The following is a 288,358-nucleotide window of genomic DNA, read 5'->3' as shown; positions in this document are numbered from 1 at the left end:
TCCACACAGTGAAGTTCTACACTGACTCTAGAGTTGTGCTGGGCTATATCTACAACACCAACCGGAGGTTCTATGTGTACGTCGCTAACAGAGTCACACGCATCAGGAAGTCATCACAGCCATCCTCCATTGTAATTGGCTAAAGCGTAGCATCGTTCAAACTCAAAGGCCCGCCCTCCCCCCCTCTCTAGTCGTCTTTCACACAGGGCTGCCGACAGATTCTACAACGTAAATTGCAGAATCAGTCTTGAGAGATTAGTCTAGCCATAGATAATAATAATAAATAATCCTAATCAAACAAGGTACCAGAATGCTGCAATAATAACCATAAGGAAAAAATAAATAAAAAGTGTGTGTCTGTGAAACTGAACTGAAAACCATTAAAGCAGATTTTGAACAGTCAATGGATAAAAGCGAATTTAATCTAACCAACCTGAACTCAACTGAAACTTGTGACGACACAGGGAGAGGCAAAAAATAAAAGAGAAATGACGAAATCAACAGAATCTGTGCAAGTTAACAACTTGTTAACGACTTGCAAAATGCTCCACTTCTGAAACTATCCCGGTGGGGTATGAGGCCATGAGGAGGTCGGAACTAAACAGCGCAATCGGGATATGATGGAGCTGTGCTTATATGAGTGTTGCACAAAGCAGACACTTTCAGTTTCATCCGTCATCCGTCTAGTCAAGAAACAAGGCGCTGATCAGCAAAAATTAACTGAATGGGTTTTAATTTTCATATACAAAAGTGGGGGCGGTGGGCAAGTCATGTACTCGGTGTACACCTGCCCACCGTGTAACACCGAAAACCACGGAAAGCCTAATTCACACTAACATAGGCACAGTGCATCTTCAGAACAAACTCAACAAGGACTGCTGGTCAGATTTTGGAAAATATCAAATAATTGAGCCCACGGCACATCAAACTAAATGTCCAATTATAATAAAAAAGACCACATATTAATCACATGTGATTTGTAGTATGACTTTTGTCAGAGATGGGTTTTTTTTATCTGAAACACTGCATTTCTAACACTGTTCTGAATTCTATCCTTGTAGCAGCTTTCATTGTGTTAACCAATAATGTTTTTCTATAGCTCCACTGCAAGATATCTGGAAAAGAAAAAAATCAACCTAAACAGTCTCTGGGAGCGATTACCACGTTTACATAACTATTTAGACTTGTTTATCTTGAGAAATGCACTTCTTTCCAATATGGCTCTTGCTCTGTGGCGGCGGCCACTTGAGAGGTAGCCAGTTATACTGAAGACACACTCGGTAAAGGCTTGGGAGGCTGGCATCGCCAGGAGGTCCAAGGCAAGAGGTTTCAGCTGTGGAAACACCATGTTACTCTGGGAAATCCAAAACTCAATACCAGCTATACCAGTATAGCTGCAAATTAAAAGCAACAATAAATGTAAAAACATGCAGAGACAATACATCTGTCTGAGCATTTATACCTCTGACCGCGGCAGCGGCTGAAAATTATACATTTTGATACATACAGGTAGGCTATACATATTGCAAAACTCTGTAAAAGTACACCAAAGCATACATTTTCATTTCCAAATATTAAAAATAAAAAGCCAACAAATAGTATTAATTAATTGACATGAGACATTGGAGAGGTTGTCAGTCCTATTCTATAGTCTGTAACATTTTTTTTATTTTATTATAACTTCTTGGAAATTACTCAAAAATGCATTCATTGTGTGCTTCTGAGCACACGGACAGCATAAACAATGAAGTTACATATGATGGTCTGGCAGATCGTTGCGTCGCTTGGAGGCAGTTGACAGTGACAGTTTTTTCAGCAGCCATTTTTCTTCCTACCAATAACTTATGGTTGAGGCAGCTCCAGCTCCAACTCTGCTCACATGCTCTGACTCAGGCATCAGAGCCTCTGAGCTACAGTGATAGATGCATTGGTGCTGTCCGTGGTGCTTTACACTAGGACCGCCAGCACTGTTGAGATTACATTCGTTTTTTATTATTAACAAAATGGTTTTGTATTGACCGTATAAATGGTTTTGTTTTCAAATAAATATTTGGAAACGAAAATGTATGCTTCGGTGTACTTTTACAGAGTTTTGCAATATGTCCTGTATGTATCAAAATCTATCATTTCGGTCGGTGGTATAAATGCTCAGAATTCTAGTGTGTTTCATTTTTGTAACTTTTAGGCTTCAGAAAACATACAAGACACATTTTAAGGAAAAGTCATAGGAAGAGAAGATTGTAGGTTTTGTCTAAACAGAGTTATTTGCATTATAAAAACCATTGTGGTGGTTCTAGGACAAGTGCACTTACATTGATCACTTCCATAAAATAAAACGGGAAATTGGATTAGATTGAAAAAACTGTTAAAATTAAATTAGGGAACTGATCACAGATGCATTGTGTCTGTGCGTTTTTACATACATACATTGTTGCTTTTAATTTGCAGCTATACTTTTAATGAAGCTGACATGTCATGACAGTCAAGCACCCCCCCGGGATTCCGGGATTACAGCAGCCAATCAGCGTTGAGCTGCAAGCGACAGGACCCAGCGAAATACAGCTCCAGATGGGATTTCTCATCTCAAGCGACGAGCGAAATTTCGCTCTCTCGCTCTGTCGCTGTCGCCCGGAGCCTGAGCGATTTTTCTCCCAGGCGAATATACGCTCAATCGCCTGTTTGCATTGACTTTGTATGTAAACTCATCTCTAGTGAAAAAAAAAAAAAAACAGGTCCGGTGTGAACACATCTTTAGACATCTTTGGCCTTGCTGGATGACTGGCACTGAAAAACTTGAACCTAGGCCGCTTTGCCGGGGTCGTGTCTGCTGCAGCCTCTGTATCCACTTTTTCTGGTTCCTCATCATCAGTCACCTGCTCCTCTTGCACTTGCACTCTTCGTGGCACACTATCTTAAAAGAATCTTCATTCCCTCATCATCATTCTCAATAAGGGTTTCAGCTGATACACCGGGGTCAACAAAACATGCTGCTGCAGCAAGAGGAGAGAACTTGGCAGCTGTGACGTCAAGGAAACCGCTGAAGCATTTCTCCATGTTGGAGAGCATCTTCTGTGTCAGTGTAGAAAGGGAAAGGGATTGGGTGTCACTTTCCAGCATCTTTGTGTGCTCAGCAAATGGCAGTAGGTCTCGCAGGATGCCAGTCTTTTGCCACTCACTGGGCTGCAGGCTGTCCCAGCCCATGGATTCTGTTACTGCTGTGACATGGTCCTTGAGCTGAAGACAACGTGACATCATGGAATAACAACTGGACCATCTGGTCTTTGATGAGGATACACACTGAAAATGAGCGACATGCAAAAGGGAGAAATTGTAAAGGAGGATTTATGCCTGGTACACACTACACGACTTTTCTGCCCGTTCTGACAGTCACTATGTCACATTACACGAATGTGGAGTCATAAAATCGTGCCGTGACTTGGCCAAAAGACATGACGCACTACACGATGGTACACACCAATTATCCCCGGTCGTCTTTCACGACGTGTGTGATATCATCGGGTTATTCTTGTCCTATTTTTATTACTTTTACTATTATTTCAGTGACTTTGTCTGTTCATGTGCCAGCCGAAATGTTGTTGTAGTCACCTAAAAAGCACCAGCAGACGGCAGGAGCTACATTTGAAGTATGGTACGTAAACATAAAAGTCACTGATTTCTCCACAGCAAATTCCTACAAATGTTTCACAATAAAAGCCTATTTAGAAAATGGAGGGATTCTCTCAGCCTTGTGGCTTTTAATTTGAAACAAGTTCAGGAAGAGTTTGAAATGACGGTGCCATGCATTAACTTTATCAAGGCAGCGGGAGCGGATGAAAAGAAAAAAATATAAAAACACAGAGGGATTAATAAAAAATGGCCCTTTTATAATGTAGTCTGTTTCAAATGAAGCTGGCAGCCTATGCAGTTGTGGTGAGTAAAAGCCCCGCCACTATTTTTTAATTTTCTTACTTTAAGTCATCTGGTGAAAATTCTTGTATTTTTTTTAATACAAGCCCTACATTCTAGTGTAGCTTTTAAAATGTCTTTTTTTACCAAATTGTATGGCTGCACTTTAACCTGTGTCTTGATCTGTGTCAACACTGGATAATGATAATAATAAAAAAAAAGTTTTATGGCATTCATTCTACTATTATGTATTTATTTCTTAATATTTTACATAGAGTTTTAGGAGTTGAGACATACAACAATTCATATCCCATCCATTTTTATTTTATGCGCTGGTATCGGAGCGGTAGTTGGTATCGGCAGATACCTAAGGTTCAGGGATCGGAATCGGTATCGGGAAGGAAAGAGTGGTATCGGTACATCTCTAAATTATTCTAAAAGTTATAATTATTTTGTTTCATCTAGTTTTAGTCAACGAAAATAAAGAGAAATTTCGTCTACATTTTTATTTTGTAAACTACATTTCATCTCGTCATTTTTAGTCAACAACATTGCATGTATTATTTAGTCATGTTAGTGTCACATGATCTCCATTAACGTCACGTCTCGTCTCATTGTCGGCAGGGAAAAAAGCTTCATTGACGACCATATTTAGTCACAGTTTTTGTTGACGAAATTAACACTACTGGATCGTGGACGTCATCACCTACGCATATGAGGCAGATGGCTGCCCCCTGCCATCTGGGGTGTGGTGCCACTCTGTAAGGAGTGTCTCCACATCATGGGCAGCCCTGAGAGGGGTGCCCCTGGAGGCCATATGTGCTGCGGCCTCATGGGCGTCGCCGAGCACCTTCACCAGGTTTTATCGAGTGAAGGTTGCCACCCCTCACCCACATGGCATTGTCCTCCTACCAAGTTCCTCTGCTTCCACTCAGTGAGGTATGTACTTGGGATTCCTCGTGACTCTGTTGGTATGGGTCATCCAGTGCTTATGCACCGCCTCTGGCTGTCAGAAAGGATGAAATAGAACGAAAGTTACGTATGTAACTACGGTTCTACGAATCCTGGATGACCGCCAGAGCGTTTAGTCACTCAGAATCCTCGTGGCCTTGCGATAAGATTCTGCAGGAACAAATCATCTGACGACACCTGAAGATATAGCCTGTCCAGGGTCATCAGGGGGGTCACAGGTGACTTTGTTGGTATAACTACTCGACCTGCGCATGCACGAGACGGAGGCAGTCATCCTGGATTCATAGAACCGTAGCTACATATGTAACTTTCAGTTACGACTCAGAGTGAGAGGAGTGGAGCCTGTTATAACAGTATGTTATTGCCAAGGCTTTGCCATACAAGTTGTGTATATGTGTGCATGGCCCTCTTCTTTCTGTGTGTTTTCTGTCTTTGATAAGTGGATCAGTGTAAAATTTTCTCCTGATATCAGTGGTGACAGGACACTGTGTCACTCTGAACACACACATGCACTAACACAAACATTGCTGTGTGTCTCTGTGTTTGTGTGTGTGTGTGTGTGTGTGTGTGTTCAGAGACTTGAAGCAACGCTTAGCTCATTAATGTAAACACGCTACTAAGCACAGGTTCTGCAGAGCTGCACCACTGACTCCCACAATCCGCTGGGAGACAGATCAAAATGTCTGCCTGTTTCATAGCTCTTTATCTTCCACTGTCTCCTTTTCTCATTGTCTGTTTGTGTCTCCTGCCCATGTTTTCCCCCTCAGGTTTTACCTTCCCTCAGGATTTATCATCACATTTGCCCTTTTCCCTTTATCCCCACTTATATTCTTGCCCTCTTTGAGTGCTTTCCTCTCTTTCTCCATTTTCTTTTTTCATGCTCCAACATCTTTCAACACTTTTTGAACTTCAGTGGTCCCTCAGAAGTTTACGCTGCAACACTAATAATATCTGCTGCATGCCATTTACTCTTTACAACCATATAACTTTCATCTAGAGTGATTTAAAGGTAACAGGCCTGTAGCTGAGAGGATTTAATTGTGAGCTATATAGCTCATGAGTAATATGGTGTATTGATAATCTGTCATGTCTTGTCACAGAGAACAATTGGACAGACTGAATGCAGGCATTGCAAATGTTACTCTCAGTGCACTTGAAAAAAAAAAAAGATTCATGGGGTTAGTGGATAACACTTAAAGAAGTTTTTCAGCATGAAAAGAGTGATGTATGTTTCCTTAACGTGTTTAGTCGGTTGACAGCTTATTTTTAGAAGTTGGTCAAAATCAAAAATGCGTCTGACATTTTTAGGTAGGATGGACTTTAAATAAATAAGTAAGAATATCTTGAATAAAGTTGTTTGACCATCAAATATCAACACAATGTTTGGATATTCATTCAAATAAACACAAGAAGTTTGTGCTCTAGAGAAAGGATCAGCACTCAGTGAATAACCTCCTAAGCCCTATGATAGGCTATTATGGCACGGCTTGACTATACAGACCAGTGAGCAGTGATAACTAACATGTCTTTGGGGTCATCGGGTGGGAACCTCCTTTCACCAGTGTTTCATCTAGTTGGTCCCACGACACCTCCAGGAGGCTAGACAGTGATCTCTGGCGTCCCAGAGACACTCCCCTAATGCCAGGTCTCACTGCTCCCCGCACCAATCCAACAATCTCCTTTACCTTACTTACACATGGCTTTCTCAGCCCAAACAGCACCACCACCTTCAACCAAACCCAGGCTCCGTACATGCGAGCTCCAGGTACCGACAGTGCTGATACTACCTTTCCTAGCACATCTTACTTACGCATGGCTTTCTCAGCCCAAACAGCATTGCCACCTTCAACAAACCCAGGGTCCATACATGCGAGCTCCAGGTAGCGACAGTGCTGATACTACCTTTCCTAGCACATTCACCATACTCTATTTCACACGCTACATAGCATAACTCCAATATAAGCTAAAGTTAAAGGAGATAAGTGAACTCACATGATCAGCAAACACACTCACCTTGCAGCATGGTCTCAAACAAAAGGGATTCAAATAGGCCACTCCCACACTTAAATAACCTTCCTTTTCCTGGATTTTCTCAGAGGACTGATTGGTGGATCTCTCCACCTGATCTCAAGGAGTTATGTACCCTGCTTAGTAGTTCCCCCTGCTGGCCCCCAACTGACATTATTTCTTCTCTTATAGATCCATTGGCTAGCTCTGGCAGCTTCATCTAACATTTCCTTCACTGTCTTCCTCAAACTCTGTCCCCGCACTCCGAGTTTCCCCTAGGAGCGAGACGGCTGATCTTGCTATGAATCCCCTACACCCCACTTCCACTGGACAAATCCTAGTTTTCCATCCTCGCTGCTCAGCTTCTGCTCCTAAGTCTGCATATCTAAGCTTTTTTCTTTCATAGGCTTCTTTCACTGAGTCTTCCCAAGGAACTGTCAGCTCAATGAAATAAACTATCCATTGACTCACTGACCACAACACTATGTCAGGCCTCTGCTTGGTACAAACTATTTCCTGGGGAACAACAAGCTTTCCTCCTAAATCTACTTGCATTTCCCAATCACAAGCACCTTCTAGGCGGCCACACCCTTACCTCCTTACTAACTTATCCCTTCTGTATTTCTCCCCCTCATGGACAAACTGAATTGCTAAACTCCTATTCTTAACACCTTCTGAATTTGCCTGTCTTCATTTCCCTTCGATGCATGCAGCTAAACATTTCAACACCTGGTTATGTCGCCATGTATATCAGCCTTGTGACAAGCTAACTTTACAGCCTGAAAAAATATGCTTTAAGGTTGCGGTACCTGAACACAATGGGTATGATAGGTCCCCATTTACCCACAGTTTTAGGTTCTGGGGGGTTGGTAACACATCGTATGTAGCCCCTACCAGGAATCTAATACGATTCTCCTCCATACTCCACAGGTCCCTCCAACTAAGCTTCCTCTTCTCTACACTTTCCCAATTCAACCACTGTCACTGTTTAGCCTGGGCCACTACCTTTGCACCCCTTAATATTTCCTCCTGTCTACATATCTGTTCCACAACCAGCTTTCTTTTGTCTTTGAGACCTGCTTTATTCCATACCGGTTTGCCTGAGCCAAGCTCCAGGCCTCCCTGGCCAAATTGAACATTACCTACAATCTCTGCATGCCTAAGAGCTGTATCTGCCTCCTGAACTGCCGATCTTGGGTTCCACTTCCTCCCCTTGGTTGGATTTGGAACCACACTCCTAACTACCATGTCCTTACTCCCAGATAACAAGAGCTCTGTCCTGACCTTGGTACATTTAAATTTCTCTGTTAAACTAGACACTGGCAGCTGAAGTATTCCTTTTCCATACAATGCAACACTACTTAGGCACCTAGGAGTGCCCAACCACTTCCTAAATATTAAGTTGATTCAACTTAATCAAGTTTTTTGAGATCAAAGCGAATCATGGTGGTTGTTCTAAACTAATTGAATTTGTCAGATTATAAAAGACTCATAGGATTTACTCTATAAGGCCAGAGTTGGAAGTACTTAAAAAGATGCATGCAAATTCTTAGCTTTTTTTTTTTTTTTTTTTTTTTTTTTTAATTTGAACCAGTGGATTCTTTTTTGGAGCAAAGATATGAAAATATTAATAAAATGGAGAAGGGTCCAGCTGCAGTCTTCAGACCAGCCAGTAGAGAATATTTCTGTCCTCCAGGCAGTGTGAAGCTATTGGAATGCATATGTGGTTAAGTTATTTTTGAGAGTGTTGGCCAGCAGGCACAGTCGCTATGCTATTATCAGCTGTGGAGAAAAGTTAAACTAACATAACCTAACAAGCTTATGAATACCTGAGCACTAAAGTTCATTCTTGACCTTCAAAATACCTGCCCACTGCCACTAGAAAGCAGACACAGTTAGTGACCAGCTAGTGGAGCATTTAGCAGCTAAAGAGCTGCTCCTCAGGAGTCAGTGGACACCAACCCAGAGCTAAAAGGAGAGTGAATGCTTGACTTACATATATTGGTTGATCAGTGGCTGGGGTGTGACTTCTTTTTTGTTAATTTAAAAAAAATAAGAAAATTATCCATTATTTTTTTTAAACCTACCCTGATGTTTGAAAGTTAAAAGTTAGGCTTCCAGTCCTGGCAACTGACATGGCGGCTGCTCGTTAGTGAAGCGGCAATCTACCCAAACCCTATTCCACCTTCCTCCCCATAATTATCGATTCAAGAGTGGTGTGAGACTGATCTTTAATGCCAGAATGAGTCACCACAGCAGAAATCTGAAAGAAAAAACAAAATCCTCCAATGGGAAAAACAAAGACACAAAGTTGAACTTCTTCCAACAGTGCAAGCTAGGAGAGGCTAATGCTAGCGCTAATATTAGCTTGGAGCCCGGATTGGAAGAGGACAACAGTGTAAGTGCAGCAATATTGTGCAAGCTCAAAACGTTCAGTTGGGAGAATAATGAGAAGCTGACAGCAATGACATTGGGTATGGTCTCCCTGGAGCAATCTGTGGAGAAAATGGGGGAATGTCTGAGCCATGCCGAGAGTCGGATAAGCCAGGTGGAGGACGGGTCCGCCCGCTCCACTCGGCTGCTAAGCTTTTTGCTGAGTCGTGAGAGACAACTCGAGGAAAGATGCGAGGAGTTAGAGAACTCCACAAGGAGGAACAATTTGCGAATTTATTGTGTTACTGAACCAGGGCTCGAAATTGTGCAGCACTTCTGTCACTCAGAACTGAAGCCGACGCTGATTCATGCCAGAGAGAAGAGAAAATGAAGAATGATGAATGCTGAAAGCCTTTTTTAGAAAAAACACCACTGAACCACCACTGAACTAGCCTGGTGAAACAATCCTGATCTCGTGAGCTCATATTCTATTTCAGACTGGCCATGCAATCATAAATGCGCATTCTGGCATCGGTTAAGGCTTATCGGGCCAATCACAACCGTTTATTACTTTGGGGCGGGCACGTCATCAGAATAGGAGAGACAAGGAGCGGAGTGAATGCATTTCATAAACAACCAACATGGCTACTGATTTTGAAACTGCTCTGGTAAATGTGCTGAACGAACTGGAATGTATATTTTCTTTAAAAGCAGAACAAATGGCTGCACTGAAAGCTTTTATTGAAAAAAAGGATGTGTTTGCCGTCCTTCCTACAGGGTTTGGTAAAGGTTTAATTTACCAACTGGCTCCGTTGATCAGGATGGGACTCAGTGAAAACCCAGTGGCTATTGTTGTTTCTTCGCTAGTTGCTCTCATGGAGGAGCAGGCCAAGGAAGCGACCAAGCTGGGAATCACAGCCATACAACTCGGAGTCCACAGTGAGGAGGAAATCCGCAAACACGGCAACACTCTTTCCCAGACATCATCACAGCTCATCTCTGCTGGTCTGTTTACAGTGGCGTTGTGCTAGCCTACGTCACACATTTCGTTTACTTTGATTGGTTTTCCGTCTTTCCAAATGCATGAAGGGCCACTTTGAGTGACAGCCGTTGATACCGCCCCTCAGGAATAGAGGAATGTACACTCCGTGTCCAGACCCATTCGCGTTTTGCGAATTGGGTCTGGCAACGCCAGTATTATCATCTAAGGAGTATAATGTCTACTTTTTGTTGCAATAAAAAAAATCGATTACGCTGTTGGTGCTTCTTACATTACGGTGGGTGCTCCCAAAATTTTGCTGGTGCTCCTAACTTTTTGAAGTAAGGAGCATCAGTGCTACCATGTAAAAAAGTTAATTTCAAGCCCTGTGAAGGCTTAGAGTCAGGGGACATAGTGCAGTGGACTGCGACCTTCTTGCGGGAACTGTTGGGTACACCGTCGGACTTCCCCCTTCAGCTGGAAGGAGCCCACTGGTCCCTCCAACAGAGACCAACTGATGAAAATGCCCCGCTGAGGTTACTTGTTGTGAGATTTGTGAACCACCACCACAAGCAACAGGTGCTGGTCAGAGCCTGGAGTATCAAAAACTTGCAATAAAGGGGGAAAAGGATCCATATGGACCACGAGTATTCACCTGCTCTTCAAAGGAAAAGATGTGAGTACGCCGAGATCAAGAAACAGCTGAGAGAGAAAAATATCCGGTTCCAAACTCCGTATCCAGCAAAACTGAGGGTCCACTGCCGAGAACATATAACTCTGCATGGGAAGCAGCAGAGGATCTACTGACACTGGGGATTAAAACATCCATTTCTGAAGATGAAAAACTGGCCAAAGAACTAAATCAAATAGGTTGGAAAACAGCCAATATGAGTGGCCTGCACAGAGGGGAAACGATGACCCACAGTCTCATCCGAGACGCGGAGGCTCTACAGAACGATGTAGCAGGTATTGATTAAGAGGGGGTGAGTGGGACTGACATTTAGCACCCCTAGATTACCTGTGGTGACTCTATCTGAGAAGTGCCGACTATTCCTGGTCACACGGATAACATATGTCTGTTACCTTATTGTTTTCACACTTTTATGCACAAGGAAGGGGAGATTGAAAATAGATAAATAAATAAAAATAAAAAGAACATACATACACAGACAAAGGGGAAAACTTGGGGAGGAGCACGGTTGAGGGGGAGGGAGGTTCAACAAGCAGAGGACCGCACTCCATAACTGCCAACAACATTGGAGAGGGCCCTTTGCTTTTTTGATAAAGGCTTCACTGGCTCAATTAAGGGCATAGTTCAGACCTGGTGTTTGGAACCCTTAACAAACTGAAACTGCAATGCTATATGTCTGTTGTTTTTTTTCTTTGTTCATCAGAGTTCTTTGCTAAAGTGGAGGAATGGTAAAAAGTTCTAATGCATAAATGGGGTGCATAACACAGTAAAAAGGGGGAAGATTCTATCAAAATTAAAAAAAAGAAAAAACATATCGCCTTCTTACAGGACACCCACTTAAATAAAACTGAACATGCAAAATTAGCAAGATTGGGGTTTAAGCATGTATATTCATCATCACATAGGTCTGGCAACAAAAGAGGGGTAGCAATATTAATAAATGCTGCTCTCACATATGAGCCTATACTGGAAAAAAAACATGGGGAAGGGAGGTATGTGCTGGTCAAAGAGAAGTTGGGAGGCACCCTGATTACCTTGTTAAATGAGTCTCCTAATAGTGAATGGGACATTTATGGACAAATATTTGGCATGATGGCCTCAGAGGCTGAAGGAATCATTATATGTGGTAGCGACAAGCTTGACACATTGCAACCTGGTACTAGACAAACAAGAATAAATAAGAAAATAAACACCGTTATGCAGGAGATGGAAATTATTGATGTATGGAGGGACTTTCATCCAGCAAGCCGACATTATACTCATTTCTCTCATCCCCACTCTGTATATAGACGGATTGACTATTTCTTAATGTGTAATACAGAGAGACAGAATAGAGTGTGCCACTAAACCCGGAACTCCGTTAGCGCTTTTAGCACTTCCGGTTCTCTTGTCTAAAAGTCAATACGTTTTTTGAATGGGATTTTGGTAAAATGCCTCAAATAAGGTCTGTGGTTAACAAAAGCTTAAGCGAGTTTCAGGTTTTGTTCTATGACATAAAACACGTCAGTAAATACCCTACTACCCTACTGAATTTTGAAGCTTTTACGTGTCGTAAAAAAAGGTGGTTGCTAACAAGTTGCTCAATATATTAAACGTCATCACCCCGAACAGACGAGAGTGCTGGCAGTCCGCCATTACAGCTTCTTATTTAGCGTAAACAGTCCGATTTCCCCATTATACAATGTTTTTAAAATAAAGCAGCCGAAATCAGTTGAAAGCTTAGTGGCGGTGACGTCAAGAGTCATGTGAACGTGGAGTAGTCATGTAGTCCGTTAAAGCCTAACGTTAGCTTTTTACTTCTGGCGATCGCATTTAAGCTTCAAATGCGGTATGAAAGGTGTTCATATGAGAAGATTATCTCGCTGAACAAAACCTGTAAGTATCATAAACTTATGTTAGCCACAGAGCTTATTTTCTGACATAATCCAAAACGCAATGCAAAAATCACATTCACTTTCTCTTCCGGGAACCAGCGCTATGCTAAACTTCCGGGTTTTGACGTCAGCCCTGGCACACTCTATTGTTTGTTGTGACATAGGAAATATTGATATTTCAGATCACAGACCCCTTCATCTTGTTATCAGTTTAAATTGAAAGTTTAGGCATACACTATGGAAGCTTAATTCAAGTACACTTAATAGCCCACAAATAAAAGAATCACTAGAGGAGGAAATTCAGGCATACGTGGATACAGGGAGGTGGAGCCGCCCATGCTACATGCTATGGGACACATTTAAGGCAGTCATGAGGGGAAATCGGTAACACTTTATAAGATGCTATAATAAATGTTAATTAATGCTTAATAAGCCCCAATTAACAGTTAATGAGCACTTATAAGACAGAACAAATTGTTTATTACCATTAATAAGACTATATAAGTGTTAATTATAGCATAATAAGTCAAAGCAATATTGTATGGGTATCTAAAAACTTATGAACAGCAAAAATACAGTGGCTTTTGCAGCACCTGATCTGGCTTTACACGCGCGCATGCACACACACGGAACTCAACTCACTGCATGACGGTCATGCTGGGTGCCACTCGGCAGCTATGCTCGCCACTCCTCATCAGAGCACAGAACCTAGCAATGCTGAGATGGTTGAAAAAACTGATGCAAGCCCCTCCAGTGCCGCTGCAGTTGGAGTAGGATGCGACACTGGGCTTCGGGACTCTGAAGACGATGTTCATTCTGTTTCTGCCCCTGTGGTAAGTTAATTTATAGTAGGCTATAGGCTAGCTTGTTGATTTTTAGCTAGTTCTAGTTCTTTGCGATAGCTAACACCAGCAACTCAGCTAATCATGTACATGATGGCCTTACAAAGTTATAAAATGTGACTGTGTATTCTAAATTTTTATGTTTATGATAATGACGTTACAGTTAATCAGAAGAGGTGTACTCGGTTCATTCAGTCAGTAATAATTAGGCTAACAACTTTAGCTAGAGAGATGAAGGTCATGCTTGAACTAGCAGCCAGTCATGTTTCTAAATTTCCTACAGGTAAGCTGAGTATAATGAACACCCTGTTGTGGTTTGTATCTCGCTGCTTTTATTTTGATAGTATGTTCCGGTTGTGTGTGGTTGTTTGGGTAACTTGACTTTTGTTCTTCCAGAGGCACCCTTCCCACCTGCTGCATCGAGGAGTGATTGGACTCACCTGTTTCTGCTTTGCCAATCAAGCCGCCTACTTTAAGCCTGCTGAGACACTCCTCGACGCCAGAGTATACAGAGAACCTCCGTGGTATCAGCTTGGCTCCCATTTGGTAACATTGTGAATTTTCTCTTGTGCATTTTGGTGAGTTTTTGTAACCGTGTCTCTCCTCCGTCTTTTTCAGTGCCTCCCGTGCCCTCACAGCCCAGCACTCTCTGGACGTCTTTTGTGTTCTTTTTAAAGGACTCTGGCAATTTTGATTTTTTTGTGGATTCACTCGCCCCTTTGTTAAATAAATCATTGTTCTAACCTGCTCCGTTTCCGCTCCTGGGTTCCCTCTCTGCACCACACGTCACAGAATACTCTGGCCAACATGGACCCAGCGGAATCGGATCCCATCAAGGCTGCTCTCGCTAGGCAAGAACTTCGGCTCGGACAACATGAGAACATGTTCCAGGGAATCATGGAGACACTCCAGAATCTCAGCGCTCAAGTCACCAACCTCACTGAACAGCTTCGCCTCTCGGACCACAGCGCCACCCCTGAACAGCCCTCTGTGAGTACTGCACCCTCTCCCCTGCCAGCCCCGGTTTCACCACACCACAGCCCTCACAAGGAGCCCTATGTCCCTTCCCCCGAACCTTACGCCTGTGAGATTGGGGGGGCCAGTGGTTTTGTGTTACGTTGTTCTTTAGTGTTTGACCAGCAGCCCCTTAGTTACCCCACAGATAGAGCTAAAATCGCCTACACTGTTAATTTACTCCGGGGTAGAGCTGCTCAGTAGGTTACAGCGTTATGGGAACAGGAATCCCCCATCCTATCCTCCTTTGATAATTTCACTGGTGAACTTTGTAGAATTTTTGACCACCCCCGGCAGGGACAGGAAGCAGCTAAGTGTTTGTTCTCTCTTGTTCAGGGTTCTAGATCAGTGGCTGATTTCTCTATTGATTTTAGGATCGCAGCTTCAGAGAGTGGGTGGGGTGAGCTAGAATTAAAGGGGGTTTTCCAAAGAGGGCTTTCCAGTGAGCTCAAAGATGAGCTAGCTTCCCGAGACGAGCCTGACTCCTTAGAGTCGTTGATTTCTTTAACCATCCGTATAGATAACAGACTCAGGGAGAGGCGTCAGGAGAAGAGGCAGACCAGTTCCACCAGAGGTAGAGAATTAGCGCCACCTGTAGTTCAGTCAGCTTCCTCCGGCCCTCCCTCTCCACCTCAAGCTCATGCCACTCCCAACGATTCCCCTGTTGAGCCCATGCAGCTGGGAAGGGCCCGGCTACACCCCAGCGAACGTCAACCTGCGACTGTGCATCTACTGTGGCCAGGCGGGGCACTTCCTGGCTTCCTGTCCCCAGACGCCAAAAGGGCAGACTCGCCAGTGAACGAGAGCGCACTGGTGAGTCAGACTTCCCCTACCCCTAGCTCTCCCGCTCGTATCACTGTCCCTTCCTGTCTGCTCTGGGGTCGGGAGTCACTGCCGTTAAAGGTGCTGATCGACTCTGGGGCTGATGAGAGTTTCATCCAGGACGAATTGGCCACTCAGCTCAACCTGCCCCTAGAGCCCTTGTCCACCCCTAGAAATGTCACCGCCCTTGATGGTAGGTTAATGGCTCAGGTAAAGTTCCGCACTGTCCCTGTCACCCTCATCATCTCTGGTAACCACCGTGAGGACATTCAGTTGCTCGTCATTCCTTCCCCCCATGTTCCCCTGGTCCTGGGTCTCCCTTGGTTGCTGCTCCACAATCCCCAGATTGATTGGAAAGCCTCCAGAATTACCAATTGGAGTCCCCATTGTCACTCCCATTGCCTGCGTTCGGCCAATCCCTTCTCTCCTCGGCCCCCTGTGACTCCTTCTACCCCTCCGGACCTCACCTCTGTGCCCCCAGATTATCACGATCTAGCCCCCGTGTTCAGTAAGGAGTTGGCTCTCTCCCTTCCCCCTCATCGGCCCTACGACTGCTCCATCGACCTCTTCCCTGGCGCTCCCCTTCCCTCCAGTCGACTGTACAACCTGTCACGCCCAGAGAGGGAGGCTATGGAGGCGTACATCAAGGACTCGTTGGCCTCTGGACTCATTCGGCCCTCCTCCTCTCCGTTGGGGGCGGGGTTTTTCTTCGTCAAGAAGAAAGATACCTCTCTACGCCCCTGCATTGATTTCCGGGGCCTCAATGATATCACCGTAAAGAATAAGTACTCTCTCTCTCTCATTGACCCCTCCTTTGAGCCCCTTTGTTCCGCTACCATCTTTACGAAGTTGGATCTGCGGAACGCCTACCACCTCATCAGGATCAAGGAGGGAGATGAGTGGAAAACCGCCTTCAACACTCCTCTCGGACACTACGAGTACCAGGTCATGCCTTTTGGTCTCACCAACGCCCCTGCAGTTTTCCAGGCCCTCATTAATGACGTGCTGAGAGACATGCTGAACCGCTTCGTTTTTGTCTACCTCGATGACATCCTGATTTTTTTCCGCACCCTCGAGGAGCACAGACAGCATGTCCGTCTCGTCCTCCAGAGGCTTCTGGAGAACAAGTTGTTCGTCAAACCCGAGAAATGTGAGTTTCACTCCACCTCAGTTGGTTTCCTTGGTTACATCATAGCCAGGGGTCAGCTACAACCTGACCCGGCCAAAATCCAAGCGGTCACCGACTGGCCAACCCCCTCCACCCGCAAAGAGCTCCAGAGATTCCTCGGGTTTGCTAATTTTTACAGGAGGTTCATTCGGGACTACAGCAAGGTGGCCATCCCCCTAACCAGACTCACGTCCCAGAGCTCCCCTTTCCATTGGTCCCCTGAGGCCCAGCAGGCCTTCACCCATCTCAAGGAGCTCTTCACATCCGCCCCAGTCCTAAAACACCCTGACCCCGCTTTACAGTTTGTGGTCGAGGTGGATGCTTCGGATTCTGGAGCTGGAGCGGTGCTTTCCCAGAGAGACCCCCAAACCAACAAGCTGCACCCCTGCGCTTTTTTTTCTCGCCGCCTGTCCCCCTCTGAACGTAACTATGACGTGGGTAATAGAGAGTTGCTGGCTGTGGTTTGGGCTCTACAGGAGTGGAGGCACTGGCTGGAGGGCACGACGGTTCCGTTTTTGATTTGGACTGACCACAAGAACCTCGCTTATCTACGCTCCGCCAAGAGGCTAAACCCCCGCCAGGCCCGGTGGGCGCTGTTTTTGAGTCGCTTCAACTTTTCCCTCTCCTATCGCCCTGGTTCCCGCAACATGAAGCCGGACGCCCTGTCACATCTCCACTCTCCTCCCTCGGACTCGGAGAGTCCGGACCCCATCCTCCCTCCCTCCTGCTTCGTGGGAATGGCCTCCTGGGAGGTCGAGTCCATCGTCACAGAGGCACAAGAGCGGCAGCCCGACCCTGGTACCGGACCCCCCGACCGGAGATTTGTGCCCGACTCGATCCGTTCACAGGTTCTCCAGTGGGCCCATTCGTCGAAGCTCACATGTCACCCCGGCTTTCACCGTACTCTCCAGTTCCTCCGTCAAAGTTTCTGGTGGCCCAGTATGTACCGGGACACACGTGAGTTCGTAGCCGCCTGCTCTGTCTGTGCCCGGGGAAAAACCTCTCATCTACCCCCCGCTGGTCTGTTACGCCCTCTGCCCATCCCTAGTCGTCCCTGGTCCCACATCGCTCTGGACTTCATCACGGGGTTGCCCCCGTCAGAAGGTAACACAGTGATATTGACTATTGTTGATCGATTCTCTAAGTCTGTTCATTATGTGCCACTCCCTAAACTGCCTTCTGCCCTCGAGACTGCCCGTCTACTAGAGAACCATGTCTTCAGGCTTCACGGGATTCCTCTCGACGTGGTGTCGGACCGAGGACCCCAGTTTGCGTCACAAGTTTGGAGGGAGTTCTGCAGGGCAGTAGGAGCCACGGCCAGTCTGTCATCAGGCTATCACCCCCAGACCAACGGCCAGACAGAGCGGGCCAACCAGAACCTGGAGTCGGCCCTTCGTTGCGTCGCTGCCCATCACCCAGTCTCTTGGAGCTCCCAGCTCCCCTGGATTGAGTATGCCCATAACTCCCTCACCAGTTCGGCCACAGGTATGTCTCCATTCATGTGTTGCCTGGACTACCAACCCCCCCTCTTCCCAGAACAGGAGGCTGCTGTGGTGGTCCCGTCGGTTCAGGAACATCTCCGGAGGGTGAAAGAGGTGTGGAGGTCCGCCAGGTCAGCGCTCACCCGTTCCGCGGAGAGAAACAAGCGTCTTGCTGACGTCCACCGCTCCTCCGCCCCTGCCTACCGTCCCGGCCAGATGGTATGGTTGTCGTCACGTGACCTCCCCCTGGATGTCGAGTCACGTAAGCTCTCCCCTCGCTTTGTTGGCCCCTTTGAGATTTTGAAAGTGATTAATCCCTCTGTTGTCAAGCTCAGACTGCCGGACTCCATGAAGATCCATCCCTCGTTCCATGTTTCCCTGCTGAAGCCTGTCAGCTCCAGTGAGCTCAGCCCTCCGACCGTCGCCCCGCCGCCCCCCGGCTCATTGACGGCCATCCCGCCTTCACGGTGTCTCGGATCCTGGATGTTCGCCCGCGGGGACGGGGGTTCCAGTTTCTGGTGGACTGGGAGGGGTACGGTCCTGAGGAACGGTCATGGATCTCACGGGGCCTAATTCTGGATGATTCGCTGCTCCGGGAGTTCTACGCAGCTCATCTGGACAAGCCTGGGAGAACGCCAGGAGGCGTTCGTTGAGGGGGGGATACTGTTGTGGTTTGTATCTCGCTGCTTTTATTTTGATAGTATGTTCCGGTTGTGTGTGGTTGTTTGGGTAACTTGACTTTTGTTCCTCCGGAGGCACCCTTCCCACCTGCTGCATCGAGGAGTGATTGGACTCACCTGTTTCTGCTTTGCCAATCAAGCCGCCTACTTTAAGCCTGCTGAGACACTCCTCGACGCCAGAGTATACAGAGAACCTCCGTGGTATCAGCTTGGCTCCCGTTTGGTAACATAGTGAATTTTCTCTTGTGCATTTTGGTGAGTTTTTGTAACCGTGTCTCTCCTCCGTCTTTTTCAGTGCCTCCCGTGCCCTCACAGCCCAGCACTCTCTGGACGTCTTTTGTGTTCTTTTTAAAGGACTCTGGCAATTTTGATTTTTTTGTGGATTCACTCGCCCCTTTGTTAAATAAATCATTGTTCTAACCTGCTCCGTTTCCGCTCCTGGGTTCCCTCTCTGCACCACACGTCACACACCCAGATAACAGTAGTATGTTTTAGTAGAACCTTAGCGTGTAACTGTGACACTCAGAGACATTGACTTTGACCGTGATTAAGAGAGAGAGTGTGTGTGTGTGTGTGTGTGTGTGTGTCGCGGCTCGTGGAGGGTGCAGCTAGAAATAGCTTCGGTAGCTAAGTGCGTTGTTAATGACGTTCTGTCTGAGTTAAAGTGAGTGAAATGTGTGTGAAGATGCATATGGTTGAGATACAAGAGTGACAGTAAATTGTGTGAAGCAAGATGAGCAGAGTGAATGTGTTAGGAGCATCGATGAGCTGTGTGTTATGTTGAGCAGGCTAGTGGATATAGGCTGTGTCATGTTCATGCTAACTCCTGCTGATTTGCTAACACCATAGCCTGACTTCATTCATCTCTGTCAGTAAGGTTAAAGGAGTATTTCATACATTTTGGCAACTGAAGTTTGTATCAGGCGCAGTGTGTAAGTGTTTTATTATCACTCTTGTGAAACGAGAGTAATTCAGTACTAGGCTGTGGATTAAAAACAAGGGAAGTTAGATTAAATGTGTTTATGGGTTTAATTCTGAGCCTTCTTTCAGAGGGATGGGCTGACATTGCAGATGGTGTGTAGCCATGCAGGTAAACAAAATAAACTCCCTAGAGAGGAATTAATATGCTACGACATAGGGATGAGTGAGTACACCACTATCTGTATCTGTATCCGTATCTGTACTCGGAGTGGGCGGGGCATACACTGGAAGTGGGCGTGGTTCAAGTGGAACTGGGTGGGGCTTAAATCGGTACATTATTTTAAGTCTGAAATTGATATGGATTGATCAGAAGTTGCTTTATTTATTGTTTATTTGAAAACTATCTACAGAACAGCCTCAGAATTGAGATTCAATGTTTTTGATCACAATAGTAAAGGAACTATTTACAGATCAAGTTTTTTTATAAACTCAGAACATGAATATTTTTAAGAGCATGAATGAATACAACGCATGCAGTAGGAAATTATGAACTACGAAGTATACATGAACAAGAGTTGTCATACTCAACACAACTTTCTTTTTTATTTATTTTTTTTTTTTTTTTTAATTTTTATGATCAAACTGTGATTTTTTTTTTTCAATTATTTATTTATTTTTACTACCTAATGTTCTTGGCTCTTTTTTTCCACACAAAGTTAAACAATGTTGATTAAGGTGTGTGTGTGTGTCTGTGTCTGTGTCTGTGTGTGCATGTGTGTGTGACTGAGTGACTGTGTGAGAGGGAGAGAGAGAGGTTTTTCTACTGACCAAATAGTCCTATGCTGTTTTTCAGATCTTCATTTACTTTAATGAAGACCAGTTGTTCCACATGGCTAGGGTCTAGGTTTGCTCGCTGTGGACTGACCACATTTCCAGCCGTGCTAAAAACACGCTCAGACTGGACACTAGTAGGTGGGCAACTGAGATGCTGCAGTGCAAAGCGTGTCAAATTGGGCCAGCACTGGAGCTTGCCTGACCAGTATTTCACTGGGTCATCAGTAAGGCTGATGTCCCCATCTGCCAGGTAGGCCTCCACATCACCTGATGGCAAATGTGTCCTCATTGGAGTAGCCGATTTCTTTTTCTGCAGGAAGGACAGGACTGAAGTGCTGCTGGTGGCAGGTGTCTCTTCTGTGTTTCTTGCAGGTGCAGCCACAGGGTCACAGAGCTCCATCCTATGGAATAATGTCCTCTTCAGTGCATCCATATCAACACTGTTTGGGAAACAGCTGGCCTTATATCTGGGGTCAAGGAAAGTGGCGAGCAGAAATGTGGAGTTTGCAAAGATGGGTTCGAAACGCCATTGTAGTTCTTTGCTCAGATTGGCTGCGAGTTTCCTTGCTGCTGCTCCTAACTTTTCCCTGGACTCAGCTGCACCATCCTGGTCCTGCCCCTCTGTGGCATCCTGATCATCATCACCAGCTATGACATGATCAGAGTCATCCTCAGATTCCTCACCAGCTGCACAAGCCCCCAGATGCAGTGACCTGATGATGGAGCACAAGCCATACAGTAGGGGGATGACCTCAGAGATGGAGGCACTGTGTTTTGAGAGCTCCCGTGTGACCTCCTCAAAAGGACTCAGAACAGTGAGCATGTCTGATGCCAACCTCCACTCATTTGGGTAGATGACTGTTGGAGCTCTACCCATGTTAGACTCCTGTGTCATAATCTGCACAGCCCTGCGCTGCTACACCAGCCGCTGGAGCATGTAGAACGTATAGTTCCACCTTGTTTTTATATCTGTTATGAGAGTGTGCTGGGGGAGGTTCAACTGTGTTTGCAGCTCATGTAGTCTGTTGTTGGCTTTGCTTGAGCAATGAATATAGCCAGAGATGCTCCTGGCTTTGGACAGAAGGGATGTCACAATCCTGTCCTGCTCCAGTGCCTTGATCACCACCAAGTGAAGCGTATGGGACATGCAACGGATGTGCCCAAATTCACTTAAAGCCTTCACCATGTTGGCTGCATTATCTGACACAACAAACTTCACTCTAACAGGCTGTCCAACAGACTCTTCCCACTCTCTCATCTTTTCTTTCAGGCAGCATAGAATGTTGTTTGCTGTGTGCTCAATGTCCAGCACACCAACATTTAGCAGCCCTGCTTTCCTCTGCACTGATGATTCCCCCATACGTTCACACCAGTGCCCAGTTATACAGAGGTATGCATGGGCATTGTGGTTGCTGGTCCAGAGATCGGTAGTGAGGTTGATGACACCTCCATCAGCTGCCTTGAGTGACTGGACCAGCTCCCCTCTCATTGCCTCATACAACTCAGGCACTACAGTTCTACTGAAATGGTGCCTTGACGGAATCTTATACTTGGGCTCTAAAAAGGCAACAAGAGACTTGAAACCTCTTCTCTCCACCACAGAGAAAGGCTCAAGATCAGTGCAGACCATTTTACCAATCATCTCCGTAATTTTTTTTGACAAGTGATGGTTTGCAGAGAATGGCTGCTTTGCTGCAAATGCAGTGAGTATTGGTGAAGAGGAGGAAGAAGGTGAGCCCTTAGCAGCACCCAGCTGAACACCAGTGTCCTGAGAAGGAATGCTGCCAGGAGACGTGGAGGAGGTGGAGGAGGAGGTGGCTGATACAGCGGGCTTTCTCATGTGATGAACATATAACAGATGGTTATGTAGAGATGTTGTATTGTAATGTTTTGGATCTCTACCTCTGCTTATTTTGGACTTGCAAAGCTTACACATGGCTTTGGAGGGATCATTTTCACAAACAGTGAAAGAGTCCCATACTGCAGAGGTCCTTTTGGTTTTTGGTGGAGGAGGACCTCCATCACCAGATGCAATATTGGTCTCAGAGGGGGCAAGGTGGGTGCTACCACTACTGCTATTGCGAGTGATATTGCCTGGTTCAGTGTCAGCTGAAGTACCCTCTGTATCACTCATTGTATAAGAGAGAGAGAGAGAGAGAGAGAGAGAGTGCGCTATGTAACAGTTAAAATATCTACTGTATTCAAAGCCTATAAAAAGCCTATATACAGTATATAAAGCTTAATTTGTAATATTTATAATATTATATTTATTTTTATGAACAGCCATATACAATAAAAATATTAATATAGGCTACTTTTTTAATGATCTGTGTGAACTTGGTGATTCATGTAAACATCCAGTGATGGCAAACAGGGAAATAATATGTCAGCCTTGTTCACTGTATTCTTCTCAAAAGCACCGCGTTCAGTACGAGCAAAGTTTTCCAACTGACTTTACATCACCAGCCAAACTAACAGCAAGCAGACGGTAAAAAAAAAAAAAAAACCCGACCGGAGTGGAGGCAGTGACTGACGCGACACGAGCCGTTTTCAGCTCTGTCTTGTCAAATGCACTGCGTACGTTACGAAACAAGTTCACCAAGTAACTTTAAATATCATACAAACCGAAATAGAGGCGAGCTGAAGAAAACCTAAGGAGTACTGAAGAGAGCAATGTGAGCTAGAGTCAAGCCAAGCACAGAGAGATCAGTCACTGTCTGTGTGTGTGCGAGAGTGGGGCACAACTCTGGCTGCAGAGATATGTCTGTGTAGGGAGGGGCGGGCGCTGTGTGTGACTGGCCAATCACAGAACGTGAAGACAGTCAGTTACCAAATGAGGATTTTCCTTCAGCACGAGCACGGATATTGACGAGTTTTACTCGTATCATGCTCGTACTCGTCTGAAACGAGTATCCGGCTCAACCCTACTACGACAGTCCCAGGTCAGCATCTGAAGCAGTTCCTGGATGAAGTGGGACCTTCTCCCAGAAAATTCAACAGGAAACAAGTGGATGATGATGACTTCCACAAAGTGAAAGATAAACTAATCAATGGCTTCTGTGACAACCTCACCACACGGTTTGGCAACCTTGATGAGGGTGTCTTGAAGGCCACTGCCACCATGTTTGACCTAAGCAACTGGCCTGAAGACATCACTGACCTGGCCACCTTTGGCCTGGCCGATGTTCAGACTTTCATCACTTACTTTCAGAAAACTGATGGGTTACAGGGAACTTTGTGGAACACTGTATTCCTGAACAGTCTAATCTAAGTAACACAACTTTTGAAAAAGCCAAATGAACTCAGATCTTTCATTTTTTTTAGAACTCAACTATTAGGGTTTCCAATCCTTTTTTCCTGTTTTTGACAATAGTGGTTGCATTAAAAATCAATATAAAAAGGAAATATGTCCTTATATTGTGTTTTCACCACCATTGCTAGGCTGAATTCTCATTACGAGTGAATAAACCAGCTAACTCAATCTACTCAAATTTTTTAAGTTCAAATAACTCATGTTTGTCGTGGTATGCCATTTTGAGGAAATGAGATTCCCATGATCCTTTGCTAAAGAAAATAATAACATACTAGAGTGAAAAGAACACATCATAATTCTTTAATGTTGAAATAATGATTGATATCTGGATGTTGCAATAGGTGCATAATTAATAGAATTATTAACTTCAGTGAGTTCATTATAAAGAGTTTATGAATGTCAACAAGACACTGTTCCCACTTTAGATCCAGTAGGTGCGAAGATGCGTTATGAGCTGTTAATAAGTGCATATTAATAATTTATTAACCTTTGTACGACACTGATCCCACTTTAGATCAAGTAGCTGCAAAGGTTCATTATTTACTATTAATAAGTGCATAATTAAGCATTTATTAACCATAATATGGCATTTATATTAACTTCTTATCCTCTCATTAATGTTAATAAACATCTTGTTAATATTGCTAAATTGTCTATAAACTCTTAAGGATGTTCTAGTACCCAATAATATCTTGTAAGCCAATAATAAATGTGTTGTATACTATTATCAACACTCATTAGGTCTTATTAAAGCTGCAGCAGGTAGAAAACCTGAAAACGGTTGATTTTTGAGTCTCATCTGAGTTAGGTTTTGTTCGTCTCCGCCCTGAGCCCCTCCTACCAGACGAGCACGCGAGTATTTTATCCTACTTGGTTCTATTTCTCCCTCTCTGGGAGCCTCGGCTCTCCTCCGCAGCAGCCCTCCCCATCACTCCCTCGCGGCCCTGCACATACTCCCGAGCCTCAGTCTCCCAAGCCTCGCTCTCCCTCACCGTGCAGCAGCCCGCCCCATCTCTCCCTCGCGGCCCCGCACATATACCCCGAGGCTCAGCTCTCCCTCTCCGCACAGCAGCCCTCCCCATCCCTCCCTCGCGGACCCGCACATACTCCCAAGTCTCGGCTCTCGCTTTCCATGGAGAGCCCTCTGCTCCGCTCCCACGGCCGACCCTCGCACCCTCCGGCCGGGCCCGGCCCCATCTCACCCTTCCCCTCCCTCCGGGGCTCCGGGGAACCGAGTTCTGTCTTCCATTTTTTGGGGTTTAGCCGTGTAGGCAGTTGTAGCCAATGCTGGAATAGCTATTTTACCTGGTGCACTGTTCGCTTGCTCTCCCCTTCTGCCAGCGGCACGGGAACGTGCATATGCAGTAGAACAGCCAATAGGAATGCAGTGGTCTCAGCTGACCTTTGATTGGTTGATGCACATTGGCACGATACTGATTCTTTAGAGGCTGAACACAGAGCCATGATGAGGTGCAGAAACCTATTGTTTGTCTCAGACCACTTGATTTACATTATGCTTAGAGGATATTATAAAAAAATTTTCTCAATTACACCAAAACAATGTTGCTTACTGGAGCTTTAATGTTAATGAACACCTTATTAATTTCATCTTACAGGGTCTTATTAACCAGAAATAAATGTGGTTATTATTCTATAATTAACCCTTATAAATTATAATTAATGTAAATAGACATCTTATTAATATTTAGTATAGGTTTATAAACTGTTAGCAAAGTTTCTGTTAAGTGCTTATAATGCTCCTATAAGCAATAATTACTGTCAGTTATGCTGTAATAAACACTTATATAGTCCTATTAATTAATAAGCATCTTATATTGTCTTATAAGTGCTCATTAACTGTTAATTTGTGCTTATTAAGCATTAATTAATGCTTATTACAGTACCTTAACATAAAGTGTTACCGGGAAATCTTATTGCCCGCACAGCCCGCATTAAAAAATGAAGACAAAAAGACTGAATAAACTACAGTTAAAGCTCAAGCAATTACAAAGAGAACATAAAGACAGTATGGACCTAAAAAATTGAGCAAAAAATCAAAATAGTCAAAAATGAGAGTGATGAAATATACACACAGGAAATGCAAAAGAAACTTGTTTTTCTCAAACTTAAATATTGGAGAGTTGGTGGTAAAGCTTCCAAGCTATTGGCATATAAAGTAAAGAAAAAAACAAGCAGACAGTATATAAGTATATAAGCAGGGAAAGATTCAGCAGTGTCTTGTGTCATTCTATCAAAAATTATATTCTCAACAACAGGTAGATAACGACCCACAGACTGACCGCCACAAGGTGTTGAGGGGTAGTTTAGCACCTATGTTACTGAGAGTTTACAAATGGATACTCCATTTAGAAAATGCCCCCCTCATGGAGAGAGGCTACTATCTCTCTTATTCCCAAGGAAGGCAAAAATAGACAAGAACGTGATAATGTGAGACCTATAAGTGTACCGAATGTAGATTATCAACTATTCACATCTATCATAGCAAGGAGGCTTGAAAAATGTCTGTCAGAACTTATCCAGCTTGACCAAACTGGTTTCATTAAGCAGAGGCAAACAGTAGATAATATTAGGAGAACATAACATATGGGTCAATGACGTGACGCTACTTTTTTTGTGTCCATATGGTTTAGTCAAATTTAAAAGGGTTACAATTTGAAAATAAATGTATGATTAACTCACAAACTTCCCTTTTGTGTGGATCCAGTATAAAATTTCTGTTTTTAATCCATTTTGAGAGAATATATTAGAGGATTATGGCAAAAATAAAAAAGTGGTGTAACCATTAAAACTTTGCACCAAATATTTAAACTTCCTTAAAAACACTAAAATTCTCAATAAAATACCATGTCAACTAGTTTGGCATGATCTTATGTTATTACTTTTTTATATTAAATAAAGGTAATGGAATACAGTTGTTCTAAATATGAAATTTAATTTGGGGAATCATGACAGTCAAGTAAACTACATGAAGTGTCAAGTCGTGTGACCACCATTTAAGAGGCCATTTTGTTAATATTGTAAAGAAGGCCATTTCACAGGAAATGGTGTAAGCGGTTACAACATTTGACTCCTATTAAAAGCCTTTCTGTTATAGGTCAATTATGTCAAATATCAACAGTTTATGATGGAAATTTGTTAGATATTAGTAGTTTATGATGCTAATTAAAGATGTATTATTAAAAAAAATACTTTTGTATGTGTACAGTACTTTAAAATACCTAAAAATCCAATAATTCATTTAAAGTAGAAATGTTACTCAAACATTAAAATTTCTGTCTGTAAAATACAATTATTCACATTTCTGCTACTTCATTACAATATATGATACATTTATAGAAAACTTAAGTAATCAAACTAAATAAATAAAATCAATTTTCCCCATTAGATGCCAGTTTCTAACAAGGAAAAAGTGGCTCGTCATAGAGCCCGCGTGAATGCTAATGCTGCAGCAAGGGCCAATTACCTTGCCCAAAGACGTGCAAGGTAACACGCACACATATACACACACAACCACAGCCAGGTAATTGTTTTTACAGACAACTTCTTATAGGCTTTATTTTTCGTTTTTATTCATAGTTATCAAAGGAGAAAAAGAGAGGGAAAGATTTCAAATATACCAGTAGCAGAGCTTTGTCAGGTGACTTTTTCCCTTATCAGAATTTAAAATAAAAAACATAAAACATGAGTTAAATTTTAAAATTAAAGCCACAGTGTGTAGGAATTTCTCCCATCTAACTTTGAAATCGCATAGTGCATTCAAACAGATAAAGCACTCTAGCACTTCACTGTTTCAAATGTGTATTGCAACAGTAGCCGCTGTGTACCAAAAACCTATGATAACATTGATGAAACCATGTCATCTGATACTTCAAGGAGTATTCATTCAGGCTCCTACATGGACACATGCGACAGGAGTTGACAAACCCCATCCTCACCATTCTGGCTGTGTTTACAACGTAGGACTGTTGGGCAGGTTCAAATCGAAACAAACCAATCACGTGGCTCAACCTCACACACCTCATCCCTCTCCTAGCATCACTGCGCCGCTGACAGTGGCACTGGCGTGCATTACCTTTCTCCTTCAGCAGCTCTTTCCACCTGGGAAAGGCTACCCCGATGTTGACCCTCATTTTTTGAATTCTGTATGAATGCTGCATATGCATGATCCTGCATTATACTCAAAGAGTGGGACTTTGTTATGCTGCAGTAGTGCCGGGGTAGTAGCGAAGCGCCTCTTGCTCCTCTCCTTCGGCTTTTCAGTCTCGCAGCACTGGCCTGGCTCTCAACGAAAATGCCGAAGGCGGGGCTATTCCCTGGTAGTGCTGTATGTCCCTTGCTGGTGGATGTGTTTTCGAGATGGCGGAAGGTTATGGAACCCCTCAAACAACTAACCCGCCCAATGCACAAACAAATCTGAAATTATCCTTTTACGAGAATAAGTCAGATTATTGGTGGAGGTAATAATACACCAATGATGACATATTTATGAATGCAGACATCGATTTTTGCCATTAAACAACTGAAAACGCTACACAATGTCCCTTTAAATGATTGTTGTTTGCAAAGAATTTACAGTAGAAGAAATTAGTTCATTGCTGTCAGATGTTCCTTTTTCTTAACTTCCTCTCTCATTATATTTTTATCAACTGTATTCACAATAGTAGATAAGTTCACCCTTATGAGTTGTTGTCAGGTGATTTTTTTTCTTATCAGAATTTAAGATACAAAACATGAGTTAAATTTTAAAATGAAACATGATTGTAAAATGTTTTTTCAGCAAAGAATTTATAGTAGAAGAAATTAGCTCGCTGTTGTCAGATGTTCTTTTTTTCTGAACTGAAATAACATTAAAAAACAAGTTCACTTAACCTTGTTAACTGTCATATTTGATTTTCAATAATAAATTAATAATACATTTTTGTAACGCACTTTACATAAAAACAAATCTCAAAGTGCTACAGAAATCAGTGTAGATATGCTATGCTAAGAATTAAAAGCAGACAACATGATAAAAGACATTAAAATGCTTTAGTAAAAAGGTAGATATTCAAGTTGCATTTAAAAGCGTCCACAGTCTGCGGTGCTCTCAGGTGGTCAGGGAGAGCATTCCACAGTCTGGGAGCGGCTGAGCAGAAGGCTGGTCTCCCATGGTGCGGAGTCTGGTCCTGGGGGGGGGGTTTAGGAGGTTGGCAGTGCAGCGGGTGTGTGAGGAAGTCTGAGGAGTGAGGAGTTCTTTAAGGTAGAGTGGAGCATGTCCATGAATGCACTGATGTGTGAGGAGGGACACCTTGTATTGAATTTGAGTTCAATGGGCAGCCAGTGGAGTGATTTGAGGATGGGTGTGATATGGTCATGCTTGCACAGCCTCATCAGGATCCTAGCAGCACTGTTCCTGACATACTGAAGCCTCTGGATGCTTTTACTAGGGATCCTGATGAGGAGTGCATTACAGTAGTCCAGCCTGGAGGAGACAAAGGTGTGGACGAGCTTTTCAGCATCTGCCAGGTTGAGTGATGGATGGAGTTTTGCAATGTTCCTGAGGTGGTAAAAGGAAGTCTTGCTCATGTGTTTGATGTGGGTCTTGAATGTGAGGTGGGGGTCCATTTCAACGCCAAGGTTGGTGACTGAATTAGACAGGGGGATGTTCTCACCGGAGAAGGAGATGTTGGTGAGGGTGGATGATCTGACCTGGTGCGGGATGCCAACAAGGATGGCTTCAGTCTTGGAGCTATTAAGTTGTAAGAAATTTAGCTTAATCCATGCCTTTATCTCCTCCAGGCAGGTAGTGAGTGAGGTAGACGGCAGGACTGCAGAGGGGGTGGCATCTGTCCGGAGGTAGAGTTGTGTGTCATCAGCATAACAATGGAATGATATTTCATGCCTGCTGATAACATGGCCAAGGGGGAGCATATAGAGTGTGAAGAGGGTAGGACCCAGCACCGAACCTTGAGGGACACCACAGGTGACATGGTGAACTTGTGATTTTGCCTCTCCCAGTGCAATATACTCAGTTTGCCCAGTGAGGTAGGATGTGAACCACTTGTGGATGGTATCAGTGAGGTCAATGGTGGAATGCAGGCGGTGAAGGAGGATGTTGTGGTCCACAGTGTCAAATGCAGCTGTAAGATCCAAAAGTATGAGGAGGGAGAGGGACCTGGTGTCCGCTGTCATCAGGAGGTCATTTGTGACCCTGACCAGAGCTGTTTCAGTGCTGTGGCCAGGACGGAAACCGGACTGAAATTTTTCATACAGATCATTTTGCTTAAGATGGTCCTGAAGTTGTGCAGCAACTGCTTTTTCCAGTACCTTGGATATAATGGAACATGACTGGCCTGAAGGGAGTGATTTATGACCTTGGTGATAAGGGGGCTGATGGTGGAGAGGTTGGCTTTCACTGGGGCTGTGGGGAGGGGGTCCAGGGCACAGGTGGATGGTTTTATTGACTTAATGATGTTCTCAAATTCCTGCTGTGTGGTGTCTGAGAAACAGCAGAGAGGTTAGGTGGTCCCAGACTGTGGGTGGGCCGTCTTGGCAGGCGGGTCGGTAGAGCTGGAGAGGAGAGACCTGATGGAGTCAACTTTTTTCCTGAAAAAAGTGACAAAGCTGTTGCATCGCTCCTCTTAGGCATCAGAAAGGGGGAGTGCTTGTGGTTTGAGGAGATGGTTTCAATCAATCAATTTTATTTATAAAGCCCAATATCACAAATCACAATTTGCCTCACAGGGCTTTACGGCATACAACATCCCTCTGTCCTTTGGACCCTCACAGCGGATAAGGAAAAACTCCCCAAAAAAACCCTTTAATGGGGAAAAAAAAACAGTAGAAACCTCAGGAAGAGCAACTGAGGAGGGATCCCTCTTCCAGGACGGACAGATGTGCAATAGATGTCGTACAGAACAGATCAGCATAATAAATTAACAGTAATCCGTATGACACAATGAGACAGAAAGAGAGAGAGAGAGAGAGAGAGAGAGAGATGCAGGACAGACAGTAATGACAGTAGTTTACAACAACATTAATGAATCACATGGAAAACGGCCGCTCAAACTGAAGCCTGTTTCCCTTTAGAGGGCATGATGAGAACCCCAAAAGGGCTTTCAAGTCTCACGCTTTGAGAGTGTGACCCCTGCACTTTTCAGGAGGCAGTTTTGGTCATCTGCACTTTTTACCATCCAAAAACAATGTTACACACTAATAAACTGAGATGCGTCGAGCATTTAGGACCACACGGAAAACGACCGCTCAAACTTGAAGCCTGTTTCCCTTTAGAGGACTTGATGAGAACCCCAGTGATTGTAGGTTGTTGTTTATTATTATGATAATGTTAGGGTTCATCTTCCAGGCGCTGACGTATTGCGGTAAGCGAGTTGTGTCATTTCCGGTGTTTCTGTGACAGCATCTCTGTACTGCTCTGGTGAATCCTGCTAGCCTGCTTTCTCACTTCAGTTGCTTTAACGTCTACTTCAAGTCTTAACCCACAGTGGTTCTGTTTAAGCACTTATAGCTCTCCTCCTTTCTACGACTTTCTCGCTAATCTCTTAGCTGTTGTTTGCACGTTACTAGCCTTGGTAGCTACATTAGCTTTACAGTTAGCGATGGCTTCTCCCTCTGCTCTTTCTTGTTCGGTGTGCCAAATGTTCAGTTATGCCTCTGTCTCGTTTAGCGACAGTGGTAATTGTAATAAGTGTAGCTTATTTGCTGCGTTGGAGGCAAGGCTTAGTGAATTAGAAGCGCGGCTCCACACCATGGAAAACCATTCAGTAGCTGCGGTAGTTAGCCAGCCCCCTGTAGCCGGTGCGGAGCCACATAGCATAGCCTTAGCCTCTGCTAACTGTCCTCCGGCAACTCCCGTTCTGGGTAACTGTTCGTGAGAGGCGCAGCTCCAAGCCGAAGCCCACGGCTCACCACCAGCCTGTTCATGTTTCCAACCGCTTTTCCCCACTCAGCGACACACCCGCTGAGGATAAAACTCTGGTTATTGGCAGCTCTATTCTGAGGAACGTGAAGTTAGCAACACCAGCGGCCATAGTCAAATGTATCCCTGGGGCCAGAGCGGGCAACATTGAGTCAAATTTAAAACTGCTGGCTAAAGCTAAACGTAGATTCAGTAAGATTGTTATTCACGTCGGTGGCAATGACACCAGGTTACGCCAATCTGAGGTCACTAAAATTAATATTGCCTCGGTGTGTGAATATGCAAAAACGATGTCGGACTCCGTAGTTTTCTCTGGACCCCTCCCAAATCTGACCAGTGATGACATGTTTAGCCGCATGTCATCATTTAATCGCTGGCTGTCCAGGTGGTGTCCAGCAAACGATGTGGGTTTCGTTAATAATTGGCAAACTTTCTGGGGAAAACCTGGTCTTATTAGGAGAGACGGCATTCATCCCACTTTGGATAGAGCTGCTCTTATTTCTAGGAACCTGGCAAATTTTATTAGTAATTTAAATCCCTGACAACCCAGAGTTGAGACCAGGACTCGGAGACGCAGTCCTATACGCCTCTCTGAGCTTCTAGTTCAGTTACCCAGCCATAGTTTTCATAGTTTTATACAAACGGTGTCTGTCCCCCGACCACCTAAATTATTTAAATCTAAAATTAAACAAAGAGGAGTTGTGCAAAACAACCTCATGAAAATTAAAACCTCTTCTGTGACAGAAAGACAAAACAGGAGAATTAAATGCAGACTGTTAAATATCAGGTCTCTATCGTCTAAAGCAGTGTTAGTAAACGAATTAATATCAGATAATCATATTGATTTACTCAGTCTCACTGAAACCTGGCTGTGTCAAGATGAATATGTCAGTCTCAATGAATCCACTCCTCCCAGTCATAATAATACCCACATTCCTCGAGGCAGCGGCCGAGGAGGGGGAGTTGCAGCCATTTTTAACTCTAGTCTGTTAATCAGCCCTAAACTTAAACTAGATTATAATTCATTTGAAAGCCTCGTTCTTAGTCTTTTACATCCGACCTGGAAAACCTTGCAGCCATTTTTATTTGTTATAGTGTACCGTGCTCCTGGCAAGTATTCTGAATTTGTATCTGAATTCTCAGAGTTTTAATCCAGTTTAGTTCTTAAATCAGATAAAGTTATTATTGTAGGCGATTTTAACATTCATGTCGACGTTGATAATGACTCCCTGGCTACCGCGTTCATCTCATTATTAGACTCCATTGGCTTCAGTCAGGGTGTACATGAACCCACTCATTGTTTTAACCATACCCTCGATCTAGTTCTGACGTATGGAATTGAAATTGATAACCTAAAAGTCTTTCCACAGAATCCCTCGCTATCGGATCATTATCTGATTACTTTTGATTTCTTTTTACTCGATTACACGCCACTCAGCAACAGTTACTATACTAGATGTTTATCAGATAGTGCTGTCGCAAAATTTAAGGAAAAGATTACTCCGTCGTTAAATTCAATACCAAGTCCCACAGTAACAGAGGTTTCCTGTACCGACTTTGATCATTTTGTCGATAGCGCCGTAGGCTTGCTGCGAACAACACTTGACTCTGTAGCTTCTCTTAAAAAGAAGTTAAAAAAGCAAAGAAAGTTCGCTCCTTGGTATAACTCTCAAACCCGTAAGTTAAAACAAATATCGCGAAAATTTGAAAGGAATTGGCGATTGACCAAACTGGAAGAATCTCGTTTAATCTGGACAGACAGTCTCAAAACTTATAAGAGGGGCCTCCGCAATGCCAGAGCAGACTATTACTCAGCATTAATAGAAGAAAACAAGAACAACCCCAGGTTTCTTTTCAGCACTGTAGCCAGGCTGACTGAGAGTCAGAGCTCTACTGAGCCTTGTATTCCTTTAGCCCTTAGCAGTAATGATTTTATGAGCTTTTTTAATGACAAAATTCTAACTATTAGAGGCAAAATTCATGACTTCCTGTCCTCAGATAGTACCTATCTAACCTCAAACACAGCTGTAAGACCTTATATATATTTAGATTGTTTCTCCCCAATTTCTCTTCAAGAATTGACCGCAGTGATTTCTTCATCTAAATCATCAACGTGTCTCTTAGACCCCATCCCAACTAGGCTACTTAAGGAGGTCTTACCTTTAGTTAACACTCATATATTAGATATGATCAATATATCCTTATTAACAGGCTATGTACCACAGTCTTTTAAGGTAGCTATAATTAAACCTCTACTAAAAAAGCCCACCCTGGATCCAGAGGTGTTAGCCAACTATAGACCAATATCTAATCTTCCCTTTATGTCAAAAATCCTTGAGAAAGTAGTCGCAGACCAGCTGTGTGATTTTCTCCATGATAATAATTTATTTGAGGAATTTCAGTCAGGATTTAGAGTGCATCATAGCACTGAGACAGCACTAGTTAAAATTACAAATGACCTTCTGATTGCTTCAGACAAAGGACTTGTCTCTGTACTTGTTTTATTAGATCTTAGTGCGGCGTTTGACACAATTGACCATCAAATTCTTCTGCAGAGACTGGATCACTTAATTGGCCTAAAAGGTTCTGCACTGAGGTGGTTTAAATCTTATTTATCTGATCGTTTTCAGTTTGTTGACGTTCATAATGAATCATCCTTACATACCAAAGTTTGTTTTGGAGTTCCGGAAGGTTCTGTGCTCGGACCAGTCCTATTTACTCTATATATGCTTCCTTTAGGTAACATCATTAGAAATCACTCTATAAATTTCCATTGTTACTCTTTATCTGATGACATAGTTTCTCTAGATGGCATTGCTCTGGCCTCTAGCACTACCGTAAGAAACCTCGGAGTAACATTTGATCAAGATTTGTCTTTTAATTCTCATTTAAAACAAACCTCACAGACTGCATTTTTTCATCTGCGTAATATTGCGAAAATTAGGCCTATCCTGACCCGAAAAGATGCAGAAAAATTGGTCCACGCTTTTGTTACCTCTAGGCTGGATTACTGTAACTCTCTATTATCAGGTAGCTCTAGTAAGTCCTTAAAAACTCTCCAGCTAATTCAGAATGCAGCAGCATGTGTACTAACAGGAACTAAGAAACGAGATCATATTTCTCCTGTTTTAGCTTCTCTGCACTGGCTCCCTGTAAAATCCAGAATTGAATTTAAAATTCTACTGTTAACTTATAAAGCTCTAAATGGTCAAGCTCCGTCATATCTTAGTGAGCTCATAGTGCCATATTATCCCACCAGAACACTGCGCTCTGAGAACGCAGGGTTACTCGTGGTCCCTAAAGTCTCCAAAAGTAGATCAGGAGCCAGAGCCTTCAGCTATCAGGCTCCTCTCCTGTGGAATCATCTTCCTGTTACGGTCCGGGAGGCAGACACTGTCTCCACATTTAAGACTAAAGACTTTCCTCTTTGAGAAAGCTTATTAGTTAGGCTTATAAGCTTATAAGCTAGTTAGGGCTGGCTCAGGCTTGCCCTGTACCAGCCCCTAGTTAGGCTGACTTAGGCCTAGTCTGCTGGAGGACCCCCCTATAATACACCGGGCACCTTCTCTCCTTCTCTCTCTCTCTCTCTCTCTCTCTCTCTCTCTCATATTCTATTACTGCATCTTGCTAACTCGGCCATTCTGGATGTCACTAACTCGGCTTCTTCTCCGGAGCCTTTGTGCTCCACTGTCTCTCAGATTAACTCATATCGCAGCGGTGCCTGGACAGCGTGACGTGTGTGGTTGTGCTGCTGCCGTGGTCCTGCCAGATGCCTCCTGCTGCTGCTGCCATCATTAGTCATTAGTCATACTTCTACTGTTATTATACACATATGACTATTGTCACACATGTATACTGCCAGATATTAATACATACTTTAAACATATTGTACCACAGTAGCCAGAACTATAACTACAATATTATTACTTTCAATAATGTTGTTGTAAGCTACTGTTATTACCTGCATCTCTCTCTCTGTCTCATTGTGTCATATGGATTACTGTTAATTTATTATGCTGATCTGTTCTGTACGACATCTATTGCACGTCTGTCCGTCCTGGAAGAGGGATCCCTCCTCAGTTGCTCTTCCTGAGGTTTCTACCATTTTTTTTCCCCGTTAAAGGGGTTTTTTTGGGGAGTTTTTCCTTATCCGCTGCGAGGGTCATAAGGACAGAGGGATGTCGTATGCTGTAAAGCCCTGTGAGGCAAATTGTGATTTGTGATATTGGGCTTTATAAATAAAATTGATTGATTGATTGATTACAGCTATCAGGCAGCCAGTTGATTTTAGATAACTGCAAGGCGGTTAGTTAGAGGCGCATATTTTGAACTTCATATTGCTTTGAGGTGTAGGGCAGATATTCATTAATTCAAGCTTTATTTAAACTCGAAATTACACTGAGGGACACCCGTTATTTCCAGTATCGTCAAGTAATATCAGGGCACTGTTCAAGCAATAGGCGACACAACCCACCCACCCCCCCCCCCCCAGCCTTAGCTGGCTGTCGAAGATGATTCCTAGGTTGCGTGTGTGTGGTGAGGGAGACAGAGTGCAGTTACTGAAGGTGAGGCAGAGGTTGTGTTTAGGTTATGATTATATCCGATTTGTCACTGCTGAGTTGGACATAGTGTGTTTGCATCCATGATTTTATTTCAGTGAGACAGTTGGTGAGTGTGGAGTGGGTGGTGTTGGTAATGGCTTTGGTGGAGATGTACAGTTGGATGACGTCGGCGTAGCAGTGGAACTGGAGGCTGTGACGACAGATGATCTTGCCAAGGGGGAGCATGTAGAGGATGAAGAGGAGGGGACCAAGCACTGACCCCTGTGGGACACCTTGGGACAGGGGAGCGGTGGGGGAGGTGCAGTTGTTTATACTGATGAACTGGTGTCGGTTGGTGTGGTAGGAGTGAATCCAGGAGAGTGCTGTGCTGGTGATGTGGAGAGATGATTCCAGTCGGGATTGATGGTGTCGAAGGCTGCTGTGAGGTCAAGGAGGATGAGAATGTTGAGGTGTCTGGAGTCTAAGGAGAGGAGGAGGTGATTGGTGACTTTCAGGAGGGCTGTTTCAGTGCTATGTTTTGAACGGAAACCGGATTGGAAAGATTCAAACAGGTTATTTTTTTGACATTTAAACCAGGTTTTTTTGATGATTGGTGTGATGGCAGCCAGTTTGAGGGTTTCGGGGACAGAACCAGAGCTGAAGGAGACGTTAATAATACCAGTAATGAGTGGGGAGATGACAGGGAGGAGGCCCTTAATGAGTTTGGATGGTATAGGATCCAGAGTGCAGGTGGAGGTTTTTATTCCGTTCATGATGGTTGTTAACTGTGCTAGGGATACTGGAGAGAAGTGGGACAGGGGCTGAATGGTGATGGGTGGTGAGGCAGGTGGGGAGATGGGGGTTGAGGTTGAGGTTACTGTAGATGGTGTTTATTTTTGTTTGGAAGTATGTTTAGGAGGATTGGCACTTTTCAGTGGTGAATGATGAGGAGGTGTTGTCATGTGGTTTGAGGAGGGAGTTTATGGTGGAGAACAGAGCCTTGGGGTTGTTGGAGCCAGAGAGGTGAGAGTAGTGGGTGGATCGGGTAGCGTTGAGTGCATCTTTGTATTGTTGTAGTTGGTCGGTGTAGGCTAGGAGGTAAACTGATAAACCGGTTTTCTTGCAGAGTCTTTCAAGTTGTCGTTTCCGGGTCTTCATTTGGCGAAGTGCGGGGGTGTACCAGGGGGCAGAGTGAGTGAATGAGATGGTTTTTGTTTTGGTGGAGGCGAGCTGATCCAAGCAGGAGGAGAGTGTGTCGTTGTAGTAGTTTACCAGGTCAGCGGGGTCATCAGACGGCGGGAGAGATAAGGCAGACAGACAATGGGTGAGTGAGGCTGAGTGAGCTGAAGGAGAGAGGGATTTAATATTTCTGGATGTTATGGTCTGGTTGTGTTTTGTGGGGATAGGGATGTCTACGTCCATAGTGATAGCCAGGTGGTCAGAGATGTGTAGATTGTGGCTGGATAACTGTTGAATGTTGAGATTAGTGGAGCAGACCAAGACCAGAATGTGACGACGGTTGTGTGTTTGGAAGTTAATGTGTTGGGTGAAGTTGAGACATTGTAGCAGTTCCATAAATTCTGTGGCAGGTTTATTGTCTGTACTGTCAATGTGTAGATTGAAGTCACCCAGGAGGAGAACAGATGGTGAGATGGCAGATAACTGGGTCAATAAGTCAGCAAGATCAGAGAGGAAGGAGAGATGTGGTTTGGGGGGGCGATAAATGATGGCTGTGACCAGAGGACAGGAACCAGAGTTTGAAGGTGAGGTGTTCAAATGAGAGGGCAGGAGGGATGGAAATGGTGGTTGTTTTGATATTTTTCCTGAAGATGGCAGCAATGCCACCTTCCCGGCCTTCTGTACGGGGTTTGTCCATGTAAGTGTATCCTGTAGGGGTGGTTTGGTTTAGAAACATTATAAAGTGATAGTTGTACGTTTTATCCACTTATTTCTCAAATACCTAAATAATTATTTACTGTTTTGGAAGCGGCGCTTGTTAGACGGTGGCAACCATGTTGATTCTGTCATCCAATCACAAATTGTGTTATTAGATGGTGAAACGCGTGTAAGCAGCTGAACCAATGACCGTTGCGAAATAGCGGAGGCGATCCTCAGAGAGTAAATAATGACCAAGATAGTTATCTGTAGTTTACCGAACTAATGACTGATGTGTTTATCTAAAACCCGCGATCCGACCCGTGTGTTATTTTTTCCACCCAGATCTGAACCTGGGAAAAAATGTTTTTTTAAAAACCACCCGCAAATCAGCTGTTTTTGCGGGTACCCGCGGGTATCCAACCCAGTGCAGGACTCTGGCCTGAATGTTGTATTCAGACTAAAGTGTTAATACCTGTACTGTCACTTTAAGAGGTCGCAGGCCTTGTGCCTTCATTCCTGTGCTTCTCTCAGTCCGTGCCAGACTCGATGAGAGGAGGTAAGGTATTATTTTGCTGGTCACTTTTGAACATTTATTTTGTTTTTTGGACAATGCAAACTTTGTTTTATACATGTATAAATGTTAGTCTCAAGGATGTGAACATGCAGTTAATGTGTCAATCGAATATAAACTTTGTAAACAGACTTTTTGTGGGCTTTATAGTCGACATGTTTCCACGAGTTACAGGGTTTTCTATGTGTCTATCTGATAACAGGAGCTTGAGACCTGTGTGCTGTGTGGAGGAGACTGCATGTTACAGAGCCTTATTATGGTTTTTTTGTTGATTTGTACAGGTATGTGCATTATGTTCACTATAATTCATCTGACATGTGTTTACAAGTGTTTACACTGGTTGCATTAAGCATGTAAAAGAAGAATTTATATAATTTATTTCATTCATTTTCACATTTTTATTTAAAAGTATTTTTGCTGTTAATACTAAGAGTTGTATTAGTCATGTATGTATGTGCAGTCCGCGCCAGACTCGCTGAGAGGAGGAGCTTGAGAACTGTGTGCTGTGTGGAGGAGACTGCATATTACAGAGCCTTATTGTGTTTTTTTTTGTTGATTTGTACAGACAAATCCACCATCCTGCCTTCATTAAAAGAGCAACCAGTAGCTGGTCGTGGTCCAGGTCCTTCCTTCATTCAGCACAACATAGAACACAACGCACAACATACAAGGATTAACGGATGTGCATCCATTGGCCCAGAAATAAAAACAGATTTCCCGCAGCTGGTTAAAAAGTTTAAAAGGTCCTTAAAGTTATTTTCTGTCAGTTCAGACTGTCTACGAGTGGTGTCATTGGAGCCAACATGAACAACCACTCGTCTTATGGAGGACGGAAGAGAGCACAGCAGTGCCGGGAGTTTTCTGAGTATGACGGGAACTGTGGACCCAGGGAAACAGTGTGTGGCAGCGTTGAAAAAGCGGACATTTGTGATTATTGAGTCTCCAACTATTAATGTGGCTGGGGAGAAGAGTGGACGAGGAGGTGATGACTGCTGGTTCCCATTGCCTGGGAGAGTGGAGTCTGAGTCAGCACTGTGAGAAGGGGACGTGGAGTGAGGACGGACCAGGTTGGCGGAGGGGACAGCAGCAGTTGGGCCAGGAGAGGGATTCCCCGACACCGGCTCCGAGCGGGGAGGAATCCCAGAGCGTTTGGGCATGGCCTCTTTCAGGATCTTTTGATGGGGTGATTGAATGGAGGAAGCAGGCTTTGATGACGAAGGAGAGTTGTCATTTTTAAGTGGGGGAAAATGATCCTCATCCAGGATGGAAAACATATTGGACAACTGGAGGGGCTGAGATGAAGGTGAGCTGTGCTGAGGCTTTCCATCTCATGTACTTTTCCGGACGTCAGTTCACAATTTCTCCTGACGGGATCTGGGAGCGGGAGTGAAGTTAATCAGAGCCTTGGGCTTCGCTCCTAGCCAGGACCAGTGAGCTGTGGCCATGATGGCTGCGCTATTTGGAGACAGGAGGGGGACAGTCAAGTCTAGTTCTCCCGTGGATGTGGAGTTAGCAGCGGGACCCAAAGCGACGACCATCGAGTCCATGATCTGCTCCTCTATCCTCAGCTGGTACAGCATGGACATCCTCCCATTCAGCTCGCTGATCCTCTGGCTCAGCCAGTGGCAGCTGTCACAACCAGGCGAGGTGAGTGGAGGCATGTCACGGTGGGGTCGATGGAGGTTTTCTGGGGAGGAATAAATACAACTGTGGCCAGTAATGGAGTCGAAACAGGTGAAGGGTTATAGTTGTGGTGGTAGCTGTAGGCCGGTGAGGTAAACAGAGACAGTAGCACAGGGCAAGACTTACTCGCGAGGGCCCAAATACTGGGCCTGGTGTGTTGGATCGGCCTCCGGTAAGCTGTGTTGGTGGTCTTCCGTTAGCCCAGTGCTAACAGTGGTTATGCCGTCTGCTGTTTCCCCGCTTGGTGTAGACTAGAAGAAAAGTCCTTTTTAATGTTCAACATATATGTATAAACAATGTACTCAGAAGAAATTGCCACTCAGCAACACCAGATCTTGTTCTGAAGGGGTTGTACAATAAGTAAACCCGCTGTCAACATTTCTTTTTTAAAGGACAAACAAACTAGCTAACAATCTGGAAATGATTGGAGCCCACCAAAGTCAGGGTGATGGTTTTTATATTGTTTCTGGGGTGTAAATATTTTTCTTTGGCTATTCGGTATGCTGGTCTATTTGCTTTGCTGTTGTTGTTGTTTTGGTTCTACTTTTGTTGGGCAACCAATGGTCGTATAAGCACACTGTCTCTGGATGGTTCTGTCCCATGAATAACTGCGGCCAGTGGATGAAGGAGTGAAGGGCTATGAATGAGGGGGGCAGATGAAGATGTGTATGAGAAGGTGTGTGTGTTTGAATATAGGTGTGGATGAAAGTGTAGCTGAAGCTGGCATGTAACGAGGAGGAGAGGGACAGGGAAGTACAGGAGATCTCTATAGAAAAGTTTTGGATTCTTATTCAGGAGAATTAAAAAAATAATAATGGAATAATGATAATAATAATGGAAATGTGTGTTTGTATAATTCTGCCCAATAAACACAAAGTTGAAATCAGACATAAAATAAAGTGATTGATGAAATATCACTGTTTTAAGCTCAGATTTGGTTATTATTTTTTTTATTTTTTCTGATGGAAGTGTTTGTCACACATAATATGTCCAAGGACTGTTGGAAATTTGAAAATCCAATTTTCTGTTATTACAGTTTCTGGCTATGATAAATGGTGTAATTTTTCCAAATAAATCATGCCCTAAGATGCCTTAAAATGTGTGGTAAGATAAATACAAAATATGTGAAATAAGTCCCTCCACAGTGCTTCATAAATTGTTTGACATGCCTGCCCCTTTTTGTACCAACCTTCCCCATCTGATAAATAACAGTCCCTGTTTCTTTGAGTTTGTAGGATGTGTTGGCAGTTGTTTGTTAACATGTTAGTCATATCAAACTTTATATGGTGTTAATATGTCAGTGTTACATTTACAGCTTGTTCTAATGCCCCAAGGTTTAGCCACTGTTGAATTAGTGCTGTCTGTCATGGTCTTAAAGAAATACCTGCTGTTTTTCAACCAGCTTTCTAACAATGTGGGTTGTGTGAGTAAATAAATTGTGGTAAACTCCCCTTCATCTTACCAGCCCCCAGATCTCCCCACTCATTTCTCAGTTCAGACCCATTGGATGACAACTTTTGTGTCATTCAGCAGATTTTTGCTGGCTGTAGGGCTGTTACTCAAACTACAGGTTGTATAAAAGCAAACTGAGAGAGAAAGCCGCCCTTTCTTCTCAAACTCAGATCAAACTGTAAAACAAGACAGTGCTGATCACATATACACCAAGATTCTTTTACTGCATTGCCTATTTCTAGACTGAAATGTTTTCAGAAACATATTTTAGCATACTGTTCAACTGTGATTGGAGATTGTTTATTACCAGCTGGTCTCCGTATTGTTTCCCCTGTCAAAACCATAGATGTATCATAATAACTAGGTACCGGACGCCAAGATGTCACCTACTCATTCCAACTGAGTTACTTGCCTGGCACAAACATCAAAAAAAAGTTTCTAGCTTCCAGGTTTACTTCCGCAGTATGCGTCCCATTGAATATGCTCAGTAGTGTTCCTCCGCAAGTTCCCACCCAACTCATGAACTTTACATTGTGATGATGTCACAGATTTTTGAATCACTTATCTTCGCTTGAGGAAAGTTTTACAAATATAAAACCTCCGTCAATCTATAGTTAATAGAAAGAGTCATAATTGCCCAGCCAACATTTGTATGTTGGGCCCATGTAGATAGTGAATGGATGAAAAATGGGCTCTATATGGGTTTATCAATGGGTTCCATACTGGTCCCATGCCAATTACCCACATGGGTGGGTTGACACAAGTGGGGCCCATATGCTAGGGCTACCTGGGTACCAAGTGGGCATGGGCCCAAAATGGGCATGTTATCTGGGGCCCACTCAGGTAAACCCACCCATGTGGGCAACTGACATGGAGCTAATATGGAATCCATGGACAGTCTCATGTAGGGCCCATTTTTCGACCCAATCATTATCCACATGTGCCCCACATACACATTTGTATGCAGTTCAAGGTGTCCCTTCAATAGTTTTACAGACATCTCTTTTACAATGGTGGTCCAGGGGGAAAATGCATTTTGGGTTGCAGGGGATTCTTTTACTGCAATACCACAAGTGGCAACTGAGAAAAATTGAAAGCAAGGCTGAGCAGCAGCTCTGGGGGCTTCGTCGAAGTGGCCAAGCTTGCATTATGTCACCCACTAGCAGAAGTGTTTATTGGTCTGGTGTGGCACAGTGCATTCTGGGAGTCTTGAGCAAAAGCAACTGTCAAAGCTCTTTCATTGGTTTTCTGTGGTCATGTAGCACCAATTTCAAAAGTATTTACATCTGTCTACTGCATAGACAGTCCAGTATTGTGACAAGACCATCAATTTAGCAGTTAAATACTCCTTTAAACAGGTCTAGTTGTTCCATCGTGGCCCTGAGCGCCCCTGGAACTGATGCACTTTCCTCACACTGTCCTCTTCACAGACAGCTGTTGGGCTCTGTACATTAGGTTCCTCACCACTGATCTGTTATGTTGTAATAGGTGGTTAGGAGTTAAAATCAAGATACTGGTCTGTGTAAGTGGATTTCCTGTACACTGCGGTCAGCCCTCTCATGAACACAGGTGTCTAGAAACAGAAGCTTACCATCCTCTTCCTGTTCACTAGTGAACATGATATGTAGGTTGATACTGTAAATGTGAGTGGGAAGAAAGATCAAGTAGAAATACAAGCATATAACTTATTTATTATTATGTTTTCACTGTCCAGTGGGAGCAGTTGCAGGGACACAATGTCACGTTTCTGAATAATGTTTGCTGAGAAGTAATGTCAGCACACTTGCAGTATCATGCATTGCATGACAAACTGTCTTTAGGTTGTCTTTGTGTTGTCCTTAGGGTTCACAACACAGACTTTTGTGCCTTTGATTTACCCTTTCTTCAGAAAATGAGTAAATGGCTTGGTTATAGCATCTAGCTTTCTGCATTCACTGACATTATCTATAAATTCTCAGTTTACATGATTTGGACAATCTTCTCCTCACTAACAGCATTAACAAAGAAACATACAGTACAGTGTAAGTTTCATCCTGCTGTAGCCTATAGTTATGCAGGGGCCTAAAACTGACCCGAACCTAGCCCACACCCGGCCTTTAGACCAGACTCAGTTGAACCTGACTGGTGCTGCCATGTTTGTGACCTCAGTCATTTGCAGCATTCTGATCTCTTGAGTATCAGCTGATTTCCAGTGGATACTGCAGTGTTTAGAGGGGAAATTCAACATGGCAGACGCTGCAGGAAAAGTGGTGCAATTCTGCTAATGAAAATATAATGCAACAATGTACATTCTGCAATCATGTTAAAGTGTATTTGAAAGTGGCTTACAAGGAATGACGAAATCATCACTTTAGAATTGGTTCAACTAATCGAGTGAACATTTACTGACTTCATGTGTTTGTTTATTCGACATTTTCCCTCTCTTCTTCCCTCTCCTCCAGTGTTTGTTTGAATGTCCTCTTCCAGCCATCGTCCTCTTATTCCCCATGGCATGCTAATCAGGTATTTTTGTCACAAAGTACAACAAATGTGTGTGCGTATATTTGTGTGCGTATGTGTGTGTGTGTGTGTGTGTGTGTGTGTGTGGGTGTTGAGCCAGGTTGACTGACAGACGGCCTCTGTAATAGCAGGTGTTGCCACGGCAATGTGGAACAGCTTGTCTTCTCTTACCCAACTTTAGCTTCAGTCTCTGGAGGCCAACATTAAGACTACAGCCACACACACACATGCTCGCACACACACACACACATACACACACACACACACACACACACATTATCCCATTGTCATCATTTCACTCAGTTAGGCCTTGCTTGGTCTGTCACAGAAATACTGAATCGTGACTTCTCTTATTTTCTCTTCCTGTTTTCTTTTTGTTCCCTTTTTGATCTCTGTACTGTCTCCTTTTGACTCCTGTCATTAATTCCCTCTAAACATTTTTTTCTCTTCTTGCTTTTCTTGATTTCTTTTCTGTCATTGATGCAATTTATAATCGCGTGAAATCATCAAGCATCTAGGTATTACAATAAAAACAAACCAAATAAAAGTATTATGTCAGTTCAATTCAATTCAAATAACTTTAGTCATCCCTATCTGTGCAATTAAAAAGTACAATTTCATAATTTTGTATTTTTTTGTAATTATAGTATAACAGTATGTTGTATCATAATTCTTCAGAAGATGCATCTGTATATCATTTCAATATATCATATATATTTTTTATAATTAGCACCTTGTGTAAGGGTCCCATATCATGCACTTCCAAAACTGAGCAGAGCTACAGTGCATTATCTACAAATCAGCAGAACAACACAATGAAACATCCTATATGCCATGGAAAATTAAAAGAAATATTGCTAAAGACATTTTAGAACTTATTTCAAGCAATATTTCTCAGCATTTGAGAAACATTTCTAAAACACTCTGTAAACACTTGTGTTTTGCATATAGCTTGGTTTACACTGTAAGGCCTTTAACAAATGCAGAGGGAGCACTTTACTCTACACTGATGACCTATTCATCGGTTTGCACCGGTTACAATTACTATTTAGCTACTGTTCTGTCAGGTGTACCTCTGGTTTCTTTTCAGCAAGTAGCAAACTTTGACCTTCTCTGTATGATTGGCCTGACTATAGGAGGTGGCACTATCATACTATCACATGTAGTTACTATATGGTCATGTAGCAATGGCAGTACTTCCCATTGCTGGGATGTGGCAGGACCTACTTGGCTGTGTTACACTGCAATGGTAAATGCCCTGTTTCTCTTCTTGAATACTTCTACTGTCCTCTAAATGCTGCAAACTAAATTATTACAACATAGTTTTAGTTATGTTATTTTAACAAGGATTAAACATTTTGAGAGAGGTTAAACTTACAGTACCATTACTATAACAAATATTAAAGAATTACTCTGGTTTTTAAGACCACCTGAAAATATTTTTTTAGGGTTCCAGATAATGGACAGCATCCCCTAAAACACTGTATATTTTTGGGTTAATACTTCAGAAAAATGAAATCAAAGGCACCCTCTATAAATTCTTCCTTCTTCCTTTACACTCTGAATCCTTTCCATCCTTTCTTTTCATCCTCTCTTTTTCCTGCTTTCTCCCCCCTGTCCTTCTCCTCTTACCTTGAGACTTCTGAGTTGTATGGTGAGCCTCATGTTTGCTTTACAGGGAGTTAGCAGACAATAGAAAGCAGCACAGAGAATGAGTGACTCCTCTGTGTTTAATAAAAAGCGAGGAGCCTCCTCCCTCACCTCCTGATTCCTTGTATGCAAATATTTATTCTTCATTTTGCACACAGGGACACTTTCTTTCTTTCCTCATCTCCCTCTTCTTTCTTCTCTCTCATATTAAGATTTAAGATGCTGTCATATTTCTTCCAAAATTAACTAAAAATAAACTGTGAGGAAAGCTGGCAGGGTCATAGTCAGCTGCTGCAAAAGCATTAAATCTTCAGGATTATCAAACCTGTGAGTTACGCAATTTTTTTAAGGTTGTACTCAACATTTATTACCCCCCAAACACACACACACACACACACACACACACACACACACACACACACACACCAATTAAAAATTCTTGACAAAAGCTCTAAATTGACTCTCTCTTCCCTTTTTCTCCAGCAAAGTGGAATTTCCTCCACGGAGATAAAGCTGTGTCCATTCTAAGAATCAATAATCCGTTTATAAATATGTTATTAATAAAGGAGTTAAGCCGCATATATATTTCATGGCAGAGGAAGGGAGCGTCTCCCTGAGGCCATGGGGCTTTACTCCATATCACTCATTTATAATTAATCTGCACCGCTTGGGACTTGGTGAATTAGGAATCCCACAACAGACTAAAGCTCTGTTCTGTTTCTATGTGTTGCAGCTTGTGAACATGGGAGGTCCTCATCTCACTGCTGCTGTGAAAAAAAGAAGAGATTTCATGTTGCAAAAGAGCAGCGAATATAGCTAGAGTTTATGTGACCCATTAAAAAAAGAGTGTAACAGTCACGCTGATATACTGGACCAGGAGGCAAAATGTGCTCTTAATTTATTTTGTAGATATGTAATTTTTGAATAAAATGCATTGAATGAAAAATCCAATTTAATATAAATAAATAATAATAGAATAATAATCTAAACACAAACAATGGCTGGATTACATATCAATCATGATATTCAGTTGTACAACTGTCTTTGCACTGAGAGACTAAATTTCTTAATTGCAATTTGTACTTCTTTATTGTGACTTGATGATTTTGCCTGTTTATATGCAATTATTTGTTTCAACGATACTCTTTGTAATGATTATTTATTTATTACGTATACAGTATGGTGCCGCTGTTTTTATCAGCCATACCTCCTCATATAGCACACGTAGTATAGGCCCAAAGTGTGTGTACTAGTATTCTTGAGTGTGACAGTTTTCTCTTGACCTTAGATGTAGTAGTTTGAGAATAATAAATACATAATAAATAAACAAATAAAGACTAAAGACTACTAGCCTTATTTGTAAATTTCAACCACATCTCACAGTCATCACCAGCACAGTTTGACTGCAGGAATAAAATAAACCTTGCTGTTGTGAAAAGAAACAGAGTGAAGAAGAAATTCATAAATAATTATAAATGTTTTTGAGTATCTTTTTCTTATCTAGACTATACATCTGTTATTTGATTTATTTTTACTTGTGAGGAATCAATAAAGTGTATGTTATTTGAATTTAATAGTCTAAATATAAAATATAAATCACCTGGTTCAAACTGATTTCCACAGAATACTGTGTCATTTTCAGTTTACTAGCATTATTATTATTATTATTATTATTATTATTATTATTATTATAATTATTGCTGTTATCAACGTAATGATTATTACTATCAATTGTAGTAGTAGTTGTTTCTATTGTGTCTTGTAGTGGTAGATGTAGTGACAGAACATTTGTCCATTTCATTCTTTTTTTATAATTCACATTTATTTAGAAATATATCAAAGATGTATAAATCAGACAGAAAGGAAAAGATGGATAAAAGGAGAAAAGAAACAACACAATATGAAAAAAACTACAAATGTCTAAATTTCACATTAAAATAATCAAAGTGCATCTACTTCATATATAAGTTACACTTGAAGTGTTTTTTTTTGTTTGTTTGTTTGTTTTTTTTCCTGCCTGATTCGACATTCTTTAATATAGCTCTGGGTAGCAGACCTGTAAAAATGGCACAAGAGGCAGCTTCCAGGTCCTGATAAGAATTTGCCATTCAGTCATTCTGACTATGGCATTCAGCCCCTCAGTAGGTTTGGGAAACACAGACAACACCTTACTGTCTCCTGAAAAATAAAGCTAGTGGGGTCCACCATAAAACAGTAAATCTCCTGTTGTTGTATTTTGCTCCCTACATTCACAGCAGGCCATCCTTAAAGCTAGGTCTATACAGTATATCCCACTGATGCTACGGTGGTAGCAATGTAAAATTTTGACCTAAAAATGCGCTACCTTAAACTCTTCTGGCATTGCATTTGGATGGTCGTGGATCTGACAGCAAAAAAGTCACGTAAATACACACACGGACACACAGAATGGGTCCAGCCTTCTATTGTCTCTGGTTAATCAGGGGTGGACTGACATTGCTGTCACTTTCCCCCAAAAACAAAAGACTTGCTACGGATGTGAGGGAGCTGTATCAGTGCAGCATCTCCCTGGCAGCACCAGGGCAACCAGGCAGGCGAGAAGAAAGGCCCGATTGCTGCAGGATGGCTGCAGGCGAGGAGAAAGACACTGCTGACAAACGCATTAATTACTTTATCAACTCCATTTCCCAATTAACCTTACATGCCACCTTCCAGGTAAGCCAGTCTGGGAAGGATGAGTGGTGCAGGGCTCTGGCGCTGGTGACTTCTCATCAACTGGAGAAAAACTCAGAGTCAGAGAAAAGATGAGGTGAGGGAAGATGAAGAATCCTGGAGACAATAGTTTCCCCTACTCTTTGAAAAACGCAAAGGAAAGACACAAATGACCAGATAACATTGTCATTAACATGCATTTAGAGGTTTCCACCAATCCCAGTTGTGATTACCAAACATAATGTCCAGTTTAATTAATACACTGTGTGATACATATTTTCATTTACCCCTTCATTTGCATTTTCAATTATTTCCCAATTTGGGTGTGTCAGCTGTTTGAGGGCGTTCTTTTCTTTGTCTCTCCCTCTGTTAGCTTGACCAGGACCTCACTACTGTTTCATCTCAGGCTGGCTTGGCCACTTCTTTCATCGCCTCCGAGACAGAGAGGAAGTGAAGGCAACTCAGAAAAGGAAGCAACGAACACAATTAATGGAAGTGTGATTGTGGTATCAGTGGGTGACCCAGAAGAATTGATGGTTCTTTATCATTAGTGTACATTAAGAGTGGGAGCTCAGACTATTGAATTCATTATGCTGTAAAAGAGCCACTAATTTAACACCCTCTGTGTTTCACATATAGCCTACATACAACAGAGTATTAGGGCCACTGGTTCAAGATTGAAGTCAAAATGTTTATTCATTTTAGGATGAGGAAAAGGCAAAAATTTACCATATAAAGGCAAAGGTGAAAATTGACTATATAAATTGTAATATGTCAGAATAAAGTCATAATATTTTGAGAAAAATAGAGTAATAAGGTTACCATAAAAACTTGCAACAAAAAGTCAAATTATTCCAAGAATAAAGTTATTATTTGTAGAATAAAGTTGTAGTGTTTTAAATTTAAGTTGTAATATTTAAAAAAATATGATCATAATAAAACAAAAGATATAAATAGATATAGATATAATAATTTTAAAGTAAATTTGAAAAACTACAAGAAAAAAGACAGTTACATGATTTAAAAAAATGCAAAAAAAAAAAAAAAAAAATCAGGGTAATATTCAGTCTTAATATTTCCACTCAGTATTTTAAGAGAAAAGTTATTATACTTTGAGGAAAAAAATGATATAATGAAAAAAGTCATCATAATTTGATATTTTTGTTTTTACAAGATGCTTTTCGCGTTTTTACAAGATATTTTCATGTCATTACAAGAAACTTTACTTTTAAAAAAAAGAGAGAGAAAGAAAAAAAAACCATATCATATTATAACAATAAACCATTACGCCACTATGTGAAACAGGTCATGTTATAGAAGATTCAAAAAGTATATTTTATAAAAAGAAAAAAAAGACAAGAAAAGTTAATAAAATGAAAACAGATAAAATGAAGATAAAATGAAAACATCTTGTAATGATATAAAAATATCTTGTTAAAACATTAAAATATCTTGTTATAACATGACAACATTTTATTATAACATGAACATATCTTGTTTTCATATGAAACATGAAAACATCTTGCAATAACATGAAAATGTCTTGTTATAATAAAAAAAAAAATGTTGTTATAACAAGAAACGTTTCATGTTATTATCTGATACTGATCAGTTTATTTTTCTGGCATGGCATCAATACGTTCTTGTACATTACAGCAACACGGTAAGAAGTTACACAATACTTTCCTTTTCCAGCAGAGACAGCAGACAGCTCAGACTTGGAATGTTTGGCTCACCACCATCCATGCATTGTCAAAATATAATATCCACAACTGCCAATTAGTGTGATGACAAACTCACTATTTATTGCACACACATCCCTGTCAGTAATATGAGACTGAAATGTGTTATAAGAGCACAATGCTGCTCTGGATTTATTTAGAACTTTTTATAGTGTAGCCTTGTTTGGAGCTTTAGTCCACTGCGTTGTTTTACATTACATTGGAATCTGTTTTTCTTTTACATCAGAGTGTCTGCCAGAGTGGCTATGGAAGTAGAAGATGAAAGGTTAACACAAGCATATGGATCTACCATAAAAGCCCTCAAAACACACACACATCTGCACATGCACATGCATCCCCTCATTAAAACTTTGAATGGAAAATCTGGGAGCGAAAGCGTTAATCAAATGTTTAATTACCATCCCCCATCTCCTGAATTCATTGAAGTAGTTGAGTATTAGTGTTTTTCATTCTGCAAGGAGGGAGCAGCGGGTGCAGGCCTTTTTCACCACTAGTTGAAATGTTAATTATGACCCTGGCAGGAGAACTGAAACATTAAGGCTTAGAGTAGAATTGAAGGGCAAATACAAAGCAGCTGTGACCTGAGCTGGAGCTGTTACTGGGACTGAGGCTGAGATTGGGACTGGGATGGAATGAGACCCAAAGAAGGAGACAACCAAATCTAAACTGTATACAGGATTAGGATGTGAAGTTAGGGCTGGTGTTTAAACCGTGACTGAGATTACATTTAATGTGAGGAAAGAGACTTGACGTGTAACTGATACCAGGGTTTAGACTGGTGCTGAGATTAGAGCTAAAGATAAAATGGGTACTACAACAGCTCAAGCTTGGATCAAAGACTAGATCTCAGGGGACTAAACCTGAATTTAAAACCAGTACAGAGACTTGAGCTTGAACCACAAATTGTTGTAAAGTGGGATTTAATTTACAGGTAGGACTGGGATTGGGAGGTTTGGATGTCAACTAAGAATGGGTTAAGGACTAAAACAGACTAGAGCAATGGCTGGGACCCTTAAATGGAGCTATCAGTGGAACTAGGCTCGGACTGGTATCGGGACATTGTCCCCATGTCCAACAAAGCGTTTTTTTACCACCTGAAAAGACCAGGCGCCCTAAAGATACACCCAACTGAGAGTGTTTGACAGGGCTTTAGAGGCACTGTGTTTTTCAGCTGAGACGTTTTGGCTGCGTCTGGTTGGTATGATATGGAATATCATATGGAAATAAAAATGTTGGTGCAAAGTAATATACTTGCTTTGGATGAAGGGAAGGCTAAGGCACAAAGAGAGAGAGGACAGACCCGCCAGTCTATGTGGGTTCATTAGAGGAAATGTATATTCTTGTATATACAGAATATTAATATATTTCTTCTCCATTGTTGTTGTTCAGCATTTGTACATGTGATTGAATGACTGGGTAAAAAGTAACAGTGACGAGCAGAGTGTTCTACCCAAAGTTCAACTGCAGTAAAAGAAACGCCAAACAGACAGCACTCAATGCAAAATTCATGCTCAGCACCTCATCACACTGCTGGTGTTTGTAAAATAGCATAAATACACGGTGCTGGTAGAATAGGTTGGGATTAGGGCTAAGGCTGGCACTGGGATTGGGCTAAATTTTGGACTGGTTTAAATGGGCATGATAACTGAAACTGCACTGTGGCTAAAACTGGGATTGGGTTAGGGAAAAAGATAACTCCCCACTGGGGGAGTTATAATGTACTGGCAGTTTTATTTCATATATAGGTCCATAATTCAACAAAGGTTTTTTAAATTCAATCAGGATTGGAAAGATATACAAAAAAGAAAGTAACCAAAATATGTTTTATTGCAATCAGGTACTAAAGAAAAACAAGTAGGCAGGTTGACAAAAATTCAGGCAAATTTCATGAAGGTAATAGGGCTTACAGGGATGATAACTACCTAGTTACCCCGTAACTTGCATGTTTTTGGGGGGAATAAGTTTTGATAGGAAGGTCGTAGTGAGCTGGAAGGAGTTGCTGTATGGATATTTTCAGGTGTTCCGCATTGACTGGTGCCACCTGCAACTGTCTACAATGTCGGTAAGTGGGAAAAATGCTATTGGTCAAGGTGTTTTTAATGTATAACTCCTGGTGGGAATGTCATAGGGGCTTAACATGTAACATTTGGTGTGCTTGCGTGTCTTAGTAATTGTCACAAGTGCTGCAAATTTGAAGCGCCTAGGTGCTTATGGCCCAAAGTTACCTCCTGGGGTAACTTTAGTTTTTGGGAATAACTTTTGAACGGATTAGGGTTAGGGTTAAGTTATCCCAGCTCAGGGAAGGATTGCATATACTTCACTTACTTTACTTTACTTTATTAACTTTATCAGTCCCCCTGAGGGGAAATTCAATGTTTTCACTCTTGCTTGTCAATTACACACAGGTCCGAAAGACACACACACATGCACAAACAGGACATATACATGCACAAAGTGGAGAGATGTAAGAGTGAGGGGGCTTCCCTTGGTGAGGCGCCCCGAGCGGTTGGGGGGTTCGGTGCCTTGCTCAAGGGCACCTCGGTAGTGCCCAGGAGGTGAACTGGCACCTCTCCAGCCACCAATCCACGCTCCATATTTTGGTCCGGACAGGGACTCGAACAGGTGACCCTCCGGTTCCGGGGAATCGGCTTTGATGCTAACACTGTGATTGAGGGTGGGACAAGAGACAGAGGGGCTGAGAATTAAAGACTGAAGCTGGACAGACTGCTGAGGACAATCTCCTGGATGTCCCTGTAAGTGCTCTCTATGACATCCTGTAAATGTCTACACTGTGACTGGATTAGAGAAAGAGTTAAAGGAGGGAGGAGGTGAGAGAAGAAGAAACAAAAGGGAGAGAGAACATCAATTTAGTCTCTCATAAACACACAAAAATAAAAGATTCACTCGAACAGATGCATATGCTCATGCATAATACATCAGGTCGCACAACGCAAATACACATCACAGCTCTGTGTCATTTAATTTAGGCAGATGATGTAACAAGTAAAAAAAAAGTACCCAGTTTGTGTCACACCCTTTTCTGCTGTAGCACAAAACAGTTCAAACTAAATTAATATCACAGTGTAAATTAAAATCAGGGCATACTGTATAGTGTGTGCTGTTGAAAATGCCTCATAGATTCCTAATAGGCTCTCTTCTCTATATGAAGGATAACTGAAGCCATTTGTTGGGCCAAGGAGACCTTGTGTGGGTATTTCATCACAGATTTGAACCAAGTAAATATTCTGATCAAATTTAGGAGTAGTCAAAGTGTTGTGTATTATTTGCCTGTACCAAATTCTAAGTATGAAGGCAAGAAATGTCAAGAATTTTAGTCATATATGTTTGTTTATGTAATATTTTACTATATAACATACTTTCAAACATTCAAAAGTAACGCTTTTTTTTTTTTTTTTTGCATTACAGATGACTTTAATCAGATTACTGCAATCGTATAGAGCTACAGTAATACTGCCTGTAACAGATGATTTTCAAATCTGTGAGATCTCCTGAACCACCACAAGAGGGTTCTTGGTCTCACAAAAATTACAAGTGCTTTTCACCTGTAAAACGTATTTGTATTTAATAATTCCTTCACACAACCAAACGGGACACTGGATCGATTCTAAATATGATGTTGTGTTGTGAACCTCTACATTGTTGATCCTGGGCTGAGAGAACAATGAGCACCTTATTTGTTACAGAAAATAACAACCCCCTGATATGAGGTGAAGTATGAGTAGTATAGGCAAGGTGTGTTTTTTTATTTTTACATACATTAAAAAAATAAAACAAGAAAAAACGTGATAAGTAGCAAATAACAAATGTTCAAACAAAGAAGTAAAAATCTAAAGTTTTAAAACTTAAGTGTGTCAGTGCTGCATTTAAATTTTTCCCAGGGGCTTTCCTTACCCACCTTGTCCCAAAATATGCCAAAAGAGGACATTCCTACACAGCCAAAATATGCAAAGCAAGAAAGTGAATGTTACTGAGAATAACATATTATTTTCGTTAAAATGTCTGAAAACACACTACATATTCAGATGTAACCCCTTTCTAATCACCAACAGTTTTTTAATCATTAACTGTAATTGATTACATATATATATATATATATTTATTTATTTATTTTTATTTTTTATGTTTCAACCACCAGAAATCAACCCCCCACCCCCCTCTGCTCTCTCCCACCCTTCCTGCTTTTTCTTTTTCGATGTGTTTGCCTTCACGGCTTCTGAGCGCTCTCTAATTCCATCTGGCCACAACAGAGAAGGCGGCGCAGTGAGAAAAAGCATTTCCATATGTGCAAATTAGGGATACCCCCCCCCATACACACACACACACACACACACACACACACAGGCTGCACCTACCCCCTACATACTGACTGCCAAGGCTGCTAATGGTGATCAAGGGGAGGGTTTTTGTTGGCCCTCGGTCTGAGTCTGTAAGTTGTCATGACTGTTATGTCTACATCAACAACTATGACATGGGGAAAATTATGAGAATTAATAATATAATAGCAAGCAGACTACACATTATCAAGGTTTTCATTATTATTACAGTATTATTATTATTATTATGATTACGATGATGATGATGGTGATTATTATTATTATTATTATCATCATTATTATTGTCTTCAAAATTGCTTGTGCTGTTTAGGACAGTTATTTCAAATTGAAAGAACTCCACCTGCAGCTTTATTACCTGTGCTCCAGTTCCATCTGTAATTCCTCTAGTGAATTACAACTTCCCCACTCACGGCATGCCTCCCAGTTCATTTGGTTTGAAGGAAAAGGAGGAATGAGCAGAGAGATGCACTGTGACAATTAATGCCATCCATCCTGGCCTCTGCTGAAGAGACTGCTTCCCCCACCCCACCCCACCCCACCATGTGGTGCTTTGATTTGAAGCATCGACATTCAGCAGTTTTAGGTTTTAGGGCTGAAATACATTTATTATGAAAACATATAGAGAGTTCATGTATTTGTTTGTTTACTTGTTTTTTGCACATTGACAATATGCCTGTTCATTGAACCCCAACCCCCCCACCCCACACAAAGAACACAGAGAACTTAATAAAGATGCATGTACACTACTGCTGTGACATTCCTTCTGCCTGTACGTCTGTGTCATTCATGCCACAAAATACTCCTGTTGTCTTGGTAAGCTGGGATCATTCAATCAATGCCTGTTTGTAAGCAGGTCTAAGACAGCTAACTAGATTGTGACATATTGAGAGATTCCACCTTGTGTGCAAGCGGTCAATACTACCATTCCTGAGCGGCTGTGCCATTAAAGCCGGGCCTAATAGCTGGAGGTGACATTGGAGTGCCATATTTGTGTGTATGCGTGTGTTGGTGCCTGTGCTGTTTTTGCCTGCATAAGTTCTGTGAACCAAGTAAAATGTATGTCAATTTGTCCGTCTCTACTTGTCCTTTATACACACGCACACCAACATACACACTCATTTACCTGGCCGTCTATCAGGTGACCACCATGTTCTGATTAAGTCAGTTGAGACAGAAGTATGGCACCCATGACTCCATTTCTGACATATTAACTCTTATTTTTCACTGTCCATGTATCTTGTTTGAAAGTAGAGGTTTGCCAAAACATTGTAACTGAGGGCAAACTAGTAATAGTTATAACACTAATGTAGGGAACAATTCTGGGCGTCACATGGAGGTACCATTAATGTTGTAAATTGTACTAGTAGGGAATTATTAAGCAGGGATACCTTTTGTTTGGAATCTATAACAATATTATGTTTTATATGGTGGCACCATTTGTCGGGAATCATGTGGTGATCTAACCCCCCAATTCCAACCCTAACCCCTGATGCTGAGTGCCAAGCAGGGAGGCAATGGGTCCCATTTTTATAGTCTTTGGTATGACCCGGCCAGGGACCGAACCCACAACCTCCCAGTCTCAGGGCTGACACTCTACCACTAGGCCACTGAGCTGGTAGAACTCCAATTAGAGTTTCGAATTGGCTATTGGAAATTATTAATAATTATTAATTGTGTTAAATAATGGGACTTAATTAACATTAAATCACCTCGTGGGGCACCATTCCCGAAAAGGGGAAAAATGATAGCCAGTTAAGGATATCAGTCTCATAAAGTTCACTAAACTATCAATGTGGAATTTTTAATTCATAATTAAATTAATAACCATAACCAAAATGAATAGTAAAGCCTGAAGGATTTCAGAGTTCTTGATGTAGCAGAGGTTGACTATTCACTAACTCTTGTACAATATTAATATTTATTCATATTGTAAGCAAAGCAAAACCAAAACTCACTAATTCTAACTAGCTAACTATACAAACTCAGTGTGTGTGTGTGTGTGTGTGTGTGTGTGTGTCTGCAAGAGAGAGTGGTACTCAAAGGGCTGTTTGGCCTACAAAACAAAATGGCTGACAACAGGGAACTACAAGATGGCCAAATCACAGCTGGTGTGGTGTGTGAGGTGTTTGTCTGACCGTGTGGTCAGGACAAAGACAAAGGAAGAGAAGCGGGAACTTTGAGCTGCCTGTTTGGGTGTAGCTCTGTTGAAAGCAAATTTGTAAATGAGTTTATGTGAATGTGATATGTATTGCAAAGGGTCTGGATTAGTGCAGAGGATGTTTAGTTGCATGCAAGATGTTGTCTGTGAACAGCATTAGCAATCTTTTTTTTTTTTTTTTATATATATATAGTGCAATACAGACCATCAAACAATACAACACAGGTGAACAACATAAAACAAAAAAACACGCAACACAGCACAAGAGGGGAAGCTAGATTCCAATATGTCAAAAGACAGAAGCAGTAACTATAACTATATAACTATAACCAGAGAAAAGAAAAAAAAGAAAAGAAAAGAAAAAGAAGCAAACAAACCAACACAAAAACAAAATAGTTTTGGACTTAGATTTCTTCCTGTTTGTGTGTACATGTATGCGTGAGGCAAAAATAAATAAATAAAAATAAATGAATAACCAATTAATAAACAAATAAAGGGGTAGTCATATTAACCAAAGAAAGAATGAAAGAAATATAGATGAGCGAGATCAAGAAAAAAAATAAAAAAATTCAATGTAACCATGATTCCCTTTTTTCCCTCCCCCTCCCCCCTTCCTGGGGGGCATCTCCAGCTGCTGGCCCCCGGGAAGCAGGACTAAGCATTAGCAATCTAACATCACTTAGCTTTGGCGAAGCCAACTAACCAATGACCTGACTGCAAACAATCACAACAATGGCTCAGTAAGCAGCATTAAATCACATACAAGTTAAACAGTCTTGCTTAGCCTGTACAGCTGTGATAAAACTATGCCCAGTTGTTGCATTACCGATCCTTGAATGGATGGAAGAAAGAGACGCTTTGTGGTGTGCTGCTTTTGTTAGCCTGCAGATGAAGGCTGGAAAGAGCTGTGGTGCCAGAGGCAGTCTTTGTTGTGTTCTTGTTCCGAAGGTGCAGATCCGAGGAAGCCGGTCGCTTGGGGTCCTTGTAGAGTTAGACGCTGGGGTGCTAACTCAACTTGATTCTCCTAGTTGCTGGAAAGTTAATTGCAAACCTTGTGCTTACAATCCTAACTTCTCTGGTTCAGGTTTTTGCCTTGTTGTGGACAAGCAGGTCCAGGAGCAAGAGAGCCTGTGAGCAACTGCCCCCCCTTCAGTGGTTTGGGGCAAGCAGCAAGGATCTGAGCTGGACAAGAGGCCTGTCTAGGCCCAGCAGTCTCTCTCTTTGTCCTCAGGACGAAGAGGAAGACTGTGTGGAGGGAGCAGAACTTTTTTTTAAGATGTTTTTGTGGGCATTTTAGCCTTTAATTGATAGGATAGAGAGGGAGTGACATGCAGCAAAGGGCCACAGGCTGGAGTCGAACCCGGGCTGCAGCGGCAACAGCCTTGTACATGGGGCGCCTGCTCTATCCACTAAGCCACCGACGCCCCGAGAACTTCTACAGTTGCCTGGTGACATCACAGAGTCACATGACACCGTAAAAGTACTCTCTAATCAAGTTTTAAGACTTGTGTCTTACTGAGGTGTGAGGTGTGGCATCCTGTAGAGATGGGTGTCAAATAACTGTCCTCTGTTAAAGAACAAGACATGGGGTCTCTTACCAGTTCAGATGGCAAGGGGAGAAACCTTCACATGTACAGTTTAGAGTTTAACAAATGACAAATCATCTGTGGTCCAGTGAATCCCAACACTAATAATATCTTGCATTTTTATAGCACCTTTGGTTGATCTAAGGCCTCTTTACATATATGGAGTCAGACAAACAAACAAATAGCATGTGAACAGAAAATCCACAGGTCTTGGAGAAAAGGTAGGTGCTCAGGAGTTTCAAAATACTTTCCTCAAGGCTGAGGAAAAATGCAAGCTGACTACAGCTGCTGTTCTTTGTGATGGAACAAACTGCAAACTTTTTGACAGCCATCCTGTAAGGGTGTGGTTGTTTGATAGTTTAAAGCTATATTTTGGACCACTTTAACTTCCCAGGGATTGTAAAGAACTTTATTACTTTGTACGTGTGGTGTGGTTAAAAAGTAAAGTACCTTTTCCAATTGAGGTCAACTGAGATGCAAACAGTGGTGCAGGAAAAATTGTTAAATCACCAAACCACCGGCTTTCACCTGAGAGGCTGATGTTTGCTTCCCATAAGATTGTAAAGCCACACCCTGTTCTTTTTTCCTAAACCCAACCACTTGGATGTGTTTGCTAAACATAACCATGTGCGTTTGTTGAAGGAAAAAAAAACCCTATCAATTTACAGCGTTGTACCCTCATAGTGCATTTATTACCTCCACCAAGGAGGTTATATTTTCGCCAGCGTTGGTCTGTTTGTCTGTTTGTTTGTTTGCTCCTCAGCTCCGAGCTGATGATCCAGCCGCCACAGCGACATCCAGGCCGGCCTCCTCAGCTGCAGCCCCACATCCGGAGGACCCGTGGCTGCTGCTGGGGGCCAAGCCTAAATGGGTGAGCAACAGTGCAACTTTAGCTACTTTCACCTTCAGTCCAAATCCGAGGTTCAGAACTAACAGCTCCACTCCCAACCAAGAGCCACAGTACATGGAAAAAAGCGAGCGAGGTCCAGCCCGATACATGCTCCACCTTGTGAGCTCCAACTGCAGAACAGATATAACATCTTGAGTGTTGAGGAATTCCCTCCGCTGCAAACTGTCCATTCCCCTCCTGTTTGCCCTTCGACTGATTCACTGCCAGCAGCCCGGGGGGTTGTGGGGTCTGTTTCGGGACCCCCGTTCAGGTCCGCGACCTCCTCCTCCAGGCGCAGGATCGTGAAGGAGGCTGTTCTCAGGGCGAGACGCTCTGGCGGTCTTCCATGCCGTGAAGGGTCGTGTGAGCTCCTAGCCATTGCTGAGGTTGTGACCTCTCTGCACACTCCGCAAACAGTCCCCACAGAGCAGCGGCGCACTGTTTTCAATTCAATTCAATTCAATTTTATTTATAAAGCCCAATATCACAAATCACAATTTGCCTCACAGGGCTTTACAGCATACGACATCCCTCTGTCCTTAAGACCCTCACAGTGGATAAGGAAAAACTCCCCAAAAAAAACCCCTTTAACGGGGAAAAAAAAACGGTAGAAACCTCAGGAAGAGCAACTGAGGAGGGATCCCTCTTCCAGGACGGACAGACGTGCAATAGATGTCGTACAGAACAGATCAGCATAATAAATTAACAGTAATCCATATGACACAATGAGACAGAGAGAGAGAGAGAGAGAGAGAGAGATGCAGGTAATGACAGCAGCTTACAACAACATTAATGAAAGTAATAATATTATAGTTATAGTTCTGGCTACTGTGGTACAATATGTTGAAAGTATGTATTAATATCTGACAGTATACTTGTGTGACAATAGTCATATGTGTATGATAACAGTAGAAGTATGACTAATGACTAATGATGGCAGCAGCAGCAGCAGCAGCAGGAGGCATCTGGCAGGACCACGGCAGCAGCACAACCACACACATCACACTGTCCAGGCACCGCTGCGGTATGAGTTATTCTGAGAGACAGTGGAGCACAAAGGCTCCGGAGAAGAAGCCGAGTTAGTGACATCCAGAATGGCCGAGTTAGCAAGATGCAGTAATAGGATGAGAGTGAGAGAGAGAGAGAGAGAGAGAGAGAGGGAGATAGAGGGAGCCCGGTGTATTATAGGGGGTCCTCCGGCAGACTAGGCCTAAGTCAGCCTAACTAGGGGCTGGTACAGGGCAAGCCTGAGCCAGCCCTAACTATAAGCTTTATTTTAAGTTTTCCAGGAGCCACTGTCACAAAAATCAGAGATAAACTCCCGGACCTACTGCAATCATTTCCACACTCCATTAAACATCTGATCTTGCACATCGGAACCAACGACGTGGTCCGGGGTCAGTCTGAGCTGCTAAAGAGCGATTTTAACAGTCTGTTTTCTGCCTTAAAAGACTGCGGGATGTGAATCTTCATCAGCGGCCCTCTTCCCACACTCGGCCTCGGCGCAGAGCGGTTCAGTCGGCTCCTTCATCTCCAGTCTTGGCTCCGAACCGCCTGCAATATCCACGGGTTTTATTTCATAGACAATTTTAATTTATTTTGGAACCGCCCCTCCTTTTATCGACATGACGGACTTCACCCGAGCAAGTTAGGAAGCCGCGTGTTAGCAGCCAACATACAGCATGCCATACACACAACGCCACTCACACATGCGTGACTGTTTATGTATCACACCCCCTTCTCAGTGCCTGCCTCTTCTTCTACGGAGCATTCTATAGACGTTGCCTCCCGTAGCTCCCCCTACAGGCTCCAGCTGCCACTAACCTCTACAGACAATCCCTCCTGGTTTCCTATTGCCCCAACTACTGGGCTAGTCTCTACTGTCCCACAATCTCCCACGTTCATACCCGTAGTAATGAACAACAGACATCACAAACGTCAAAACCACACAACCCACAATTTCCGGTATCTGCAACCACTGTTACAATCACAATCTGTCTGCAAAGCTGGTCCCAAGTCTCTTAAGCTGGCATTGTTGAATGCTCGCTCGATCAACAGCAAATCATTCACGCTGAATGATTTTTTCATCGCTAGAGATTTAGATTTCATGTTTTTCACCGAGACCTGGCAAAGGGATGAAGATTATGTGTCCATGAAGGAGCTATGCCCGCCTGATTGCGCATTCATATGTGCCCCAAGGACCACTGGCCGTGGTGGTGGCCTTGCTTTGTTGTACAAAGACAGTTTCTCCTCGAGGAGAGTGAATTGTGGAACTTTTACCTCATTTGAACTGCTTATTTCTAAAGTTGGCCGCTCTAACCTGTTTTATTGTATTTTAATTTATCGCCCTCCTGGTATTAATGGCGCCTTTCTGGCTGAATTCAGTGACTTTTTGGCTTCGAACACTAAATTTCAAAGAATCTTAATGCTTGGGGATTTTAATGTGCCTGTAAATGACACCACAAACTCCTTTGCTAATAATTTTATAAATCTCACCGAATTTTTTCATTTTGTGCAACATGTCAATGGCCCGACACACATTAAGGGAAACACACTGGACCTTGTTTTTACACTTGGTTTGGACATTGATTGTATCGTCTCTGAGGAGCTGCCCGTCACGGATCACAACTGCATCCTGTTTATTTTGTCTATTATTTCTGATTGGTCAACCAGCAAGCGTACAAAACTCACCCGTATGTTAAATAACCTCTCTGCTGAGAAATTCTCATTCGCTTTTAACAGTGTGGCGCAGCCTGTTAGTATTAATGTTGACGTTGACTCCCAAGTTTTAACTTTTAACTCACACTGCTCTGCTATTCTTGATAAGATTGCTCCTTTAAAGCCTCGAACTATCCCCGCAGCTAATCCCACTCCCTGGCTGAATGACGACATCCGCTGCCTTCGTCGTAAATGTCGGAGAGCTGAGCGCTTGTAGAAAACAAGCAAGCTTCATGTACATCGTCTTTATTTTAAAGAACTGTTAGCTGAATTCAATTCTGTTGTTAGGATAGCCAGAGCCTCTTATTTTAAAAATCTCATCATCTCCAACAAGAGAAATCCTAGGGTCATTTTTGACACTATAAGTAGCATTACTGGTGCGCAACCGCCTGCTCTACCTGTGTCCTCTGATGAGGACTGTAGCAATTTTTTAATGTATTTTGTGAATAAGGTTGCCAGTATCAAGGCCAGTATAACACCCTCCTCCTCCTCCCTTCCTGATCCTCCCAAACAACAGTCAATTATTGACAATTTCTCACCTGTCTCCTTACAAGACTTAGCAGATCTTGTGTGCACTATGAAGATCTCTTCTAGTCCGCTGGATATCCTGCCCACAACTTTGCTGAAAAATGTTTTCAGCACTATTGGTCCATCTCTGCTCTCCATAATCAATAGCTCACTGGTTTCTGGTCGTGTCCCGTCCCATTTCAAGCAAGCGGTTGTTCAGCCGCTTCTCAAAAAGCCCAATCTGGACCCCGATGTTCTTAGTAACTACCGGCCCATTTCCAAGCTGCCCTTTGTATCTAAGATTCTAGAAAAAGCAGTTGCAAACCAGTTAGTGACAGCATTGAACAGTTACAATATCTTAGATAAATTTCAGTCCGGTTATCGTCAGTTACATTCCACAGAAACTGCTCTTCTCAGGGTCTCCAATGACATCATGATGGCCTCTGATGCCGGTAAATCTACTATCCTGGTTCTGCTTGATCTCAGTGCAGCCTTTGACACTGTTGATCACCACATCCTTTTAGACAGGCTGAGGGACAGGGTAGGAATCTCAGGGACCGCTCTTCATTGGTTTAAATTCTATCTGTCTGATCGATCCTTTTCTGTGGCTGTTGGCCCTCATAAATCAGAGTTTGCCCCCTTTCTTGCGGGGTGCCCCAAGGTTCAGTGCTTGGGCCTATCCTCTTTACGCTATACATGCTCCCTCTCAGAGATGTCATCAGCAATTTTGAAGGTATCTCATACCATATGTATGCAGATGACCTCCAGTTATATTTTTCTTTTAACCCTGATAGGGCCGATGGAATTGACTGACTGTACGATTGTATGAATGTAATTAAGGACTGGATGTCTCCCCCTGGATGAACTCCCTTCAGTTGAACGCAGCTAAAACTGAGATTTTAATTATTGCACCTGATGCCTCAGCATCTCAAGTGGCCAGCTGCTTAGGGTCCCTCAGTGCAAATGTGCGCCCAAGTTGAGAAACCTTGGGGTCACATTTGATCAGGCCATGCTCTTCGATGACCACATCAAAACTGTCATTCGCTCCTGCTTTTTCCACCTCAAAGACATTTCCAAACTCAGATCCATGTTAACTTATTCCGAGCTAGAAATGATCATCCATGCTTTTATTTCCTCACATCTGGATTACTGTAATTCTCTTTTCACCTGTCTAAATAAAACTTCATTAGACCGCCTTCAGCTGGTCCAGAATGCTGCCGCCAGGCTTCTGTCCAGATCTCATAAGTTCACTCACATCACTCCAGTCCTGGCATCCCTCCACTGGCTCCCTGTTAATTTCAGGATCCAGCACAAGATTCTAACCATCACTTACAGAGCCCTCCATGGTCAAGCACCTGCATACTTGACGGATCTGGTGTCCTTTCACTGTCCTGTCAGGTCACTGCGGTCCGCTGAAGGCCACCTACTTACTGTCCCTCACACAAGATTAAAGACGAAAGGTGATAGAGCCTTGAAGGCTGTTGCACCGAAATGGTGGAATGCACTACTTCATGAGCTGAGAGCGGCCTCTTCCGTGGACATTTTTAAAAAGCAGTTAAAAACACATCTGTTTAGGCATGCGTTCCATTAATTGTCCATTGTATCATCTCTGCATTTCGCTGCACTTTACTTTTTATTTGTTTTTGTGTATTTTGCATTGTTTCTGTTATTGTATTTTTTGTATTTTATCTTGTGAAGCACTTTGTGAGTCCTTTCTGTGAGAAGTGCTATATAAATAAATTTACTACTTACTTACTTACTTACTTACTTACTTGGCGGAGGTCTGCACTCTCTGAGTGCTTTTCTAGTTTTGAAAGAGACTGTATGCAAACTGTACATTTACTGTGAAAACAGAAGTATATTTTGAAAACAGACAATGCATGTAACAGGCTGAATGTGACACAGCGTCCCAGAACACCAACAACCAACGCACCCAGGGTACCTTACACGTTATATCTCGACGTGGAAAGTCCATGACCAAACATTGATATGTGACAAGGTCTGAGTGAGAATGTGTTGATCATTCTGCTCCAGTGTGTGATTATAGACAGCATGTTAGCATCATGGCAGCAAAAGAGGCATGACATGTAACACAAAAGCATCAGCCTCCAGTGTGACTTACTATACCCGCTTGCAGCTCTTTATAAACAATAACAATGGCATTAACATGGCAATAACAATCATTTACCATACCTGTTATATGGCAGCTGATCTCATCCTCTGCTCAGAGGGTAAGGAGCTCCCAGACCTCATTGTTTTCACTATTTGAGGCCTTTTTTGGCCACTGTTCTTCTTCAGTGTAGCTGCTAACTGTTACCAGCCCCCGCGATGGATAGCACGCATAAAGGCCCTGACACATGAAGCTGATGGTTGGCCATCAGTCAGAGTTGCGCCACTGGTGAACATCTGCTATCCTCGTCGGTGGGGTGTGTCCCATACCGTTGGCCCTCATTGCCGCTAGTTGGCCTTTTTTCAAGGCATGTGGAATTGGCGTCGGCGTCAACCAGTACTTTAAGCATTTTAACCCACCCGCTTCAGACAGCCCATTCTGAAGGGGAAGTCATCAGCGTTTTCAGTTCCCCATCTATGCTCTTGTCAAAGCCACCAGTGGAGACTGTTGGTGAATGAAAGCACTCTGATTGGCAGTTCAGTTCAGTGCAAGAGAAGAGACCCGGAAGTGAGGAATGTAAACAAAGCGCTAAAGAGGAGAGGGAGTGAGGTCGAAACAAACGTGCTATATAAGGTCAGATTATTGTTTATCCATTGAGCTCTTTAGCAGAAATGTATTCTGATGGTTTGTCTTACTGTTCACTGGCGCACTGTAAAAATGCTCTGTTCTTTCAACATTATTGTGTTGTTATTATGCTAACTAGCTAACTAGCATTAAGATGGTCTTCTGGTTTCCCTTTTTTGAATGACAGTTGGTATGAAGGGGTATGTCCTCTCATGCAGGCGCAGGACATACGCACTTGTTGGTTTAGTGCTTTCATGTGAAACTTTTTGGCTAGACATGGTGGCGTGAGGCGCCACAGCAGGGGGCTCCCCTCGCCTCTAGTTTTTCGACGTCGGTTTGGTGCATCTAAGCTTGAACACTGTCATGTTACTACCTCTGATGCCAGCTTAAAGGCATGACAACTCTGTCCCCCCATTCTGCAATTGTACCTTTTACACAGCACAGAGAGGCAGAATAATGCAAGAGGGAGTGTAAAAGGGGGTACTGAGTTGGTGGTAGTCAGTTCCAGCCCCATCAGGCCAGGTAGAACCAACTCTTCACTTCTTTTTTCCACCAACGCAAAGCGGCCTTGCCAGCACTGGGCTTGGTGAGCAGAGTTCAAACAGCTGGCAGAGATGTTTGGCTATCAGTGGTAACTACCCACTTGACCTCTGTGTGTTCAAGCAGAAAAGATCAAAATATGGTGGCAGTCATCAATTATAAGGCAATGAGGCAGCCATCATGGCGCAGGAGCAGGAGACAGAGACACAGGCATCAGCTCCAAACACTGTATGAGAGCAGGCCTGAAGAAGCTTTGTGTGAGGAAAATGTTTGTGTTCATCAATATATATATGTGTGTGTGTGTGTGTGTGTGTGTTTATGAATACTTGTATGTGTTACAAGCAGCACTGCTCAAAGCGAGGACTAAAAAAAGCCTTGAGGGGCCAAGGGAAAATCTTGGGCCCTCATGACCCCTCCTGTGGCTGGGGCCCAGCTGTGCAGTACTGGGCATCTGCCAGCTAGAGGACTGATCTGTCCCCAGCCACACACACACACACACACACACACACACACACACACACAATGTTAAAAAGGCACTCACATACAGACTAACGTGCACCCATGTGTCTCTCTCTCTTTCTCTCTCTCACACACACACACACACACACACACACACATGCACACAGATCATTTGCAGTGATCTATCTGTTTGTTTATTTCATGGGGGCATATCCTCTTTGAGTGTGATAGAGGGCAGTTGTGGTGTGAGGAAAATCCTCAGTGCATCTCTGTGAAGGAGAAAAATCAAATCAAATCAAATCCTTTGTTTCCCCCAACAACAAAGTCAGGAGCCATACTCAACAATCACTCACTTCAATGGCTCACACAATTGCCAAAGCGATAACATTCTGGAAAAAAAAAAAGAACATAAAATATTTCCCCATAATGTGAGACAACACCACAGGAGCATTTCAGATGAGAGGGGCTTTGCAAATTTTCACCATGGTAAAATATGACCCTTTCTTTGGTGCAAAGTGGCATTTATCCATGTTCTTGCCGTATCTGAATTCTCTCATAATGACTTAACTGATTGTGACCAAATGTATGTAAACACCTGAACTTTCCAACCATACATTGTTGAAAATGTCATTCCACATCATTCACTAATGTAGGGGTGTTTTTTGCTACAACAGCCTCCACTCTTGTGGTTCAGTCTTTCCTGTAGATGCTGAGCCTCACTGCAGGGATTTGCTCCCACTGAGACACGAGAGCATTACTGAGGTCCAACATTAGTGCTGGATGATAAGGTCTGGCTCACAGTCCAGTCTGTCCCAGAGGTGTTAGATGGGGCTTAAGGTGTACTAAGTTGCCTTTGCAAATTCTGTATGACTATCTGTACTTCACATGTAGTTTTAGTGGTAGATGTCATATTTTCATTTAAAAAAACAAAACAATTTATGAGTAATGTGTTTTTTTGGGAGAATGTTAAATATAAATCTATCCAAAAAGAAAAGTGGAGGAGTTAGCGATAAGTTTTTTAAAAAGCCCTGAATAGTATCCGACTGAGGGGAAAAGTACATCAAGACCCTATTTCCTTCAACAACAAACACACACACGGGGTTGTGTTCAGCTAAAAAAAGAACAGGGTTTGGCTTTACAATCATAGAGGAAGTGAACACCGGCATCCCCTTACCATCCATCCCGCCCACCCTACTCTGACTTCCGCTACCTTAACTTCTGGTGTTGTCCCGCCACGTTTCCCTAACGCTGCAGGGCGCTGTTAAACAAAAATGGCGATGAGACACATATCATGCCGACATGAAAGGGTGGCTTTTTTTGTCGGTGTCTGACACGGAAAGTCACTGACTATGCACTGGTTTTCAACAACTTCGGAGTGACCATCCAGATCTATCTGTCTGTCTGTCTGTCTACCTAAAGAGTAGGGTTGGGAACGATTAACCGATACAACCGGATATCCGGTTTGACAAGCGAGCGATACGGCTACGTCGGTAGCAGCCTCCTCAATCGATATGAATCAGCCATGAATCCTTAGATGAATCGATTGTAGAGTCATGGATTCGGGTATCGCGAGACTAGCAATCTGTTGACTGACTTTAACAGTTTGCATCTCGAAAACAATGCAAGAGCCGGCGGCATGCTCCATAGCAGGCATTACTGACAACGATAATGGATGTAAACATCAGCGCCGGCTTGACCGGTGGAGATGAGGTACAGAAGCTAATGCTGGTTGGATAAACCAGGGAGCAGCCAAGCCGCAGCAGAAACTAAAGGCGAATCCTGCCGGTTGTGGGTTGAAAGGGGGGTCACAGACACAGACAGAAATACGTATTCCTGTCAAATACGGCAGTGCATGATAACAGCTTACCGGCGACCGACAAGCCCGGCTCCAGGTCCAAGAAGTCTTCGTCGGTGTCATGACTGCCCAGAAATACCAGGCGAGCCCTGGCAGCACACAGGTATGTGACGTGTCAGAGGAGAAACGAGCAGTTCACATTTCCACAAAACTCACCACACTTTAGGGACTGTTCTTTACTTGTCAGGGGAGGAGGGTGGCTGGTTGATTTTTATTTTATTTATTTATTTTATTTTGATCACCCCCTTATGTTAATCACTTATTCATGCTGTTTTTGAAGTATGAATAAGTCAATAAGTAATTTATTCCATTGAAATATCATTGATGTATTATAGAAAAGTGATTTATCTTTTTATAAATGACAGAGTGTAGCAAACACAGAGAAATAGTCTGACATGCTGTCAGTGATAAGCTGCTAGTCATCACAGTCCATGATATCAACAAATAACAGGAGATGTCAGATTCTGCCCCTACATTGCATGTTATTATTTTATTCTGCTTTATGTTTATATTGCACAGCGTTATAATAAACTTTATTCCAGACTCAAGTCCATATAAGATACATACAAAAACACAGACAATACCATAAAAACAACACAAGTAGGTTTAAAACACTTAAATTTTACTTAAAGTTCACTTCACTTAAAGTTTAAAACTTCTTCTCATTTTTATATTGATCCCATCCAACAAAATGATGTTCATTCAGCAAGACTTTTTTTGGCCCATGTCTAAAAATAAATACATTTGACATGTGATGTTGTTGTTGTTTGACTTTTTATTTTATTTTTGCCAGTGCCATACAGCAACAATGCTTGGGGATGTGGTCTTTTACAAATTTGAAAATACTGTAAGAATGTCACTTTTATAGAATTGGCTTCTTTATTTTATAATGTATGATTAATGTCTACATCAACAAATGTTGAACAAAGTAAATGTGATTTTCCAGATTGTCAGTGCTGGTGTTCCAGGAAAACCAAAAACCCAGCAATGGCAAAACATCTGCTGTGATGGAGGAAGTATTCAGATCATTTACTTAAGTAAAATTCTTAATACCACACTGTAAAAATACTAGGAAAAGCTTTGCATTAAAAATTGTACTTTAAAAAAAAGCTGTAAAAGCTCTCATGCAGAAAATAAATTTAATAGATCAACATAATTAAAAAGAAAAAAGAGCAAGTCTTCATAGTTCAAAAGCTGGAGGCATGACATATTTTTTTGCATTTAAAAATGCCTAAAACAATTATTAAAAAAACTGCCAATTCATTTTTCAATTAATTGACTTATCATTTCAGCTGCATTTGAACATTTTCATATGGATTATGTGCAGAAATCTTAATTTGTAAAGTAACTAAACTTATCTATAGTAGAGTAAAACGTACAACACTTCCCTGTAGTGGAGTAGAGCTACAAAGTGGCATGCGATTAAAAAGTACCTCAAATTTGTACTTTAGTACAGTACTTGAGTAAATGTACTTAGGTACATTCCAGCACAAAGTACAAAGTACAGCAGTATTTCTTTAGCCCTGAAGTGTAATGTTCCGGTCATCATAATTACTGTAAAACATAATTCCAAGAAATTCATGCATTTCTTAAATGTTCTTCAAACATAAAATTTGATTTTTCCTTGCATTGGGCAACAATTTGAAGAATCTGAAAACAGTTCTTGACCACTTGTAAAATTTTCTCTTACCTAAGAGCAAAAATAAGAAAACATTGGTGAATCCCAGAAGTCAGTGGGTACTAACAACATAAAAACAAATCATGGAAAAGAGAGAGAGAGAGAGAGAGAGAGAGAGAGAGAGAAAATTTGTCAATATATTGTTTCTTGAATGAGGCCCATTTTTCATCTTCAACAGCTTTATCCGCTGGGTAGAACACTGCCTCTCTGCTTCATGTCTGGAGATGGTTGTCTTGTCTTCTTCTTTACAGCAACAGAACTTTCACATACACACAGTTACACATGGATGTGTGCTTGCACGTGCAAAATCTTCTCTTACCACTGGCAGTGTCATTTAAATAGGCAGTATAAAGACTGATGATGGAAATAAAAAAAGATAGAAAGGGGACAGGGAGCGAGGTTCAGACGAATACATCTGCCTCTGTCTCTCTCCCGCTCAGTGTCTTTCACTCTCTCTCTAATACACACAGACTTACTCATGTGTTGTCATTCATGCCTACCACAGCCTCAGTTGGAAGTTTTATAACAATTTAAAAGGAAGACACAGGCTCTATTTCCTGTTTAGCTAAGATAGGACAACCTTCTTTGATATTGGACAGTAGAGTGTGCCATCCTTTCACTGACACATGTATGACTGGATCATTTTTCCACCTTTTCAAACAGAAATCAAAGTCAAATGTAAGGTAGAGGATTAACCAGTTAAAGTAGGTCCACATTGTAAAAAAATCAAAGTTACAAGCATTACTTGTACTCAACTACTGTGAATTTCCATGAGAACCATCCAATCAGTGAGCAGGAAACCAACAGGGAGTGAGAACTTCAGCAGGAATCAGGAATTCATTCAGTTGTTGACATGAGTTAACTTTAAGACTTTGGGTCAATTTTGGATAAATTCAGCAGCTATGGTGCAGAGTTTTGCAGTGGCAGTTCTGGCACATTTGGTGCCCTAGGCGAGCCTCCCCCAGGTGACCTGTGCCAGGGAAACACAGAAATCTACACTATAAAAAATTAACAGTTTTAAAGTCATTCAGTCCTTCATTACACTACCTTTGAATGAGCATAAATTCGATAATACACATTTATGCAACAACCTTTAACATAACCTTCATCTTTAAAAAAAAATAGAAGAAAATGATTTTTACTATCTATTTTATCATGCTGTGAAAACATCAACATATTTCTCCCTCAAACAGCTGTATTTATTCAAATCTCTCACCAAAAGCTACATTTTACAAGATTACGTTGAACACATGAGAACGCTAAAATTTACCTACGCCCAGTACTAATTATTAGGGACCTCGGCTGAAGGCAGGGGTCCCTAATGATAATAATAATAATAATAATAATAATAATAATGCAAATTTTAAACCTATCTTAAAGTGCTTGGGCTGTCACCTTGTCTCACTCTCATAAATCAGCATAACAATAGCTTCACTCTGACAGACACAAGCCTGTGTGTGTGTGTGGTTACAATCTTTAAAGGACAGATTACAGAAGCACAATCTCCATTTGAAACAGCATCTACACATTATATATCAGTGTTTTCCATCTCTCACATACTACTACAGCCTTTATTACTGATGATGCTGTTGCTACTTTTGTGATTATGACTGTTAAATACATATTGTAACATACTGTAATATAATACACACATAGTGCTTAGTAATTGTAGCACATGTAGTACACAGCATGACAAGTGATTTACTTATCAGAGTATCCCTTTGGTCAACAGTCAAGTAACCACACACAAACACATAAATAGAACCACACAATCTCACACACTCCAGCTGCAACCTCCCATGGCACGGGGGGTTCGTGTCTTCTGCAGTTTGGTTTTCAAAAGCCATCAGAGTTCCACTTCCAAATCATGTCGTCTGCCTTTCCATAGGTAAATTTATAAGGAACAACACTGAATGTTTGTGGGTATTTCTCATCATCACACACACCTGACATTACACACATGGACCAAAAAGATCAGCTCATGTGGCTCATGCCTACAACTTCCTAAATAAATGCCTGATAGCAAAAGACTGTAAATGCAAGATTTCTAGGTCAAACTCTTTTGCCTCTTTTAGAATTTGAATCAAATCTGTAGCTACAACTATGCTGCAGCAGTACACGATCAAATACATGTAGTCCTGCTCAGTTTCTCCACTTAAATTAACTAGTATATATTTGTGTCTGCCTGCTGTTACTAATATCCTCACAGCAGCCAGTACACATCACTCAAGCTTTCACTAGGTCACGATTTCAAATGAATATGAATATGTCGTTTGATCATCACACGTCAAAGTTTCATTAGGTCACATGGCTTATGTCTACAACTTTCAAAATATAAGCTCACACTTCCTTCATAAGAACCCTTTACTTTTTTAAAAATGAGCTTGAAAATGACCGAATTCATTTGTTGTACACCCAAGGTCTTCAACAGGTCAAGAGGTTTTAAATTACTTTAAAAATGATCTTAAAAGTATTTCCATTTATGTTCATCCATATTATTTCTCTGAACCAAACTGAATGACCAGCAAATTACCTCATTTCAAGTACAAGTCCATAACACAGTGTTACAAACATCAGGAAAGTATACACATCTTTGAGGAAATGCTACACTCCAAAATTACAAGCTCCTTTGTTTAATCACCACTTTAGTCTTTGTAAAAATCGTTTTCTTTTATGATTTACTCTCCTTTATAATTCATGTTTCATATATGTTAAAGTTTGTTATTCTGTTAAAATGTATATTATGTATTTATATATTCATGCTTACATCACAATGTGTTACACAACAGCCGAAGTACTGTCTCCACAGACCTTTGTCTTTTACAATACATGGGGAACACTTCAATTCTTAACAGTATGAAAGACACCATTTTGTTGTTAACATTATATAAGTTATTTATCATTACAGTGTATTTCATTTCAATGTGGATGTTTTGGAGAAGACATTTTGTTTCCATAGCTGACATATCACAGGTACATTTTAATTAATACATCGGTTGAAAATTAAATACATATTGTAACGTACTGTAATATAAAGTCCCTCTACTGCCAAAAATGACCTTGCATACTCTTGACATTGCTTGTTTTATCGACATTTCGACTCTTACGAATAATTCCCACTGTCTACGTGAGCTGGAGGCTGACAGCGAGAGTCCGAGGTCCCACCCAACACTGCTAGCAGCTTTAATTCTTTCTTTCCTTCTTTTTCCTGCCGCCTCTTTGAGGTTGAATTTGACCCCCTAAAGATGCTCACATCCTCACCAAAATTGGCACGCATGTCAGGATTGGTGAAAAATTTGATAAAATGAAAAAAATTAACCCCTAAAGTACCAAAATGGGCTCTCTAGTGCCACCTAGCCACCTAGGCACACTAAATGGCAACTTTGCACTTTCAAAGTAAGATGTCATTTTTCACAAATTCTCTTATTCAGAAATATTTACTCCTACACCGTTTATCGTATGGCTAACTCCTGCTGAACAGATCTTCTGTATAACTTTGTCATTACTCGAACGGTTTGGATCTTATGGGCTCTTTCAAGTGACATGCCACAAAGCCTTCTGCCGATTTTCATGCCACGTAGACACACTAAAATGGCCACTGCGGTCCGTAGGAATGTTGTAGAAAGATCAAGCCAAAACTGGCTTGTTCGTCTCATCAAGACCTACAAATCATGTGCAGACACCCCTGACATAAATCTAACAGGAAGTGAGCTAGTGCCTCTGAAAATAACATGAGCAAATGTGTCAGCTGTGAGCTAGACATCTTCAACTTGCAACCAAGTTCACATTTTTGACTCCAGAAACATAAAAACCTATATGTCTGTGTTTGGGACGAGTGTATCTCTCTGCTGGTATGCTCAGATTGACGATTGGAACCATGGTTTGGGAATTAAAGGGAGGAGTTTGAGACATTTTAAAGCCATCTCCATCTGCCTGCTCTCACAGAGCTTGTCTCTCCCTCTCAGTGACGGACTCAGGATGTTTGAAAGGCAGGGGCAAAAAGGAAAAAAGGGCACCTACTGCATGACATGGGGCCCCATTGGTGCGCAAAAAAGAAAATTTGACCCCCTAAACATTTTCAAAAACTCACCAAAATTGGCACACATGTCAGGACTGGCAAAATTTGATAAAATTAAAACATTAATCCCAAAAGTGCCAAAATGACCTCTCTAGTGCCACCTAGCCACCTAGGCACACTAAACTTGCCACTGCGGCCCCTAGGAATGTCGTAGAAAGATCAAACCAAAACTGGCTTGTTCGTCTCTTCAAGACCTACAAATCAAGAGAAAGTAAGATTTCGCCTCAAAAATGCTCTTTTTCAAACTTTTCCAAATAATATCTTCTCCTACACTGTTTATGGTATCGGCTTCAAACACACACACTAACAGGCCAACTCCTGCTGAACAGATCTTCTGTATAACTTTGTCATTACTCGAACGGTTTGGATTTTATAGGCTCTTACACGTGACATGCCACAAAACGTCCTGCTGATCTTTGCGCCACCTACACACACTAAAATGGCTACTGCGGCCCATAGGAATGTCGTAGAAAGACAAAACCAAAACTGGCTTGTTTGTCTCATCAAGACCTACAAATCATGTGCTGACACCCCTGATCTTAATCCAACAGGAAGTGAGCGAGTGCCTCTGAAATTAACATGAGCAAATGTGGAAAAATTGTCAGCTGTGAGTGGAGAGGGGTCTAAAATCTTCTAAAACTTTTGTCTTTAACTGTCTACGTGAGCTGGAGGCCGAAACGGCAGGAGTCCGAGGTCACGCCCAACATTGCTTGCAGCTTTAATTATTGAATAGAGCTTGAACGCTTTACCATGTAAATCAATGCATGTTTTTTCTCTCCACATCCACTCCTCTCAGTAGTGTAGTGGTAGTTAAGTGGACACCAGAGAGCTTTTGTAGTTTTGACATGATAACGATATAGTGTGTTTCAAGGTTCACATGCTGTTGGATAACCCAGAAAGCAGGTATAGTGTAATGAGCTGGGGAGGGGGGTGGGGGGACCGCAGAGACCCAGAAAAAAAGGTCATGCTAGTTATGTTGTTGTAGACTTATGTAATATTTAAAAAATAATAGTAGTAATACTATTAGTAAAAACTAGTAAAAGATAAACATTTTGATTTATGTTTTCCCCCATTTGTGGTGCCCCCTATGGATGATGGCACCCTTAGCATTTGTCTATACTGCCTATGCTACAGACCAGCACTGGGGTTTTGTTTTGAGAGGAAGTGTTCTGAATTTGCCACAACTAGTTTTAGCATCTGACATTAGCAGCTGAGGCTAATGGGTATTGCAGCAGGCCAACTGCCATAACAAAACATTAAAAAAACATTTCTCAGAAATTACATTTAAATAATCACAAGTTATAGTGGTAATATAGAGCTATAGTGTTGTTGAATGACCCAGGAGACAGCTGAGTTTCCATGTTAGAAACTGTTGAGCATATTTGGAAAAGAAAACATGGAAATGTTAAATTTACAGAGGAAAAGCAGCACCTCTTCCAACTATGCAACAATATTTGCCTGTGTCGTAGTGAGGGAGAAGTTGGGTTGATTGCACAGGGCCCCAGGTGGAGTCCAAGATGGCGCTGGGGAACAGCAGCCGTTTGCAGCAGCACCTTTCACTCTTTTTGCTTCTTTTTCATATCTTCAACTTTGCTCACTTATGTTGTATTGCTGCAGCCTTCTAGTTGTAGTACCACTGGGGAGTAATCAGTTTTTTCTTTTCAAAGTTTTTCTTTTTTTACTGTTAATAATGTTAACATACACTCGTGAGGAACTACTCCCTATCAAACAAACTTCCCGGCCATGGGAAGAAAGCCGGTGCTAAGGTCAGAGGGAGGATTGAGAGAGACAGGAAATTCAAGCCCTTCTTGCCATCGATCATCATGGGAAATGTGAGATAACTCGCCAACAAAACGGATGAACTGGCAGCCCTCGTAAACAACCAGCGCGTGTACAGGGAGTGCAGCATGCTCTGCCTCACGGAGACATGGCTACATGGGAATATACTGGACAGTGTTATCGATCTGCCCAGCTTCATGCTGATCTGCATGGACCAGGGGAAGCAGAGCGGCAAGAAGAGAGGAGGGAGGCTTGCTATCTTTGTCAGCACTAAGTGGTTTAACCCCAGACATGTAACCGTAAAGTACTGTGTGTGTACTCCTGATGTGGAGCTCCTGGCGGTGGGACTACTATCTACCGCGTGAGTTTTCACACGCCATCATGGTGGTTGTTTACATTCCCCCATCAGCTGTTGCAGCCAGCGCGAGTGACGTCATCCACTCAATGATCGCAGGACTACAGATGCAGCACCCCGCATCTCATCCTGATCACTTAAATCATGTCTCTCTCTCTCCTGTCCTGACCAACTTCACACAATATGTGGACTGTGCGACGAGAGGGAATAAAATCCTGGATCTTCTGTATGCCAAAGTGAAGAAAGGATATAATTTTTCTCTCCCTCCCCTTGGTGACTCAGACCACAACCTGATACACCTTGACACCACCTACAGGCCAATGGTGGAACAGCAGGCGGCCAGCACAAGGACTGTAAAGGTCTGGTCTAATGACACAGAGGAGGCACTGCAGGAGTGTTTTAATGTCACAGGGTTCATCCCAATACCAAATCTCGCATCCATGTTTCCCTCACTTGCGTCTCTTCCTCGCGTCTTAGCTCCGCCCTCGTAGGGCACGGGGAGAGATGCGAGGATGAGACGCGAGGAGAGAAGAAATGAGGAGATATATCTTTCGAGAAATGAGACATCTTTTCCTTTGAAGCTTTTCTCACGTGAAGCGACGTCTGTTTGTGATGATGGTGGCAGCTGATTACAGCTGGCTTAGCTGTCAGGAGGCTTTATTAACAGCTATAGAAACTTTTAATGGAGTTTGTTACTGCACACACGTAATGTTATACAATGTTATATATACTTGTTTGCAAAATGCTGTCCCTTAACAAAAAAACAACAAAAATAATAAAATGGAGTATTCAGACATGGATATTTACAAAGATTATGTTATGACCTATTTAAACCCAGGACATAAAATGAAAAAGTGATAAGCTAAATATATACAAAATCACCATTTATAGGGTACTTTCTATTGGGAAGTAGCTATCCCCAACCCTGATCTCTAAAATTCAATTCATGTAAACAACACTTTCACAACAACACAACAAGATCTTTGTGATTAAGTTTAAACAGAAATTGAAAGATTTAGATGTATTGTGGGATTAATTTTCAAATAAAGAAAATATGCTAAAAAAAATAGTGTCCCTTGTTTTCATGTCACTACCGAAACACAAGAGTTTAATGCACTGGTTGAGTCTGGATTTTAGCCACACCCCTGAATTTCTGAGAAGGGGGGTAGTACTGCACCCCCGTCCCACATGGCTGCATGGTAAGTGGCTGACTCCCATCATTTTTTAAATGAATGTCTTCCAAAGTCTGAAAATCAGTGCGTAACTTTTAAAATTGTCACTACCAAACACATGTTCTCTTAAATTATGTAAAATTTTGGGGGGTTTATGCAAAATATTATGTTTTTCTGTGTGACCAACTCTTCAAACATGTGCTTGTTAGCCATGTGACTGCTAGCATTCTTTAGTTATCCTGAAAAATAGCTAGGAATGTCACTACAGGAACAGTCACTACCGAAACCTATATTAAAGTTTCGGTAGTGACATGATCACTCTGCTCTACTCTACCCTGGTCTACTCTACTCTGCTTTACTTTATACTCTACTCTACTCTGCTCTACTCTACTATACTCTGCTCTACTATACTCTACTTTGCTCTACTCTGCTCTACTCTATTCTGCTCTGCTCTGCTCTGCTCTGTTCTGTTCTGTTCTGTTCTGCTCTACTATACTCTGCTCTACTCTATAATCTGCTCTACTCTGGTCTACTCTACTCTGATCTGTTCTGCTCTTCTCTACTCTGCTCTACTTTGTTCTACTCTACTTTGCTCTACTCTGTTCTACTCTACTATACTCTGCTCTACTTTGCTCAACTCTACTATACTCCCCTCTACTATACTCGTCTCTGCTCTGCTCTGCTCTACTCTATAATCTGCTCTACTCTGCTCTACTCTATTCTGCTCTGCTCTACTCTACTATATTCTGCTCTATTCTACTATGCTCTGCTCTATTCTATACTCTGCTCTACTCTACTCTGGTCTGCTCTACTCTACTCTACTCTGGTATATTCTATAATCTACTCTTCTCTACTCTACTCTGCTCTACTCTATACTCTACTCTTCTCTACTCTATTCTGCTCTACTCTGCTCTGCTCTACTCTGCTCTACTTTGCTCTACTCTACTATGCTCTGCTTTGCTCTACTCTGCTCTACTCTACTATACTCTTCTCCACTATACTCTTCTCCACTCTATTCTGCTCTACTCTACTATACTATGCTCTGCTCTACTCTACTATGCTCTGCTCTGCTCTATACTCTTCTCTGTTCTACTGTGCTCTACTATACTCTAGTCAAGTCTGCTCTGCTCCCTCAAAAATTAAATTGTTTTATTGACGACAAAACATTTGTCTTGGGGGGCCGAATTCACAAAAGGATTGCGTGGCTTTTGCGGCCGCTAAACCGGTAAAAATGGAGCAAACAGATACCGTCTAATTTACAAAGCACACGCAGAGGATGAAATGCTCCACTAACTGCGCTGCCAAGCAGATTGTGTCTCGGTGTTATTTGCACGTATTTAAATGAGGTAATATGCATATATTTGGTGCAAAAATTGCCCCTTTCTATGCAAATGAGCCACATTGATAAACAACGTCTAATTCACTAACACCAGCGCTAATAGCCACACGCAGTTTGAGTGAAGTAAATAAATAGTAAATAGTCTTTAGAAAGCTGGTGCAAACTGGGCGCTCCTCTGTGGAAGCCTCTCGCCCAGACTTTCCAGTGATCGTGGCAGCAGTGATCGTCTGTTAAATCAGTCTGTAAATAATATTTTGACATTAGTATTATAATCATTATTACTTTAATGGCATCCAAAGATACTGATGCGTTGAACAGGTGACAGTCTGCGGTCCTTCTCAAAACGCACTTCTGTCACACACTTCAAAAGCAACTTTCAATACTTTATTTTACGAAACGGGGGAAACAAACGTGAACAAAAACGGTTCAATAATTCATATTAAATTCAAAAGATAACGAAAAAAACAGCTACAAGTGAGAGGGAATAGTGATAAAGTGGTTAAACTTGGTCAAATCCACAGCCTCAACCCATCCGACACTGTTAGACTGACTCACCAGCAGACATCACTACATGAGGGTATACAGTATTCAGTACTCTGCCAAACACTTACCATGCCATGCCATGTGGCTTATTACAATCAGGCGCAAATCAGGGGCAAACTGCACTCAGCTGCCAAACTTTGTGGGCGTGTTTGCGCTGGTCTATCATTAGCGCAATATTCTTTGTGAATAGGATGTTAAGACGGAGCAAACTGCGGGTGCAAATGAAGTGCAATTCAAGGTGCTATCAGTGGCCGCAGTTCATTCTTTGTGAATTCGGCCTTGGGTGTTTTGTAAAAAGTAAAGTATATTGAGTTATCAATTAAAGTATTAAGATGCTAATTGGTTACATTTATGTTTGAAAGATTGCATTTAGATTTTGAAGAATTCTATAATGTGAACTTCGAAATTTGTTAAAATATTAAATTTTATAGATTTAATTGTGAAAACCTTCAGTATTTTTTGTTTTTATGTTTTTTTATTGACAAGATACAAACAAAGCAAACAATAGACACACATATTACACAATTAAAAACAAACAAAAAACAACAACAAAAATAAAACAAAGAATAACCAAACAAAGCCAAACAAAACAAAAAAGTAACAACAAATAAAAAGTATACCAGCATCTGTAACCCCTTCCAATCCATCCTCCCCATCCTAAACCCCACCCTCCCACTCCTTTAATGAATGTACTCCTCATGGTCTCATACATTAACATACTACTTCTCTGCTCTTTGCTTTTCATCACAATGAGCAACTTTATGAAATGTAGAACAGCACATGTAAGTCACATTGACATTAAGTCATTTTCTACTGGAGCCCAAATCTCAGCATAGTCCCCCTCATCACTCTCCAACTTAAAGGCCACTTTTTCTAAATTGATCGTTTCCATTGCCTCAGTGATCCATTCCTTCTCAGATGGAGCTTTTGAGCAGATCCCGTTGTTCATAATTATTTTCTTTGTGATCATACATAAAGAGAGGAAGACCTTTTTATCCTTAAATGAAACTTTGTTAAAATGGTGTAAATCGCCTAATATATATGACTCTGGTGTTAGTGGAATAGTTATGTTAATATGGCTCATTGCCTGTTTTGTTATACCAAACCAAATCTCTTTTATTTTATGGCAATCCCAAAGTAAGTGAAACAATTCAATCAGAATTGCCACATTTTAGACATTTACTGTCTTCTTTTAAGCCCATTTTAAACAGTTTTGACAATGTGTAGTATAGCCTATTAAGTATTTTAAATTGTCTTAATTTGTTTTTTATACAACGAAAAGGTTGCCTTGCATTTTTCCATATGTCATTCTAGGACAGTTCATCCTCTCGTTTATGCAGATCCCTAGCCCATTTTTTTTCACAACTGTTAAACTGATCATCATAGCTATCACTTAGATTTGTATACCATAATTTAACTATATTTTTATTCAACAGGTCATGACTGACAAATTTGTGTGTGTAATTGCTCAAAACATCTATCGAAACGGATTTTTTAATAGAGTGCTGTAAAGTAATGTAATTCAAGTATTCGCTTTTTGGAATGTTATATTCAGTCATTAGTTCATCAAAAGTTTTAAAAAAGTTATTCGAGAGAATGTGACAAAGCTCAGTTACTCAATTGTCTTTCCATTTCTTCCAGTTAATGACCTTTTTGTTGAATGTTATATTTGAGTTCTGCCATATTGGCTGGTTTACTGAAGTATCTGTGTTAATTCTGAGGATCTTTGTACATGACTTATTATTATAAATAATATTATTATTATAAATATTGAAAGACACTTCAATGGGGGTTCCAATCAATTCCTTAGGAAGTGTTTTCATGAAGTATAGACCTTTTTTTCCCAATGTTTAGGCGTTGTAACATACTCTCCTCAACTGTTTTCCAGTCTTTAACCACACTGGGATCAAATAACATTTTTTTCTTGTTAACAACCAAATGATAAATAATAGTGGAAAAAATAAGGAAGCTGCAGACCACCTTTTTTGTTTGCATTAGACATTCTCAAGTATGAACATCAAGCTTTTTTACCATGCCATATAAATGCTGAGATTGCTTTGTGTAAATAATCAAACCAGGCTTTTTGTGTTGTAACAGGCAGCATTCTCAAGATGTAGTTGATAGTAGGAAGAATATTCATTTTTACAATATTCACTCAACCCCAAAGAGATATGGGAAGGCTTGACCAACGATCAATATTTGCATTTATTTTACTAAAAGTTTGAGTGAGATTTGTATCCCTTGTTTGATAGATGCTTGATGTAATTTTTAATGCTAAATATGTTATTTCTGTTTTTTTCCATTTTATTTTGGTATTGTTTACACATGAGATATCACAAGTTTTGTTTAAAGGCATCAATTCAAATTTTTCCCAATTTACTTTATATCCTGACAGAGAGCCATAGTGAGTAATGATCTGATTTAGATGAAAAAGTGAGGATTCCACATAAAATTCCACAGTAAAAATTTGTAAAAATTTAAATCTTTAGACAAGGGAAGGAACAAGCATAACAGGTTGATATATATTTTTTTGTATAATACTATATGTTTCAGTAGTGACAAATTTTGGGAGAGGAAAAACATTCCAAAACAGTCTGAAAATACAATATAAAAATTCACAGTCCTTTTACTAGATATGTGACCTTTACATATGGTACAATATAGGGACAAAGTTTTGGAAATAAAACATACAAAATTTCAAAATATTTCTAGCCTAACTTTGCACACATTCAGTAGAATGTCCCATATACATATATAATGATATAAAGATACAGATATATTTATCACAATGTTATATGATACAGCTATCAGTAACAGAGCAGCAGTGTTTTCTCTCTAACAATCACCTGCACATGAACGACAACCTGCATTCTGTATTCATAATGTACTGTGTCCTGTCCAGTCACACTATGTGTTTATATGATTTATTCATTATTATTATTATTTGTGAGTTCATTATTTAATAACCCAGAATATGATCACGATGTCTTTGAACACTGGAACCCTGATCGGCTGAGATGCCCTTCTCGTTTTTTTTTTTGTTTGTTCGTTTTTTTCCCCACGGCATCAATACAATAAGCCCATAATTAGTACAGTTGTTAGACCACTTTAAATCACCAAGTCATCCAAACTTGTGTTACTTGATTTTGACATCATGTGGCAAAGAGCCACGTATGTGTCCTCTCTGCCCCCAGGACCTTGACAGGGCAGTTTAATGTGACAGGCGCATCCCCGCGCATCAGTCAAAGCAAGGGAAACCCCTTCAGACGTCAGGTGAGTTTTTGAAGTTATGAAGATAATATCAAAATATAAATCCACTTGTACTCAGTTCGAATAATGTGCAGCTTGCCTTGTACTGTAGGTCCCTTGTAATACTTGCATCACGTCACGCAACATTAACTTAATTCGAGAAACTAACGTTACTCCAAGCAAGACAACAACTTGCAGGCTGCAGCAGCAGTTAGCACTGCTAACTAACCTAGCCACGTTATGTCCATTTACTCCATTACATTACCGTGTGTTCTGTAATAATCAGAGATGCAGGGACATGATGGTTTTGTTGAATCATGCTATAAGTGTCTGATTAGGTAATGTAATAAACGTTATTTTTTTTGTTTTGTTTTTTTATGTAGCCTAATGTTACTTTTTGGGTGCTTACAGTATGGCTTCAAAAGAGAGGAGACTAAAGCAGAGAGAAAAAGATCTAAAGAAATCAGCAAAGGGACTGCAGCTTTGCAGAGCTGGATAAGGCGGCCAGCTACAGGTGAAGCATTGTGATAATGTCAAGCAACCATCTTACACAATTAAATTAATGTGAAGTAGGCCTATTTTATCAGTGGCATTTTCTTTTAAGGGTAGGCTTCTAACTAAATGCACAGTATATTGTATCTGTGCTGTGAATAGTATTGTGAATGACGGGGGTGTGCCCGAATACGAATACGTTATTTGTATAGGCACGAATAATGCCTTTGAAACAGATACTTTGTCTATACAAATATACCAGTTATTATTTGGATGAGAAAAAACATGCGCATCATGCACCTTTTTTTGGGGGGGTCATGTGGTTGAGAAACGCTGCACTAATGAAACAAATCAAACACTGGCTATGCCTGCTTACAGTGAGACGGTAAGACACATTTTCACTCATCCGTTGTCTGCCAGATAGCCTAAAGTTGAACGGTCATCAAAGCAGCAAGTTCCTTAATCCTGTGTAGGCCTAATGTTAGCTGATCTTTCTTTGGTAGGTATGGCGTTGAAAGCGCATTCCACCGGCAGACGTTATATCCAATTATCCATTGCTGTTATCCACATTGACCGTTACGGTGCGAGCATTTTACTCACATTTTCGACTAATAATAGTTTTGTGCGAGCAAAAGAAATCATTCAGGAGCACGCTGTGTGAGTACAGATTTCAACCAGCAGCAGAAAGGAAAGGCAAATCCTGCCAGTTGTGGATTGAACGGGGGTCACAGACAGGAATACGGCAGAGCACTATGGTGCTGGTACTGAAGGGACTGTTCTTAACTTATCAGAGGAGGAGGGTGGCTGGTTGATTTTTATTTTATTTATTTATTGTATTTTGATTGCCCCTGTAGCCACAAATATTTTTCCTTGAGCTTTTCGAAGTGACTGGTGGAAAATGCATGACCCTTCACCATGCATTAGATTTTTAAAATTTAGCTGAGTTCATCCGATGCCCTGTGTGTGTGTGTGTGTGTGTGTGTGTGTGTGTGTGTGTGTGTGTGTGTGTGTGTGCTGGGCTGGCTTATGTGTGTATTCTTATATAAACTATGTCTTATATAAACTATTCCCAATGCAAAACAGATTATTATTATTATCATTATTATTATCATTGTTATTATTGAAAAGTGAAGTATGAGGGTATGGAAATATATTTCAGAACTCATTATATGCCAATATTAAATCAATTTGATGCTTTGAATGCTCAGAAATTGCATTGTTAATGAATACAATGTTAACACAACTTCCAGTATAAGCCACGCCCACTTTCAGTTTTGATCCGAATACAAATACAGATACAGATCATTTTGCTGGTTGAACAGATACAAACACAGATACAGATTATGACATCTCTGCGCTAGCCTGAGTGTCGACTGAAGCTCCCAGAACCTTCAGTCTGACATTGCCTCCATTGAAGGCGATTTACAAGGGGGAGGAAATTTGATTTTTCCCTAACCAATCAGTAGAGATCAACGACTCACCCAGAATCTGACGTCATTAGTATCCATGCCTCGGGGGTGCCGACAACAAGCGAGCATTGCCCGTTTAAAATGTCTCCGTCGTCGTACACGCCCAGCTGCATCGCCGTTAAATCCAGTTTAGCAGCTTCCTTAATTTGGTCCTCCATTAACGCGAGTAGTGGCAAAATACCTCGATAGCGTTGTTAATGTGGTCTGTAGGATCTGTAGCGGTTGCCATTGTTGCTATCCTCACCAGTTACCCACCGGCGTACAGCTTGACATCAGCGTGGCGCTGATTGGCTAATCACTAGACCCCCGGCGTTCATTGGTCCGTCCATCGTTTGGACGAGATAAATCGCAAATTCATTTAAGTATACCAGACCGGTAACGCAAGCCTACTTAGTTGAGTGGGCGGGGTCTATGGTCTGTTACCAGGCTATCTCTGCGCATCACTAGTGAATGAGTTCATATTTTCTGTAGTGGTCACTGGTCTAACCCCAAAAGCTCCAGTTCACAGAGTGTTTGATAGCCTGGGCCCAGTATTTCAAAGTGATCTGATAGGATTATCCTGGCCGAATTGGATTCAATCCTGATCTGATCTGAAAACTGGGTATCAGGATTCATATCTGGTAATCCAATCCTCCCTTTAATCCAGATAAAGGCTGCGTTTGGGTATTTCAAAAGTTAAGGCAGAGATCTGGATCAATTTGATACCAAATTTCAGGATTATTTGGATCCCACCTCAGGTGGATTTGACAAAGCCTCAGCTCCATTTCTCCTAGATATTGTTACTCAAGATGTTCATTATACTTAATCTAAATTAGTGTTTTAGTTCTAAGTAATTTCAAGCATAGAAAAATATTGTTTGGCCATACTTCCTGAAACTGCTGTAAATAAGAGTAACAAATACAGACCTATTTCTCAACGTCTAGTTTCACGTAACATTTTAAGTTGTTTGTACCAAAACATCAAACATAGGTTTGTGGTCAGACAAAGGCAAGGAAATACAATGCAAAGCAAATTTATTTGTATGGCACATTCTTTTCTTTACAGAGAGTGCAAGAAACAACACAGGGATTAACATAATAAGCACATGGACAACAACTCAATCCTCTGACACTTCTGAATGAACCGCATAATTCATACTATTTAAAGAGTTCATGTATGATGTACTTCAGATTAATTCCCTCTTAAATTAAACCATAGACCGCAAAATACATCAACAAAGCCAGCTACCTCGCTAGCCTGCTAGCTACTTAACATGCAAGTCAATGGAGCTGCGTTAGCTACCGTTAGCATGACCTCGGCTCAATTAGAGATCTGTACGCCCCTGTTTTAAGTAGGTGACAATTCAAATAGCTGGCTCACATGAGATGGTGGGTGGCCTTCATATGGTCTTAAAAAAGCTACACATTAGATAACGGTATATTTACATTTTGATGTGAAAGCTGTGCTACCAACTGCTCCTTTTGTGAAGTAGTCCACCATGTTTCAGATCCAGGGGCGGAGTTGTGAGATTTGGAAATCCGTATCCAGTCAGATTGGGATCAAAGTGATCCACCCTGCCAATGTTTTGAAATACCCAGATAAAGTCAGCAGGATCACCTTGATCCCTGACTGCGAAAAGGAGGATTTCATTATCAGGATTATTCTGATCCAGATTACAAGTTTTGAAATACTGGGCCCTGGTGATCAAGTAAAATACTTCTAATAGCTGTAGTGAAATATGGGATGGTAAGGCCAGATAAGTGATTCACAAAGGCTGTATAACATGTTGTAATTGTTCTGTATACAGGTAGGCCATTTTCTTTCTTTCTTTCTTTTTTTCTTTTTTTTTTAACATAAATGACTACCCAGAAAGCAAAAATCCATTGAATCAACATTGAGATATGATCATGGCTTAAAATTGAATCAACATTGATGTCAGACATTGAAAATAACATTGAAAGCGCTCGTTATGATCATCATTGAAACAATGTAGAATTGTCAATTAATCTGAACATAGAATCAATATTGATTCATTTATAAATGCATTGAAATTACATTGATTCTACATTGCAACAATGTTATTATTAAAGGACCATTACAGCACTTTTCAACCTTCATCTGTAGGTTTTAAATATGCTTCATGCAAGGCCAAAATAATCACTTTACTCTTTTGGGTGTTATATAGTTCTGCAGGGGTTGCTCAAAACATGTGTACCAGTGACATGAATGCCGTTCAAACATATGGCAGTTATTAGAATTAGTGAGCTTGATTTCACTGGTAGACAAGTTTAGAGCAACCCCTACAGAACTAACAACAACCAAAAAAGTAAAGTGTTTTGGCATGAATGAGGTATATTAATAAAAACATACAGATGAAGGTTGAAATGTGCTGAAATGGGCCCTTAAGTATGATTTACTGCAGTGGTTCTCAACCTTTTTATATCAGGACATTTTTTGGGGGACCCCACACTGGCAACTGTCACCTCTCTGCGGCCACATTTGGCGTGCTGAACGTCAGGTTGAGAACCGCTGCTCTAATGCATTCTCTATGAACAATAAGAAGAGACCATTCTATTTATTATTATTTATTTAGTACTAATTTGAACGTCATTTTGCTGCCTCACCAAACAACTACAAATACTGGGCTCTCTGCCATTTCTCACAAATGTCTCACAATTTCAAACAAAACAGTTGAAAGCAATAGTCCAGTGGCAAAATAAAAACTGACATGGGCTAAATAAGCCAAATATTTTTCAAGGTAACAGTTTTTATAGTCCCTCTTTGTGTTACTATACCTTCACTGCAGCTCAACAGGTAATCCTGGAACTATAGGATCCAGTTCAACATGAACAAAACAGACAGGAAAACAACTAATTCTTTTCTTTCCTTGGTACTCCGCCACTCCTCTCTGGTGCATAACGTAGCCACTTCTTCACAGTCTCGCCGTATGGGAATTCCAGCAACTTGCGGTCAAATTGACGAACAGCCGCTACAAAAAAAAGACTTGTTATAAAGGTGTGTATCTATCTATCTATCTATCTATCTGAGAGAGAGAGAGAGAGAGAGAGAGAGAGAGGCAGTATAGTTTTTACTGTACTAGACTTTCACTCAGCCTTAAGAATGGATGCATCTCCCTCACCATGGAATGACTCATTTATCTATGTAGATTATGTTTCATTTCATGGTGAAGAAAATGCATTCAATCTTGTTTAATTATGCTAATCAAATTAAAAATACATATAAATTAACTTCAGTATTTGCCAAATCCGTTGCAAAGTAGTAAATCTAGTTTGTTGAGATGTAGGCTCACCAAACATGCAGTTCTGCAGTAGCGTGTCTTTGAAGGCCCTCTTCTGTCCTTTTCCCGCCCAGTTGAAGAGGCAGGCTAGACTGTTTGTCATGGTAGAGGATAGCATTCGCCGGATCATCATGTCTGAGTTGGTCCCTCCGACTAATGCCAGGCGGGTAATCTGAACAGATAATGGAGAAATGGTCGGTGTGCAAGTGTAAAGTGTACCATGTCAAATGGACAAGGTATCAGCTCATTTTTAATTACAAATATAATGAATTTTAAGCCCTTTTTATTTCATCAAAGAAAAAACAAGACGATTACTGTGTCAAAACCAAACAACAAACAATGCCATCAAACAAATTGACAATCATTGGCTAAAAAAATAGACAATTATTAACTAACAAAGAAATATTATCACGCATCGTTCTGAGCATTTAGATTGGCCATTTTCACAATATTTCTCTGCCAAACACACAACCAAGTGAGAAACAGATTTAATCCCTCAACTCCTACAGACATTATAAGCCCTTTGATTTCAAACAATAAATTTAAGGTCTTTATAACTTTTTAAAGATCCACAGGATACCTATGCCTGCAGAAAAGATTGAAGCCTCGACAGATTATAGAGAAAAAGTTTAGTGTAAAAATTATTCACCATCTTTCGACGGACTGTTTCCTCCTTAAGTGCAGCTTCAGCCTCGTCAAACTGCTCTTCATTGGTGAGCGGCAGCACGATGGGGAACTTCTCTTCTCTCTGTGAGTCAGGTTCAGCCCCACGACTATTCAAGGTGGATCTAAGGTCCGTGATTTCAGTCTTTAAAAACTGGATGTCCCGTGACATTTGCTTCACCTCCATGAGTAGCTCTGTAAGCATCGTGGTGTTTTTATTGGCAGCAATGTCTGGAATAAAAACAATTGATTTTACATTAAATTTCAAGGGCAGATTCAACTTTCTATCATTTAGAATTACACTAAGCAACTCACTGAGTATTTGCACTCCTTACTTCTAGTAACCATTAAGTGCTTCAAATTTTAGGCCTAAACACCATGACAAATTACACAAAAAAACATGATAAACATGGGAAAGTCACAAGAGATGTGTTTCTCAATTCAGAGGGCATCAATAAGGTTTATTTTATTTTATTTTATTTATCCTCTATTTAAAGTCGTACAGAAATGGAAAAATGATTTTATTCCGCTATGGGTCTAAACGTTAGTGTAATCACTCACCTATCAGATGATGTAAAGCAAAGTTTTTACAAAATTCTACTTATGTGTAAATCCGCAGTTAAAGTCGGTTATTTTTCCCCCCCTCAGTTAGTGCAGGCACATGAGTTGTGCGTCAGCTAGTATATGATTCATCAGCCAATCAAACTGCTACCGAGCGAGCCACGAGCTGGACAACATCCAATCAAATTCCTTCGAAACACTCAGTGTCCCGCCTCAAACATAACGTCCAATCAAATTTGTTTTCCTTACTCATGTAAAGTCGCGCTCTCACTCAGGTAAAGTCGGCAGAGGAGACAGGGAAACGGCCATTTCTGTACGATTTTAATCAGGTGAGTCTTGTTGAGATTGGCATCTCTTTATAAGGGAGCTTTGGCCAAGAAGGCAGCAAACAAAAGTTACAATATAAAACATAAACACAACAGTACATTGATAAATAAAGGGTAAGAGGTTGATCAGAAAATGATACTTGCCTTTCAACACTTGGCTGGACTCCCCTCCGTGGAATCTTCGACGCGGTGTTTCTGGAGCTGAACCTTTAAAATACGAGACCACACCACAACAACATAGCATCAGCATTTACATTAGGTCATTGTGTATTTTATGAATACTACATGTGTAATTGCATTGCAGTTGAACAGGGGTGAAAAAAGATAGCAATCATCCCATTATTTTATGTCCAGTCCTTTGAGACATACAGTCAGGTCCATAATTATTTGGACAATGATATAGTTGTTGTCATTTTGGCTCTGTACACCACCACAATGGGTTTTAAATGAAACAATGAATACGTGCTTAAAGTGCAGACTCTCAGCTTTCATTTAAGGCTTTTTTCAAAAATGTAGTATGAACCGTGTAGGAATGACAACCATTTCTTCACACAGTCCCCCGACTTTAAGGGCTCATAAGTATTTGGACAAACTAACATAATCATCAATTAAACAGTCAGTTTTAATACTTGGTTGCAAATCCTTTACAGTCAATGACTGCCTGAAGTGTTGGACACATAGGCATCATCAGATGCTGGGTTTCTTCCCTGGTGATGCTCTGCCAGCCCTTTACTGCAGCCGTCTGCACTTCCTGCTTGTGTTTTGGGTGTTTTGCCCTCAGTTTTGGCTTCAGCAAGAGAAATGCATGCTCAGTTGGATTCAGGTCAGATGATATGACTTGGCCATTGCAGAACATTCCACTTCTTTGCCTTAAAAATGTCTTTGGTTGCTTTTGCAGTATGCTACAGGTCAATGTCCATCTGCATTGTGAAGCATCGTCCAATGAGTTTTGAAGCATTTGGTTGAATCTGAGCAGATAATGTAGCCCCAAACACTTCAGCTTTCATCCTGCTGCTCTTGTCAGCAAGACAAGACTTCACTAGAATAAATACAGAGGGTTTATCACAAGATGCAAACCATTGGTTAGCCTTAAAAATGGAAGGCCAGATTAGAGTTTGTCAAAAACCATCTAAAAAGCCTGTACAGTTGTGGAACAGCATACTATGGACAGATAAAACAAAGATCAACTACCAGAATGATGGGAAGACAAGAGAAGGAAGAAGGGAAGGAACTGCTCATGATCCAAAGCACACCACCTCATCAGTGAAGCATGGTGGAGGTACTGTTATGTCATGGCCATGTATGGCTGCCAGTGGAACTGGTTCTCTTGTATTTATTGATGATGTGACTGCTGACAAGAGCAGCAGGATGAAAGCTGAAGTGTTTGGGGCACCATTATCTGCTCAGATTCAACCAAATGCTTCAAAACTCATTGGACGATGCTTCACAGTGCAGTTGGACAATGACCTGAAGCATACTGCAAAAGCAACCAAAGACATTTTTAAGGCAAAGAAGTGGAATGTTCTGCAATGGCCAAGTCATATCATCTGACCTGAATCCAACTGAGCATGCGTTTCTCTTGCTGAAGCCAAAACTGAGGGCAAAACACCCAAAACACAAGCAGGAAGTGCAGACGGCTGCAGTAAAGGGCTGACAGAGCATCACCAGGGAAGAAACTCAGCATCTGATGATGCCTATGTGTCCAACACTTCAGGCAGTCATTGACTGTAAAGGATTTGCAACCAAGTATTAAAACTGACTGTTTAATTGATGATTATGTTAGTTTGTCGAAATACTTATGAGCCCTTAAGGTCGGGGGACTGTGTGAAGAAATGGTTGTAATTCCTACACGGTTCATACTACATTTTTGAAAAAAGCCTTAAATGAAAGCTGAGAGTCTGCACTTTAAGCAGGTATTCATTGTTTCATTTAAAACCCATTGTGGTGGTGTATAGAGCCAAAATGATGACAACTGTATCATTGTCCAAATAATTATGGACCTGACTGTACATTTTGTGATATTGGGAAATCGGGAACAGGAACACTTTGACTTGACTATTAGTAGCCGACTTGTGACAAGTGTACTCAGTTACAATGGGAATATAGGTATCTTTACCTAGGCCAGATGACCTGAACTCAGCTGATCTGGAGCCATGTGCATAGCTGACACTGAAATCTAAAAGAAAGGACACACATCATTATTTGTGGACATGAACATGAATTGCAGAATTTTGCACAAAAAACAAACAACTATTTAAGTTAAGTAATACATACCATTCCTTGCTTGCTGTGATGGCAAGCGAGTGTGGTAGGGGCTTGAGTTATACATTGGCATTCCTAGAGAAATACAGACAGAATCAACAAAATAAGGCTACAGGTTCTAGCAAAACAGTGAGACACTGAATAAGCTATATGCACTTGACACTCCCACCCATCTAATTAACATTTCCAGTCAGCGCATGGTCTCCAGTACGTCAGGACCAGTAATCTCCCATAGAGGCACCACTGCCTCCTAATGAACTGGAGAAAATATGAGTAGCTGAGAGAATCACATACATACAGCCTATTAGTCTACTTACCATTATTACAGATGTCCGTGGACTCTAACTCTGCCAATTAGCTTCCACAAAAGCCTAAAATGAAAGAACACAAAGCAGGAACTATGAATGTTGTAACTTGGACAAAGCACATTTACATAGGAAACAAGCTTTAATGCCCATCCCAACATAGTAGTGTGATGTGGTTCACTTACTATTATTAGCCTGGGGAAATGACAGATCCTCTGCGTAGCTTCCTGCAGAGGCTAAAAGAAGGGAATACAAGGCATGAATGGTGGATGCTGTAACTTTTGAACATGTATCACATGACTGGAATGCTTGTATGCAGTGTTGGGAGTAACGCGTTACAGTAACTGCGTTACTTTTTGTGGTAACGAGTGCTGTAACTAATTACTTTGTCAAAAACCATAACGTGTTACTCATTACTGCGAAACAGGCTTGTTACTCGTTACTTCACGGTTGTGCCGCGGTGGTATCCATCTGTCAACATGTAACTACATCATGTATGACCTAACAACCTAAGAACCTGTTTTCAGTGATGGATAGTAAATTCACTCCAGCGGTGATCTTGTTTTTGGGTCGATCAGTTGCGTCTGCCATTTGTGTCAGTTATGATTAAACCAGTGAATTGGTCCTCTAACACATCGTAAAGTTTCACATGTCAGAGTTTTTCAGGAGAGGAGAAAGTCGGGTTTACCTGTAAGTGTAGCGAGTCACTGCTCTCTGCACATAAACAATGAGGCTGTCTGTCAAGCAGCCGGTGCAGCGGGTTCAAGCACACAACGTAAACAATGTGAGGGAAGAGACCGGTGGATCACAGTGATCCAGTCACGGTGAGTAAAAGGACAACAGGCTGCAGCAGCAGCGATCTGTTCTGACCAGAGCTGGTCAACCCCGCCGCTGGAGTGAATTTACTATTGGTCACTGTAAACAGGTTCTTGCATGTAACTCGGTCAAAGTAAGACATATCCTCATGATTTTTGCAGCTCTGTTAGGTCAGACATCATGTGGTTACATGTTGACAGATTTAGACATGTCAGACTTACATGGATTCTGAGTCCATCGCATTGCATTTCTACCCCGCTCCTCCCTACTGATTTAACTGTTAAATGTTTTTAATTCAACCAATCTATGTTGTGATACTGGGTACAATGATCAAATTTTACAGTTGTTTTGTTGAACACGATGCCACATCAACCCCAAAATAATGTGTTTGCATTTGTAGAGGGTTGGAAACAGTTGGAAACAATAAAAATATTTAATTCATTTGCACTTACACTACTACACTGCTATGGCAGGTTCAGGTCACTAGGTGGCGCATCGTGCTTGTAGAATACATGTAAGAAAGCCAGATTACTGGCAGCCTCCTTGGCCATCCAGTCAAGTTACTTTCCCAACTAACTAGTTACTTTGAAAGTTACGAGTAACTTAATGTAACTGAGTTACTTTTGAAAGAAGTAACTAGTAACTGTAACTAAGTTACTAATTTAAAGTAACTTGCCCAACACTGCTTGTATGTACTGACACAGGAACTAAATGCTTTTAAATTAAAGCTTACATGCAAAATTCTGTCTCTACCATTTTAATAAGTAATGACATACCACTGCTTGCATCTGAGGGGCACTTGCTGGATTCTGGCACTGTATTAACAAATAAGTGGAATTAAACACGAGAAATGTGTACAATAGGCGTAGCAGTTAGTGCCATAACTGACAGTGTCATCTCTGTACCTGGAAAACGAACATCTGGTGGCTTTGCAAATTTTCTCTTCACATTTATTGTTTCTGGCTCTCCATCTGACTCCAAATACACAGGATTTGGCCTTGAAAATAAAAATTAAACATTTAACATTCCCAGCAATTGAAACAATTTTAAGCATAATTAAATTAAGTTGAGCAAGCCTTGAGAGACAAAGTTCACAGGCCATGAGCCTATTGCTTGTTTTTGCAGAATGAGTTAGCTTAATGTACAAGTACACATAGACATGACTAGTCTATCACAGGAGAAACATCTAACTCGCTGTGTAACTGTGTGTGTGTTTATCTCCCTCTCACTCTGTGTAACTGTGTGTGTATCTCCCTCTCACTCTGTGTAACTGTGTGTGTATCTCCCTCTCACTCTGTGTAACTGTCTCTGTGTAACTGTGTGTGTACCCCCCTCTCACTCTGTGTAACTGTGTGTGTACCCCCCTCTCACTCTGTGTAACTGTGTGTGTATCCCCCTCTCACTCTGTGTAACTGTGTGTGTATCTCCCTCTCACTCTGTGTAACTGTCTCTGTGTAACTGTGTGCGTGTGTGCATCTCCCTCTCACTCTGTGTAACTGTCTCTGTGTAACTGTGTGTGTATCTCCCTCTCACTCTGTGTAACTGTCTCTGTGTAACTGTGTGCGTGTGTGCATCTCCCTCTCACTCTGTGTAACTGTCTCTGTGTAACTGTGTGTGTATCCCCCTCTCACTCTGTGTAACTGTCTCTCTGTGTGTAACTCTGTTGCGCTCTTCCTCTGTCGCTCTCACACTCTCACTCTGTTGCACTGTCTGTCGCTCTCTTTCTCTCTGTCAGGGTGGGCATTCACCACAAAGCCCCAGCATCTAGGTGTGAGCTAATAAGTAAACCAATGCACCAAACACATTTGGTTGAGGAATTCCACTGTACCTTGTTCTTCTTTTCCGACGTTCCTCTGCTTCCTCCTCCGATTCCAAATCAGTGGTTGGACATCCAGTATTCACATACTTTTCTTCATACTGTTTGGCCTTTTCTAATGAGTCTGCAAAAGAATAAGTAGAACATACAGTATGAAATTTTTAAGAAGTATGATTACTAATTAAGAAAAGGTTTTGAAAATGGCAATCAGATTTTAATTCAGATAAATTTCAATTCACATCAGATAATGGTGATGCAGTGACTACCTACCACAATTAATTAAGAGCCGGACATCCTCATATGTGGTCCATCCTTCATGGGGTGGCATGTTTTCTTTGAGGGCCTTCATATAATTTATGTTTTTTGGGGGCCATAACAATGTTCCTTCCTTAGGATTGAACCAGCTGGCAAGAACTGTTGCAGTTCCGCCGTTTGGAAATAGTACAACGGCCCACAGCACCACCTCACTTTCCATCCTGTGTACAATAAATGTATTCTAATATTCTGATTGTAATTACATTTACATATAAATAATAAAAATCATAAAATGCCATTAACGTGCCCAGCAATATGAGTGGTATGCTACTGCATATGAGCAATTGGAATAGCGATGAGGCCATTTCCCTCTGATTCTGGATACAGAACACATTTACGTTTTATACAACTCAGTTTCCCAACCCCAATATCATCACATAACTCCTTAACCTTGTATGTACCTATGCATGAGGACTCACAGGGATAAGTGTAATATGATTCTTGGTGTCTGAACCTTTTGTATATCACATAGACCTCATTTTCTTCCTGGACTACATTCTAGACTACTGCAATTCCATCTCCCAACTCAATACAATTATCCCCCTGCTTTGTGGACAAGGTAAAACGACTACAGGAGACCTTTATGTACTGTAGAGAAACACTGAAATGTTGAGGAAGTGGACCATCAGTATGGATTTTCTGTAAGACTGGTTCATCTGATGGTAATGGAACCTCGACATGTGGCATTTCTGACAATCTTTTGACCACCTGTTGTAGAGGTTGGTGTGGCTTGCGTAAAAGATGCTTTATTTGTCCAAGATAATTCTCAAAGGGGAATCCCGAAACATTATCCAAAGGTCCAAATTGTTTGTATTCATCGGCTAAGTGAATAAGCTGGTGTGCATTGTACACAATCTCATCCCTGCCATACAACTGTCCAAAGTGTTCCACAAAGGAAATCATCAATCTATGTGCAAATTCAACCATATCACCAGAAATTCCAGGAGACAACAACAAATACATGGCCACTGAAAACAACATGAAGTTGTCATAAAACTCACTGGGAAGGCAATCCTTCAGCATTACAGGACCCCAGTACAACATGAAGGACCGGAGCTCAGTGGCCTTCCAACGATCTAGCTCATTCAAACCTCTTGGCTTGCGATTGAATTCACAAGGGGTGTGGGAATGTAACCCTAGCAGTTTATTTGATATACTGTTAACAGTTTGTGAAGGAAGCCGAGTGGCTAGTTTGCCCTTTGACCAAATATTCAACAGTTTTCTCATCACCCCAAGACAACATAGGTGCATGTAATCAATTGGGAATGAAGAAACCATATTTACTATCCCTGTTAAAGGACTGAGTGTTTGTTTCAAGTGATGTTCCTCATCAATCATTTCACAATAACTCGCATCTGTCCTGAGCCTGACATTTGTGTCAGGATATGTCATTTTGTTCCTCCATACACCCTCTTGATGACACTTGTCACATCCTGAGTATCCATTATGTGACTTTATATTTTTGATGAAGGCTTTGGCTGGAGCATCACACACAAATGAGGAAACCAGTACATTAAATCGTTTACCATTATGAACAATGCCATTAGCCAGTACATTTTTAAGGTCACTAACAAATTGCTGTAGATACTCAACAATACACTTTGGCTTGCTTAAACCACAAAAGATACCAACAATAAATGGGGACTTAGTGTAATCACATCTTAGAATTGCAAGTATAGGCCAGAACTGAAGTCTTGAACTCTTAAAGAGGGGGAGACCATCTATGTTGAACTGTAAAGTAAGAGTTCTGAGGTTCACTGGTAAATTTAAACATTTAAATCGTGAAAGTATTCCTTGCATCAATCCAAAATGATAGTACTCGCCACCTTGCATTTTAGTGGTTTCAACATGAGATTGTGTTCCAAGCAGGGTTCTTCCATCTTTTGGAAGCCTAGGGTGAAATAGTCTTAAGATGGACAGCAGAGCGGACAGAGCAACCACACTGATTGAGTAGGATGTTGCCCAATATCTTAAACTCCTTATGAGCAGATCCTGACTAGGCTGATGCTCATCATCACTGTCAGAATCAGAATCTGAGTTAACTTCATCATTGTCAGGTTCACTACCATCTGTATGATCATTTTCCATTTGTACGTGATCTGATTCAACTTCACTATTCCCAGCTACACTACTATCCACATGTTCCCTTTCCATGTGTACATTGGAAGCTGGTGGTGCATCTAGTTGGGAAATGTGTGAGATTCTGAAGGGTGGTTCCCTATTCCCACATGGGTGTACATTCTCCCTTTGATTATCAAGAGTTTCCTCATATTCCTCAAGAATATCTTTCTCTATGCTCCTTACAATTTTGCTGACTCTACGTCTTTTAGCCCAATAAGAGGTCATCTTGAGAAAAGAGAGGTGGTGCTACTGTGATTGCAATTATTACTTGGCCTTCTGTATTGCAGTGAATCCTCTCGACTTGTAGTGTTATCACAACCCTGAAAATAGAGGAAATCAAAGCATAAGATGTTTCCAGATGAGCGTAGCAGAGCCGCTAGCTGCTCAGCCACTTCTATGGTGGCTGGTGTTTTTTGGTTTCCCTCATCAAACTCAGCAAATACACAATCCAACAACTCCCAAACGCTGTGGTGGAGGAGTTGTGACCGGCACATTCACCACACTATGAGATAACACTAACCCGCAGGGTTTCCCCCAGAAAACTTGTTAGGCCCGGTGGTAGGGTGACCCCAGTGTCCCAGCGGCCCAGTGGCGGCCCACCAGTGCTAAAGTGTGTTTTTTATATACATATATCATTATATATCCCCCCAAAATATATAAATCCCCATGGCAAGGCCCTACGTATCAGTAACAGATTCATGGAGCAGTAGAATGGTTCCATAAAGCCTTGCCTAATGTTTAAAGTTAACTGAAAATTGTAAAATATTACCATAATCATGTATTATTATAAGACATTTTATGTAACATATTTTAACACCAACTATTCTCTTGAAATGCTGTCAACCAACCACAAAAATAAATAAATAAATTAATAATAATAATAATAATAATATGAACAGTTTGCACTAAAAACTAAAAGACAACTGTCTGAAGTAGGCGTTATTTAGGTTTTTTTCTCTCAGAGATTTGTCTGCGTCTGCTTCCGGTTAGTTGCCATGGGAACACATGACACCCACTGATCTACTGTTTGGACTGGAGTGAACATAGATACGTGTATATATCTATGCCGAGTAAAAAACAAACGTGTGTAAACGGGAACCTTAGGAGCTGAAAAATCAAACGCTGGATCATTGTCATATGTGGTGAAAGCATGTGGGCTCACAGAAGCTCTGAGCTCTGTGCGAACAGCTAACAGCTAACAGCCCTGCTACAGCGGCTGGCTGAGCCTCTCGGAGTCGCGGGTCGGTTCTCGTTAACGGCAACGCGGTCGACTCGGTGCGGAGCTCTCGGTCAGCTGGTGAAGCAGCGGTCTGATGAGCATGACGTCCGGGACATGTCCCGTTATGCGCGATTATGCTCAACCAGAGATGGTTAGTTGTGACGTTGTCAGGTGATGAAAAAAAGACACCTGATCATGTTTTGATGCAGTGCGAAGTAAATTAAAAAAATACTAAACAATGCTTAGCCTGGCAGGGGGCAAGTAAAGCCTGGTGGCCCGCCAGGCTTATAATACACTGGGGGAAACCCTGAACCCTCAGCGTAGCGTCTGCACACGGACACACTAGCGTTAGCTAGCGTTATCTAGAATGCTAGCGCTAGCGCTAGCTAATGCTAACGACGCTAATAAGCTACAACCTCACGGTAATAATTCACAAAGTTGACATGCTGGAATTTCCAGGTGAAAATACATTATGTTCTCATTAGGACTTACCAGTTTGTCTTCTTTTGTCACTCGAAGGTAATAAAAGCCGCTAAAAGCTGCCAACCGCTGCCAACTGTTAACTGGTTTGAACTGGTTTGGTCTCAGGAGAGAGCAAGTCTCCTGGGCGGGGGCACAGATGCACAGCATGCCATACATTGAAACCATGTCTATTTAATGTTGACATTTCAACATTGAAAACCCAGCATCTATACAATGCTGATTCGACAACATTTTTTCAAATGTTGAAATGGTAGCTGTAATTAAATATTGAATAAACATAGATTTATCAACTTCAACCAAAAATAACCAATTTCACCAAAATTCAACGTTGAATCACTGTATTTTGCTATCTGGGTAGATATAACCTTCTCCCATCTAATTCCTGGGCATCACCAGAATCATCAGTCCATGGAAATCCAACTGGCTGCACTAGAGTGTTCAGTTGTCCTTGTGCAATTTCAGCAGTGAAAAGTACTGTATGTTACTCAATTCTGATTCTAATAATTCTTTTTAAGATGAGGCCCAACCACAAGGCCCCAGACCAGAGAGTGACGGAGAGCTGCCTGCAGAGCATCACAGAACACATCAGACAGGTACATAATGAGGGTGGTAAGCAGAGTGTTAGTTACTATAAAAGGGTCATGTCAGTAAGATTGTGATAAGGAGAAAGATAGATGCTGTGGACAATAGTATTCTTAAATTAACATTTAATTAAATGTATTTGATAGATTGTGAGCCTGCCCAGAACAGAGACTGCCCAGAGACAGAAAATGAGGAGACAGAGACAGGGAATGAGAAGAGAGAGACAAGAAATGAGGAGAAAGAGACAGCAAGGGAGGATATGGAGATTGAGAGGGAAGAAATGGAGAACGAGGCAGCAACATCAGAGTCCACTTAGGCAAAAGCACCCACAGAATTTTATTTTTTGCTACAGTTATCAAACCCCACTGATCCAGCCCATGTTCAGAAGAACAATATAAAGTACAACAAGGCCTTTGTCAAATTCTCAAATTCAGTGGGACCCTGTCGTCCTTTTGTCCAGTTCCCAAAAAATCAAGGCAGACAATCTTTTCAGGGCCACTGGTATGATGAAAACCCCTGGTTGGAGTATTCTCCAGAGAATGATGCCATGTACTGCTTCAGCTGCCGCGTTTCTCTTAATGACGAAAAGTACAAGAGTAGGTCAGTATCATGGAAGTCTGGAGGGGTAAAGATGTGGAGGCAGGCCAAAGTCAGAATGAAGGAGCACTGCTGCATTGGCATGACCAGGTGGCATGAATATAAAAGAAAGCCATTGGTATGAGATATTTATCAGATAGGCCCTACTTAGTTTTGGATGATACACTAAACGGTGAATGAAGTATACAATTTACAATGACTTGAATTTGCAAAATCTAGTTTTGAATTTCCACTACTTGATGTATTGTATTCAATAGCAATATCAACTCTCAGTCTCCTGAGTTCTGAGGTTATATCTGCAATGATGTATTGATTTGCACTGACAGTGAAGTTTTTCTAATAATATTATGATATGATTATTATCATTAATCTTTAAAATGTAAAACAATTCACAATTTTTAATTTGATTTGTGATATGGTGTCTAGTTTCGGAGTGGGGTATGGGTGGATTTGCAGGTGGGATGAGGAGGCTACTACTGGCAAATTGTTGGCATTGGGGGATGTGAAGGAGGTGTGGGCTCAAACTCTCGGAGCCTCGGCAGTGGAGAACATGCTGAAGCACAGTGGGTGTGAGTGGATGATAAGTCCCATGGTGGATGGAACTGAATTTGATGCCTATCATGGGAGACTGTGGGCAGCATTGAGGGGGGAGTACCCGACACGAGTTGACCCCAAACCATTGCGGGGTAAACCCCTCACAGAGACAGATAATCCTGCGATATACATAAACAATCATTTGAAAAGATGGAGGCAAGAGAAGTGAAGATCTTTAGGAGAAAGTGGCACGAGCCAAGAGGAGAAGGGCCGTAGTGTGGGCGAATCCAACAGCAGTCCAAGTCAGACAAGGAGCATGGGACATCCGCTGGAGCAACTCCAGGAAGCAACGCACAACCATGTTCAAGATAAGTATGATGCAACCACAAAATTCCCAATTCACACTGTGTCGAAACCCATGCCAACATTCTCAGATAAGCTTTACTATGACTCTAAGGCTGCCTTTACACTACCATGTCTTGATGCCCAATTTCGATTTGTTGCCTATATCCGATTTTTCCTGACTGCTGTTTACGTGTTCTATTCACCTTATTTTTCACGGAGACACGGATGCAAAACAGAACGCAGCCAGCTTCCATTTTTTTGTGCGACACTTTTGGTCCAGTACTCTTGACCACTGTGTAAATATCCCCGGTATTTGCTACAGTGACATTACTGCGCGCATGGAAATGTTTACATTACTGAAAGCAATTTTAAGGACTAACTTTAAATATTTGAAGTTAATCGTTAAAGAATAAATCACCTGGAAAGCTGGCGCTGTTCCACATAATTTAAAAGGTAACTTAGCCTGCACAGAGCGGTGGAAATGTCCATGCAGCTGCAGACGGGTGCGGCTGGATGATTGATAGGTACATGCTGATTCGGGTGCTATCAGAGCCGATCCGCGCATCACTATGGCTTAATAATCAACTCAGTCAATAAAAACAACCCGTCCTGCGTTAGGAGTGTATGTCGCTGACCGAAAAAAAGAAAGAAAAATAAAAAAAGATAGAAAAGCAGCGTACACCTCACATATTTATTTCTCACAGTTGCGCACACGTTTGGCTGGCATCAGGAAGCACAGTCTGTGTGTCTGTGTGCCGAGGGTGCGAGCCGCAGCTTCAGCTGCTCAGGTAGAGAGGCTGTGTAGCCCGGTGTGTTTTTTCACTGATTCGGTTCTGCAGGTTCTCTGCTGGTACACTGGAGACGGGGATCAAGCAGTTTGTCTCACTTGGGATAGATTGTGCTTTTTTGGTTCATAGTTTTTGATTAACGTGCAATTTATTTGGCTTTCCTTCCTTTCCCTCGCTCATGAACACGTCATCAAAATGCGCTGTCGTCACATTATTCATGACGTATGACGTGGATTGCCAGGAAATATCCGATCTGTCTGTTTAGATTACAGACCTATTGGCAGATATCTGATTCAAATCCGATATATTTCCACATATGAAGGAGGCCTGAAAAGATCTGACAATATCCAATATCATGCGTTTTTTTCCTGTTTACACGTTCATGTTACAGATCTGATCTGTGCCACTTGACAGGAAAAAATCGGAATTGGGTCACTTGAACCATGTAGTGTAAAGTAGGCTTAAGCCGTTCAGTCAGGAGCAGGTTAATCGAATAACACTTTGCCTGATGGAACATTTTCTGTTGCTATGTGTAAGCTTGAAGCCTTAAAATCTGAAATGACTGAAAATGCTGGTAAGGGTGGAAGCATCAAGTGGGATGGGTTAGAGGAAATTTTTGGAAAATGGGAAGCCGTTTTGGCTAAAATAGGGATAATTGTACTGATAGTACTAATTCTGTTTTCCTTATTGACGTGTTGCATCATGCCTATCCTGAAGAAATGGTGTGAGAGAGCGATGGACAAAAAGCTGAACCTTGTGACGGACATACCAGGAGCACAAATGCTAAGTATGCTGACCCCTGAACAAGTGGTGTGCAGAATTCTTCTGGTGCAGAGGGGGGAGGAAATACCAGATTTATTCCCAATTCCTGATTACATAGACAATTCAAATGATGAGGAGGAACTGTGAGAGAGAATGATGAACAATGGTTGATATTCTCTCCTGAAAGAGTGGACGGGGAATATATACACCACAACCACATATAAGATATCACATAAAAACAACAGTATACTTTACTGCTCTGACACCATTTCCTGTTGCCATTTTCTGTATTCATTTTTTATTTTTCCTGTATTCATTCCTGTTTTGATTTTACAAGAGGAAAATGTACTCTAAACTAAACTACTACTACTACTAAATGATTTCGACTTAGCAAGTTATGCATATTAATCAAAATGATTTCTGTGATTCCATTCTAATCTAATAAGTAAGTTGCATTTTATCGGATGTATTTGATGTACCTGACCCAACTGCTGAAAATTCATCTGTTAGGCCACCTAACGGGAAGGGGCCGATGGAGGACTTTTCCTGGATTAAACAGCCGCCAGGTTTATCGCCTCCATCAGTGTTGACAGATGCTAAAATATGTTTTAAGTATTTCATGTAATATCATATAATATCATATACTCATGCCAAGTTCATATGTCATCATATAGTATGTGTTCTTATCAAGTTTAAGAGTTTCATACAAGACCATATATTCATGTTAGTAAGGAACACTGGTTATATTCACATTGCCATATATCCTACTCATACTTCAGTGGCGGCTGCTGGTCTTTCAAGGAGGGGAAGCTCATTTTCCGCCTACATCATAAAATGTGTCCGTTTAGTTATACGTAAATTCTACCCTCTGGGGCTGCTGCGCGAGGCTAGTGTGACCGCCTGTGAGTGCTTTGGGACGGTGGAGGGGCTCAGAGCAGCACCCACTGCTCGTTGGAGACAGTAACTGCAGAGCGACAGAAGTCAGAGTCTCCAAACACGAGTACAGTCTCCAATAACACCAGAAAAAGATGCTAGATTTGTTGCTTGTCGTTTTTAACAAAGAAAAAGTCACTAAGAGGATTGGAAAAGTCTCCAGATCAACTCGGAACAACGGAATGAAACTTGAAAAATGCTCTGGTGGTGGTTTATATTTCAAGATCGCTGATTCGCTCATTTCGCTGTCAATCAAAAAGGGATTCAGCCTCAGACAGATCATCCAATCATCATGCAGAAGCCCAGCATCCAGGCCAGCCGAGGCCAGCCCACTGCCCCATAGACCCCCAGAGATGCTGAGCGTCCGATGGACGGGACAAAACCGAGCATTTATCCAATGACTGTCTAGTTTCGCTGCTGTGGAACAACCCACTCTATGCTTCCCCACTGAAGTCTTTGGACGCTGAGCTTCAACACTGTTTAATGCACTGTGATGCTACGGGAATGAATGAGAAGAAAGTCGCGTCAGTGACCTGTGATAAGTAGCTGATTCTGAACAAAAGTTGAACGCTTTCTAGCGCATATTTAGTCAGTGAAATGTAAACACAACAGTACATATTTGACCACTTATTTTTTTACATTTTAGGGGAAGCTGAGCTTCCCTTGCAGTCTTAGAGCAATCGCCACTGTCATACTTATACAAACATAGGCGTTCATTTACCATACATTATCTCTGCGAGTAATTTATGATAAAATCATCAAGAGGAGGGACTATGTAGAAGCAGATAAAGTATCATTCTATATCAAAGGTGAAAATAATGTCAGTTGCATAAGGTTTATGAAGCAATTGATCAAATGTCAGATTTGGCAATAAAAAAGACTCCTTTGAGGTGTTTTGGTAAATTGAGTAGTTCTTGCGTAGTCAAGTCCTGGAAAATGAAATGGGGCAGAACATTTTTGGGTCAGAGTGACCTGACCGTTGGAACAGATAGGCTAGATTTCGCAATAGGAAAGAATCCTTATAAGAAGTTGTTTTTGAGTTAAGTGACTTTCGGAAAGCTAGGGAAACTCCGATAAAGGAGTTGTTTTGATAAATTGAGGTTCGTGCGCAGTTCCAATTCTCGGAAATCAAACGGAGCAGAAAACACTGAGGTTTCCCAAGAAATCAAACCTATTGGGACAATGAGATCATAATCCCAGACCTGTCTGCACACACACACACATACACACACACACACGCACGCACACAAACGAACTGATGCCCACATTCAACAGTATAAAGGCATTTGAAAGTTGGATAAGCAGGGCTGTTTCTGTTTCTGCTGTATCCTACTGTTCTCTGTTGTGATCTACAACCTGTGTGCTGAGTTGTATGATGCAATTAAAGTAATCCCGTTGGCTGTAACCTTTCTCCGTGGTTCTCCGAGTCTCTTCATTTCAGTGCTTACTGACGTTGAGCAATTTCCTTACACCCTTTTCCAGGTTAGAGCAATATCCCCTCCAAATGCCTGTGCACGTCCCTGATTGTATCCATAATTAAAGTTGACGAGGGAAATAATAGATCTTGAAGAGAACAATCTTTCTAATAAATGAGGCAAGTTGTTTGTTTCCTTTTCTTCAGATTTTCAACTCGATGGTGAAACAGAGAACAAATAAAATATAAAACGTGGCAGAGATACATTTGAGTTTAATCTCTTACTTGTCTTCACTCTGCATGAAACTCCAGTGATGTTGTGATGTATCAGATCAGTTCGATCAGCTGCAGCGCTGCGCTGTCCAATCAGTAACTGATATCCAATCGGGGGGTGCGTCGGTCGGTAAAGGCTGGCTGCACTCGTGTATCCTAGCTTACCTCTCCTCAGAAAGCCTCCTCTCTCCTCGACTCCTCCGAGTACAATTAACGTATTGAGACGTCCTACAAGATGGCGAGTCTCGATCAATTTCTGGGTCAAGTGATAGAGGATAGAGGACGGAGGAGTCAAGGAGGGATATTGGGATGCACCCACAGACTTAACAGGAAGAAGAGGGTGATCATGATCAAAGATCATGAGGAACTCAGGGCTGTTTAAAAGGAGCTGAAGAGGAAACTGAGGGAGGCCAAAAACAGCTATAATGAGAGGACTGACGCCAAGATGGGACAGAACAACACAAAATAGGTTTGGAATGAGATGAAGAAGATGACAGGCTGTGGGAAAGCCACACCTGGAGTCAAAGGTGGCCCAGAATTCACTACAGAGCTAAACTTAGGCCCCGTTTATACGACGATTTCAACTGAAAACGGTAAACTTTAGTTGCGTTTTGGCTGATTGTTTACACAACAGTGGCATATTGGGTGCCTGAAAACACAATGTTTTGAAAACGGGTTCCAGAGTGCAACTTTTTGGAAACGGCAGCATCTCCGTTGTCATGTAAACTTGCAATATGCAGTTCCTCTGAAAACGGAGACTTTTCGCACATGTGCATTACGGTTCCAGTCACTAGGCATGCCAACTGTCACAACAACAATGCCAAGCTCTGTTTGTGCTGCTCACCCTGTTGATTTGAAGTGAAGTGTAGATCTGTTACTGTAGCAACTCCACCTCGTCGTCCATCCAGACAAATTTATCTGTGCATGCTTTCGTCATTGTGTCTTCTTTGTTTTGGTTTGTAATCACCGTGTTGTAGAAGAAGGCGCTTCAGCGCAGGCGCATGGCGTCATGCTTTGATGTTGCTTTGCAAATTTACACTGCCACCCATTGGCCTGGCGTGCATACTACAGCATTTCCAGTAGATTTTGCGAGGAGGGTGTGTCTGCAGACCTGGAGACTGCAGATTCAGACCTGCAGATCTGGACCTGCAGTTCTAGACCCCTTGTATTTCGCGACAGCGCCCTCTATTTCATTGGAAGCCAACATACTATTACAACTATTGAATATGGCCGACGACGATCCGAGTGTGAGTATTGAATGTGAATCATATTATTTGTTTAAACTATTTTGTTGACTTGAATTAGAGAGCGAATTTCATGTTTTACAGTGATACGTTTAAAATGATATGACTGTCTTTACCACGATAGTCTGAAAGGCACGTCAAATATGGGTTAAAGTAGTAGGTAATAGTTTAGCTTGTTAGCAATGAATTGTTTGACCTGCACATTTTGTTTCATGAAACCGAAGCGCAATTTTAGCATGTGCTTTAAATTAAACATGAATAAATGATTAAAGCAATGAAGTGGATGATATGAGAAAAACGTGTATAGGCTTACGTTTTCATACAAGCATGAAACTGTTTACATATTGGCAATTAGTGTACTTTATGCTAAAAGTTAATTTTGTATTCATGTTTATCATGTAATACACCTACACACGTTTTTCCTTTATTATTCATAATATTATATATCACGTGTGTTTTTATCACTACATTGATATTACTCTATAGCATATATTTAGAGATGAGATTTTGTGGATAGAAATTAAGCTCATCCAGCGCAGATGATCAGAAATGTATTTTGGTCTATTATTAGGTTTTGGCCTTGTTTATGTGTGTAAAACGGTTGAAAAATCTTAACTTTGAATAATTAGGGACTCTCTTTTTAAGGTGCACATAACAATCCAGAAAGGGGAAACCACAGTGAAGTGGAGGAGTATTGTGGAGGATCGAAAGGCAGATGAGGAAGGAAAGGGCACTATTGTTAATATGTCGATATAATAATGTATTTGCTATGCTCCAGAAACTTCAGTATTTCAGTGTAGACTGTGATAGGCATTTAATTTTTTTTAAGTGTTTCTGTTTTCAATTTTGTGATATGTTTGATTTCTTTTTTTTTCTCTGCAGATCTCCCTGATGTGTGATGTAACCACTGCACACAATAAAACATTTCAAACCATTTCAGTATTTCACAGCCTTTGTTTCAAATTCCCACAACAAAAGTGAGCACTGGACACCCAAGACCAGACATTTCCTATTATATGTTGTAGCGAGTTTGATCAATGCAGTGCAAGTTTTTGGCATGCTAGTCAGAGCAGTCTGATGAATATTAAGAAATAAAGAACTAAAATAGTTGGATCAAACCATACAGAACAACCAGCAAACAATAATGATGCAGAACAGCACCCAGGCATAAATCAACAATTAAATCTTGGTATTTTTATTCGGGTGTAATACAATTTTAAAATTGTAAATTGTAAATTGTAATAAAGCATTAAAAGTCCAACTTCTTTCAAACAGTGGTGTTTGGGTGAGATGCTGATTTAGTTGCAGTTATACAGCCGTCCAGTAGGGGACGAAAAACAAGGGATCTAGAACTGCGGGTCCAGAACTGCGGGTCTGAATCTGCAGTCTCCGGGCCTGCAAAGACATACTCTTGGATTTTGCAGCTCCATGTGAACGGAGATCGTTTCAATAACGTCATCATATAAATGCAGAAGTTTTTTAAAACGCAAAGGACAGACTTTTCCGTTTTTAGAGAAACCGTTGTCGTTTAAACAGGGCCTTATTCTTCAATATCAATCAATCAATCAATCAATTTTATTTATAAAGCCCAATATCACAAATCACAATTTGCCTCACAGGGCTTTACAGCATACAACATCCCTCTGTCCTTTGGACCCTCACAGCGGATGAGAAAAAACTCCCCCAAAAAAACCCTTTAACGGGGAAAAAAAAGGTAGAAACCTCAGGAAGAGCAACTGAGGAGGGATCCCTCTTCCAGGACGGACAGACGTGCAATAGATGTCCTATAGAACAGATCAACATAATAAATTAACAGTAATCCGCATGACACAATGAGAAAGAAAGAGAGAGAGACAGAGACAGAGAGGGATGCAGGACAGATAGTAATGACAGTAGCTTACAACAACATTAATGAAAGTAATGATATTATAATTATAGTTCTGGTTACTGTGGTACAATATGTTGAAAATATATATTAATATCTGATAGTATACATGTGTGACAATAAAGTATGACTAATGATAACAGCAGCAGCAGGAGGCATCTGGCAGGACCACGGCAGCAGCACAACCACACATACGAGTTAACCTGAGAGACAGTGGAGCACAAAGGCTCCGGAGAAGAAGCCGAGTTAGTGACATCCAGAATGGCCGAGTTAGCAAGATGCAGTAATAGGACACGAGAGAGAGAGAGAGAGAGAGAGAGAGAGAGAGAGAGAGAGAGAGAAAGAGAGAGAGAGAGAGAGAGAAGAAGAGAAGGTGCCCGGTGTATTATAGGGGGTCCTCTGGCAGACTAGGCCTTAGTCAGCCTAACTAGGGGCTGGTACAAGGCAAGCCTGAGCCAGCCCTAACTATAAGCTTTATCAAAGAGGAAAGTCTTAAGTCTAGTCTTAAATGTGGAGACGGTGTCTGCCTCCCGGATCGCAACAGGAAGATGATTCCACAGGAGAGGAGCCTGATAGCTGAAGGCTCTGGCTCCTGATCTACTTTTGGAGACTTTAGGGACCACGAGTAACCCTGCATTCTCCGAGCGCAGAGTTCTGGTGGGATAATATGGCACTATGAGCTCTCTAAGATATGACGGAGCTTGACCATTTAGAGCTTTATAAGTTAACAGTAGGATTTTAAATTCAATTCTGGATTTTACAGGGAGCCAGTGCAGAGAAGCTAAAACAGGAGAAATATGATCACGTTTCTTAGTTCCTGTTAGTACACGTGCTGCTGCATTCTGAATTAGCTGGAGAGTTTCTAAGGACTTACTAGAGCTACCTGATAACAGAGAGTTACAGTAATCCAGCCTTGAGGTAACAAAAGCGTGGACCAATTTTCTGCATCTTTTCGGGTCAGGATAGGCCTAATTTTCGCAATATTACGCAGATGAAAAAATACAGCCCGGAGGTTTGTTTCAAATGAGAATTAAAAGACAAATCTTGATCAAATGTTACTCCGAGCTTTCTTATGGTAGTACTAGAGGCCAGAGCAATGCCATCTAGAGAAACTGTGTCATCAGATAAAGAGTCTCTGAGTTGTTTGGGGCCAAGAACAATAACTTCAGTTTTGTCTGAATTTAACATCAGGAAATTGGTGCTCATCCAGGTTTTTATGTCTTTAAGGCAATTATGAAGTTTAGTTAATTGATTACTTACTTCTGGCTTCATAGATAAATACAACTGTGTATCATCCACATAGCAATGGAAATTTACAGAGTGATTTCTAATGATGTTACCTAAAGGAAGCATATATAGAGTAAATAGCATTGGTCCGAGCACAGAACCTTGCGGAACTCCAAAACAAACTTTAGTACGTAAGGATGATTCATTATGAATGTGAACAAACTGAAAACGATCAGATAAATAAGATTTAAACCAGCTTAGTGCAGAACGTTTTAGGCCAATTAAGTGTTCCAGTCTCTGTAGCATAATTTGATGGTCAGTTGTGTCAAACGCCGCACTAAGATCTAATAAAACAAGTACAGAGACTTGAAGTAGATGTTAAAGCAACTGAAGTGAGAAAGCATAAAGCAGGCTAGTAGAATTCACTAGAGCAGTACAGTGACGCTGTCACAAAAACACCGGAAATGCTCGCTTACCGTAATACGTCAGCACGATCATACAACAATCCCCCCTGTGAGCTCTGACTGTGGATCTGAGTCTCCACCCACCATCACTGCACCCATTCACACCTCTGCTGTAGACTCTGTCCCCTCCCCAGCAGCGACCTGTCCCCCTCCCTCTGCTCAGTGGCAGCTTCAGCTGACAGCCCTCCCTCACCCCACAGGCCCCCCTCACTCCACTGCTCCCCCTCACTCCACAGCCCCGCCCCCACCCCACTGCCCCCCAACCAAATACAAATACACTGAGTTAATTCACAGTTTACACACTCATATGCCACAATATGCAATTCTCAATCAGGAAGTGACCTTGCATCTGAGGACTCTGTCTCGAGCTGGTAACAAGAAGCCAGAGGAGGTTTGGGACTTTTGGAAAAAATAAAACATAAATCTGTGCAATCCTGAAGCACTAAGTGATTTCTGTTGATAATGGTTGTTGTGGGCCTTATAATCATTGACATAGGGGTTACAGTTTAGCCTCAGTTTTATTTACAACAGGATCACTGACAGGTCTCAACACATCAACAATGGACATCATCCAAATGTGATACTGATGTTGTGCCAAGGGGGGGAGAGAATTAGCATCATCCCTCCGTTCCTGCTGTCTTTGTAAAGTGCCAGGTTTGTTTGTGGGGGAAATAGATGTTGCTATGTGCATGTGTGTGTGTGTGTGTGTGTGTGTGGGGCCATGAATTAGCACTCAGGTGCTTTTAGCCCCTGGCAAGAGGGCTGATTAGAGAAGAGAGGAATAGCAGAGTGGCATTCACTGCCTTTCAGGGTGGGTGGCTTGACCCCCCCGACAACCACTATACATATATACATGTGTGTGTGTAAGTCTCTGTGTCAGACACACTCATACACACACATACACACACAGACACCCTGTGCTTCTCTTTTAGAACATATCTCCCAGTTGTCGCACGAGACGAGCGTTCCCTGTCACCGAGGCTGAAATATTTATAATGAGAGTGATGAGGGGAGGCCCTGAATTATTTAAGATGAAGGGAGGGGTGCAGGATGGCACTAAATAATCTTCACAGTGTGGCACATACACACACACGCACGCACACACATACGCACGCACGCACACACACACACTTTTCCTCATGTCCCTACTGTGGTGAATGGACAGCGCAGTCCCCTCACTGCTTCACCTCTCTAGGCAGCAGCAACAAATCCACGTTTTAGCATGTGCGTGTGTGTGTGTGTGTGTGTGTGTGTGTGTGAGAGACAGTCCTATTGCCAGACAGCATATCCAGTGACACTCACCAGTGTATTTTACATATTCACACCCCCCCCTTAGGTATTCAGCTGTCATCAATCCAAATGCAGAATAGTAGCCGGATCAAGCAAACACACTCAGGTCACACACTTCGAACACAAGCTACTGCTATTATGATGGCCGAGTTCACTACAGTTCATACCTGCGTGCTTAATGTTGGCCCACTGTCCCCCGAGGGTCTCCACACATCTCTCTCTTTCTCAGGTGTTTATTTTGTGTCTTTAAAGCAGCGCTGTGCCAGGTTTGTATGTTAAAATCTAGACGTGTTATCAGTCCAAATCACAAAGTGGAGCTACAACAGAGAAGAGAGTCCCATCCTCCCTAACTGAAGTGCCTATAGGATCAAATTCAATTCTGCTATTTGGGAAATGTGATGAATGAGAAGTCAGCATTTACAAGTGAAATGGAACACGACTTTCTACCAAACTAGCTAACTGTACACATTCAAACACACACTATAGCTTTTTGGATTATGACTCTAAATAAAGTCATGCTTGCTTATCCATTGTCATACACTATGACCTTTTTAGTGAGTGTCAACAGGTGAACCAAAGAGATAAGTGAGTGATTCATATTCATATTTATTTGAGAATAACTGAAAAAAGAAATCAAATTGTGCAACAATGTGGTGGTCTTTATCTTGTCTATATCCTCTTACATCTCTTGACCCCTTGAATTTAATTTGGGACACTTTGGATAGTCTCAACCCTCTTATGTATGTGGTGCAACTGCATTTTGATGACCAATACAGTCAATCTGAAACCACCTTTCCTTTCTTTTTCTTCACTAAAGAAATGGGAAATGGTGGGTTGTACAATGTGTAAGTAGCCTATGCATTTAGTGTGTACTAGAGGGTGACACGGGAGTGGATTTTCAGTCCTGTCCCATCCCACTCCAACAAAAATAATCCTATCCCATCCCAATCCCATGAAAAAGAAAAAAAAAAAAATCCCGTCCCGTCCAATCCCACAAGAATGACTCCTGTCCCATCCCGCTCCTGCGTTGTGTTTCAGTTACAGTAAAAAATTAAAAAAAAAAAAAAAAAATACAGTACATGGATCACACACTTACCTTAGTTGAATATAAACCCAAATTTGACATCTAATGTTGTGTTTTGATGTTTATTGCCTAATTATTTTTACATTCACTCCACCTTGAAGCTGTTCAGAATGATAAACATTTGATTTCTGATGTGGTCAGACAACACATCATAAGAACCAGTTCAGAGAGAGAAAAATGTTGTTAGTGTTAGAGCAGCATATTACTGTTACAGCTGCTGGAGGTGGAGCTAGTTTCAACTACTTTATAAAAACTTGACTATTGTTATTATGATTAGGCCTGTCATGATAACAAATTTTGCTGGCCAATTAATTGCATCAAAAATTATTGTGATAAGCAATATTGCGTAATATTGTGCTTTTAAGACCATTTTTATTATTGTTGAAATTTTGCTGATTGTAGACCATTTTTTAAACTTACATAATGATAATAAAGGCATAATGATGCAAGTACACAGTTTTAAAGAGAAATAAACATTTATTTAAAGGGTCAAAAAGCGAAATCGTTTCACCGCTAGGTTTGCTGTTGTGCACTGCCTGTAGACCAAAACAAAGTGTGTCATGAGCCACTCCTCCCTCTACCTTTGCGCCGCCAGAAGTAGAGGGAGGAGTGGGGATGCTAGGCTAAAACATTGCTCTCACTCATGGAGAAGAGGAGGAACGTTAGCATTAGCTCCCGGTGTTAGCACTAGCTGGGATCCGAGTCGGCTAGAGCCCGCCAGGCTGCCCGCCTGGCTCGCGGGCTGCCTGCCAGGCTAAAACATCGCTCTCACTCACGGAGAAGAAGAGGAACATTAGCGTTAGCTCCCAGTGTTAGCACTAGCCGGGTCGGCTAGAGCCCGCCAGGCTGCCTGCCTGGCTCGCGGGCTGCTCAAGCTCCGGATATTAACTCATCCTGGTGTTTCCTCCGCAGCCTCCACTTCACCCAGCTTCACTCAGCTTCACACTTCAACCTGAAGTGATGTTTTAGCCTAGTGGCCAGCCCGCGAGCCAGCTGCCCGCTAGGCTAAAACATTGCTCTCACTCACGGAGAAGAGGAGGAACGTTAGCGTTAGCTCCTGGTGTTAGCACTAGCCGAGTCAGCTGCCACCGGCTACTGGAGTAACTTACAGCTATGGAGCGCTTCTATCAGCTCTTCTAGTCACTGAGCCTCGCCTCCATCTCAGCAAATATATTACAAAAATGTAGCCTCGCGGGGAGGCTACATTTTACAATGCTAATTGAAAATGTTAGCTGGGCTGCCGGGCTAATTTACTCACTTAACACAACCATAATGCCTGCTCCAGACATTAACCCATCCCGGTGTTTCCTCCGCAGCCTCCACTTCACCCAGCTTCACTCAGCTGCCCAATAAACCCGCTGCTTCTTCCCACATTAACCCGAATAACAAACCAGGGCTCGGTGCTCCGGTTGGATCCAAACAGAGAGCTGGGGCTAGTTGGGAAGCTAGCGGAGGCTAACTGGCTGTGCTTCCCTCCGGTCATGCGGCGGATTCACATGAACGTACATGAACGCGCAGCCGGACTGGCTTGTAAACAATGGGCTGGAGATCAACACAGAGAGAGGGTGTGTGAGGTCATGCTATACTCCAGATGAAATTACACCTTTAGTTCTTCACATAGCAATTTTTTAATTCCTTCAATCTAGAAATGATGAATTTCGCTTATTGCTCCTTTAACAAGAATATTTAGGAATGCAAAAAAAGAAAATTAAAATATCTGAAATAAATAAATAAATACAAAAAAATAGACTGTCAGTCTCTCACTCTCAGGTGTGCAGTTAAGTTGGTCATATTCGCTCTTTTTGTTGAGATGGTTTTAGAACAAACCCGGCACACCGGTTCGTCCAAATTACTGGGCTCCCCTCTGTCATTTGGTTTAAATCCAAAACACTCCCACACAGGGGCTGTGGCATTTGGTTTAGGAACAAGTTCCATGTCTTTCTCTTACGCTCAACTGTTTTTTTTTCTTCTCCGCCTCATCCCCCCCTCACGAAGATCGCACTGTGTGTGTGTGTGTGTGTGTGTAGCCCATAGCCCCGCCTCCCCCACAGAGACAAAAACACTCAATGACAAGAGCTTTCCCTCCGTTCATTACGCTAATGAACCAACTCACCTGGCTGCCAGACGATGCACGGCAGTGAACGCTCTTGTCGTCCAGCCTCTTTGGTGGAGAGAGACGAGGAAAACAAACACGCATGAATATGGCAATTAATCGCGGCCGTAAAAGTTACCGTCTCCCTTTTAATTTACCGTGCAATTAACCGACTTAACGCATATGTGACAGGCCTAATTATGATTCCCAGTCCCGCCCGCTCCCATTGACTTTTTTTCCCATCCCGTCCCAATCACGTGACGAATAGTGAAACTGATTCCCATTTCGTGGGAATCCCACGGGAATCATGTGACCCGTGGGACTCCCAAAAAAATGTCAGCCTCTAGTGTGTACTACGCTTTTTTTTTTTTTCTTTTCAACATGTTGTGTTCTTCTTAGGTTCTAACTTTGGTGGATATTCATTTTGCTCCCGTGGTACTGACTTGATTTACTGACTGGATGCAGGAGGAGACACATTATGTAATGTACCAAAAGCAAAGTGCTTTTGATAAAATTGCTGTATTTATATTTAGGGCTTTTAACAGTCTAGTGACATGATAAAATTATAGGAAATAAATCAGAACTTGTATTAGCACTAAATTAATCTGTTAAATTTGTCATTCATCTTTTGTTTATGTCACCACTGATGAAGGACAAAAATCCAACTGCTCTGTAATTGCAGTGCATTGAATTCAGGCTTTCAGTGAATTTGGAGTCCAGTGTCAATTTTGTACTGTAATCTGTCACCAAATGAAAGTTATTTTTGTGAGATGGAATGTATTTTTGTGCCTATGCTTATAACATAATGAAATTACTTTAAAGTTACATAATACCTTTGAATAATATCATATTCAATCATGTTGAAGTTACAGAAAAAAATTGGGTATCCTGAACATGATTAAATTACTTAACATTACACAATCAAATGGTATTACAGTAACTGACAAATTATATCTACAACCAACATGTTTTTTTTTAAACAGTCTAATGTGAATGAAATTGTTTTGTCTGACCTGCAATAATTCATTCAGAAAAAGAGGGAAACTAAGGGCCGGATCTACTAAGATCCCAATTTGCGCGTACTAATTTGCATGTGCAATCTAGAATTTTGTGTGTAGGGCTGAACCGCGGTTTGCGGGTGATTTACTAAGAGTGATTGTGTAAATGACAACAGGTGCAAATGTGTTGGAGACACGCCTATTTAAATGAGGGTTTTGCATGTTTCATGGTTTGCAGCAAGGCCAGTATGGAGAGATGAAAGCTCAAAGTGAAATTCGACCCTATAGAATTAGAGGAGTTGGTAGATGAAGCCAATAAACACTTGAATGAGCTACAGCAAAGAAATCTGACTGTCTCACAAAGGAAAGCTATATGGGAGAAAATCTGTGAAAAAGTAAATGCTGTTGGTAAAACGATGCGAACAGTGGATGAAGTGAAAAGAAAATATCAAGACATCAGCAGAACAACAAAAGATAAATTGGCGTTTAATAAAAAGTCTGCAAATAAAACAGGTGGGGGCACAGTGGATGAGATGGCTCTGACCAGCATTGAGGAACAGGTGAGCTGAAGAGCAAGTCACTGGAATTAGCCGGGTATGACACACTGGACCTAATAGCAGAACAAGGTAGGCACACAGTAACAAAAAAACACTTTTTTTCTGAAAAGATATTTATTTACTAAGTTAAATTTGAATGTGACTCCTGTGGTAGCATTTTGCTGTCTTTAAAGTCAAATCCCCAACGAAAAACATTTCTTTTTTATATGTAGAATCTTCATCAGAAGTTCAGCCATCCCCCTCAAATCCCCCCAAAGCAGCCGCCACCCCTGCAGAGCCTCAAAGGGCCCAGAGGACATTGATCTGGAGTTGCTGCAGGAACAAAAGAAACAGTTTGAAGGAAACAAGCAGTAGGCCTTTTTTTTTTGGGGGGGGGGGGGGGGGGCATTTTGCCTTTAATGGACAGGACAGGTAAGCATGGGGGGGCACAGCGCACCTGCGCTTCGCCAACTGGGTCTGGCCAGGTGGATTTTGCAAGTTTGGCACACCGTGTGCGCTGGCGCAGCTACTCCTCTTTCCCACCTCTGTCCCTCCTACCTGTGCAAGTCGGAAAGAGGGAGGAGAGAAGGGGTGGAGTGGGTTTTACACACATCACACCAATCAAATTAGCCCCTCTCCTCGCCCTTAAATGTGCCGTGCGAAGGCGTAATGAGAGTTTACTCAATTTGCCATGGCAGAAGAGAGCAGCAGCGTCAGACGGCCAAATTTCTCCCCGGAGGAAACTGATGTTTTGGTCCGGGACGTCCAAGCTCGCAGTGTCAGAATATACGGAACTGCGAGCAAATCTCCACGGGCTGATCATGCAAAGGTAGCCTGGGAGGAGGTCACCACAATTGTAAATCAATGTTGCGTTTCTCTCGTGCGCGCGCACGCGCTCTCTCTTTCTCTCTCGCAGTTTCACTCTGTTTCTTTTCTTTTGACTTTTCTAAGCTGACAGATGCTGAATATATACTCCCTATCTGATGCTGTGGCTGTTTGTGGTTGGCTGAGAGGGATGTGAGCTCATTAGTTTGCAGCTGTGTTAATCAAATCAGGTTGGGTTTCCATTACGCGTGCCAAACGTGCCAAACGGTGCCAATCCCCTTTGATCTGACATCAGATGTGACGGGGCAGTCGATATAGAGATACATTTATGTGCTGATTGCAGATAGTTGCACTGAATAGTGTTTTTTTGGGTATTTATTGCATTATTAATGTGCCTGATATTGTGGAAACCTGCCTGTGAGGTTTTGGTGACGTGTGCGCACTATCTGCCAGTCAGCCAAACTTCGGCTTACACCGGCTGTGCTCTGCCTGCGCTGACAGTAGACCTGGTTTCAGCTGGCGAGCTTTTAGTGCACCTTCGTTGAAGCATTTTGGCACGAAACTGTCACTGCGACAAGCTGGATCTGTCGACACCTCCCCCTGCTGCGCCGCCACACCCATCTCAGCGCACCTCAGTCTGCCAAACTACCAAACTGAGTGCGCCTCGGGTTGCGCTGCTGGAAACTAGCTCTGCGCGGGGTTCACCACCCCTAGAGCCCAATGTGTCTTTGATATGATTTTGCTTAACATAATTAGACGTTAATGAGACTGAGCATTTCATTTGGTAATAATGTTTGGAATTTAGAAAGTGATTTCAATCATCTTTTTTCAATAAATGTTGATTTGCTTAACTTTGCAATGCTCTGCAGTTTATTGGGTCACACTAGCACTCATATTCTAATCTACAGCACATGTTTAATCAAGGTGTATTTCTGCATTACATATTACTGAATGAAAATAGAAAAATAAATGCATATACCAAACAGCTTACAAGAAGCGACTTCGAATGAGATTGCTGCGTGTCTGCATCCCTGCAGCATTGGGTTGTTGCTCCATACGGGGGCTGGGGGGGCAGGTCGGCATTCTCTTCCGGCATGGCATCATGTTCCAGCCTGTGTTGCTTGGCAATGTTATGTAGCATGCAGCAGGTCACTACAATCTGGGCCACTTTTTCTGGCCTGTACAGCAGTGCTCCTCCAGTGCGCTCCAAACAATGGAACCTGCTTTTCAAGATTCCGATAACAATAAAAAATAACAATATTCCGTGTGCAGATATGGGCCTCGTTGTACCTTATCAGGTGTCAGGAGGAAGGGATGTAGGGGGTATGCACTATCACCTTAAAAAACATATCAATATGAAACATGCTCTTGTTTTTAATGTAATAAATTATTTTACAAAGGATTTTACAAACTGACTCACCTACAAACCAGCCATCTCCAAACTCGCCATCTCGCAACTTGTAAAACAGAACACTGTTTCTCATAATAAAAGAATCGTGTAATGACCAGGGATATTTTGCCACAACATTGGTAATGATGCCTTTAGCATCACAAATGCTGTATGCTGGATAGGCAATATGTTTTATTGATTGTTTCCTCATTCATTCCAAAAATGTTCACACATGGGTGAAGAGGCGTCTGCCCATTGGTCCGACAGCCCATTGGTCCGACATCCCATTGTTCCGACCATATTAAACCCATTGTTCTGAAGTCCCATTGTTCCGAAATCATCATCATGCCCTGTGGTTAAGGTCTGGTTAGGTTTAGGCACAAAAACCACTTGGTTAGGGTCAGGAAAAGATCATGGTGTGGGTTAAAATGAAAAAGAGAGTGGCAAACACATAAGCCGTGAGCCTGCTTCACCTGAAGCATTTCCCAGCTGACCCAGAGCCGGTCGCGGAGCCGCCGGGAGCCATTCAGCACAAGAAGAACACAACCCGGACCCCAGAGTTAATAACAGGAGGTTATGGTGTTTCATTGTCTCCTCTCTATGACACTTGTATCTCCACCAGTAGCCTACTTTTGTTGCGTTGTTGATCCTCTATGGTACACAAATACAGTATAGCCTAGTATAATCACATATCGGAACAACGGGACGTCGAACTAATGAGAGGTCGGAACGAGAGGTCGGAACAATGCTACGGCACCGGTGAAAAATGTGTTCTCTGCGTCTTCTTTCATCGTTTCGACGCGTCCTTCTTGTGACAATAACTGCAGCCATGTGTGCGCAATTACGCATACAAACCGTTTGCTCCTCCCTCTGTGCCGGAGGAACAAATTAATGCCTTTTCAATCTGCTCAAAAAACAACAACACATATTCAAAAAACTAAACAATGTACATAGTTTAAATAACTTATGGAGTGGAGAGAATTATTTTGTTTTGTTTTAATGACACAATGTCAAAACTTTAATCAATTATTATGGTATATTGACTTACATAATCTTTTAGCTTAGGTTGTACAGATTTTTGAAATATGAAGCATTTGATGATACTCCAAGAGATGAGATCACAATAAGCAAAAATACTAAAGTAGGCACTAGTAGACCATTTCTATTACATATTAATGAATGCATTAAGGGTCAACATTATGAGCAAAGCATTCCTTCACTTTTGGATGCTTAAAATAATTAGCCCTGACTTTATGCTACATAATGCTGACCACCACTGAAATGCCTTTTTATTGTGAATGTATAGCTGTTGAAATCATTGCATAGAAACTGTGAAATGGAAGCATGAAGCAATCTAATTTTGAGGACACTACAATGAGGGGACATCAGAAAATTTAATCAGCAGGACAGGACATTTTGTGATTTAGTCTAAAAAGACAACTACAGTTTTATTTAAACTTCTTTCTAAAGAATACTCAGTGAGCAGAATGAATGAGGGGATTTTCTCTTATGTGCTCCCTCTATGGTCGCCCCCACACGACTACCAGCCACAGATGGACATCGTGGCTCGCCCTCCTCACGTTTTCTCACGTTAAATTGGTCTAGCTGAAGTGTATGCTTGGAGAGATGAGCCAGAGCTCTTTGGGGGATCCTGGACCAGGCGATGAGGCCACCCGGGACTGGTCAGGCCGAGCAGGGAGAGTGAGACAGAGAGAGAAGGAGACAGAGACACGGTGTGTGTATAAGTGTGTGTGTACATCCTATTATCTGCGTCTCCTCAGCATTTTGTGAAGGAACCAGATGGGGTCCATTCACACCACTCTGAGTTCTGGAGGCTCCCTGCAGCCACTTCTTGTTATCTTTTGTCACCAATCAAGTGCCATTTTCTCCCTCCTCCTCCCTCCTTTTTCCTTCTTCTTTTCCTCCCTCCTTTCTGCCTCCATTTGGGGCCGCCAGTGTGCACAGTTGACTTTTGTTATTGTACCTTGATAGAAACCTTTGTAGAATGTCTCACTTATATGCAAGACCTGTAGGCTGCTAAAGGTACACACTGTGGTGGATTAGATTTGGAGGGCTTTTTATATTACATAAGATCCTAATTTTGGGACTGTCATTTCCTGGGTGTAAATGTTACTTTTCTTTTTTTAATTTCACATGGATGTTGCCTGACAAAAACCTAGATAGATGATTCATTACCACATTAAAGTGTTGAGAGCTTGCCCTATTCAATGTGTGGACTACCTCTGTCTTCTCTAGTTAAAAGCTAAAAGTTATGTATGCGAATAAACTATAATAATTGATAAAAGTATTGAAATTGTCATTTAAAAAACAAAAATCAGACACGATTTTTCATCAGATTTTACAAATTTATAACACAAAACATATCAATCCAAAAGATCTTTAAATTTAGAAACAAACAAAATATTTCACCCCATTAGTTTTTTGAACTATGTGCATTATTTAGTTTTTGAGATTTTTATGGGCAGAGTAAAAAGGTGTTGTGATAAATTCACAAAACCATTTTTTAAACTGCATGTAATGTAGCGCAATGATGTCATTAAGAGCGTACAATATTATGACACTGAAGACAGAAACCTTTGCTTTCTGCTGCAAAAAAGAATAAATGTTCTGGCTATTATGGTTTTTATTTTACATAAAATCATCATATCAACATATGCAGGATTACACAAACAGTGATCTCCCACGACCATTATGAAGAAATTCCAGCATAATTCCAGCAAAATACTATGTTTGCATGGCACGTAAGATAAGGTGAGGTGATGACCAAGACAGAAGCCTGAGTTTTCTGCTGCGAAAAGACTGGGTGCTCTAACTATAATGGGTTTTATTTTAGACCGATATATATACAGGATTATGGAAATGGCGATCTTCCGCTGCCATTATGGAGAAATACCAGCATGGTTATGGCAAAATACAACGTTCCTTGGCACATAAGGCAAGGTACTGTAAGTCAGGTAATGACATGATGACGGTGAAGACAGAAGCCTTAGGTTTCTGCTGCAAAAAGAATGAATGTCCTAGCTATTATGGTTTTCATTTTAGATCTATTTGAACAGAATCATGCAAACAACAAACTCCCACAGCCGTCCATGGGTTAATACGTAAAAATGAATAAATAAATAATTAGAAATGAAAGCCAAATAAGTAAATAGTAAAATATACCAACAACAGGATAAAACATTGCACCATGTCTGGTGCAACGGTTAGCAGGTCAGTATCTTTGATGAAAGGGTTCAAGATTTCCTGGACTCTCTCTCTTTTGTTCTCTCTCCATGAGAGAGAGTTTCAGTTTCTCAACTTTTATATTGTATAGAACTTCCTATATCCAACGATCATGTGTGGAGATATATGCTTCCAGTTCAGTAGAATTAAATGTCTGGCCAGTGAGACTGTGAAGGCCAGGGCTTGCTGTATCATGACAGAGTGGCTGGCATCAGGTGGAGAGCCAAAGTTGACAGATAAAGAGTTAAGAGATAAAGGGGTAAGGCCTAATTATAAGCCTGGCTTATAGTTTCAAATATGTTCCACCAAAACCTTATGAACCTGGGACAAGACCAGAACTTGTGGATGAGATTCACAGGGCGTAGCAGAGTTCTGCACTGGGTCGGGTATCCGACAGGTATATAATGTATACATTTGTGCAGCGGGTAAGAACAAAAATAGATTTTTTATTTTTCAAAATAAGAACATGAAGAAGATGTGCAGTATATGTGTAATATTTTAACATCTAAATCACTATTATCGAGCTACAATTCTTTTTGTTTTGAAAGTCACACAAGTTGAACCTTTGACCCATCACATTTGTCACAGACATGTAGGAGGATAGGAGTTATTGGTTATTAAAAACAAAGGCAACTGCTAACTAACAGGTCAAAAATACACAAAATTTGACCAAACAGCTAAAACTCTGAGAGCCAGTCACAAATAATCACTGCTATCTTATAATCTTAATGAGGGGTCAGCCTCAGGGCTTGACATAAATGCTTGCCTAGGGCAGGTAAACTCCGTGTTGGGTAAAGTGGAACTCCTCATGCAGTTGTCTGTTTGGGTAAGCGAAAAATAAATGTGATCTCTGATGTCGTGTTATCTTAAAATCAACTGGTTGACCTACATGCACAAGTCTGTCTCGTTACCAAAGCACTGAAACAAATGTCATACTGGACTCTGGAAGTTAACTCTGGGGCTGTCAATGTCATACACAACATGTTACTAATGTTAAATGTCTCTAAAATGCTGCATGCGAGAGACTTACTTTTTTTTGTCCAAAAGCCAGTTGATGTGCTACTGTCTGGTGTGATCGTATCCCTTTCAAAAGATTTATAATCCAGCCTTTAACTGTGGTTTCATCTTGAAGACCTTGTCAGATAATCCATAATGATAAAGTCAACACTGACTGCCTTCTTTAATTATCTGTCTATTTGTCTGTGTTGAAAACAATAGTCAGTGCTAGCTATCCATCAACTAGCAGTCTAAAAAAAACATTGCAAGTTCAGCATCAAACTTCATCTCTTGACTCACCAAGAGCTTTTTCCAGCTGTAGAAAGTCATACTGACATTTAACATTACTCGGTTTGCTTCTTGGATGCTTCAAAGACTTACTATCACCTCTCGGGGTACAAGTGGGATTACAGCACAGCTGTATCAATTTATCAGATTTTAAAGAAACTTCATCATCGGAGGATGACCAAAATGTTTATTGTGACCCCCTGACCTTTCCTGTGGCTAGCCTAAATGTTCTACTTGTAGATGAGAATTATCAAAATTTGATGTGATGATAGGCAATTCATCACATCCTGAATCCTGACCACATAAACGCCGGGTTCATACTTGATGCAGAAGCGCCCTGATTTGTTAATTTGTGCACTGCCGCACATCAGCAGTCGCCTGCCTGTTCACACGAGAAGCATATTTCTCTGTGCTGGTCAGCAAGCAATTCTGCTCTCTGCTCTGTTTAAATCACATGTAGAGTCCTGTCTCTGTCTGTCTGTGTGTGATTTCTTGTCAGATTCGCTCATGGCTCACGAAAAAAAAACCCAAAAACAGACCAGATAGTAAAACTATCGCTGCAGATCGCGAGCCGGCCATGATGCTCAGCACTGCTTCCAGTTTAAACAGCCCAATCAGCTAACATGGGCAAGGAAAGCAGGCGGGTGATGTTCCATGGAAAATCAGTGCGCCTTGAGGTGCTTCTGCATTCAGTATTAACCCCAGCGCAACGTTGCCCATTTGATTTTGAACTCCTCTAGGGCCACCCTCTGGCCAAAATGTTAATTTTGGGCACATAGCCCAGTATCGCTTGCTTAAATGTTCAAAACCATGATTGAAGATTGCCTATAGATTTGTAGAATTGTCCGATATCAATGCAGTTGTCTGTCAATAGCTTTAGAACACATGTCCCATAATAAAACAGCAGCTGAGAACATTTGACTTGCCGTATGGCCTTTCTTGTTATGCCACCCTCAAGACAAACCATATTCCAGGACAAAATACCTGTCCTGCAAATAAGACTTTTGCAATTGAAACTATCCATAATGATTAATCTGCCCTTTGTATGTCTGAAATACTGTCTACTCGGTTTGCTCATTGAATGATTGATTGTCTGCTTTTATTACATTTCTTTTTTCTCAGTTTCCAATATTTTTTAAGTCAGACATATGTTATGTATTATGTATTGCCACAAAGGTTGGTGAACTGTTGAAAACACCAAACAAAACATTTCCATCATTATTGTCACTTCCTTTTCCATTTTCATTCACTATCATCGGGTTACATCATCCTCATATCATCTCACCAGATGAAAATAACTTTTACCTCAGCACCAAAAGTTAAGCCAGGTTCGACTCTTGATGGATGACACTATATATTTTGCTGGACCTCTTTTTGGTCAGGATCTCACGCAGTTCAGTCTAAATGAAATGACTGAATAGGCTCCTTTTGTTGAACAGGTCTGAATACAGCCTTGGGGCACCTGTATGCTTCAAATGAAGTGCTGATCGTCAAATGGCATTTGAGACGTGAAATTTCTTTTACCATTGGTGCACTAAAAGCCTGAAATATCTCCTCAATGAAAAGCATTTAGCAGCAAACCCGGAGGTCTGAACTTGCATAGCCTCTAAAGCTAGCGCTAGCAGCCAGCCTTGTTGAGTCACACTCGACCAGGAGTTCAGATGCAAAATGAGTACGTCTACCTGTGACCGACTAACTTCCTTGCAAAATGGATTGCAGTGGACTGCAGGCCAGTTTGGGTGGTAGAGGACAGGGGGACAATTGTATCCGAAATCCAGCAGTTTTACTACGACACATTTGCCAAAATTAATTTGAATTAAAGAAAATTAAACACAGCGAAAAATGATGTATGTGATTAAATTTGATCAATTAATCACAAAGCATGTTTTTTTTTAATAGCTTGACAGCCCTATTAAAAATATTACCCAGCCATGTTTCCTTTTCTCATTGCAATTCAATTCAATTCAGTTCAACAGAACTTTATTTATCCTGAAGGAAATTCATGTTTTGATTGTCTTATTTTGAGTATCTCTCAACCTGTATTTGCTGTTGTAAATCAGTACTCTATAATTTGGATTTAGCAGGCAGGGCTGGAGCAAAGCTAGCTTATTTTACTGAAAAGGAGACTCCTGCTGTGCAGTCATTATTAGTCAAACCGCTCATTCTTTCATTTTCTGTGATAGAGAGCAACGCTTGCAGTACACAGTTTTAAAATGGCTTTGCTAAATGTCTACTGTGACTGAAAAGGAGAAGATAACTGAGCCTTTTTGTCAGCTTGCGTGATGTTGGAGTCTCAATGTTGTATCAGTAGCCTAGAATGCACAGTTGCAGAGCATACCTACAGCACCCCCTTAGCTATGCCTGAACCTCTTAAACCACAAGTATGATTGAGCTCAGACTGTGATTTTGGTGTCCATGTTCTCATCACTTCTAATCACTGGTACTAAGTTGACCAGTCCGACAAATTGACTTCTTTAAGGTCCTCTTATTAGGCAGCTTTCAGCAACAAGTTAAGCAGCTGCCAAGAACAAATAGACAAAGGATCAGCATGGCACACTTACAAATGTAGAGCTGAGAAAAATCACACTGAAGACATTTAAATACATGTGAGCTGATCTGTGAAGTTTAGACAGTTTGGAGCAGCTAAGCCTTAGTCAAAACAGATTAAAGGTCAGGGAACACTTACAGAGAGGGTAAGAACATGAAAGTGTAATACTGTGTATAGTGTCACAAATACATGGAGTGTGTGTTTAGCTGTATGAAGCGAGGAGGGTGGTGATGGGGTTGGTGCGTCCAAGTCTGGCATCCTGTTTCTCCAGCGAGGTGTAAACCGAGTGAGAAACGTGGCGCCCAATAGGACGACTGGCTCGCCTCCACCTCCTCCCACCAATGCCACCCTCTTCTTCATCTGATGTGTCAAAAAAAAAGAAAAAAGAAAGAAAAAGAAGTGAGGAGCGGCTAGCGGGGTCACCAGGGAGTACAGACAGACACTGAGGATTTACATGGCACTACTACAGGGAACAAACACACTGTGCATTTGTATTCATGTGTACATGTACAGATATCCTTATTTTCTGAAAAGATACAGCACTCAATTTACCTGGGGTTCGTGCATGTGTATGCATGTACTCCTACTCTTGTTTAGACCATTGCAAGAGGACAACTCAACCAGTGCGCATTTCTAGAGGATTAGCATTTAGATTTAACCTGCTTAACTATGCTTTTCCTACTTTGTTTCCCATTAAGCATAGGAAATTATCTAGTTCCAGCACTTCACCTCATTGAAGCAATACAATGCTAATAAGACTAATAAGAATACTAATAAAGTCCTCTCTCTGCTCCTTTCTCTCTTTTTGTACTGTCAACCAAAAGACAAATAACCAAACAATGCATTTTATATCTAATAAGAGATATAAACTGACACATTGATCCAATTTACAACATCATTCTAGATAGATAGACCATTTGATCTTACACTCCTACCTGAACCTGGCTCTTTTTTTTTTTTTCAAAAAAACAATCTTATATCCATGATGAGGCTGTCTGTCTGTCTGTACACACACACACACACACACACACACACAATAGGAGTTATAATGTTAATGGGCATCCAGTCAGTTAGCTAGTCAGTAGCACCTTGGCTTTAATATTAACACATGCACATGACACAACAGCTAGCTTCTCTCATTCCAATTCAAACAGAGGACAGTGGTACTGACCACCTGTAACGTTTCCTAGCTAGAAAAAATGTCAGCTAACTCCTGCCCAACAACATAAACAGTGACCTACGATTAAATGCAGCAAAAATGAGGACTGGTAATGATAATAATGTGTTGGTATTGAGTGGTAGAAGTTAAAGGGCCACTGTGTAAAATGGGTTGAAAACCGCTGAAAACAATGACATCAGTGGTCAAATTCTAGATTGCAGGGCTCACTTGCTCACCCCTCCCGTCGGGTAAATGACGGTGGCCTCATAGGGACAAGAAGCCTTGCGCAGACACGAGTTTTTCAGGAGTAGGTCTATCTAGCAACGAGGTGAATGTTTATTTAGAAATCTAAACCATGTTACGATATTGTAATGAATCACTCACGAGCAGGAGACCAGAGTAGTGTTCGGGAAAAAGGCCAGTTTATTTGAGCACTCCAAAAACTCCGGTAACACTCCAGGGGGGTAAAAGGCTCCGTCCCAAACTCTGACTCTTCTAGCATAACACACACACTCCATACACACATACTCATTTACAATACCTAGCGGGTACCCCCTCCCCTCTCTGCTCCACCAATCTCCAGCCCGCACACTGACTGACAGCGTAGCCTGTAAACAGAGCTCAGCTGTTTATTTAGCCTAGCAATATCTCCAGACTATAGTAGCTGCAATGGACGACTTTGAACGCAATTTTGAAGAGTTTCTTGTAGCGGACACAGACCCAGAGCCATACCTGTTTGAGCCGGAGCATACAGATGAGGAATTTGGATGCTGAGCAGGTGAGAAGAGAGGCTGAATCCTCCGCTCCCATTTTGCTGCACAGAATGGGATTCGGTGCTACCATCGTTGGGGAGATATATCATGAGGAGGAAAAGCGCCGCAGAGAGTGCATCACAAGGAGTGAAGTTGCGTCTTCTATTCCTCGCAGATGACGGTTCGGATTCATTCTTTCCTGTTGCGTGGTAAGTGAGGTCCATTCGCAAACTTCATAACTAAAAAAACCTTTCACTACTCTCTATCGACGAACTACTAACACTCTCTGCTGTTTCCTCCTCCTTCTTCCTTCCTTCCGCTGTCTTTGTTGGTTTATTTATACACGCAAAATGCGTTCTCTGGCTGGCTGGATTGTCCGCTCGGTCTGCTGTACGTACATGGCGGCGCAAGATGGCGACCTCTGTAAGGCCACGCCCTTGCTATATATATATATATATATATATATATATATATATATATATAAAAGCATAATTATAAGGTTATGAAAACCAAACGAATTTTATTTTATAGCGATTATACACTTATATAAACATATTAATGGGTAGAATATTCAGATTCAGATTCAGATTTGACAATAAACCATGCCAAATATTACACACTGGCCCTTTAAGAAATGTGCCACATATCCTGGTTTAAGCCAGGTACTTACACCACTACTGCATATCATATTTTTGAGGCGGGGGGGGGGTGGGGTGCTGCTGTATTTTTGTTATTAAAATATTACGTTTCAACCAAGTAATGTATGGTTTTGACACTTTTCTAACTTTTCTAAAAGAGGACATACAGTAATAAAAAAGATAAAAAAAATCAAATTTTGGGGGTGCTGGGATTCAATTTAGGGGTGCTTCAGCACCCCCAAAAATGGGCTAGAAATGCCTATGAATGGAGGTATCTAAAATACTGCAGGTTCTGTGGTCTTGGCATTTCATGATGCTTCATAGGCACACCAATGTTGTGCGTCATCTGAGGCACATCAGTTATCACTTTTAGTGCATTTGGGCGCTGTGTTTATTAACGCAGGTTGTGGGAGTGGATGGGTCACAAAACTACGGCCTTTCCCCAGGAGATGTGTGTTCGGAACCATGGGAACTTTAAGTAAACTTTGAGACATTTTAAGGTGCTTCCTCACCATGTTTTTTTCCCACACCAAACCACAGTAACTTCCATCCATCCATTTTCGTGACCGCTTATCCTCTTGAGGGTCGCGGGGGGGCTGGAGCCTATCCCAGCTGACTTTGGGCGAGAGGCAGGGTACACCCTGGACAGGTCGCCAGACTATCACAGGGTTAACACATAGATACAGACAACCATTCACGCTCACATTCACACCTACTTAGAGTCACCAATTAACCTATCCCCAACCTGCATGTCTTTGGACTGTGGGAGGAAGCCGGAGTACCCGGAGAGAACCCACGCTAACATGGGGAGAACATGCAAACTCTGCACAGAGGGGCTCCCTCCTGGGATCGAACCAGGAACCCTCTGCTCTGAGGCAACAGTGCTAACCACCACACCGCCATGCCGCCCACCACAGTAACTTATCTTGCCTAAACCTAACCTCCGTAACATAACCTTTACTATGTAACTTTACATTATGGATGTAACATCATTCATGGGGTGCGAATTCATAGGATATCATACGAACTGTTGTGTTTACATTTGTGTAGGATATCATACGAACATTTCTTTGAGGATTTGATGTGTTTCTCATGTTTTTAGGGTTGGACTGGCAAAGGTTCACTGTGTGTTCAAACTGAATGCTAAGCTAATTCTAGACACAGCAGGATTTTACACAAAGTCAATGGAAAGACAGATACATGCATGAACAGAGGCCAATTCGCTCTGGCTGGCACAAATTAAGGCAAAGACATGTCCATGAAAGTTGAAAGTTTTTCAACTGAAGCCAGATTTTGGGCTTACTACTGAGGCTTTATAAGCAGCTCTGTAGCAGAGCCGCAGCAACAATGCTGTCTGGGTGAACACTACTTGGGTGCAAGTTGCAGCTGTTCAGTGAGGCAGCCACCACACGCTGCTCATGCAGGCAGTGTGTTCCAGGCATAACAGAGCTGAATCAATGTCTGTGTAAAAAGTTTGAGCCTGCAGGACAGGGCAAGTGTGATGTTTTGAGGTATACGACCCACCATGAAAAAGCAGCAGCCGCAAATGTCTCACTTGGCGAGACAGTGAGGAGCTCATTACCCTCTGAGAAGAGGATGAGATCAGCCACCATATAACAGCGACGGTAGATGACTGTTATTGCCACTTTATGCCATTGTTATTATTGCTTGTCAAGTATATTCTATGTCACACTACACACCGACAGTGTTGTGTTACATCCAATCTGCATCTTTTGCTTCTGCCGTTGTGTTGTATAAAATCACACACTGGGGCAGCATGATGCTTGGGTCCTTGTTAAGGCAGTGTTGCAGGATCTGTGTAAAAGGGGCTAATGATTCTGGCACCATGGTAGCTCACAAAGTGGAGCTCACACCATTAAGGCTGAGGCCGTATTGCAGCGGCTGAGGTTTGAGTCTGGCGTGGGTGCTTTGCTCTTTCTCCCACCTTTCCTGTCTCTTTTTCTTCCTGTTAATAAAGCAGATATGCCATGACAGGGCTTATGTTTCAGGATTAAAGGTGCACGCACGCTTTTTTTACAAATGGCACAGCAAACACAACCCTGGGCATTTGATACAGTTACTTAGGGATAACAATCTTCTAGGGCTTCCAGGGCTTGGCTGCCTGAACATATATTACCAGAGAGTTAGTGTTAGTGAGCCAGGCTTAAGGTAAGGGAGGTGGATCTACCTGTTTCCTGGCTGTCCAGGCCCTGATCTGACGGCTGTCACTCGGTCAACTCGCTCTCTGTGGTCCGACACTGCTTATAGGGGTGTAATGATCCATTGAACAACGATCCAATATCATCGATGCAAAGTGAAAACACTGATCCGTATCATCATCTTTAAGATACACCTTTATTTTGTAATCCTGAGGATAAAGTCATTTACTCTGGAATAAATCAGCAGTGTGGAAACATTTTCGATTATGGATAAAATAAAAGTAGATAAATAGTGAGGTTACGAGATAAAACGTCATACTTTTATGGTAGGGCATCTCACTCTGCTAACTTCTCACTACAGCAACATTAACTGCGCTGTTTCAACAATGTTCAGCTAAAAAGATGTGCATGCAAGCTGAAATTCTGCCATGCTTTTCTGTAGGGAGATGCAGTGATTTAAACCAACAGTGAGTGAGAAAAAATATAACATTACATGTAATTTGTTGAGCTATGAGTATAGAAAAAAGTCTGCTTTCCTAGGCAATGTAAACAAGCTTAACACTTACTGTACATAAATATTTTTGTGTTTTTGCATTGATTTTTGCTCCGCACCATGGTTGACCGGGCCTTTTCCTCTGCTGCTCTGAGGCTGTGGAACACCCTCCCTGACCACCTCAGGGCCCACAGATTACTGATGTTTTTAAACGAGACGAGAATCTTTTCACAAAAGCATTCTACTAAATGTTTTTTATAGGTTCTCCTTTAAACTATTTATCGTTTCTGATCATTTTTAATAATTATTTTAAATTGTATTAATTCTGTTTCAATTGCTTTTTCGTTTTTTGGTTTGTTTGTTTTGTTTTTTATCTGCTCTGTAGCACTTTGAGATTGCTAAAATGTAAAGTGCAATACAAATAAAATTTCTTCTTCTTTTTCTTATTATTATTATTATAATTTTAACTGTGTTCATGCATATGAGCTAATACTTTGAGAGAATTTGTATTTTTTAGTCAGTTTTTTAATTTCACTGTCAACTATTGTAAAATATCAATAATGCAGTGTTTAATCAAAATCATCACTTTGTGTACCATTTACACATTTTGGTGTCCATTTACTTTCATTGAAACCAAAAATTTTTGTTCCCTTAAAAAAAGACATGAAAAAAATTGATTTTTTTTTTCAGGAGTGTACCAGGGAGATGAGTGAGTGAATGAGACAGTTTTGTTTTTTAAGGGAGCCAGTTTGTCAAGGCAGAGGGACAGTGTGTTGTTGTAGTGGGTGACTAGGTCAGAAGGGTTTGGGGTCAGCGGGGTGGTGGATGTGGACAGAGTATTTGCCAGTGAGTCAGAGAAAGCTGAGGGGGAGATAGACTTGATATTTCTGAAGGATATTTTGGTGGAGGGAGGGAGGTCTTGAAGTCCACAGTGATGGCCAGATGATCTGAGATGTGGAGGTTGGTACTGGAGAGTTGGTGGAGGGTGAGACCGGCGGAGCAGACTAGGTCCAGGATGTGGCCGCGACAGTGGGTGGGGAAGTTGACATGCTGGGTGAAATGAAGGCAGTGGAGCAGTTCCAGGAGGTCTTCTGCACTTTTGCAGTTTGGATCATCAATGTGGATACTGAAGTCCCCCAGCAGGAGAATTGAGGGGGACGCGGCGGGGTCTGAGAGGAAGGAGTTGTTAGGTTTTGGAGGGCGGTAGATGATGGCGATGACCAGGGAAGTGGGACCAGACAGTTTGAGGGCAACTTGTTCGAAGGACTGAGCAGGAGGTATGCAGATTGTGGACATTTTAAAGCATTTCCTGTAGATGGCAGCAACGCCACCATCCCGTCCATCTGGGTGGGTGGTTTGGTTTAAGGAGAAGTAATCGAGGGGTTTGTGCCAGGTTTCGGTGAGGCAGAGGAAGTCCAGTTTATTGTCAGTGATGAATTCATGTAGGATGGCACTTTTGTTGGTCAGTGAGCGGGTGTTGAGTAGAGCCAGTTTCAGGTGTTGTTGGGTTTAAGTAGCACAGGGGGTGGCAGGAATGCAGAAGATGGGGCATACGTTTTTGTTATTCACAGTCTTAGTGCAGTAAGGGCGGGGTGGTCTGTGCTTTATGATGGACTGTACAGGGAATGTCTCAGGTGGGACGGGGGCGCTGGTGAGCGGGGCTGTGCTCTGTGCTGCTGTTGGCACGGGGTGGGAAAGAGTGTCGGTGGAGGGGGCGTGTGATATAAATAGTCATGCACGTGGCGTGTGATGTACAGCATGCTGAATATTGGCTGTCAGCGTGCGGCTTCCCAGGGTGGTAGGGTGAATGCCATCGTGTTTGAAGAAAGAGGGACGATTCCAGAAAAGATTGAAATTGTCCACGAAGTTGAAGCCTTGAGTGCAGCAGGCAGGCCTGAGCCAGGTGTTTAGCAGGAGCAGTGTGGAGAAGTGCGCGTCCCTGCAACCAAGTGTGGGAATGGGACCAGAGATAAAAACCGACTTTCCACAAGTGCGTAGGAAGTCCAGGAAGGAGGTGAAAGCACTTTTGGTCAACTCAGAGGCACCCCGTGCCAGGACATTGGTCCCTACGTGCACCACGATGCAGGTAATGGAGAATGGGAGTGACTGCAGCAGCCCAGGGAGTTTTTCCAGGATTACCGGGACTGTGGCTCCGGGGAAACAACAGGTGGTGGCATTGAAGAAGCAAATATTCCTTGCGATGGAGTCTCCGATGATCAGGGTGGTTGGACGGAAGAGCGGGCGAGGAAGGGTTTTTGCCTGGTTGGATGGTGGCAAGCCAGTGTCTGGGCCATGCGCTGGCCGCAGGATCGGTGACCGGGCACGGCCAGACAGGTGTTGTGGTGGATCAACTGTTTCGGCCCCAGGAGGAGGAGAGTCTGCCGGCATCGTGGGGTGGAGGAGGCCTCCGGAGCGTCTCAGGATGGCTTCCTTCAGGAATTTGTGACGTGAAGCAGAAGGTAGTTGTCCGGGAGGAGAGCTGGCGATCCAGGACCACAGCAAAGCCACTCTGGGCACCGGCGGCTGCTGGCGGGGAGGAGGGCTCCACGTCACCCATGGGCACCGGGCCGCCGGGGCGGTGAACCGCGGGGACATCGCCAGCTGCCAGTGTGGAGCCAGCCACGATGATCCCAGATGCAGGGCAGCTGGAGCGGGGAGACAGCACACCAGCAGCCGCTGAGGCACCGGGGACCGCGGGGCCGTCAGAAGCCACAGGGACGCCATCAGCCGCAGGTGTAGGACCAGCTACCCCAGATGTGGAGCCACCTGAGCCCGAGGGTGAAGCACCAGTAGCCGCAGGCAGAGAGGGGCCAGCGGCCTTTCCAGAGCCAGGTGTTGCACAACCACCACCAGCCGTGTGCAGAGAGCAGCCTGCCGGCACTGGGCGATGATCTGGGTTGTCTGCTAGCATCTTGAAGCAGTTGGAGAGGCTCAGGCGAGGAGGAGAGGCAGTCGCATCCTGGAGTCTCTTTCTGTCGCGGATCACAACTTCAGCCCAGGATGTCTGGAGGCTGGGTGTGGAGGAGGAGGAAGGACGCGGACAGGTGGAGGTATCCCATGGGGCGGTGTCCTGGAGGGCCGCTTTGAGGGAGACAATGTGCAAGGACTGTTCGTGAGCCAGGTCCAGGCAGGAGGTCAGCATGACCTGTTTATCTTGCAGTTCCTGAGAGAGTCAGCGGATGGGGCAATAAGCGAAATCGTTTCACCGCTAGGTTCGCTGTTGTGCACTGCCTGTAGAGCAAAACAAAGTGTGTCATGAGCCACTCCTCCCTCTACCTCTGCTCTCCAACACCCCCCCCCCCCCCCCCCCCCCACTCGTCTGTGCCGGAGAGACAAGTACCGCAGCATGGACTATCACATCCAGACAGTCCCAGTGTTTCTTACGCAGGCTCCGCTTCACTCAGCTGCCCGATGTACCTGCTGCTTCTTCCCACATTAACCTGAATAACAAACCAGGGCTCAGTGCTCTGATAAATATACAAAAATATAAAATATAAAAAAAACAAAATATACAAAACACACGCATGTAGGCACCTAGGCAGACAGCCATGCAGCACAGTTGACAGGGAGACCATGTGCCATACAGGATTGCCAGTAGGGCTATGTGCTGAGAAAAGTCTGTGAGAAAACTTGTATAATGTCTTATGTGGCTCTGTAGCAATGTGCGAAATATAACTTTGATGATGCAATTGTGACATCACCAGGATTATCTCAGTTTGGCCTTGAAGGATACAGATTTATAACAGAAACTGTACGTTATTTGGGTGCAGAGTTTGAAATACATAGGCTTTTACCAGACAAGGAGGGTCTAACAAAACAAACTTTGCAGATGCATTATGGGAAGTGTAGGATTGAGTGTTGTTCAAAATCTCAGCATCTGCTGCTTCAATTTTGCCCATTCCTTTCTGAATCGGCCTCTCAGATGTCCCCTAATCTTACTGTAATACTAGATTGCTGGAGTAGCCCTTTAGTATTATAATCACATTGAAGAACTAAGAACATGGTGCATGCCAAGTCATGTATGTCAAAACGAAAACGTGTGTGTGTGTGTGTGTGTGTGTGTGTTTGCTGGTCCACTGATGATATCATGTGTGTACTGCCATCACAGCATCTCCCTTCCACTCTCTCACTCCACTCCTCTGCTTGTCACTGGACACCGGCCTTCACCAAGGGCACTGTGGCAATGAGATCCACGACCCCCCCCCCCCCCCCCCCCACTGTGACCAAGGGGTTTCCAAGTTCAGCATAGTCAAGTCGCCTTGACGGCTGACGATCCCTCTTCGATCTCCTGACAGAGATATCTGTGTCTGTTCGTCTCTCCGTCTCCTCTTTAATTTCTGTTCCCATTTCATCCGACTCATCCTCTCCTTTCTCCTCAGACTCTCCACTTCCAGTTCCATCCATCTCCTCTTCACCCTCTGACATGTCAGACAGCGCTGGGAGCTGTTCGTTCTGGACATCATCAACATTACCAGGTAAATCTTCTCTTTCAACAGGGCATTCATTCTCAGGTAGGTTGCTGTCCTCTACAGGACATGCAGTATCAGGTAGGTCACTTTCAGTTTGGTTTATTTCATGTACTTGTTCGGTTGGAATGACTCTTCCGGTAGGTAAGTAGTCAGCATCGCCCCGACGGCTGGTAGGTTCGTTAACTGTCAGAGGACTGTCTGGCGTACTATCGGACACATCAGGTGGTGTGTCAATTTCGGGAGAGCAATCAACATTCCGGGCATTTACTGGGCTCTCAACAGAACATACGTCTGGAGGATCAGTATGCTGCATATCTTGCTCATTAGACAATGGCGGATTAGGCTGTACTGAACTCTCATGGACTGTGGGGACCTGGGCATTTGGGGGTTGTCTGAACCAGTAGACTGGAATGAGTTCATCGTCCTCCTCCTCCGAGGAGTGATCGGCATCCACAGCAGGATTTGCACGAGTTGCTGGTCTGCGCTTTGCAGGCTGCTGGACAGACTCACCGCCTTCCTCCATAGGTAAATATCCACACGGGAGGAGTAAGTCTCTGTGCAGTGTCCGTAGGGGGCCATCCTTGTTTTCGGGTTTGACTGTATAAACAGGGAGGGTGCCTGCTCTTCTTACCACTACATGGACAGTCGACTCCCATCTGTCTGAAATCTTATGCTTCCCCCGGATGCAGACATTTCTGATTAGTACTCGGTCTCCAGCTTCCAAGTCTGAGGCAGTCACACGCCTGTCAAACCGTGTTTTGTTCTTGTGCGCTGTCTTTGCAGCGTTATTCATAGCTATTTTGTAGCTTTCTTCAAGCTGTGACTTGAGGTTTTGCACATACTCAGAGTGTGATGTGTGTTGGCTGTCATGGACGGGCAGTCCAAACGCCAGATCAACCGGCAGGCAAGGCTGGCGCCCGAACATAAGCTCATATGGTGTGAAGCCTGTCACATCACTTCTGGTGCAATTGTAGGCGTGCACCAGGGGTTTTACAAAATCACGCCAACGAGACTTCTCTTGACTCTGAAGGGTGCCTAGCATGTCTAGTAAAGTGCGATTAAATCGCTCAACAGGGTTGCCCCTAGGATGGTATGGGGTTGTTCTTACTTTTTGTATGCCAGCCACTTGACAGAGCTCCTTTATCATGCGAGATTCAAAATCTGGCCCCTGGTCACTATGTAGCTTTTCTGGCATGCCGTAGTGCACCATAAAGCTCTCCCACAGACACTTTGCCACTGTGCGGGCCTTTTGGTTAGGCGTAGGAATGGCAACCGCAAACTTGGTAAAGTGATCTGTGATCACAAGGATGTCTTTGGTCCCACTTTTGTCAGGTTCGAGAGAGAGGAAGTCCACACAGAGAAGCTCAAGGGGCCTTGTGGTTTTAATGTTAACTAGGGGTGCAGCTCTCTCAGGTAGTGCCTTCCTCCGCACACACCTGCCACAAGTCCTCACCTTCCTCTTCACATCCACAGCCATCCTTGGCCAGTAGAATCTGGATCTTACAAGATCCATTGTACGGTCCACCCCCATGTGACCCATATGGTTATGCAAGCTTGTCAGAACTGCGTCACGAAGCTCAGCTGGGAGTACAAGCTGGTAAGTTGTTTTGGGACCTTCTTGGCGCCGTCTATACAAGACATTATTCAAGAGCTCAAGGCGGTTTAGTTCTCTTAAAAGGAGTGGGAGTTCAGGGAGCTCATGTCGCAAGGTGGGGGGTGGTTTGTCACCACGTTCAATCCGAGCAATGACATGCTTTATACATTGATCAGCACCTTGTTTATCTACAAGCTCTGCTTCAGATACATGAGGGATAACCGGCAATCCTCCAAACTGACTCTCTTTTTCATAGCTGTCGGGCACAGCAGCAGCAGAGGCGGCAAGACATTTAACTAAGGCAACATTATCGGCGCTACTGTTGTCGCCACCATTGACGCTGTAGATAAGCTGCCTTTCGCAGATTGCTCGCACAACGGTTTGATCAACTGCTTTCCAGGTCGGTAAAGAAGTTTGAATGAGAATGTGGATAGTGCTGCCAGCCATCTATAGCTCGTCGCATCCAGTTTTGCTGAGGTCAGTATGTAAGTCAGCAGGTTGCTGTCAGTGACAACAGTGAAGTGATTACCATACAGGTAATCGCTGAACTTTTCAGTGACTGACCACTTTAGTGCCAAGAACTCTAGTTTATGTGCTGGGTAGCGACTTTCACTTCGCGACAGCCCTCTGCTCGCATAACCAATAACTCGGAGCTGGCCCTCCTGCTCCTGATACAAGACGGCACCGAGCCCGGTGGTGCTGGCATCAGTGTGGAGTACGTAGGGCTTCTTGGGGTTCGCGAAACCCAGCACAGGGGCAGAAGTAAGTTTGTTAATAACCATGTCGAATGCCTGCTGGCAAGCAGGGGTCCATCGCTCCCCAAAGAGCTCTTTTGGGTTTCGGTACTGTTCGGATTTCTGTTTCATTTTGCCTTCTTTTGAGAAGGTGGGTAACTGGAGGTTAGATCATGGAGGGGCTTCACGACACTGGAGTAACCCTTAACAAACCTCCTATAGTACCCAGCAAACCTGAGAAAAGATCTTAATTCTCGCAAGTTCTGGGGAATTGGCCAAGTCTTAAGGGCAGCAACTTTCTCTGGATCAGTCTGTACCCCATCCCTGGACACCACATGGCCAAGGTAGCGGACTGATGTCTGAAAGAAGACACACTTTTCCGGGGACAGTTTCAGACCGAACTCTTTGAGGTGAGAAAACACCTTCATTAGCCTCTCCTCATGTTCCTCTAGGGTTTTTGAGAATACAATCAAGTCGTCGATAAAGACTAACACATCTTTTAAATGCATGTCCCCCATGCATTTTTCCATTAATCTTTGAAATGTGCTCGGAGCATTCGTCACCCCTTGAGGCATGCAGTTGAATTGCCAGAACCCGAGAGGGCACACAAAAGCAGTTTTTGGTTTGTCTGCCTCTTCAACTTCTATCTGATAGAACCCTGATTTCAAATCGAGGACAGAAAACCACTGGGAGCCATTAAGTGCACAGAATATATCCTCAAGCTTTGGGAGAGAATATGCGTCCTTAATGGTCTGGAGATTCGTCTGTAATCTATGCACAGGCGGACCTGGCCGTTCTTTTTCCTGACCACCACAATTGGTGACGAGAATGGTGACTCCGACTCTCTGATAACTCCTGCATCAAGAAGCTCTTGGATGTGTTTCCGGACCGCCTCAATGTCTTGCGGGTGGATTGGTCGAGCACGCTGTTTGAAAGGGGTCTCGTCTGAGAGCTTTATGTGATGTGTTACTTTATCTGTCCGACCAAAATCTAAGTCGTGTTGCGCAAACACATCAGGCATGTTGTTGAGCTGCCGAGTGATGCGTTCCTTCCACTATGATGGGATTGGGGACTCACCGAAGTTAAAGTTTAGAGTAGGCTTTTGGGAGGGCTCTGTCTCTGGTGACTTTTGGAGTGGCTCAGGTGACTCGGCCAGGTGCTCCTTTAACAAGATGCTCTGGTAAGTACAGATCTGTGCTATTGTGCACTTTGCAGGAATGACAATATCATGATCAGACTCATTACAGATCACAACTGGTAGCTTGTAAGGCCGCCGTTGGGGAAGCTCGACCAGGCCAGCTTTTACAAGCAAGCCACCTGGCAAGGAGAGTGAAGATGGATGTTCGATAAGAACAGACTTTTCATTCTGGAACCCGTCCACTGGGGCAACTCCTTCAAGTACGACAGTTTCGCCAGCTGGGATGACTTGGGAGTCCTTTCCTCGTAGCCTCACTACACCGTGGGGCTCAATGTTATTCGCCTGTTTGTGTCTCACCTCAAGTATTTTAAGGACTGCTCTGTAGCCGTGTGGGATGGGCTGATGCGTCATTCCAGCTTTGGAATAGATGTCGTACAGCACATCAAGGGTATTGGTGCCTATCAGCACAAGAGGCTCTGTGGCTGCTTTAAAGTCAGGTACGACCAGGGCAAGTGTGCATACTTCAACTGATGCCCCAACAAACTCTTTTGGGAACGTTACAGCCAACTCAATGTAACCCAAATATGGCACAGACTGCCCTGCTGCTCCCTCCACCTCCAAGAGATCGAATACTGGCTTAATCTCTTGCTCTGTGAAGTGTTGTTTGTAAAATGACTGGGGAACTGTTGTCACTTGTGAGCCCATGTCAGGCAGGCAGTTAACTTCTTCACCTTTTATGTTCACTTGGACTGTACACTTGGTACCAACCAACCCCTTAGGGAGTTTGAATGGGGGGCTCTTATCTGATTGTTCCAGACTGGCACATACCTGAGCTTTGGCTTTGGCATTTTCGTCTGAGGGACATTGACGATTTTCAGCCCCTGTTTGTCCCGCAACAGGAACTGTTAAGCGTTTAAATGTGGGCTGGGGCTGGTTTTCATTTCCCATGCTCGTCGTTTATCCTCTAACTGCTTTTTCTTTTCAGCCACTAAGGCAGGGTTTGCAGCTTCTGTGCACGAAGGGGAGATGTGCCCATCCTCCCCGCAGTTAAAGCAGTACCAGGGCCGGGGTTTGTTTGTCTGCTTTTGCATGTTTGTATTTGCATTGTCTTTGTCTGATACTTGGCTCTGGGATTTCTCTGTAGCTCCCTTTTTATTAGTCTCCTTCTTTTTCTGAGTCATGAAAGAGATCAATTGGCTCTGCAGGCTAGCAACCTGTTTCATAAGATCCTTAATGGCACTGGGACTGACCTCTGGTCTCTCTTTTGGCTCTGCACAGGCACACGCGTCCTGAGACTGAATTTGGACTCGCTGCTTTGTGGCGCCGACGTGTTTCTTCATACGGCTAGCTTTTGCTTGCTGCCTGTCTTCCTCTGTGCGTAACATCAGCAAGAGTTCTGGAAATGAAGGTGGGCTATTCCTCTTTTGCTCGAGTTGCAGAGTAGAGAGCAGAGCATCATCCCAACACCCCCTACAGAACTGCTTAAGGAGGTGTTTGTCTACCTCTTCTGGTGCAACCCCATCTCTTTTTATTGCCAGGCTTAATGCTACCTGCAGTCGATGAAGGTAAGTGGAAGGTTTCTCACCCGGATCCTGGAGGGTGTTCAAGAATTTGGCAAAAAGTTCTTCCCCATCCTCAACAGTGCCAAAGGCTGAATCAAGCAGCTGCAGGTAGGCTAAAGGGGGTGAATCAGGCCGTAGCCCCTTGACTACATCAGCTGCGGGTGAGAGCAGGCTCTCAAGGATCCTTCTGGATATCTGAAGGGGGGACATGTTAGGGTCATTCAGGAGCAGTTTGATATGTGAGTGCCAAGTGTCGTAATCGGTTTCATTATTGGGTCTGGGAGTCTTTCCAGAGAAGGAGCGGAGCCTTACTGAAGACTGCAAGTGTGGGCTGACACCTCCCCCCCTTACTATATGCTCAACCACGACCCTCTGTATTTCTGGGGGGTTCATATCACTTACTGAAAGTGAAGGAGCTCTTCCTTCATTAATAATAGGGACTGAACCGGTGACATTAAGGCCAATGTTTCCCTGAGGGTCATCTGAGAATGAAGCGGGGGGCTGTTGCTCGTTGGAGGTAAGCTGTGGGGTCACAACAGTGGTCTCAACATGCATGGGAGAAGCCTCTTCAGCCACAGGGCTCATAGTTTCAATATCCTCGCTAATCTGAGACATCACCTCTTTCAGCACCTGTCCATACTCTGTGCCGCTTATCTTGGCTAGGGCCTTAAGCTCAGTGAGATAAGTTTTGGTTATGTTACCGCCGATTGCAGTTTGGTACACACTGCTCAGTGTTCTAACAGTATAAACAATACAGGGGTCACCCTGCACTGTGTATCTGTGTGGCAACATCGTCTTTAAATCTTCAACAGCTGTGCCGTACGAGTACTCAACGATCAGGTTTTGGTAAAACTCGGACGTGTCTTCATCGACAAAAAGGATTCTCTTGATAGAGCCGTACTTCTTAAGGAAGTCAGTAGCCTGTTCATCCTGATCTGCTACCTGAGTTACTCCACTAATAATGACTGCGTTAGGGATTTTAATACCAGACCTTTGTATGTAATCCATATTGGGCGTGATTTCAATATTGATATTCAATTTACTTGTCTCCTGACTGGCTCGCCAATTTTGTAACCCTCTCTTACGACGTAGTAATAGAGCACAGGTAGGTAATAGTCTATAGTAATAGCCAGACCAGAATCAGAAGACACTAAGCTTTTAAGAGCCAGTAGTTTGAACATCAATAATGACACAGGCAACAAATGGTGTGAGTTTAGTGGCCACTTGTTATTACAGGTTAAAACACATGAAGATACAACATGTGTTGAGAAGAAAACAATGAATGAAAATCAACAAACTAAAATAATAAAGCTGGCAAAATAAAACCCAGTTTCCAAAGTTGGTCTTTCTTGCGTTGGGGCCCTTTTTTTCAATCAGTGTCAGTATGTCTGTGTTTATTTTTTTTCCTACCACACAATCCGTGAGGGGGAGGGGATCAGGAAGTCCTTCACACGCCTCTAGGTTCAGTACCAGTGGTTCGGTTCGGCTCGCCACCCAGTTCACACTGGGAATTCCTGGAATCTGAGAATTGTCTCTGGATCTGGGGACCTGAAATCTCACACAAGCCCGGCAGGACGTGCTCCAATGGATGGTGCGATGTGGCAGCGACCCCCTTTTAATGGTGTCAGGTCAGGCAGGTCAGATGAGATCCAAATGACTTGCTACATTCATACACTATCTGTATAAATCAGGTTCATTTTCTAACTTTCCATGAATTATCACCAATTAAATACACTTTACTTAGTTTTAATCAGTTCAAATAATCATGTTCTCAAAAAGGTTTAGTTGTACAACAAAAATATATCCTTAGTTCAAAAATTCATACGCAGTTGTGAAACTATAAATACATTCAAAGTGCTTCTTATAATCATGCTCAAGCAGTCACAGTACTGTGGTTACACTAGTAACTAACACAAGATCATTTTACAACAACATAAAAAAATACCATGACGTACCCTTTAATTTGATCAAAACTGCATTAAGCGCAATGAACATTCATGAGGACTTAAGAGGCATTAAGGCTCAACGTGCTTAGCTATCTCCCCCTGCACTGGTAACAGTGAGAAAACGCACTAAATATTACCCTCTTTAATCACCATTAACATGAAATAAACATAAATAAATCAAATAGCCTCACAATCACTTTTTTTTTGACAACTGCAGTAACCAATATAGAAAAATAACATCTTCCTTTGTAACAAATAACCAAAATAGTCAGTGTCTCTGTAGTTTCACAGAACACCAAATAATTATGCCAGCTAAGTGGCTAGGCCCAAGCTAACAGGCCTTTAGCATCACAAAACACAGTATCAGGTAGCTAGCACCATTGGCACCTTTCAACATAATATCGGCTGCTTTACAGTCAACCTAACATAAATGTCAGCTGCCTTAGAGACAACCTAACAGGCTTACAGTGTTTTCACTCACCGCTGAGTCAATGTATGAATGAGGTTTACAGCATTTCACCTCGGCAGATTGGCGAAAATCACCTGGTCTCTCACACTGCTCTACAGGGTCTAAATGCAACAGTATAGCGATCAGCAACTGTTTAGCATCATCAAGAATTAACGCAACTTTGTTCAGAAGGTCATTTTCATCTCTCACCCGCCAGATGATAATAGATGAAGTCTCTGTGTATCGGAAAAATGGCACACTCACCAGCGCGGGATTCATTTCCGTATAAGAGGAAGTTGTCATACTAACGTGACAGAAACCTGCACTAAGGAGCTGGTCAACTAAGGCTCATGGGGCTCACTGATTGGCTAATTGGGGGAGTCGGTGAAACGGAGCCAGGTACACTTAGAGGAATTAACCCTCTGCAGCAACTTGAAAGGCACATAATGCTGGTTTATGTGCAACAGTTTTTTTTCTTCCTTTATGCACATACTTCTTCACTTTAAAACAGACTTTTATAAATAATTTTTGACAGATGTATATATTTATATGACTCAATTGAATGTCGTTTACTCCAAATGTTATTTTTAGATCAACAGTTTAAAAGTTTTTAAATGTATATAATCAACATGAAATGAATTATTTATCCATTTCAAAATAAAATTAATTGTTTCAAGGATTTTAATGACTTTTCAATGAATTGTTTATTTCCCAATTAAGTTGAATTATTTTAAAAGGATAATTGTGATATTAGAGGGGTGTCTTCTTGTAGCCTGGGTTACACGCGCACACACACACACACACACACACACACACACACATATACACAGCATTGATTAGGGACTTCATTAGATGGCCTACTTTATGTTTCTTTTCTACTCTTTCTATTTTTGGTACTATATTGTATCTTATTGATTATTTTAAAGGCAATTTTAAATCTTTGTCTTTTTGTTTTATTGAATATTTAGGTGAGATAACTTATAACCCTTTAAGGAGTTTTTCATCTCACCTGCACAATCTGTTTTTTGTTGTTGTTGTTTTTAAAACCAATTGTTTTAGTACTGTACAAATAAATAATACGAATACGAATAATACAAATACGAATACGAGCATGAGGAGGAAGCACCGGTTAGCCCCCGCTTTCTCTGCAGGCAGATTCACTCGCCACAGGGGCAAGGAAATAAAACCTAAACAGCCAGCTTAGTTTAGCAGTTAGCAATGTTTTTCACTCACTCTCGGTCTCTGCTGTGTTTAGCTATTTCCCTGCTTTCCTGTTAGCGTTAGCACTACTCGGCTACCACGCTAACGCTCCAACTCCAACTGAGCCAGGAGCCGGGCTCACGGTCTCACGGAGAGAGTTGGAACGTTAGCATGGCAGCCCATTAGTGCTAACGTCCCCACGCTTCTCCGCCAGGCTCAGTGAGTCGGAGCCGAGAAGCGTGGGGATGTTAGTGTTAGCACCAGTCGGCTGCCATGCTAACGTTCCAGGAGCCTGTTTCTCAGCTCCATTCAACAGGCTCCAGCCTGGCGGGCTCACGGAGAAGAGAGGAATGTTAGCGTTAGCTCCCAAAGTTAGCACTAGAGCTACTACGGCTATTGGAGTAGCTTGCAGCTATGGAGCGCTTCTACCAGCTCTTCTAGTCACTGAGCCTCGCCTCCATTTCAGCAAATATATTGCATTTATTACAGGTACCATCATCATTGAAGTAGGCAGGGGAATAGCTAAACACAGCCGCCAGGCTGCCCGCCGGGCTACATTTTACAATGCTAATTGCAAATGTTAGCTGAGCTGCCGGGCTAATCACCTAACACAACCGAAACGCCTGACCCATTGCTGGGACAGAGCCGCTAATAACTCAAGCTCCGGACATTAACCCATGCTACGATTTTAACATTAAATTTAATTGAATCGACATAGCGACATGTGTCTAACGTTACTGTAACACTAATTAAAACAGACATTTGACTTTATGTTGTACCTGTCCAGGAGAAGAAGAGCTAGCTTTGAGTCAGATTGTAGCCCCTTTAGCTCTCGCAGTGCTCTCCACCTTGGAAATGCAAGGCTAATGTTAATCCGAGTTCTGTCCCTTTCTTTATCCGACAACTTCTTCGCCAACAACTGTTGTTTCTTTAGAGGTAATGTCAGATCCTGGTCGTCTTCAGGTGGACGTTCCGCTCTCTGCCATTTCATTTCGAAAATATGCGCTGCCATTGCTCACTGGCTGTAGCCTTTTATAGGGAGGGAGGGCCAAGGGTGGAGGAGGGGGGGGGGGGGGGGGGGATTCACATGAATGTACATGAACGCGCAGCCGGACCGGCTTGTAAACAATGGGCTGGAGATCAACACAGAGAGAGGGTGTGTGAGGTCATGCTATACTCCAGATGAAATTACACCTCTAGTTCTTCACATAGCAATTTTTTAATTCCTTCAATCTAGAAATGATGAATTTCGCTTATTGCTCCTTTAAGGTCTGTAATCTGTTTGTTTGCTTTTGTGAGCATTATGTTGTCACAGGCCATGGATGTAGCATGTTGGCTAGCTTGAGCTATGCTAACTGCTAGGTGCAAGGGTAGGAGGTGCCGGTAGTCAAGGCGGTGGGTAGATGCAGAACTAGGACAACAGTCAGTAGAGCCAGCAGTTGTGATGAGGTGGTAAGGGTATATAGGTACCACTGGAGGGAGAATAGCTTCTTGGATCAGCAACGTATCAGGCGTGGAGAGCAAGCTGCTGTGCTGCTGTGCGCTGTTGTGCTGCTGTGCATGTCTGAGATATATTTAGTACATTTATATTCAGTAGACTAATTCTTGCATTGATATAAAGATTGAATGATATATTTGTATATGGTAAAGAAGAATACTTGTTCTTTTTTTTGTCTTTGCTTTTTTTTTCTTTTCTTTTTTTGCAGCTGGTGGCCACCTACTCATGTTGGCGAAACACCCACTGATGGCCCAGGGCCCTGTTCCACAACATAATAGATGTGTCTGCCATCAATGCATTGATCCTGTGGACGTGGGTGGAAGAAGGGTGACCACTCCCGTCAGCGGTGTTTCTTGGAGGAGCTGGGGAGGGCATTAACCCCTCCACTGATGGCCACAAGACAGCACCTTCCCCACCAGCCAGGTGCTGCTATGGTGGCACAAATCAGAAACAACTACCCTGCCCCTGGCCCTGCCCCACACACCGCAGCCAGGGACAAAAGGAGGCAGTGCAAATACTGCCCAGCCAAAAAACAGGAGGATGATCAAAACCACCTTCCAAAAGTGTGGTGAGCCCACTTGCAAAGACCACACCACAATCATTTGTGGTGCATGCGCGCCTTCTGTCTGAACTGGACTCATTCAGTCACTCTGTCACTCACACACACCCGCACACACACACACACACACACACACACACACATATACACGCATAAAGTATTTCTGTTCTGCTTTGTTGTAAGTGAATGTTCTTTTTGTTGCTAAGAAATAAATATTGCTCTTGTTCAAGGTAAACTTGTATGTTTGCTTTATCTTCTAGAGCAAAAGTAAGGTAATAAGCTACTAGAAGGTAAAACATTTGAAGAGTAGTAGGACTAATAAAAAATAATGGCCATTTTACATGAACTACAGGTGAGATTCTTCACTAACACAACAATGGCATAAACAAACTGGCATTTAACAGGTTAAAATCCTTAAAATGATGATGGAAATTGTTTTTTGATCAAGACTGAGATTGGAAAAAAGAAAAAAGAAAAAGAAACGATATATTCATATAATGTTTATATTCATATTTCATACACAAATATGTGCATAATGATAACACAAAGGGTTTAATTTAAAAATCTGACACTGCAGAAAAAAATAAAAATGCATCTGGATCAAAGTTGTTGTTAATCATTGACACATACCAGACTGTGATAAACCCTCCCCAAAAAATCCACTTTGCATTTTATTTCTGATTCATTTATTGTGTTTTTTTCTTATAAAAATGACACTGGTATTTTGAAAAACTGGCATTTGATGGGTTAAAATCCTGAAAATGATAACGCAAATGGTTTTTATGATCAAGATTAAAGTTGGAATAAAGAAAGAAAAAAAATTGGAAAAATATACTATAATAACATTTATATTTGTATTCATATGTGATACACAAAAATGTGCATAAGTTAACACAAAGGGATTAATTTAAAAATCTGACACTGCGCAAAAAAATAAAAATGCATCTGGATCAAAGTTGTTGTTAATTATTGACATATACATATACTGTGATGAAGACTGTGCCTCCCTAAAAAAGTCCACTTTGCATTTAGTATTTTATTTCTAATTCACTTATTGTGTTTTTTTCTCATAAAAATTACAATGGCATTTTGAAAAAAAAAAAAAGGCATTTAATGGGTTAAAAAACTGAAAATGATAATGGAATTGGTTTTTATGATCAAGCTAAACTTTGGAAAAAGAAAGAAAAAAAACCAATTGTTTTTTCTGTGAACCCTGATGTTATTACTGAGCTACATTTGATACTTTTGTAAAATGATCGCATTGTTTTATGGCTGTTGTGAGAAGTTTGCCTTCATTTGGGTTAAAATGAAATGAAAACATTTCTTCCAGAAAGGGCTTTCTGACAGAAAGCCCCAATGGTTAACTTATCCCATGTGCTCTTATATGTGTGTTAGCGGAGTCAGTTTAAAGTTAACTTAACTGCACTTTTTATATATGTGTATTATTTTATGTGATTAAATGGCTAATTTACACCCCTAACTGCTTAGTGTCGGTACTCTTAATTGACAGTTCATTTGACATGAGACACGCTGGCAATAACTTGAAGGAAAACTTTATTGGGAAAAGGAGAGAACTCCACCGTCCGTTTTCCTTGCAACACTCAGAAACATCTCTCATCAGCTGAGCCCCACCTGGTATGAATCATCTCGCCCCCTTTCAAACTAACACAGGGTCTTCACCTAGGTAAAGCCAAACCCACCTAGGCAGACAGCCATGCAGCACAGTCGACAGGGAGACCATGTGCCATACAGGATCGCCAGTAGGGCTATGTGCTGAGAAAAGTCTGTGAGAAAACTTGTATAATGTCTGTGTCTATGTGGCTCTGGAGCAATGTGCGAAATATAACTTTGATGATGCAATTGTGACATCACCAGGATTATCTCAGTTTGGCCTTGAAGGATACAGATTTATAACAGAAACTGTATGTTATTTGGGTGCAGAGTTTGAAATACATAGGCTTTTACCAGACAAGGAGGGTCTAACAAAACAAACTTTGCAGATGCATTATGGGAAGTGTAGGATTGAGTGTGTTGAGTGTTCAAAATCTCAGCATCTGCTGCTTCAATTTTGCCCATTCCTTTCTGAATTGGCCTCTCAGATGTCCCCTAATCTTACTGTAATACTAGATTGCTGGAGTAGCCCTTTAGTATTATAATCACATTGAAGAACTAAGAACATGGTGCATGCCAAGTCATGTATGTCAAAACGAAAACGTGTGTGTGTGTGTGTGTGTGTGTGTTTGCTGGTCCACTGATGATATCCTGTGTGTACTGCCATCACAGCAGCTCCCTTCCACTCTCTCACTCCACTCCTCTGCTTGTCACTGGACACCGGCCTTCACCAAGGGCACCGTGGCAATGAGATCCACGACCCGCCCCCCCCACCCCCCACCCCCACCCCTCCGGCCCATGGCCCAGAGCCCAGATGAGTGTTCAGGGGCAGAGTTGATCGATAAGGAGAGGCTGAGATATGCCATTACAGGTGAGGCCAGGCCCTGTGCCATCCTAGCTGCTCCTCGCTACAGCTCCCTGCCCATTCAGCAATATCTGAGCATATTGGGGAGGCAGTAAAATGAGATGGCTCATTTATTCTTTCAAGTGTTTTTGAGGTCCTGGGAGGATTTAGGGATCGTTAGGGCATCTATCGTCGGTCTACCACACCCTGCCTTGACATTGTCTGTGGCTTGGTCAAATGAAATTGCATATCAAACTCAATAATCCCAAATTTCTTATTGCTACTTTACAGCTACGCTCCTACTGACCCTTGTAAGAAACAATGCATCATTGTTGAGCAGTGTCAAACTGAAGTTTCCTGGTAGAAAAACAGGGGGAAAAAAATTCTATCATCTTCAGGTCAAGAGAGTTTTTATCACTAAGTCTGTTCTCCTAGTGTCTGTTCTGCCCACACAAACACCTTCCTTCCCTCTCTATAACCATGCCAAGGCTTAACAGCGAAGTATCCCTGCCTTTTCTCTCTGCTCTCCCCACTTTGCATCCAGAGGAGCAGCCAAACAAACGGCTGCAGCACCTGTCAAACGTCTCCATGTCCTTTCGAGTTTGACTCAGAATAATAATGGTAATGATGGGTGACGTGGGAGTGGGTAGTTATTGCTGTTAAGGCAAATAATAGCTCTTAATGCCAGCACTAATGGGCAAAAAATAGATTCCCTTTTTATCCAGAAGGAGAGCAGTTAAGAGCACTTGTGTGTCCCTGTGTGCCGTAAAGACCCCAGACTGGCTGCTGCCCGCAGCTAATGGCTGAGGCATCACTGTCGACTAAGTGGCATCGCAGAGCTGGGTGACTGCCTGTTTTGTCCACAACTTATACCGAATTTAGGTGAACAAGGTTCATTTAAGAAGTATTCCACTGCTGGGAAGATGGTCTTTTCATAAAACTGGGCTATATGTGCAGTAGAAAGACACAAATACTTTTGACCATAGTGCTTCCGCTGGTGGGTGATGTAATGCAAGCTTGCCCATTTTGACACTGGAAACAATTTGACGGATGGCTGGTAACAAATGATCTCATATTCAGTGGTGTAAGGTAAGGGCCCTAGTGCACGCTATTATGACGGGCCCAATAGTGTACGTTACCGTGCACATATTGTCTGGTCACATGATCAGAGACTTGACAGTGGATAACATCAACATACATATTGCATACGACATCTGTTGCATGTCTGTCCATCCTGGGAGAGGGATCCTGCCTCAATTGCTCTTCCTGAGGTTTCTACCAATTTTTTCCAAAGTTTTTCCTTATCCGCTGTGAGGGTCCAAGGACAGAGGGATGTCATATGCTGAAAAGCCCAATCCATGTACCCTTCGTTCTTTCCTTCTTTCGTTTTTCCGTTTCCGTATGTATGTGTATGTATAGGGTATCCATCCTTATAATACGGGATCATCCCTTAGCTATTAAATCAATACGGGACGCGATTAGTCCCGTAGTATTTTTGTGCACTCTCTAATGCATAATGTAGGCTGACCAAACGTCCTCTTTTGCCTGGACATGTCCACTTTTCACGTCCTGCCCGGGGCGTCCGGGGGGTGTTTATAAATTGATGATAATGTCTGGTTTTCCTTGTGTGTGGGTGTGTGTGTTAGAGTGCGGCACGGGCCGCATATTTCTGTCCGAACCCGACAGTCATTCTGTTTTGTTCTGTCCAAAACCGAACCAAGCCCGACATTATTTAATTACTAAAGCACTGAGTTTGTGTCACACAGTTGTTATGGTTACAGGCTATTTAACAGGCCGGGCGTGCGCCGTGGGTCCTCTGCGAAGAGGGAGACCTCTGTGTTTGAGACGGGAGCGGGCGGCTGGAGGTCCGAGGCTTCCAGCGAGGGGAGAGGTAGAAACAAACAGCCAATGTGTGTGTGTTCTGTTCAGGTGTTGTCACGTAAATAACAGTGCCCAAGCAATAAACAGGACAGACAATAGGATTTTATTTATTTTTACACTACATTTTCACTGAAAGCTGACCGACCCATCGGGTAGGCCTGCCGTCGGGACCCGTCGGGCTTGGATCGGGTAGCCACACTCTGGTGTGTGTATGTGTCCCCTATCTATAGGGGCCTATCTGAATTTCTGTCTTTGAGAGATATTATTTTGTATTTTCTATCCATACATATAAACTTTAAATATATTAAAATTATAAGGCATCTTTGAGTAAACTGCGAGTATCATTTAAGAAGGCTATCTTGTGGCCGGGCCGAGTGTCCTCTTTTTTGGAAATCAAAATATGGTCACTCTAGCATAATGCATACATACATACATACATACCCTGTTTATTGCAGAAACCACAGCCGTTTCCAATTTGGCGTCTGAAACAACACTTCTCCTCCATAGGTTGTGCTCCATGCAGAATCTCCTGATGCTCATTATGGAACACTGCGTGGCCCCTTCAGGCTGCAAAATGTCACTGATTTCTGCCTGTGTCTTGCCACTCTCAAAAAGTTAACAGATCAGGGGCCTCATGTACAAAGGGTGCGTACACACAAAAAAGTGGCGTACGTCCTTTTCCACGGCAAAGTTCAGATGTATCAAGAGTGAAATGACCGTGGAAATGTGTTGTGCCTCACGTCAACTTCATGGCTGGCATACACATATTTCTACAGCTGTTGATCCTTTGGCGACACTTAGAGGTGATGCTGGGAAACTAAATGCAGTAATCACATTACAGTTACTTATTAAACACTTAAGTCGTTACTTACGTTACATAAATTCCTCATTAGATCTTCCCCTTACTTAAGAGTTAGTGATGACGGGCTTCAGGCTGTTGCCAATGGGTCGTCCTCCATGTCCAGCTGGTCAGCGGCAAACACCGATGCGGGGACGAGCCAGAGGATGGGAGAGTTTCTGCCTCAAACAAGTACCGAGACCCGGGGAGACATGGGAGCAGCTTCATGTGTTTACAGCAGATAGCAGGAGCGAGGACAGACGGCTCACTCTGCTACTCTGTGCTGCAACAGAGCACACACTTTCAGTTTATAATTGTAACATCTGTTGTCCTACTAAGTATTGATAACATGCTTAGTATTTTACAAATTCAAGTTTCTTTTATTTGATAAACGTAGTGCTGATATGCAAAAATTAACTAAATGACTGTTGGGCAGTGGGCAAGTAATATAATCATCACACCTTTACACACAGTAACCACCCCCCGCCTGGCATAACAACTTCTCTGGCGGAAACCCTGCAAATACTTAAGGAGAGAAAGAGGAAAGTCTGCATAGGGGCCTACCTTGTAAACCAGCTGTGCAATGAACAAGAAGCTCTGGCCTGACACCTCATGCAACAGACTAATAGCAGAATGGATTTCAGTCATCGCTACAATTACACTGACGGGAGAAACCATATGCATTTATACAAGTGAGGGGCCACAGTGAATGAAGTGGGGGGCACTGCTCCCTGGTGCCCCCTCGTGAAGCCGACTCTGGGTATATCCATCTAGTTAACTATACCTACTAGTAATGTAACGAGTATTGTATCTAATTACTTTCTCCAGGGAGTAATCAAGTAAAGTAAGGGATTACTTTTTTTACTAAGTAATGTGTAATGTGTAATACATTACTTTTTTGAGTAACGACCCCCAACACTGCTCATAGGTGCCCATTTTCCGCCCAACACATTGTCGAAGGGTCCACTCTCTGTATGGGGCCTTCCCACCTCACGGCCCCAGTGCAACTGCACTGTCTATATTTATGTCCCTGCTTGTATTACAGTTAAACACTTAGTTAAAATATGTCTGAAAACATTTTAAGTGAGAAATAGGCATTGCAGTAACAGAATCTTATATATATATATAATATTTTTTAAGGATTGCCTAGTTTTACCATTTGTTTTTATTGTTTATTTGTTGTTTTGTTTGTTTCTTTTTAATTTTTTTTTTTTTTTACAGTACAGCAAACTATGGTGCCCACTTCCTGTTCAATGATTATCTTATTACAGTCAAACAGTAGACTTATATATATTTTAGAAGACATTTCAAGTGAGAAATAGGCAATACAGTGAGATAATCTTGGTTTATATTTGATTTGCCTGGAATTACAGTTTTAAAGAGCGTGAGAGAGAGAAAGGGAAGGGTCTCTCTCTAGACCTGCTTCTACATTCTTTGAGTCCGTGGTGGTGGGCATACGAAAATGTGGAAGCACAATCAGTAGTTCAAGCAACAGCCCTAGAGCCAGTGAAAATCTACATTTAAACTGGTGGATGAGCAGGGTTTTGGTTAGATGGAGGGGATTTTACCACAGTTCATTTACACATACTACCCACATTGTTAAGATACAGAGCTGTTTAAAATTTAGTAAAGTATCCCTTCAAGCACTTTAGAGACAGTAAGTGAAGTGTGACAAGTGATACTGGCCAGATTTTCTTCCTGAAGATTTCTGCACAGTACTGTATATGATGCTGTTCTTTTTTACTGTCAGGTCCTGAACACAAACAGAGGCATCATGTTTGTCTTTCTCACAGTGACATATACGGTGTTGGGCTCATTCCTCTAAAATTGTAATATATTACTTGTTACTCTTTTTAAAAGTAATCTTATTACTTATTACTCCCTGCCAACAGTAATTCGTTACACTACTTGTTATATTACTTTTCAGTTACATTCCATAAAATTGGTAATTGCATATCTCCTAGATATTCAAATGTGTGCCTCTGTGTGAATGTCAAGGGTAATCACTGGTAGGCTAAGGTTATTTTTTTTTTACCTGGGGGTTTTCTGTTATGTCTGTCTGGGCTCATATCCGCAATAATGAGCTTTATAATGAGACTTTATCCACACTAAAAAAACAAAACATTGAAGGGTTATGAGCTGGACCAGTGATTCTTCATTTGGTTATTTCTTGTTTGTCGACTGTTTGGTGGTTTTGGTACATCTAATCTGATCTCATTCTGATTATTTCGTTCATGTTGTCCAAAAGGGTTGATTTGTTGAAGCAACCAAGATAAATATCATGGACACCGAGGGCTGTAAATTGAACTTTTATTTTTAATAATAAAAACTTAAAAAGTAAGAGGGGTTAGAACCAGAAAAGTTTCTAACTTCTTCTTACCCCTTGTGAACATGAATGATACTGAGATGCTCATTTGTTGCTAATATGTTGCTGAGGACCCTGTTTGTTTTTGGTTTTATTGCTTATAAGTTTTATTTTGTGTTTCTGTTGTATTGTTTTAATATGTTCAATAAATTGACTAAAAAAGAAAACGAACAAAAAGACTGTTGAAGAAATATGTTAACAAGTACTGTTAAATGTTACAAGCCTTGTGTCAGATGCTAGAGTTGCATTTTAATTGTATGTACATTTAATTCATTTTTAAGCACATGCAAATGTCTTTCCAGTATTTTTCTATAATCTACTGAGCATGACTGTATAGTAATATTGGTAAATATCAGTATACGTTTTAAGCTGTTTATTAAATATTTTGGCATTCAATTTTGACATATATTCCTGCAGTATATGGCTTAATTACATGCATTATTTGCCTATACACTTTAAGACACATAATGAAGTGGTAGCAATTTCATCATTTTTAATTTTACCACTGTCTAATTGTCAGAAAACACGTCATCATAGTTTCTATTTGCTCAAAGTGTAGTTTAATAATGACGACACACTCTCCTATAACAGTAATCCTTTACCTTTCTGAAAGTGTTGGCCTCTTCATCAGTAACTCTCAAGTGTAGTTCTAGTTTGACTTTTAGCGTGATTCCTACAAGGGATTCTGAGACACTTGATAAATGCAGGCCATAGTCTCAGAAACATACTGTTATTCCAAAATATAAACATATGCACACATGCAGACAATATGCATTTTGCAGTTTGAAAACATGGAATAGCTTTCTAGTTTGTGTGTCACTTCCAATGTCAGCAGTTCTTTTCTCAGATGTCCTGGTTTACTGGCTGGCTGCTCTTGCCCAGCCTGCCTCCTCTTGTCCTTGGCTGGCTGGTAACAGAGGACATGTGGCAGACCAGGTCAGCTTTCAGGGGCTAGTGGCTGGAACTTGAACTTCTAACATTCTTTAGTCGCAGGAGAGCCCCTCAGGGAGGCTCATATCTAAGGGGGGGCTCCTTTTACTCTTCCTTCCCCTTTCACTAAAGGGGGGATCTTTGTACTCCTCCTGAGGAGGGGTAAAGGATGGGTCACCAAACAGCGTTGAGCTGAGGTCTGGTCAATGTGATCTACAGCAGTGTAAATGATGACATATTAAGTAGAGACATGCTGAGTGCAAAATGCTGCATGCCAATCAATACTGAAGAAATGGGCCAAGGTCAAAAATGCTGACATGCTACAGTATGTCTATCCTTTTGTTGTTAACCCATCAATCACACTGCAGCTGCAGCTACCAGACTCACTGTAAACAAAGCAAGGAGTTATGTTAATATGGCACCATTCTGCAGCACACATTTATATCTGATGCAAATGTTTAGTACTGATGCAGGACGTAGTGTTCCTTTTAACAGTGAGGCAGAAAGTGAAGCTGTTTTTTGAAAATATGTAGCCTATGTACAGGTGTACTTTACCACTCCTTACCAGAGGTGGAACAAAGAGCAAAACACTGCTTTTCAGCCTGCTGTTAAGTTACACTCTAAAAAACACAATTTCCCACAAACCCATTACCATCGTGCAATAAACTTCACCAGCTTGACATACTGAGTCCAATTGATCCCCGCGCCATGAGAATGTATGATTGTCATCTTTACAACTTTGCAGCTCTAATCTCTGCTGTCTAAAAATATTGACAGAGGACAGCATTGGTGAATCTCAACAGATCTGATGATGTACTGTATAATGAAACTGTCCATCTGAGAAAAACAACAGCATTATTAATTTCAGTATCTGTTTATGTTCAAATGACAAAACCATGAATGAAAAGGGAGTGTGAGCACTGCTGTTCACTTCCTGTTTCAAATAGTCAGTCAGTGTTGGATATCACAATGACTATCATCATTCCTTAACTTTTAAGTAATAGTTAACCCACAAAATGACTATTTATATATCAGTTAGTCATGCTGTGTTACCTTGAATTCATGAAGAAAACTTGTTTTTTCTTTTATTTAACCTTTATTTAACAAGGAAGTCTCACTGAGCTTGAAAATATCTTTTACGAAAGAGACCTGGCCAAGGTAGCAGCCAAGTTAAAACACATTTAAAGTGCAACAAATACAACATATAATAAAAAAAATCCACAATAAAACAACAACTATTCAAACATAGTGGTCTCTCAAGAAAAACAAGCACGTCTTTATCACCACATTATTTATGATGCCCTTAAATTCATCAATTGATATAAGTGTGTCTAATTTTAGATCTTTTTGAAGGTTGTTCCATGTTCAAGGTGCAAAGTAGGACAATGCAGTTTCCCCCAGATCTGTTAAAACCCAGGTTACATTAAAAAACAACCACTAGAAGCGTAGAGAGAGAGAGAGAGAGAGAGAGAGAGAGAGAGAGAGAGAGAGAGAGAGAGAGAGAGAGGGAGAGAGCGAGAGAGAGGCCAGAAGTTTGCCCAATATTGCTTTATACACAAAAATGTACCGGTGATGTTGTCTGTGAATGGCCAATGATATCCTACCCACCCAATCATAAAGAATACAGTGATGAATAAGTGACTTTGCATTTGTAATAAAACATAAGGATGGCATACACTGCTACGTAAAATGGAGTAGGTTGAATGCATATACAATAAATCACCGTAATCAATCACAGACAGAAAAGCAAAACAAGACTTATTCCCAAAATAAAAGCCAATCTAAAAATATCAATAGGCCTAAATATAACATTACCAAGGACTTAAGGCCTTTATGACCACAATTGAGTCGAATATGGTTAACCTGCCAGGAGGAGCACAGTAAAGTCTAAAACATGTAATTTCCTGTTGCCATTAGGTGGCGCTATGAGTATCATAGAATATTGTCATATAGATGTGTTCAGAGTGGGACTATCAAGTTAGAGAGGTAAAGCTTGAAGCAGCGCTGAACGGGTCATCGCACCTCTGCGCACCTTGGGTGGGCTGGCAGGACACAGGCTGATGCACCAGTTCATTTCTGTAAAAGTCATACACCGAATGCAAGAGTGGGATGGCATATCCTTCATAGAGTGTGGGCGCTGGAATGACCAATTTCACATTTTGTACCACTTCCTCCATCCACTATGGGGCGCTTGAGAATGCACTAATGATACATCATGTTTTTGAACAGCAAGTATAGACCCAAGCATGTAAATTTCATGTAAAAGATAAGAGTCTGAAAAGACATACTTCCTATCACCACTAGCTGGTAGTTTAAGTATGTTAAAACCCCCAAAAAGGCGACCGACTTCAAGGAAAAATAATTCCTTAAGTTCAGTTTCAATAAGGTCTTCGCCTGCCTGCGGTCGGTGCTCAGGCCCTAATGAATAATAGTAATAATAATAATAATAATAATAATAATAAAAATTCTCTCCTTCAATTTCAATAGGGTCTTTACACCGAGGACTGTGCTTGGGCCCTAACTATTGTAGGTTAACTGAAGTAAATGGGGAATAAAAGTGAAACTTATCAATGCTTCACATTTAGTCAAAAAGGGCTGAAGGCAATGCAATGACTTGATGACATAAGCGCAAACACTTCCAGCTGCCTCTCTGTCAGCTCCGCTAAATTGTGCTAAACTAATGCTCTTCTGTCTATTTGCAAGTGTTGGCGGTGCTTTTTGTCGTTGGTGCTGGACAGTGGACATGTGACTGCAGGTCATCATCAGGATGAGGAAATCGACTCACAAGGCTGTAAACTCTCCTCCTGACAACTTTTGTGAGGTAGCTGCTAGCTAGCCAGGGGCCTGTATCACGAAGCAGGATTAATGTCTTAGTGAGGTAACTTCAGGGTTAACCCTGGGTTTTTGGTCTCACGAAGCCGGTTCAGTTCTTATCGGGGTAGATCACCATGGTAACTTACTATGAACGGCTATCCTGCTCCGGAGCAGGGTAAGTTCAGGGTTGAATCTGATCCTATAAAAAGCACCACCCACTGGCCAATCAGCTGTTCGGAAAAAATGACTCCGCTGACAGAAATGCAGCCCAGTCATGACGGGAAGTTTAATTAATTTGATTGATTTTGATTTGAAAGTTTATTTTGAACATTAAAAAAGAAAAGAAAGCAACAACAACAGACAATGAAAAGATTGTTCAAAAAGGAGTGGAAAAAAGTCAATATTTCATCCCACCCCTTCATAAGAAAGAAACTGATAATTTGCGGACACTTAATAGCACCATTAATTAGTGCCAACATTTTGTTTTGTTGGAGGAATTGATCCCTGTTAAAGATAATGGGCCTAATTGACAGCTTTCCTGCTGGAAATGTGGAAAGTAGCCTATCATGTCTACACTTCATGGTGTTTGAGGGATTTTCCTTTTTGTTTTATAAAGAGGGAGACTAGGTGTATTTTTGCGCAGCTGTTAATTTCTAACACAGCTCAATATCAGGATGATTTTATTCAGACTATCAATTTGGTGTTGATATGATTTAATTGTGGTGTCAGCTTTAAGCTTTATTGTAGCATATATAACGTTATGACAAAGAAGACCAATTTATCAGACACAATGATGTTAGACAATAATTGTAATACACGCAATTCATCTGCGCAGCATTGATTTCATGGGATTCAAGGGTGTGATCAGTATCAGGTGTACAGGTACAGGTACTGTAGCTACTTGAACCAGTGATGAGTAATTTAACCTACACATAATTTTATTTGCTACCTTGTTTTATCTTGATTTTTCCCTCTCTCCTCCTCTATTTCTTCTTTCCTTACCCATTTTTTTCTTCTCTATCATGTAATTTCATTGATGTTTTGACGGGGGAATTTCTTTGATAAGATTTTAGTGGCTTCTAACCTTTCCGGCACTTTTCTTTTTTTAATCTTGTAAATTTTATACTGTCTATTTTTAACATTATGTGCAAATAAACTAATCTAAACTAAAATTAACATTATTCATCCCGCTATGCGTTGCCAAGCATGTTTCCTCCTGCTGCAGCTGCCACGGTGTTGGCCTTTTCTGTAATGTTGCTTTTCTCCTCCTCATATTTTAGTAGAATTAATCTCTGATCCTCACATGAGAAATACTTTTCCTCACATATGGCGCTCTGTGAGGACACTCATTGACGCTCAGTGACGCTGCGCTTCTCTCATGATTATGATTGGTCCGCTGCGTGCGCATTCATGGCTCTTGATAAAGCAACCCTGGGTTGAGTTACCGAGTTGATATCCAGCGTCATGATACCGATTATCCTGTTTGCCATTGTTAGGGTTAGTCAACCCAGGATAGGTCTGGGTAACCCAGGAAAGGTTGATCTCGCTTCGTGATACAGGCCCCTGGTCAAGGTTTTCAAATGTTAACATCTGTAAACATAATGAAAAATGGAGAGGAAATGGACACCAGCTGAACTAGCATCCTGCTAACTATTGGACAGATGTCGGAAATAAACTGGACAACCTCCATGCCGCTTCAGTTACCAATGTGATATCAGGAACTGTAACATCCTGTGATTCATCAAATCACAGCACCATTCAACCAGGTGACTCTTTTTCAATATGATGATCTGACAGAGCAGAGGACTCTAGGAGAAAAGGAGAGGAGCTGAGTGCTATACAATGACTATGGACTGGTGTGATGGTGGAAATGAGAGGTGTTGCCCTGGTCTTCCTGTGAATCAAAGAACAGAACACAAGTTAAAGAGGCTGATGGGATCACATTTCACTGGAGTTGTACCATGTATAATGCAATGTGATAAATAAATGACTGATTGACTGATGTGTTTGGGAAGTACTGAGTATATGACTAGATAAATAAGACTTGGATTCTACTGCAGTTGTGTGAAAGTTGTAAACAGATGTTTTGATATAGTTTTGCTCTTGTTAAGCGTGGTCCCAATTTACTTCAGGTAGCCAACAATATAGAAATAGTAATGGAAAAAGAACGAACTTTATTCAGTATTTGATGTTTGTGGATTCTTCATTCATCAGCACCATGTAAGAAAAACAAAGTTTTCGTCATGAATTCAAGGGAACATGGTGTAGGTAACTGATATATAAGAGGTCATTTTGTAGTCACCTACAAAAAAAAGTATTCCTTTAACCATGCAGTTACTATTGATGACAATGGTCCCATAAGCATTAAGGTTGCAGCCAAGTGGAATGCAGAGTGTCTTTAGCTTCAGTCATGTGACGTATTTCCATATGATACACATGTGGGTGGGGTTTGTTACAAGACACACCTAAATTAAATAATTTAGATGTCATCTAATCACATGGATTCATGAATACAATGTGCTGTAGTGACAAACACAGCTGTAGGACTGTTGGCCTCCACCCACACCTCCCTCACTTGCTAAGTTAGATAGAGAGAATGAGGAGGAGAAGGAATAAATGAACATATTAGACCTCAACCACATTTATTGGAAATGTAAACAGTTTTTCCAGCTCAAATCGAAACACACCTCTTAGTAAGATATTTCTCTGCTAGTTCCCCACAAGCTAAAGGTAAAGTGTGGTTTTATATGATGGGTGGGGTAAGCTACTTACCCAAAATCACATTTGAATGGACAACATTGATGGGCTAGACGGGAATAGAAATGTCATCTTGACATAAAAGTTGTCAAAACCATGTGTTGACACATTTAGCAAAGAGATAATAAATTAACACAGACAATAATTTTCATTTTATTTCTTTAAGGGTGCCTTTTTTAGAAAGTGGCACTTAATTTTCAATATGTCCTCCACACCAACTTAATAAAATCCAGTGCACCACTATTAATAATACTTTGGTCAAACTCAAATGCAAAATATTAACCCACTATGGTACTGTGTTGCCCTTAGGTAACATACCCATTTTTACCTTTTACAGTGAGACAACATATCCTCAATAATGTTACAATACTTAAAAAAGAGCTAGTGTCCTAAGGAAAGCAATAGCACCATTTATATTGTAACATGGCTTCCTAAAGGCCATGCTGAGTGCATTATTAGGGGCCCTCCTCACAAGGTTCAACTCCATTATCTCTCTTCACAATAATGGTCTGAAAATGTCTGTCATTTTACAATCTGGGAAAAAAATGCAGTCACAGTAAAAGATGAGCAAAATGTAAATTTTAATTGTTTAATGTATCTTATTCGATAATTAAGTAATAGAAAATTGTCAAAATGCAAATGTTGCCATGAAGCAACAGCGTAAGATTATGGAACCCCACCATGATAGTTTTTGGTTGTGTATTTAGGTTTATACTGTTCAAATGCATAACAGTCATCATCTCTACAAATTAACTTAGATAAGTTTAATAATGTTAATTGCAATAAACTTCCTGCTATGATGCTGTATAGTTTTTTACAACAGTTTATTTTTTTTTCCATTTCTGAATGTTTATTTATGACTCTTTAACCTCTCTAACTCCGCTCGGACGCCGGCGTCCGGGCTCCCTCCTCTGTTAAATGGTATCTCACAGACGCACTACGTCATCAAACCATGTGATGTTTGGTATTGCCGGATTCAGGAAGCTCTCGGCTTTTCAAAAATGACAGTTCTTCTTTTATTTCTTATGGATTTCGCACCAGAGCAGTCTAAACACACAAAGTCCAAAATCGCGATAAGTGGTGACAAGTCATGTCATGCCGTTTGTCGAGGGGAAAAGTTAAAGGATTACTCACGATCTCATGCGGAGCTGCGAGTGGAGACTTAGATCTTTTATGAAAAGGTAAGAGTCTCACTCCTACCACTATTTTTGGCTGAGATATACCGCCTAGAAAGTGGGATCACAACTTTCACATTTCATATGGCTTTATTTGGTGATATTTTATGGTGTTTCTGTGTCATGAACAACATCAGCGATCATAATCACGCCTGATTTCAATAAGGTACAATGTTTGAAGCTGGCTGAGTGTTGTTTGATCACTGATAGTACTGTTTTGAAGCGGAGTGAGCGGTCTTGTCATTTGGAGCTCCGCCTGGATCTTTTCAGGGAAAAAAAAAAAAAAAACACTGTAGAATGGTCATACTTCAATTACAATTTTCTTCAAATTTGAAAAAAATGTTAATTGATAGTGTGCCTACAGCCCCACAGTATCATTTACCTGCTCAGATGTAGCCACAAACAGTTATTAATCCTGAAAATCATTTTTTATTTTAAGCAAAATCTTCAACTTTTTACTGATTTCAGAGGCCCATTACTCTGTCTCTGTATCACCTAGATTATTTCTGACACTTTCACAAGAAACTTCAGGGAGTTTTCTTTCTGGCAAGACCTCATGCGTGCATGTAGTCAGAGAGGTTCAGAGGCTACAGTCATTTTAATTTGGGTATGTCATTTTCGCTACAAAATCGGGGTGGAGTGCAAGAGGTTTTAAAGAAGAAGAGGGTCAAATTAGCACTCCCAGTTGATGTTAGTGAGGATGAATAAGAATTCAGAAGTTTGGAAAACAGCTGCTAACAATGAGCAGCAACACAACAAATGGTGGCGACATACAGTATGTCAGGAGAGACGCACACCAGGACACTGAAAACAGATATTAGAATGTAAAACAAATAAAATACTGAAACATATCACTATTTTCTTGTAAAGAGGGTTATGATAATTTAGTTTGATAAACTAGCTGATGTAAAGTTTGCTGAAACATGCCTACAGTCTTAACACATTCAGTGCTATGGGCTATTTCCAGGCTGTGCTCATAAACTGATCGTCCGTTTTGCCAGAAAATAATGCATCCAAATTTGTACATATCCCGCGTATGTCACAACTGAACTAGGACCTGAACCCAAATGCACGACCCTGGAAACAAAGCTCAAACAAATAATCTTTTAATGGCAAAGTATCAACAGAAAATCACTCAGAGGAAAACTTACTTCAAAACACTTAACAAAAAATCATTCTATTAGGAAAAACTGCAATGATATCAAAAAAGGTCTGACAAAGTATCAAAATAACAAGGCTAGACTTAAAGCAAAGCAAGGCAAAGTATCAACATAACACAAAACTTGACTATTGGCAAATGCGAAGCAAAGTATCAAAGTAATACAAAACCTGACAAGATATGGGACATGGAGCTTCTCTGACACAGGACAAGACAAATTGGCAAAGAACAAAGGGAGACACAGACTAATATACATAAGGTATTGGGGGACAGGTGGAAACAATCAGGGCGGGGAAGGCAATCAGACCAGCAGGAGACACACTAGGGGAAAGGGCAAGTTACCTGAAACAAGAGGAGAGTCAGATTTCAAAATAAAACAGGAAGCCATGAGACAACATTGACACAAGACAAAAACTAAACACAACCAGATTTCGACCAGTATTTTGAAGGGCTGCAATCACATGACCAATGCGCTGACAGGAGTAAACAAGGAAGCAGTCCCGAGCAGTCTGTAAAGAGGCAGGTTGGGGTGATGAATGGGTTGCAGAAATGCAGACTTTCCTGCCAGATTTCCCCAGGAGATGCGTGTTCAGAACCATGTGTACTCTGAGTGAACTTTGAGGCATTTTAAGGTACAAACCTAACCACAGTAACTTTACTTGCCTAAATCTAACCTCCATAAATTTACATTAGTTATGCAACTTTATGTAAAGGAGATAACGTCATTCATGGGGCTTTAATTCGTAGGATATTATATGAACTGTTGTGTCTGCAGTTTTGTAGGATATCACACAAATTGTTCAATGGGTATATGTTGTGTTCCACAATGGTGCAACATTGTCTGAGGGTAATGTTCAGACAAATAAACTGAAAAAAAGAAGTTAATTTTAAATGTTTTTCAATTTCAAATGGTATGAATGTTAAACGTTTTTGAATGTATTCCCTGAGTATTGTAGAACATTCTTTTACAATTAGAAACAATAACACTCTTCTTTAACCTTCATGGTATAGTCAATCAATCAATCAATCAATTTTATTTATAAAGCTCAATATCACAAATCACAATTTGCCTCACAGGGCTTTACAGCATACAACATCCCTCTGTCCTTTGGACCCTCACAGCGGATAAGGAAAAACTCCCCAAAAAAACCCCTTTAATGGGGGAAAAAACGGTAGAAACCTCAGGAAGAGCAACTGAGGAGGGATCCCTCTTCCAGGACAGACAGACGTGCAATAGATGTCGTACAGAACAGATCAGCATAATAAATTAACAGTAATCTGTATGACAGAAAGAGAGACAGAGAGAGAGAGAGAGAGAGAGAGAGAAAGAGATGCAGGACAGACGGTAATGACAGTAGCTTACAACAACATTAATGAAAATAATAATATTATAGTTATAGTTCTGGCTACTGTGGTACAATATGTTGAAAGTATATATTAATATCTGGCAGTATACATGTGTGACAATAATCATATGTGTATAATAACAGTACAAGTATGACTAATGACTAATGATGGCAGCAGCAGCAGGAGGCATCTGGCAGGACCACGGCAGCAGCATAACCACACACGTCACACTATCCAGGCACCCCTGCGATATGAGTTAATCTGAGAGACAGTGGAGCACAAAGGCTCCAGAGAAGAAGCCGAGTTAGTGACATCCAGAATGGCCAAGTTAGCAAGATGCAGTAATAGGATACAAGAGAGAGAGAGAGAGAGAGAGAGAGAGAAAGAGAGAAGGTGCCCGGTGTATTATAGGGGGTCCTCCGGCAGACTAGGCCTAAGTCAGCCTAACTAGGGGCTGGTACAGGGCAAGCCTGAGCCAGCCCTAATTATAAGCTTTATCAAAGAGGAAAGTCTTAAGTCTAGTCTTAAATGTGGAGACGGTGTCTGCCTCCCGACCCGGATAGTGCTGCTTCAAGGTCACATACCTAAAAGTGTACACCCCAAAAAAAGTATGTTTTGGGTGTCCAAATAAATGGCATAGTCGAGCTATAACCATAGCTCCACTTAATTGTGCATGTAAATATACTGACTGACAAAGTGGCAGTATTTAACGACTTCAGAGTGAGAACAGGTTGTAATAAACAATAAGTGAATATTTTTAGAAAGTTGGAATTACAAAATGTACATTAAATGTACAGTATTGTTATACTGTACAGTGTGTGTTTGCAATACTGAACAGATATATTTTCTTGAACAGCACACAATAATAACACAGAATTATTTCCAAACATTATTCCTGTGACTCATTTCCTCTTTGAACTCACAAAATGGTTTTGCTCTCTACATATTTTGACCCTCAACACCTGTTTCTTATCCATTTGTGACCATTGTTCCTTCTTGAACTCTTCCATAAAGTTGCTCCCAGACAGAGAGCACCTCTCTGAGGCCTTGAAAAGCTCTCTTTACTTCCACACTACTATCACAATTCCATATCTGCCCTCCTCTCCCTCATCATCATTTACATTTTCAAATCTGCATTTTTCATATAGATCCCACCTTACTCTAATTTTAATATCACTGTTATTTCCCATGACACCTTTTGTTTTATTATACATTATGAATTTCTCCCTCTGTCTCTCTCTCCTCTGTGTTACTTTCTCCTGCCCCCCGCCCCTTCCCTCTCCCTTTCCTCTTCTAATCCCTGTGCCCACACCGCGCTTATGAGCTGAAATATTTTATCAGGAACCCTCAGTCAAACTTATCATTTTAATCTTATTTCAATAAAAAAAATAATCTCTCTTCTTGGCTATTTGACAGCAGTTAATGGTTTTTCGTTATCGTAAAGGAAACTTTGAGGACTGAGATAGACTGCCAAAAAAAATGCAAAAAAGCCCTTGTATATTCCTCTCCACATGATTTATAAAGCATGCACTAAGAGCAGGTAACATATGAGGCAAAGGGACAAAAGCCTGCCAAGTAGATTCATGCATGTGTGCAGATTTACATATTCTTGCAGCCTTTGAAGCTCATCAGTACAAATGTTTTGGAAGCCTATATTGTGATGCATTGTTTGTTCTTTTCATTTGCACATACTCACAGCACAGCTACCACTCTCAGTGCTATTGTACATGTCAGTTTTTGTCCTCTACCTTAATCAATATGGCATGGACGTCATTATTTTGAGAGCCATGACAGGTACACACAGCCACATTACACATGGATTTCCCTCCATCTCAGCAGCAGTGTGGGGTGGGTTTTCTTTGAGTTCTCTGTGTTAAAGCAATACGCTCATGTCCATATGTATATTAAAGTTTTTGTTTTCTGTAGTCAGAGACCATTTAATGTTCAATATTTCTTATCTTCAGACAAAAAAGTGTAGGAGATGTTTCTTTTAACTGCTTGACAGTTTCGACTGTTTCTCCAGTCTTCCTCAGAAGTGTCATCTGACATGTTGCTGACATGTCATTTATCAGCTGGCCGGCCCAACAGACCAATCAGAATCTGTCGGGCTGGCCACACCCCCCGCCATTGGATGGTCTCTGGAGGAGGGAATCTCAGCCATCACAGATCACTGCAGGAGAAATAACTAATTATGGACTGGGACAGGGGCAAAATAATCACATCAGAGACCAATAAATTCAAACGTTGGATAAAAGAGGCAATCGAAATCAGGAAGCGGGCGAGCGGCACCATCAACCGGGACGAGGGGGCATACACCATCCAACGGCGGGGGAGGTGGCCGGCCCGACAGATTCTGATGTCTGTTGGGCCGGCCAGCTGATAAATGACACATCAGCAACATGTCGGATGACACTTCTGAGGAAGACTGGAGTCACAGTCGAAACTGTCAAGCAGGAAAAAGAAACATCTCCTACACTTTTTTGTCTGAAGATAAGAAAATATTGAACAATTCTAAAAAGAAAACAAAATGAACCTTAATCAATCCGAGACCATTTAATACTGTGATTTCAATGTAACAAATGAAAGAAAATCCAAATTTTAAACTTTAGCCAAAGCTAAGGTGAAGCTTCACTAGTCTGATTTAGCAAAATCAAATGGCTAAAAAAGAAACTTTTAGTACAAATTTCACTCTTCAGATGTTCTGGGAATACCTCTACAAGGAGGCTCTAGGAACCATACTAAGCAGATGCCAAAACCTCAACTGGCTCCATTCCATAACTGTTTATTGTCTCTCTTGGATGACATACACTTTTAGTAATGAGTAGATCTTCAAGAATTTGAAATTATATGTTAATTTCAACTGGATTATGTGTACTGTGTATATTCTAATCCTAACTTGGAGGAATAAAAGTTATCTCAGGACTCTTTTCATATAGAACAGGTCTAGACCAGAGTCTCTAATTAACAGAGAACCAACAATTTTCACCATGAGTGAGTGCTTTGGTGATGGCGGCAAGGAAAAACTTGATTTTAAGAGGCAGAAACCTCAAGCAGAACCAGGCTATATGGTGGGCCACCATCTACCTCAACCAGTGGGGTTGAGAGAGAGAGATAAACAGCAATGACTGAATACTGAATGAATAATAATAATAATAATGATAATTATAAAAATTATAATAATAACGGTATATAATAGTATATAATAGTAGATTTATGTAATAAAATCACATGTATGTAATAATAAGGAAAAATGACTATAATAATAGTAGTGGGTGTCAAGCAGGACCATGACGTAGGCCCTAACTACAATTCATGGGAACCTGCAAACAAGAAAGCACAAAGCTCTTGGGAAGAAGCCAAGTTAGAAACATGCACTAATGGAATATGAATGAGTGCAGACTGAGAGGGAAGGAAGGAAAGAAGAGCTCATTGTATCAATGAAAGTCCCCTGGCAGTCTTGGTCTTAACATCAGTTGAACTGGAGGCTGGTCCAGAGCAAGCCTGAGCCAGCCCTAACCATGAGCTTTATCAAAAAGTAAAGTCTTAAGCAGAAGTTGTCTGTCTCCTCACTAAAACTGGTAGATGGTTCAACAGAGGAGGAGCCTGATAGCTGAAGGCTCTAGCTCTCATTCTACTTTTGAAAACTCTAGGAAACACAAGTAATTCTAAAGGGATAACATGGTACTGTGAACTCTGATGATGATGAGTTTGTGCCTGACCATTAAGGGCTTTGTATGTAAGGAGAATGATTTTAATTTCAGTACTGGATTTTAGAGGGAGCCAATACAGCCAATACAGAGAAGCTAAAACAGGATAATATGATCTCTTTTCTTGGTTCCTGTCAGTACATGTGCCGTAGCATTCTGGATCACCTGGAGAGTCTTAAGAGACTTGTTGGAGTAACCTGATAATAAGAAATTCCACTAAACCTGCCTGGATGTAACAAATGCCTGGTCTAGTTTTCTGAAACCAGGTCTACTGTCAGCGTAGGCGGAGCGCAGCCAGTGTAGTGGCAGTTTGGCTGACCAGCGGACAGTGTGCACACGTCACCAAATCCTCACAAGCAGGTCTCCAGAATATCAGGCACATTAACGATGCAATAAATACCCACAAACACCACTATTCAATGCAACTATCTGCAATCAGCACATAAATGTATCTCTATATCAACTGTCCCGTCACATCTGATGTCAGATCAAAGGGGATTGGCACCATTTGGCACGTTTGGCACGCGTAATGGAAACCCAACCTCATTTGATTAACACAGCTGCAAACTAATGAGTTCACATCCCTATCAGCCAACCACAAACAGCCACAGCATCAGATAGGGAGTATATATTCAGCATCTGTCATCTTAGAAAAGTCAGAAAACAGAGTGAGACTGTGAGAGAGAAAGAGAGAGAGCACGCGCGCACGAGAGAAACGCAACATTGATTTACAATCTGAGGTCTGCTCGCAGTTCCGTATATTCGGACACTGCGAGCTTGGACCTCCTGGACCAAAACATCAGTTTCCTCCTGGGAGAAGTTTGGCCGTCTGACACTGCTGCTCTCTTCTGCCACGGTGAATTGAGTAAACTCTCATTACACCTTCGCGCGGCACATTTAAGGGCGAGGAGAGAGGCTCATTTGATTGGTGTGATGTGTGTAAAACCCACTCCACGCCTTCTCTCCTCTCTCTTTATGACTTGCGCAGGTAGGAGGGACGGAGGTGGGAAAGAGGAGTAGCTGCGCCAGTGCACATGGTGTGCCAAACTTGCAAAATCCGCCTGGCCACACCCAGTTGGCGAAGCGCAGGTGCGCTGCGCCTCCGCCTCCGCCTCGCCTGGTCTGTGAAACTAGAGGCCAGGATGTGCCTAATTCTTGCAATCTTGTGTAGATGCAAAAAATACAGTCTTCCAAGTTTGTTTTATATGGGAGTTGAAGGACATATCCTGATCAAAAATAACTCAAAGATTCCTTAGGGTAGTGCTGAAGCCCAGGGCCATGCCATCGAGAGTAGCTGTATCATTAAATAATGTGTTTTTAAGGTATTTAGGCCAAAGTATAATACACAAAACACAAAATTGCAGGCCATCTAGGACTTATGTCCTTAAGACATGCTTTGAGTTCAGTTAAACTGATTCGTTTCTTGTGGCATCATTGATTAATATACTTGGGTATCATCTGCACAACTGTGTAAACTGTTAGGAGTGTTTTCCAATGATATTGCCTAAAGGAAGTAACCTGGAAATCCAGATGCCCCACCACTAGCAAATTCGAATTTGCAGAGCCCGTTGAATCGCCAATCGGCCCAATCAGATCAGTCTATCTGACAGAGGCGGGCTTTGGGCCAGTGTGACATGATGACGACAGCACTGCGCTGTAGGAGTCTATAAGTAAACAGTCAAGATGGCAGCTGCTGAAGGACCGCGTCCATTTAATTTAACTTTGGAAGAAACGCTAAGCCAACTACACTTATCTTTTTCCTTGAGAAAGGAACTGAAGACTGCCCTAAAAGCCTTCGTTTCCAGGAAGGACGTTTTTGCTGTTTTGCCGACGGGATACGGCAAAAGCATAATATATCAGTTAGCCCCACTGGTCTGCAAACAAATGGGGCTTAGTGCAATGAACACGTCACCTTGTTTTTTGCTCTGATTGGCTATTGTGCTATCCAGTTGCGTGCGGCGGCATTTAATATGCCTCAGTTAGTGCCGCCCCTTGGGTAGGAAGGGTTTATCGGTGAGGGCCAGACTCAAAATCATTCTAGATTTGAGTCTGGATTTCCATGCTATAAAGGAAGCATATATAAAGTGAATAAAATTGGCCTGAGCACACAACCTTGTGGAACTCTGTGTTTAACTTAAGTGTGCATTGAGGATTCATCATTTACATGAACAAACTGAAATTGATCCGATAAATAGGACTGGAACAACTTTAGTTCCTTTTAGGCCAATTCGATGTCCCAGTCTCTGTGATAAGATGGGATGGTCAGTGTTGTCGAATGCAGCACTAAGCTCTAACAGCTCTTGTCTGAGGAACATAAAAGATCATTTATAATTTTCCCCACTGCTGTCTCTGTGCTATGATGCACTCCAAATCCTGAAGTACTGTTATATAGAAAGTCATACAACTGATTGGTGACTGGAAAGGGTCTGTTAGATATAGGTCTATAGCTGTCTAAAATCCCTGGATAAAATGTAGACTTGTTAAGAAGAGGTTTAATTGCAGTCACTTTAAAGGGCTGTGGCTCAGGATGTAGGGTGGGTTGTTTACTAATCGGAAGATTAGTCTGCATGTAAGTAACCTTGGGCAAGATGCTGAAAGCCAAATTGTTCCTGATGGCTATCTCAAGGCAATTGAATTGAGAGATGGTTTTTCCTCTCAATAGAGGAGGAGGTCTGCGACATCACCTATCCCCCACCTATAATGCTGTCCTTTCATCCTTGCCCAGGAGATTTAACAGCTTAACCTCTAAAAACAATGGTCGTTCACAAATGGCCTCATCTGACTCTAACGACCAGTGACCACCGTTGCAGCAGGAGTTTCAACGGAGTTGACACACCATAGGAGCACTAACAAACCAATGACATCATTGGCCTTGTGAAGACCTCCTCAGAGGTTAAATACCTGACTAGTTCCAGCCTAGTCAGACAAGCATGAACTGATGAAGCCTCTTGGATATGAGGTGAAAAGTCTTCTAAGATAAAACTAAGTCCAGTTGCGTTCGATTCAATTGCCTTGAGATAACTATGACCTGGATAAATGAGAATATCCACAGGCACCTCCTGATGGCTGTGCTGTCAGTCTATAAATGTTTACTGTAACTGTGCAGATGGTGGTACTTCGTAAATGTGACAAGCAGTGTAAAAGCCCTTTTGAGAGACTAGAAAGGCACTATACATGAGCAAGGCCATTTACCATAGCCTGTTAATGAAGACAAATTAATTATATGCACGGTGGTATAGTGGTTAGCACTGTCGCCCCACAGCAAGAAGGTCCCTGGTTCAATCCAAGGAGGGAGCCCTTTTGTGTGGAGTTTGCATGTTCTCCCTGTGTCAGCATGAGTTTTCTCCGGGTACTCCGGCTTCCTTCCACAGTCCAAAGACATGCAGGTTGGGGATGGGTTAATTGGTGACTCTAAATTGGCCATAGGTGTGAATGTGGATGTGAATGGTTGTCTGTCTCTATGTGTCAGCCCTGCGATAGTCTGGCAACCTGTCCAGGGTGTACCCTGCCTCTCGCCCAAAGTCAGCTGGGATAGGCGACAGCCCCCCCCGTGACCCTCAAGAGGATAAGCGGTTACGAAAATGGATGGATAGATAACAACATCACTTAAAAGGCAGAGTTCACAGTCTGCCTTTTTATTTATTCCTCTACTCCATATTGTTTTTGTTTGTTTTTATACACAAACATATAAAACATGTGTCTATGGGTAAACATATATGACACGTATGAGATATGTATGTTTGTATATATGTATGCCCATATATGTACTGTATACTATTTGACTATTGTCATTTGTCATCAGTTGTAAATTGTAAATGAAATTGTAATTGTTGTAAATTTTGCAACACATGTAAAATGTCATGCCAATAGAGCTTGTTGGATTGAATTGAAAACAAAAATGCTAACTAAGGGTAAAACTTCTTGAGGCAGCCTTGTTGGGATGAGGTCTGAGAGACAAGTTTGGTTTAGATGATTTAAAGATGGGTTAAGTTAGTTGGTGATGGTTGGTGTCTGAAGACATAGGAAACAGATCAGGGCAGAAGGTAATTCATTTTGTTTTCAATAACAGTAGAGCAGAGTTTCATGCTCTCAGATTTGTAGGTCATGGTCTGATAAAGCCAACGCAGTCACATCATCTGCAAAAAGCAGAGCTACTTTCCTGAGGCAGTCTTACCAGACACTCTCCACGTGTGAGATTCTGTCCATGAAAAACACAAAGAGAATTGGTAACAAGGCACAGCCATCGTTGAGGCCAGGATCAGGATTACTGCAAACAATCCTGAAATCTGGAGAAAACACATCACTTCCTGTTCATCAGATTACTCTCCCCACAAAACACCTTACAGACACCAGATATGTAGAACAGCACATGGAAAAGCTCTGAATTGGCTAACGGTTGAATCACTACTATGCAATTCAAATCAGTGACAGAGAGAAGAAAAACACACATTCAATGATATAGAAGTGTCACAGTTTATCACTTTACAGCTTTGTCACTTGTCCATACACCTTAGGTAAGATGCAGCTTAGAGAGGCAGAGAGGGAAGAGGAGAAAGAGGAGGACAGGGACTAGAGATGCCCTCAACCCACCCTCTTCTTTTTCTCCTTCAGTCAGCGTCCATCCCTGTCACCGTTCTCCCTGTCCACCTCCTGGCTGCCTGTTAGAGGCACTGGGGGCACATTCCCTGACAGATAATTTGTTAAGTAAATGAAACAGATGTCTTGTTATGAGTTGTTTTTCTTTTTTCTTTCTCTTGCTCCCGTGGGGAAAGCTGGATGGGGATGGGTGGCAGCAGGGATGTCCAGGGGGTCACACTGAATTCGTTCCAGGGGTGGTTGGAAGGAAGAGGAATAGCAAGGCCCCGGTGGGGTGCCTGGGGATCCACAAACATCATTCACATCTTCCCATAATCATCAAGGCCATGCTAGGATGCCTCCTTAATTTACATAATACCGTCCCGATGCTTTTACTCTTGCTATCCATCACGGGCGGCATGAGAGGATGAGGCCCTCTTCTCCTCTGTTCTCCTTCTCCCTCCATCTTTCTTTCTCCCTCTGATTGTGCCTTGTGTTTATCTGCCCAAGCACAAAAGATTGATTCCCCCAGTGTTTCTCCCCCTTATGTTCAGCAGATATGAATTTTCACGGGATGATGAAGCACCAAGTCAGCTAATAATAAACAGAAAACACATATTCAAAAACAGAGGGAAGAAAGGGATATGGGAGGGGAGGTGTCTGTCTGTGTTTGGCTGATGAGGAGAGATGGATGTTGTCGGGTAAGAGACTCAGGAAGGTACTCTCAAGAAAGTTGAATTAAAAATGCTGCTTTTTTTTCTTCCAGACACTCCTTTAAAATGCCATTGTTTCATGGAAAGAAAGGAGGGGTGGAGGAAATGAGAGAGAGGAGACTGGGCAGAGACACAGTGCTGATTGTTTCATGGTTGTTATTTCTGCATAGGCAGAAAAAGATGACAGATCTGCAGCAGGTCAGTGATGTCAGATTACAATGATAACGCAAATCTGGTGCTAGGATAGATGAATTAAAGTATTCATATTAGATCGAACTGAGTGGCAGGCATCCACTTATGGTTTAAAGGTAAGATCAACTATGAGTCGCATTATGACAATTTAGCAAACTTCATCTGCTGAAGAAGATTGTGCCATGTAGTCAAAGGCCCAGGGGCGAAAATCCCATTTCATAGTTGTGGGGGACAATAAACAGTAAAATTTTAGAGAATAAGAAGTTGTAGCCTGTCTTTTATACAGCATCTTTTACCGCAATTTGATGCTTTAATCTTCTCTCTATCTCTCCAACAGGCAGAGTGAATGTCTAAACTAACTACACTAAAACTAAAACTAAACATTTCCTGCAATTAAACTGGTAAACTGGTTTATAAACAGTGTGCTGTGAGATCTGCCGCTGCACACCTCACAACCGTGCGTAACAGTTGCGCGTAATGACCGCTGCTCGTCTGCACGTCTTTGATGTTTGTCTCACTGACAGGAGGAGAGCCTACAGACAGGTACCCATTAGCTACGCTCCGTCACAACCGTGCGTAATAGTCGTGTGTAATGACCGCTCCTCGTCTGCACGTCTTTCATGTTTGTCTCACTGACAGGTGGAGAGCCTACAGACAGGTACCCATACGAGCCGCTCCGCCACAACCGTGCGTAATAGTCGTGCGTAATGACCACTCCTTGTCAGTTAGACTGCACGTCATTCATGTTTGTCTCACTGACAGGTGGAAAGCCTACAGACAGGTACCCATTGCTCCGCCACTGACTGCTCTTGTCCTGTCCTCTCCCTCTTCTTTCTCTCCTGTCCTCTCTATCACTAAACTCTGAGCTTAATCATTAGCTTTTAGCTTAGCAGCACTCATAATTGAGTAGGCTTTTGAACAATGCAGGAAAAATGTTGCAGACAGTTTATATTACCAGCCTGGGCCTGGGGCTTGTTGTAACAGTAAATGGGATGTGTTGTAACATGTGTAGCCTAAGTTAAACTGTGTCTGTGTGAGTGAACATCTTACCATGCGATGCGCGATGTGGGCAGCGGTTCCAGCCACACGCTGTTACTGCTGCCAAGCAGCCCCACCCATTGGAAAGAGTTTGGGATATACCACTACTAGGAATGGGAGGGGGGGGGGACTAAATCTTTTAAGATTTAAATAGCACATTATTGCGTGATTATAATGAGCACCGCTTACATTGTGCTTTTAATAAATACTACTGCATTGTTCAAAAATGATTAATTGTGTCTCAAATGATTCTAGGGGGGTACAGCTTTACTGAAGGGGGAGTCATGTCCTCCCTGTCCCCCCCCGGGATTTCCGCCCCTGCAAAGGCCTGAAATAAAAGCCACAAAGACACTGTGAAACTATGTTTCCCTGGTCAAGAATCAACTTTCATGTTCAGTCATAATATTGCTTTTCTAACCTTGTATCCCCAGCCTCTCTAATATGTTCTGACATGTGTAACATTTTTAGTGTTACATCACTCAATTTAGACAGATTAAAACTTAATAACACATTTGCAGGTAACAGATGCTTTTAGAGGCTTAACTTTTAAGCCAACATGGACAAGAAGGCAAAGCAAGTTTATTTATGTAGCACAGGAAAAAGTCTCTGTAGTTGTTTATTTCATACTTGCTTAAAGCTGTACTTTTTACTTTTTTTTTTTTTTCTTACCTAAACAGTGACTATGTATTATAAACGGGTTAATAGTAACCATAGAAACCTACAGAGAAATTCCACCCGACTTTGCAGTTCCTCTCAGCTCTGTGGAGCTTTTTTTTTTCATCTTTAAGCCCATTATTTTGGTTTTCTGGCATACTTATGCTATAACCGGCCTTGTTTCCAGCACCAGCAGCAAGATGAAGCTGAACAAGTTGGTAAACATAGTGGTGCATTTGGCAGCTCAAGAGCCAAATATGTTTTCAGTAGTTGATAGAGACCAAAACAGAGCTAAAAGCTGAGTGAATATTGGACTTAACTTTATATTGGACTTAATTTCATCAGGTAAACTGAAACATGACTCTAAATGAATAGTAATATTGCTGTGTCTGCCAGATGTGTTAACAAGCAACTGTTTGGTAACACATTAGCCATAAAAACTTTATACAGTGACAGCATGCTAATGTTTTATTTACAGCATGTTCTGCTCTTCCTAAGTGGCCAACACACTTACTTGAAGGTCAGGTCTATAATGCATTATGAGCACATTCATAAGACATTATAAAGTACTGGCATTATTCTATTTCAGAAATTAAGCATTTATTATATGTCAGAGCAGTTCTTTGAGTCTTTATAACTGGCTAAAGTTATGATAGGTACAATGTGCTATGTAACCCAGTACTTCAGATTCTTCTTTCAAACACTGTCGTCACTTTGGCATGGAAGTATAAAGCATTGTGAATGCTGAATTTATAATGCATTATGTAACCACTTATAATACTTTATAAACCTTGTTATAAGTTGTCATACATGATTATTAACATTTGTAACAACTTTTATAAAGTCTTATAAATGTGTTATGTCTTATGAATGTGCTCATAATGCATTATAGACCTGACCTTTGAGTAAAGTGTTACCCAATTAATCAATGCAGCTTTACAGATCTTGATATAAAAATGTCTGTAACTTAAATGATAAAAAAATAAATTTTAATTTAAAGGAATACTTATTAGATACTGAATGACCATCTGTATGTCATCCATTCTTGAGAATTGGGATCTGATGTGCAAGGTACCCTGGGTGTGTTGGTTGTTGGTATTCTGGGACACTGTGTCAACTTCTGCCTGTTGCATGCATTGTCTGTTTTCAAAACACACTTCCTTTTTCACAGGAAATGTACAGTTTGCGTATAGTCTCTTTCAAAATAAATGCACTACGTTGGTGCAACACCGTGAATTGATGTTTCTTTCCTTCAACAACAAATGCATGTGGTTACGTTCAGCCAACACGCACATGCGGTTGGGTTTGGAAAAAAAGAACAGGGTTTGGCTTTACCATCTTAGGGGAAGCGAACACCTGCCACAGTTTCACTGTAACATCATAATGTTCTGCAAATCCCATTTCTGGCATCATAACTCAGGAACAGAAGGAGAGACATTTGATCAGATACTGAATTGGTGACACTAATCTTCAAACTGTGAAGATTGTATAGATCTTCTGTACTGACGGGTTGAAGGTGTGAAGTGTGATGTGAATGAAGTATCAACATTTTCCAATTTGTAGCTTTTTTGCAGTAACATCTGTATTTGAAGCATTGTCAACTGCACTGGCTTCAACTTCAAGTTCTCTTCTGTTCCAACTGTAGTCTACCACAAGCTCATTGGTTTACTGATATTGAGTTTCTGGTGACTGATGTTGCACCATGTGACAAGTTCTCTATCAGTCCTCTATAAAAAATAGTTTCTTAGTGACAACAGCCTGTTTCTAACTGAAACATATTATTCACTGGAATCATACATGTCAATACAGTGATAACTTCTAATTTGCCAAAAATACACTTAATACCTGGACAGTCTGGACCAGTGTTGGGTAAGGGTTACTTTAAAAGTAATCAAAGTATGTTACTGCGTTACTATTTAAAAAAGTAACCAGTTACTTTACTGCGTTACTCCCTGAGTAAAGTAACTAAATTACTTTAAAAGTACTCCTAACATTACTCCCTGAGAAAAGTTACTCAAGCATTTTTAAAGTACTTTTGAGTATTCTACATTTCCTATTGGGCAATGGACCACAGGGCACTAATTCTACATTTTTTTGTCTCCAAAATTAAAGTTGTGGACCACTTGCCCTTCACTGAGATCCAATTCTCCCATCACAGCCGTCACTTTGACCAGTAGAAACACAGAATGATCTGCTGCCGTAGACAACTGTATGACAACAACACCCCAGCGGTTTTAATATTTCCTCTAGGGATGTTACCACACAGAGTAAAAGGGAGAAATGATGGTGTGAAACAGCAGAGGCACTTTGTCAACCCGCTGAGTTAACGTTACTGTCATTAGCATCAAGCTAGCAAACAATGGTACATCCTCACGGTCACACATAAAGTAATAACATTAACAGGCTCCCAGCTTCATTTGAACAAACTACATTATAGACGGTCCGTTATTTATTAATCCCTCTGTGTGTTTTTATATTTACTTTTTATCCACTCCGTTGTCTTTATAAAGTTAACATATGGCACCGTCATTTCAAACTCAACACTTGTTTCAAATTAAAAGCCCCTTATAACCTCGGCTGAGAGAATCCCTCCATTTTCTAAATAGGCTTTTATTCTGAAACATTTGTCAGAACTTCCTGTGGAAGATACAGTAGCTTGATAGTTTACGTATGGCACATCAACTGTAGCTCCTGCCATCTGCTGACGCTTTTAGGTGACTACAACAACATGTCAGCTGGCACATGAACAGACACAGTTCTGGCAGTGACTCAAATAATAGTGAAAGTAATAAAAATAGGACAAGAATAATCCAATGACATCACACACGCCATGAAAGAGGACCGGGGATAATTGGTGAGTACCAGCGTGTAGCTTGTACCAGGCATAATCAATCAATCAATCAATCAATTTTATTTATAAAGCCCAATATCACAAATCACAATTTGCCTCACAGGGCTTTACAGCATATGACATCCCTCTGTCCTTATGACCCTCACAGTGGATAAGGAAAAACTCCCCAAAAAAACCCCTTTAACGGGGAAAAAAAACAGTAGAAACCTCAGGAAGAGCAACTGAGGAGGGATCCCTCTTCCAGGACAGACAGATGTGCAATAGATGTCGTACAGAACAGAACAACATTATAAATTAACAGTAATCCACATGAGACAATGAGACAGAGAGTGAGAGAGAGAGAGAGAGAGAGATGCAGGTAATGACAGTAGCTTACAACAACATTATTGAAAGTAATAATATTATAGTTATAGTTCTGGCTACTGTGGTACAATATGTTGAAAGTATGTATTAATATCTGGCAGTATACATGTGTGACAATAGTCATATGTGTATAATAACAGTAGAACAGTAGCAAGTCCTGAGTCTGAAATATGTCTGTCAGCGAGTCCTACTCCACATATTTAGATTCCACCGTAGACAACGGCAGCATTTCTCCGACCACGTAGCGAGCCACAAGCTCCATGGCTTCTTTCAGACTGATAGGTTTAACGTTATCTCCGTTACTAGAACCAAAAGACAGCTGTTGCTGTTTCGGAGCTGAAGGACCAGCGTTCTAAAAGTAATAGAAATAACTGATGTCTTGTTTGAAAATGTACTTATGTATTTGATTACTCAAACAGCAAACTAACAGGTTAGGTTACTCGTTACTGCAAAAAGTAATCAAAGTACTCTAACGCGTTACTTTGTAATGCGTTATACCCAACTCTGGTCTGGACAGACATGGATGTAAACTGCAATTTGACTGCTTGGTGGAGGCATACAACCCTGAAGTGGTACATCTAATTTACTCTTAAAGATCTTAAAAAGCCTAAATGTTTAGTCATGGATAGATGAGACTGTGTCATTGACAGTGCTGCAGAATTTGAAATTTAAAATCTCAATATCAAGCCACGCAGGCCTTTAACTTGTGTGGTGTTAAATCAGAGTGGTGTCAGGGAGCTATGTGCTGTGTCTACGAGTGCACAGGGCCATGTCTGGTTCATGGAGGACATTACCATAAGTACCATTACTGTCAGAAAGCATGAGATCAGTATCAGTGAAATTTACTACTGCTGCTGCTACGGCATCTGCCTTGACTTACAACGCCCCTGCCCTAATACTGACATTTCTAGCACTGACACCCAAAATGCAATTTACAACTAGAAGTAATATAGCAAATATGTTGAATACCATGGCATGTTGTCAATTTAGTCAAAATCAGTACAAAAGAATGAGGAGGCTCAATGCTGGGATTTGATGCCATTCTGCTTTACATGAATCACACTTACCATTTTATAGTAATACACTGTCCTTAGTTCAACTGTTTTCATATTCCAGCCTTTTATCCATAATTCTGACCTCATTAATCTTATAGAATGTTTTTTTCCCCCATTATATCTAAAAACATAACACCAAAAGTTCCCATTGCAAATAGCTGGTATTTTTTTTTTTAGTGTAAATAATTTATATTTTGCTTTTTAAGAAAGTACCACATAAATGCAGTACAGGCTAATGGGTACCTAATGTTACACTGCAAAAATTATAATCTAAGATGAAATATCTTAATCACAGCGACTCAAGCTTTTGCAGAAAGGGTATTCAGTGTCACAGGTGACCTCACAAGAGGACAGCGCAACAGAGGAAGGGTCACATTGGAGCGGAGTGCTTTCCTTAAAATAAACAGAAACAAATAGAACTGTTGTATTCACTGCTATTTACAGCATTTCCTGTTGTAGTATATGCACAACTTGAAAGTTACTGGTCTGATATTTTATTTTTTTGTTTTTGTTTATTATGATGAGTGCAGAGAGATTTATTTTTTGTTCCATACAATAATGGCATTGCAGCTCATTTATTTCATTTGTCTTCAGCACATTGATACTTGTTTTAATTATTAACAGAGGAATATTTCATTTTGTGTGCAATGACAATACAACCATTTTATTTTACATATTTTTATTTTAAAATATTTAATATGATATTTACCTGTATTTTCAGTGGTGAGAGAGCAGAGTTTTTGTTGACTTAATTGAACATTAAGGAGTATTTCTTTGGGATTGTGTGCAATGGCATTACAGCCAATACATCTTTTATTTTACGTATGAGAATTGCACTTACCTGTTCTGTTAAGATCTTGTTGAGTTTGTACAGAGTAGCAGGAGACAATAGAAGATGCACACAGCATTCTGTGTTTTTTAGTTTAATGTGATATTTACCTCTTTAATACTGAGAGCAGAGATTTTTGTTGTTGTGCCACATACTGAGGCATTGTAGCCTAGCAGTTATTTAACATTTCTTGAGGTACTTGAACATTAACAGAAGTGAATTTTCTGTATTTAGATACCATGCACAATGGCATTACAGCCAACAGTGTTTTATTTATTTATTTTTTGAGAATAAAACAAAATACATGTTCCAAATAACAACCGTTTCCGTGCCCGTATTGGACAATCAAACCTTTATACCATTCCATCATAGATTGATGGATATTTCCCATGACTGGAAAATCTGGAGAAACATTTAGTTGACTAAGTCCACCGTAGATTTATCTGACTATAACTTATATTTAGTCGACTAAAACTAGACTAAGACTAAGAGATTTCAGATGACTAAAATATGACTAAAACTAAATAGTGTGTTACTCAAAAGACAATGTGCAGCCCGTCTTTCCTCTCAGTTTTAAAAAAGAGTCTATAGTAAAGTGTTTTGTGGGAAGAGAAATTGTGAGTTGAACAGCTTGTCTGAGTTCAGCTGGGTTAAAAGAGATCCTAATAAAAAAATCAAATCAAATTAAAAAAGACCTCAACAAGGCAAACCTATGACTGTTTCCCCCAGTAGCCTGTAAGTTAAGCAGCTTACAGTTAAACACACATCCAGCTCACAACTTGTTGAACACTGAAGCAGAAAAGCTGCCACCTGTGTTTGCATTCTGAAACTTTTCAAATTCCAGCCACAATGGGGCAAAAGTTGCCATCATGAGTATATTACTATGTGTGCGATAGAGTATATGCCAGGGGTACTCAAATACAAACCTTAAAAGGTCCACAAAGACATTTTTCAACAAGTCAAAGGTCCGGGGGGGTGACGCAACGTGGTCATGCATGTCAAGTGACCCTCACCTGCAGCTTCTCCCACTTGAAAAGGCAGCTTGCTTCAGAAGATTGGACAGGAATTCACTCAATGACCAAGATTCAGCTTTCTTTCTTTTCTTTCTTTTATTTTGAAAGTTGACGAGGCCAGTAACAGGTGAAAAACCAACTTTGTTGGCCTCAATTATGAGCTTTCTGAAACTGTCTCTGAGCTCCTCTTCAGGCATTATGGCGTGCATCCGGATAACGTTGTTGGCCAACGGGGAGAATTGTCACTTTGCAGATGTCCTATTGGCTTTAAGCTGCTCCAGCGACTTTGAGTCAGCCATCTTCTTTTCCAGCAGGATTGCTGGAAGGTGATGCTCAGTGTGTTACCAGGCCTCTGGACTTCCAGGCCTGGCCAGTTGCTGTTCAGATTCTGTTGTTCCAGTCTTCAACACTGGTTTTTCACTGTCAAGTGACCCTCACTCTTGTGAGGTTTAACCTGCAGCTTCCCCCACTTGAAAAGGCAGCTTGCTTCAGCAGATTGGAGAAGGAATTCATTCAGTGACCAAGATTCAGCTTTCTTTCTTTTCTTTCTTTTATTTTAAAAGTTGATGAGGCCAGTAACAGGTGAAAAACCTTAAATACAAACACAAAAAGAACTTTAAGAAAATGTAACCCAAGAAACCATAACCAATCAACATAACCCAAACTTAAATAATTAAATTTTAACCTACTAGAAATTAATTTAAACCTACTAGAAATTAACCTTGAAAATAAGTAGAAAATACCAACACCCAAAATATATTAAATACATTCTAAAGCACTGTTCAATAATAATTTAAACCTAACAGTCTTTAGCAGTTTTTAACTCTTTCAAAAACACATAAATCACATTTATTAAATTACACTTAGCTTGAATACTTTTTTAAAAATACACATTTCTTAACTGTACGTTTAACCCACATGATTATTAAATATAGTACATTTTAACTTGCATTTTAATCACATGACCTTTTAATTCACCACATTTTAACCTGAATTCGATCACATGAGATTTTCCAAATGCTCAAGTCTATAGCCGTCCACAGTTCACAATGAAAGTTACAAAACACAAGACATAAATGAAAGCTCACCGGCTCCTTCTTTGTTTGAAACAAGCTTGAATCCTGCAGTCTCCTTTCCCAAGTCCAGTCTCTCCATACATTTCTTTCACACACTGCTTTCTCTCACCATCCTGTGAGTGAGTGCCTCCAAACTCCTCTGATCACCAAATCATCTCCACCTGGTGCACTCAGTCTGCTGCGTTCAGGCTGAGAGACACACCCAAACCTGATACACTGATGCGTGGCCTGCAGCTCAACTCAACAGTGCACATGCACGCGACATTTTTCAATGAGTCATAGGTCCATTTATTATAGTTGGTCAAGCCACAAGCCATAATACTGTCACATTCAAAACAAAATAAAATAAAATGCCATTTCCATTTTGACATAAATTCAAATCAATACTCAACTAAAACAAAACCTTTCAACACGTTTCTTTTCTTTTCAAACTTGGAACATGCTATTTTCATTCAATCTAGGCTCCTACTGCTGGCAAAGTATCGATAAGCATACCGCTTCAAAAGCGAAAGTAAAAAAGTGTCGTTCTCACCAACAGCCTACCAGCGCATCATCGGCATGGAGATGACAGCCCATTTACACATACTGACCAACCCAAAACACACAGTGAAGGAGTCACTTGTTCAGTTCGCAGTCCACAAATAGGCGGCTCGCAGGCCGGATGTGGACCGCGGGCTGCCATTTGAGGGCCTCTGGTCTATGCTAACACTCAATGACCCACACACACATGAAGTGACACCGCACTAATACTTTGACAATCTCGGTATCAGATAGAAACCACACTTTGCAGTATCATCTGCATTTTTGTTGTTAATGACACATTAAAGTGAAATGAATTGAGTAAGCACAATATTGTATGAGGGACAGCCATAGAGACTAACCATGAGTGAGTAAATCAAAGGGAGGGAAAAGTGTATGTGTACATGTGAGAAAAATAAACGCAGAAAGAGAGATAGAGGACCAGCAAAGTATGAAGAGAGAGTAAGGAATGAGACTGAGCAGTGTGTGCAAACAGGATTAGTAGGATAACAAAAGGTGATGGGCACACACTGCAACTAGCAGCCTAATAAGAAAATGCCCATACAAACATACATCACACACACACACACACACACACACACACACACACACATTGAGGCCATGTGTTTGGCAGACCCTGCTCCTCTGGATCTACTCTTTGTAAACTTTCAGAGTTTTCAACAGCACAATTTGGCTGTGGGTCAGACACACTGCTTTTCAGCGGCAAACTGTGTGTTTGATTGTGTGTGTGTGTGAGCAAACTTTGTTGCATTGTTGTCTGACTAGACATTGTTAAAGTCATTATTGGAAACATTCTCATTGAAGTAACAGTGTATTTAGAGGTACATTATTTGGTATGTCCTTTCTACCTACACATACTGAACCTGAATGGCTAGTTTAACATCATGTACGTTAGCCAGTTTGCGACTGGGATGGCAGCCTATTTTATTTTGTTATGCTCTAAACAAATAATGGCAAGTACTGTATTCTAGCCTCATTGTAATTGTCAGTTGAACAGAAACTATGGTTCATGACAATCACAGAGAATGCATTGAACCGACTGTACAGCTGTGTTTTGGGCATGTTTGTGGCCAGTGTTCTGTTATTTATGCTTGTAGATAGGTACCTAGTTAGCTATGTAGGGAAATGACACCCCAGTCTTGATTTCGCCTTATTAATGTGCTGCCCTGAAAATCTAGTTTTATTTGCATAACTGCTTGTATGCGCTGGTCAGTTGAATCTAGTGGTATACACAGTGGTAAGGGTTACAAAAAAAGTGCTATGTAGTTCATGATGTTCATGTGAGAACAACATGGGGAGACACACTGACCAGTAAGGATATGCATTTACAGCAAATGTCTAGGAAATGTTCAGGGTTTGGCCTGTACCAGGCTGGTACCATTATTTTTGAACAAAAGAAGAAGAAGAAGAGTTCAAGGATGTGGAGAGTTCACAGAAAAAAGAGAGACAGAGGTGAAGAGAAAGTTAAGGAAAGAAGCTTGACGGTTGAGTTTTGTAGTTGTTGTACTTGTCATCTAGTTCCAAGGGAAAGAACTTGGGCATCGTTTGGACTTACAAAGTGTGGATAAACAACCAGCTTGGCTAATGTCAGCTAATGTGCATCACTACCTAGACACTTGGAAGAAACTTATTTAGTGCCATGTGACTTACAAGGGAAACAGCAATTTGTTTTCTAAAGCCCAGTTCGGACCAATGATTCACAGCGAGATGAAACCATTTTGGAACGTTGCAGAGAAAAGTTGCAGCGATAAAGCACATCAGCTGTTTCTACAGCCAATTGGCTTGGAGTGAAGTCCGCTAGTCAAGTCAAACTGATTGCAGTCAGCCTATTTGCTTGCTGCAGTAGGTGCTCCATTCCCGCTGAGCCCTCTGTTTCCGTCCTTACCGTGTGCTGGTATTGGACAGTCAGTCACTGCTGCTTGCTGTACGTACCAGTATCCCACTATTACTATCCTCATTCATATTTCAGGAAGCTATAAAATTATATTCAGCCACATAATAAGGCTGAAAAGCTGGAAATCAGAACGGAAGTACGAAGAGTTGTTGCATAGAGACAATACACCATCTCATCTAGTTGCATTGGTGTGAAGTGGCAGGTTTTTACACCATTACAGAATGGTACATTGCAAGTAGTTGCCTGTTTCAACTCATCCTGTCATGAATCTTTGGTCTGAACTGGGCATTACTCTCAAAGTATAGTACATCGTAATGACTTTATGTAGCATTGGTGTTCGTATCATCATCTGTGAGTGAAAATGGATTGCTTCATCTTGCTGCATTCTGGAGAAGGTGACATGCATTCTGTAGACAGGACAACGCTGGCCTGATGGTTTCTTTTTGGGGAATGGTTCGGCTTATAAAGTGTTTCTTGCTTCACTACAGCTGACAATTTCTCAAAATTTGCTCATGTTATATTCAGAGGCACAAGCTAATTTCCTGTTGGATTTAGGTCAGGGGTGTCAGTGCATGATTTGTAGGTTTTGATGAGACGAACAAGTCAGTTTTGGTTTGATCTTTCTACGACATTCCTACTGGCCGCAGTGGCCATTTTAGTGCTTCTAGGTAGCGCGAAGATTGTCAGGAGGTCTTGCGTCACATCACCTTTAAGAGACTAAAGAATAATTAAAGCTGCAAGCAGCGTTGGGCGGGACCTCGGATTCACGCCATTTCGGCCTCTAGCTCACATAGACAGTTAAAGACAAAAGTTTTTGACGATTTCAGACCCCTCTCCACTCTAGCTCACAGCTGACAATTTCTCCACATTTGCTCATGTTACTTTCAGAGGCACTAGCTCACTTCCTGTTGGATTTAGGTCAGGGTTGTCAGTGAGTGATTTGTAGGTCTTGATGAGATGAACAAGCAGGCATAAAATCCAAACCGTTCGAGTAATGGCAAAGTTATTCAGAGGATCCGTTCATCAGGACTTGGCCTGTCATGTGTGCATGTTTGAAGTCAATACGATAAACAGTGTAGGAGACGATATTTTTGGGAAAAAAAAGAGGATTTTTGAGGTGAAACTTTACTTTGAAAGGCAAATAGCTCACTTCCTGTTGGATTGAGGTGAGGGGTGTCAGAGCATAATTTGTAGGTCTCAATGAGACGAACAAGCCAGTTTTGGTTTCATCTTTCTGTGACATTCCTATGAGCCGCAGCAGCCATTTTAGTGTGCCTAGGTGGCAATAGAGAGGCCATTTTGGCACTTTAGGGGTTAATGTTTTCATTTTATCAAATTTTTCACCAGTCCTGACATGCGTGCCAATTCTGGTGAGGGTGTGAGCATGTTTAGGGGGTCAAATTCCAGCTCAAAGAGGCGGCGGGAGAAAGACTAAAGAATAATTAAAGCTGCAAGCAGCGTTGGGCGGGACCTCGGACTCAAGCCATTTCGGCCTCCAGCTCACATAGACAGTTAAAGACAAAAGTTTTTGACAATTTCAGACCCCTCTCCACTCTAGCTCACAGTTGACAATTTCTCCACATTTGCTCATGTTACTTTCAGAGGCACTAGCTCACTTCCTGTTGCTGCTGGATTTAGGTCAGGGTTGTCAGTGAGTGATTTGTAGGTCTTGATGAGACGAACAAGCGGGCATAAAATCCAAACCATTCGAGTAATGACAAAGTTATTCAGACGATCTGTTCACCAGGACTTGGCCTGTCATGTGTGCATGTTTGAAGTTGATACAATAAACGGTGTAGGAGTAGATATTTTTTTGACAAAGAGAATTTTTGAAAAATGACATCTTACTTTGAAAGGGCAAATAGCTCACTTCCTGTTGGATTTATGTCAGGGGTGTCAGTGTGCGATTTGTAGGTCTTGAGGAGACGAACAAGCCAGTTTTGGTTTGATCTTGCTACGACATTCCTACGGGCCGAGGTCCCTAATAAATACAGGACAAAAACAACAGTGGCAACAGGGCTCCTCCTCAAACAAATACAGAGGGGCTAAACCACCCAGATGGCATTACCATGCTGCCTCGCTCCTTTGAGCCGCAAGTTACAAGTGCTCATCTGGGCACATACGCATGCCACACACGCCGGCTTGTGAGTGTGCTAACTGTATTGGAGATGGCTAAGACTACCACCCGGCAACTTGAATATGCTTGTAAACAGCACCTTAGACTGATGTGCACACAGCATTAACGAGGTCAGGAACAACGAGAAAACCCCCCACATAGCTGACTACAGTGCCTTTGAAGGGCAGACTAGATTACAAACAGCTGATGTTTACTTCCAGTCTGTAATTACGGGGTGGGACAAACGGGAGGAAGCTTCACTCATTACATATACATAGTGCGTTATTTTGAAACAGAATGTATGCAAACTGTACATTTCCTGTGAAAACTGAAGTGTATTTTGAAAACAGACAATGCATGCAAAAGGCTGAAGTTGACATGGTGTTCCAGAATGTGAACAACCAACACACCCAGGGTACCTTATATGTCATATCTCCATGACCAAATCTCGATATGTGATGATGTCAGAGTGAGAATGTGTTGGATTTTTAAATAATGAAATGAACATAATCCAAAGTACACTGCAGCAGCATTTTTATGTTAAATACTTTTGATTTTACTTAAAATTCTCATGGGAAGAATATGGAATAACTCACCCGTTTGGTGTAAACTTGGGTGAATCTCTGGCAAAAGATAATATTCATCAGTTCTTATTCATTAATTTCATTGCACTGTTTGACCCCTTTGCTTAGCAGACATGGAAGCAGCAGTTATTACAAAAAGCATGCCCCTTTTCCTTTTCCTAACTTTCCATAGGAAAAAAGACTACTTCTTTCCAGGATGTCTGAAATTTGCTTGAGTATTTCTTTCTCTAAGTACTCTCAATTTCCCTCTCCTGTTCTCACTCACTGAGGACAAGGCATAAGGATCTCACTTTCACATGACACGCATGCTAGGAAATGACATTTGCTGTAGCTGTATTGTTGTTCAGGTGGAAACAGTAGACTATAGAGTCATAAGGATTGGCTTACACACACTGTACAGTGCCAGAAACAGATTGGCATAATGGAAGGGAAAAAATAAGGTGTGAAAATTTGTCAGAAATCCACCTTTGAGGAAACCACGAGAGGGTAATGAAAAATGGGAGTCTCCCCGGAAAATTGGGAGGGTTGCCAAGTATGAGTGCATCTGATTTTAATGCGGGAGACTAGAGTTATCATTTTTACAACCATAGCTACAATCTTTCCTTAAACTTAGTTGTAACATGGTATTTCAGTTGTCCTAAAACACCACATTTGGTAACCAGAGCCATGCTGCAGTTGCTATATGGAGATATTGTAGAAAGACTTTTTTAAAGGTTGGCAGTTGAAGTGATTTTACAGAGTCATCCACTATCAACCACCTGTCAAGCGATAGGGTTTGATTTTAGCAAAACACGAACTTTCTATTGCGAGATCTTGAGGATTCCTACTGTTAGTCTACTATAAACCTTGTTTAAAGCTTTGGTCTCAGCATTAACTCCAAACAGAAGCTTTTCTCTCCAGCGCTGTGGTAAAGAGACTGGTTTTCATCCAGTATTTCAGCTCTGATGGACTTACCCATAAGCCACTATTAAAGGTCAGTCTATGACATTATAAAATTTAATTGTGTCCTTGAGCGTCCGAGTAATTATGGCACTTGAGTGAAAATGATCCAGGGGTGTATGAGTCAAGAAGGTGCAGCATTATTTCAATTGTGTTGACCAATCCCTGATAAAGATGTAATGGCACTGAATAATGATCCTCTCAAGTTAAGTCTTCAGCTTTATTCATCAAGAAAGCTCTTTGTTCTGTCATCCCTTCTGAATAATACAACACTGGGTTTCCACCTAGCAGCTCCCATAGGATTAGCTCCTGCTTCATGAGCTTTCTAGTTTTCCTTGTGGTTTCTGTCTGATGCAGACACTGTTCTCACAGATGACTGGAACACCAGAGGGATGGAACTGGTAACGAGAGGGGCAGTAGTAGGCAGATTTTACTGTATGTGGTAAGACTGGTAGAAAAAAGATAGATATGAGGGTAAGGTGGGGTAGATGACTATTAGAGGACATGAATGAGTTAGTTGCAGAAAGATGGATGATGGTAGAGCCAGAAATACAGTAGATGGAGGTAGGTGAGCCAAGATGATGGTATACACTGTAAACTCAAATTTGCTCACTCAACTTACACTCAAAATTTTTAGTTTAGCACAATATCGTAACTTAAAGGTTTTGAGTACACCAGCCACAAAATAAATGAGTCACATGACCCTTGTCTGACAGGAATTTTATGTCAGATTAACAAAATGTTATAGCATTTAATTCTATAAATTTAAGTGATCGATAAAAATATTTTGCAGGGTGCTTAGGTTTACTAGAATAGTGCAAAGAGATAAATACTGAGCCAGGAAGTGCTCTTTATAGTATGTCACCTCAGCACAACTTTATGTTTCCACATAGGTGGGAGGCCACTGACTGTGTATTTATAGTGCAAAATGTCTTCTACTACAACATTAACTGTAACCCACAGGAACCACTGTAAAATACATAAACATTAATCACTGCTTATAGGGTTGCGTGAGTGATTTAGAACACATTTAAACACAGTTTTCTTCGGTTTATGGCCGAATGTTCTTACTCTCCGCAAAAAATGAGTACTTGCGCAAAATCACCGTCGGATTCATGACATGTGCGTACCGGCCAATTTTGTTCTCACCACCGTGCTATGTAAGTAAATCAGAACCATTCTAAATTGACAGGCGCGTGTCCGCGATCTGCAATCAGCATACTACCACACCCCCATTTCTCCATATAAGGAAACCGCTTGCCTAGAGTTGATTCATGAATGAAGGAAGCGGTTACGCAAAGAGAGAAGTAGTAAATTTCACAGTTTGTTAGAAGCGATGGCGCCGGGTCTTACAGGAATGCCATGGGTCATTGTAAGATTGTGGAGGACACAGCATGCCAGGATGATCTTGCACACCTTCTCAGGGGTATAAAGTAGTTTGCCACCGGCTGTATCTGATCCAAACACATCCAACGGCCCTTAAGCACACCAAAAGTGCGCTCTACGGCGCGTGTGTGGGCACGTATGTTATTATAGCGCACCTCTTGAGGGGTTTCAGGGTTTGCGTATGGTGTCATCAGCCATGTTTTAAGGCCATATGCCCGGTCACCCAAACAATATAACATTTTAACATTAACAGAATAGAGACTTACTGAAAATACTAACTTAAAACAATTGAAATAAAAGACTAGAACAAAAGATGCTCACCAACAAGCCATCCACTTCTCACAGCCCCTGCCTCCAAACGCATTCCCACTGTACTGTTTTGCAAAATAAATGAGTCGTGGGTGCCTCCTGGCCAGCGGGCCACAGCCTTAAAAGACAACTTCGGTATTTTTCAACCTGGGCTCTATTTCCCCATGTGTATGTGTGCGTATGATTCATCGTTCTAAAATTGGTTCAGTATTGAGCCGCAAAATGAGCTAAAACGGTAATGGGGGCAAATGCGTCCCGTATAAAAGTGCTTTTTTTCGCCACTGACCGGTTCAGATCGCCAGTGCTATCTCTGTAAATAGCATATGGTAGCGGCCCTGGGGCAGTGGTGACTGTGAATGAGTGGAGTCAGCTGTCAGTCAGTGTTGGAGCAGAAAGGCGAAAGTCGTCCCCGCTCGGTATTGTAAAGAGTATGTGTGTGAAGTGTGTGTTTTTTCGCCACTGACCGGTTCAGATCGCCAGTGCTATCTCTGTAAATAGCATGCTAACTTAGCCTTTCCCTTACCTCTGGGCTGTGTGATGTCACGAGCTTTGCTCCACTGTGTCTGTAGCTCTCTCTACTCGTGGGGCAAGGAAGAGGTGTTTCGGGATTGGATGTCTTCTCTTCTTTGGCTGGCAGTAGTCATCCTGGGAGAAGTGAGCACTGCAGACCCGATGGTCTGCAAGGCGCAGTGTCTGGACAGGAGTGTTAGCATCCATTTGTAGCACAACTAGCAACTTCAGCATCTTGCCATCCAACAAAGGCAGCCTGTGAAAGCTGTACGGGGTGCTGCGCGACATCCTGTTCTTGCGTTCGGGAAAAAGGCCCGTTTATTTGAGCACTCCAAAAACTCCGGTAACACTCCAGGGGGTAGCACGTAAAAGACTCCATCCTCTGACTCTTCTAGCGTGACACACACTTCACACACACATACTCATTTACATTACCAAGCAGGGACAACTTCCGCCTTTCTGCTCCAACACTGACTGACAGCTGACTCCACTCATTCACAGTCACCACTGCCCCAGGGCCACTACCATATGCTATTTACAGAGATGGCACTGGCGATCTGAACCGGTCAGTGGCGAAAAAAGCACGTTTATACTGGACGCATTTGCCCCCATTTAGCTCGTTTCGCGGCTCAATACTGAACCAATTTTAGAACGAGTGGTACCCATGAATCATACGCACACATACACATGGGGAAATAGAGCCCAGGTTGAAAAATACCGAAGTTGTCCTTTAAGGCTGTGGCCCGCTGGCCAGGAGGCACCCACGACTCATTTATTTTGCAAAACAGTACAGTGGGAATGCGTTTGGAGGCAGGGGCTGTGAGAAGTGGAAGGCTTGTTGGTGAGCATCTTTTGTTCTAGTCTTTTATTTCAATTGTTTTAAGTTAGTATTTTCAGTAAGTCTCTATTCCGTTAATGTTAAAATGTTATATTGTTTGGGTGACCGGGCATATGGCCTTAAAACATGGCTGATGACACCATACGCAAACCCTGAAACCCCTCAAGAGGTGCGCTATAATAACATACGTGCCTACACATGCCGTAATAGAGCGCACTTTTGGTGTGCTTAAGGGCCGTTGGATGTGTTTGGATCACATTCGGCCGGTGGTAAACTACTTTATACCCCTGAGAAGGTGTGCAAGATCATCCTGGCATGCTGTGTCCTCCACAATCTTACAATGACCCATGGCATTCCTGTAAGACCCGGCGCCATCGCTTCTAACAAACTGTGAAATTTACTGAAGTTGTCCTTTAAGGATATGGCAGTCAGCATTACAGATCATCTACACGCTGATGGAGTGATAGTTTTTCTGTTCTTGTTATTGTTAATATTTTAATTGTCACAATGATGAGGGTGAACGTGTGTCAATTTCATGGTAATTTAATCCATTTGGCCAATATATTAGTAAACTAATTATTTTAAAAAATGTTAATTAAATCTCTTTTTCATGAATGTGGTTTTATAGACTCTGCATGTACTTAAAAGGTATGTTTGCATTTTCTAAGTCAGTTCGGCCTTCCTCATTTGTGCGTACGCATGGTCTGAGGCAGTTCTAAATTTGTTCGCAGAGTAAGAACAAATTCAGGTAAGAAAATATTGATGAATCCCGGATTTGTGCGTCAAACTATCGTACGCACAGTTTAAGCACAGATTTGTGCGTACGCACTGTTTCTGAATGAGGCCCATTGTCTCACAACATGCAGGGAAACTCCACCCATTAAGCCCCAACATGTCACAATGTGTTAAGTGCACAATGATAGTGTTGTTTATTGGCCTAGCTACTTAGGCAAAATGTGCTTTATAAAATTTAGTCAAGTTATGTCAAAAACTGTTGACTTAACATAAAGAAATGATGTGAAGCTCACAGGGGATAAGTTTTTGTGTCAAGTGAATATAATGTTTCTATGTCATTATGACAACCTGGGGCATTTGTGCAGACTAAAAACTGAAATTTTGTGTCATCGATGGATCGGGGTTTACAGGGTGACTGGATGAGAGTGGTGGACTCGTAGGTTGAAGACAGAGCTGTAGACTTGATGCTTAAGACTTGGACTTGAGTCAGTCTTGAGTTGCAAAAATAAGGATGTGCAACTCAACCTGAACTTGCCTGCTGAGAGACTTGCCATAAGTTAGATTTCAATGCCCAAGGTCACAGTTGATTTGTCATTTAGACTTTTATATATATTATATTTGGCTCTGCGTTGGTAGACCTGAGAGACTTTAAGGAACGGTATAACACTGGAAAATTGTCTGTTCCTATGCTTTCTGGGGGTAAGGGAAGAAGAAGATCAATATGAATTGCATTTCTGTAAGTTATCTACAGAGCTGGAATCAGGAGGTAGTTACAGACCGGAAGCAAGGGGAACAGCTAGCTACAAATTTTTTATTTATATTGAAAAGACTTGTGGAGCTAGTTCATTGAGTGTCTTGTAGCACAGCATAGTCAACTTTAATCAAATAAAACACAATTTCCCAACAACAGTATTGTGGCTAGTGGAAATGCTGAGTGGCGAGTAACTTTGGAAAACTACAGTGACAGGTGAGCAAAAAATTCCTACCCCCAAATTCCTGGGGAGGGTCAGAGTAGATCAAATTAGAAGAAAGGAGATGCAGTAAGAGATGGGGATGGCGGAGGCAGGCTGGAGGGTGGGTGCAGCAGAAGAAGATAAATAAATATATGAATGGGCTGATGCATGTAGGTGAGGAGAAAGAAAGAGGTTGACAGGTCTTAGGTGGAGTAGGTGGAGACAGTTGGTTGACATAGGCAGAGTTATGCAGAGATAAGAGCACATAGGTGGAGGTACGCAGGCATAAAATGGATGCAGATGTGGAAGGGAATGAGGTGTGATAAATGGTAGAGCAAGTATATTGAGTGTAAGGCAGAGTGACAGGGATGGGAGACGGAGTGAGAGACCTTCACAGGAAGAGAGAAGAGAGAGAAAAGAGAGAGAGAAAAGTCCAGTCACAACCGAGCCACTAATAACCCCCTCTCCATAACCCAACTCTGCCCTTCCATGTTAACATACTGTGAACTGAGCACAAGTGACAAAATCAATCCATCACGGCTGCCCGCCGACCGGCACAGAAAGGGACACAGAAGCTAACAGAAATTGATGACATCCCCGCTCGAATTTTACACTGTTTCGGCCACAGCGGCTATTGAAACAGACAGAGATTTATAGTCCAGCCGGGGGACCATGGCTATCCTTGATTGCCTCTTTTTTTCTCTCTCTCCTTTCTCCACCACAAAGCCCCCTTTTTTGCATATTCATTCCCAAGCTCATCAAGAGTGAGCGGACGCATCAAAGTGACAATCTTATTTCACCTTTGAGGGAGGAGGGTGGGAGGTTACATCCTATACTTTAGATAAAACCAGAGCTGCAGTCCTGCTGTCTGTTCTTTTTGACGAGAATTACACTTACACTTACATTTTGATGGGAATTTTGAAATCAGACTCTAAAGGTGAGATTTAGTGTGATTTAACAAGGCTTGGGTGCTTTTAAGTCCAAACTGGGCCTAAACAAGGCTATCCTGCCTCTCCTGAGGCTGAACCATAAAATAGGAGTCACTCTCCTTTCTTTATGTGCAGTATTGGAGCTAGACTGTGTCCAGACCATGTCTAACTTAAATCACGGTATGAACCTGACTGCTTCCACATCAGGTTTTAAAGTAGTGATTAAAATATGAGAAGTTCCTTTCCTTTTCCTTTTTAAGAAACAAATCTGAAGACTAGCTGAAATTTACCACAAAGACTGGGTCAGTGGCATAAGGTCTTTATGATGAGCCCCAGCGCACGCTATTATAACTGGCCCTAGTGCACACTATTGAGCACATATCGTCTCATCACATGATCAGAGACTTGACACTGGATAACATCAGCATATTACCCGGCAATCATCACTGCATATCTATATAACAAAAATACCAAAGAAAGTAAGAAATCATTTATTTAATTTCACAATTTTAATTGTTGATTTCTAATTATAGAACAGTTGATTAAAAGTTATAGAACAAGCATATAATTTTGTAAAGATGCTACTGACTATTTTACAAAAAAAAAAGAAAAATAAACAGGACAGAGATGGGTTTGCCTTTTTCAAGAGCGTTTATAGCAAATGACACTAGTTTTGACCTAATAAGAGTTTTTCTTTGAAAACAGACATATTTTCAAGGTGGCAATGACTCATAAGGGCCCATTCTCCACCCAGCACACTGTTGAAGGGCCGACTCTCTCTATGGGCCCCCCACATATGGGCCCCAGAGCAACTGTACTACCTGCATTGTCTGTATTGTTGCGTCCCTTAACAATGAGGCTACAGAGGCATGAACTCGTTTTGCTGGCTTTTTATTCCTTAAGTTTAACACAGGCTATTGTGGGCAATAGCCAACGCCAAAACAACAAACCTGTCTGCTTTACGAGGTGTTCTCCGCATTAGCGGTTACTTTAACAGCTCCAGCTCCTCAGCTTATGCTGACACGCACACTTTAACTAGCAGGAGTAGCAACAACCCTCCCTTGTCAAACTTCTGCCAATTACAGGTGGGTATTTCACACAAATCACTGTCATAGGTGCTAGTATTGACTGGCAGACTTCACTGCATCTAAATACAATTTCGCTGGGAGTAACGCGTTCAGTGACGTTACAAAAACTCATTACCTGCCATAAAAGACCTTTTTACTGTAGTGTGTAGCATAACACACTCTTAACAGTGGCAGAATCCATACAGTTAACATCACATCACTCAGTCCAGTCCACAATATTTATGTCAATGGACTGGACATCCCACACATAAAGATTGTTTTCACTAACTTTGAGCTTATTTATTGCATATTTTTTCTGTAAATTATTCAGTACATTAATCTGCACTACTGTGTTTTGCATTTTGGGTGAGATACAAAACTACATTTTATTGTCTGTGTACCTGAACTCTGTGCAATGACGATAATGTTGAATCTAATCTAATACAAACAACCAGTAGTTGTGGCAGCCATTTTGACTCCCTCAGACTTTTACAAATTGTTTTATTGTGTTAAAGAGGGAATACAAGATTGAAAAATAGATATTTTCTAAATTTCTATCTTAAAAACAATGAGAAGGACTCCCGCTTACTGTCAACTTACTGCCAACTTACTGCTGAAATAAATATTTTTGCAGTAGGCAAGACAGTGTGCAAGAGTGCTTCTCATTGTTTTCAAGATTGCACCTTCTTCCTACACACCTGTCACACATTTAGGCATGCAGAGATTTTGGATATTTGGAAAAATAAAGGCATCAGTCTGTTATTTGTGTGTTACAGCACATAGAAATATGTATGTGGAACAAGATCTGAGGAAACAACTTGGACAAAAATGGTCAAAACCCCTCAGGGTTAAACTTGTACAGCTATGTTAATGCAGCAACCAGCAGTTTAGACTGTGTTAAGTGTCACGGACGTGTTACCGGGTTCAACTTTTTTTTACCCCTTTTTCCACCAAAATTAGCACGTTATGCAGTTTTTTTTGTTGTTGTTTTTTTTAGCAAAACCTGCTAAAAATAGGTAAAAGACTCCTTTCCCATTGTCAGTAGACCAGAGCTGTGCATTTTGCTCCTCTTCAGTGAACTACATTACACACTACCCAGGGGCCCGTTGCACAAAAGTAGGATTCAAACATCCAGGATAAATGACTGAGCTGGGTTCAACGAATCCAAAACAAGAGCGTCCAGGCTTAATTGGTTGCACAAAGACCAAGCACGCGGCTTCCTCAAATAGACCCCGCCATCGATCACAGATTCACCGATTCACCATGGCAACAAGAGCAGCGTACTTTTCCCCGTCGGAGGCAGAAATCCTCATGGAGGCTTACGAAGAGGTAAAGGATCAAATCAAAAAGAAAGGTAACACCGCCGCAGTTATAAAACAGCGAGAGAAAGCGTGGCAAAGTTGCAGACTGCCTAAATGCGTAAGTAGTGCACAAATACACTCTCACTGCTCTGCTGAAACCATCACAATTACAATCCAATAGTTAATTAACATCTCTGAAAACGTAGTTGTACTCTGATTATGAATCAGTTGAAATTGTAAGTGAAATTGACGGCAGATGTGAGTGAAATTGTGTAAATGTAACTCCATCAGACTGTATAACTCTTTGATAAATACATGAGCTCACTGACTTAACTGAATTTCCCTTTGGGATAAATAAAGTTCCTCTTATCTTATCTTATCTTATCTTATCTTATCTTAAGTTTGCTCCTCATGCTCCATGCTCCTCTGCTGTTTCATTATATGTATGCAATTTTGTCTGTGTATTTGTGTGTGTGCGTGTGTGTGTATGTAAGAGAATATATATATATACATATATACATATATATATATATATATATATATATATATATATATATATATTTATAATCCCCCTCAGGTGCCCATGAGGGGGATTTTGTGAATAGGAAATCCTTTCACAGCATTAATGTTCAGGTGAACATGACTTTTTGATATTGTCGATTAATGAACACTGCATTGCTTGTGATGTGCATTGATTGGTTTAATAGTCTTCATCTTATAATTTCAGATGGTCTGCAATACTGACTCTCTGATCAGCAATGTTGTGGCAAAGTGGCCTGGCTCGGTCCATGACTCCCAAGTCTTTCGGACCTCTGGAATCTATCAGTGCCTATCACAAGGTGAGCCACACAACCTCTATTAATAACCACCTTTTACATCATGGCTGTGTCAAGAATGTCACTCTATTTATGAGGTTGTGATGATGAGATTTTTTATTTACAGGTGAATTCTCTGGTGTGTTGCTGGGGACAGGGGGTATGCCTGCCAGCCTTTTCTCCTCACACCGTATACAGACCCTCAGGAAGCACAGCAGGCCTATAATCATGCCCATGCCAGGACAAGGGCCAGGATCGAAATGACCTTTGGCCTCCTGAAGGCACGCTTTCACTGTCTTCGCCACCTAAGGGTCAGCCCATTGAGGGGATGTGACATCACTGTGGCCTGTGCTGTCCTCCACAATGTGGCCTGCCTGAGAAAGGAGAGGGCCCCCAGAGTGCCATCACACATGGACTGGGACAATCCTGCCATCTTCCCTGATGACGACAGTGGTCGGCTGGTCAGGGACCAATATGTGTTAAATTATTTTAGTTAACATGCATGCTGTGAATTTACGTTGAATATGTCCTGCAGTGGCAGAGGAATTTATGGTTTTGGTTTTTTTTTGTATTCTATTTAAATTGATTTGGCCTCTTATGTTGTTTGTGCTGTATACTGTGTGTATACAAGATTGCAAAGAGGCTACTGCATCCATTCATTTGTCTGTTCATTTGTTGTGTATAGACTTGTCCTGCATTTATTTCAGTGTGCAGACATGTGGGGTGTATCATATACAGACCTTTGAATGTGTATTTATTCTTGTGTTGTATAATATGCTTTGATTCCGTGCTTTCTATCTTGTAGAGTCACTGTGTGACTTCAGTTTTGAAAGGAGCTGATGGTTTACTTGCTTTGATTTATCCTTATTCAATAAAGGAACATCATATTACTCTTTGATGTGTATTTATATTTATATGGGATGTGTATTTTATATGTAGTCTATGGGAAACTGTAAATTATCTAATGATTGCAAAATCATCTAAAATCATCATTTATCTAAAATGATTGCAATTAATGATCACAAATGTTTAAATAATGACAGTGGGTCTGGTTGAATGTGATAACAATGTGCAGTGTGCAGTGGAATAACTATTGGTTTCCGTTTGTCTTGACTGCTGACTGAGATAAAGGATGAGATTAAATAGATCCTGGAACTTAGCCTGGTCTAGAGCAAGCTAGTTCCACAGAATAAATCTCCATGGTAACTTATGTCATAACATATCCCGCTTTCCACTATCCCACTTTTGTGCAACCTGATCACGGATAAGTTGAGCCAGGATAACCAAGATATCCCAGCGTAATCCCTTATCCTAGTTTTGTGCAATAGGCCCCAGGTCTGGTGGGAGCTAGCTAGTGTTAGTGGTGTTGCTTATCCGCCCATTACCGCTGCTGGGTCATTATATGAAACGGGTACCATTTGTGTCCGCAACGACTGATGAGGTGCATAAGGCACAAAAAATGTGCCAAAGTGTGTTTCCAAAACTTAAAGCTATTAAATCAAGTGTTCTTGTTAATATTATATATGAGAAAATACTATTCGTTAACTGTAACATACTATTTTGAGTCATTTTTCATTAGAAGTGACAAACTGAAACAACTGCCATTTTAGGATGACATTTACGACCCTGTCACATGTTTTACTGTGAAGGAGTGGTAAGGGATGTGACGGGGTGGTTCTGCTTCCCATCTGAATGTGAAATTTGATTGAAACGTCCATACCAATATATAGGTTAAAATGTCTGCTTTGAGTAGTAAGCTCAAGGATGTGTGTTACAAGATTAGTGTTTCAGATGTAGGCTAATCACTTTATTTTCTGTTAACTTAACCCTGTTTGGCTCACTCACTATCTCTGTAACTCACTCACTTACTCACTCACTCACTCACTCACTATCTCTGTAACTCACTCACTCACTGTCTGTGTTTAAAAAATGTTACATTTCATAACATTTGCAGAAAGACATGTCCCCATCTTGGCTTAATTAGGCAAAAATACATAGAGAGTAAACATCAGAGATGGAAATGGGATGTAGAGCAAGGTAAAAAGAAGAAGATAAGTGATCTAAGTGAGTGAGGGAAACGTCAGCGGCGTATAAAGTGGAGGAAGCAAAACAAGAAGAGAAAAGAGAAGGCTAGGAAGCACTTTGAAACCCCTCCTCAGAGTCCAGACTCTGTCCAACAGCCAAAGCAGCAGTCAGGATCTTCAAGGTCTGGATAGTATGCAGTTAGGATTGAAAATAAATGTACACATGTAGAGAATAAGAAGCAGGTCTGTCATTGGTTGGTAATTGTTTTACATACACATGACTGACCCACGAATTCACCAGTTGATTTTTGTTTTGTTTTGTTTCAGGCAACGTGAAGAGGGAAAGCGAACTTCCAACAGAGACACACTACGCCATGAAATTGAAAAACTCAAGAAATCGCTAGAGAAGGAAAGAAAACGCACTGACATGAATGAGAACAGGTCTCCTTGTTCAACTGTAAATTAATTAACTAAGACAGGCAAAATAAACTCCAAAATCAGAAAAACACTACTTTCTCATGAAGCCTTGGTTGAAGATATAAAGACTAAGTACTGTAAAGCAAGAAAAGAAAAAGAAAAACAACTAATCGTGAGGGTAACAGTGGGGAGGATTGAAAAGAAGTACAGGCTGCAAGGATTTGCTGAGAATACCCTTGGATTGTCAAAGAAGCGTCGGAGTGTTCTGAGTGAAAACCTCTATATCACCAGCAGACATCCCGCAAACAGGTTCACTGCTGCTTTCAAGTCGAAAGTCAAAACCTTCTTCATCCGAGATGACGTCAGCCGGATAATGACAGGACGAAAACAAACAATTACCAGAAACAAGGTGAAGAAGCAGAAAAGGTTTCTGGTTGACACAATGAAAAATCTTCACAAGAAGTTTCTTGCTGAAAACACAAATAGTATATCATACTCCCTTTTCTGTAAGCTTCGACCATTTTGGGTTGTACATCCCACTCTCTCTGACCGTAACACCTGTCTGTGTAAGATCTATGAACATCTCAGATTTGTTGCTGAGAAGTTGCATCACTTGAGGCTCATAGATACCTCAGATCTTGAGAGCTGTATCAAAATGATAACCTGTGACACCTCCAGCAAAATGTGCATGTATAATGAGTGCACTGAATGCAAGGACAAGACTGTTTAGCTCTCCAGTTTTGATGGCTTGGCTAAGGTTGTATTCACTCAATGGGCCACAGCAGAGAAAGAAAGGGAAGATGCAAGGGAGGGTCCTACCACTGTCTCGATGACAGTGAAGAAAACAGTGGAGGACACACAAGACAATCTTGTGGAGTTATTTCACACACTTTTGCATAAATTCAAAAGGCATACATTCAACATAAATCAACAGTACTCTTACAGAAAGTTGAAAAAAAAAAACGTGTCAAAAGAGGAGGCAGTGATACATATTGACTTTTCTGAAAACAATGAATACATGTGCAAATACAGCTCAGAGTTTCAAGCTGTCCACTTTGGCTCCTCACACCAACAAGCTACTCTACACACTGGTGTTTTGTACATTGGTGGTGAAAAAGAGCCCATTTGCTTTAGCACGGTGTCACCCTCCAAACACAAAAGCCCCCTGGTGCTGGATTATGTACAAGCCACATATCCACAAGTGTCTGTTCTACACTTTCTGAGTGATGGACCATGTACACAGTAAAAACAGAAAGGGAATTTCTTCCTTTTCAGCACAGAGCTGAAAAGGAAGGTTTGAAAGGTGGCACATGGAACTTTTTCGAGTCAAGCCATGGTAAGGGGGCCCCTGACGGTGTTGGAGGGGTCTTGAAAAGAACAGTGGACAAGATGGTGAGCAACGCCCGTGACATACCTGATGCCCATGAGCTATACAAGGCTCTCACAGAAACATCTACAACTGTTAAGTTGTTTTATGTAGCAAGCAAAACAGTGGAGCAGGCAATTGAAAGGATGCCAGGCCAGATTCCCCCAGTGCCATCCACAATGAAAACCCACCAAGTGGTCACATTAACTCCAGGAGAGATCCTATACCGGGAAGTCAGTTGCATGTGCTCCACGCGAAAGCAGCTGAGATGTCAGTGCTTCACCACACAGCACTTCACATTTAACAAAACAGCCCAAAAGGTGCCAACAGAAGCAATTGCTTGGGAAAGTGGAGATCTCATTGGGAAGTGGTGTGTGCTTCAATATGACAATGACCTTTATCCAGGGATCATTCTAAATACAGATGAAACACATGCCCTAGTAAATATGCACTGCATTGGTGCCAACAGGTTCTTCTGGTCTGCAAGAGATGACCTCCTGTGGTACCTCTTTGATGAGGTGCTCAAAATCATTCAAGCACCACAGCCTGTGACATCCCATCACATGGAAATCCAGAAGGATGTATGGAAGCACCTCTCCCAGTCACTGTCATGATGCGCTTGAAGCTTCTGAGGATGTCAGAGTTCCCACTCTTTTTAGGAAATGATTTTCCAGGACATTCTCAATCACACTGAATGTGTAAAGTGGGAGCATATTATGCTGATTTATTGTCAAATAAGATGGAGGATTAATTCTGCAATTTCATTAGGACAAGGAATGTTCTTTTAATACATTTGTTGAATGTTGCATACATGAATTAGTGATGTTTTTGTTGACATTTTGAATGGTCAGTATTTGTTTCATTTAATATAGGCATATACTATATATTTGCACTTTTTCTAACATACTGTTGTAGTAAATTCTAATTTTGAGGCATATTTTGGATCTTGTATCATTAATTTAAACCCTAAGCCTATTTTATAGGCCTCTGCTCGAAAATTGCATATCCATAATTAAATGAATATATCTCTGCAACCACAAGGTCTATTTGAATACTATTACTATTATATTATATTATATATTACTATACTATTTGGTGTCATGGTAAAGAGAACACTTGTGAGATTTGTTAAGATGTGTAAATATCAGTATATGTGTTATATGTGAAGAGTAAATGAAGATGGCACACAGCACAAATGAAATATTTTGTGGTTCGCCTAAAAAAAAAAAAAGCATTTTCAGGACGAGTATCCCGTTGGAATGATGCAGCTGCAGCGCTAAACCTCTATCAAATCATAGTACAATATGTAAACATTAGCTCTGCCAAGGTTCATTCTGATAAAGTGAAGCAGAACAATATTAGAGAGGTTTTAGTACAGAAAATTCAGACGAGCTCTCCAAAATTGCACCATGTTTGCATGTGATTTTTGTCATGTACAATCCTATATCTTTCATTTTTTGTTTCTGTAAATCTCTAATGATGTTTAGGATATACACATACAACTGTCCGTTTCATTTTTTTCATCGATTTCCCACTCCAAACTGATCAATATGCACCTGCTACATTTGAGTTTCTATTCTGGGCTTTGGAGGCCCGTATCTCCGTGACGGCTTGGCCGATTTGAGTGATTGACACCTCGTTTGATTCGTTAGAGCCAATAGAATGATGCTATACCCACCAAAACGAGATTGACAGCACTTCAGAGCCAATCAGAGTCAGCAGAACGCGTTGTGGGGCGATGTCGGTTCATTTGAATGACGGACCACATCCTGTAATACGGGAATGAAACATGAATCATTGGCAGAATGCCTTTTTCACAGTGAAAATAATAAGGTAAGAGAGATATTACAAATATATTTTGGCGAAGAGATTTCTGTTGTTGTTGTTCTTTGGCCTGTAGCTCTCTGATGGTTTGTGGTAGAGTGATTTGGTGCATACGTGTGGAAACAGTGGCGTCTCAGCTTTCATTTGAGATGAACGGCATGTGTTTCGAATAACGTGTGGTCGAGTTAGAGCCCGAAATATACCGAGTGGGTCGGGATATCGGTGCTGTATGGAGTTGTTGGAGTTAGTTGTTGTTATTGTTTATTTAGTTGTTGTTTGAGCTGTGTTTGGGGCATGTAAAAAGGGTTTTTACAGCCGTGTAGCCGAGGTTCTGCTGTTAAATTTGATGTGCAACATCACTATATTCTTCATGATCAGTGTATTGTTACACACTGTGCTTGCAAAGTCGCTCTCAAAGTCCCCCAATTGGGGGACTTTTGGGCATTAAGTCATGCCTGCATTTATATCCAGAATTAACAAAAGTTTCTAATGTTAGATGAAGCCTAAAACCAACAGATAATATAGAGAGACAGTTTGTCCATACCACCCCGTCACAGTGAACCACCTCGTCACATCTGTTACCACCCCATCACAGGGTCATTTTGTTAAAAAATGACGGAAAGGGAGTGAAATGCTTCATAAACTAAAATAATAATAAATAACTAATAGCTAATAATAACTAATAAAATAACCTTTATTTTAAATTTTGAAGTGAATTAGTATTTATTGTACAAACAATGAGGTCACTGACATGTCAAATTCATATTTCGACATGTCTAATGTTTCGATTAAGAATCTAAACATGGAAAAAAATCAAAAAACGGATTAAATTACATACTTTTGACTGATGGTTTCCAAAAAAAGGACATTTTACTAGTAGGAAAACATTACGTTTTTAAAATCTATTTTATATAGGCCTATTACTACTCAAATGGTGTGCATATTGTCTGTGACGGGGTGGTACAAGAATGGCTCCCATGTCTGAATAAAGAGGAAAATATTGATAAGGATTTTATGCCTGAGGTGGGAAAATACCTTTCATGTTGTGGATTTAAAAAAAGAAAGTTTGCTCTTGATGAAAACTTTGAAAATTGCAAAGTGGAAATGGCACCCTTTTTGTAGAATGACTCTGCTAACACCCGACATCCCAACCCAACAGCATTGCTGTGGAAACACTGTATCCACCCTCATGGCTCCCCTTAGCTCTCCCTGGTGAGTAAGCGGCTCAATTTCCAGCTGAAAAATCCCTTTAGCATTGTTGACTATGTTGTCACTGTTAGCTCTCTCACCGCTGTGCAAGCCAAATTAAGTTTTTATGTGTTTTAGTTTGGTAGATAAATGCAGTCTTTATTTTGTTAAACATTTCATGAAAATGGAGATAAATAATTGATTTCATTGAATAAGTTAATAATTAGTTAAAAGTCAGCTAAAACATTTGATTTAATTCATGTTCATGTAACCATGAAAGTTTGTAAAAGTCAACAATATTTAAGCTTTCTGTTAGGACATTGATATATGTTACTGTTGCCTTAAGAGAAGTGGTCTCAAGCCCATGGAGGTGCCTTTGTTCAGTTGAGGCTCAAAGATCAAGCTACATGGTTTTCTTAATCAAATCAAATCAAATCAAACTTTATTTATATAGCACTTTTCATACATTCAAAATACAACACAAAGTGCTTCACAGAATAAAAACAATGAAAAACCCACCCCTCCCACCCCCCACATATAACACACACACACACACACACGCACGCACGCACACACACACACACACACACACACACACACACACACACACCTCCCAGTGTGGAGGCCCCCCATGAGGAAAAACTGGAGCTAAAAACTAAAAGACTAAAAGACAATAGGGTAGGTACCATAGTACCTTTGCTGTTTAGGAGAGCTTAACTTAATAATAATAATAATAATCATAATAATAATAATAATAATCATAATACTCCTGTAAGGAGATATGGAAGAACTGTGGAGTAAAAATACTTTGTTTGAATTGCACCTTAAACAGGATACAGTGGTTGTGAGTAAAGATCAATTCTCAATAGTCTCTTGACTTTGTGGACAAGATTCTAATGTAAGTCAGTTTGCTCATAAAGCATGGAGCACGGAGGTAAAGGTTCAGCAACAGTTGTGGATGCTAGGGTGGTGAAAGTCAAAGCTAAGGCAATGAAAGAAAAGCTGTAATGTGCCATTAGCTCACAGAAGGCTAAACTGGCTAAGCTAACGGGTGAAATGAACCAAATATGTAAATTAATGGATGACGGTGGTGACAGCAGCTGAACAGTAGTTCAAACCAAAATGGTGGCGTTTAACAAGCTGTTTGGAGAGTTCTGTGAATCAAATGTCTGTGTCCAAGGGATATTCCAACAACTTTCTGAAAAAGACATGAACAGGGATCAAGCTAACTGGTTTGAAGGCTGATGACTTTAAGGAGTTTGCAATGAGGAAGAGCAGCCATCAGAGAGCGTATCCCGCGCTGCCTCCCCATCATTAAATTGAAGTTCCAAGGTAGCTTCCATGCATTCTTTTTGTGCATCATCTTCTACTTCGTCTATTTGTTTGAAGGCAGAGTTATAGAGAACTGATTGTTAGCCAAGGCATCCACTCTAAAACAGAGACAGAATTTAGAGGGACATGAGGCTAAATTAAAAAGAGAAACAGAAGTACTGGAGACACAAACAGTGAAGCATCGTCTGCAGGATTCAGGACAAGGAAAATCGCAGAGCCAAGTTCAATGACCTTGCAGATTTTTATCAATAAACCAGCAAAGGAAGCCTTGCACCCACTGTTTGGTGACATAAAGAACTTAACCTCAAAGAGCCAAGCTAAAGGTCAAGTGGATGAGAGGTTACATAGGAGAAGTTATAACAAGAGAGGTTTCATCACAGCTGCAACTATCACTAGTAACCAAGTACAGCATTACCCTGCCGCTAAGGAACAAAGACATAAAGATGCCCAACAACTGTAAGGTAGCTGACCTGAGCATGCTCTGAATCTGAGGCCAAAGTCTGTGAAGAATCCAACTTTTCATGCAGAGTGTTCAGTATTCATGGGCTGCATCACTGAAAAGGGCTATGCCGTGAAGTTACCCAGCAAAGACCTCAGCTGTGACAATGGTAGGCTATAGTACCTGCCACATCACAGGGTTTATCACCCCAAGAAGAAGGCACTCAGAGTGGTCTTTGATTGCAGGGTATCCAACCAGGGCACCACTCTGAATGCCCAACTGCTACAAGGACCAAATCTCACCAGCACTCACCTTGGTGTCATCACCAGGTTCAGGCATGAGGCAGTGGTAGTCATGGCCAATGTGGAAGCAATGTCCACCAGGTGAAGGTGCCGGATGAAGACCTTCTCCGGTTCCTCTGGTGGACATACAGTAAGGTGACATCAGACAGGAGATAGTGGAATTTAAAATGGTGGTGCGCTTGTTCTGTGCTATCTAATCTATGAGTCGTGCCAGTTTCGCGCTGCGGAAATGTGCAGAAGACAGCAGAGATGAGTCCAACGACCAACCAGTCGATGCAGTGCTCCACAACTTCTATGTGGATGATTGTCTTAAATCAGTCCACTCAGAAGAAGAGGCAGTGGTGATGTACCACACTGCGAGCCGTATGTGGAAAGGATGGATTCAGGCTCACCAAGTGGGTAAACAACAGCAGGGTCTTGCTGTCTGCTATCCCAGATGAGGAGATGGTCACAGAGGTTAAAGACCTTCACCTTGATGGAGATGCGCTTCCCATAAAGAGAGCTTTAGGAGTTCACTGGTGTATAAAGTCAGACAACTTCATTATGCTAGACAAAACACCCACCAGGAAAAACATCCTATCCATCCTGAGTTCAGTTTATGACCCTTTAGGTATCTTAGCACCAGTTGTGCTCCCAGCTAAGGGGAACCCTGCAAGAGCTCTTCACACTTAAGATAGGTTGGGATGTACCAATACCTGATGAGTTCGCTCGCAAGTGGTGTGCTTGGAAGGCTGCACTGCAACAGTTAGTGGACATCAGTGTCCCAAGGTGTTTCAAACCTGCAGGCTGTGGTGATGCATTATTGAACCAACTGCACCACTTCAATGACACTAGTAGTGGCGGCTCCTGCCAAATTTCTCAGGGGGGGCAATTGTTGTGATGATGGCTGAGGTGACCCGTTCAATAGGTAAATTTGAATTAATTTGGCTCTACAATGACTGAACAATCCACTGTGGTCATCAACAGACTAATTGTCATCAGTTTGCCCACACAAATACCTTTGAATGTAAACAGAGACCTGTTTTACCATTAATCAAATAAAACTGAGTAAGGTATTCACTGAGTCATTATCAGTCTTAATCAGAAAAAATTTTATTATAGCTATGTGGAAATTAATTTTGTGTTCTGATTAAAGTAATAAATGCAGGCATACCCTACAACTTAATACAATGCACATCACATAGTATCACTGCTCTTTGACCTGACCTGAACATTTTTTGTTATTGTTTTTCAGTTTCAGTTATGTATTGGGGGGACATTTTGGGCATTGGGGGAGAACATGTTCCCCTCAGTGTATATGGTGACTACGGCCCTGTCAGCATGCATAATTAGGCTGCAGTTGTCTGGGTGTGCAAAGGTGAAGTGGCTGGTCGTGTCATACAAAGAGTGTCAACTGGACAATATGAAGATATTTGCATCCTGAAAGCCAGACTACAAATGTGGATAGACAGGGAGAAACACATGCAAGCCTAAGACGTTTTAAGATACGATATTCCTCACTATATGAAGTGACTGATAACAAGATCTGTATAATGGATTGTAAAGTCAGGTTTTCATTTTGTAGACAATTGATCTGTATGTATAGCGTGATGGGATGACAGCACAATGATGTGTGGTATCACATGAAAGCTCTGCTCCTGCGCTTTCATGTGATATGCGTGGCATTTCTGTGTGACCCTGCATTCGCAAGTAATCCATCCAAGAGTAATGCGTGTGCAAAGCTGTATGAAAGCTCTGTTATACATACTTTTAGTGTAACTTTATCATTTTTTTTCGCTGTGAAAACATTGGACTACTGACAAGTGTCCGACACAGCTGCAGTTCCACTGTTTCATGTGATATGAGTGGCTTCTCACTAACGGTCGCGGAGAAAATCCATAGAGAGGAACGAACAGGTGTGAATTTGGGCGCACTATGTGTCGTTCCTTTTTAACCTATATGGTTAAAAAGCCTCTTGGATGAGCTGGAAACGTTTGCCATGTTGATCTTGAATGTGACCGCTGTGCAGTGGCGCTGCCTCATGTGAGGTCGGAATAATCGTAAAAATGAGTTTCCGACCGTAAAGCAATATTTCATTGGAAATGGTTGACGACGTGTTTTTTAAACATTTTGAGTGATAAAATACAACACATCTTCTTTGTAATGTCCATGATGTCTCCACATTACCACCTAAACGCTCATGAACACACAATGGGCTCTAGTTTCGCAGACCAGGCGAGGCGGGGGCGCAGCGCACCTGCGCTTCGCCAACTGGGTGTGGCCAGGCAGATTTTGCAAGTTTGGCACACCGTGCGCGCTGGCGCAGCTACTCATCTGTCCCACCTCTGTCCCTCCTACCTGCGCAAGTCGGAAAGAGGGAAGAGAGAAGGCGTGGAATGGGTTTTACACACATCACACCAATCAAATGAGCCCCTCTCCTCGCCCTTAAATGCGCTGCGCTAAGGTGTAATGAGAGTTTACTCAATTCACCATGGCAGAAGAGAGCAGCAGCGTCAGACAGCCAAACTTCTCCCAGGAGGAAACTGATGTTTTGGTCCGGGAGGTCCAAGCTCGCAGTGTCCGAATATGTGGAACTGCGAGCAGACCTCCACAGGCTGATGATGCAAAGGTAGCCTGGGAGGAGGTCACCACAATTGTAAATCAATGGTGCGCTCTCTCTTTCTCTCTCGCAGTCTCACTCTGTTTCTTTTCTTTTGGCTTTTCTAAGATGACAGATGCTGAATATATACTCCCTATCTGATGCTGTGGCTGTTTGTGGTTGGCTGAGAGGGTGTGAACTCATTAGTTTTGTTAATCAAATCAGGTTGGGTTTCCATTACGCGTGCTAAACGGTGCCAATCCCCTTTGATCTGACATCAGATGTGATGGGACAGTCGATATAGAGATACATTTATGTGCTGATTGCAGATAGTTGCATTGAATAGTGTTTTTTGGGTATTTATTGCATTATTAATGTGCCTGATATTCTGGAAACCTGCCTGTGAGGTTTTGGTGACGTGTGCGCACTGTCCGCTGGTCAGCCAAACTTCAGCTTACACCGGCTGCGCTCCCCCTGCGCTGACAGTAGACGTGGTTTCAGCTGACGACCTTTTAGCGCGCCTTCGGCGAAGCCTTTTGGCACAAAACTGTCACTGCGCCAAGCTGGATCTGTCGACACCTCCCCCTGCTGTGCCGCCACACCCATCTCAGCGCACCTCGGTCTGCCAAACTACCAAACTGTGCGCGCCTCGGGTTGCGCTGCTCGAAACTAGCTCTGCACAGGGTTCACCACCCTGCACTGCGCCGGGAAACTAGAGCCCACAGAAGTACCAACGACTTCCCGACATGGGAAATCGGACCATCCGAGGAGCACATGAATGATACTTGGTGGTTTACGTATGACAAAAACATGTTGGGGCAAGCCCTCCTGGAACCCATAGAGATTGCATTGGAGTGCCTGCATTTAGAAAAAAAAGCCTTTTACATGAAAGTCTATGAGAGTGAGTCGGGGCGATTTCCAGCCAGGCTGATATCGCTCCAAAGGGCCAGAACGTGACTTCACACTGCATCTGATTGGATATTCAGAGGCAGGACGAGCTGTTTCAAGTGAAAATTATCAGAATAATTAATATATTGTGTGTATATATGACAATAATGATGATGATAATCATACATTTATTATCATTTTTCTTTTGTGGCTCAAGGAGGGGCGGCGCCCTATCGCCCTCTATTGGCCAGCCGCCCCTGGACACTAGTGAAAAAGGATATGGGACAGTTAACTAATTGCTACAGGGAGGCAGCAGCAAAGTCCATTGTGCGTTTGTAATGGGGAAGGCGAGAGTAGCTCTGCTCAAGCCCATGACTGCTCCTCACATGGAGTTCACCGCAGCCACCAAGCAGATTCCTAAATTTTGTCACTAACTGAGTGGAGAGCATCTTGATGATCTCTGAACCTCATCAGTGGAGATATGTTAACACCTCTCTGAACCCTACGCCTCAAGAGTACTCAAGGCAGAGAAATTCATCCAGAGCCACACCTGGTTACAGGGGCCAGACTTTGTCACCAAACCTATGGAAGACTGGCTTGAGAACCTAGAACGCCCTGAGGACCTAACCACAGAGGACCCAGAGGTGAGGAATGCAGTGGTCAGTGCTACTTTAGCCGAAGAACAAAGGAATGCAGTACTGGAGTTCATGCAGTACTTCTCTTCATGGATTCACCTTAGGAAGATGGTTGCTTGGATGCTAAAGGTTAAGAGCACTCTGCTGAGCCTGTGTCGAAATAGGAAAGAGTTGAGCGCTACTCTTGCTCCTTGTGATAAGGAGAGGAGAAACTTCAAAACAGGTCTCTTGAGAGCAAACTTTCATCACCTCACTGTGGAGAACCTAATGGAAGGAGAGCAGGAGATCCTTCGCTATTGTCAAGGGAAGATGTTCTCCAAAGAAATCACTGCACTTCAATGGGGTAAAAATGTGAAAAGAAGTGGATATTTAATCCTCCCACTGGGTCTCATCATGGAGGAGTCTGGTAGAAAATGATCAGGTCTGTAAGGAGGATCCTGAGCATCACCCTGAAACAACAAACACTTGATGAGGAGGGCCTACATACCCTGCTATGAGAGGCAGAGGCCATCATTAACGGTCTATAACCAAGGTGTCCAGAGATCTAAATGATCTAGAGGCACTTACACCGAACCACCTTTTGCTCCTCAAGGCCAAGCTGTCCCCAGACCTGCTTGAGAAACAGAATCTTTATGCACACAGGAGATGGAAACAGATCCAGTGTATGACAGACATATTTTAGAAGTGATGGATGAAACAATACCTACCTCCGCTACGAGAGCACCACAAGTGATCCCGTCCATCTCCCATTTTTGCTATCGAGACATCGTGTTGGTTGTGGACGAGTCAGCGCCACACAACTCCTGGGTAATAAGATAAGTTATCCAGTAGTGATGCGCGGATGGGCTCTGACGGCACCCGAATCCGCATCTATCCATCAATCATCCATCCGCCACCCATCCGAGCAAATTAATTTTCTATAATTACAGACCCGCATCCACCCGCACCCGCATGTTTATATTATCAGGAAAGATTAGATCCTGGCCGATCCCGTCAGCTGACTGACATTAAAATAATCAATAAAATGGCGCCGTTACTCTGTGCGTAAAGGCGCATATTGGCACTCTTAATGAGGAGACACTCATTTCTGCTGCTGCAGGGATCACTGTGTTAAATAAACCCTTCCACATGACACATTTAAAGAGTATGCTTGCCCAACCAATCATACATTATTTATCAGCGGGATATAAGCATGATGATATAGAAGGCCTATTGTATTGCACACGACACAAGTAGGCTCATTTTACACAAACATTTATTTTTAGAAAACGTTATTTTTTCAGCGTTTCAACAATAGCCTGAACATCGGCTTACATTTTACTCACAGTTCTGCAAGTCGCTAAAACTTCCTGAGCATATAAATGACAGAATAATTAAACAAAATAATGTTAGGCCGCTGTCCAAAATAAATAGTAAAACATAACGGCATCCAGCAGTCCAAAACACAGCGAGGCTCGCAAATTCAGATCACTTTTCTTTTAATTAAAATAAAATTCTGAATGTCATGGCAACTTTACGAACAGTAACAGTCCAGTTAGTGTTCATTTTTCCAACATATATTATAAATGTGCCACTGCCTAAGTGCGCAGCAGTTCAAAAATAAATAGAACAATGTTGTAGCTTAAAGCCAAACCAACACTCGCACTAATAACGAACAGGCCTAATGCAATCTAATGTCATGGCCTAATCTTTGGACTTCTTCTTTGCACTGTGCAAAAATAAGATAGCATCCACTGTACCTGGATTCAAGCGATTCCGCCTCGCCTCTATGATGCGCCCTGCTGCGCTGAATGAGCGCTCACTCGCAGCACTAGTTGCGGGAATACACAAGACTCTCTTTGCAAGCAGCTGCAGCCGTGGGAATGAGCGGCCTTGTTTCTCCCAGAAAGAAAGCAAATTTTCCTCTGATAACTCCTCGACTTGGAAGTTTGTAGAACAGTACTCCTCCACTTCATCCATCAGTCTGGGTGGCTCATCCTCCCACTCCTCGAAGTCCACCCTCTGCTTTTTTGCTGGCCCGGTCCCGTGTCCACCTACAACAGGTGACATTAGGTTCATTATTAACGCACACCTACCTATACACAATACCCCACTAAGTTATTGACGGTGTAACTAGCCTACTTAATGAAGAATAATATCGTTAGGCTGAATTTACCTTGTCCGGCAGCTGCGTAGGTGACGGAGTTGCCTTCTCCTCCATCCTGGCTGGCGCGGTGTTCCTCATTCACCAGGGCGGCCCGCACTTGTCTCATCACCTCCTGTCTGTCCTCTGGAGTCAACATTTTCAGGGATTTAAATCTAGGACAGAGAAACGTGGCCATCTTGTGAGTGGGAGTCAGGAGCATTTTCTTGTCAAGCAGGCAGGATGCGCGAGCGCGGAGTTGAGATATGTATCCTGGATCTCCAAACTTTGGCTGGCAGTGTTTTTTGAGTTTGTGAAACCAGAGCAGCACGGTGTGAATGGTTGGGTATTTCACTCCTTCCAGCCCGGCAATGGCTAATTTGAAGAGAGTGAGGAATTCAATCAGATGGACCAGCTGGTCCTGATAGATGCCCTCCATCCGATGCAGCTGATCTTTTTCATCCAGGAGCTGTCTGATTTCATCGTAGTGTTTCAGGACAGATTCCAGCATGTTGACTTTGCTGTTCCAGCGAACTTCACACTCCTGGATCACAGTGTGCGCCAAACTCGTAACAGCCCCTGTTTTCTTAAGAAATGTGACGAGGCTTTTGCAGGTATCCAACATTTCCACCACATCTTTGATGCATTCCGCTGCATTTTTCTCACAGAAGGTGTGTCTCAGCACCGTGTTCAGTATGTGTGCGGTGCACGGGATCCAGTGGTAGGACCGAAGTGCTGCCCTGTTGCACACCGTTTGCCGATGGGGAAGGATGGCATCAGCGTCAACGGCACCATATTGAGCTCCGATGGTGATTAGTCTCTGGGCCACCTGGGCGAATCCTTTGCCGGTGACAATATCAAATGGGTGCATATCCACACAGCACAAATCCACGCAGTCGTCCACTAACTTGGATCTAACTTTCAGTGGGACTACTCTTTTGCTGTCTCGGCGGACGAATGAGTTTAAGGTATTTGTCGGACTTGGCCTGCTTGTTTTTGTTTTATCACACACATGATGTTTCATGTTCGAGGTACCTGTTTTATGGCTATCATATACATACACGGCTTCGCAGCCATTGCATATTGCATATCCAGCACTTGAGTCGTCATTGTTAAGCACTACGCTAAATCGCTCCCACACTGAACTTTTCTGCCCTTCCTTTGTCTTGGTTTTAAGCTCTCCTTTTTTAATTTTCTCTCGAACTGCCTTCGCGTCCTCCATCATGCTCCGGTGTTCTGGTCCATACACAGGGCCGCCGGCCAGATTGTGCCGACTAATTATAAATATTAAAATGTGTTGTTCATATTTTAGAGCATGCAATACATTTTCCCCTCATTAATGTTTGTCAAAGCAATTTGTAAACTTTATTTTTAAAGGGTACGATTTAAATAAAAGTTATTATTAGGCTATTATTTTCACCCGCCCATAATCAGATTGTTCATTTTTATCACCCGACCCGCCCAATCCGCGGATTAACTGCGGACCAGACGGTTATAACTGCCATCCGCGCATCTCTATTATCCAGTTATTGCCTCCTTGAGGAAGTTCATTCAGACAGTGCAGTCACATGATGCATGAAGAGTGAGGGGTTCATCTTCGTCGACCTCCCGCCTTGATGGCCGACTATTTCTTATTTTAAATTGATGAAACAACAGTTAATTAGTGGACTTGTGGTGCAAAACATGTCTGTAACTGAGGGCAACAGCAATTTGCAAGACATTTCAAGGAGGACACGCTCCGAAGTGAAAAAAGCGAATGTACCCTGCTCCTAAGCTGACATGGATGGGCCACCAAAGAAAAACTACAACAGACCTATATTAGTCAAACTGCACAACTTCAGAGAGCTCATCTACCAGGGCAGCAATGTTATATCCACCAGGATTTATCATCCCAGGTAAGGCTTATCCAGAGAAGAATACAGTTTCAGGTGCGATACCCGGCCAGCTTATGTTTTACTTTCAACTGAGAGGAGCGCACCTTCAAGAGTCCAGATGAGGCGGACGACTTTCTCTGCAGAAATGGGTCTAATGAACTAATTTTGAGGATTAATCCACGTTTTAACTGCTCATACAGCAGAGGAGACTTAAAGCTGGCCTTGTACAGGATTAATGGACACGGGCCGAGATACAGTGTGTATGAGGCAATGGGAGAACCGATGTAAAGAGAGAAGAGAGTCATTTCAGGTTTATTGGACAGATGTTTTTCTTTTATTTATTTATTTTTTTCAGACCACCTCTTTGGATTGGTAAATAACTTTTTTTTCCGACTCCCAGAGCCACAAGGTGTGTATATATGGGACAATGACCTTCGAACTTATGAAGGCAGCTTAGTGGCTGTAATCAACGCATCTGCTGTGCTTTTCCCCTTTCTTTTCCCTTTTCTTATCTTATTTTATTTTGTTATTTGTCCTCTTCTGTGCTGTTCAGCTAGGTTAAGAGCTTGGCTCTTAATAGGATTGTTGATATAGGCCACGTCCTTTATTTCTACACACACTATAATTGATGTCTATTTGCCGTCTTCATGGCTTATATTTCTTTTTCTTCTGTTATACTGTTATATTTGATAGACTGTGGTTTGATCATGTTAATGCTATTGATCGGCTTGGGGGTGGAGGGGTGTGGAGCAGGGGCGGCTGGCCAATAGAGGGCGATAGGGTGCCACCCCTCCAAGAGCCAAAAAGGAAAAGAAAGATGATGATAATAAATGTATGATTATCATCATCATTGTCATATATACACACAATATATTAACCCTATGGACCCTAGGCGTTTTTGGGGTATTTTTACTGCCTTTACTTTTAAGCTCATTTCACAGTCATTATAAAGGCTACATACACATGCTATATCTTGTTTTTTTCAGGACAATCTGGGCTAACCAGATTTGCCATCATTTCATGTCCTTCTATGTGCCTGTATTTTATATTAATTTTTATATCAATGAACAAAACAAATCTGTGTTACTAAATTCTTACATTTGTACATGTATCTCAGTATAGCAAGTTGGAAGAAGACATATTCTGCCATATATGAAGAGGGGAGACTCTCTGGAATCCGGCAATATAAGAACCATGATGGTGGGACATTCTGTCACTTCACAGCTGTCCAAAACATATGGTTTGTGCCAGGCGGACATGATTGCCAGTATTTTTTCATTATTGCAAGAAATTCCATTGACTCATTCACAAGTCAAAAATGTGTTTTATCTGAAAGAAACATGCAATATTTACATCTAAGATCATAGAAAAACAGTCAACCAAGTGCAATGATGTCCTCCAAGATAATATTTGCCACTTTGTTGTTGTTTTTCACTTTCAGTTATATATTGGGGGCGCATTTTGGGCATTGGGGGGGACACATGTCACATGTATATGGTGACTACGGCCCTGTCAGGCATGCATAATTAGGCTGCAGTTGTCTGGGTGCGCAAAGGTGAAGTGGCTGGTCTTGTCATACAAAGTTTGATGGAGTGTCAACTGGACAATATGGAGATATTTGCATCTTGAAAGCTGGACTACAAATATGAATAGACAGGGAGAAACACATGCAAGCCTAAGACGTGGTAAGATACAATATTCCTCACTATATGAAGTGACTGATAACAAGATCTGTATAATGGATTGTGAAGAAATTCATCAGGTTTTTATTTTGTAGACAATTAATCTGGATTTATAGGATGATGGGATGACAGCACAATGATGTGTGTGGTATCACTTTAAAGCTCTAGTCCTGTGCTTTCATGTGATATGTGTGGCATTTCTGTGCGAGCCTGCATTCGCAAGTAATCCATCCAAGAGTAATGTGTGTGCAAAGCTGTATGAAAGCTCTGTTATTCAAGATTTTAGTGTGACTTTATCATTTTTTTTCGCTATGAAAACAAACAACAAACAAAATTGTAGCTTTCCGACAAGTGCTTGGTCTTGTCGGAAAGCTACAATTTTGCTGTTTCACGTGATATGCGTGGCTTCTCGCTATAAAACACGGTCGCAGAGAAAATCAATAGAGAAGAACAGGTGTGAATTTGGACACACTATGCGTCGTTTGGGCCCATAGGGTTAATTATTCTGATAATTTTCACTTGAAACAGCTCGTCCTGCCTCTGAATATCCAATCAGACACAGTGTGAAGTAGCGTTCCGACCCTTTGGGGCGATATCAGCCTGGCTGGAAGGGAACTGCCCATTGGTTCGACAGCCCATTGTTCCGACCATATTAAACTCATTGTTCCGAAGTCCGTTCCGAAATCATCATGATGCCCTGTGGTTAAGGTCTGGTTAGGTTTAGGCACAAAAACCACTTGGTTAGTGTCAGGAAAAGATCATGGTGTGGGTTAAAATGAAAAAGAAAATGACAAACACATAAGCCGTGAGCCTGCTTCGCCTCAAGCCGGTCACGGCGCACCATACGCCCGCTGCAAGCCGTTCAGCACCGCGGACAGTCGGACTAATGGGATGTTGAACCAACGGGCTGTCGAACCAATGACATGGACCCGGTTGGAAATCTCCCCAATTCACTCTCATAGACTTTTGTGTAAAAGGCTTTTTTTTCTAAGTGCAGGAACTCCAATGCAATCTCTATGGGTTCCGGGAGGGCTTGCCCCAACGTGTTTTCATCATATGTAAACCACCAAGTATCATTCACGTGCTCCTCGGGTGGTCCAATTTCCCATGTTGGGAAGTTGTTCTTTGGTAGGCTACTTCATTGTGTGTTCATGAGCGTTAAAGTTGTAATGTGGAGATAACATGGACATTACAAAGAAGATGTGTTGTATTTTATCACTCAGAATGTTTAAAAAACATGTCGTCAACCGTTTCCACTGAAATAATGCTTTACGGTCGGAAACTAATTTTTCCAATTATTCCGACATCACACGAGGCAGCGCCACTGCACAGCGGTCACATTCAAGATCATCATGGCTAACGTTTCCAGCTGACCCAAGAGGCTTTTTAACCATATACTGTAGGTTAAAAAGGAACGATGCATAGTGTGTCCAAATTCACACCTGTTATTCTCTATGGATTTTCTCCACGACCATGCGTCATAGCGAAAAGCCATGTATATCACGTGAAACAGCAGAATCGCAGCTTTCCAACAAGACTAAGCACTTGTCGGTAGTCCAATATTTTCACAAGAAAAAAAAAACAAACTAAAATTATGTATAACAAAGCTTTCATACAGCTTTGCACACACATTACTCTTGGATGAATTACTCATGAATGCAGGGTCACACAGAAATGCCACACATATCACATGAAAGCGCAGGACCAGAGCTTTCCAGTGATATCACACACATCATTGTGCTGTCATCCCATCACGCTGTAAATAGGCTACAGATCAATTGTCTACAAAATAAAAACCTGACGAATTTCTTTACAATCCATTAAAGAGATCTTATCAGTCACTTCATATAGTGAGGAATGTCGTATCTTACCACGTCTTAGGCTTGCGCGTGTTTCTCCCTGTCTATCCACAAAATGAATTTCCACTTAGCTATAATAAAATGTTTTCTGATTAAGACTGACAATGACTCAGTGAATACCTTGCTCAATTTTATTTGATTAATGGTAAAACAGGTCTCTGTTCACATTCAGTATTTGTGTGGGCAAATTGTTCAGTCATTGTTAATTCAAATTTACCCATTGAACGGGTCACCTCAGCCATCATCACAACAATTGTCCCCCCTGAGAAATTTGGCAGGAGCCGCCACTGGTGTGGAGGGCGACCATCAGCAGTGGGATGGAGATTCCTGTGGCTGATGTGTGGCTCTCTGTTTTTGGAGGGAGATACCTCTTGGCTTTGCTTGTCCCAGGATATTTAATGCCTTTGGCTTTTTGTTATCTGTTTTTGCTCCTGGTGAGTTCTGCTCTGTATTGGGATTTGATCCATTGTTTGGGGATGGATCCCTGTCGACAGCCTCATTTGTTATGTTATTGTAAGATGAGATTTATTTTGTTTTAGTGTTGGTCTGAATGTTGTTTTGTTTTGTGTATTAGTTGAATATTTCATGATTAAGCTAACGGCTCATTATTTGATAAATACATTATTTACATTTGTTGGAATGAGGAACTATATACATAAGCTGCTTTGTAGTGTTTGTTTACATTGGGCGGAGTGATATATGTCATTGAATAGTCAGTTGTCCTACTTTTCTAAACGGACATTAAAGTATCCACATGTTTTCCTCCGGAGAAGTTGTCCCCGTGCTGTTATTACCCACGCTACCCCATATACAGTATTATACAGTTAATGCTAACTCAACACCAGCATTACATTATTTTCGGTCTTACTACATGTGTATAATTTCCGTTTGTGAATAATAGGTCCATATCTGTATAAATAAATAAATAAATAAATAAATGTAGGAACAAATAATTAAATACACGAATAAATGAAAAACCAAGGGCATTTTAGTAAGAAAAAAGGCTATTTCTGTATTTTTACATTTATTTATTTATACATATATTTATTTATTCTTTTATTTCTACATTTATTTATTTATTTATTTATTTCCACATTTATTTATTTATGTATTTATTTCCACATTTATTTATTTATACATTTATTTATTTATTTCCACATTTATTTATTTATTTCTACATTTATTTATTTCTGTGTCAGTGTCACACAGAAATGTAAATACGCTAATTAGGTAGGCAGGCCTAAGTTAGTCGTGATCGGATTGGATCTACTAGTGCTGCCTTGATTTGGCTGGCTCTCACATTAGCCTTTAGCTTGCTATCAGCAATGGATAGTTTTGTGCGGGCTATTGCTGCTGATTTAAGAGCATTAGCGGACAGTTTTGATCACAACGAACCTCCTGACTATCTTCAGTTTCGTTTCGAGAGATTATTCGAAGATTTAGCACAACTCTCAGCTGATAGGGACATAGAAGATGACGTGGTGCTAGATGGTCTCCAAGAAGCTGCCCACGAACTTCAAATCCACTCAGTGACAGAGGAAGAGGGAGCGACGTTTGGACGTCCACAATACATTTTACCTCCTGATATAATTGAAGCTCACCTGCTTTTGAGACACACCGTTGGAGACATTTCACAGTTGTTCGGCGTGTGTGAGAGAACAATTCATCGGAGGATGGCACAGTATAGGATAAGGTAATGTGTGTAACGTTATATCAGCCTATTATAATTCCGTCTAGTCTGTCTTATTTACATTCAGGGTGCTTTCACGCATGTTAAGTACGCACTAGGGTGCGCTCCAGATGCGAAAATAATATATTGTTTAATTTTTCAGTAGTGTGGTCACACATGCTTGTTGTCACTCTGGACCAAACACCGCACCACTGGAGGGAGTCATGTTTCCATGACTACCGGTAGAAATCAGAAAGCGCTGAAAGGTAAAAGGAGAAAAAACGTTAGCTATCCACCTTATTTTTCACGGAAACACGGAGGCAAAACAGAACGCAGCCAGCTTCCATTTTTTTGTGCGACACTGCCGGTCCAGCACTCTTATCACTGTGTAAATGGGAATCGCCTTGTTGTTTACCTTGCTGAGTTTAGCTATATATATGTATATATCACATTTTTCACGTCACTATATCACCGTTTAGACTAATCTGATGTTTGTAAAGTCTATAAACACAATGACTGAACAACCAGATCAGCTGGGCTAACCGTTAGCTGTTAGCCGTTAGCCGTGTCTGTAATAACTCACTAAACTCACAAAGTGGCCCGTGAAAAAATATTTTCTCCAGCGGATGTCTTAGTTACAACATGACTGAGCTAATTGGAGTAGTTTCATGTCGTATCCGACAACGGGAGGCTTTTAACGGATGGCGATCCTGATGTTAGCTTTGCTGCTAGTGTTAACGTTAGCAGTCCCTGTCAGCTGCAGCCACTGATGCTTTCTAGACATCGTGATTTCCCAAAACTGAATAAATACCACACATAGCAACACAAAACTGCTTTGCTAGCTCAATCATGTTGTAACGGCTGGATGGTTGATGCGTACATGCTGATTCAGGTGCTATCAGAGCCGATCCGCGCATCACTATGGCTTAATGATCAACTCAGTCAATTAAAACAACCCGTCCTGTGTTAGGAGTGTATGTCGCTGACAGAAAGAAAGAAAGAAAAGGAAAAAAAAAGATAGAAAAGCAGCGTACACCTCACATATTTATTTCTCACAGTTGCGCACATGTTTGGCTGGCATGCAGAAGCACCGTCTGTGTGTCGAGGGTGCGAGCCGCAGCTTCAGCTGCTCAGGTAGAGAGGCTTAGCCCAGTGTGTTTTTTCGCTGCTTCGGTTCTGCAGGTTCTCTGCTGGTACACTGGAGATGGGGATCAAGCAGTTTGTCTCACTCGGGATAGATTGTGCTTTTTTGGTTCATAGTTTATGATTGACGTGCGATTTATTCGCGTTTAGAGAGAATAAATTTCCGTTATAACGGAAACGTGGGCACAGTTATATATATAAAATACACAGACTAACTAACTAACTAACTGATTGACTAACATAAACAACTAAAAATTGAAAAAAACATAGCTTGCACCGTTAGCTCCGGTAAGGGAAAGCATGAGGGAAAGCGGCTGACCGGAAGTCACGCACAAAAAAACGGAAGTTGATCACTATTTACTTCCGTGTTTGAAAATAAGGTGGATAATGGAGACACAAGTACGCCGGTTGTTTGTAGCGCTGGGCATTTCTTTTTATATCGTTTGTATGTATCACTCTCTGCAAACGATAGAGTTTGAAAATGAAGCGCGGCTGCGGCTAGAGAATAACGTTAATGTGTTGATGCACTGGAGACGCCGAATTAATATATCAGCCCGATTCCAGAGAAGGCGCATTTACATTAACGTTAATATTAAATAGGTCTATCAATATTTCATTCTGTTTTCCGTGACTGAACAGTTCACAGGTGTCCCACCTTGTTATTGTCCTGTTTGGCATCAAGTAGCCTAATGTTAGTGTCACTAGATGTGTCCATAGATTAGTTCTGTGGCAGCTTTTTGATACACAATACTAATATTCCCCTTCACATTCCAATTACTACATAGACTATGAAGCCTGTACGCTATTTTTTTTTATTTTTGCAGCTGTTATAGCAGGTCTTGTGGGGTTTTCCTGTTACACAGTTGTCAGTAGATACCAAAGTTGTCAGGCAACAGGGTCATGGGCACCCAAGGCTCACTGATACATGTGGGGGGTAAAGGCTAGACCCATCCCACAGAAGAGCACAAATTGCTGAAAAAGTTAATACTGGCTATGATAGAAAAGAGAAGGAGACAGGGCATATCTTGCTTCCCAATATTTATTGACATGCCACAACCTCAGAGACAGCTAATGACCTGGACACACACACACAAATGTTTTCTGTTTATTTTATACTGTGGCAGAATGCTCCACTTCACTTGAACTTCAGAAATACTTGGGAAAATATAGCTTGTGTGGAAGCCACCACACAACTTAATCAAAAAAAGACCTTCACTACTGAAAAGCTATTTGATTAAAAAACTAGTGACGCTAACACCATGATAATGACAAATGTAGATTAACCAGTAATGCCGCTACTTGTAGTGACGGTATTGCCCAACAATTGAGAATGCATGTGTGTGCTGGGTGTGTCAAGGTAACTCTAAGATCTTATCTTGATCTTTTCTAATAGCATCTATTGTCCATCCTGGAAGAGGGATCTCTCCTCTGTTGCTCTTCCTACAAGTTTTTCCGTATCCGTATTGAAGATCTCAGGATAGAGGATATTCTATTGCTGTACATATTGTAAAGGCCATTGAGGCAAATGTGTGAAATTGAGCTAAAAATAAAACTGGCTTTACTTGATGTAAATCCCTCTTAGACCACGTTTGCTTTACAGCATAAGTCAAACAGGTTTTAGATAGAGACCAAGTGCATTCATTCCAGACAACACAGGTTTACTTTTAATGACAGCTAAGCTAATGCCATAGCAACTGCCCTCTTGAGATCACTATAATCTGTTTGTACTGTGGTCATATTTGTGTCGTGTTAACTGTATGTTTTTGATGATCAGAGTCCATGATCTATTGACTCCACTGGACGACAAAGATCTTGATGAAACGGTGACTCAGATTCTTCGGCACCATCCCAACTGTGGATACAAAATGATGCTTGGGCACCTGAATGCACAAGGCATCCACATACAGAGTAAGTCGTTACCCATTGGGATCTGGAGGTAATTTACCAACAGGTTGGCATTTGGGGTTCTTGCTGATATACTGACAACATGGGAAATAAGTCGATTTATTTACTGCCAGGCTGCTCTTAGTCTGCTTGTAACTTAATTGGGAGACTGGGAAAGGGTCAGCTTGGTTTTGGAGTACACCTAATTCTGTGTCCTTTTTTTTGCATATTATAGGGCAACGTGTGCAGGAATCCATGCAGCGTGTGGATCCTCATGGAGTTTTGATGCGCACCCTTCAGCTAAACCCATGAAGGCGCAGGAGGTACTCTGTACCAGCACCAAACAGTTTGTGGCACATTGATGGCAATCATAAATTGATAAGGTATGTGTAGAACATCATAAACTAGTTTTACAAAATATCATAGCAATCTTAGTCCAGTGAATAATCCTAGCCTTGAAAACCAGATACTTTTTATCCTGTGCTGTCAACTAAGATTTTGATTTATTCATGGTGTGTGAATTGAAGCAGTGGTTTCCAACAGGAGGGTCGTGACTCCCACAAGGGGTCACTGGATTAATCAAAGGGGTTGTGAGATGATAGGACAGGATAGGATACAGAAGACTGATAGTTAAATGCAACAGGTGACAAGGGGTTCCAGGCAGTGGCGGTTTCTCCCAGGGGCCAAAGGAAGCCTGACTTCCCCATAAATATATAATAAATAAAATAAAATGTATTGTTATATTATCGTCTTACAGTTTTGCCATTGCCCTTCAAACGTTCCATGTATTATCATATTTTCTTCTTTAGCTGCAGTGAGAGAAACAGCGCCCCTCTGCTCTTCATGCATTACAATGTGTATCTGATGTTCTCTGCTCTGTTTAGTGGTCGTTGAAATCAGAGGAGGCCAGATTCCCCTCCTCTGATTTAATTTAGCCAATCAGATTTAGTTCAGGATCAACACTGAATGGTTACTTCAGTAACTGTGATATCTTTGAGTGATTTATATGATCACTATCATATGGCACCATGATCTCCATACCAAGCTTTCTGGCTTCCTCAATAAAATTTGCCACACACCGCTATTGGTCCCAGAGGGACTTTGTTTTATTTTAAGGACACACTTGCCAGTAAGGTTTGGAAACAATTGATTAAAGGACTACTTTAATCTAAACACTCCACAGAACCATAAATTGAATAAATCCACTTATTTGGGTGTGTGTGTTTTATAAAAAGTGCAACTTAAAATATTATCGAACTGCTGGTGACCTAGAACTGAGTTAATCAAGACCTGTATTTTGTGAGTTTGAGTGGGTTTTTGAGGTAACATGTAATGTTTATTCAAGACATTTGAAACACAATACCAAAAGCTTGATTTAGGTAGACCACTGTGTAACACCGGCATAGGCCTGCATACAGATGTACGATACAGGTAATGGTATTGCTATTAATCTATGTCCATATCTTTCAGATGGCGTTTTGTCGTGCATGGTGGTATCGATGGCTTTAGTCGTCTCATTGTGTACCTGAGAAGCTTTCTAGAAGCTGTCGATGTCTACGTTGTGCCATCACGTGTGAGGTCAGATAAAGGAGGTGAAAATGTTGACGTTGCACGCTACATGGTGGCTAATAGAGGACTTGACAGGAATTCGCATATTGCTGGAAGGAGTGTCCATAATCAAAGGTAACATTTTTTTAAATCAAACATTTATCTATATAGTATTTTTTGGAAAAGATGGCAACACAAACTTTTTCACTTTTTTCATAGGGCTGAAGTTTTATCCTGCCCATTATTGTTTAATTAAAGGATAATTTTCAAGTCTGTCTTAATACAATATTTATGTGGCCATATGTACGCTAAATGTTTTTATATTGTCTTTAGATTTATATATCATAATATTATATGGCATAAGTGTTGTCTTTTCCTGGTTTTAAATTCTGCATTACAGTAAAGTGATTTTTTTAAAGTAATTTTCTTTATCAAAAATCTCATTGTGTTAATATTTTGTGAGAGCAATAACAGTCATCCCTACAATATTGTTGCAATATCAGTATCAAGGTATTTGGTCAAAAATATAGTGTCATTCAATTTTGTCCATATCACCCAGCCCTACTGTAGTGTTCAGTAATTTGCAAAATAACCAACATTTATGTTTTTATTATAATAATGCCTTGTAGTGTTTCCATAGATAGTTTCTCCCTCTTTGGTAAAGGTATAGTAACACAGATCATTTTGTGCTTCAGAGATTGTAACTTTCATAGACCTCAAATTGATCTAACTAACCCAGTCATCTCATTTTAACTTAGCTGTACTTAAAAATGCATTCTTACACAGAAGAATAACTGCATTCTGTCTTGTCCCCCATGAATCTTTATTGGTTATTGAGACTGAATATTAAATACAGAACATAATGCATTTCCTACAGTTCTGACTTTCATTTCCCAAAAGTATCTTAAGGCTGAGATAGTCGCAAAATCAAACTTAAAGTCCTTCTTAAGTTTAGATGTGTTTCCCAAAAGCATCGTAATTGAAGACTTAAAAATTAGAGTAGATCAACAAGTGACTCGCGTAGAAGGCTGAGAGCCCCTTTAAAAGAAGCACTGGAACCTGCAGGAGGAACCAAAAACTAAATATTGAATTAAATTTTGTCATCCACCTCCTCACACTCTTCTTGCATAATACTGTGTGTAACCTATGTTGTATGCCACACGCTTACAGCAAGTCTAATACAGAAATTTTCAGAGAATGATGTGGTTTTCCTTTTTTCCATCAGAATAGAGAGGCTCTGGAGAATTCAAATAAACACAAGAAGTTTGTGCTCTAATAATAATAAAAAAAAAAAAAGGGATCAGCGCTCAGTGAATAATCCTCCTAAGCCCTACGATAAGCTATTATGGCAAGGCTTAACTATACAGACCCGTGAGCAGTGATAACTAGCATGTCTTTGGGGTCATCGGGTGGGAACCTCCTTTCACCGGTGTTTCGTCTAGTTAGTCCCACGACACCTCCAGGAGGCTAGACAGTGATCTCTGGCGTCCCAGAGACACTCCCCTAATGCCAGGTCTCACTGCTCCCCACACTAACCGAACAACCTCCTTTACCTTACCTATACTACCACAGAGGAGGTAGACCCAGGGAAGGAAGCCTTGTTAGGCTATCACACTCCCCCGCCGGGTTAGGCTGTACAGTCTACCTCCCCAGGACGAGCCCTCACAACAATGACACCTCCAGGAGGCTGGACAGTGATCTCAGCCCAAACAGCACTGCCAACTTCAACCAAGCCCAGGCTCCGTTTATGCGAGCTCCAGGCAGAAGCAATGCTGATACTACCTTTACTAGCACATTCACCATACTCTATTTCACACGCTACATAGCATAACTACAATGTAAGCTAAAGTTAAAGGAGATAAATGAACTCACAGGATCAGCAAAAACACTCACTTTGCAGCATGGTCTCAAACAAAATGGATTCAAATAGGCCACTCCCACACTTAAATAACCTTCCTCTTCCTGGATTTCCTTCTTACTTACACATGGCTTTCTCAGCCCAAACAGCACTGCCATCTTCAGCCAAACCCAGGCTCCATACATGCGAGCTCCAGGCAGAAGCAATGCTGATACTAGCTTTCCTGTCACATTCACCATACTCTATTTCACACACTACATAGCATCACTACAATATAAGCTAAAGTTAAAGGAGCTAACTGGACTTACAGGATCAGCAAGCACACTCACCTTGCCGCATGGCCTCAAACAAAATGGATTCCAATAGGCCACTCCCACACTTAAATACTTCCTCTTCCTGGATATCTCCTGACAGGAAGTGGATCTCTCCACCTGATCTCAAGGAGTTATGTGCCCTGCTTAGTAGTTCCCCCTGCTGGCCCCCAGCTGACATTATTTCTTCTGTAATAGATAAACTGGCTGCATTTAATTGCTTCATCTGACATTTCCCTCACTGTCTTCCTCAAATTCTGTCCCCGCACTCCGAGTTCCCCCAGGAGTGAGACAGTTGATCTTGCTATGAATCCCCTACACCCCACTTCCACTGGACAAATCCTAGTCTTCCATCCTCGCTGCTCAGCTTCTGCTCCTAAGTCTGCATATCTAAGCTTTTTTCTTTCATAGGCTTCTTCCACTGAGTCTTCCCAAGGAACTGTCAGCTCAATGAAATAAACTATCTGTTGACTCACTGACCACAACACTAAGTCAGGCCTCTGCCTGGTACAGACTATTTCCTGAGGAACAACAAGCTTTCCCCCTAAATCTACTTGCATTTCCCAATCACAAGCACCTTCTAGGCGGCCACACCCTTGCCTCCTCACTAACTTATCCCTTCTGTATTTCTCTCCCTCACGGACAAACTGAATTACTAAGCCCCTATCCTTAACACCTTCTGAATTCACCTGTCTTCGTTTCCCTTCGATGCCTGCAGCTAAACATTTCAACACCTGATTATGTCGCCATGTATATCGGCCTTGTGACAAGCCAACTTTACAGCCTGACAAAATATGCTTTAAAGTTGCGGTACGTGAACACAATGGGCATGATGGGTCCTCATTTACCCACAGTTTTAGGTTCTGGGGGGTTGGTAACACATCGTATGTAGCCCCTACCAGGAATCTAATACGATTCTCCTCCATACTCCACAGGTCCCTCCAACTAAGCTTCCTCTTCTCTACACTTTCCCAATTCAACCACTGTCCCTGTTTAGCCTGGGCCACTACCTTTGCACCCCTTACTATCTCTTCCTGTCTGCGTATCTGTTCTACAACCAGCTTTCTTTTATCTTTGAGGCCTGCTGTATTCCATACCGGTTTACCTGAGCCAAGCCCCAGGCCTCCCCGGCCAAACTGAACATTACCTACAATCTCTGCATGTCTAAGAGCTGCCTCTGCCTCCTGAACTGCCGATCTTGGGTTCCACTTCCTCCCCTTGGTTGGATTTGGAACCACACTCCTAACTACCACGTCCTTACTCCCAGATAACAAGAGCTCTGTCCTGACCTTGGTACATTTAAATTCCTCTGTTAAACTAGATACTGGCAGCTGAAGTATCCCTTTTCCATACAATGCAACACTACTTAGGCACCTAGGAGCGCCCAACCACTTCCTAATGTAGGAGCTAACCGACCTTTCCATTCTCTCCACAACAGATATTGGAATTTCATAAACTGACAATGGCCACATTAACCTAGGATATAGCCCAAATTGCAAACACCACAACTTCAACTTTCCTGGAAGTTCTGATTTATCTATTCTATCCAATCCTTCAGCCACATCTTTTCTAAATTTCACCACCTGTTCCTTATCATTCAACTCTACATTGTAGCACCTACCTAAGCTCTTTACTGACTTTTCCCTAATTGTTGGGATGTCCTCATCATCTATGACAAACTTCCTATCACTTAACTTCCCTCTACATATCGAGATGCTTCTAGATTTACTAGGCTTGATTTTCATGCTGGCCCACTTGAGGTTCTTATTTACCTTCTCTAGTAGCCTCTTTGTACATGGCATTGTTGTGGTCACCAGTGTCATGTCATCCATGTAAGCCCTAACTGGTGGAAGATGCAACCCATTCTGCCGTCTCTCCCCACCTACCACCCACTTAGAAGCCCTGATGATTACTTCCATTGCCATAGTAAATGCTAATGGAGAAATTGTACACCCTGCCATGATGCCTACTTCTAGCCTCTGCCAACCTGTTGTGAAACCTGCTGTACTTAGACACAACCTAATATCCTGAAAATATGCTTTCACTAAGTTAACAACTACCTGTGGCACTCTGAAGTAGTCAAACGCACTCCAAATGAGGCTGTGCGGTACTGAACCAAACGCATTTGCAAGATCTAAAAATATTACATGTAGGTCCCTTTTGTTAATCTTCGCTGCCTGAATCTGGTGCCAGATCATGCTAGTATGCTCTAAACACCCTGAAAAACCTGGTATTCCTGCCTTCTGCACCATGGTATCTATTAAGCTATTCCTTTCTAAGTAGCTAGCTAGTCTCTGCGCTACTACACTAAAGAAAATCTTCCCCTCCACATTCAAGAGAGAAATCATCCGGAACTGGCTAAGGTCCACAGACTCCTTCTCCTTAGGAATGAGGACACCCCCTGCCCTACGCCATGCTCTTGGTATAATTTGTTTTTCCCAAACTATTCTTAGCTGTTTCCACAAAAATTTAAGGGTATCAGGCGCACTTTTATAAACCCGGTAGGGGACTCCATTAGGCCCTGGGGCCGAAGAAGCCTTTGCACGCCTGACCACCTCCTGAACTTCCTTCCACCTAGGTGGCCTGACATCCATCTCATGCTCTATCCCTCCTAATGGAGGGATATCAGGTGGGAAACCTACTATCCTATTCTTCTCCAAATCTGAATACGTGTTTCTCAAATATTCTTCAACCTCTAACCTTTCTGCTTTAAGCTGCCCTCCCTTTTCCTGGCTGAACAATCCTTTAACAAACTTAAAAGGGTCCCTGAAAAAACCTGTCCTAGCATATTCCTTCTTCCTCCTCTTTTTCCTGAGATGCTCCGCCCTTCTAAGAACTGCTAGCCTGCTCCTCAACTCCTCTTGCAACACCTTAATTCCCTCCCTTTCTTCTTCTGTAGCCTTTTTCCACTGCTTTCTTAACTGTCTCCTTTCCTTGACTAACTTCTCTATTTCTCTCTGCCGCCTAGACTTACCTGACTGTACCCTCTCACTCCTCTTTCTCTCATGCACCCCAAACCTCTCTACACCATATGAATACATTATATCTCCCATCTTTTCTAACCTTTGTATTGCATTTCCTCTAAGCCTACTCAAGATTACTGACAAGTCTCTATTAACTATCTCCCATTCTTTACTGTCATTTGCTCTAGGCCATCTAACTCTAACCTTTTGCTCCATAGTTCTTTCTCTGGCTAGCATACTGGCCTCAGTGTCACCTGCATCCTCTCTTACTACCCCCTCCTCCTCAGTGGCAGCGTTACTGATATCCTGCGAACTGTGGTTTTCTACCTGCCGCTGGACTTCATCCGACTGACTCGACTGACTTCTTAGGAAGTACTGATCAATGCGGCTACTCTGCCCTTTCTTTGCCACACACTTCTTCTTTCCCTGATGAGTTCTGAGGCCTTTCACTGATGTTACTTTCTGCCAGCCGCAAGGACAAACCTGAAGCATCTTGTTCTCAACTATGCTACTTTTGCCCTCTACAGATGCGCTCACCTTGCCCTGAGTGCTGCTAATTCTAGCACTGGTGGATAGGTCCGTGCCCCTATCCTTCACTGAGTCACCGGTCCAAGTCATAGTCGTGTCCTTTCCAATGTCTGTTACCGTGTAATCCACCTGTGAGTCATCTTCCACCCCTGCTCTCGCTGACTCTTGGGGTATTTTCCCTATGTTGGCTGTAGCTAATTTTGGTTGTAATAAGGCTGCTAGGCCTCACCACTGCTACCATGGGTTGCTAACCCATGCCAGCACCGCTGGGGTCTTTTCCCTCCTGTCAGCTGTCTTTCCAAGCGGTCACATGGTCTTTCCCTTGTTGTCAGCTGCCCTATTCACAGCAGTCACTAGCTGGGCTAGTTCTGAATTCAAATAAACACAAGAAGTTTGTGCTCTAATAATAATAATAAAAAAAAAAAAAAGGGATCAGCGCTCAGAGATGTTTATTTGGGAGCACTTGATCTGTTCTACACAATCTTTACCAACCTTGAGAGAGAAGGCCTCCTAAATCCGGACAACGAAGTGCATCTCTATGCTCTACACTGGTGCTTCATGCCTCACATTCAGAGGCACCTTGAGAGTTTCCAGCATGGCTGGAACTGCCACCGACTGAGAACTGAGGGAAATCAGTCCCCACTTCAACTGTGGACTCGCCATGAGCATGAGGCACAGCAGGACCCCATGCAGGTTAGAATTTAGCATTTTTGTGTATGATTGTATTTATATATTCATAAATAATTTAGGGTAATTTTGAACATTGAACAAATTTTTGATTTTTTTTTTAACTAGGTACTATTATGTTACCAGGTAAACAAATGGAAGATGGCTTTCAGGTCTTTAGATAATGACCACAATGACTTAATCACTGATTATGGCTGAACACACCACTCTTTTATCTTTCCCATCTATCCTTATGTCCTTTAATTACAGGTTGACTCGGAGTATGGAGTTGAGTTGACTGGACTGGACCCTGTGGTCATCGGCAGGCAGATGTTGTGGTCCCTGAAGTCCAGCTTCAGCGCTCACTGACTGTGCAGGAAGTAGAACATCTACCAGAGCCTGATGGCCCTTTGTCCAATGTGTTACATGTGTACATGCAAACTGTGAGCCTGTTATCCGAAATGCTGCAGTAAACTGTGACGGCGAGGAGTCAGGAGTGTAACCAAGCCAGCAGGAGTGTAACCAAGACTCAGGTGGAGGTAGAGAACGGAGAGGAAGAGGAGGAAGAGGCACAAACAGGCCAGGTGTCCTCCAGAGAGTGTGCCATCATGTGAAGTCTTCATGTCCTGTCGCTGGCCTTGACTTCCACATTATATCTTTTTTTTCTCCAGAGCCACTCAGATGTGATCCTGGTCATTGCCTCATCATTTGATGTTTTTTATTGTTCAAGAAGATATTAGAATTTTTTGGACTAATGGACTGTTTCTACTACTCTCCACATTTCTGAACCTGCTTTAATAGGAGTCATTTCTATAAAACAATACATGTTTATGTATCATGCAAACATTGAGTCAGACTGTGGTGAGGTAACTGAATATTCCCACCCCTACTAACATTACTCTCCTTCCACTGGCTATCTTTCACTCTTCCTCAGTAAGCCTTTTGGTTTCATCCTTATTGAACAGTACAACAGTCTATAAAGAACCTGCCATATTTTCAACATAAAGGACCTCCACTGTATAGCTTCAAAATCAAGACCAAGTGTTTCCCATCTATAATATTTATTTGTGTGGTTACCCAGTTAGGTTTTGCTCCTCTTAACATTTTCCTCTGTACTTTATATTGATGTCTTTTTTTGAAAGAGCTGAATGGGAATGCAGATGAAACTGGGTTTGATTGAAAAACCTGTGGAAATTCTGCATTAATGCGTGATTTTGGGGGAAAACTGATTTACCCCAATCAAACGTTAGCCTGTGAATCCACTGCTGGTTTGCAGCCAGTTGTCAAGTGTTGGACTTAAGAATTCAGACCACCACAAATGAAGTCCAGACCTTTGGGTCAGACCCCCCCCTCTCTGCTTCATCTCGGTCCTCCATGCCTCTCCTCTTCTTTGTTTCTTCAAAGATAGCTACAATGAAATGTGATAGTTGATCTGATCTCGGTCTTACTTGGGGTGAGTCAGCAGCAGTGACCAGTTAACATCAGATTCTTCTGAACAGTACACTATGTATATGTGAATGAAAACCTTTAATGCACACTAAAAATCTGGAGTCCTGCGACAAATAGTTGATGTGTAACAATTACTGAAATGTATGTAAGCACACTGCAGAGTGTAGAGATGAACCTGTGACAGCATCAAAGAGTTGTAACATCATTAGATTTCATAGCCATAGACGTGTTCGCTCTGTTATAATAAGAGTCATGATCCAGCAACATTGCTGGTCTTAAAACACTGAGTGACCAACCTGTGGCTGCGCTTGTACCTGCTGCATGTGGGTTTGATGTGTTGATCCCAGTTAAAAGAAACGCCATCTTGACTGGCTTCATCAGTGTGAAATATTAAACTGACGGAACATTTAAGTAAACACAAGGTAAACGGTAAGCAACACTTGTATGAGGTGATGTTCAGATTATCCCCAGCTGTATCCTCGTGTTATTTTTGCAGTACATTGTACAAGAGTTGCTGTTATTGTTTACACAGCTTGTGTGCCATCTCGGGAAACTCAAATTTTTTTCTTGTGTGTTTGTATACTGTGCTTTATATTACTAGTTAAGTTCCTATGGAGCTTTTGTCAATGTAATCTGTTTACATGAAATATTATTATGTTGTGTTTAGGACCTCTGGGGTGATTAAGGTTGGGTGTTTGTGATCTGAAAAGAAGGGTAAGGATAGAATGTGATATCACTCAACACTCCTATAGTCTTTACATGGTAAGAGAAGGATATGAAAACAATTGAGTTTCATAAGTGACTGACTGAACATCTGAATTAGATGAAGTCAGGCAGTGTGATGTGATTTAAGTCTTTGATATGTGATGGACTTGGTCCAGTCTTTTGATTTAACCCTCCTATATTTTTAAGGAGTTGCAATAAAAACAATCCCCAACAGTGTCACAAAAAGCGGCCAAACTGCCAAAGCTACTTTTACCTGTAACTCCAGGTTTAATGTAGAATTAAATATTGTTTAGAGCCTCTTAATCAAGATCCAATCTTATCAAAAGTTACTTCTGAAGTACATGAAAAGTTGTTGTTTGGAAGCAATTGTTGCGTATTAGTATGCATGAGCATCAGTTTGTTCTTTAAACAACACATTTTGTAACAGATTTGCAGAAATAATGAATTACCAATGAACTGAAGTGTTACGTTTCAGTCAGGTGAAATGAAAAAAGCACAGCTCTGAACGAATACTGAACAGAAGCACCCAAGCTTTAATCACTGGAGAGACCTGGTGTTCATGTAAGTGGGGCTGGGGTTGAATTATTCATTCATAATCAACTGTTGTTGTTGAACTACTTTTTGTACCCACAATAAACGTTTTACATATAAAACGAAAAAAAAACCCTCTTTTCACAAGTCGTATGTTGCATTAGATTAATGCTTTATTAAGGAGCGGTCAGGGTTCCCCCACTTTCTCACAGACAAAATTTAAAAACTTTTCAATGACTTAAGGACCCATAATTTTATTTCCAAGACCATTCACAAGTTTGAAGTACATGAACAGAAGTGCACTTTAGATCATTATTGTTAGAAAATTAAACAAACCTTTTTCATTTCCTGATTGTTGGTCCTAAAGGAAATTTTAGAGGTCCTGGAGATTTTTGAACAATACCCTTTAACAATACCCCATTTTAACTTGACAGTAGGCTTTCTGCCAATCTGATCGGCCCAAAAATTCTGATCGTGTGCAGCCTACTTGACAGTGTTATAACAAAGAGAACTAGACACATGTTGAGTAACAGTCTACTCAGATCAATCCAAAGCCACTGTCGACACTACAAATTGCGGCAAGGAGGTCTCTTTCGAAGAAGCTGTATGTACTAAAATGCCCTGGGATTTTATTTATTTATTTATTTTTTTAAAGATATTTTTTGGGCATTTTTGAGCCTTTATTTGATAGGACAGACAAGCGTGAAGGGGGGAGAGAGAGGGGGAGTGACATGCAGCAACAGAGTTGTTCAAAAGGGGTGCTCACTTAGCCTACTCCTCTTTGCCTTAGCCCTAGAACCATTGGCTGAAAATATCCAACTACACACTCATGGTAAAAGTATAGTAATAGGTGGTGTTGAGCATAACATTTTTTTGTTCTTATCATCCCCCAAGACATCTATTCCTACTATCTTAACAATTTTCAGGAACTTAAGTGTCATCTCGGGCTACAAGATTAATTTTAGCAAATCTGAGGCTATGCCATTAGGAACACTGGCTAACACAGATGTTTCAGAGAGTTTTCCCTTTAAATGGTCAACTTCTGGATTTACATAGCTGGGAATAAAAGCACCGCCAGACCTGAAGGATTTATGGAAACTTAATTTTGCCGTGATTTGCACATCAGCAAAAAAAGACCTAGAACGATGGCATAACCTACCACTCTCCCTATTTGTCTGAATTAGTCTTATTAAGATGAACATCCTCCCTCGGCTTCTATATCCCCGCAGATGCTTCCTCTGCACCTACCTAGGAAAATCAACCAAGATTTAGAGAAGGCATTTTCTAAGTTTATTTGGCATGGCAAAAAACCTAGACAGAAACTCAAAGCACTACAGTTACCCACAGATATGGGTGGTCTTTCTGTGCCTAATTTCATGTTCAACAACTGGGCTTGCCATGCACATCATCTGTGGCTATGGCTACAAACCTATCTTAACCTCCTGACTACCAGTAGTTCAAATTTGTCCTCTGTGGAGGACATTTATCACCCACTGCATACTACTGAATTAACTCCTTTTGGTCTCTACAGAGGACATTTAGGGCTTTTCAGTGATACCAAATGTGAAGGGGTGGGGTTTCGGTACCTTTCTCTTCCTCATTCAGGAAAATGGTGTCCGTCAGTACAAGCACATTTCATGGGAAGAGGAAAAGTAAGTGCATAATACTTGTATTGACTCCTGGGCTTGTTCCCCACTTTCATTATGGAGTCTGGTCACTTGCGATGCAAAAAAAAAGAACTCAAACACTGAACTCAGACACTGTTTTATATAACAGTATCAGAGTCTGGCATGATATGACTAAATACCTGCGTGAAGTCATTGCAGTCCCCTATTGTCCAGAACCCAGACTTTCCTGCAGGTACCAATTCAGCTGTTTTCATCTCTTGGCGGGATAAACGTGTCTATGTTCTTGGTGACTTATTTAAAGATAATGTCTTACTGTCCCTCCAGCAACTACAGGAAACATATAATATTCCAAACAACACGTTTTTGGTTATCAGCAGATGAGACATTTTATATCTTCCCAGGCTACCCTTTCTCCTGCTACCCTCCCTTATAGTGAAATAGAGAGATTTATTTTGGAACGCCAAAATGGAAGACACCTCATATCATCCTTTTACTCAACTGTCAGCTCCTGTCACACGTACAAGTTACCAAATAATTTTCATAAATGGGAAAGGGACTTAGGTATTGAATAAACTGAAGACAATTGGCATACAGCTATTGACCAAATCAGAGCAACATTTACATGTAACAGACTAAGGGAGACTCAATACAAGATTCTTCCATATGTTACACATCACTCCCATCACCTTGCATGAAATGTACCGTTCAGTTTCCCTTTATGTATCAAATGTAACTCTGATAGAGTAACATATTTCCATTGCTTTTAGAAGTGCAAGTTAATCTCCAGATTCTGGACATTTATTTTTCAGGTGATTAGTGGGATATTTAGGAAAAAAATCAAAATCTCCTAGGCCTTCCTTCTCGGGAATTGCATCTCCCCGCATCACAGTACAAACTTCGTGACAAGCTCCTTTTAATTGCTCGTAAGTGCATTTTGCATGAGTGGATTAAAACCTGCCCACCTAGTGTTACCCTATGGTACAGAGAGATTTTTAATACTCTTCCACATGAAAGGTTACAGGCTGTTTTAACGGAAAAGATGAGCTGTTCATGAATATATGGTCACCTTTCCTTAAATATCTACCAGCAGACTTGAAGAACTTGCTTTCAAAGGGAAGGCCCTTGCCTGACTGGAAGACCCCTCACATAGCCCCAATCATGGGTCACACATGACATAGTTACTAATGACTGGTGGCTAGTTAAAAGTCTAAAACATTTGATTTAATTCATGTTCCTGTAACCATAAAAGTCAGCAATATTTAGGCTTTCTGTTGGGACAGTGATGTGTGTTACTGTAGCCTTAAGAGAAGAGATCTCAAGCACATGGAGGTGCATTTGTTCAGTTGAGGCTCAATTAAGAGCCGAGCCACGTGGTCATTTTTACCGTAGTACCTTTGCTGTTTAGGAGAGCTTAACTTTGAATACTCCTGTAGGAAGATACAGCAGAACTGTGGAATAAAAATACTTTGTTTCATCTTTTTCACATCGGAGTCCTGTGGAAGTTTTTTCCTGCTCAAGTGAATGTACACAGTTAAGTCAAGGCAGTTTATGAGCTTCAGCTCCCCACAACCACCGTCAGTACTCTCAGCATGGCTAGTGGTGCTAACAGTAAACACTGTAGTCTAGCAGATCAAATAGGTTCCCATGCACCCTTGTGACATTCTTTTGTAACCTGGTTTTTAAGTACCCTAATGGTGTCTAGTTAAGAATTTCTCTTGTTGCCAAGGTCAACTCATGGCCCATGGGATTCGTTTGACGACCATCTTGAATAGATGTCCACACAAATGCAGATTTTCATAACTCCTGAATTAGACAATATACAAACTCAAATGAACTCACTTTTTCATATAATCTGAACTCCAGGAATATAATGGAAAGGTCATTGACATGGTGCAACCACTCCTTATGGTCAAAAACAGGCAAATTACACATATTAGGCTCATAACAATATAATTTCTGTTATTTTGTTTCACAGCTGTTTCCTGCAATAGCCAGATGAGGTCTATGACACCAAGATGAGTCAGTATCAGGTTGTTGAGGAAGACCTCAAATCAGTCCAGGTACTCGATAGAGTGTGAATAATGCTGTTGAATGTTAAGTGTGGCTTATGTTATATAAGCTTTAAAGTTTTACAATCTTACTTATAAACTAAGCACAAAAAGTAAGGAAAGTTGTGTTTGGTAGATTATCTCTGTTGTAACAATGCTTTTTGGCAATCAATCTTATACCGTTGGAAAGCCTGTTTATTTCCCTTTTAAATGGTGCCGCATTTGTAAGGAACATGCAGTTGTGGGATGAGCAGCAGAGCTGAGTATGTGGGTTGCGCCCATGAAAGTTTTGCCAAATCTTCTCTGCCAATGCCAAATAGTTTTTTTTGCTGTTGACTCTTGTTTGGTGTTTGGTGATTGGGTGATTGAAGTCTGAAGAAACAAGACATATTGGCAATTTAACAATTAAAAAATAAATAAATAAATAAATAAATAAAAAAACAGGAGCCTCAGTAGCGTGTGGAAGAACCATACACAGCCACGACAGCCTGGCCCCTCCTCATGCTGGTCACCAGCCTGGTCACACACTGCTGTGGGATGGCATCCCATTCTTCAACCAGCATTTGTCGCAAGTCAGCCAACCTGGTTGTGTTGGTCACTCTGGCAGAAACAGCACGCTTAAGCTGATCCCACAAGTGTTCGATGGGGTTGAGGTCAGGACTGCTGGCAGGCCATTCCATCCTCTCCACTCCCAAATTCTGGAGGTAGTCTCTGATAAACCCCGCTCTGTGGGGGCGAATGTTGTCATCTTGGAGGATAGAGTTCGGTCCCAGACTGTGGAGATATGGGATTGCCACTGGTTGCTGAATTTCCTCTCGATATCTATCTGCATTGAGATTGCCTCCAATAATGACAAGCCTTGTTTTTCCAGTGAGGGAGATGCCGCCCCAGACCATCACACTGCCTCCACCAAAAGATGTTACTCTATCGGTGCAGCAATCAGCAAAGCATTTTTCTCCACACTTTGCCCCTACAATCCAACTGCCATAGGTAGAATCTGGACTCATCACTGAACATAATGTTCTTCTACATGTTCAGGTTCCAGAACACCAGCTTGAAGTTGCCCTATTGCACGGGCCCTATCCAGATCAGTCAGACGTGGCATGCTGATTCTTGGAGCAGACACCAACTGACCACTGTGGCAGGGCCCATGCTCACAGGTGCTGACCATCAGGTGCCAATCAGACACCCGATGGTCAGCACCTGGGGTACCAGAAGCTCAAAACAAGAGTCAGTAGCAACAGCAAAATAAAGCTGTTTGGCATTGACAGAGAAGATTTGGCATTTTTTTCACGGGCACAACCCACATACTTAGCTCTGCTGCTCATCCCACAAATGCATGTTCCTTACAAATATGGCACCATTTAAAAGGGAAATAAACAGGCTTTCCAACAGTATGAGATTTATTGCAAAGAAGCATTGTTACAACAAAGAGATAATCTACCAAAACACATAGCTAGTGTGTCTTGTAAGCCCATGTGGGCTGTGCACGACAAATAAATAAAATCAATCAGTCAATCAAATCTGTTATTGTTTTGTCCAAGGTAAAAGACAGGGCACGATGTAGGAGAATAGCATTTCCTTAGTTTTTGTGCTTAGTTTATATAATGTCACAACTTTGTTCAATACAGTCACCTAGAGTAGTTCTGATTATCAAATGTGAAGAACAAGTCCACCATGTCCCCATTCTCTTTAAGGGAGAGCACCAGTTCATTGGTCTTCACAGATGAGAGGAGCATGAAAACAAACCACCTGCTATCCACGACAACAAGAATACCGCTTTCCTGCCGAGATGACCCTTGCAGACCTTGTCTAGTACTCCAGATGATGCCTGCTGCCGATGAACTCCACAGGTGAGCTGATAAACCATTGCCTGAGGAACAGGTTCCTCACCCTTGTCTTGTCTGGTGCTTGTGATTTTCAGTGTGAGAAGACTTGTCGACTTGTGCTTTCTGCAGGACGGGACCTCTGCAGAACAGAGACAAATGGTGAGTGGAAACTTCCCAGCTGCAGTGAGCAACTTCAATCAATCAATCAATCAATTTTATTTATAAAGCCCAATATCACAAACCACAATTTGCCTCACAGGGCTTTACAGCATACGACATCCCTCTGTCCTTATGACCCTCGCAGCGGATAAGGAAAAACTCCCCAAAAAAAAACCCTTTAACGGGGGGAAAAAAAATGGTAGAAACCTCAGGAAGAGCAGCTGAGGAGGGATCCCTCTTCCAGGACGGACAGACGTGCAATGTCTCACTGTGCTGCAGGACTAAAAGGAACAGCAGATCCTTTTGTATGGTGGGAACGGGGCTATAATGACTTTATTTGGAAAAGTTATTGGTATGTGTTTAAACATGCGACCATGAAACATGCAAATGTTTTTCCCACATTTACTAATGATGCCTGTCTGAAAGGTTCTTTGTTCAAGTGAGCTCGGACCTCTCACTTAATGCATGATCAGATGATAAAAGCCATACTAAGCTGACAAGAGAAAGCATGTATTTATCCATCTGCCTCTGGCCTGCCGAAAGCTTTGGTTTTCCATATTCTCACTGGGTGATTACAGTGTTCATGGTGGCTTTGACTGGCTTGTTGTTTTGGGTTAAGCAGCTTTTATGCTCACTGTTAAATGTAGGAAGTAACTCAGGGTAGCGGATGCTTTCAGCTGTTATGAGCAAGGCGTATGTGAGGAACAACCTAGTGTCATGTTGTAATCGCCGATTGAGATCTCGTTCTTAAGCATCTTTATTTGTGTGCTGGAAAAGAAAAAAATATGCCTACTGCTCTTTATTGTGTTTGCAAGCTGTTTTTCTGCTCTGTACATAATTTTGTCTATTTGTCTGTGAATGACTTTGTTGTTTGCAGCTGTCATCTTGACTAGGATGACTGGGTGGGGGTGGAGGTGGTGCTTGGGTGAGGGTGACTCAGTCATGCTTTGAAGGTTTTACGAGTACTTACGGAAAGTATAAATTTCACGGGCAGCGCCGAGCTGCAACCAAACAGTGCTTGACGGTGCCGTCACTGTGACGGCCACAGCAGTTAGCCTGACAGCAAATTGATTAGAATAATTCAAATGTGATGAATAACTTTCATCATGTAACCACATAGTCCAGTGAGTGTGCCATTCGTTAGGGCCCCTGGTGTTTATGATGGGACTGTGCACTGGAGAGAGACAACATATCAACGATATGCATTACACCAAACATCTTTGTTGCAAATGGAAATGGCCCCACAATTCATGACAATTGTTATGAAAAACTGGAGCTGTTAGGAATTAGAGTCCTGTCAGAGCTGTACTTTCCTCTTTTGAATTTGTGTCTTGAGACTACAGTAAATGGCACAGATGTGCAGGCTCTTTAGCTGTGGTGTGAGGATGATTATGATGGATAGTGATTGCAGTAAAGTACAGTTGAGTATATAGTCAAACCACAATGACACAAGACTAAAAGGTCAAAGGTCAAATATATAGAAATGTATTCTTAAAAAAAGACATAGAGAGCTTAAATTTCCATCATGACTTTTTTGTCAATCTCTAAAATAGTAATTAGGAATAAGTAAGTAGACCATTATCTGTCTCTGTATCTGTATCTGTTCAGGCAGCCAGCTACATTATTTGTCTCCTTATTTGTTTCAGGCTCCCAGGAAGTGGGCTGGGCTTTGAAGTAAATTTTTGAAAGTAGCCAAGCGGTAGAATTACTTCCAAGTAGAGCCCTGCGCGGTACTGTTTTCTTCATCCCGCTCCTGCCCACTCCCGCTGAATTTCTGACCATTACCGCCCGCAACCGCAACATGTGTGTTACACTCCCGCCCGCTCCCACAAAACTCTGAGAATTTATGCCCGCACAATAATAGAGATGCATTGATTTTGTGTCTTCTCCCGTCCCGCAGGAGAAAACACGTCATTTTATAGGCTATTAATAAAGAGATTCATGAAGTTGTTTGTTTCGTTTCCCTGGCCTGCATGTCTTTTGATGCACTGGTCAGGAATAGCGCTCCTATTTCGTTGTTTTCATTTAGTTTTTAATGAAATAAAGGCTGTTTCATATCCTATTCTCCTCCTCTGTATTTTATTTATTTTTCTACCTTTATATAATCATGCAGTGATTGAGGTTAAGGTCTCTTTTCTAAGAGAGACCTGAATAAGAAACATTAATGAGATAAAGATAAAGCCTATGCTCAATAACACCGGCATCATCACGGCTCTTTATGTAATTAACAAATAGCAACGAGAGTATGTGAGTGGCTCAAATAACACTAATAAGTAAATAACATAAAATAAACAAAGTTAACTAATGAAACGAATGAATTTAACAAATGAATCACTTGGCCATAATATTGCTGTGGAGGAAGAGAATGTTGCTGACCGACTGCGGTCCCAATCCCGTGCGTCTTTCTTCCAAGATGCGCTCACAGACACTAAAGGCCCGCTCTGAAGGTGCACTGGATGCGGGGATACTGAAGATGAAACGCGCCAGCTTTGAGAGCGCTGGGAAATAGAGGGCTCAGTGCGCCTTCAGAGCTTATTTTCCACATCATTTGTTAACTCCATCCTGTCGCTATAGGCTACATCCTGATCCCACAGTGTTTTTTTTTTTTAGCCGCCTGTTCCCGCCCGCAGCAAAGTTCAAACCGCCCGCTCCCGCAAGATTTGGGTTTGGTCCCGCGGGACCCGGCGGGACCCAATCCCAATGCAGCCCTCTACTTCCAAGCCCACCATGTAGTGTGTATGATCTGGTTATGATAAATATGACAAATATATATCAGTGGCAGCTGAGCCTGCCTCAGGAAGTGCCACTGCGAGCTGCTGCTGCCACTATTTGGGCTTGCTGTCTCTCACAATTGGTGCCTTTTTCCCAATACACTTACACTGTGAAAAAGACATCTGTAAATCAGTGGATACATTTGTTGAGTGTCACAACCCTTGGGAAATGTTTTGTTTCACTTTCACAATTTGATTCATGGGACTGATACTATTTGAAATGTCTAGAGAAGCTGCATGATTATATCATTTTATCCCCATCAAGTCAGCAGAATGCTAAAAAAGAGGTAGCTGCTTGGCTGGCAGAAGTTTATAATGCTCTATGGGCCCAGTGATGCAGAACCAGCTCAGATTATCCAGCTAAGTCTTATATCATTTTTGCTGCAATACTGTGAGTGGCCACTATAAAAGATTGGCCACAAGGCTAAACTGCATTCCTGGAAGCCTGGAATCAACAAAGTCCTGCCTCCAGCGCTGTATCCAGGTTTCTTAAAGCTCAGTTTAGACCAAAGATTTGCAGCGAGAGCAAGTTTAGGAAAAGAACACCCTTCAGTGTTCTTAATTAAGAATGAAACAGTCAAACATTCTCACTTCTCAACCACCTTCTCAAACACTCATTCACTATAGGGGTAAGACACACAGACTTTGTGATGGTTTTGCGTCTCTTTGTAGTCGTTATGCATATCTTTGTGGTATTGTGTCTCTTTGTGGTCATTTTGTGTCTCTTTAAGGATGTTTTGTCTGTTTTTGAGGTAATTTTGTTTCCTTTCCAGCAGTTTTGTGTTTCTTGACTCTTCTTGAGGTTGTTTTATCTCTCTTTGTAGTCATTCTTTGTCCCTTTGTGGTTGTTTTGTCCTTCCTTGTAGTTGTTTTGTGTCTCTTTGTGGTTGTTTTGTCTCTCTTTGTAGTTGTTCTTTGTCTCTTTGTGGTCATTTTGTCTCTCTTTGTAGTCGTTTGTGTCTCTTTGTGGTTGTTTTGTCTGTCTGTGTCTCTGTACTTGTTTTGCCTCTCTTTGTGGATGTTTTGCATCTCTTTTTAGTTGTGCTGTGTGCCATGGTGGTTGTTTTGGCTCTCTTTGTAGTCATTTTTTGTCTCCATTGCTGTTTTTGTAATTATTTAGTGTCTCATTGCAGTTCCTTTGCATCTCCTTGTGGTCACTTTGAGTCTCCTCTTGGTCAGTATGTGTTCATTTGAGGGACATTTTGCAGATGAAGGCCATGTGGCCTCCTGATACTTTGGGCCCCTGGGCCTGTGCCCATTAGGCCCATTCAGTAATCTATCCATATTGATAGTAGTAGCAATTGATTTGCACAAATTAGAAACATATTTGCCCTTGATACAGGCCAAACTTTGTGCAGATATGGACAGGACCAGAGGAATGAGCAGAAATATGAGCTCGAAGTCAGCATTTTCTGACTCAACTAGAATACACAACTGCAGATGTTCCTGCTCTTAAAACTTGTTTGAGCAGCAAACTTTTTTGCCCTACATGCCCCTACATACATTAGCAAGGAACGGAATAGAGTAATAAATACATAGTTGGACAGAAATACAACATACTGGTGAGTAGAGGCCCAATTCAGGTACTGGTTATTAACATTAGACAGATATTTTGTAGTGGCAGTGGGAAAAGTATATCTCTTGAGAGTCGAACCACTCTAAATCACATGGAACAGTGGCAGATATTGCCTTGAGTTTGTCTGATAAATTGTTGAACATTGTTCCACAAGAACACCAGAACAGAGCAACCAAAGTGCACAATAAAATGAATAATTCCACTGTCCCTGTACTAACTGAAGCCTCTAAGAAATGTGCTCTATGCAAATCCTTCAGTGATGTTACTGAAGGCTACTTTCGTTTCACTTCACATCTACATGTACACGTGTTTGGTCTTGAGTTGTTATCACTGTGGCCGCATTTCCAGTAACTTTTAAAGTAATAATCAGTGACATTTTCATATGAATAAATGTCAGTGTTGCTGCTTTTCTGCCACTGATTGCTATAACACAGCAGGGAGTCAACCTATAGCCAGTCCATGAAAGCTTTTACATCTGCTGCTGTAAACAGCTGGTGTCTGCAAGGTCTTTCCTGGGAGTAAAATAGAATAAAATTAGAAAAAAAGAAAGAAAAGAAATTCTCAAGTGCACAGGAAGCAGTGATGTGTTTGATGTTTGCTGTCCATATGAAATGAGAAGAGGAACAGAATTTTGATGGAGATATAGGTTTATTATGAGATTAAGATTTGGATCTTTGAAAGCTTATTTATTCCAGAACCTTTGGCCCCATAACATAAAGCAGTATCACAGCCTGTCAAAATCCACAGCCCCCTATATTGTATGTCATTTCCAGTAAATATCACAATATAAAAATTGTGTTTTCTGTTTAACCTTATGAACTCTGCCATAGAAATGGTTCGCCAATGCATTTGTTGGTATTTTTGCTTATTGTGATTGTCATTTCTTTCAGATGCTTCATGTCCCTAAAATCTGTACAACCTAAAAGCTGAAAGTTATTTGAGTCAATGAACCATAACAGTTGATAAAAATATTGAAATTATGTCATAGATTCAAAAAATTACAACAGACATTCCTTTCACTCTGCTCCTCTGGCACCACCGCATGTTTTCATTGTCTTGTAGGCAGCTTGTAGCATAACATAATGACATCATCACAAGCAAACAACATGATGAAGACAGAAGTCTCAGCTTTCTGCTCCAAAAAAGTGAATTCTCTAGCTATTATAGTTTTTATGTTCGATCAATTGGAAACAGGATCATGTAAAACATGATCTCCCAAGGCCATAACACAACAATACTGTGGTGTCAATGCACGTTTTCACTGTCTTTTGGACTGCTTGTAGTCTAACGTAATGATACCAATGCACGCAGAGAATGTGATGGCACGAAAGACAGAAATCTTAGGTTTCTGTTGCAAAAGAATACATGCTCTAGCTCTCACAGTTTTTATTTTAGATCGATTTTAAGGATCATGTAAACAACAACCCCCCCACTCCATTTTCAGAGGGTTAAAATATACAAATGTAGGATGACAGAAAGTATCTGGCCATCGTTTAAGTTAAGTTAAGTCAATTTCGTATCCTGCCTGGTTAGTTCCCATGACATAATAGAAGTACATATTTAACAGATTTACTGTGGACAGAGAGCAAAGTTCAATTAAAAAATTCTAAAATTAATCCAAAGTAATCCAAAGTATTTAGAATATGCTACTTAGTTTGATTAACCTTATAAACCCTGACCCTATTTTATAGGCCTCTGCTCGAAAATTGCATATCCATAATGAAATGAATATATCTCTGAAACCACAAGGTCTATTTGAATACTTTTGATGTCATGGTAAAGGGAATACTTGTGAGATTTGTTAAGATGTGTAAATATCAGTATATGTGTTATATGTGAGGAGTAAATGAAGATGGCACACAGCACAAATGAAATATTTTGAGGTTCGCCTAAAAAAAAGCATTTTTAGTTTGAGTATCCCGTTGGAATGATGCAGCTGCAGCTCTAAACCTCTATCAAATCATAGTACAATATGTAAACATTAACTCTGCAAAGGTTGATTCTCATAAAAAGAAGCAGAACAATATTAGAGAGGTTTTAGTACAGAAAATTCAGACGAGCTCTCTAAAATTGCACCATGTTTGCATGTGATTTTTGTCCTGTACAATCCTATATCTTTCATTTTTTGTTTCTGTAAATCCCTAATGATGTTTAGGATATACACATACAACTGTCTGTTTCGTTTTTTACTCTATTTCCCACTCCAAACTGACCAATACGCACCTACTACATTTGAACCTGAGTTTCTATTCTGAGCTTTGGAGGCCCGTATCTCCGCAACGGCTTGGCCGATTTGAGTGATTGACACCTCATTTGAATCGTTAAAGCCAATAGAATGACGCTATACCCACCAAAACGAGATTGACAGCACTGTAAGCCAATCAGAGTCAGAGGAACGCGTTGTGGGGCAATGTCGGCTGCTGTGAGTGGCCATTGTTTTGGTTCCCCTGGAACCTTTTTTTCCGCCCGGATTCATTTGAATGACGGACAACTTCTGGTAGTACGCGAACGGAGCGTGAATCAACAGCAGAATGCGCATTTTACGGCGAGAGTCATATTACAAATATATTTTGGCAAAAAGATTTCTGTTTCTGTTGTTCTTTGGGCTGTAGCTCTGATGGTTTGTGGTAGAGTGATTTGGAGTATACATGTGGAAAGAGTGGAGTCTCAGCTTTCATTTGAGATGAACAGTGTGTGTTTTGAATCATGTGTGGTCGAGTTAGAGCCCGAAATATAACGAATGGGTCGGAATATCGGTGCTGTTTGGAGTTGTTGGAGTTAGTTGTTGTTGTTGTTTATTTAGTTGATGTTAAAACTGAGTTTGGGGCATGTAAAAAGTTTTTTTACAGACTTGTAGCTGAGGTTCTGCTGTTAAATTTGATGGGCAACATCACTATATTAATCTGATCAGTGTATTGATACACACCAGGCCTTTATTAGCAGCTTTAGAGGTGAGATTGGGGGACTTTAGTTAATCTAATGGAAAATGCTGCATGGGAGGGCATGAGTTTATTAAGCTGTAAAGCAGGAATACTCAACTTGTTTGGCTGGGGGCCACTCTTGCAAAATGACATTTCTAGTATTTAAGGGCATTTGAGGCGTATACTGGATCTCTGCTGGGGGGTCTGGAGGATCCTTTCTTGGCACTTTTTCTGATAATAAACAAGCTCTATTTTTATGCTTTTTTATGCACTCTGGCACTGTATTCTTATTAAAAGTTGACTAGTACTGCTGTACAGGAATACATTTTAGAATTAACCCTTCCAACATTAGTTAGGACACATGTTGAAAGTAGAATGTTTCTTATGAATACTGATAAAAAGTATAGGGTCATGTGTCCACATCTCAGCATCTCCTCACACCAACATTCAGTCACCCCTCTTTCTCCTGACGCCACTCAAACACAGCAGCCTGCCGTCACACGCATCTGCATCTCATGCAATTTGTCACCACTACATCTCACACCACCATTGGCTGTTGCCAAGCAACCTGTGTGTCTAACAGACTATTTCCCATGATAAATTAGCTGAGCTGTTACTATGCCAACAGAATTTGTTACTTAATTAAACTGATTCGGATCGCAATTGGCTGGTGTGTGTGTGTGTGTGTGTGTGTGTGTGTGTGTGCGCGCGCACGTGTGCGTGTGCGTGTGCGTGCGTGCATGTGTGCGCATGTGTGTATGTGTGTGTGTGTGAGACAGAGAATCCACAGAGAAATGACTGTTATTAGATAGGCTGAGATATTGAAATGGTCAGGCATGGCAGATGAGGGCAACAAAAGAAAGGTGGAAAAAGAAAGTCCCCCCCCTTTCAAGAAAAAAAAAAAAAAAACAGGACCCATCTGGAATTAACGGCTTGATGCCTTCGAAGGTAATTCATTTTTTTCTTTCTGCTCTTAAGAGAGATGCATTTTCCCTGACAACAAATGTGTTTTTTTTTTCTTCTATTCAAATGAGCTGCTGGTAGGTCAGGCTGCTCAGGTGGTGTGGAACTCTCACTGCTGTGATTCAACATCAGAAATCTGCTCCCGGAGACAAACACAAGGCTTTTTGCTTATGTGGCTGAACAACAAAGGTCAAATGTGACTCATAATTCCCCTACTGGTCAAAGAATAACTGTTGATGACCACCTAATGCCAGAAGTAGACCCCTGTAATGTCTGGAAGCAGTGGAACGGGTTTTATTTTTATATTTTTATTTTTATAATATCTCCCCTTTCTCATCGTACTGATGCTGCAGCTGAAGTGGTCTGGGCAATTGCATTGTGTAGTGTAGCGTATGCCGGCACTGGGCTTTGACCGCTAAGCAAAGAAAGAAAGAATGGCAGAACAATTTGAGCGTCAGAGCAGGACCAAACAGTGGGGAGCGGCGAGCATGTAATCTCCTAATTTGGAGCATCACGGCATCAGATCCCTGCTTGCTCACTGCGTTCTCTCGGCCTTACCTTTAGTTATTTCCATAACTTCCTGACAAAACCATTTTGTCCTGCTTGATTGGGTCCATTTGCATCAGACACCTCTTCTGCATATAGATTGATGGGTTTAATCAGTGGATCAGGAAGAGCGCTCAGACATCAATCAATGTCACACCACTCACAGTCTCACTTTCAGTAGTAGTAGCAGCCTTTTTTTTTTATATCCTTTTGGTCACTCTCTAGTTCTCTTTCTCTCTTGCAGCCCACCTGATGTTCTGCTAACATTCATCAGGGAATGCTGGAGAACAACAGAGAGTGGCGGGGAGGGAACAAGGGAGCCTTCCCCATCTCTTTGCTGCATCCATTTATTACAGTCACTAATGTCAGCTCTGATGCTGCTTCAGTCTTTGTAGAAAAATAAATAAATAAATTCTGAACATGGTCTGGGATCATCCCTCGCCTCCAAATTGCCAGCTTTGCCACCACTACCTTATTTGCATGCTCATCATTCATTCATTCATCCATATTCTCCAAATCTCTGATCATCTCCTACGATTTTTGACAGCTGAGACATTTACACTGCTTATCTTACCTCTGCTGAGATTCAAACAAGGAAATTTTATTTTTGGGAGCAATTTTTTTCATTGTTTCTTAACTTTGAATGTGTTTTTTTTTTTTGCCTTTTTGTGCCAAGAGACTTGTATACAGTGTAGTCAAGACTAGCAGAGACAGAAAGGTTTATTGGCATTATCTAGATGGGAAAGAGAAGAACAGGCCTGCATGACAATGCTACAGCTTTCAAACAGCAATGTTATGTAATTTAATGTAGGTTCAAAAAGATTTGGGGCAAAGCACCAAATTCTGGGCCCTATGCATTTTATTTGAAGTTGTTTAGTTTTATTGATGCAAAACAAACAAACAAAAAACAACTGTGAAATCAAATGAATGCAGTTAATTAGTGAGCAAGAAGAACTGTGTTAAAAAAGAACCTCAGAGCAGCAGAGTAGTTTGACATGACTCTATTGTTGACTTGATGAAAATTTACAGTATTTGTGCTCTGACAATTCATGGAGACAGGTTAACATGGGGAACATATGAGTTTTCTATAACAGGAAATAGCATCAACAGCAAATTAAAGCTCCAGTGTTTAGGATTTAGGGCATATACTGGCAGAAATGGAATATAATATAATAAGTATGTTTTCTTTAGTGTATAATAAAAAACAATCTTGTTTTTGTTACCTGAGCAACTCCTCATCTACAGAGATGTTGCACCGTCATGTTTCTACAGTAGCCCAGAACAGACAAACCAAACACTGACTCTAGATATGGCCTTTTGTGATTCCACGCTTTTGTGTTTTTTTGCAGCAGCCACTGTGGTTAGCAGCCCCTTGCAATGAAAGCCTTTTAATCTTGACACTGCTTTTTTCAGTGTTTTTACCAGTTTAAATCACCTGCGATAGAGACCTCTTCTGATAAAAACCTGCTAAATGTCTGGATCTTAAGTTATCAGAGGAAAAAACAGGTGAGCACAAAATAGGAGGTGGTGGGCTGGGGGCCCGTCGGCAAAAAACCAGACAGCTTTGGAAAAACATTCATTTCCATGGTGGGACTCCTTCATACAGTGTTTTTACCTGTTTAAATCACCTTGTCTGTTTGTTTTAGGGAGGAAGAGACCTCTGGAAATAATTCAGCTCCTGGTGAAAACTTCCTGAGTAATAAATGCTGAACTGGTTGCAATTTGCAATCCTCACAGCAAGATTCCACTGAGGCCCTGTCTATACATATTCAGATATGTTTGTGAACAGATTCTTCTCTCTGCATTTGGGCCTCTCTTCCACATGCACACGGAGTTTTAGGTCACTAAAACGGATATTTTTTGAAATGTCTGAGGTGAAGATTTATCAAAACCCTGTTTACTGTTTATTTGTGTGGATGTGTAAAATGGAGCATTTGGAAAAAGATGATGTAATCTTCTCAAATTGTGCATGCCTATTGATGCTTTGTGAGCAAATACTGGAAACAGCAACAACAATGTCGAACTTCTGGTTTGCTAATGTTTTGTTAGCAATGCTTGGCTAACAACAACATGACCATGTACTTTACACTTAAACTCACCATTTCATGGACGAACGGAGACATCTGCTGCACCCAGTGTTTTTGCTCCACATCAATCCAGGTTTAAAGTCCCCCAGAACCGTTGGTTTTGGATCAGGACCTGTCATACCAGCAGATTGTAGGACAAACAAAGTGGAATTTTTGTCGATGAGGAGTGGAAGGAAAACTCATACATGACCAGAGCAGCACTATTATTTTTAAATGAGGCTGCAGAACATCTGGAGAAAAGGAATCTCAGGGCTCGCCTGTTTTTCCATGTGATGCACGTTTTCAGCAACAAATAGGCAGTGAAAATAGTCTTTTGATACTCATATTGACATCATACCATATTTGCATTTGCGTGCAGTATTTTATTTTGACTCAACACGCCCTGTTTCTGTTTCAAAATAAATGTCTCCTAGCAACGTTTCTGTGGACGCAATCCCTTCATTTGTTAACATTTGTGAAATATTTGCAGGACCATGTTGCTGAAAATGCAGTGGGTGCACAGCTCCATAAATATGTGGAGTACCTGCTTTCAGTTGTGGAAATACTCGCAGTACTCGCAGCAGCAGGCAGCTCTGCAGCTGCGCCGCTGTCTGCATGAACACTACACACGTGAGTGATTGGAGTTGTTTTAGCGCTGTAGTGTAGATGCAGATATTTTGTAAAACTATGATTGTGGACATTTTTTTTAAATGGAGGGGACAATCCCCCCCACCCCCCACCCTTAAACCCCCCAGAATCTTACAGACTGTTCCTTTACACTAGGGACAGATCAGTAAAAAAGAAAGACATCCTATTAAAATATAATTAAATATACTTCTCTAATGTAAGCCTGTATCTCTGCAGTGTTACAGTTTACAGGACTTAAACTTACTTCCAGATATTTAAAAATAACTTGTGTATACACCTCTCTGTGGGCTGAGACAAAGAGGGTGGAAAATCAATGTGTGGAGGACAGGGGGGAAGTCAGGTCATCAAAAGGATCCCCATACATTCATGCACTTGCAAGCATCAGACACACACACACACACACACACACACACACACACACACAGTGCTCCCTCCCCATATCTGTTTTCTATACCCTATGTATATGCAGTAGACAGGCTGTGTGAGCTATGGGGATACTTGCCTTGTCTGTGGAGGTGTGTGTGTGTGTGTGTGTGTATGTGTGTGTGTGTAGATGAATGCAAACCTAACAATGAGCTGGCTGGATGACCAGGCCCAAGGGACATCAGGCTGGCCTGGAGGAGCGGCCTGCACCACAACTCATCCACATCAATAGGATAAGGCAGCTCATTAAAAATCCCTCTGATATAGATTGATGTGTCTGAGCTGTCTGGGTGCTGCAGTCAGCTAAGATGCATGCTGAGTAACGGTGGGGTCAAATCTGGCCTGGAACCTCAGTTACATGTGATCTCACAGTCTCTGTAGCACCTTTGTGTTTCTGCCCACTGTCCAATGACAGTTGTCTTTCATAAATGTTGCGGCAGTGTGGCACTGTACTGTGACCGCACAATGTGTAATGTGAGTGCAGTCTGCGGTGTCATAATTTATAGTCTCTAGTATAGTGGTTGATTGCAGGGCAGGCTGGTGCTGTATAGTATAGTCTGCCACATGATGCTCTATAATTTAGAGGTACAAATCAAATCCGTATAGTTCAGTTCTTGACAACATATTTTCTATTTTGCATAATTGTAAATGTATTGATAATTGCCTTCTACCAGTAATTATCATCTGTCACTCTGCACCAGAACAAGAGACCAGCCAGGAAACCACTAGCCAAAATATCTGTGTAAATCTACAATGGAAATTATTTCCAGGGATAGAGGTGCGCCTGACTAAGAATTTTCATAGTCGAATCTGATTTGGCAGATTTTTCCTTTAGCCGACTAATCGTCGAATCATGTTGTTTCCCCCTCATTGATTAATGAGCTCATTTGCGTCAGTTTCCACTCCAAAGAAAAGAGCTAAAACAACCAAATAAACAAATTTAATTCTTAAGTTGGCATAATAAGATAATAATAATAAAAGTAAAAGGGTTTTATCTTTATCTTTATTCCTTTCACTTCATCAAGGCATGATGCTCTAGATGAGCACAGACGCGCTGCCCAGCCGGGGACAGCCTTCCATTCCGAAACACCACCGTTCCGAACCACCCCCACTCTGAAACCCCCCCACTCCGAATCTGATTTTCAAGTCCATATCGAGTTTCCTGCATCCGCTCTTTGGCCGCACTCGCACAATTCTGAAATTCACTGTACTACAAAAGCTTGAAATGAACGTTCAACTCATTGTTTTTATTGAAAATATGTCACTGTCTTCATTTATTAGGGCCCGAGCGACGACGAAGTCGTCAGTGTAGGACCCTATTGTAATCGCGCTGTTTATTATTATTATTAGGGCCCAAGCGACGACGAAGTTGTCCGCGTAGGACCCTATTGTAATCATGCTGTTTATTACTATTATTTAGGGCCCGAGCGACGACAAAGTCGTCCGTGAGGACCCTATTGTAATCATGCTATTTATTATTAGGGCCCGAGCACCGACCAAAGGCCGGGAGAAGGCCCTCTTGAAACTGAAGGAATTATTAGGGCCCGAGCACTGACCGAAGGCCGGGCGAAGGCCCTCTTTAAACTGAAGGAATTATTAGGGCCCGAGCACTGACCGAAGGCCGGGCGAAGGCCCTCTTTAAACTGAAGGAATTATTAGGGCCCGAGCACCTAGCGGTGCGAGGACCCTATTGAAATGCAAGGAATTTTTATTATTATTAGGGCCCGAGCACCTAGCGGGGCGAGGACCCTATTGAAATACAAGGATTTTTTATTATTATTATTCTTCTTCCTCCAAATGAATTGCCATTTTGGGAGGCTTAACATACCCGAAAACTCATGAAACTTTGCACACATCTCAGAACTGGTGAAAAATTTGATATTTTAAGGGTCTCGTGTGCGGGTTCCAAAAAATGGCTCAGTAGCACCCCCTACTGAAGCATACTCTTAGATTAAATACTTACCTGCTGTATTCTATTGCCCGTAATTTTTAACTACACACTGCTGATTTATGCCTTTTATTATTCTACTTCGTTTCTTATCCTGACTGTTCAATGTATTGAGCCTGTTTTTATTTTATGTTACTGTATTTTATTATTATCACTATCATTCTCAATTTCTATTTCCCTTTTTAATCGACTGTTTTTATTGTTTTAAATTGTGTCTTTTTGCTTTTAATGTCTCTGTAAAGCACTTTGAATTACCTTGTGTTGAATTGTGCTATACAAATAAACTTGCCTTGCCTTGACTTACAAAAGTTTGAGGAAACAGCCCCTGAAGCTAGTTTAACCTACATGTATGAAACTCGGCAGGCTTATGTAACGCCCAGAGACGTACAAAAAAGCCTCTTGGAGGCATGCTCTAAACCCAACAGGAAGTCGGCCATTTTGAATTTACTGTGCAATTTTGATGCATTTTTGGCCATTTCCAGAGGTCATAAATGAACGAACTAGTCCTAGAGATTTTATCCGATTGACTTCAAACCTTGGTCTGTCCCACCCCAAGACCTTGAAGATGAAAAGTTATCAAAAGCTTGAGTTTTCATCAATGCGTGTGACCATGGGATGGCGTCAAAGTTAGGGGTCTCGCCACTAAACAGGAAGTAGTTTATAACTCCAGCATACATGGTCCAATCTTGGCCAAACTTCACAGGATTGATGCCAGTCCCGTCCTGAACGCATCTACATGTCAATAATCTGAGATAAACATAGTGCCCCCTACTGGCAATGGAAAATGTCATGTTTTAGACTTTAATGTACGTCTCCTACAGACTTGACCAGATCCACTTCAAACTTGGTGAAAAAAGTCATAAGACGTTAATGATGCTTTATTGTGCAAACTGTGAGTTTTCGTCAAAGGGCGTGGCCACGGCCTGGCGGCGAACTTTGATGTTTTGCCGTGATGATAAACGTTGCTGTAACTTGACTCCACGTTGGAATATCTTGCCAAAACTTCACACATATGATGACAGTCCAGCCCTGAACACATCTACAGAGGAATTTTGAATCACCGCCATAGCGCCACCGTCTGGCAACAGAAAGCTACTTTATACATTCTTTGATGTCCAGCTTCTAGCAGGTTAATCAGACCAAACTCAAACTTGCTGGTCTAAGTCCTTGGACCTTGATGATGCTTAAAAATGAAGCTTTTTAGTTTTCATCAAACGCTGTCACCGTGGCGCCGCCTTGTTCGCCATCAAACACGATGTTGTTTTGAAGGGACAAGGGATGCTTGAAAACTCACCAAACGTGGCATACACATCACAGGTCACAAGTCCTGTTGTCTGATGTGATTTTTGTGCTTTGATGCACCAAGATGGCTCAACAGCGCCCCCTAGAATATTTCAATTAAGCAGCCCCCAAAGCTGCTTTGACCTGCATGTATCAAACTTGGTAGGCACCTGTAATACTCAATTATGTACAAAAAAGTCTCTTGGAGCGATACTCCAAACCCAACAGGAAGTCCGCCATTTTGAATTTACTTGTGCCACTTTTGTGCATTTTTGCCCATTTCCAGGGCTTGTAAATTAATGAACTTGTCCTACAGATTTAATCAGATTGGCTCCAAACTTGGTGTATGTAAGCGTGACTACGTTGTGACCAAAAGTTATCACAGGATTTGCCCAATGTTGAATGGCGCGCCCGCTGCCGAGCGTTGAATCTTGAGGTCTCGCCATGAAAAACGAAATTGCTGTAGCTCTGGCATAAATGGTCCAATCTCCACCAAACTTCACATGATTCATATTAGTCCCGCCCTGAACACATTTTCATTACCATATTGCCTGATAATCATAGCGCCACCTAGTGTCGAAAGGAAGTACTTCTTATCAGACACTTATCTTTGGATTAACCTGAAATTTCAATGCTGTGGTCTATATTTGATGTTCACAAACATGACATATCATTAGTGTCTACGTGTGCTGCAGAGGGCTTAATTTTGATGTCTCGCCATGAAACAGGAAATTGCTATAAATTTGGAGTAAATGGTCCGTTGTCCACCAAACTTGACATGATTCATATTTGTCCCACCCTGAACACATTTATATGACAATATTCCGTGATAGTCATAGCGCCACCTAGTGGTGAAAGGAAGTACTTCTTACCAGACACTTATCTTTGGATTCACCTGAAATTTCAGTGCTGTGGTCTATATTTGATGTACACAAACATGACGTATCATTAGTGTCTACGCGCGCTGCAGAGAGTTTACTTTTGATGTCTCGCCATGAAACAGGAAATTGCTATAAATTTGGAGTAAATGGTCTGTTGTCCACCAAACTTGACATGATTCATATTTGTCCCACCCTGAACACATTTATATGACAGTATTCCATGATAGTCATAGCGCTACCTAGTGGTGAAAGGAAGTACTTCTTACCAGACACTTATCTTTGGATTAACCTGAAATTTCAGTGCTGTGGTGTGTATTTGATGTACACAAACATGACATATCATTAGTGTAAATACGTGCTGCAGAGGGTTTAATTATGAGGTCTCGCCATGAAACAGGAAATTGCTATATTGTTGCCGTAAATGTTCTGATCTCCATCAAACTTCAGATGATTCATATTAGTTCTGCCCTGAAAACATTTATATGACCATATTTCCTGATACTCATAGTGCTACCTAGTGGTGACAGGAAGTAGGTCTCAAACACTTATCGTTTGATTCATCTGAAAGTTACACACTGTGGTGTGTAGTTGATTTATAAAAACATGATGTATAATTAGTGCACACTACAACTCCCCCTAGTGGAAAGAGGAAGTGATACAAAATGTGAAATATGTCATTCCAGCACTGTAACAAGGATAGGCCAAGTTGCTCCTGCATGCGATGTCTAACTTTGACAGAAATGAACTGATGCGTCAGAAGTCGTTCTGCCAGCCCCCCCGAGTTGCGTGTAGGTGCAAGGGCCCGTTCATCACTGCTTGCAGCTTTAATTATTAGGGACCTCGGCTGAAGGGCGAGGACCCTATTGTTCTTGTAGCGTTTATTATTAGGGACCGAGCCCTAAGGCAGAGGACTGCTCACAGAGCAGTCCTCGCCAAAGGCGAGGACCCTATTGTTTTTGCTCCGTTTATTATTAGGGACCGAGCCCTAAGGCAGAAGACTGCTCATAGAGCAGTCCTCGCCACGGCCTGTAGGAATGTCGTAGAAACATGAAACCAAAAGTGGCGTGTTCGTCTCATGAAGACCTAAAAATCACGCGCTGACACCCCTGACCTAAATCCAACAGGAAGTGAGATATTTGCCCTTTCAAAGTAAGATTTTGCCTTAAAACTGCCTTTCCTAAAAAATCTTCTTCTCATACACCGCTTATCCAATCGGCTTCAAACTTGCACAGATGACAGATCAACTCGTTCTAATCAAAAGTTATTCGTAACTTTTTCATTACTCGCTTAGTTTGGATTTTATGGCCTCCATAAGGTGAGATGTCAGAAAAACGTCCTGACGATCTTCGAAAGCTGTCCCATAGGAAATGAATGGCAGCAGGGGGGAGAAAGACACCAATCTTAGGGCTTTTTCTAGCATTTACAGCGTCTCCATACTTTGTGCTACAGACTCCATTCCAACTCTCAAATGTTGCCACAGGTCTCATCTATTCACTCATGTTTTCATCTTTTTCATATCTTTTACCATTTTTCATCTGTGCCTCTCAAAGTACCATGAGCAAAAGTGGAGAAATTCTCAGTTTACAATGGGTGTGTATTGAACAGAATGCTGTGAACTAGAGTGGAGAGGGCTCTAAAAATCGTCTAAAACTTTTGTCTTTAACTCGCTGCCATGGCCACAATTTTCACTGTACAGACACAATTTATACCACAAAACATAGGAAAATTTGTCCTGCTCACAGATACGTTGACATGGAATCTCTCACACGTACACATTTTTGCTGAGTGGCTCCAAAGCGAAGGGAGCGCTGATTTTTTTCTCATTCACTCCCATGTAAACTCAGAGGAGAAATTTCTGGAAACAGCTGGGGTGCAACACATTTTAAACTCGCTCCCCTGACCACATTTTTGACTCGAGAAATATAAAACGCGACACGTGCGTTCACGAGACGTGGCTGTCTCTCAAAATCACTTTATTTTCTTGCTTGGACCAACGGTTTGGGTATGCGAAGCAATTGTTCGAGGAGTTAAATCCCTTTATAAACAGCCTTTGGTGATCTGCTCTCCTGACGTGTCTGTGTCTGCCACAGGTGCGGGCAAGTCATTAATCGCCATGACAACGACTGCACACACAGACACAGCCACAGGGCTCTCTGGTCTGTGTGTCTCACAATCTTTAAAGGACAGATTACAGCAGCAGAAACTTCATTTCAAACAGCAAATACACATTATTAACCCCTAAAGTGCCAAAATGGGCTCTCTAGCGCCATATAGGTGCACTAAACTGGCCACTGCAGCCCGTAGGAATGTCGTATCAAGATCAAACCAAAACTGGAGTGTTCGACCTACAAATAACACGCTAACACCCATGACCTAAATCCAACAGGAAGTGAGCTATTTGCCCTTTCAAAGTAAGATTTCCCCTCAAACGTGCTCTTAAAAAAAAACACATCTCCTCCTACACTGTTTATTGTATCGGCTTTAAAGACGCACACATACCAGTTCAACTGCTGCTAAACAGATCTTCTGTATAACTTTATCTCTCTCATGATCACATTATTTTGATGATTGGACCAGCGGTTTGGGAATGGGAAGAACTTCTTCGAGGACTTAAATCTCCACTAAAACAGGTCTCTCTGTGTTCTGTCTGTCTCTCTCTCTGCTCTTCTGCCAGGTGCACCTACTTCATCACCATGGCAACCGCTGTCACACACAAACTCACAGAAACATGATGTGTGTGTGTGTCTAAATCTTACATGCAGACATGACAGGGGCACAAACTCCATTTTAAACCTTTAGGTGCCAGACTTTATTGAGGAAAATATTCCATTTTCATTTCAACATTTCAAAAGTCTGGGGCTTGAAAGTGGTGAGAGATAAAGGCATACTGTAAATGAGAAAAATATTCATCATGACCCAAAATTTGTCATGGGATTAAATTAACTCATCTAATTTGCATATTGTAACGTCACTAGGCGGCGGCCATATTGGATTTCATACATCTCAGTAAAACAACATTTTGAACATATTTACATAGTAAATTTATTTTGTTTTGTGTTGTTTTTGTTGTCTCTTCCTCAAAATAAAGGACGAGGAATCTGAAGGGAATAAATTCACTCATCTAATTTGCATATCGTGACATCACTTATCCATACGTACAGCTACAGAAAGCATTCAAACATCAAAACGTTCAGCTCTGTAAGGATTTTCTGATGTTTGTGGCAACATGTTTGATATTTCTAAATAATTCACAGTGACGACATAAGCTGGGGCCCGAAACGGGCGCGAGTGTGAGGTCCCGCCAAACGCTGCTTGCAGCTTTAATTATTATTATTCTTTCTCCCGCCGCCTCTTTGAACTGGAATTTGACCCCCTAAACATGCTGAAAAACTCACCAAAATTGGCACGCACATCAGAACCGGTGAAAAATTTTAGAAAATCATGACATTAACCCCTGAAGTGCCAAAATGGGCTCTCTAGCGCCACCTAGGCACACAAAAATGGCCGCCACGGCCTGTAGGAACGTCGTAGAAACATGAAACCAAAAGTGGCGTGTTCGTCTCATGAAGACCTAAAAATCACGCGCTGACACCCCTGACCTAAATCCAACATGAAGTGAGATATTTGCCCTTTCAAAGTAAGATTTTGCCTTAAAATTGCCTTTCCTAAAAAATCTTCTTCTCATACACCGCTTATCCAATCGGCTTCAAACTTGCACAGATGACAGATCAACTTGTTCTAATCAAAAGTTATTCGTAACTTTTTCATTACTCGTTTAGTTTGGATTTTATGGCCTCCATAAGGTGAGATGTCAGAAAAACGTCCTGACGATCTTCGAAAGCTGTCCCATAGGAAATGAATGGCAGCAGGGGGGAGAAAGACACCAATCTTAGGGCTTTTTCTAGCATTTACAGCGTCTCCATACTTTGTGTTACAGACTCCATTCCAACTCTCAAATGTTGCCACAAGTCTCATCTATTCACTCATGTTTTCATCTTTTTCATATCTTTTACCGTTTTTCATCTGTGCCTCTCAAAGTACCATGAGCAAAAGTGGAGAAATTCTCAGTTTACAATGGGTGTGTATTGAACAGAATGCTGTGAACTAGAGTGGAGAGGGCTCTAAAAATCGTCTAAAACTTTTGTCTTTAACTCGCTGCCATGGCCACAATTTTCACTGTACAGACACAATTTATACCACAAAATGTAGGAAAATTTGTCCAGCTCACAGATATGTTGACATGGAATCTCTCACACGTACACATTTTTGCTGAGTGGCCCCAAAGCGAAGGGAGCGCTGATTTTTTTCTCATTCACTCCCATGTAAACTCAGAGGAGAAATTTCTGGAAACAGCTGGGGTGCAACACATTTTAAACTCGCTCCCCTGACCACATTTTTGACTCGAGAAATATAAAACGCGACACGTGCGTTCACGAGACGTGGCTGTCTCTCAAAATCACTTTATTTTCTTGCTTGGACCAACGGTTTGGGTATGCAAAGCAATTGTTCGAGGAGTTAAATCCCTTTATAAACAGCCTTTGGTGATCTGCTCTCCTGACGTGTCTGTGTCTGCGACAGGTACGGGCAAGTCATTAATCGCCATGACAACGGCTGCACACACAGACACAGCCACAGGGTTCTCTGGTCTGTGTGTCTCACAATCTTTAAAGGACAGATTACAGCAGTAGAAACTTCATTTGAAACAGAACACACACATTATTAACCCCTAAAGTGCCAAAATGGGCTCTCTAGCGCCACATAGGTGCACTAAACTGGCCACTGCAGCCCGTAGGAATGTCGTATCAAGATCAAACCAAAACTGGTGTGTTTGACTTACAAATCACGCGCTGACACCCATGACCTAATTCCAACAGGAAGTGAGCTACTTGACCTTTCAAAGTAAGATTTCACCTCAAACGTGCTCTTAAAAAAACACATCTCCTCCTACACCGTTTATTGTATCGGCTTTAAAGACGCACACATGACAGCTCAACTGCTGCTAAACAGATCTTCTGTATAACTTTATCTCTCTCATCATCACATTTTTTTCATGATTGGACCAACGGTTTGGGAATGGGAAGAACTTGTTCGAGGAGTTAAATCTCCACTAAAACAGGTCTCTCTCTGTGTTCTGTCTGTCTCTCTCTGCTCTTCTCCCAGGTGCACCTACTTCATCACCATGGCAACCGCTGTCACACACAAACTCACAGAAACATGATGTGTGTGTGTGTGTGTGTGTCTAAATCTTTCATGCAGATATGACAGGGGCAGAATCTCCATTTTGACCCTTTAGGTGCCAGAGTTTATTGAGCAAAAACAAATTCCATTTTCATTTCAACATTTCAAAAGGCTGTGGCTTGAAAGTGGTGAGAGATAAAGGCATACTGTAAATGAGAAAACTATTCATCATGACCCAAAGTTTGTCATGGGAGTAAATTAACTTATCTAATTTGCATATTGTGACGTCACTAGGCAGCAGCCATATTGGATTTCATACAACTCAGTAAAACAACATTTTGAACATATTTACATAGTAAATTTATTTTGTTTTGTGTTGTTTTTGTTGTCTCTTCCTCAAAATAAAGGACGAGGAATCTGATGGGAATAAATTCACTCATCTAATTTGCATATCGTGACATCACTTATCCATACCTACAGCTACAGAAAGCATTCAAACATCAAAACGTTCAGCTCTGTAAGGATTTTCTGATGTTTGTGGCAACATGTTTGATATTTCTAAATAATTCACAGTGACGACATAAGCTGGGGCCCGAAACGGGCGCGAGTGCGAGGTCCCGCCAAACACTGCTTGCAGCTTTAATTATTCTTTATTCTTTCTCCCGCTGCCTCTTTGAACTGGAATTTGACCCCCTAAACATGCTCAAGAACTCACCAAAATTGGCACGCACATCAGAACCAGTGAAAAATTTTAGAAAATCATGACATTAACCCCTGAAGTGCCTAAATGGGCTCTCTAGCGCCACCTAGGCACACAAAAATGGCCGCCACGGCCTGTAGGAACGTCGTAGAAACATGAAACCAAAAGTGGCGTGTTCGTCTCATGAAGGCCTAAAAATCACGTGCTGACACCCCTGACCTAAATCCAACAGGAAGTGAGATATTTGCCCTTTCAAAGTAAGATTTTGCCTTAAAACTGCCTTTCCTAAAAAATCTTCTTCTCATACACCGCTTATCCAATCGGCTTCAAACTTGCACAGATGACAGATCAACTCATTCTAATCAAAAGTTATTCGTAACTTTTTCATTACTCGCTTAGTTTGGATTTTATGGCCTCCATAAGGTGAGATGTCAGAAAAACGTCCTGGCGATCTTGGAAAGCTGTCCCATAGGAAATGAATGGCAGCAGGGGGGAGAAAGACACCAATCTTAGGGCTTTTTCTAGCATTTACAGCATCTCCATTCTTTGTGCTACAGACTCCATTCCAACTCTCAAATGTTGCCACAGGTCTCATCTATTCACTCATGTTTTCATCTTTTTCATATCTTTTACCGTTTTTGATCTGTGCCTCTCAAAGTACCATGAGCAAAAGTGGAGAAATTCTCACTTTACAATGGGTGTGTATTGCACGGAATGCTGTGAGCTAGAGTGGAGAGGGCTCTAAAAATCGTCTAAAACTTTTGTCTTTAACTCGCTGCCATGGCCACAGTTTTCACTGTACAGACACAATTTATACCACAAAACGTAGGAAAATTTGTCCAGCTCACAGATATGTTGACATGGAATCTCTCACACGTACACATTTTTGCTGAGTGGCTCCAAAACGAAGGGAGCGCTGATTTTTTTCTCATTCACTCCCATGTAAACTCAGAGGAGAAATTTCTGGAAACAGCTTAGGTGCAACACATTTTAAACTCGCTCCCCTGACCACATTTTTGACTCGAGAAATATAAAACGCGACACGTGCGTTCACGAGACGTGGCTGGCTCTCAAAATCACTTTATTTTCTTGCTTGGACCAACGGTTTGGGTATGCGAAGCATTTGTTCGAGGAGTTAAATCCCTTTATAAACAGCCTTTGGTGATCTGCTTTCCTGACGTGTCTGTGTCTGCCGCAGGTGCGGGCAAGTCATTAATCGCCATGACAACGGCTGCACACACAGACACAGCCACAGGGTTCTCTGGTCTGTTTGTCTCACAATCTTTAAAGGACAGATTACAGCAGCAGAAACTTCATTTGAAACAGAACACACACATTATTCAATTTCAATTTTCAATTTTATTTATAAAGCCCAATATCACAAATCACAATTTGCCTCACAGGGCTTTACAGCATACGACATCCCTCTGTCCTTAAGACCCTCACAGCGGATAAGGAAAAACTCCCCAAAAAAAAACCCTTTAACGGGGAAAAAAAAAAACGGTAGAAACCTCAGGAAGAGCAACTGAGGAGGGATCCCTCTTCCAGGACGGACAGACGTGCAATAGATGTCGTACAGAACAGATCAGCATAATAAATTAACAGTAATCCATATGACACAATGAGACAGAGAGAGAGAGAGAGGGAGAGAGAGAGATGCAGGTAATGACAGTAGCTTACAACAACATTAATGAAAGTAATAATATTATAGTTATAGTTCTGGCTTCTGTGGTACAATATGTTGAAAGTATGTATTAATATCTGACAGTATACTTGTGTGACAATAGTCATATGTGTATAATAACAGTAGAAGTATGACTAATGACTAATGATGGCAGCAGCAGCAGGAGGCATCTGGCAGGACCACGGCAGCAGCACAACCACACACGTCACACTGTCCAGGCACCGCTGCGGTATGAGTTATTCTGAGAGACAGTGGAGCACAAAGGCTCCGGAGAAGAAGCCGAGTTAGTGACATCCAGAATGGCCGAGTTAGCAAGATGCAGTAATAGGATGAGAGTGAGAGAGAGAGAGAGAGGGAGCCCGGTGTATTATAGGGGGTCCTCCGGCAGACTAGGCCTAAGTCAGCCTAACTAGGGGCTGGTACAGGGCAAGCCTGAGCCAGCCCTAACTATAAGCTTTATCAAAGAGGAAAGTCTTAAGTCTAGTCTTAAATGTGGAGACAGTGTCTGCCTCCCGGACCGTAACAGGAAGATGATTCCACAGGAGAAGAGCCTGATAGCTGAAGGCTCTGGCTCCTGATCTGCTTTTGGAGACTTTAGGGACCACGAGTAACCCTGCGTTCTCAGAGCGCAGTGTTCTGGTGGGATAATATGGCACTATGAGCTCTCTAAGATATGACGGAGCTTGACCATTTAGAGCTTTATAAGTTAACAGTAGGATTTTAAATTCAATTCTGGATTTTACAGGGAGCCAGTGCAGAGAAGCTAAAACAGGAGAAATATGATCTTGTTTCTTAGTTCCTGTTAGTACACGTGCTGCTGCATTCTGAATTAGCTGGAGAGTTTTTAAGGACTTACTAGAGCTACCTGATAATAGAGAGTTACAGTAATCCAGCCTTGAGGCAACAAAAGCGTGGACCAATTTTTCTGCATCTTTTCGGGTCAGGATAGGCCTAATTTTCGCAATATTACGCAGATGAAAAAATGCAGTCCGTGAGGTTTGCTTTAAATGAGAATTAAAAGACAAATCTTGATCAAATATTACTCCGAGGTTTCTTACGGTAGTGCTAGAGGCCAGAGCAATGCCATCTAGAGAAACTATGTCATCAGATAAAGAGTCTCTGAGTTGTTTGGGGCCAAGAACAATAACTTCAGTTTTGTCTGAATTTAACATCAGGAAATTGGTGCTCATCCAATTTTTTATGTCTTTAAGGCAGTTATGGAGTTTAGTTAATTGATTACTTTCTTCTGGCTTCATCGATAAATACAACTGTGTATCATCCGCATAACAATGGAAATTTATAGAGTGATTTCTAATGATGTTACCTAAAGGAAGCATATATAGAGTAAATAGGATTGGTCCGAGCACAGAACCTTGCGGAACTCCAAAACAAACTTTGGTACGTAAGGATGATTCATTACGAACGTCAACAAATTGAAAACGATCAGATAAATAAGATTTAAACCAGCTTAGTGCTGAACCTTTTAGGCCAATTAAGTGATCCAGTCTCTGCAGTAGAATTTGATGGTCAATTGTGTCAAACGCCGCACTAAGATCTAATAAAACAAGAACAGAGACGAGTCCTTTGTCTGAAGCAATCAGAAGGTCATTTGTAATTTTAACTAGAGCTGTCTCAGTGCTATGATGCACTCTAAATCCTGACTGAAATTCCTCAAATAAATTATTATCCTGGAGAAAATCACACAGCTGGTCTGCGACTACTTTCTCAAGGATCTTTGACATAAAGGGAAGATTAGATATTGGTCTATAGTTGGCTAACACCTCTGGATCCAGGGTGGGCTTTTTTAGGAGAGGTTTAATTACAGCTACCTTAAAAGACTGTGGTACATAGCCTGTTAATAGGGATATATTGATCATATCTAATATATGAGTGTTAACTAAAGGAAAGACCTCCTTAAGTAGCCTAGTTGGGATGGGGTCTAAGAGACACGTTGATGATTTAGATGAAGAAATCACTGCGGTCAATTCTTGAAGAGAAATTGGGGAGAAGCAATCTAAATATATATTAGATTCTACAGCTGTGTTTGAGGTTAGATAGGTAGGCCTACCATCTGAGGGCAGGAGGTCATGAATTTTGCCTCTAATAGTTAGAATTTTGTCATTAAAAAAGCTCATAAAATCATTACTGCTAAGGGCTAAAGGAATACAAGGCTCAATAGAGCTTTGACTCTCAGTCAGCCTGGCTACAGTGCTGAAAAGAAACCTGGGGTTGTTCTTGTTTTCTTCTATTAATGCTGAGTAATAGTTTGCTCTGGCATTGCGGAGGCCCCTCTTATAAGTTTTGAGACTGTCTGTCCAGATTAAACGAGATTCTTCCAGTTTGGTTAATCGCCAATTCCTTTCAAATTTTCGCGATATTTGTTTTAACCTACGGGTTTGAGAGTTATACCAAGGAGCAAACTTTCTTTGCTTTGTTAACTTCTTTTTAAGAGGAGCTACAGAGTCGAGCGTTGTTCGCAGCGAGCCTACGGCACTATCAACAAAATGATCAATTTGGGAGAGGTTAAAGTCGGCACGGGAAACCTCTGTTACTGAAGGTATTGGTATTGAATTTAACGACGAAGTAATCTTTTCCTTAAATTTTGTGACAGCACTATCTGATAAACATCTAGTATAGTAACTGTTGCTGAGTGGCGTGTAATCGAGTAAAAAGAAATCAAAAGTAATCAGATAATGATCTGATAGCAAGGGATTCTGTGGAAAGACTTTTAGGTTATCAATTTCAATTCCATACGTCAGAACTAGATCGAGGGTATGGTTAAAACAGTGAGTGGGTTCATGTACACCCTGACTGAAGCCAATGGAGTCTATTAATGAGATAAACGCGGTAGCCAGGGAGTCATTATCAACGTCGACATGAATGTTAAAATCGCCTACAATAATAACTTTATCTGATTTAAGAACTAAACTGGATAAAAACTCTGAGAATTCAGATACAAATTCAGAATACGGGCCAGGAGCACGGTACACTATAACAAATAAAAGTGGCTGCGAGGTTTTCCAGGTCGGATGTAAAAGACTAAGAATGAGGCTTTCAAATGAATTATAATCTAGTTTAGGTTTAGGGCTGATTAACAGACTAGAGTTAAAAATGGCTGCAACTCCCCCTCCTCGGCCGCTGCCTCGAGGAATGTGGGTATTATTATGACTGGGAGGAGTGGACTCATTTAGACTAACATATTCATCTTGACACAGCCAGGTTTCAGTGAGACTGAGTAAATCAATATGATTATCTGATATTAATTCGTTTACTAACACTGCTTTAGACGATAGAGACCTGATATTTAACAGTCCGCATTTAATTCTCCTGTTTTGTCTTTCTGTCACGGAAAAGGTTTTAATTTTTATGAGGTTGTTATGCACAACTCCTCTTTGTTTAATTTTAGATTTAAATAATTTAGGTGGTCGGGGGACAGACACCGTTTGTATAAAACTATGAAAACTATGGCTGGGTAACTGAACTAGAAGCTCAGAGAGGCGTTTAGGACTGCAACTCTCTGTCCTGGTCTCAACTCTGGGTTGTCAGGGATTTAAATTACTAATAAAATTTGCCAGGTTCCTAGAAATGAGAGCAGCTCCATCCAAAGTGGGGTGAATGCCGTCTCTCCTAATAAGACCAGGTTTTCCCCAGAAAGTTTGCCAATTATTAACAAAACCCACATCGTTTGCTGGACACCACCTGGACAGCCAGCGATTAAATGATGACATGCGGCTAAACATGTCATCACTGGTCAGATTTGGGAGGGGTCCAGAGAAAACTACAGAGTCCGACATCGTTTTTGCATATTCACACACCGAGGCAATATTAATTTTAGTGACCTCCGATTGGCGTAACCGGGTGTCATTGCCGCCGACGTGAATAACAATCTTACTGAATCTACGTTTAGCTTTAGCCAGCAGTTTTAAATTTGATTCAATGTCGCCCGCTCTGGCCCCAGGGATACATTTGACTATGGCCGCTGGTGTTGCTAATTTCACGTTCCTCAGAATAGAGCTGCCAATAACCAGAGTTTTATCCTCAGCGGGTGTGTCGCTGAGTGGGGAAAAGCGGTTGGAAACGTGAACAGGCTGGTGGTGAGCCGTGGGATTCTGCTTGGAGCTGTGCTTCTGGCGAACCGTAACCCAACCTCCCGGCTGAACGGGAGTTACCGGAGGACAGTTAGCTGAGGCTAAGGCTATGCTATGTGGCTCCGCACCGGCTACAGGGGGCTGGCTAACTACCGCAGCTACTGAATGGTTTTCCATGGTGCGGAGCCGCGCTTCTAATTCACTAAGCCTCGCCTCCAACGCTACACTTAAGCTACACTTATTACAATTACCACTGTCGCTAAAGGAGGCAGAGGCATAACTGAACATTTGGCACACTGGGCAAGAAAGAGCAGGAGAAGGAGAAGCCATAGCTAAGCTAAAGTAGCTAACAAGGCTAAGAGCGTGCAAACAACAGCTAAGAGATTAGCAAGAAAGTCGTAGAAAGAAGGAGAGCTATAAGTGCTTAAACAGAACCAGTGTGGGTTATGACTTGAAGTAGATGTTAAAGCAGCGTTAAAGCAACTGAGGTGAGAAAGCAGGCTAGCAGAATTCACCAGAGCAGTACAGAGACACTGTCACAGAAACACCGGAAATGACACAACTCGCTTACCGCAATACGTCAGCACCCCAATGAGGCATGTACTTGAAAGAGAAAAAAATAACATTATTAACCCCTACAGTGCCAAAATGGGCTCTCTAGCGCCACATAGGTGCACTAAACTGGCCACTGCAGCCCGTAGGAATGTCGTATCAAGATCAAACCAAAACTGGAGTGTTCGACCTACAAATAACACGCTAACACCCATGACCTAAATCCAACAGGAAGTGAGCTATTTGCCCTTTCAAAGTAAGATTTCCCCTCAAACGTGCTCTTAAAAAAAAACACATCTCCTCCTACACCGTTTATTGTGTCGGCTTTAAAGACGCACACATACCAGTTCAACTGCTGCTAAACAGATCTTCTGTATAACTTTATCTCTCTCATCATCACATTATTTTGATGATTGGACCAGCAGTTTGGGAATGGGAAGAACTTCTTCGAGGACTTAAATCTCCACTAAAACAGGTCTCTCTGTGTTCTGTCACTCTCTCTCTCTGCTCTTCTGCCAGGTGCACTTACTTCATCACCATGGCAACCGCTGTCACACACAAACTCACAGAAACATGGTGTGTGTGTGTCTAAATCTTACATGCAGACATGACAGGGGCAGAATCTCCATTTTAACCCTTTAGGTGCCAGAGTTTATTGAGGAAAATATTCCATTTTCATTTCAACATTTCAAAAGGCTGTGGCTTGAAAGTGGTAAGACATAAAGGCATACTGTAAATGAGAAAAATATTCATCATGACCCAAAGTTTGTCATGGGAGTAAATTAACTTATCTAATTTGCATATTGTGACGTCATTAGGCGGCGGCCATATTGGATTTCATACATCTCAGTAAAACAACATTTTGAACATATTTACATAGTAAATTTATTTTGTTTTGTGTTGTTTTTGTTGTGTTTTCCTCAAAATAAAGGACGAGGAATCTGATGGGAATAAATTCACTCATCTAATTTGCATATCGTGACATCACTTATCCATACGTACAGCTACAGAAAGCATTCAAACATCAAAACGTTCAGCTCTGTAAGGATTTTCTGATGTTTGTGGCAACATGTTTGATATTTCTAAATAATTCACAGTGACGACATAAGCTGGGGGCCGAAACGGGCACGAGTGTGAGGTCCCGCCAAATGCTGCTTGCAGCTTTAATTATTATTATTATTATTATTATTATTATTATGCGCATATAATCCCCAATTTGGCCCCTTTGCCAAATTCAAAAACTCACCAAATATGGCACACGCGTTTGGTCTGGCGAAAAATTTTATAATCTATTGTCGTCCTGAATTTCTACCACTAGGTGGCGCTATAATCAAGGACAGTGCGTTTTGGGTCATAACTCCCATATACTTTGTGGCACATTTAAAAACCTTATATCCACGCCTTCAGTGAATTGTGCTGAATCTCGTGATATAGGCCACGCCCATTTCTGCCTATAGTTTTTTTCCCCGCAAATTAGCAAAATGTGGCAAACCTACTTTTTCGAACTCCTCCTAGGCAATTTCACCGATTTGCACGAAACTTTGCACACAGCATCTGTGGACTCTCCTGACAAAAATTTATTAAAAGAATTTTGATATTCCAAAGAATACTGAAGTTATTAAATAACAACTTCCTGCAGATTTGGAACAAAACAGGAAGTGTTGCATATCTCCACAATGGTGTGTCCAAATGACATGAAACTCAGTTTACTACTTCCCCATGAGCCCCTGAGGCTCTGTGTAAAATGTCAGGCGATGACCACCAGGTGGCGCTCTTTAAATTGAAGTATTTTATATCTCCACATCGGTTGCTCGGATTAACACGAAACTTAGAACAATCATTGTCAATGCCCTCCTGAGGCGAGTCAGAAGACCTTGAACTATTGGGCATGTATTCAGCTTTTTAAAATCTTTTACGGTTTTGAAATCATCACAGTTTTACTTTTAAGGATTTTTAGCTTGTCTTCTGGTTTTATAATGGGTGTGTATTGCGTGAGCTAGAGTGCGTGACATCATCGCTAGAGTGGAGAGCAGCTAGAAAAACTGGAGAGAAAATTCTCTTCAGCTTGATTTGGATCCCACATCTTTTACTTCACATAGACAATATATATATAGAAATGTAGGAAATCTTGTTGGCTTTCAGCTGATGCTCTTATTTCAGATGTAGGACTTACAGTTATGGTTGTAGAAGCCCTAGCGACAAGCAGTCCAGCAACTCCCCCATAAGTGGCAATGTTAATGTTAATTTTGAGCCTAAATTTCTGGAGGAGAGCAGACGGTACTTGTTTTGTCTCTCGCTCTGGTGCCCTCATGCCTGACTACATTGTGACCAAAAGTTATCACAGGATTTGCCCAATGTTGAATGGCGCGCCCGCTGCCAAGCGTTGAATCTTGAGGTCTTGCCATGAAAAATGAAATTGTTGTAGCTTTGGCATAAATGGTCCTGTCTCCACCAAACTTCACATGATTCACATTAGTCCCGCCCTGAGCACATTTTCATTACCATATTGCCTGATACTCATAGACCCACCTAGTGGCGACAGGAAGTAGGTCTCATCAAACACTTATCTTTCGATTTATCTGAATGTTACATGCTGCTGTGTATATTTGATGTACAAAAACATGATGTATGATTTGTGCGCTATCCAACTCCCTCTAGTGGAAGGAGGAAGTGATACAAAATGTGAAATATGTCATTCCAGCACTGTATCAAGGATATGCGGAGTAACTCCTGCATGCGATGTCTAACTTGTCTAACTAAAGCGCCAGAAGGCGTCCTGCCATCTCCCCCCCCCCCCCCCCCCGAGTTGCGAGGGCCCGTTCATTGCTTGCAGCTTTAATTTCCTTTGAAATACCCCTTCCCCAAAGGACGCTACCCCCACACTGAAGGCCAGCACATCCTTTTGTTAGGCTAGTGTACTCACAAGTTACACTTCAAGGTGTCTGCCAAGCAACACCACAGCCAACTTAACATTTGACTTTGACTAAGACAACCTGTTTTAGCCTTACCCTCCTTTTAAGACCTAACAATGGAGAACCCCTGTTTAGAACAGTTTATCTCTTCCACTGCATAGAGCCTAAACTCTGGCTGTCCAGAACTCATCAGCAGATTGAGTCTCGGGGAATGCATTGAAGAGATTAACTCTCTAATCAGCAACAACTGTGATGCACAGACTGCATCCAGTAGTACATTGTTAAAATGCTTGCTTCTGATCTTTCACAGACAAACCACCCTTGCCTTTCAGAGTGAATCAGCCTTAGGAAAGGAGGTAGAAAGTCTAAGAGCACAAAATGCTTCCCTCCTCCATGAAGCACAGATGGCTAACAACAAAGCCATGTGCTATTTAGATGATTTGCATTCAGCAGAGTTAGACCTCTGCTCACATAAAGAAGAACTGTTTAGGCTTAGATCAGAACATCTAGCCCCAGCACAGTCTTACAGCCAGTGTGATTCCGGCTTTTCTGATTCCCACTCCTCCCTGGATGAGAGGTTAGCACCTCCTCAGCTCAGAAAGTGAAAATCTTTCCCATCAGACCCTAAGTCTTTGGGAATCAAGTAAGCTCCCCAACCTCCACCAACAGACAGAGGTAGCAGTGACCTGATTTCCCATGTCCCAAACACAGATGTTGAGGAAACATGTAGTTTATCTTCAGGATATTCTGTCCCATGTATTCCTCAGACACTGATTTTGGATAATTTCACCCATGCACAGGGGGAAAGGGGGGTTGAAAACCATTCAACCTCGGCCTTTCAACCTCAGAGACCTGCAGCATGCGATTCACACCTCTTCAGGAATGCTAATTTAGTCTCACCTTCACCAGAGAGGACATTTGTCTGCTCTCGCTTTGAAGTGCTTGAGTCTTTAGCTAAAGATATTGAACTGTTTGATCCAAACAACTGTGATCAACATGTTGATGATTACTTGAGAGAGCTTGACTGTCTAGTTGACCTGCCCCAGGCAACTGAAAGGGAGAAGATTAAACTTTTGTGGAAGACCAGCTCCAAGGCTGTCCCCAAGTTTATTCAGTACCAGCATCCCAGTGTCAGAAGTAACTACAGAAAGCTCTGTCAAGCAGTGACAGAGGAGTTTTCTACTACTGCTGACGAGATCGATTCTATGGTTGCAGCCCTCCAAATTAAACATGCACGTCTTGAGAATCCTAGAGATTATTACAAACGTTTGAGACACACATACTGTCAGGGCAAGAATGCACCAGGCTTAGAAGAAAATCCAAGCTTCAAGTCCCTGTTCTTGTGTAACCTGCATCCTTGTGTACGTACTCATGTTGTACTCATGACGTATAAAGGTACCCCATCCATACATGAGCTCAGGAAGCTGACACAGGTAGCTTGGGAAACTGCTGTCCCTTCCAAAGCCACAGGGATACCAACCGAACCTGCTAGTTCAGATCCTGCAGTGTCACACAGATCTTCTGCCCCAAAACACCACCCTCACAACAGCTCGAAGGGGTGTGTGAAAAGACAGCAGGGAGACAAGAAGCGTAACCGCTATGTCCCCCAACTGCGTTGAGATGGCCATTCACAGAACAGAAGCTGTAGACGGCCATACTCAGAGATTCTGGCCCAGAACTGTGACCTGCCAATTGACCAGTCAGATGATGAGCACAGCATCTTTGACATGTCTGACTGCAGTTCAGACGACAGTCAAAATCAGACAGTGACAACGCCTCTGAATACCTCTCTGCCTCTAGCTACCAGGAGCGTTACAGCCCTGAGCCACCAGCTAAGCACAGGCACTCCAGAGTTTGCCCCTTGTTTAGTCCACCCCTGTACTGATAGTAATGCAAATGCTAATCCAAAGTACCTTGTTTCTTGCAGTTAGGCAGACTTTGAGTTGCCAGCAACAGCAGCAATCTCAGTAATTCTAAACTGTAATAGCCAGACACCCTGCTATTAGATTAGGTAGCCTAAATTCTGATTGGACTGAGACACCACTGTCCAACTTTGCAAGTACACTTGGATTATTTTTGTAAATTCTTGTCAGTTACACCCCTAGTTTCAAAACACTACGTTAGGACATCACGTTATGACTTCACACACATAGTCATACACATGCCCTTCTCATTGTAGGTGACACCCTCTCTCCATCTCACCTAGCACATTTACATAACTAACTCCTGTTCTCACTAACACCTACTGAGAAACACAAGTTAGTTATTTTACTCCATTCCAGTGTCATTGTTGTCTATCTGGACTTCTGTAACCTGAAGGTTTTGTTTTGTACTTAGAGACTATTCTTGCTTAGCCGAGATAGATAGTACCAACAAATGCCCAGTTGGTTAACAAACTGCCCAGATGTTACAATGTGAATGGACTGACAAATGAACTTTTTCAACTCTGGACTGAAGATGTTTTTGCCCTCAGGATCATACATCAAGTGCAATCCTCTGACCAAAGGGGGGATGTTGGGATTCACAGGACCATAGATGATTTATCATTTGGTAAAATCATCACTGGACATTTAAAGGGTTTTTCCTCTGCATGCTCTTTGTCTTCAAACAAAGAGAGCTAGGTGACACCCATCTCCACAGGAGGTCTCAACTCACACCTCAGTGAGACACAAGTCTCACAACTTGATTGGACAGGACTTTTACAGTGACATGTCACTCTGTGATGTCACAGGCCTGCAAAGATCTGCTCCCTTCCAACAGATCTCTCTCTCTTGCTCCAGCTGTTGAACAGCTGACACCTCTTTCTGACTGGGCCCGGACTAGCACAGAGGCCCAGACCCTTGCTCCTTGCCCCAAACCATTAAAGGGAGGGCAATTGACCATAGACTATCTTGCAAACACAAGGTTTGCAACTAGCTTTCCAGCAACAAGGAACTAAGTGAGTTAGCACCCAGCGTCTAACTCTGCTAAACCCTGTGCGACCAGCTTCCTCGGAGTTTCACCTTTGGAACAAAGGACCCGACAAAGACTGCACCTGGAACCATCTTCCCAGCCTTCTTCTGCCGGCTAACAAAGCAGTACACCACCAAGTGACTCTCTCTTCCATCCATTCAAGGATCGGTAACGTAACAACTGGGCATAGCTTATCACAGCTTTACAGGCTAAGCAAGACTGTTTAACTTGTATGTGATTTCATGCTGTTTACTGAGTTATTATTGTGATAGTTTGCAGTTAGGTCATTGATTAGTTGGCTTCGCCAAAGCTAGGTGTTTAGTTTGCTAATACTGTTCACAAACAGATTCTTGCACACAACTAAACAATCTCTGCACTAATCCAGACCGTTTGCAACACAAATCACATTCACATAGACTCATTAACAAATAGGCTTTCAACAAAGCTACACCCAAACAGGCATCTCAAAGTTCCCGCTTCTTTTCCTTTGTCTTTGTCCTGACCACACGGTCAGACAAACACTTCCCCCGACCTGAAGCCAGCCTTGATTCGGCCATTTTGGTAATTCTCTGTTGTCAGCCATTTTGTTTTGTAGGCCAAACGGCTTCTTGATCACCACACCTGCCTTTGTCTTTCTCTTTTCTCACGCACACACACACACACACATATACACACCAAGCTTGTATATAGTTAGTTAGAATTTGTGTGTTTTGGGTTGCTTTGCTAATTTATGAATAAATATAATTCTTTGGAATCATACCTGCTGTCTGTTTAATGTTGCACAAGAGTGAATGAATAGTCAACCTCTGCTGCGTCAAGAACTCCGAAATCCTTCAGGCATTACCGTTAATTTTGGTTGTTGTCATTAATTTAATTATTAATCAAACTCCAAATTAATAGTTTAGCCTATTTTATGAGACTAATATCTTTAACTGGCTATCATTTTTCCCTTTATGGGAATGGTGCCCCACGAGGTGATTTAATGTTAATTAAGTCACATTATTCAACATGATTATTAATTATTGATAATAATTATTATTTTATTATACATATTTGGTGTCCCTTGGTAAGACCTAATGTGTTGACCCCAGCATATTTGGTGCCGCCATATGAAGCCCGAATTTAAATCAAAAACACTATTCCACCCGAGATGAAGAGGTGTTTTCGTGGTTGCCGTACTGGTGCAAAGGTGAAGGCTTGGAAATGGAGATATAAGCCCTTTCTGCCATCAGTCATCATGGGAAATGTCAACTCTCTGCCCAACAAGAGTGATGAACTGGAGATATTGGTGAAGACTCAGAAAGTATACTGTGAGTGCAGTCTCCTGTGTTTTACGGAAACGTGGTTGAATCAAAACATCTTAGACTCCAACGTGGATCTACCAGGCTTCACTCTCATACGATTGGACAGAGACTCTAAAGCTAGTGGCAAGAAAAAAGATGGGGGCCTGGCTTTATTTGTGAACCAGAGATGGTGCAGTCCTGCACATATTACTGTCAAGGAGAAGATGTGTTGTCCAGATATTGAACTTTTGGCAGTTGGTATGAGGCCATATTATGTACCAAGAGAATTCAGTCATATCATAACAATACTTGTGTACATCCCACCCAAGGCAACTGCTGAAGTTCCATGTGAAGTTCTCCATGAACTTGTTGCTAAGATACAGACTAAACATCCTGAGGCACTATTGATAATATCAGGAGACTTCAACCATGTTTCCCTCTCCTCTCACCTGACTGGATTTACACTGTTTGTTGAATGTCCAACCAGAGAAAATAAAACCCTTGATCTGCTGTATGCCAATGTCAAACAAGCTTACAGAGCCACTGCCTGGGCAGGTCAGATCACAACTTGGTTCTTCTGCAGACATGTTACAAACCCGTGTGTGGAGGCAGTCTGCAACTAAATTCACAGTCAGGAAATGGACACCAGAGGCTACTGAGGCTCTTAGAGACTGCTTTGAATGCACAGACTGGTATGTGCTGCTGGAAACAGAGGAGAACATCATGGACATTGATAGACAGGTTGACTGTTTTACTGATTACATCAACTTCTGTAGAGACACAGTCATACCTACAAAGACTGCACGCTGTTTCCACAATAACAAACCTTGGATTACCAGTGACATAAAGGCAATCCTCAATGAGAAAAAGGCAGCTTTTAGAGATGGTGACAAAGCACGGCTCAAACAAGTGCAACATGAGTTGAAGAAGAGACTTAAGATGGCAAAGGTGGAATACAAAAATAAACTGGAGAGGAATCTACAACACAGCAACATCCGTGAAATGTGGAGAGGAGTCAACACCATCTCTGGTTACAACAACAAGAAAAGACAGCCAGTGGTGGCTGATGCAGAAAGAGCTGATGAACTCAATCAGTTCTTCAATAGATTCAATACGGCAGCCATTCCCACTTCCAATGCTGCTTCTCCTCCTCCTCCTCCTCCTCCTCCTCCTCCTCCTCCTCCATCACCCCCACCTCCACAACTTGTGTACGACATCCTGTGTTGTGCCGGTACCAAAAATTAAATGTCCAGCTCAACTTAATGACTTTAGACCAGTAGCCCTCACTTCGCACATCATGAAGACCTTGGAGCGGCTGATTCTACGCCTACTGAGACTTGAGGTCAAAGACAAACTCGACCCCCTGCAGTTTGCATACAAACAACACATTGGAGTGAACGATGCTTCACCGTGCCCTAGCTCATCTGGATGAACCTGACGCTTATGTGAGAATCATGTTCTTTGATTTTTCAAGCGCATTCAATACCATCCAACCCAACATACTCAAAGACAAGCTCACAGAGATGGCAGTGGATCCTTCCTTTATCTCCTGGATCACAGATTACCTGACAGGAAGGCCACAGTATGTCAGGTTGGGGAACTGTGTTTCTGGGACATTAATGAGCAGCACGGGGGCTCCACAAGGGACTGTCCTGGCTCCATTCCTGTTCACACTGTACACGGCAGACTTCAAAAACAACTCTGAGTCCTGCCACATCCAGAAATACTCGGATGACACTGCTATTGTGGCGTGTATCAGGAATGGACAGGAGTCTGAATATAGGGACCTGATAAAAGCCTTCAGTGACTGGAGTCACAAGAACTGTCTCCTCCTGAACACCTCAGAGACCAAGGAAATGATCATAGATTTCCGCAGGTCCAAGCCCCCTCTTCAGCCAGTGAATACCTGTGGGGTGGACATCGAGGTGGTGCCAAGCTATAAGTATCTAGGTGCACACCTGGATAAGAAGTTGGACTGGTCCCTAAACACAGACGCTCTCTTCAAAAATGGGCAGAACCACCTCTTTTTCTTGAGGAAGCTCAGATCTCTCAACATTTGTAGTAAGATGCTGCAGATGTTTTATCAGTCTGTGGTGGCAAGTGTGTTGTTTTATGCTGCAGTCTGCTGGGGAGGAAGCATCAGACACAAAGATGCAAGGCGGCTGGACAAACTAGTCAAAAGAGCTGGCTCTGTGATTGGAGTCAGGTTGGAAACACTGGAGGAGGTGGTGGAGAGATGCACACTGAAGATGTTCGAGGCCATCATGAACAGCCCAGATCATCCTCTCCACAACACCTTGATGGACCAATAAAACTGTGGTGGACGGCTCCTCTCTCTTCGATGCAGGACAGAGAGATACAGAAGATCCTATATACCAACAGCCATCAGGCTTTATAATTCTTTGACATATAATAGATGAGCTGACAGATAATTGAATTTCCCCTTGGGGATGAATAAAGTTATTCCTATTCTTATTCTTATTCTTATTCTTATTCTTATTCTCTGTCTCTCTTTATGTCTCATTTTGTCATATGGAATACTCTAAATTTATTATGTTGACTTGTTCTGTACGATATGTATTGCACGTCTGTCTGTCCTGGAAGAGAAATCCCTCCTTAGTTGCTCTTCCTGAGGTTTCTACCATTTTTTGCCCCCCCCCCCCTTAAAGAGTTTCTTTGGGGGAGTTTATCCTTATCCACTGTGAGGGATGTTGTATGCTGTAAAGCCCTCTGAGGCAAATTTATGATATTGGGCTTTATAAATAAAATTGAATTGAATTGAATTGAATTGAAAAAGCTGCAGGGCTATGTATGTCACTGTGAGTTGGGGTCCCCCCAGGAACAGCTCCTTTGCTTCGGTGTCAGTGGAGACTTCACTCTCCTCCTTGGACTCTTCCACATCGGACTCATCGCTGTCAGGCGGCCAAGTGCACTCTTCTAAGGCTTCGTCCAATGTAAACTTTCTTTTCTGTCCTTTTCACCATGTTTTATGCATGGAAGATAGCAAATAAATTGCAATCCAGATGTGTCTTTGCTCTTACACATGGGGCGCACACACTCCCTCCAGCTGTCAGAGCTTTATGCACAATCTACTTTGTTGTGTTTTATGAGCAACCTCATGAAGCTGAATATCTCCATTTTCAGAATTTCACTGGCTAAACAAAACATCAGTTGCAACTGGCTGGCTCCCTACACATCAAAACATGGGCAGGCACCTTCTTTCATTGTAGGCATTCAATGGCTTTGGCAGTCTGGATATCGAAACTCCTATTGGCTCAAATGAGACAATCAAAAGAGAAACTGGTTGCCATTTTGGCACCCTAGAACTGGCAATACATAGATGCTATCATGAGCTATGATAGAGAATACAGTGGAAATATTGTACAGCTGTCGTTATATATGTCAATGTAATAATATGTTTAGACTAAATATGTTACTGGATTTGATTGTCTACACCTCTGGGAGTGTATCTACGCCATTTTTGTTGGAATATAATTGCTGTTTGGATAATAATAAGGCATTTTTGGTGAGTTATAAACTTTATATCATAATGTTTGGTTGTTGTTCTGTGTGACAAAAGCACCATAGTCCTATCTTAAAATGGTCAGAATCAGTCTTATCATGAGAATCAGCTTTCAGCTTTTATAAACATAGCAGCTGTGCAAAAAGCAAAATGTGTACAGTTCAGTTCAGTTCAGTTCGTTTATTGGTCTCCTTAGAGAAATTTGACTTGGAGCTAGGGGTCAGCATACACATGCATATAATCAACATATAGTTACCAACATAAAAATACACACATTACAACACAGTCACCCAGTTAGCCTCAGTGCATCAAATACTTAATATATAAATCAGACACATTCCTCATTAATCAATTTGATTGGCAATGGAATAAAGGAGTTCTTGAACCTGTTATACCTGCAACGTGGTATTCTGTACGTTCTTCCAAAATGCAATAACTCATATTCAGGATTCAGTACATGGTCAGGATCAGATATGATTTTACGAGCTTGTCTTATCACTGATTGTTCAAAAATGGCTTGAGGAGTGATCAGGGGTGTGGACATACCCATTATCTTCCCTGCCATATTAATCAACCTAGCAATTTGGGATTTAAATTTCATAGTCAGGTTTCCAAACCAGCTGCACATACCATATCTTAACACAGACAGAATACTAGCATTGTAAAAAAAATCATCATTATGTTTCTATTCAATTCAATTCAATTTTATTTATAAAGCCCAATATCACAAATCACAATTTGCCTCACAGGGCTTTACAGCATACGACATCCCTCTGTCCTTAAGACCCTCACAGCGGATAAGGAAAAACTCCCCAAAAAAAACCCCTTTAACGGGGAAAAAAAAAACGGTAGAAACCTCAGGAAGAGCAACTGAGGAGGGATCCCTCTTCCAGGACGGACAGACGTGCAATAGATGTCGTACAGAACAGATCAGCATAATAAATTAACAGTAATCCATATGACACAATGAGACAGAGAGAGAGAGAGAGAGAGAGAGAGAGAGAGATGCAGGTAATGACAGTAGCTTACAACAACATTAATGAAAGTAATAATATTATAGTTATAGTTCTGGCTACTGTGGTACAATATGTTGAAAGTATGTATTAGTATCAGACAGTATACTTGTGTGACAATAGTCATATGTGTATAATAACAGTAGAAGTATGACTAATGACTAATGATGGCAGCAGCAGCAGGAGGCATCTGGCAGGACCACGGCAGCAGCACAACCACACACGTCACACTGTCCAGGCACCGCTGCGGTATGAGTTATTCTGAGAGACAGTGGAGCACAAAGGCTCCGGAGAAGAAGCCGAGTTAGTGACATCCAGAATGGCCGAGTTAGCAAGATGCAGTAATAGGATGAGAGTGAGAGAGAGAGAGAGAGAGAGAGATAGAGAGAGAGAGAGAGAGAGAGAGAGAGAGAGAGAGGGAGAGAGAGGGAGCCCGGTGTATTATAGGGGGTCCTCCGGCAGACTAGGCCTAAGTCAGCCTAACTAGGGGCTGGTACAGGGCAAGCCTGAGCCAGCCCTAACTATAAGCTTTATCAAAGAGGAAAGTCTTAAGTCTAGTCTTAAATGTGGAGACGGTGTCTGCCTCCCGGACCGTAACAGGAAGATGATTCCACAGGAGAGGAGGCTGATAGCTGAAGGCTCTGGCTCCTGATCTGCTTTTGGAGACTTTAGGGACCACGAGTAACCCTGCGTTCTCAGAGCGCAGTGTTCTGGTGGGATAATATGGCACTATGAGCTCTCTAAGATATGACGGAGCTTGACCATTTAGAGCTTTATAAGTTAACAGTAGGATTTTAAATTCAATTCTGGATTTTACAGGGAGCCAGTGCAGAGAAGCTAAAACAGGAGAAATATGATCTCGTTTCTTAGTTCCTGTTAGTACACGTGCTGCTGCATTCTGAATTAGCTGGAGAGTTTTTAAGGACTTACTAGAGCTACCTGATAATAGAGAGTTACAGTAATCCAGCCTTGAGGTAACAAAAGCGTGGACCAATTTTTCTGCATCTTTTCGGGTCAGGATAGGCCTAATTTTCGCAATATTACGCAGATGAAAAAATGCAGTCCGTGAGGTTTGCTTTAAATGAGAATTAAAAGACAAATCTTGATCAAATATTACTCCGAGGTTTCTTACGGTAGTGCTAGAGGCCAGAGCAATGCCATCTAGAGAAACTATGTCATCAGATAAAGAGTCTCTGAGTTGTTTGGGGCCAAGAACAATAACTTCAGTTTTGTCTGAATTTAACATCAGGAAATTGGTGCTCATCCAATTTTTTATGTCTTTAAGGCAGTTATGGAGTTTAGTTAATTGATTACTTTCTTCTGGCTTCATCGATAAATACAACTGTGTATCATCCGCATAACAATGGAAGTTTATAGAGTGATTTCTAATGATGTTACCTAAAGGAAGCATATATAGAGTAAATAGGATTGGTCCGAGCACAGAACCTTGCGGAACTCCAAAATAAACTTTGGTACGTAAGGATGATTCATTACGAACGTCAACAAATTGAAAACGATCAGATAAATAAGATTTAAACCAGCTTAGTGCTGAACCTTTTAGGCCAATTAAGTGATCCAGTCTCTGCAGTAGAATTTGATGGTCAATTGTGTCAAACGCCGCACTAAGATCTAATAAAACAAGAACAGAGACGAGTCCTTTGTCTGAAGCAATCAGAAGGTCATTTGTAATTTTAACTAGAGCTGTCTCAGTGCTATGATGCACTCTAAATCCTGACTGAAATTCCTCAAATAAATTATTATCCTGGAGAAAATCACACAGCTGGTCTGCAACTACTTTCTCAAGGATCTTTGACATAAAGGGAAGATTAGATATTGGTCTATAGTTGGCTAACACCTCTGGATCCAGGGTGGGCTTTTTTAGGAGAGGTTTAATTACAGCTACCTTAAAAGACTGTGGTACATAGCCTGTTAATAGGGATATATTGATCATATCTAATATATGAGTGTTAACTAAAGGAAAGACCTCCTTAAGTAGCCTAGTTGGGATGGGGTCTAAGAGACACGTTGATGATTTAGATGAAGAAATCACTGCGGTCAATTCTTGAAGAGAAATTGGGGAGAAGCAATCTAAATATATATTAGATTCTACAGCTGTGTTTGAGGTTAGATAGGTAGGCCTACCATCCGAGGGCAGGAGGTCATGAATTTTGCCTCTAATAGTTAGAATTTTGTCATTAAAAAAGCTCATAAAATCATTACTGCTAAGGGCTAAAGGAATACAAGGCTCAATAGAGCTTTGACTCTCAGTCAGCCTGGCTACAGTGCTGAAAAGAAACCTGGGGTTGTTCTTGTTTTCTTCTATTAATGCTGAGTAATAGTTTGCTCTGGCATTGCGGAGGCCCCTCTTATAAGTTTTGAGACTGTCTGTCCAGATTAAACGAGATTCTTCCAGTTTGGTTAATCGCCAATTCCTTTCAAATTTTCGCGATATTTGTTTTAACCTACGGGTTTGAGAGTTATACCAAGGAGCAAACTTTCTTTGCTTTGTTAACTTCTTTTTAAGAGGAGCTACAGAGTCGAGCGTTGTTCGCAGTGAGCCTACGGCGCTATCAACAAAATGATCAATTTGGGAGAGGTTAAAGTCGGCACGGGAAACCTCTGTTACTGAAGGTATTGGTATTGAATTTAACGACGAAGTAATCTTTTCCTTAAATTTTGTGACAGCACTATCTGATAAACATCTAGTATAGTAACTGTTGCTAAGTGGCGTGTAATCGAGTAAAAAGAAATCAAAAGTAATCAGATAATGATCTGATAGCAAGGGATTCTGTGGAAAGACTTTTAGGTTATCAATTTCAATTCCATACGTCAGAACTAGATCGAGGGTATGGTTAAAACAGTGAGTGGGTTCATGTACACCCTGACTGAAGCCAATGGAGTCTATTAATGAGATAAACGCGGTAGCCAGGGAGTCATTATCAACGTCGACATGAATGTTAAAATCGCCTACAATAATAACTTTATCTGATTTAAGAACTAAACTGGATAAAAACTCTGAGAATTCAGATACAAATTCAGAATACGGGCCAGGAGCACGGTACACTATAACAAATAAAAGTGGCTGCGAGGTTTTCCAGGTCGGATGTAAAACACTAAGAACGAGGCTTTCAAATGAATTATAATCTAGTTTAGGTTTAGGGCTGATTAACAGACTAGAGTTAAAAATGGCTGCAACTCCCCCTCCTCGGCCGCTGCCTCGAGGAATGTGGGTATTATTATGACTGGGAGGAGTGGACTCATTTAGACTAACATATTCATCTTGACACAGCCAGGTTTCAGTGAGACTGAGTAAATCAATATGATTATCTGATATTAATTCGTTTACTAACACTGCTTTAGACGATAGAGACCTGATATTTAACAGTCCGCATTTAATTCTCTTGTTTTGTCTTTCTGTCACAGAAGAGGTTTTAATTTTTATGAGGTTGTTATGCACAACTCCTCTTTGTTTAATTTTAGATTTAAATAATTTAGGTGGTCGGGGGACAGACACCGTTTGTATAAAACTATGAAAACTATGGCTGGGTAACTGAACTAGAAGCTCAGAGAGGCGTTTAGGACTGCAACTCTCTGTCCTGGTCTCAACTCTGGGTTGTCAGGGATTTAAATTACTAATAAAATTTGCCAGGTTCCTAGAAATGAGAGCAGCTCCATCCAAAGTGGGGTGAATGCCGTCTCTCCTAATAAGACCAGGTTTTCCCCAGAAAGTTTGCCAATTATTAACAAAACCCACATCGTTTGCTGGACACCACCTGGACAGCCAGCGGTTAAATGATGACATGCGGCTAAACATGTCATCACTGGTCAGATTTGGGAGGGGTCCAGAGAAAACTACAGAGTCCGACATCGTTTTTGCATATTCACACACCGAGGCAATATTAATTTTAGTGACCTCCGATTGGCGTAACCGGGTGTCATTGCCGCCGACGTGAATAACAATCTTACTGAATCTACGTTTAGCTTTAGCCAGCAGTTTTAAATTTGATTCAATGTCGCCCGCTCTGGCCCCAGGGATACATTTGACTATGGCCGCTGGTGTTGCTAATTTCACGTTCCTCAGAATAGAGCTGCCAATAACCAGAGTTTTATCCTCAGCGGGTGTGTCGCTGAGTGGGGAAAAGCGGTTGGAAACGTGAACAGGCTGGTGGTGACCCGTGGGCTTCGGCTTGGAGCTGTGCTTCTGGCGAACCGTAACCCAACCTCCCAGCTGAACGGGAGTTACCGGAGGACAGTTAGCAGAGGCTAAGGCTATGCTATGTGGCTCCGCACCGGCTACAGGGGGCTGGCTAACTACCGCAGCTTTTGAATGGTTTTCCATGGTGCGGAGCCGCGCTTCTAATTCACTAAGCCTCGCCTCCAACGCAGCAAATAAGCTACACTTATTACAATTACCACTGTCGCTAAAGGAGGCAGAGGCATAACTGAACATTTGGCACACCGGGCAAGAAAGAGCAGGAGAAGGAGAAGCCATGGCTAAGCTAAAGTAGCTAACAAGGCTAAGAGCGTGCAAACAACAGCTAAGAGATTAGCGAGAAAGTCGTAGAAAGAAGGAGAGCTATAAGTGCTTAAACAGAACCAGTGTGGGTTATGACTTGAAGTAGACGTTAAAGCAGCGTTAAAGCAACTGAGGTGAGAAAGCAGGCTAGCAGAATTCACCAGAGCAGTACAGAGTCACTGTCACAGAAACACCGGAAATGACACAACTCGCTTACCGCAATACGTCAGCACGTGAGTCCAGTGTCCAGTATGTGATTTCTATTGACCCCAAACAGTCTTAATCTCTGTAGGAAGTGCAGGTGCTGATGTATCTTTGCACAGACATTTTGCACATGTGAGTGCCAGCTCATATTCCTATCAATCTGTACTCCTAGATATTTATAGGAGACGACTTGCTGAATTGTTTGATTATGTATAGAGATTGCAGTGTGGTCTGTGTGGTGTGGTGTAACTTACAGTGTGACAGCCCACGGGCCAGAGCGTGTCATAAATCTCATCGGATTTATGAGAGTTTAACAGTAATCAATCAATCAATCAATCAAACTTTATTTATATAGCACTTTTCATACAAAAATAAATAATGCAACACAAAGTGCTTCACACAATAAAATTAAACACACACACACACATATATAAATTCAGAGAGACTGTAATTGTAAGGACTAAAATTTTAACAGGCTTGTTGAACTAAGGAACTGAGGAAACGGAGGAACTGAGGAAACGGGGGAACTGAGGAAACGCTATCATGAGTGGGGAAACACCAGAGGCAGGATAAAAACTTAAAATAGAAAACAATTTTAGATCTGTCAATGAATATGTTAAAATAAATAAATAAGTGATGAAATAGCAGAAATGCCAGTTAAGAACACAGATTAATAAAAATAAATGAATAAATACACAATAATCATGAATACAAAATAAAATATAAAATAATAAATTAATAAATAATAATAATAATAATAATAATCATAAAATAAAATATAAGACATTTCAATTAAAAGCCAGGCTAAAAAGGTGAGCTTGACTTTGCTTTTAAAAACAAAACAAGATCAGAAGGTACAACATTACAGTAGTCAATTCTGCAGACAATAAAAGCATGCATTAGTGTCTCTGTCTTGGCTTGGGAGAGAAACGGTCACACTCTGGCAATTTTTTCTAAGATGATAAAATCCAGTTTTGGTTGAACTTCTAATATGTGTTTCAAAATTAAGATTGGAATCAAAGATAACTCCAAGATTTTTAATCTGTTGACAGGGTTTCAGTGCCAGTTCTAACAGTTTTGTGTTGAGTTTATCTCTCTGAACTTCAGGACCAATAACTAAGACCTCTGTTTTGTCCTGGTTGAGTTGAAGAAAGAAGAAAGTTTTCTGCCATCCAGGACTTAATATCTAAAATACAGTTAAAAAGGGCATCAATTGGCCCTGAGTCATCAGGCAACACGGTGATGTACAGCTGTGTATCATCAGCATAACTATAGAAACTGATGCTGTGCCTCCTGATGACGTTTCCAAGTGGAAGCATGAAAAGATTAAAAAGTGTTGGATCTAAAATTGAACCTTGGGGGACCCCACAATCCATAGTTCCATATAGTTTTTTGATGAACATTCATCTATTGTTACATAAAATTCTCTTTTGGAAAGATACAATTTAAACCAATTAAAAACAATACCAGAGAAGCCAACCAGATTGTGAAGTCTAGCTAAAAGAATTGTGTGGTCGACTGTATCAAAGGCTGCAGTGAGATCAAGTTTTTTCATGTCCATATTTGACCTCAGGTTATTGACAATCCTGACCAGTGCCGTCTCTGTGCTGTGATTAGCTCGAAAGCCAGACTGGTATTTTTCAAAAATATTATAGGAGATCATAAAATCATGTAACTGATTAAAAACAAGCTTTTCTTAAATAAAAGATTGGACACTGGTCTGTAGTTGCTAAGTACTGAGGCATCTAAGTTATTTCGTTTCAGAAGAGGCTTAACCATGGCAGTTTTAAAAGCAGCGGGGAAGACACCCATAGGCGTTTCTAGCCCATTTTTGGGGGTGCTGAAGCACCCCTAAATTGAATCCCAGCACCCCTAAAATTTGAGAAATGGTTTGATCCACCCCATCCCTCCCACCTTTCCCCGACTTGGGCTCTGAGCGCTCTATCTGTACAGAGCAATGCGTTGCCTTCCAGAGTGGATGATATGCAGTGGTGTAAGTACCTGGCTTAAACCAGGATATGTGGCATATTTCCTAACTTCTAGCACTCAATACCAACACATTATTATCATTACCAGTCCTCATTTTTGCTGCATTTAATCGTAGGTCACTGTTTATGTTGTTAGGTAGGAGTTAGCTGACATTTTTTCTAGCTACGAAATGTTACAGGTGGTCAGTACCACTGTCTGTTTGAATTGGAATGAGAGAAGCTAGCTGTTGTGTCATGTGCATGTGTTAATATTGTAGCCAAGGTGCTACTGACTAGCTAACTGACTGGATGCCCATTAACATTATAACTCCTATTGTGTGTATTTATTATTATTATTTTGTAGATTTCAAGCACTTTTCCTTTTTGAAGTGTATTTTTATTTATGTATTTGTATTATATAATACAGACAAGGAGGAAAGAGGCAGAAACAAACATTGAAAAAGTCAATTACTGTTAATGTGTTAATGTTACATTTTGTGCATTGCATTTCAAATAAAAGTCCAAAAAATAAGTCCAAGGTCCATTTTTGATATTTTTGGTACTCACTATAGGGGGCTGGTTTACTCCAGAAACATACATACTGTTTATGTGTATGTTGAGGAGCTGCTGTATCAAAATGAGTTACTTTGTACGTCAAAGTATTTCTGCAATTTACCTTTGGTTCCAATGATTGAAGCATTCATAAGACCAGCATACTTCACCTTTGCACACCCAGACAACTGTATCCTAAGCATGCGTGACGTAACCTCAGGTCACGTTCGGGGCAGGTCAGTTCAGGTCAGGTCAAAGAGCAGCACGGAGCATGGAGAAGTAAGTCAAGATCATGTCGAAAAGAAAACGTCCAGAAAATTCCAATTACTTCCAACTTGCTATGGTGAGATACATGTAAAAATGTAAGAATTCAGTAACACAGATTTTTTTCATTGATATAAAAATTTATATAAAATACAGGCACATAGAAGGACATGTAATGATGGCAAATCTGGATTGCCCAGATTGTCCTGAAATGGCCTTTATAATGACTGTGATATGAGCTTAAAGGTAAGGGCAGTAAAAATACCCCAATTCAAATAAACACAAGAAGTTTGTGCTCTAATAAAAAAAAAAAAAAAAAAAGGGATCAGCACTCAGTGAATAATCCTCCTAAGCCCTACGATAAGCTATTATGGCAAGGCTTAACTATACAGACCCGTGAGCAGTGATAACTAACATGTCTTTGGGGTCATCGGGTGGGAATCTCCTTTCACCGGTGTTTCGTCTAGTTAGTCCCACGACACCTCCAGGAGGCTAGACAGTGATCTCTGGCGTCCCAGAGACACTCCCCTAATGCCAGGTCTCACTGCTCCCCACACTAACCGAACAACCTCCTTTACCTTACCTATACTACCACAGAGGAGGTAGACCCAGGGAAGGAAGCCTTGTTAGGCTATCACACTCCCCCGCCGGGTTAGGCTGTACAGTCTACCTCCCCAGGACGAGCCCTCACAACAATGACACCTCCAGGAGGCTGGACAGTGATCTCAGCCCAAACAGCACTGCCACCTTCAACCAAGCCCAGGCTCCGTTTATGCGAGCTCCAGGCAGAGGCAATGCTGATACTACCTTTACTAGCACATTCACCATACTCTATTTCACATGCTACACAGCATAACTACAATGTAAGCTAAAGTTAAAGGAGATAAATGAACTCACAGGATCAGCAAACACACTCACTTTGCAGCATGGTCTCAAACAAAATGGATTCAAATAGGCCACTCCCACACTTAAATACTTCCTCTTCCTGGATTTCCTTCTTACTTACACATGGCTTTCTCAGCCCAAACAGCACTGCCATCTTCAACCAAACCCAGGCTCCATACATGCGAGTTCCAGGCAGAAGCAATGCTGATACTAGCTTTCCTGTCACATTCACCATACTCTATTTCACACACTACATAGCATCACTACAATATAAGCTAAAGTTAAAGGAGCTAACTGGACTTACAGGATCAGCAAGCACACTCACCTTGCCGCATGGCCTCAAACAAAATGGATTCCAATAGGCCACTCCCACACTTAAATACTTCCTCTTCCTGGATTTCTCCTGACAGGAAGTGGATCTCTCCACCTGATCTCAAGGAGTTATGTGCCCTGTTTAGTAGTTCCCCCTGCTGGCCCCCAGCTGACATTATTTCTTCTGTAATAGATAAACTGGCTGCATTTAATTGCTTCATCTGACATTTCCCTCACTGTCTTCCTCAAACTCTGTCCCCGCACTCCGAGTTCCCCCAGGAGTGAGACAGTTGATCTTGCTATGAATCCCCTACACCCCACTTCCACTGGACAAATCCTAGTCTTCCATCCTCGCTGCTCAGCTTCTGCTCCTAAGTCTGCATATCTAAGCTTTTTTCTTTCATAGGCTTCTTCCACTGAGTCTTCCCAAGGAACTGTCAGCTCAATGAAATAAACTATCTGTTGAACACTAAGTCAGGCCTCTGCCTGGTACAGACTATTTCCTGTCAGCTCAGTGAAATAAACTATCTGTTGAACACTAAGTCAGGCCTCTGCCTGGTACAGACTATTTCCTGAGGAACAACAAGCTTTCCCCCTAAATCTACTTGCATTTCCCAATCACAAGCACCTTCTAGGCGGCCACACCCTTGCCTCCTCACTAACTTATCCCTTCTGTATTTCTCTCCCTCACGGACAAACTGAATTACTAAGCCCCTATCCTTAACACCTTCTGAATTCACCTGTCTTCGTTTCCCTTCGATGCCTGCAGCTAAACATTTCAACACCTGATTATGTCGCCATGTATATCGGCCTTGTGACAAGCTAACTTTACAGCCTGACAAAATATGCTTTAAAGTTGCGGTACGTGAACACAATGGGCATGATGGGTCCTCATTTACCCACAGTTTTAGGTTCTGGGGGGTTGGTAAGACATCGTATGTAGCCCCTACCAGGAATCTAATATGATTCTCCTCCATGCTCCACAGGTCCCTCCAACTAAGCTTCCTCTTCTCTACACTTTCCCAATTCAACCACTGTCCCTGTTTAGCCTGGGCCACTACCTTTGCACCCCTTACTATCTCTTCCTGTCTGCGTATCTGTTCTACAACCAGCTTTCTTTTATCTTTGAGGCCTGCTGTATTCCATACCGGTTTACCTGAGCCAAGCCCCAGGCCTCCCCGGCCAAACTGAACATTACCTACAATCTCTGCATGTCTAAGAGCTGCCTCTGCCTCCTGAACTGCCGATCTTGGGTTCCACTTCCTCCCCTTGGTTGGATTTGGAACCACACTCCTAACTACCACATCCTTACTCCCAGATAACAAGAGCTCTGTCCTGACCTTGGTACATTTAAATTCCTCTGTTAAACTAGATACTGGCAGCTGAAGTATCCCTTTTCCATACAATGCAACACTACTTAGGCACCTAGGAGCGCCCAACCACTTCCTAATGTAGGGAAAAAAAAAAGGCCTGGGGCCCAAACGGTTAAACTTATCCAGTTAGGCTAATTCATGTATCAGAAATAAGAATCAAGGTGACAAGTTGTATAAAAATTAGATTAAAATTAGAATTTAGATTTTTTTTTCTACAGTTTACACACTGTCATTTCTCCAGCAGTTTTTGACAGGTTTGGGGGTGATTTATTTGCACACACTTGCTGATCATCATTTGAAAAGCTCAACACTACAAATAACTAATCTGAGACAACTAGGATCTGTACCCAGGTTCAATGTAAACTTTGAGTTATCCATCTCACTGTTAGAAGCAGAAAAATAACTCAATTAAAGCCTGAATCCTTTCTTAATCTGCAACATGTTAGTCTGGAGGTTTAAACTCATGTCCTCTCACAGAGTCTATAATTAAACTAAAATTTCATCTCTCTCAGAGAACGTTGACCTGAGTTCAGACTGATTACTTACAGCACAGCTACAATCACAGGTAACTGAGCCTCCTACCAGCCTGTCAAACAATACAACCCATAAACGTTCTTTCTTCCGAACTGAGTGGAGTCGTGCAGGGATCAGCTGTGAAGTCCGGCAGCCAGTGGCTGCTTGCTCCGCTGCCATTCAGCAGCTACCAAGCGGAGCTAACTGCAGCTCCACCATCCACAGTCACACACCGATTATTTACTGCTGAATTGCAGTTCACAATTTGTATCAGTGGCTGATGCTGCTCTGGTGTTTTTGCTGAGACACTGATGCCACCTTTTGTGGCAGTATGATATGCACACAGGCAGTGTTAGTTTATAAC

This window comes from Epinephelus lanceolatus, chromosome 15 (genome assembly GCF_041903045.1).
Source record: "Epinephelus lanceolatus isolate andai-2023 chromosome 15, ASM4190304v1, whole genome shotgun sequence".
Lineage (NCBI taxonomy): Eukaryota > Metazoa > Chordata > Actinopteri > Perciformes > Serranidae > Epinephelus > Epinephelus lanceolatus.
This window is presented reverse-complemented; position numbering follows the sequence as displayed.